General features: G+C 37.1%; 2 protein-coding genes across 2 annotated transcripts; one reads left to right on the forward strand and one right to left on the reverse strand.

Annotated features, from left to right (window-relative positions):
* Positions 1 to 90,393: 90,393 nt before the first annotated feature.
* FAM98B (family with sequence similarity 98 member B) lies at positions 90,394 to 128,272 on the forward strand. The gene is made up of 8 exons (XM_074235074.1): positions 90,394 to 90,501; positions 95,064 to 95,212; positions 101,954 to 102,088; positions 104,305 to 104,483; positions 111,226 to 111,306; positions 111,982 to 112,098; positions 120,987 to 121,154; positions 126,882 to 128,272. The coding sequence occupies exons 1-8, from the start codon at positions 90,431 to 90,433 to the stop codon at positions 127,314 to 127,316; spliced, it is 1,335 nt and encodes a 444-aa protein (XP_074091175.1). The 5' UTR covers positions 90,394 to 90,430; the 3' UTR covers positions 127,317 to 128,272.
* A 2,245-nt stretch (positions 128,273 to 130,517) lies between these two features.
* Positions 130,518 to 240,985, reverse strand: RASGRP1 (RAS guanyl releasing protein 1). The gene is made up of 17 exons (XM_074235075.1): positions 240,903 to 240,985; positions 231,880 to 232,061; positions 176,696 to 176,801; positions 167,386 to 167,448; positions 166,690 to 166,821; positions 161,867 to 162,020; positions 157,887 to 158,060; positions 156,143 to 156,259; positions 154,669 to 154,944; positions 153,046 to 153,126; positions 150,961 to 151,065; positions 149,465 to 149,574; positions 143,728 to 143,872; positions 142,039 to 142,075; positions 137,438 to 137,587; positions 136,626 to 137,008; positions 130,518 to 134,145 (listed from the first exon to the last, which is right to left on the reverse strand). Exons 1-17 carry the CDS (start codon positions 240,941 to 240,943, stop codon positions 134,008 to 134,010), a joined length of 2,394 nt encoding a protein of 797 aa, XP_074091176.1. The 5' UTR covers positions 240,944 to 240,985; the 3' UTR covers positions 130,518 to 134,007.
* Positions 240,986 to 287,610: the final 46,625 nt, after the last annotated feature.

The raw sequence follows: 287,610 nt of genomic DNA on the forward strand, positions 1-287,610 counted from the left end.
GTCAGAGTTTGAATCCTTGTTTTCTACAACTCAACTCTATAAGAATTTGAATGTCTAGATTTGTCAGACACTTCGCTATGTTGGAACTGGGAATCCAAAGATAAAGATGAAAGTCTCTTCCCTCAAAGAATTTCTATTTCTGTCTACCTGACCTTCAAAATTCAACCAATCTCACCAGGTTTGAGTTTCCTTATCTGGAAAATTAGGAGTTTGGATGAGATGACCTGTATGGTCCCTTCCAATCCTCAATCTGTGATCCCTTGACTACTTGGGGTGGGGGATGGGGAGAAGAAGCAGTATTTGGTCTCAGATCCTCTGGGATTCCCCAGATTCCAGGAAGCCTATTCATTATATATTGTTTCTTTGAGAATGGAAAAATATGCTATGTTCTTTTGTCACCATATTTACCCCTCAATTAATGCTTCAATTTTCCACTTTGCTTTGCCTATGAATACTTAACCATCAGAGACATTTACTTCGGTCATATGGTATTTAGACTGACACAGTGGTTTTCCACACTTGCTTTGTCTTACTGAAGCCACCCTGTGACCCTTTGCTCCTTCAGTTTTGCTTGCCTGTTACCTCTGGCCCCATTCACAGACTCTACTAATTACCTCTTGCTAATTACCTCACTCATTAAATAAGGAATACTGTCTTTTCTATTCAATGATTTTCCTTGCCAAGAGAATTGTCATTTCTCTAAACATTGAATAAAAACGGCATTCATTATTAAAAATATTTACTCAGCATTAGAGTTCTTACAAGTTCTGAAATTCATTTTAAGGACTAAGGAAGTGAAGCAAATAGATAGCAATTATTAGCAAGCTAGTCTCCTTCTCTCCTAACAAGATGTCAGTATTGGAGTCAACTCTTACCACTTTAACTCTGCCTTGTCTGGAATAACTCATTTTCCATCCTAGTGGAAATGTGTCTGTCAGTCAGTCAGTCAACAAACATTTATTAAGTGTTTACTATGTGTATCATTCATTGTACTAATCATTGGGAATCCAAAGAAAGACAAAAAACTGGGTCTCTGACCTCAAGGAGCTCACATTCTGATGGGAAAGGCAACAGATAATTGGCTGTGTATATGCAAAATATATATGGTGTATATATGGAAGTTAATTTCAGAAAAAAGGAAGACTGAGTTGGAAAAGATCTCCTGATGAAAGTGGAATTGGAGTTGAGGCTAGAAGGAAGCCAGGCAAGCTAAGAGACAGAAGTTAGGAAAGAAAATCTCCCAAGAACAAGTGGTGACCAGTATCTTGTGTGCGGACCAGCAAGTAAATCAGTGTAGTATTGTAAAAATTTAAATGCTAATTCATATGAGTAAATTAGTTAATTTTTATCCTCTGACAAGTTAGAAACACTTGTTGTGACTCACAAAGAAAATCTTTACTGTACACTAACTATAGCCTTTTGTTTGTTTTGGTCTCATTTTGATTTAATCATTGTGGTGAATTTCTAGTATGGAAACTAATTCCACATAAGTCACTTGCACATGGTTACACACACACATGGATTGAAATCTGACTCCAAGGTGAGTGCTCTATCCATTATGTCATGCTTCCTCACAAATGGTTTAGAGTGATTTAATTTTTAAATGATTTAACAATTTAACATATTAGTGATACTGATAAGTAATATCATCCTTTTCTTTTTAACTGAAAGGACAGAAGAATGATGATCTCTACTAACTATTCAGAGATTGGAGAATTTAGTCCTGTAGATTAAGTATGACAAAGGCTGGAAATAAAGGCATGTTCCTATTGTCATTTTGACACTGTATGCTCTTAATTCCCTGAAATAGTTTAGAGTCCAGATTTTATGTGGAGTAAAATTATGATGGCAGCCAAGTGATTTTCTGGGACTCAACTTATTCAGTAAAGTAAATGAAGAAGAAATTCTTCACATTCATCCATAACTTAGAAAGCCACATAGTGCTCTCCAGAGTTAAAGTGGGAAGAGTTGACTCCAATACTGATGGTTAGTATTTTGTATATGTAGCAGCCTTTTGCTACCATTAAGTTCAATGTAGCTATTTTGGATTATTTGGTACCAAAGCTCCCAAACTATTCACCTCTGCATTCATGGGTGCCAACCATTCTTGCCTTCTAGAACACTCTTCACCAATCAGAACCTTCCACCATAACACTATCATGCAATGGGTTCATTCTGAGACTTTTGAATAATTTAGTCCAAAGAATTCTTACCAATAGAGCAAAGTGTTCTTGGCCCCAAGAACTGTGATTAAGTCTTGAGGCCTTTCCTGAGTCTTCTACACCAGTGGTGTCTTCAAACTTAAAACCCTGTAAGTGGCATGTTGACTAAGAAAAGCACCAATTATCATTGTCTATGTTTTATTGTATTTTTATTTATGTTAAACATTTCCCAGTTACATTTTAATGTGGTTCATACTGCACCTGGCAGTTTTTTTGACACCTCTATACCTATACTCCATGTCTGAAAAAATTTACCTGACCCTTTCTAAATGAAGCTTAAAAAATCAATGACAAAGGGGTGGCTAGGTGGCACAGTGGATAAAGCACCGGCCCTGAAGTCAGGAGTACCTGGGTTCAAATCCAGTCTCAGACACTTAATAATTACCTAGCTGTGTGGCCTTGGGCAAGCCACTTAACCTCATTTGCCTCGCAAAAAAAAATCAATGACAAGTCAAAGACCTTTGCTACCATTCTTCTCTGAAGAGAGTTTTGGGATACTCTGACCCTGAATTAACATCATGGTTAACTTTGCCAGATCTCTGGCCTTCAACCAGTTGTTCAGTCATTTCAGTCATGTCTGACTCTTTGTGACCTCATTTGGGGTTTTCTTGGCAAAGATACTAGAGTGGTTTGCCATTGCCTTCTCCTTAGGCCAATAACGTGTACATATAGTCTTATATATATTTTTGTTCTTTATTAGAAACATTACTCATTATTCATACATTCCTCATTAGCAAAACATAATTCATTTCAAGACATTCCATCTTGGACCAAATTAAAGGAGAGGTTTGATATAGAAATATAATAAATCAAACCAAAATACTACCTCATTATGAATCAATCATCTAAAAGGCTGTTTCATCATCACCTGGTTCCTCAAAACATTATGATATTAACCCCTCCCCATATATATATATATATATATATATATATATATATATATATGTATATATGTTTCAACTTTGCTATCCTCTTTTATTAGTAAGTCCTTAAAGTCAGAGATCAGCTTCCTCTCATTCTGTAATTCTTACTGCTCAGCAGTACCATCCCTACAATTTAAATACATCTCTAAATACCTCTAGGCAATCATTATGACTGAATCTTTAGTAATATAAGGATCATTGAGAAGAATGAGAATGACTATAAAATCCCTTAACATCTGCAATATCTCTGGGAGGCAAATAACAAAACATAACAATCTCAACCTGCCTGGAAATTGGTAAATCAAGACAAAGGATCTCTAAAGAGGGATAGGGGGTATGGGTTAGGTGCTGGGGATTGGTCAGTGACACCATTAGGAATAGGCTGTGTGAGTGAAGCTGACTTCAGAGTTAATTCAACCCTGGTCTCTATCACCTCTGAAACATACTGACTCATCATCTAATAATAGCATCCTGAGGTACAGTTACATTTGGAGAACTTGAGGCGGAAAATATGTATACCTTTTTCAGAGCAATCCCACTTCTTGCCATTGTCATGACCAGAGGAGAAAATCGAAATTAGAAAGGTCATGAATGATGTAGATAGACTGGGGGGTGGGGGGTGGGAGAGAGATACAATTTCCGAAGACTTCTTTGAAGGATAAAAATTGCAATCTGTCATCCTCTTTTCCTCTCCCAAACACCCCCTCACACCCACCTTGCAAAACTTCCTTTATGCCTTAAGGGCATCTTCTTCCCTTTATGCTATACTTTATCTGTATAGAAATTATCCATTCTGGGGGCAGCTAGGTGGTGTAGTGGATAAAGCACCAGCCTTGGAGTCAGGGGACCTGGGTTCAAATCCGATCTCAGACACTTAATAATTACCAAGCTGTGTGGCCTTGGGCAAGCCACTTAACCCCATTTACCTTGCAAAAACCTAAAAAAAATAATTATCCATTCTGTAGAAAATATATGGTCCTCCTCAGGCTGACCCCCCCCCCACTTCTGGGGGCTAGACATAGTCAAAGGGAAACAAAAGCAAGTCAAAGATTATTTTAACTTGGAGATATTTTTGTTGTTGTTGTTTAATTATCTACAATTATTTCCTCCATTAATAACAGTAGTTAAGAATGACTCATGTTATAAAAGTATCTATCATTCATTCTTCTCAGTTTTCTTCACCTCCTCTTCTCCCCTCTCCCTTTCAAAAACTCCTCAACCTGGACTTGGCATGGCACTTGGCTTCTTAGGGTTAAGGGTAAAGGGGGTGGCAGCTGAAACTCCTGTCCCTCAGCAACCCTGACTTAGGGCCCAGGTCCTAGATCTGACCAAGGGAGCCCCTATTTCCCAAATCAGATGTAAACTCACAGTTTGTAGGCATGATGTTACCACTAGTCCTTACTGGACAGCCAAGAACCCATTCACCTTCTAACCTTGGCCCTGGTCAGAGTTCTCAGCTTGGACCCACTCCCAGTACTGGAGCTGTTTTTGCTCAACAGTGTTTTTTGCCAACCAGCCAGCCTGCCTCCCACACACCTCTCTGCCTAGCTCAGACCTGGGATTTCTGCCCTAATTTCACTGCTACTGCTGCCTTTCCGCAGTCAGCTCACTCAGTGGTCATAAGAACAACTGGTATTTAGATAGTGTTACAGTTTGCAAAATACCTTTTCTATCATTTTACTCACAACATTTTGAGGTTATTAATATCCTCTATTTTACACACTAAGTTTCAGAGAAGTTAAGTGATTTGCCTGTGATCACATATCTAATTAGGATGGTTCAAGATCTGAACACAGATCTTTGTGGCTCTAAGTCCAACACTCTAGCCTTGTTATTGCCTATTAAAGGTAACAGATTCCCTTTGAGTGGAATACTCCCTCTTAGGAGTTAACATTCCTAATGAAGTCCTCTCAGGGTTAAAAATCATTAAAACAAACACAGACTATTAACTTTAGGCTATTCTTAGAAGAGGGAGAGAAGCCTTGTATCACCCTCCTGATTTCTGCTAGGGAGTGAAACAGTGGACTATTTCCAAAAAGACCTTGCATTGATTCTGTTAGGGAAGGAAATAGTGGAATGCTTCCAGAGAAGAGACCTTGCAGTCTTAGTTAGCCAACTATTTGATAATAGATGGTGAGATCAGTAGCCTGCCTTCTTTTGTTTGATAAGTACTAAACTAAAGAGATAGTAGAGTTCCTCAGAAGACCTTGCATACTCAGACATTAATTCATTTAACAGAAGGTCATTAGTAATCTTCTTCTGATACCCTCACCATCTGGATGGTGAGATAATATTTTATGAAAACCTTTTATTCTTTTCTTTGTTGCTGGGTAGATTTTTCACATAAAGATTATAACTCTGGGGGCGGCTAGGTGGCGTAGTGGATAAAGCACTGGCCCTGGAGTCAGGAGTACCTGAGTTCAAATCTGGTCTCAGACACTTAATAATTACCTAGCTGTGTGGCCTTTGGCAAGCCACTTAACCCCATTGCCTTGCAAAAAAAAAAAAAAAAAACCTAAAAAAAAAGACCAAACCAAAAAAAAAAAAGATTATAACTCTGAAAACCTTAACCAATCAGGTTGGAAGAGACGGGGCTGGGGCGGGGGGGGGGGGGGGGGGAGAATTGTACTAGGCTATATAATCTTGCTTGACTGTCACCTCAGGGCAGCTCTTTGATCTTCACTACCTTTGTGAGACTTGGGGATGCCCTTTTCTTGAGAAAAGCCAAAAATAAACTTTCCTTTTTGCTCAGAGGAGTCTCTATATTTTTTTAAGTGGATTCTTATCACACACACCTTCTTCAATTGCATACTAGTTCAAACTTTAATGTCTTGATTTCCTCTACCTTCCATCTTTTTGTACTTGTCTTTTTTGCCCATTTTCAAGTCTCTTAGTTCCCATTCCACCAATTAGGAAATTAACCAGAGCATCTAGTGGATAATGTGGGATGAGAAAATAGTGAGAAAAAGGAAAGCTTTGAATAAACATAATTCCAGAATGACCCAGAAAGAGCAAATTGGAATATGGGCATCTGAGCTAACGGAGGAGAAACTGAAGCATCAGTTATTTCAATCTGGAACTTTGCTTGGCATATATTCCCTTCACTCTTCATCTCAGTATTCTTTTCTTTTAGAGATGGCAGGGGACAGCTAGGTGGTGCAATGGATAGTGTACTGGCTCTGGAATCAGGAGTACCTGAATTCAAATCTGGCCTCAGACACTTAATAATTGCCTAGCTGTGTGACCTTGGGCAAGTCACTTAACCCTGTTGTCTTAAATAAATGAATAAAATTTTAAATAGAGATGGCAGCCAAACCTACTAAAAGTGGACAGATACTAGATGAGGGTATACTAGAGGGGGGAAGCTGCTTAAGCTATCAAGTATAGGATCCAGTTAAGAATTTAGGGAGAAGAGACATTCAGCTGATTCAACTTAATTCAATAAACATCATTAAGCACCTACTCTATGGGATATGAATAAGAAAAAGAAAGACAATCCTTGCTCTTAGGGAACTTAAAATCTAATGGGGGAACTACAATACACAAAAAGAAATGGCAAAAATTCAGGGAAGCCTGGACAAATTTGCATGAACTGATGCTGAGTGAGATGAGCAGAACCAGAAGAACAATGTACACCCTAACAGCAACATTGGAGTGATGATCAACCTCAATGAACTTGTTCATACCAACAGGGCAACAATCAGGCACAATTTTGGGATATCTGAGATGGAGATGCCATCTGTATCCAGAGAAAGAATTGTGGAGTTTGAACAAAGACCAAAGACTATTACCTTTAATTAAAAAAAAAATGTTGGGGGCAGAGCCAATATGGCAACAGGAGAAGAGCCTCTCTTAGGTGCTCTCTTTCAAAACTCATAAAATAAGGACTCAACTAAATTTTCAAGAGACAGAACCCACAGTGGGATCCAGTGAGGCAATTCTCCAGCCCAAGGTAACCTGGAAAATAGAGAAAAGGCTCTGCTCCACCGGGTTAGAGGGGTGGCCCACCAGAGTGAAGGAACTTCAGCCTCCTGGAGGCAGCCCCAGAGCACCTGGGAGCCATGGCTCATGGCAGCAGGGGCAGTTTCCTGACCTACACCCCAGGGAGCACCAGGCACAACTTGGAAGATCAGCTGGGGGGGGGGGGTCTCTGCCAAAGCAAGCATGAAGTCCAGCCCTCAGGGCACTCAACAAGAAGCATGGTTGGGCAGTCCAGATCCAGGAAACAGAAGCAGGAGGAGCCAGTAAGGAGGAGCCCCCAGGCAACTGAGCCTTGAGTTCCCAGCTTACCAAAAGGAGAGGAGTGGAGAGATAATTCCAAGATTTGTCCTCTGTCCTTGGAACAGGACTCTGGGGCTCTGACCACATTCAGATCCTGATCACAGTCTAGGACCCCATAGAACAGCAGGACCCCCCCACCTCAGCCCTGTGGCAGAGGGGTACATTTGTGGTCATTCACAGATCAGGAGGGAAGACAGAGCTTCACACACTGAAATCCTTGTGGGGGTGGGTGCCCCAATAATACTCAAAAGCTCAGGAAGCACCCTAAGACCAGGCAGACTGGGGAAATGAGTAAACAGAGAAAAAAGAGGAACACCATTGAGAAATACATTGTCGGGCTGGCTAGGAGGCACCAGCCTTGGAGTCAGGAGTACCTGGGTTCAAATCCAACCTCAGACACTTAATAAGTACCTAGCCATATGGCCTTGGGCAAGCCATTTAACCCCACTGCCTTGAAAAATCTAAAAAAAAAGAGAGAGAAATACATTGTCTATGATCTCAAGAAGGATCAAAATACTCAGTCTGAAGATGAGGAAGTACAAGCTCTTGCATCTAAAGACTCCAAGGAAAAAACAGAAATTGGGCTCAGGATATGACAGGGCTCAAAAAAGGTTTTGAAAATCAAGTGAGAGAGATAGAAGAAAAATGGGAAAAGAAATGAGAGATGCAGGGAAAAGATGAAAAAGAAGTCAGCAGCTTAGTCAAGGAGATCCAAAAAAAATACTGAAGAAAATAACATGTTAAAAACCAGCATAGGTCAAATGGATAAAACAGTTCAAAAAGTTATTGAGGAGAAGAATGCTTTAAAAAGCAGAATTGGCCAGATGGAAAAAGAGATAAGAAAGCTCTCTGAGGGAAAACAAAGTCTTTAGAAGTAGAATGGAACTAAAGGAAGCTGCTGACTTTATGAGGAGTCAAGACACAATACATCAAAACTAAAGGAATTAAAAATTAGTAGAAAATGTGAAACATCTCATTGAAAAAACAACTGATCCAGAAAACAGATTCAGGAAAGATAATTTAAAAATTATTGGAATAACTGAAAGTCATGATCAGGAAAAGAGCCTTGACATAATTTTTAAAGAATTCCTACAGGAAAATTGCCCAGATAGCCTAGAAGCAGAGGGCAAAATAGAAATTGAGAGAATCCACCAATCTCCCCTGGAAAGAGATCCAAAAAAACAACCCCCAGGAATATTATAGCCAAGTCCCACAACTCCCAAGTCAAAGAAAAAATATTAAAAGCAGCTAGAAGGACAAAATTCAAATATCATGGAACTGCAGTCAGGATTCTCACAGGACTTAGCAGCAACTACATTAAAGGCTCATAGGGCTTGGAATATAATATTCTGGAAGGCAAAAGAACTCGGAATGCAACTGAAAATCAACTACCCAGAAAAACTGAACATCTTCTTCCAGGGAAAAAGATGGACTTTCAATGAACCAGGGGAATTTCAAATGTTCTTGTTAAAATGGCCAAAGCTGAACAGAAAGTTTGATATTCAAATACAGGACTCAGGTGAAGCATAGAAAGTGAAGGAGAAGGGTAAAATATGAAGGACCTAATGATGATGAACTACATGTATTCCTGCATAGAGAAATGATATTGATAATACTCATAAGAAACTTCTCATTTAATAGAGCAGGTAGAAGGACCTTTTATTGATGAAGCACAGAAGAGAGTTGAATTTGAAGATATAATATATTGTAAAAAGGAAGTCAATGGCTAAAAGGGAAATGTAATGGGAGAAAGAAAAAGAAGAGGTGGAATAGGCTAAGATATTTCATATAATAAGATTTTTTTATTACAATGAGCTATTGCAATGATATGGAAGGGGGAAGGCAAGAGAGAATTAGGGAATCTTCACTCTCATCAGAGGTGGCTCAGAGAGGAAACAGCATATATACTCAATGGGGTATAGACATCTAGAGTAAGAAGGAGAGAAGGGGGACAGGGTGAAGAGGGGGATGTGAGTGATGGTGCAAAGGGGTAGACCATGGGGGTGAGTGGTCAGATATTACAAATTTTCTTTTTTACTTCTTGCAAGGGGCTAGGATTGGATGGCCTGTCCGGGACCACAGGACTGGGTGGTTGCTGGGCCTTAGGGGTGGTATGTGGGTTCAGGGCCTCTCGACTCCAGGGCCAGTGATAAGTCTGCTGTACCACTCAGCTACCCTACAGCATATTTAAGAAAAGGGACAGAGTGAAAGGAGAGAGAAAATATAGTATATGGTAGTAGGGAAGTACGAATGGAGGGAATTACAATCAGTAATGGCAACAGTGGAAAAATATTGAAGTAGCTTTTGTGATGGACTTCTCATAAAGAATGTGATCCACCCACGACATAGCTGGTAGTGTTGGAACACAGTCTGAAGCATATTATTATTATTATTATTATTATTTATTATTATTATTTGGGGGAGGATTGCAGAGCAGATAGGGTTGGGTGGCTTGCCCAGGGCCACACAGCTGGGTGGTTGTTGGGTGTCTGAGGTTGGATTTGAGCCTGAGTGCTCCTGGCTCCATGGCTGGTGCTCTGTCCACTGTACCACCTAGCTGTCCCTGTTATTATTATTATTTTTTAATTTTTATTTTTTCTTTACTTTATTGCTAATGAGGGTCTATATTTTTTGGGGGGAGGGGGTATTATGTCTACTCTTAAACAAAAATATTTTAGTAATGTATAAAAAACATTTGTACAAAAAATAAAAATAAATATAATAAAAAAGAGAAAAAAGTAAAAATAAAAAAAAATTTTTAAATGTTGTCTTATATAATTCTGCTATATCTCATACTATATGTTTCTTCCTTAAGGATTTGAGTTCTCTTTCATCACATTCAACTTAGATCAATGCATACTATGGGAATGATGTAAAGACTAATAAACTGCCTTCTTTGGAGGTTGGGGGTAGGTAGGGAAGCAAGATCTAGGGGAAAATTGTAAAACTCAAAACACATAAAACCTTTCTAAAATTAAATAAACAAACATTAAATAAACAAATAGACAGATAGATAAAAAAATAAATAAATGGTAAAGGAGAGGTGATAGGACAGGGACTACCAAGGAGTGTAATGTTCTTTGGTGTAGGAGAATCAAATCCAAGCAAAGCTACTAAAGGAAATGGGAGAGTTACCTGGAAAGTGGTACAGCTAGGTGCCTCAAAGGATAAAGGATTGGACTTGGAGGAAGACTTATCTTTCTGTGTTCTTATCTAGCCAAAGGCATTTACTAGCTGGCTAAGTCACTTAACCCTACTTGCCTTTGTTTCCTGATCTGTAAAACAGCTGGAGAAGGAAATGGCAAACCACTCCAATATCTCTGCCAAAGAATACCTCAAATGAGGGCATGAACACAAAAATTACACATGGCTATGTAAATATGTTAAACACAAATATACATATGCAACTTACCAGACTGTTTGCTGCCATAGAGGGGTGAAGAGAAGGGAGGGTGGTAGAAAAGTGAAACTCATAAATTTACAAATGGATGATTGTTGAAAAACTACTTTTGAATATTATTGGAAAAATAAATTAAAATTTCATTTAAAATGACTCAGTAACAACAATAACCCGGAAAGTAACTCTGAGAATATAGACTCCTCTATAACAGACAAATTTGGGAGGAATTTAGTGCTTCACATGCCTCTTTTCCAATCAGAAAACAGAGACACCTGAGGAAGTTGAGAAGATTCAAAATTAAGTTAATTAGCATGGTGCTGAGGTTTCAGATGATCTGTTCTGTTGAAGCATGGTATTTAGTTTGTAGAGTGATTGTGATTTTTTTGATCAGGAGATTTACACAGATCTCTCTGGATTTAAGTCCTAAAATCCTGTCTTCAGGAAGTCTTTCCCAGCTCCTCTTACTTCTAGCTCTTTCTTAAGTTAGTCATTTCCTTTTTATCCTGTTATAATTTGCTTTGTATTTATTTGTTTGCATGTTATCTCTCCCATTAGATTGTAAAGTCCCTGAGGGTAAAGATGGTCTTCTGCTTCTTTTTTTTTAATTCCCTAGCACATAAACAAAGAAGGGGTTTAATAAATGTTTATTGAATTGAATTGAAAAAATCCATCCACACCTACTTGCCTGTTCCTCCATTAGGTGAATAATGTTATAGAGTCACTAAATAGTTGTCTTAAGCTGGGATATAGTCTATAGTAAAGGAAAAGAATGAAATGAACTGATTCTTGTGTGTAGTAAGTTCAAGTAAGTTCAAGTATTAAGCCACCAGGGTCGATGTAACTGAGATAACTGTCAGAGTCAGTCAGCACTCTAGATGATATAGCTAGAATTCACAGTCTTAGACTTGGATGGGAACAAGAAGAGCCTACAAAATCATATACTTATAGCTGCAAGGGTCCTCAGAAGCCATCCAGTATTCTTTCCATTGTATCAAGCTTGATCTAATATCTAGTGGCCTATCTGATGATATTCAAAATATCCTTTATAATTCCACCTAATGGGGACTTATTTACCTAACAAAGCAATCCATTCCATTTTTTCCTTTTTTTTAACATTCCATCTTTTAAAAAATATTTTTATTTGACCATTTAATCAGTAGAAGTTCTTCCTTACAGTGGACTGAAATCTGTTTTTGATCCTGGTAGAGACAAAACTAGGCAAGATGGCCAGGCTTTTTCCCAGGGTTCCAAAAGAGGAAGGCACAACAGGACCTGAATTTCACCAACATAAAAACAACAGAGTTTTCCACCTAGTTAGCAAGAATAAATCATTACAATAGGAAGCTTCCAGTTTTCAAGGGGAACTCCTGCTTGACCCTACCCTACATTCTCCTCCCAGGTTCCTCTCCCTTGATTTACCCCAGGACCAGTCTGTGCTGATGCTTTTCTCAGTTCCAAAAATTCTCAGGTATAGAACTGGTCCTGGTTCTTCCTACTAGAGTGACATGTGTGAGCCCTTCAAATATTTGGAGGCTTGATCATCATTCCATTCCCCTCTCCTCCTCTTCTTTACTCTGACCTTGGTAAAATAGGTAAGTAACTCTAATTCAGTCATTGTTGGTTGTGCCCAACCCTTTCTGATCTCATTTGTGGTTTTCTTGGCAGAGATATGGAGTGGTTTGCCATTTTCTTCTCCAGCTTATTTTACAGGTAAGGAAACTGAGGCAAACAGGGTCAAATGACTTGCAGGATCACACAGCAAGGAAGGGACTGAGACTGAATTTGAACTCAGGAAGATGAATCTTCCTGACTTGAGGTTTGGCATTTTATCTACTAGACCACCTTATCTGCCTAGATAAGTAAGTAGTCAAGGTGAAACTGAAGGAAGTTCAGGAAAAAACAAGTGCATGAGATAATGCCTGAGAAAACAATAATGAAATGAAATATAGTATTGGGAAATGTTGGGGACAAATATGGCAGGAAAAAAAGATTTAATAGACCAAATTTGGTAAACTGATCAAGTGTTAGCAATACTATTAGTTTGAAGAGTAAGTGTTTTGGCTGGGTTGACCCAACAAAGAGGCAGAGTTTGCACTCAGCTCTGTGGTCTAAGGACCACACTTTGGAGTGTCCTTTCATTGAAATTCCATTATATGTAATTTGTATTAAGTCCTAAAATCCTATCATTTTTACCTTCTCAATTCTCAAGTGAGATACATTCTTGGAAAAGTGACCCATTAGAGTGCAAGTTTATTTCATTCAATTCAACCACCATCTATTAAGTGCCTACTGAGTACTGAGGGCTATAGGAGAAAAAGAGGAGTTTATATAAAATACAAGTCCTTGTTGCCATGGCTCTTATAGTCTAGTTGGGGAATTAGATATTGCTACAGATAACTAAAATACACAGGCAATAAGAGGTTTCTTGGTGCCTTTTCAGAGAGGAATTCTAGTAGAATTATAGGAAAGAAAGCTAGAGGTTGGTGAGGAATTGAATATGTCCATCAAGAAGATACAGCTCTAAAAAATGAGAGTGGCAGTGAAGGGGAAAGAAAGAAATTAGATGATAGCTTGATGGGTATAGAGTCAAGTGAAGTGTTTTCTACAATTGGATATGTGAACTTATTTTTAGGTAGAAGAGAAGGAATAGGTGGAAAATGCTATTAAAGGAGTATGTGTGTATCGTGTGTGTGTGTGTGTGTGTGTGTGTGTGTGTGTGTGTGTGTGTGTATGTTTGCCATCAATGAAATGAGTCTAAGTCATTGACCTTAAATGTTTTGGGGTATGGGGATTTAGTTAGAGAAAGGGAGAGAGAGAGAGAGAGAGAGAGAGAGAGAGAGAGAGAGAGAGAGAGAGAGAGAGAGAGAGACTCTTGAATTGTCATTTGTAGAGAATTAGTAAAAGATTGTTAAGTAACAGGAAAGCAGGAAAGGTGCAAATGAATTTATTCACTATAACATTTTTTTTTAGGTTTTTTTTTTTTTTGCAAGGCAAATGGGGTTAAGTGGCTTGCCCGAGGCCACACAGCTAGGTAATTATTAAGTGTCTGAGACTGGATTTGAACCTAGGTATGACTCCAAGGCCAGTGCTTTATCCACTATGCCACCTAGCCGCCCCTCACTATAACATTTTAATGGAAAAAGAGAATTATAAGACTTCTAGCTCTTTTCCAGCCTCTTGGATTCTCTGCTTCCCATTAGCCTTTGGAGGCATTATACTAGCAAGAAACAAAGACCTCCTTTATGTCCTGTAAAAGCCTGGTAACTGATTGTATTGAACAGTATTGTCATAGGAAGAGCCTTGAACTGAGGACAAGAGAAGCTTACCAACAGAAAGTTGGACACTAAGTTAAGAATTTTTTTTACACTAACTTGTAAAAACCACTTCCTAAGACCTAGAGTATTTGTGATCTACATTGTTGGGGAGGTATCTATATTGATGAAATCATAGATTCTTGAAGTCTAAGAACTGAATCTTTCAAAGAATCACTCCAATAATCTGTGATTTCATCTATGTGGGTACTTCATTCAAGGTTGCAGACCTCACTGGACATCCTGAATGATGGTCTCTCATATCCTCCCATGAGTTTTCCACAATGTGTCAAGGGTTGGAATTCAAACCAACAAACTAAGGGCCTTCCTTGAATTCTCTTGATATCATGAGGATGGAGGATGAAGAATGCAGGGAACCCATCAGTTTTTTTTAATCCTTGTTCTAGAACTAATCCTTGGAAAGATCTTATAATGAAGTACTTAGATGAGGTGATTTCTACTATCTCTTCCACCTCTAAATCCCGAGTGCCTTATTCTTGACTAGCAGGCATTCAATAGTTCAAGAAATTCAGTTCAAGGGTATTCCTTAAACCTAATTTAAAGATGTACATACAATTGCTACATAGATTCATTTTGGAAGAAGAATGTTTACCTGAAGGCAAAGGGAATAAACTCAATTAATCAAAAAGCATTTTATAATTTTAATTTATTTGATTTTTAATCTTTGGAATAAAAAATTTCCAAAATTTTTTTTGAAAAAAAAAGATGATTGCACATGAAACTGCAAAATTAAACATCTATCAGTGTGCCACACACTGTGACTTTTTGAGGTCTCTTTCAGACTTATGTCTTTCTTTTTATTAAGTGCTAAAAGGATGAGGGTGGAATAGAGGTTGCAATTGGAGATTTAAAAAAATAACTTAAAACATTAAGAGAATGATGACTAATTTGAATGTGTCCTTATGGGCAGAAATGTGCACAAACCCCAGAAAACATAAACAAGGGAAGGGAAAAGCAGGGAAGCACTGGGAAGTCTAATTGAAGGGAGCCAAGAGCAGAAGAAGAAGGGAAGATCTCACACTCTAGTCCTGGAATGGAGCTAAATATTTTTCCTGATGTCTTTCAAAAAAAAAAGTTTTAGCCATCCTTTGGAGACAGAGATGATTGTTGCTATTTATGAACATCAGGTTGCTAGGTGACATCATGGGACATGTGCACTGTTTAACTACCACCCACTGATCTTCTAGGACTAACAATAAAGGGGATACATGGGGAACCAGACAGAGGAAAGAAGTGCAAGAGAGGACAGGGAAGAAACAAGGAAGGGGACCCCTTTTTTGTTTGTCTTGGCAAAATGAGTCCCTCTTCAAAAATCCCTACACACAAACACTCACACACACACACACACACACACACACACACACACACACACACACACACACACACTTTCCCCTGCTCTTCTGCTTTGGGTCCCCTTGTTCCTGGCAGCCTCATTCTTCGTTATGACATTTGGCCTCCTCTGGGAGAATGATGGAATGAATGGCTTCTTGCAGAAACATGGCCAATGAGTCACCCTGGGGAGGAAGCCGAGGAGTCGGCCCCCCACACACAGAGCCAAGGTGAGTCATTTTTGCTTTCTCTGTGTGTATGTGTGAGCATGCACGCACAGGCACCTTCAGTGTGGATATGGGTTCATATTGGACTATTTATGCTTCAGTGGACATGAGAAACTATGAACTCCCCAAACAGATTAACTATCCACATATTTAAGAGATTATCAGTGTTTCTCACATAGAAGTCTCTTGTCAGACTAATAACCCTTTTGCATAGATCTGCTTCTAGAAAAAGGATAATAAAAAGTACCACCGCATCATTTTACAAATGAGGAAACTGAGAGAACTTCCCAAAGTAACTTAGATAGAATGCAAAAAAAAAGTAAATAAAAACCCAACAATAAAAAAAACAAGATTCATATCATGAATCTACTCAAAAATTCTCAGAGTTTCTCCACGAGCTATAGGATCAAGATGGAACAACTTTGACTGGAATCCAAGCCTCCACCTGCTATCTCTACATTCCAGTTTTCTTTCATGTTACTCTCTGACCCTTTCCACTGTCTCTATGTACTCTACATCTATAAAATGATGGAAATAATAATGGTACTATATATCTTAGAGATTTCGTCATAGAGATTGTTGGGTTTGATCCCTCCATATTACAAAATAAAGGAACTAAAGTTTAAGTTAAGGAATAGGAGGTCAAGTGCCTGGCCTAAAGGGCATGTTGCTAGCAAGTTTTTTCCCAATTAAATTTATTTCAACATTTATTAAATGTCTATTGTGTTTTTTCTTTCCCTGTTTTAGAAACTTTTTATTTTTTAATTTATGGAATGAAACAATCATTTCTATAACACAGTATAATAAAAAAGATGATTGCACAGGAGCCTACGAATCTATTAAATATAACTTGATATTCTTTTAAATATATAACGTTATCATGTAAATTTTTTCTTCCCTCCCCCCTCACCCTAGAGATGTCTACCAACTTTTAGACACAAATAGGTATACCTATATAGCCATATATATTTGTATTTTATATATATGTAAAATTATGCTAAACGTGCTTCAATTGATCCATTCTTTGTCTGAATGCAGATACTATCTTTCTTCATATGATCTTTTTGGGGGGCAGATTGCAAGGCAATGGAATTAAGTGACTTGTCCAAGGTCATACAGCTAGTAAATATCAAGCATCTGAGGCTGCTGACCTCAGGACTGGTGCTCTATCTCCTGTGCCACTTAACTGCCCCTTTCAAATGTTCCTTATAGTTAATTTGGATATTTATAATAACCAAAATGACTTATTTGCTGAAACTCATTTTTAAGACAATATTTTTGTTACTGTATACAATGTTCTCTTAGTCTGCTCATTTTTATTGAGAAAGAAATACGTCATAAACCCATGGTGGCTTTTAAATTGTGTGATATTATTATTTTAAAAAACCCACAAATTAGTGTATATACTGATGGTGTATGTGTCCAATGCCCTAGGCAACTCTCTAAAGCTATAAACTACAGTAAATTTTGAAACCATATTTCAGTGAAGGAAGTTTCCTATCAAGAGTTCTCTATGTGGAGAAAATCAGAAGTTTCAACTAAACAACCATCACCACAACCAAACCAACAAATGAACTTAGGAAAAGAGTAAAGAGAAGCATGTGTTGTTATTTCAAGTAATATTCATTCATGGAAAAAAACCAAAGAGCTGATAATCAGGAGATAAGCTCTATCACCTGCTAGCATCTTGGGCAAGACCCATTGGTCTTCCTGTATTCCCATCTGTAAAATATGGGAACTAAATTTCCAGTTTTAAAATGTTGCAGGTCTGAATTTGTGGATAGGTAATTCTCCAGCAGAGAATTCCAGTAATGAGAAATGATATAAGCAAAGATATAGTGGTTAGAAAATCCTGACAAAGAGTTTCATTCAGGTAAGGAGGAGCAGTGCAAAATTATATACTTGAGCATATTTATTAGTACTGTAACTACTAATGTCATAGTGGATGCAATGCTGGACTTGGAGTCAGGAAGACACACTGTCTGTGTGATCCTAGACAAACCACTTAATCTTGTTTGCCTCAGTTTCCTCATCCAAAAAGTGAACTAGAGAAGAAACCACTTCAGTATCTTTGCCAAGAAAGCCCCAAATGGAGCACAACTGAAATAACTGTACAACAAATTTGTTAGTATCATTTTAATTTTCCAAAGACCTGTGACATTTGTCAGTGTATTCCCTGCCCCTCAACACATGCAAATTACTGCTCTTCTGTAGTTTAATAAATATTCTCTAAGAGTTGTGGTTGAAAAAGGGAAGGGGAATATGCATTTACTAAGTACCTTGAATAAGTCATTTATCCTCTAATGTTTCAGACATTTTGCTAAGCACTTTACAAATACTATTTCACTCAATCCTCACTACAACCCTTAGAGGTGAGAACTATCTTGATCCCCATTTTACAGCTGAGAAAAAGGCAGACAGATGACTTGACCAGGGTCTTTCAGCTAAATTGCATCTGAGACTGAATTTGAATTCAGATCTACTTTACTCCAGTCCCAGAGTTCTATCTACTGCATCACCTATGAAACTAACTAGCCTGGTCCTTGGAAGATGGCATTTTCAATAGGCACATATCTAAAACCTTCTCAGCTTGGTAGGTAACCTCCCAAAATTTGTGTTCCACTATCATAGACTCTCAGAAGGCACTGTCTGTCCCCCTATGCCTTGCACTGGAGGAGGATCTTAATGATAATTATCTTTTCCTCCTCAGCCACCTTAAATCTCCCCTTTCCTATCATGTCCATAATAGTCTATGCCATTTGAGTGGAGGCAAATTGCCACAGCTTGAAAAAGAGTCATAAGTAGAAATCTCTGCTCTCCAGACAAGTGGCACACATTTCACCTAGGGCAGGTTGCTCTAACACTCCTTCAACTCACCTTTAAAAGATAAATTCAGTTGAACGTTGGTGTAGTGGGGAAACGAGAGGGGCAAACCTCAGATTTCAGAATGTAAATCCTCCTGAAGAGAGCAAGCAACCCTAGAACACTGTTTGATGAGGGGAAGGCAGACACCCAAGTACAAGTCCCTTTGAATGAAGACTTTGATATCCCAGGAATTCATTGAGGGGGGAAGGGAAAGGAGCCTGGATGAAAAATGTCTCCCCTTAGCCAAAGCTTCTGGGGGGATGGAAAACATACCAACTGGTAATTGTCTTTTTCAACTAATACTTCTTTCCAACTAGGTATTGATAACAGTCGTTTTCTACTAACTGAAAGAATATAAGTGTTATTAGCACCCTTTAAATTTTAGTGCCCTGGAACAAAGACAGGCTGCCCCATCACCCTTATGGTTCTGGATTGGAGGTTAACTGCTAGTTAGTGATTTCTTCACTTTTAGTCATTTTTCTTCTTCTTCCATATGGAAGGGCAGAAGAGTGGGAAATAAAACATGAGGATATTAATCCCAGCTCCTTTGCAGAAACTGCTTATTCCCAATGTGAATAAGTCATTTAAACACCTCTGCTTTCCCATTTGTGACTGAATTCAAAGGTCAAACACCTTATAGACATTGCTAAAAGCTTTGGTTCTCGGGTGGGAGGCTTAGAAGGAGTATTGAAGTCAAATTGTCATAGGAGTTCATTTTTTTCCCTGCCTTCCTCTAATCCTCAGTAATCTTTGTTTTTCACCCAGGACTGTGTGTATTCAGCAAGATTAATTGCTTTTTTTAAAATTACCCTTGGTGTTTGTTTATTTGTGTTGTTTTATTTGTTTTTTTCCTTCAGAATAGCGCTCTTAAAAGCCATTGGGTCAGTTCTCCAGGGAGTAGTTGCAAATTCTATTTAAAATGATTCTTTCTCCTCCAAATCCTATTTTCCTAAGCAGTAACCCTGCCTGTCCTGAAGCCTGTGCTGAAGACAGGGGCCATCTTGAGCATTGCTTTTTTTATTCAGTAGGCTTAATCAGAAACATCAGAATTTTTCTAAAGCTTGTGAAAAAAGCAGAGTTAAAAAGCAGCCATGCCCAAGGGATGACTTGTGTGTTAGTCTCAGCCTGAAAATATTTTTCCAAAAAATCTTTCCTTTCTCCCATTAAACTTGATTCAGGGGTCAGGAGTCACACTTGGGATGTAACATTTTGATTGGTGACCTTTTCCACACAGTTTATAGAAATCTTTATAAGCAGTGCTGATCCCTGGATTGGAGTGAGAGGATCTATATTCAAATCCTGATTCTACCTCCTACTGGCTTTATGACCCTGGGTAATTCACCTAGCTTCTATGAGACTTTGAGTTCTGCAAAAATGAGGGAATTGGCTTGTAGGATCTTAGAAGATCTAGCTCTTTCTTTCGACTTTATGGGACAAAGTGAAATGAACTTTTAGTAGCTGTACCGTAAAACAATTTTGATCAATGGAAACTGTCCAGATGGGAAATTCAGATCCCCCTAAGGGATTCTTTTATCTGAATGATGCCAGAATCCCTAAGGCTATGGAAAATCCCTTCAGCTTTAAGGCTATGATCTCTTTTCAAGTCATTTATCATCTACATCTTCTTGGGCAAGTATCTCAACCTCTGTGAGCCTCAGTTGACACATTAGTAAAATTAAGGGTTAGACTAAATACTTTGTAGAGTCCCTTCTAATTCTTACATCTATGAGTTTAAAGGATAAACTGAAGTAACTGTTTAACCACTGTGTATTTCACTTGATCAATGGAGACCTTCCAACTAGGAATTCTGAGTCTCCAGAGAGACAGTTTTAGATGGATGCCAGGATACTGCCTGCTAGAGTATTCTACTCCCCAGGCTCAAGTTTTAAAATATTTTTAGAAAAATTTGTGTGGGGGGGTATTCCCAGATCAGAATACTGATTTGATTTGAAACATCAGACAAAGAAAAATGTAGAAAGGAATAATGAAAAGGAGAGAGGAAGAAAGAAGGAAGGAAGGAAGGAAGGAAAGAAGCGAGAGAGAGAGAGAGAGAGAGAGAGAGAGAGAGAGAGAGAGAGAGAGAGAAAGGAAAGAAGGAAGGAAGGAAGGAAGAAGGGAGGGAGGGAGGAAGGATGGAAGGAAGGAGAGAAAAGATGAGAAGAAGAGAAGAGAGGAAGGAGAAGACAGGAAAGGACAGGAAAAGAGAGGGGAGGAGAGAGGAGGAGAGGAAAGGAGAGGTAGGGAGGGGAGAGGAGGAAAGGGAAGGGGAGGGGAGAGAGGTGAGAAAAAGAAAGATTGTCTAGTGCATTAAGGTGCCTGAAACTTTGGCAAAATTGATGTCAGTAAAGCAAGTTCAATGTTGACTGCTCCTTTTCCTCTCATTTTCAGCACTTTTTCTCCATGTCATTCCTGCCCCATTCCCTGCCCTCTACACACACTTTGTCATTCATGAAGCATTGACTTTATGCCAGACACTGACCAAATGCTAAACTCTGAAGGGAGAAAAAAGATCATGGACATGATCACATACTTAAGGTTTGTTTTTGATCCAGGTTTGTGATTTCATCAGTGTAAGGAGCTCTTTGTGTGGAAACTTGACCACAGTCACTAGCCAGTTATGTAACAGAGCTAAGGAAGACTTGAATCCAGGTCTTCTTGTCTTACAGGGCAGTTATCTCTGTCTCTGTCTCTTTCTGTCCCTCTGTATCTGTCTGTCTCTAGCTCTGTCTCTGTCTCTGTCTCTGTCTCTCTCTCCTTAGCTTCTCAGTCTTTCTCTGTCCCTCTTGTCTGTCTGATTTTATCTCTTTCTGTCACTCTCTGTCTCTCTTTCTCTGTCCTTAGTTTCTCAGTCTCTCTTGTCCCTCTGTGTCTGTCTTCTGTCTCCCTCTTTCTTTCAGTCTGTCTGTCTCTCTCCTCTCAGTGTTTCTTTGTCCCTCTTGTCTCTCTTCTTTCTGTCTCTCTGTCACTGTTTCTCTCTATCATCCCTATATCTCTTCTGCAATAAAATTTTTAAAAGAAGATAATTCAAATGAATACCATTGTTGTCTATCTCTGAGCTTGTCATAATATCAATACTAGATCAGATAAAAAGGATTATGCCAAAACTCAGGTGCACCATTTCCCCATAGGTTGGCATTTTTATATCTCATCAGTAACAAGGAAACCAAACCAAGGTTCAAGCTTTGGTCTCCAAAAACAATCAAATCCCCTTAATGGGAAAGAAGTCCAGTTTATGTAAAACAGATGCTGTTCTTTCCACAGCAGCAATAATAATAGTCAGCTTTAACATTTGCAAAGCACTTTACATGCATTATTTCATTATCACAGCAATCCAGTTAAGTAGGCGTTATTATATTCTTTTTACAAAATTAAGAAACTGAGACTGCAAGAGGTTAAGTGACTTGCTCAGAGTCATAAGGCTAGTGCCTGAATCAGAATTTGAACTCAAGAATTCCTGGATAGAAATATAGTACTTTATCTTCTATACTGCCTTACTGCTTTATATATATATATATATATATATATATATATATATATATATATATATATATATATTTGGAAATATGCACTATTTCTTTCTTCACTGGGGGCGTCTGGTGGGAGTAGGTTAAAATCTTTGATTATTGATTAATTATTAGTTAGTGTCATAAAATTATGACACACAAATACAGAGGCTCTTTCCTCTTCCTTCTTGATTTCACTGTAACATTCAACACTACTGACCATTTTCTCCTTTTAGATCCTTTCTCCCCTTGTGCTTTGGTAACTTTGCTTTTATGGTTCTCTTCCTACCTGTTAACCTGCTTTTTCTAAGTTTCCCCATGCTAAAAAATTCACCCATGTCCCATCCTTTCACTGTGTGTACGCCCCAAACCTCTGCTCTGGGCCCTTTTTTTCTTTATATTCCTTTGGTAAGTGACCTCATCAGTTCACATGGATTTAATTATCTCTTTTTTTAATATTTTTTCTTTTTTTCCAATTACATGCATCAGTAGTTTTCACCACTCATTTTTTGCAAGGTTTTGAGTTTTACATTTTTCTCCCTCCCTTCTTTCCCCCTCCCCTGACAGAAAGCAATTTGATATAGGCTCTACATTTATAATCATGCTAAACATAGATTCATATTTATCATGTTGTGAGAGAAGAGTCAGATCCAAACAGAAGAAAGCATTAGAGAGAAAAAAAGACATAATACATAAGACACTTTTTAAAAATTGAAGATAATAAGCTTTGGTCTTCATTTAAACTCCACAGTTCCTTCCCTGAATATGAATGGTAATTTCCATCACAAATCCTCTAAAATTGTTTTTGAATATTGTACTGCTGAAATGAACAAGTCAAGTCCATCAAGGTTGATCATCACCCCATATTGTTAATGTGTGCAATGTTCTGGTTCTGCTCATTTCACTCAGCATCAATTCATACAAGTCTTTCTAGACTTTTTTGAAATACCATCCCTCATTATTTCTTATAGAACAATAGTGCTCTATCACATACATATAACACAATTGTTTAGCCATTCCCCAAGTGATGAGCATCCCCTCAATTTCCAATTCTTTGCCACTACAAAAAGAACTGCTAAGAAAATTTTTGTACTTGAAGGATTTTTACTCTTTTTCATGATCTCTTCAGGATACAGACTCAGTAATGGCATCGCTGGACCAAAGGGTATACAAATTTTTATTGCCCTTTGGTCATATTAATTATCATTTCTATATGATCATTCTCACTTCTAAAAATCCAGCTCTGGTCTACTGAACTCCTATGACACAATTTTCCTCTGTCTCCTACAAGATTGCTTTTTAATTTATTTTGTATATATTTTGTAATTTTGTAAATCTCATCCCTCCACCTTCACCTAGTACAATGCAGACTTGTTGAGGGCATAGAATATTTCATTTATGTCTTTATATTTCCAGTACCTAGCATAGTGACTGGCATAGTTGGTGCTTAACAAATACTTATTGAAAATAATTTAAATCAATTCTGAACCCTGATATATTACTTGTGTTTCTTTTTGCAGCTTACAGGATCTTTTCCTTATCATTATAATGTCAGATTTTTAACTGCAATATGTCAGAGAACTGATACTTGTCATGGTTCTCAAAGTCTATCACTTGATTTTGCATGGTTTCCAATTTTTTGGATTAATTCAATGATTTCTTGAGTTTTTTTCCAAATTGGTCCATATGGACTTTTCCCATCATAATAAGTTTATTGTTGGTTACTTCTATTAGTTTTTTATTTTGTTTTTCTTTTTGGTCATAAAAAATATTTCCTACTGAATTTTAAGAGAATCTTTTTTATTCTAACTTCAGTTCCCTCTGTATTTTAAACTCTCAAAAATATTCTTTATTTACACTTGTGATTTTCTCCTTCAATACTTAAAAAGATTTGTGAACTTACCAATGTGCACACATCTTTCAGTGATACTAATTGTAACTCATTTAGACAAACTAAGTTAGTATATTCATATCTTCTCAAAATTTCCAACACTTCTGTTTCTGTAATCAATTCCTCCTTGTTGATTAAGATGACAGTCAGAGTATCAGTTCTCTCCTTATCAATACCTCCATTTTCTAAGGCCTGGGGTGGCTAAGGACTTTTCATGCCAAAACACAACAGCAAAGTACTCAGACACTGCTATTGAGAGAGATATATTAAAAAGCTAGGTGAGTGGGAAATGACTTTGACTCTTTAGCTCTGTTTACCTTTTACCCTGACTCTAATTTAGCTTAGCTAAGCCAGAGAGGCTTTTGGGAATGTCATATGGTATGAACAATAAACTTGACAGCTATCTATAACCCAAGGCTTTGCTCTACTGCCCAAAGGGGTTGGAAGGAAAAAACCTAATTTTAGTTTGACTTTTGTTAGCTGGGTGTGGTAGCTCTGAAAAGAACTGTCCACCCTGGCCTTAGTGAGGAGAGCTTTTAGTCACTATACCCTAGCAGACAAAAGTTTAACTAGCTGAGCTGGCCCTAAAAAAAGGAATATGCCACAGAGCCTCTACAAACAGAAGAGGAATGAACCTAGAGAGCCACAAATCCATTGAGACCAGTAGATCAATGATTCAGCAAGGAATAGACCTAGTTTAAAAAAAAAAGAAAAAGGAATAAACCTAGTAGAAAGACAGAAGGATATTACCAACATACTTCAGGGTTCCTGTGGTATAAGAGGTATGAGCTGCATCTACCCATGTGTTCTTTATGTGTGGCCTCCATATGCACAATCTTTACCATGCTTATTCTCTTCATTGATATTAGATATACATATAGATATTTGTGATATCTTTAAGGTAGGGCACACTGTCTCGTGTACATGTACATATATATATATACATACATATATTTATATATATTTTGAAAGGTAGGGCATATTGTCTCATGTGAGGATATATAGATCCACATATATCACAAATATCTTGCTATTGCAAATCTTTTTACTATGATATTTCACTAAAATGTCTTTGCCCTGAAACAATTAAGTCTTCTGACTGAAGAGTCAAAAAGAAAATGTAACACCTGGGTCTTTTGACAATCATACTGAATACTGAATAAATATGGATGCACAGAGCATCTTAAAGAAGGAGTAGCTAGATATTCTGGAGTGATTATGAGAGAGGGATGCCATAGGTGCCACAGAAAAATGTAATTATCATTAAGGTAAGTTAGGAAATTGCTCTGATTTTAATATAAATGTCATGGGAGGAGCTAGGTGGCGCAGTGGATAGAACACAGGTCGTGGAGTCAGGAGGTCTTGAGTTCAAATGCAGTATCAGATGCATAATAATTACCTAACTGTGTGACCTTGGGCAAGTCACTTAACCCTCACTGCCTTGCAAAAATTTAAAAAAATATATAAAATGTCATGGTATCAGATCTTTGATCATTTCCTTAAATTCACAATTCAATTCCTCCATCTGGTCAAGTGGTCAGTAGCATGCTGTCACCAGAATATCATTTCTTCCTCTTTCTAGAGATGCTCCTCTCCTTGATCAATTAATTTCCATCATACTTTTTACCTTTCATTTTGATTAAATATCTTCTTAGTTTATAATGCTACCCTGCCACTTATTTGATCTGTTCCTTTTGAAAAAGATGAAGTATGCCCTTCAATCATCATTTTGCAGCCACATGTCACATTTCAGTAAATCCCACTATGCTTTTGAGGTAACATGTTTCCCCTTGAATTAAGACCTTTAGTTCACCATGTTTATTATTCAAAATTTATGCATGCATGTGTGTGTTTGTACATGTATGTACATGTTTGTGTATTTGTATATACATGTATAAAGCGACTGAAGCCCTTATCATCATTATTTTTTTTTAATTAGAGATAGGTGGCTCAATGCATAGAACTCTGGAATTGGAGTCAGGGAGAATTAAATTCAAATTTGGTCTCAGATATTCATATAACTCTGAGTGAGTCACTTTAACTTCTGTTTGTCTCAGTTTCTTCAACTATAAAATGAGAATGATAATAATAATACCTAGTTTTCTGGGTTATTTTGAGAATCAAATGAGATATATTTTCAACACACAACACAATGTCTGACAATTGTAGCAACTTAATTAGTACTTGTTTCTTTCCTTCCTTATTATTGCTCTTCTTCCTCGAGACTGTATATTAGCAATAAGATTCACTGATAATTCTCCTTTCATTGTGCTTACTAGTTTCCACAGTGCGTGGCATGTTAGAAATATGTGGATTCAATGACTTTTCTTACCTTAGCAAAACATTTTAAAACTACATGTAAACAGAAAGAGCTACAGGCTTTAAAGTAGAGATTTAGAGAAAATTTAATAACATTTTGATTACCGCAATCTCTGGACTTTTCCCCTTAATTCAACTCTAGTCTTGGTTTGCTGTAGGACAGGCTACATATCATTCATTGTTGGATACTTCTACAATTTTAATCATATCTTTTCTGTGATCAGGAACCCAAATGAATTCCCTATTGCCTAACATTTCAAAGTATGATCTAAGTTTCCCTTTCAGGGGGTCTGCAAGATCAAAACTATTTTCATAATAATATCAATACCAATACCACAATATCAAATCCATTTGATTTCTAAATACAGTGAATACCAATAAACACCTAAACAAATACCATAGGAGAGAACCCTCAACAATTTTTAATAATGTAAAAGGGTCTTGAGACCTAAAAATTTTGGAACCACTAATCTAACATTTTTTTCCCTTACCTTTCATAGTTCTATAAAATCTGACTTTTTAATTTTCTTTTCTATTAGTCCCCTAAAAACTCTCTCTGCTCAGTGAGGGGGATCAAAATTTAGAGTTGGGGGACTTCTAAGGTAGTGGTATCAAACTCAAATAGACACAGAAGTTACTAAACTGTTATAAAGATATCTTTAGACTACATTTTGACTTTGAAAAGTAGATATTAATATTATTTACATTCTATTGTACTTTTATTCAGTTTGTGAAATATTTGCCAATTATATTTTAATTTGATTTGGTCTATGCTTGAGATTGTTCTACCAGCCAGAGGTTTTGACATTCTATTTTAGTTAATTTTACTACTAAGGAAACAGTACATGGAAAGGTCAAGTGAATTTCTTAACTTTCAGACATTTAACAAATATGACAAATATCAAAAATGACAAATAGACATTTTTGTTGTTCAGCCATTTCAGTTGTGTCCAATTCTTTGGGACCCCATTTGAAATTTCCTTGGCAATAACACTGTATTCATTTGCCATTTCCTGCTCTAGTTCTTCAGACAGATGAGGAAACTGAGGCAAACAGGCTTAAGTGACTGGTCCAGGATCACACAGCTAATACGTGTTTGAGGTCAAACAGGAACTCAGGAAGTCTTCCTGACTACAAGCCTGGGACTGTATCCACTACACCATCTAGTTTCATAAAGAAAGTAAATGACCAAGTTGAGATCTAGACCTAGTTCTCTGACTTCCAATCCAGAGCTTTTCCCACTGCATTACTCTGCCTAGATTCCTCAAACACACCAGATTCTTTTTTTATGAAATGTTCTCTCTCCTATTTGCTTTTCCAAACCTATCCACTCTTTTTGAGTGTTAAAGGGAGTTTAAGAATTTACCTTATGTACTTCTAGAAGATGGTTTTCTGGTTTATTTCTCGTAGACACTTGGGGTAGTGAATATCCATCATCCCTTGAGAGAGTGACTGACTTGGAATTCTAGGGTGGAGCACCAACAGGGACCATTAAACCTAAATTCATATTATCTGTTTTCTGCCTTGATCCCTTAACTCTAGGAGCAGCTAAGAAAAGCAGAGAATCTTCTCATCATGACAGATAAGAATCAAAAGCTCTAAGACTTTACAGATGCACAGGGAATTGGAACATATTCCAGAAAGAAGAGTCCTTGAAGAAAGGAATTGTTTGCATTTTTTCCAGCTGACACATTAAAAAAATATTTTTTTAAAAATCTGTACCTGTATGGAATTCTAGGTGAGGAAATTCCTTCTACCAATGAATATCAGCAACTGTTCTATATCTTATAAATAGTCAGTCAGTAAAAATTTATTAGCACTGTCTCTTGATAAGTCAGTCTTGGATAGCTGCCTGAGGTCACTAAAAGATTAAGTGATTTGTCCAGGATCACAAAGCCAGTGGGGGAAGCTGGCTTCATCTGGACATGGAAAAGATTTGACAGTTTGAAATTTTTCTCTGTGTGTCATTATGTTCTGCTGATGACCCTGTCATTCTAGAAAAGCATCCAGGATGAAAATGACTCCTCTGTTTTCTTAGGGGCATTTTAGCTTGTTTGATCACAAATTTAAAAAAAAGATGTTTGAAGTTATTGCATATCTAATAACACTAGGTTTAGGATGATGCCTCTGATTCAGAAAATTTTGCCTTCTAGTACTTTAAGACTACTTCTTTTTTCACTCATACCACTCACAGTGGGAAATAAAGACCTGCTATCCTTCCCACACCAAGAAGAAGGCACAGCCCCAAAACTGCTCTGATTTCTCCTGTCAAGAAGAAAGTAGTCTGATACTGTAATGAATGGTGTCAAACTCAAATAGAAATACACTCCTGCTGACCACAAATTAACATTCTCTCTGTTGTATTATATTTTTGTTTTGTTAAACACGTCCCAATTGCATTTTAATCTGGTTTGGATGGTATTTGGAAGTTTTTTGTTTTTGTTTTTTTGGTTTTTTTTTAAGTTTTTGCAAGGCAATGGGGTTAAGTGGCTTGCCCAAGGCCACACAGCTAGGTAATTATTAAGTGTACTTCTGATTCCAGGACCCGTGCTCTATCCACTGTGCCACCTAGTTGCCCCTGGTATTTGGAAGTTTTGTTGGCCACATGCAGCTTGTGAACTATGTGTTTGAAATCTCTGATTTACACTATATTATTAGAGATTTGTTATTACCTCTTCTGGGAATATTTGCTTTTTGTTTTAAAGATTACAAATAAATTCATTTACCCTAAAACATTAGGGATTAAATGTTATCCTTTCTGAATATATTTGTTTTTTTTTGTTTTAGGGATTACAAATAAATTCATTTACCCTAAGACTTTAGGAATTAAATTTTACTCTTTATTGGAGGCTTCTTATTTTAGGGGTAACAAAAAAGAAAGAAATAATGCTTAACACAGTGAAATAAAACACTAATAGTATTTTAGAAATAATTTAAAGAAATCACATAGGTGACCTATTCAACCTATCGGTAGTAAAGTCAGTCTAGTTCTAATTTTTCTGTTATACTTTGAAAATTCACATTTAATCAAAATCCAGTTTCCCTATGGTCATAAGTCTCCATCTCAGGGAACTGTAATATAAGAAGTTTTTCCCATTTCTCCTTAATCTTTAGAGCCTTCTCTCTGAGTCTACCTCATATATGTTTGGACATAGTTGTTTATGTGTTGTCTTCCCTATTAGAGAGTGAACTCCTTGAGAGTAGGGATTGTGTTTTGCCTTTCTTTGTCTTCCCTACATTTAGCACATTGTCCAGCACATAATAGACACTTAATAATGTTTTGATTGACAGACTGACTTTCTCTTGGGGATATACTTTATTATGCATTTTAAATTGCAATGATATTCAGTGTATCCATTTGGTGCTTGAGTGTGTCCTCTCTGGGTTTCTGGATGAGTCATCTGGGAGTGGAGCTCCTTGAGAGCTTTTATTTTCTATTTTGTATAAAATGTATCATCATCATTATCATGCCCAGAAGTCTTTAAAGGAAATATCACTTCCCAACAACCTATTGTCCCAAGTGGTAGACATCACTGACTCCTCTAGATCATGGGGTCAGACAGACATTCAAGATAACATGCTGGCAAATGGACTACCCACCACAAGCAAAACTTGAATGCAACCAAGACCATTTACTTTATGACTTAAGAACTCTCAATGATCAGGGGGAAGTTGTGGAAAATCTCTCACTTTATATTTTTTAGAATTAGGAAGCAGGGGCAGCTAGGTGGCACAGTGGATAGAGCCCTGGAGTCAGGAGTATCTGACTTCAAATTCAACCTCAGACACTTAATAATTACCTAGCTGTGGGGCGGCTAGGTGGCGCTGGGGCAGCTAGGTGGCACAGTGGATAGAGCACCGGCCTTGGAGTCAGGAGTACCCAGGTTCAAATCCGACCTCAGACACTTAGTAATTACCTAGCCATGTGGCCTTGGGCAAGCCACTTAACCCCATTGCCTTGAAAAATCTAAAAAACTAAATAAATAAAATAAAAAAATAATAATTACCTAGCCCTGTGGCCTTGGGCAAACCACTTAATTCCATTTGCCTTGCAAAAACCTAAAAAAAAAAATTACGAAGCACAATGTCTTACTGTGTGTTGATGGCTGCTCCAGCCAGTTATGACTAAAAGACCCAAGCTCTGGTGAGCCTCTGAGTTGAAGACTTTCCACAGAACTCTGCTGTGATAACACAACTTCGTCATCCGTGGCCCTACTTGTCGATAGCCCTGTTTCTGAACTTCTTGACCTGGGTTACATCCAGCCCAAGTTAGAGTTACAACATTGTTTTTATTCTGTATGTTAATTTTGTGGTTTTCTACTATAAACAACTGTTTGATACTATCAATAAATGTCTCTGCTAGTTGTCCTACTAGCATCCCCACTCAAGTGTACACATGTTTCTTTTCTCTCTTGAGCTGAATGAATCCCCTGGTGGACAGGGGAACTCAACGACTGTGTATAATTATCCCAGCATAAGACAAACTGACTCATCATGGCCTCATTTAGGATTTTCTTGGCAAAAGATACTAGAGTTGTTTGCCATTTCCTTCTCCGACTCAGTTTACAGATGAGGAAACTGAGGCAAATAGTGGTGAGTGATTTACCCACAATCACACAAGGTAAATGTCAGAGGTTGGATTTGAACTTAGAAGATGAAGCTTCCTAACTCCAGGTCTGGCACATACTATGGCTGTCAGAAAATAGGGGATAGGGCTTTAAAATATATGGTAGGAAGAATGCATAATCAAATATCCCCGAAAGAGACAAATCAACAAAATTTCAACACATCAGATACAAAAATTATAGTCTACAACTGAGGTAAATTATATTTTTCTTTTAGTCTTAATCTAGTCTAAACCATACTTAAATAAGAATTCCCTCTATGACACATCCAACAAATGTCATCCAACTTTTGCTTGGAGGTTTACCACAAGGAGTAACTTTCTATCTCCAGGGCATCCTATTCCACCTTTAGATATCTCTGTTGGGAAATTTTTTTCCTTCAGTCAAGCCTATATTGGCCTATTCGCAACTTTCAGTCATTATACCCAGTTTTGGCCTCTCCAGTCAAACAGAAAATATCTAATCCCTCATTGATGTGACAGCTCTTGAATAATTGAAGGCAGTTGCTATATTCCTCCTGGAGTCTTCTTTTCTAAAGGTGAAGCATCTGCAGTTCTCTCTGGTAATTTTTATGAAGCAGGGAACTATGGACCCTATAGGGAAGTGTTGAGATCAGTTGGAGACAAATTTTGTAAATCTTTTGTTTGCATTATTAAGGAAGTCTTCCTTCTTCCTTTATCTAATTTAGGCCTGACGGTCTGACTTTCAATCTGATCTGGATTACGTCCTCTTTTGGTCAGGGCAGCCAGAGCCAGCAGGAGCTGGAAATACATCTAAGACCACCCAGAAGAGACCCCTCCCCAAAAGGCAAAATTTCCAATGCCAGACTTGGGTCACTCCCAGGTCGCCACCCCTACCATAGATCCTGAGGGAGAATTTAAGGAGATTTGGGGGGGGGGTGGCTGGCTCTCTTACCTTTCTAGGCTCCAGTTGAGCCTTGGCAGGGTCTGCCAAGATCAATTAGCAATCCTCATGGCTTTTTCCTTAATCTCTACTTAACTTTCCTATTACTTTCTTTTGTGTTGTAACTTCTTTAATAAATCTCTATTTTCTTTTCCACCTGCATTCCTGGGTCTCAAAGTGTGATTCTTCATAGATAATCAAAGGCAAGTGGCAATATTTATATAGCAGGAACTCTTCTTCACTATCCTGTTTGCCTTTCTCTGACTGCTTATCACTACCCTTTCTAAAAAAGTGATGACCAAAACTGAAGACAGTATCCCATATGTGGCATCTTCCCTGGGAGCCTTGCTCTTCAGGTTTCTATTAGTTTCATGGTCACTACTTGGTAGCTGCTAGATATCTAGCTAGTTAGACTCAGTTGGGTATTGCTGGTATTGCTCTGCTGGTCTTGGTCTCACAATAATTCCTGGATCTTTGCTCTGAATTCCATTTTCTGAACTTAATATCTTCAGGGTCAAGTGCTGGCTATTTCTTCTATTTGGTTCAAAGGTGTCAAATTGGCAGAGTGTAATAGTTATGAAAGTTCTTGCTGATAAGTCAGCCAGAGGCCAAAGTTAGGTCCTTTGTTTTCAATCCATATGTCCAAAACAGAGATTCTTAATTTTTATTTGTGTCATAAAGCCCTTTAGCATTCCTTCATAGAATAATATTTTCAAATACATAAAATAAAAATACATAAAATTACAAAGGAAATCAATGATATTGGAATACAGAAATCAAAATAATAAAACCCCACCCTCCCCAAAGTTCACAGATCCCAGGTCTGATATTCTAGAAGTAGATTGCAGCTCTCTATTTCCAGATAACTATTCCATTTATAGTTAGGTATTTCCAAGATTCTCTCTGGTTTAGCATGTAAATTAACTTGAAGCAGAAAGAAAGCAAAGTAAAGAAGCAAAACCATTGTTGCTTGCCCACCTAGTAGTCTCAGTCCTCAATATGCATATCTGCCAGGTTGCTTTAGTCCTTTATTTTGACTAGCAGAAAAACAATGTAAATAAAACCTAGTCAACCATGTTCACAGTCCCAGAATAAACCATCACTCTTCATTGTCCTTCACAATTCATATCTAGTCAGTTGCTGGGATTGTCAATTCTTAATTCTATATCATCTAGGATTCTAGGGTATCTGCTATTTTCTCCCCACTCAGTTAACCATGACCCTGGTTCAGGGTCTTATTACTTCTTACTTGCATTATTGACTATGCAATAACCTTCTAATTGATCTTTGTGTTTTGGGGGTCAAAAGAATAAATTGAATAAAAGCAAGATAATGGAGAAGCTCCCAAAAAGCAGTTTCTACTTTAAAAAAACAATCTGAGGATTTAGTGGACTAAATCAATATGAGTCATCAGGGTATTATGATAGTCAAAGAGTTTATGTAATTGAAGAATGTATTAATAGAAAAAGGGAGAAGTATAAATGTGATTATTTCCACTGTACTCTGGCCTAGTCAGACACATTGACAATGCAAACATACTCCACTTACAGTCATTTATCTCTTCTTTGAAAACAAGGTATTAGTTGAAAAAATATTACAAAGGGGAAGTAAATTCCATAAGACCAACATTCCCTATCAGTGATTGGCCAAGAGATGTGGCAGTGAGAATGTATTACTTTAGAGGTACATCTACATTTCTCCCTTCATTAAAACAACCAGAACAAAATCTTTCACTAGCTCCTGTCTCCCCAACCTAATTATGTCTCCTCCCTTTCCCAGTCAAATTCCTAGAAAATGTTAACACACTCACTTCCAATTCCTTACCTCCCACTCATGTTTTAATGCCTTGCAATCTGTCTTCTGACTCCACTTCTTGATGAAAATCAATGATCTCTTAATTAAGCAATTCTCCAGTCTTTTCTCAGTTCTTATCCTTCTTGTCCTCTCTGCAGCTTATGTCCCTGTTAACCTCTCTCTCCCCCTGAATGTGCTTTCATCCCTGGGTTTTCAGTGTACTGTTTTCTTGACTTCTCCAATTTTTTTGACTATAGCTTTTAAGTTTTCTTTGTAGGATCATTGTCCATATCTTACTTCCTCTGCCTGGGCATACCCTAAGATTCTCTTTTGGGCTCCTTCCTGATCTCATTCTAGGTTCTCTTTTCTTCTTTTTATATGTTATTTCCACTTAATAATTTAATCATTTCCTCTCTGCTAATGATTCTTTGATCTTATCCAGCCTTAATCTCTCTCCTAACTTCTAGATTCACACCTCCAACTACTTATTGGACATCTCAAACTGGATACTCCATAGACATTTTAAACTTTCACATCCAAAACTGAATTCATTATCTTTGCTCCAATGTTTTCCCTCTTCCTAACTTCACTATTACTATAGAGGGTGCCACCATCCTCTCAGTTAGCCAGACTTTCAACCTAGATGCCAGCCCTAACTCCTCATTCTCTCTCTCCTCTCCCCCCATCTCATATCCAATTCACTGGAAAATGGATGGGTATAGGGAGAATGATAATGAACTCTGTTTTGGATAGGTTGGGTTTGATATGTCGTGTGGGATATTCAACTAGAGATATCAAAATAGCAGTTGGCAATTTATGACTGGAATTCAAGAGAGAGGGGAGAGTGCCTTATGTACAGTAGATCTGAGCATCATCTAAATAGAAATGAAAACTGAATCTATGAGTTCTAATAAGATCATCAAGATAGAGAAAAAGGAGGAAAGAGAGCCCAGAATAGAGACCTGGAGAACACACATGATTAGCAGGCATGACTTGGATGAATCCAGCACAGGAGGCAGAGGAATGGCCAGACAGGTGGAAGGAAAATCAGGAAACAGGAGTGTCACAAGCCCCTAGAAAGAAGAGAGTATCAAGGGGAAGAGGATAATAAAGTTCCAAAGTCTTCAGAGAGATCAGGAAGGATAAGTATTGAAAAAAAAGACCATTAGTTCTGGCAATTAAAAGGTCACTGATAGTTTGAATGGAAGCCAGACTGCTGAGGGTGAAGAGGAAAAAAAGGAAATAACTATTGTCAATGGCCTTCTCAAGGAGTGTAATTACAAAAAAAGAGGATAGATAGAGTGAGGGTTTGTTGTTTTTGAGAATGGAGAACTTAAGTATATATTTATAGGCAGTAAGGAAGCAGTCATTAGCTAGGGAGAAAGTGAAGATAAGTGAGAGTGGGGATGATAGAAAGGGCAATATACTAGAGAAGACAAGATGGAATGGGATCACTTGTTCATGTAGAGGGATTTACTTAAGCAAAAAGAAGGGTCACCTCTTCATCTGAGAAAGAGATGAAGGAGGTCTGGCAGAAAGCATCTGGGAAATGTAAGATGAGGAGGAGGAGGGGGAAGAAGAAGCTCAGGGAATGATCTAAATTTTTTCAATGAAATATGAGGAAAGGTTCTCAGATAAGAAGATTAGGAGATAGGGAGCCATGAAAGATTTAAGGAAAAATTAAAAAGTTTGAAAAAGTTATTCTAATGAGTGCGATAGTGATTTAATTAGGAAAAGTAACAGGATTGCTTTGCTGCAGTGAAGACTTGGTTTAAAATTAAGTAACCAAAATTTGCAGTGGACCCAGCTGGCCCAGTTTCATGATCTTCTCTAGATTTATTTGGTTGTATGTGAGTGGGAGCAAAAGTAGTAGATGATGAGATTAAATCATGGCTGAAGTTTAGCAAGAGTTGATCAGCATTGGGATAAGGGGGCAAAGGACTGAAGAAACAAGTGTAGAGTTGAAATAGTTCTCCAGGGGGTTAAGATGAAGGAGAATATAGCTAATGCAGAAATGATTACCAGGGAACTATCTGAGGGGTCAAGTGGTTAGAAATCAAGATCAGAGCAAAGAACAGGGTTTGGGATTGCCAAGATGGAGAAGTGGCATGATAACAGATCAGACAAGGGAATTTCAAAGTTCATGAGCATGAAAATGATGCAGTGATGGGTGGTAATGTGTAGTTGAGATGAAGTGGAGGAATAAGTCATGTGAAATAAATAAGTCAGCAACTATGAGACTTAGGGTGCTTGAAGGAGTATCAATATGTTTGTTGCAGTCCCCTAGTACAAGAACAGGAGTTGGGGAGGAGATAAAGTCGATGAATCAGACCCTAAACTCATTAAAGAAAGGAGAATATCCTGGAAGTTGGCAGACAATAACTACCAGAATTTTAAATATGCATTGAATAAACCTCAAAGGAGGAGAGGTTATTTAGTGATTATGGTGGAGGGAGAACCTGGAAGTGACAATAGGAAGCAAGGAATATCCAACTCAGTCAGAGAGTTGGGGGAATGAATGAAAATGCTGGCAGCCCTGGATGGAAAGGTCAGGGAGGCTGTGTCTCTCTCTCCCCACCTGTGTAATCAGAAGGGAACCAGCTCTCTTTATCTTCCTCCATTCCCTTCTCTCTCTCTCTCTCTCTCTCTCTCTCTCTCTCTCTCTCTCTCTCTCTCTCTCTCTCTCTCTCTCTCTCTGTCTCTGTCTCTGTCTCTCTCCCCCCTCCCCTCATTCCCTCCCTTCCCCATCATTTCTCTATTGTTTAACACATCAATCTAATTACTCCACTTCCAGCATCCTGCAAGGTCCTCTTCCTATGCCATCTGCTCAGTCCTATAATGACCTCATACTCTATTGATGCCAAGCTATCTCTCCTGTTTCTTCAAAGACTATATTATGTCCCTGCCCCCATCATGAAATCAGTTTCCAGTAAGGGGAAAGAGAAGAATGATTTCTTCCTGGATTTCATATAATGTCTATAAACTACCATCATTCACTTAGGCATTTCCAAAAATGACATAAAATCTATCTATTCCCAACACATTGTGAGAAAGACAGACAAACAGACAAAGAAATGTAAAGGCAGAGAAACAGAGAGAACAAGAGAACAGGCTACTGCTTCTTGGCCACCTTTCAACTTTTCAGGAGAAAATCTATATAGTGATATTAATAATAGCTCATATTTCTATAGATCTTGTAGAACAAAGTCCATAATGAAAGGATGGTATAGTAGTGCTGAGAATGAAGTCATGATGGAAGACACTGTAGTAAACATTATTTTGGTGCAGACTGCCAAGACTATGAGTTTCATATTCAAGCACCCTACTGAAACTGGCTCTTTTCCTAGGCAATCATTTGCCAAATCATATTGCTACAACCTTCATATACAAAGTTATACCATGACAAGCACATGATCATCTTGCCATTTATACAACCTCTACTTGCATTCAGGTTGTCAGCTTGAACTATTTTTAATTGAACTCCTAGTTTACCATCTCTCCCCTCTCCAAACCACCCTCTACATAGTTGCCCCAACAATCTGCCAGAGTACAGCTGATCGTGTCATTGATTGGCTCAAGGATCATCATTGGTTCCCTACTACCTCTGAAAGAAAATACAAATTCCTTAATTTTTCATTAAATCACAATCTTGTTCTAGTCTACCTTTCCTGGCTTATTTCACATTATTCTCCTTCACACATTCTCCAAACAAATTGGCTAAATTGCTATTTCCCAAACTTGACCTTTTATCTCCCACCCATATGCCTTTCCATAGACTGTGCCACATGCCTAGAATATACTCTTTCCTCACAATCACCTTTTAGAATATCTGAGGTGTTTTTAAGGGTTATTAGCTAAGGTGCTGCCTCCTAAGTGAAGCCTTTTCTGAGCCACTTCAATTGTTAGCATTCCCTCCATCCTCAAGAGATATTTACTTATCTATCTATGTACATGCTATATTTCCCCATGGGGCAACTACATGATGCAGTGGATAGAGCACCATCCTTGGAGTCAGAAGGACAAGAATTCAAATCCAGTCTCAGACACTTGACACATACTAGCTGTATGAGCTTGGGCAAGTCACTTAACCCCTATTGCCTAGCATGCAGGGCCATCTCAAGTCATCCTGGTTCATATCTGGTCACTGAACCCAGATGGCTCTGTAGGAGAAAATGAGTCTGGTGACTTAGCACAGCACCCCTCACTCAAGCCCAATCCATGTGCTTGTCATGGTATCATTCTTCCTGATATAATGATCTTCTTCAATAGTGAAGGACAAACACCACATTTCTTTATTAGAATCTACTCCTCAAGATTCTTTTCAGTTTTGCTTCCATATTACTAGCACCTAATACAGTGCCTGTAGAAAGACTTAAAAAATACTTGTAGGATTGAATTAAATGAGGTGTTCCTTTCTATCTAAAATGACTTCCAATCTTAACAGTTCAAGAAGAAAAGAAAGGTCACCCATTCCACAAGAAATCTAGAGATAAGTTGCAAAATAACATTAGGCTTAGTTCATGACCCACCTGGACTGGTCCTGGATCTCACTGTTTCCAGGAAACTGTTTAGCAGCAAATTTATTCTTCCTAAAAGGAAAGTTGAAGATCAAAATAGCAGATTAGTACCTTTGCAATTGTTAGAATGATGCTGGGGGAAGAATAGACTACATAAGAAGAGATGACGCAGAAGGAATGTGTCCACAAAATGAGTTTGCTCTACTTTTCTGATATAGCTACATTGTTGGAGGTTTGGAGAGGAATCTTTTCCTGCAACATAGGACATGGGGAGGAAGGTCTGGATATTTGGAAATCGATGGTGAAGGTATATTTTGTATATGGTCAACAAAGTGTGTGTGTGTGTGTGTGTGTGTATGTATATATTTGTGTGTGTGTGTATAAAACCATGCTTGGACAAAATGAAGAACTCAGTGGAATAATTTACTCTATATGAGTTCTTAGGTCATTAAACTGGGGGGAAAAAAGGGGGGTAATTTTCTTTGAAACAAAGGATGGAAAATATAGACCTGACGTATATATACATATATATATATATATATATATATATATATGTATATGTATATGTATGTATATATTGATTTCCCCTGTTAGGCCAAGGGCCTTTGATAGAAGAGACTGGATCCACAATTCAATAGTCTTTCTTTCTCATAGGTGTTAGTGGATTTTTATTTCATAGGTTCTAAGGTTCTTATAGGCAATAAAATGACAGGTCTGAACCAAAAAAAAAATGAGAGTAATAAAACTTTAGGCCTCAGACAGAACCTTTTGAAGTTTGACATTTAAGGTACAGTTGGCAAAACAAAATCAAAGAGAGAATGAATGAATGAAAGAATGAATGAAAAAGCATTTATTGAAGGCTATGATGCCTAATATGTAAATATATAAATAGTCCTTGCTCTCAAGAAGCTCATATACTAATGTAGTATATTATAATTTCCTGATTATCAAAAGGGCAAAAGAGGGCTTATAAAAGAAAACTGAAAATGACATAACAGAATGACAAACAGGCTCACTAACCTGTTTATTTTTTTATTTATGGAAATGGTGCTAAGTGTTTTATCCACTACACCATCTAGCCACCCACAACTTGTTCAGTCATTCCCCAGTTAATAGCCATTTTCTCATTTGTCATTTTTTTTTAGTTTTTGCAAGGCAATGGGATTAAGTGACTTGCCCAAGGTCACACAATCAGATAATTATTGTGTCTGAGACTGGACAGTTAAGTAATTATTAAGTATCTGAGACTACCTTTGAACTCAGGTCCTCCTGACTCCAGGGCTGATGCTCTCTATCCACTGCTCCATCTAGCTGCCTTCATCAGCCTTTTTTTGACATCAAAATAACTCTCATTAAAAAATTTTGTATTGGATAAAGTTAAACCATCAACAGACATATGGGTTACATTCTTTTAGAAACACTTGGTTTTAACATATCAAGGGAATAGTAAACTTGGCAATATGAGCTTGGGGTTTTCCTAGACTAATGTGCTCAAAAAATAGTTCTGGGGCAGTCCACTGAACTGTGTTCCTGTGATTGTCTGTGATGGGCCCTTATTTCATGAGGATGACCCAGGAGAGGACTAAGAGGAATGGGAAAATGAATAAATACTTATGTGGCGTACTAGGGCCCTCTCTTCCAAAAACAAATCTGAATGGCCCTGACAGAAAACTTAGATTTCTGGTGATACAAACTGTTTGTCTGACCAATCACTATATACTTTTTCAGGCTAGTCTGCTAGTTTTATGAGTCTAATACATTCCAACATTTATCTGTCAAAAGATTCTTCTGTTGTGAAGGACAAATTAAATGGAATAGCTGATTGTTGCTATTTTTAGTAAGAGACAATGTCTATAGTGAAGAATTCTGAGTATAAAGTCAGAAAGACCTGAGTTCCCACCCTGATTTTGATGTATACTAAATGTATGATCCTGGGAGATTCTGGGAGAAAATTGATCTGCAATAGATTTTAACTCAATCCTGAAAAAAGAATTTCCCCCTACAATATACCCCATAAATGACCAACAGTCTATGATTAAAAGACTTATAGTCAGGGCTGATGTAACATTTCGTTTTTTTATATATTTTTTCAAGGCAAATGGGGTTAAGTGGCTTGCCCAAGGCCACACAGCTAGGTAATTTTTAAGTGTCTGAGACTGGATTTGAACCTGGGTACTCCTGACTCCAAGGCCGGTGTTTTATCCACTATGCCACCTAGCCACCCCAATGTAACATTTCGTAAAGCAGTATATTCAATTTTTAGATAGGTTTGTTAGCAAAGTTTTTTATTATTTTTATTATTTTTGGTTTTTGCAAGGCAATGGAGTTACATAAAGCTATGTAATTATTTAGTGTCTGGGATCATATTTGAACTCAGGTCCTCCTGACTCCAGGGCCAATGCTCTATCTACTGCCACCTCAAATTTGTTTGTCTTTTTTTTTGCAACTTCCATGGATTATTCCTTGTTTGTTTGATTTTTTTAAATTTATTTAAGACAATGAGGTTAAGTGACTTGACCAAGGTCACAAAGCTAGGGATTATTCCTTGTTCTGCCTTCCAGTGGTCAAGCAGAACAAATCTAATCCTTCTTTTGAAGAACTACCTTTTAAATTTGAAAGCAATGATTATATCCCCTTCCTTCCTTGGCACAATGTTCACAAGTTTCTAGAAAGTAAAGAAAGTTGTCCATATTCATCCTCCATAGTAGGTGGCATAACTGAGATATGAACTCAGGTCATCTGATTCTCAAAATTGTTATTTCTGTTGTGTTGGCTCAACTGTCTCCCTAACTTAACATTTTCAATCCATTTGGGATGAACCTGAAATGAACTTGGAGTCCTTAATTTCCTGTTTGTATTCCTCTGATGCTCTTCAGCATCCTGTTCACCATTTCTTATAGCAAAATATTATTATATCACAATCATATACCACAATTTGTTCAGTCATTCCCCAGTTAATAGCCATTTTCTCATTTGTCATTTTTCTTTTTAGTTTTTGCAAGGCAATGGGATTAAGTGACTTTCCCAAGGTCACACAGCCAGATAATTATTGTGTCTGAGACTGGACTTGAAATCAGATCCTCCTGACTCCAGGGCCACTGTACTACCTAGCTGCCCCTCATTTGGCACTTTTTTACTACTACAAAAAGAACTGTTAAAAATATTTGTGTACATATAGGTCCTTCAGGATATAGACCTTATAGTGGCTTTGTTCCACATCATCTCTAAAATTTATCATTTTTCTTTACTGTCATATTAGCTAATCTGACAGGTGTGAGGTGGTACCTCAGAGTTATTTAATTTACACTTCTCTAATCAATAGTGATTTAGAGCATTTTTTCCATATGACTTTTGCTAGCTTTGATTTATTTTTCTGAAAACTGCTTCATCATATACTTTGATTATACTTTGGTCAATTATCATTTGAGGAATGACTCATATTCTTTTTTTAATATTTTTATTTTTATTTATTTTATTTTTGTACAAATGATTTTTTATACATTATTAAAATATTCTTATTTAAGAGTAAACATAATACCCCCTCCCACCAAAAAATATAGACCCTCATGAGCAATAAAGTAAAGGAAAGAGGAAAAAATTAAAATTAAAATTAAAAAAATAAGAATAATAGGGGAAGCTAAGTGGCACAGTGGATGGAGCACTGGCCCTGGAGTCAGGAGCACCCAAGCCCAAATCTGGGCCCAGACACACAACAATTACGCAGCTGGGGGACCCTGAGCAAGCTACCCCAACCCCATTGCCCTGCAAAAAACAAAAAAATAAATAAATAAAATGATAATGATAATAATGATAATAATGGTAGTAGTAGGGGTGTCCAGGTGGTGCAGTGGACAGAGCACCAGACCCAGAGTCAGGAGCACCTAGGTCCAAATTTGGCCTCAGATACCCAGCAATCATGCAGCTGTGCGACCTTGGGCAAGTCACCCAACCCCATCCGCCCTGCAACACCCCCCTTATAATAATAATAATAATAATAATAATAATAATAATAATAATAATAATATGCTTCAGTTTGTGTTCCAACACCACCAGCTCTGTCACAGGTTCATCATATTCTTCAGGATAAGTCCATCACAAAAACTACTTCCATAATTTTCTACTGTTGCCATTGCTGATCGCAACTCCCTCTTTTTGTACTTCCCCACTACCATACACTATATTTTCTCTCTCCTTTTACTCTGTCCCTCTTCTTTTTATTTTAGGTTTTTGCAAGGCAAATGGGGCTAAGTGGCTTGCCCAAGGCTACACAGCTAGGTAATTATTGAATGTCTGAGGCTGGGTTTGAACCCAGGTACTCCTGACTCCAGGGCCGGTGCTCTATCCACTGCGCCACCTAGTGGCCCCCTCTGTCCCTCTCCTTAAATGTGCTGTAGGGTAGCTGAGTGGCACAGCAGACTGATCACCGGCCCTGGGGTCAAGAGGTCCTGAGCCCACATACCACCCCTAAGGCCCAGCAACCACCTGGCCCTATGGTCCTGGACAGGCCATCCAATCCTGGCCCCTTGCAAGAAGTAAAAAAGAAAATGTGTTATATCTGACCACTCACCCTCATGGTCCACCCTCTCCTCCATCACTCACATCCCCCTGTCCCCCTTCTTTCCTTCTTACTCTAGATGTCTATACCCCATTGAGTATATGTGCTGTTTCCTCTCTGAGCCACCTCTGATGAGAGCGAAAGTTCCCTCATTCCCCTTCCCCTTCCCCCCTTCCATATCATTGCAATAGTTCATTGTAATAAAAAAATCTTATTATATGAAATATCTTAGCCTATTCCACCTCTCCTTTCTCTTACTCCCATTACATTTCCCTTTTAGCCATTGGCTCCATTTTTACAATATATTATATCTTCAAATTCAGCTATCTTCTGTGCTTCATCTATAAAAAGCTATTTCTACCTGCTCTATTAAATGAGAAGTTTTTAGGAGTATTATCAGTATCATTTTTCTGTGCTGGAATACATGTAGTTCATCATCATTAAGTCCCTTAAATTTTACTCTTCTCCTCCACTCTCTATGCTTCACCTGAGTCCTGTATTTGAAGATCAAATTTTCTGTTCAGCTCTGGCCATTTTAACAAGAACATTTGAAATTCCTCTGGTTCATTGAAAGTCCATCTTTTTCTCTGGAAGAGGATGTTCTGTTTTGCTGGGTAGTTGATTTTCGGTTGCATTCTGAGTTCTTTTGTCTTCCAGAATATTATATTCCAAGCCCTATGAACCTTTAATGCAGTTCTGCAAAGTCCTGTGTGATACTGACTGCAGCTCCACGATATTTGATATTTGAATTTTATTCTTCTGGCTGCTTGTAATATTTTCTCTTTGACTAGGGAGTTCTGGAACTTAGCTATAATATTCCTGGGGGGTTGTTTTTTTTTTGGATCTCTTTCCAAGGGAGATTGGTGGATTCTCTCAATTTCTATTTTGCCCTCTGCTTCTAGGTTATCTGGGCAATTTTCCTGTAGGAATTCTTTAAAAATAATGTCAAGCTCTTTTCCTGATCATGACTTTCAGGTATCTCAATAATTTCTAAATTATCTTTTCTAAATCTGTTTTCCAGATCAGTTTTAATTTTTTTAGGTTTTTGCAAGGCAAATGGGGTTAAGTGACTTGCCCAAGGCCACAGAGCTAGGTAATTATTAAGTGTCCAAGACCATATTGGACCCAGATACTCCTGACTCCAGGGCCAGTGTTTTATCCATTGCACCACCTAACCACCCCATCAGTTGTTTTTCCAATGAAATGTTTCACATTTTCTTCTAATTTTTCATTTGTTTGGTTTAGAAGTATTGTGTCCTGACTTCTTGTAAAGTCAGCAGCTTCCTTCAGCTCCATTCTAAATCTGAATGATTTGTTTTCTTCAGAGAGCTTTCTTATCTCCTTTTCCATCTGGCCAATTCTGCTTTTTTTATTTTTATTTTTTATTTTTTTAATTTTTGCAAAGCAATGGGGTTAAGTGGCTTGCCCAAAGCCACACAGCTAGGTAATTATTAAGTGTCTGAGGCCGGATTTGAACTCAGGTACTCCAGACTCCAGGGCCGGTGCTCTATCCACTGTGCCACCTAGCTGCCCCAATTCTGCTTTTTTAAAACATCCTTCTCCTCAGTAACTTTTTGAACTGTTTTATTCATTTGACCTATGCTGGTTTTTAACATGTTATATTTTTCAGCATTTTGACTAAGCTGCTGACTTCTTTTTAATGTTTTTCCTGCATCTCTCTCATTTCTTTTCCCATTTTTTCTTCTATCACCCTCATTTGATTTTCAAAAATTTTTTTGAGCTCTGTCATAGACTGAACCCAATTTCCATTTTTCTTGCAGTCTTTAGATGCAGGAGCTTGCACTTCCTCATCTTCAGACTGAGTATTTTGATCCTTCTTGGGATCATAGACAATGTATTTCTCAATGGTGTTCCTCTTTTTTCTCTGCTTACTCATTTCCCCAGCCTGTGCCTGGTCTTGGGGTGCTTCCTGAGCTTCTGAGTATTATTGGGACACCCATCCCCACAAGCATCTCAGTGTGTGAAGCTCTGTCTTCCCTCCTGGTCTGTGAATGACCACAAGTGTACCCCTCTGCCACAGGGCTGAGGTAGGGGGGTCCTGCTGTTCTATGGGGGAGTCTAGGCTGTGATCAGGATGTGAATGTGGTCAAAGCCACAGAGTCCTGTTCCAGGGACAGAGTACAGACCTTGGAAGTCTCTCTCCACTCCCCTACCTAGGTTGAGCATTCAAGGTTGAGTTGCCTGGGGGCTCTTGCTTACTGGCTCTGCCTACTTCTGGTTCCTGGATCTGGGCTGCCACTTCCATGCTGCTTGCTGAGTGCCCTGAGGACTGGGCTTCATGCACTAGCTCTAGCAGAGGGCGCCCCCCCCCCCCGCCCTGATCTTCCAAGTTGTGTCTGGTGCTCCCCCTGGGTTTAGGTCAGGAAACTGACCCTGCTGCCATGAGCAGTGGCTCCCAGGTGCCCTGGAGCTGCCTCCTGGCGGCTGAAGTTCCTTCACTCTGGCAGACCACCCCTCAAACCCCATGGAGCGGAGCCTCTCCCCTGTTTTCCAGGTTACCTTGGACTGGAGAACTGCCTCACTGGATCCCTCTGTGGGTTCTGTCTCCTGAAAATTTAGTTAGAGTCCTTAGCTTATAAGTTTTGAGAGAGAGCACCTAATAGAGGATCTTCTCCTGTTGCCATCTTGGCTCTGCCCACTGCACCCCCACTCATATTCTTATAAAAATTTTTTAAGGTTTTTGCAAGGCAAATGGGGTTAAGTGGCTTGCCCAAGGCCACACAGCTAGGTAATTATTAAGTGTCTGAGACCAGATTTGAACTCAGGTGCTCCTGACTCCAGGGCTGGTGATCTATCTACTGCACCACCTAGTTGCCCCCAATACTCTTATAAATTTGACTCATTTCTCTCTATATATATTTAAGAAATAAGGCCTTTGTCAGAAAAACTAGAATTGTATTTTTTTTAAACCTGAATATAAAACTTTATAGCTATACTTAACTAAATTTCAGCCTTTTTTAGTCTGGTCCTGGGTTTTAGCCTATCCTGGCTTTGTACTTTCTGCCTTGATAACTATGCCATGTATAACCTAATCCAAGTAAAATTGCAAATTACACAAGATAAAGCATAGGTCTTTACAAATCTTAAAGATTATTTAAAGTTACCTACTTTATTTATTTATTTTTTAGGGGTTTTTTTGTATGGCAAATGGGGTTAAGTGGCTTACCCAAGGTCACACAGCTAGGTAATTATAAAGTGTCTGAGGCCGGATTGGATTTGAACTCAGGTACTCCTGACTCCAGGGCCAGTGCTCTATTCACTGCACCACCTAGCCGCCCCTGCCACCTAGCCACCTCTAGTTACCTACTTTAAAAACTATCTTTTGGTGCATCTCGGTGGTTCAGTGGATACAGCACGGACCCTGTAGTCAGGAGGACCTGAGTTCAAATTTCATCTCAAACACTTATTAATTGCTTAGCTGTGTGACCTTGGGCAAGTCACTACCCCATTGCCTTAAATAAATAAATTTTTTTAAAATTATCTTTTATGTGCTTTAGGGTTTACAAAGCTCTTTCACATAAGTTATAACAACTGTGAGGTAGGGAGGAGAAGCATTATTATTATCATCTTTTAGATGAGGAAATTTAGGTTTAGAGAAGTGATTTGCCCATAGTTATACAACTGGAAAATGATGCAGTTGGGACTTGATTTTCAAGTTATACCTTAAAATTACCTCTTTGGTTCCTGTACTATGTAGCTGTATGACCTTGGGAGGGTCACCTCTCTCTTCTTTGAGTCTTCAGGTGTTTTTATCTGTAAAATGAAGAAGTGAAAAAAAAAGATGTCTAAAGTTCCTTTTCAGCTTTAATATTTTATGATTCCAAGACTTGTTCTTTTTTTTCCAAGATTTATGGCATGTATCCTCAGCTCCAGATTTATGGTGTATGTTGTAACCTTTGAGTTGAAGATGACATGTTGAATTTTGAAGGAAAAAAAAAAGAAAAATAATTACTATTGGTAAATTCTTGCTTTTAGCATGTTTTACATGGAGTCAATATATATGCTGGGGTTCTTTGTCAATCAAAATGCTTTATTTAGAGTTTATTACTGTTATTTCCTTTCTAATCATTTTCCTGAGTTTAATAAATAAAGAATGTGTGGTTTCACCAATGTTAGAAATTATTGGTATGAAAGCTCTCTCCATGCTCCATTTATGACCTATAAGTCCTAGGGAAATGACTGAGGTACATGGAAGGGTTAATATGAATTGCCCACATCACATAGGTAGCTAGTATCAGAGGCAGTATGATTTGAACATAAGCATTCCTAATTTCAAGCCTATGGTGTATGAAGTGATATGTATTATATGTATATTCTTATGTGTATGCATATTCATGTATGTATGTGTATATAGGACATGAACCAATAAGTATTCTCAAAATATTCAACTATACCCTTGACATCATAAAGTTATTCCATCCATTGATTCAGATTATAACTCATTCTTCTCATTCTGTAGTTCTTGTCTGTTACTTCTTAGAAATTTGTTATCTAGGGACTATCCAATGTGAGGGTCTTTCTTTATTTCCCCTGGCATTATGAGAATGACATTGAAAAACACTGACCATACATTACTTATCTAGGGCATTTGCCATGTGACCAATCTATATTATTTTTCTATCATATGTTTCTTTGATGATGCTTTTTCCTCTGGTATATAATACATGAAATTAAAATCAGTGCAAATATGAACATGACTTTTTTCTCCCTAGAAATGATAACTCATTTTTTTCACTTAAACAATGTCTTCTTGATCAATTACCTATATTAAAAATTTGCAAATTAAGTCATAGTTTAAATGCACAAAAAAAGACTTGCTCTTTAGAGAAACAGCTTGGATCCTGTCATAGTGGGAAGGGAATGTTTATTATTTGATATCAATAGCTGAACATTTTAAGCAATGGTAGAAGGAATTCTGTATATATACTCTTGAGTTCTTTTGGCCTGGGGCGGACACACAAGGTAGTTGAGGCAAATGAACTTCCTTGCCACATTTGACCTTAGGTTTCACCTTCAATTTGTCTTTGTATCTCTAGCACCTAGTATAATATCTAACAGTAATAAATACATGTTGATTGATTCAATAACCATGCAGGGAAATCTATACATCTGATGGCCCTATGTGACCCAAGTAAGCCTAGGAGATCAAAAGGCAGATGAAACTGTGTGGGAATATAAACATACTGACAATGTGACTGGACTGCTCTTGTTTCATCCATATTTTAGGTTTTCTTAAAGTGTGGCAAGTTATTGGTCAAGGCAATATTAACAACTGGTATTTGTATAACCCTTTAAGCTTTACAAAGTACTTTTACAAATCATTTGACCTTCACTTCAGCCTCAGGAGATAGATGCTATTATTCTCTTCATTTTACAGATGAGGAAACTGAGGTTAAATGATTTGCCCAGGGTCACATAGCTAGGAAGCATTTGTATTCAGGTTTGAACTCAGGTCTTCCTGACTCCAGGTTTGGTTCTCTTATCCATTATACCATCTAGCTGCCTGACCTTAAAGATCATGTAATTCAATCCCCACATGTTATAGCTGAGAAAGTAGAGATCAAAATGGGCAAGGGGAGTCTCCCAGGTTCATAGAGATGGTAAGAAGCCGAGCCAGGATTGAAACCCTCTGACTCCCTACTTGAGGCTGTTTCCAGCTCATTGTTAGTCTCATTCTTCAGCTCTGTGGAGTCTTGACTAGTCTCTATAGCCCCTCACCTCTAAACTGATCCCCACCTCCAATATTCCATCAGTGAAAAATACCCTTCATTCTCAGAAGGGTTTTTGATCACTACAAACCAGGGCCAATTCAGAGCTGTGACTGAGAGGTGAAAGGCTCTCTACTCCATTACCTATTCCCATTACCTATCTCCTGAGCCATCTTGACCCTCTGTTCTAAGGGGTATTTTATGACCCAGACATCTCTAATTTTATGTCCCTGGTGAAATTTATGACAGAATAAAGAGAATTGGAAAATGAAGCCGACCAAGATGGAACCCTAAATCTCCCTTCCATCATTCAGACCTCTATTAGCCCCAGTTCCATTTAATACCTCTTTTAAAAAGAAAAATAGATTTAAAGAAAAAGCAAATGTGACAGGAAAACCCTCATGGCAGCTTGGGCCGGTGAGGGAATTGAGTGTTTTTCATCCACTCTCAGAGCCGCAGCCCCCTCTAGTGTTGCAAACTGGAATTTCTCTCAAACAATGCCTCTACCTCAAAAGACAACTTGTGATCTCTTTTGCGTTTGTATTAGTAGAGAATGAATTTTACCTTTTCTTTAAAATCAAATATATTGGGGGTGGATTGTGTTCCCTCTTATGTAGCTTAAATGAGAAGAGATTCTTGCAACAAGAAATAGTCCTGAATGGTAATATCTTCAATTCCCTTTTACTACCAGACTTCAGTGCTTTCTCCAAATTAACTCTTATCTTGTTTTGGAATAGATAGCATAGATTCCATGTTCCTCTTGGTTCTAAAGGGTCCAGAGTTAATGAGTATTGCATGTAAAAAGGGCACCTTTACTTTGCTCCCTAAAAATGACATTTTAGTGATCAAAGGTCCTATCAGTAAAAAAAACAACACTGGATTCAGTTTTAGATTTTTAAACCTAGGTTTAAATCCTATCCCTGATACTCCCTGTAAGATGACCTTGGGTAAATCATTTAACCTCCTAAACATGTTTTCTCACCTATAAAAATGAGAGACTAGGGCTAAGTGTTATTTAAGGTCCCTTCTAGTCTTAAATCCTATAGTAGGCTAGATTCAACTGTCACTAACTAGCAGAGTGACCTTGAGCATATTGCTTCAGCAATCTGGGTCTCCTGTCCTCTTCTAGATGATCTTTAAGATCTTTTCGATTTCCAAATCCTTTGATGCCTTTACATGGTAAGAAATCTCCATTTAAAATTGATTCTGTCACTAATGGACTAGGTAATTTTGAGCAAATCATTTAACTTCTTTCTTTAGCAATAATTCATAGTGTTTAGCCATTCTTTTCTATTAGAGTTATTATTCTTCCTGTGATCATATTTACTCTTGTATTTCCCTCCCCTTATAATAAACTCCCCCCTTTGAATGATATAGAGGAACTGTAATTCTTTTCTTTCCACTTTTCTTTCCTGGAAGGTTGTCAGCAGGAGTAGCCCTGGATTTAAAAAAAGGTTTAGCAAGAGCAAGTTTATATGCCACTGGAAGAGGTATCAATGCTGGTTAATTAAACTTTGCTGAAAATTCAACAATTCAATTCAACTCAATTCAATCCATATATCAACTCAGGTCAGTTCCATCCAATCTTTATATCCAGTCTTAATCTCCAATTTGGTATTAACTAATTTATTGCTAATTGGACAACTCTAACTGTTATGCTCAGCAGACCCCTCAAACTCAACATCCTGCCTCCCCTGCTAAAGTCATTCCCCTTCCCCAGCCTACTATACTTCAAAACTACCTTATTTCAGTTTGTTACCACCATCCTTTCAGTTGCCCAAATTCAAAATCTAGGATCATAAAAAAGGGAAAAGGACTCTCATATACAAAAATATTTATAGTTGCTCTTTTTTTGTGGTGACAAAGAATTGGAAACTGAGGGGGATGCCTATCAAGTGGGGAATGGCTCAGTAAATTGTGGTATATGAATGTAATGGAGTACTATTGTTCTACAAGAAATGATGAACAGATGGAGTTCAGAAAAACCTGGAAACATTTACATGAACTGATACTGAATGAAGTGAGCAGAACTAGGAGAACACTATACACGGTGACAGCAATGTTGTACAATGATCAACTTAGTTCTCAACAATACAACGATCTAAGACAATTCCAAAAGATTCATGATAGAAAAGTTACCCACAGTCAAAGAAAGAATTGATGGAGTCTGAATGCAAATCAAATCATGCTGTTTTCACATTCTTTGTTTATTTTGTGTGTTCCCTCCCCCCACTGTTCTTCTTTCACAATATGACTAATATGAAAATATGTTTAACTTGTTTGCACATATATAAAACCTATATCAGATTGCTTGCTGACTTGTGGAAGAGGGAGGGAGGTAGAAAAATTTGGAACTCAAAATCTTATGAAAAATGAATGTTAAAAACTAACATTACATGTATTAGAAAAATAAAATACTGCTTAAATAAAAATATATTTGCTATGAAATTAGTGACTATGACGGGACCTAGTTATAGTGGTGGGAAATTAGAAAGAAGAATGTGAAAGTATGTGGGTGGAAAAGTTGCATATGGGTGGCCCTCAGGAGTGGGATTTGATAAGGAATTCCTTTTCTTACATGAACTTATATAATAAACTTTTTCCTTCATGGAAAACAAACAAATAACCAAAACCAAATTCACAGTGTTGAATTGTTCTTTGACTCATCCTCTCACTCACTCACCAAATACAGTTATCAAGTCTTCATCTATTGCCTTATCTTCATTCACATAACTACCACCATAATTCAGGCCTTCATCAACTCTTGCTTCCTAATAAGTGTTCCTACTTCTATTATGTAACCTTTCCCAGTCATCTGATACAGTTTTCAAAATGATATTCCTAAAACAGAGATCTGATCATTTCACTCCCCAACTCAAAAATCTTCAGTGGTTTACTTTTGCTTCAAGTATATAATACAAAATCCTCAGCCTGGCATATAAAGCATTCAGGTCTGGTTCCCACTTACTTTTCCAGTGTAATATTATATTCTTCTTCATGTATTCTCCATTATTGTTCAACGGACCTTTAGACAGAATTATGTTGATCTATGTGTAACAATAGGATTCTTCAGGGGAGAAAATGTGTGTATCTAGATTTTAAGTTTAATGTGGATTATCAACGTTTCTTAAGTCTAAACAATCAACAAAATAATAAATTAAGCTCTGATTTGTAGTAATTGCTTATTTCTCAGATGTAAATTACTACTACGAAAATTTAATAATAGGCATTTCCAAGCCAGTTAGACCTGATTCCAGCATTCCCCTGCCTGTTCTTCATATTCCATTTCTATGCCTTTATTCAACCTTTTATCCTTTTTCTAATTTTCAATGTGATTTTACCTAATTTTATTGCTCTAATTTTGTGACTCAAACTCAACATCCTTTCCCCTGCCAAAATCATCCCCCTTCTGCCTTACCATGTCTAGAATATGCTTCTTCCTCACTTCTGTCTTATAGAATCCCTAACTTCCCTTAAAGTTCAGTTTAAATGACACCTCCAACAGGAAACTTTCCTGGTTCCCACCAGCTGTTAGTGCTCCCTTCCTTTTGAAATTATTCTGCTGTGTAAACATTGTATCCTTTAGTAGAACATAAGCTCCTCGAAGGTACAATTAACTTGCAATAGTAGCATTTAATAAATGCTTATTGAAAATTTCCCAAACTGAATTTTATTGTAAGATATAAACAGAGACTGCTTGAAAAAAAATTGATCATAGGAAATTTTTTTCTGCTAAAACATTCAGTATGATATATGTTATACAGAAGTACTTATGAGATGTAGAAATTTTGTGTTATGTAAATAGGCTTAATTTTTCTCTATTTTGTTCCAATATACTCCCTAACCCCCTTTATCTCAGGGTTATTCTATAACTTCTATTCTCTTCGAAGCAATATATGTGGGTTGAACGGGTTTTCATTTCTAGCCCTAAAGTGTTCTGTGACCAAATTAGTTGGGTTTTTTTTTTAGGTTTTTGCAAGGCAAACAGGGTTAAGTGGCTTGCCCAAGGCCACACAGCTAGGTAATTATTAAGTGTCTGAGACTGGATTTGAACCCAGGTACTCCTGACTCCAGGGCAGGTGCTTTATCCACTGAGCCACCTAGCCGCCCCCCCCCCCCGAAATTAGTTTTAAAAAATTTTTTTTCTGGGCTCCATCCAGCAGGGTCATTGTTCAGTACTGCTGGAATGATCATCCTGCATTATTCTTCCCCTCATCCCTCTAACCTCATTTTAGCTATTAAAAAATATGTGCAGGGGAAAAAAGGAAATTCTTTGCGTAAATATGGTCAAAGTGATGAGACTTTTGTTTGTTTTTCCTCCAGATACTAGTAGGAATAGGTGGGATAGGTGGTTCTTAATGGCCTTTCCCACCAGAGTAGTCCTGGGATCAAAAAAAAAAATCCAAGAACCACTGCTATGTAGAGACATAGGTCATATCCACACATAGAATATGGAATGGGAGGCTGCTGAAGCATTTGGCTCCCTACCAACAATCCTGTCTTCTCACAGAGTAGTGCAGAAAAATGTCTTGAAACTTGTAGAAACAATAACTTCTTTCTCTTCTTTTTTCTTTCTTTCTCCCATCCAGATGAATAGTTATTTCAATATCTGAGTAGAATACGAGTTTCTTTTTTTGTTAATCTAGGGAAATATCCAAGTAATACTAATACAGTTCCCTCAGTCTCACATTCAGCACAAGTCTGTACCCTTTAAAGCTGGGTTATCATAAGGCCAAATCCAATACAGAGAGGAATATATTATCTTTTCTCTACCTTTTAAAAGTACCAGCCAATTTGTAAGGACACCAAACAATACTGCAGGATAAGTTCCATGTTAGTCAATGGCACACCAGTCACTTAACAAGTAAGTGGTTAGTTATTATGTGTCAGACAATATGCTAAATACTAGAGAGAGGAGAGAGAGAGAGAGAGAGAGAGAGAGAGAGAGAGAGAGAGAGAGAGAGAGAAACAGAGAGAGAGACAGAGAGAGAGAAAGAGAGAGAGAGAGAGAGAAAGAGAGAGACAGAGAGACAGAGAGAGTTGCAAAAACAGTGTCCATTGACTAAAGGTATTTTCATTCTAATAAGACAAGGGCAATTTAAGAATAACTATGTATACAGTACAAATGGAAAGTCATCTTAGCAAGAAGGAGTTAGGAGTTTAGGGGATTGGTAGAGGCTTTCAGTGGCAGGGATTTGTGCTGAGTGTTGAAGGAAGCCAGGAAAGTCAAGAGACAGAAATGAGAGAGACAATTCCAGGTTGAGGGATTAGTCCATGAAAAAGCCTGGAGTCAAGAGATGGAATGTCTTCTTCAATGACCAGCAAGGAGTCCAGTATAGTTCAGTCATAGTGCATGGAGGGGAATGAAGTGTAAAAACAACAATAACAAAATAATAATATAATAGCATAATAATAGTGTTTCAGATTTTATAAAGAGATATATATATATATATATATATATATATATATACATGTATATGGATAAGGAAATATATAATTTCATCCTCACATTCCATTTCCCCATCTTTCCAGATGAGGAAAGTGAGAATGAATGATGTTAAGAAACTTACCCAGGGTCACACAAATTCTGAGGCATAATTTGAAAGCAGTTCTTTCTGACTCCAGTTCTAACACTTTTATGTCACTTAACTGCAGCAACCCAAAAAGTAGAAAGGAACCAAGATTTGAAGAACTTTAAATATCACAGAGAGGATTTTATATTTGATCCTAAAAGTAACAGTTAACCAATGTAACTTATTAAAGGTTGAACATAGTCAGATTTGCACAGTTAGGGAGCACAGTAGATGCAAGGACTGGAATCAGGACAACTGTGTTCAAATGTAGTCTCAGATGCTTCCTAGCTATGTGAACTTGGATAATTCACTTAGCCCCCATTTGGCAGTTTCCCCATCTACAAAATGAGCTGGAGAAGGAAATGACAAATCACTCCAGTATCTTTACCAAGAAAATTTCAAAATGGGATACCCATCAGTTGAGGAATGGTTAAACAAATTGTGGTATGTGATTGTGAAGGGATGTTATTCAGCTCTAAGAAATGATGAGCAGGATGCTCTTAATAAAACCTGGAAGGATTTAACATGAGCAGATGCAATGTGAATTATATTGAATATAAAGTAATATCAACACTGTAGGATGATCTGCTGTGAATGACTTAGCTTTTCTCAAGTGTTGTGATCCAAGATAACTCTGAAGGATGTATAAATGTTACCCATCCCCAGAGAAAGAGCTGATGATGTGTAATTACAGATTGAAGCATATTTTAATTTATTTTTATTTTATATCTTTCTCATATATTTAGTTATTGAGGACTCTTTTTGGGGGGAGGTCTATGTTTTCTTTCGCATGATAATTAGGGAAATGTTTGCATGACTATATATTTTTAATCTATATCAAATTGCTCACTTTCTCAGTGGGGGTAGGGGTAGGAAGAAGGGAGAGAATGTGGTACTCAACATTTTAAAAATGAATGTTAAAATTTATTTTTACATGTAAATAAGGAAAAAGAAAATACTAAATAAATAAACAGCTAAATAGATAAATAAAATGTTAAAAAAAAAGATAACACCAAATGGGGTCCCAAAGAGACAAGATTAATCACCAGCAATAACTAGAAATCCTAAAAGTATATTTGTCAAGGGCAGCTAGGTAACACAGTGGTAGAGTACCGGCCCTGGAGTCTGGAGGACCTGAGTTCAAACATAACCTCAGATACTTAATTAATAATTAACTAACTATGTGACCTTGGACAAATCACTTAACCCTATTGCTGTGCAAAAGCCAAAAAAAAAGAAAGAAAAGAAAGGAGAAAAGTATATGTTCCAGTTGTTGAAGTTTGCCATTCCAACCTTCATTCCCTTTGTTATAATGGCACTTCTCAAGAAAAAACAATATCCTGCCCTTGGTTTGTATTCTTAACTCACTGTGCAGGGACAATGGGCTAAGCCAAGGCTGCTCATAGTCTTAATGACTCTGAGGAAAAGGCATAAGAGATAGAAAATTTAACAGCAAGAGAGTAAATTTTACAATTTTTGATCTGTACAGAAGGAAGGAAAGAAGGATTCAAGAGGCCCCTAGATGCCAAAGAAGTATCCTAAGTGTTTTACAGATTTTATTTCTTTTGGTTCTCACAACAATCTTGAGGGTTAAGGTGCCATAATTATCTCTATTTTATAGATGAGGAAACAGACAGAGGGAGGTTAAATGATTTGTTCCTAGTCACACAGCTAGTGTCTGAGGCTACATTTGAACTCATCTTCCTGACTCCAGGGCTAGTGCCCTCTACACTATTCCATCTACTTGTCTCTAAAAAGAAAATTCACTCTTTCCAGTGTCAAGTATCTTTACTTTCTGGAGAGTTGGGGCAATTAGTTGGCACAATAAAGAGTTCTGGGCCTGGAGTCAGGAAGATTGATCTTCCTGAGTTTAAATTTGACCTCAGACGCATACTAGTGTGTGACCTAAGACAAATCATTTAACCCTGTTTGTCTCAGTTTCCTCATCTATAAAATGAATTAGAGAAGAAAATGGTAAATCATTCCAGTATCTTTGCCAAGAAAATTCCAGATGTGGTCATGGAAAGTTTAACATGACTTAAAAACAACTAGATAAAGAAAAGCAGTTGGGAAGACTCTTCTCCACCAGCACAATTTCAAGCTTCACTCTGGTGGCATATACAGCCCTCAACTCTTTGCCAAGATCTTGCTCTTTCTATTTTAAACCCTCTCTACCTTAAGCTATTGTTGCTTTCTCCATCCAAGGTGTTTGAAGTTTTTTTTTTTTCCCTTTTCCCTTGAATACCTATATTACTGATTCCCTGACTCACTTCAGTTCAGTGTGCTTTGTGACTACTGAAACAAGTCCCATACTCTCTCATTTCTCATATGCAGGATAGGTACCCCACAATGACTACAAAGACCAATCAAAACTTATGTCTTTGCACTTTAGACAGTTCTCACCTCTTGCCTTTTTTCTATTCTGCTCCAAAGCAATAGGATCCACAGGCTTAAATTGTTTTCTTTTTAATTTTAATCCTGAGCTACCATTCCCACCACTGTGGCTGATGCTGGTCTTTTTTTAGGAGTGCATTAGGCTTGTAAGCCCTGTCTCCCAGGGGAGTGTGCGACCTCATTCCCACACTTGTCCTATAGGATTGCTATATTGGCACTTCCTGGTGGGGTGTGTGTATGCTTCCCAAGCCTGTGTGTCCTTAGGGACACCGTGAGAACCAACATATTCTCTTCCTCTGTTTGTGGACTATTTCTTCCCAAAATCTCAACCTTCTTCAAGTTTTGAATTCCACTGTCCTTTGTTTATATTTTCTAACCTGGTGACAGCATAAACATCCTATTCTACATAGTATTTCATTTAGTAACATCTCCAATTCAATTTGATTCAATTCAATTTCATTCAACATTTATTAACACCTATTATGTGAAAGATATTTTACTAGGAATTGGGAATATGAAAACAAACTGGTTTCTACTTTCAAAGGGTTAAATTCTAATGAAGAATAAATTTCATTTAAGATAGTATATGTGAATAGATACAAAATATTTTTAAGAGGGAAAGAATCTCAATAATTGGGGAAAAGTACTAATAATTTCTTTAATAGGAAGATCCACGGTGTATAGAGTGCTATACTTGACTTAAGGAAAACTTGGATTCAGAAGCAGTCTATGATATTATTCTTGTGCCTCTACATATTTGAGTCTCCTCAGTTTGTTCATCCATGAAATAGGGGAGAACAAATCAATAGTACATTCCTCACAGGATTGTTCTGAGAATAAAATGAGACAAAATGATTAAAGTAGTATGTAAATGCCAGTTATTATTACTCATAAATTTAGCATGATGAGCTGTGTTATTGGAAACTAGGTGGCAAAGTGGATAGGGCACTGGACTTGGAATCAAGAAGACATCTTCATGAGTTCAAAGCATTCCTCATTTATCAGTTGGGTGACTCTGGGCAAGTCGTTTAACCCTATTTAACCTCAGTTTCCTTTTCTGTAAAAAGAACTGAAGAAGAAAACGGTAAATCATTCCAATATCTTTGCCAGGAAAATCCCCAAAGGGGGTCATGAAGAATCAGACATAACTGAAACAATTGAACATTTGTTTTGTCTTATCTCCCCTACAATTCATGAAGACAAAGACTGCCTTCCTGTTTCTTCTTCAGTGCCCAGAATGGTTATCTGCATATGATAAGAGCTTAATATATTAAATATGAATTTAATGAATTCTAGCATCTCCTTTTTGCCTGCTATAATGAGGCCTATGTCTAATTCCTTGGCTGTTCCATTCTGTTCTTTCCTTGTTGCACAAACCCGATTGGGTTTGTAAAACTGTAACTCATCCTCTGAATTGGTCTTGTTGATCTTCTATCACTTAAAGAGAAACAGTGCTTGTTATCATTGACAGTTTCATTCCTCTGATCACAACCACCTTTTCAAAGGCAAAGTTATAGGGCAGCTGGGGAGCACAGTGGATAGAACATGGACTGGAGTCAGTAGGACCTGAGTTCAAATTTGAACTCAGACCTTAATATTTACTTAGTGTGTGATCATGGGCAAGTCACTTTAACCCCATTGCCTTGAAAAAACAAAAAGCAAACAAATGCAGTGTTTGCAACTACCATCTACAGGCTCATGCAGTTGCCATCACCTATGAATAATAATAATAATAATAATAATAATAATAATAATAATAACTAATAATAGTAATGATCATAAATATGACTTTTTAAGGTGTGCAAAACACTTTATAAATTATATCTATATTATTTGAGCCTTACAATAAATTTGTAAGGTAGGTGCCACTGTTATCCTCATTATACAGACAATAAAACTGAGAGAGAGGTTGAGTCACAAGCTTATAAAAATCTAAAGTAGAATTCAAATTCAGAACATCCTGTCTCCATGTGTGGCACACAATCCATTACGCCATCTTTAATCTATTCCCCTTTGAATCTCTGTAATTTTCCTTTAATATAGATGCACTTGCCTTTAATTGTGGAGAGTTACATATTAGCTGAACTTAAGATTTATATAACAGTCCTGCCTTCATCTTGTGTATCCTTTGTTCCAACTGGCACATGTGTAGGTTCAGTTCCTCCCAATTGTCCTTGTGATAAAGTTTCCTAGTGAGCATAGAGGTCTTAGCCAATTCTACTTATCTATTGTATTTGATAAACTTCCCATTGAAAACTTCCAGTGTATCTTTTAGTATTGTGACACCAGTTCCATTCTAACACTATAGTCTTTTCTGAAGAATTCCTCCCAGGGAAGAAAAATTATAGGACAGTGAATAGACAAACTTAATGTGGGGCAAATGCAATTTCCTCTTGGGAAGAGAAGTAAAATCTCAAAGGCTAGACCAGATTATCAGGATTTCTTCAGGGTGCCAAATTCTAAGGAGCTGTAGTAAGTGGGAAGACTAGTTGTTAAAGAATGAAACATACATTCTCAGATATGGCTAATATGCTAATTTATTTTGGTATAGATATTTGTTACAAAAAGAAAAAAAAACAAGGGAGGGATGAGTCAGTGGCTAGATATGCAAAAAAAGAGTCTTTGTCACAAAAGAAAATAAGAAGATATGCAAAAGCATTTTGTTACTACCTTGTTAAATTTAATATGTATTTTTAAAAACTAAGCTCATAATTTCTTATGTAATTTTTCTTGTTCTTTATCAAAATATTTGTGTTGATTGCTAATTTCATAACAAAAAAAGAAAATTATTTAAAGTTAACTAAAAAAGGAAACTTTTCTGGAGAAGAGATTCTAATTGGCATACCATCAGTGGATCAGGAGTAAAAATATAGAGTATGTTGATAGGGACTGATCATTTTTCTGATTTAACTTTTAATTCCCACAATTGAGTCTTTGGGGGCCTTTACCTTAATTTCCTGTCCTTTCCTTGCATTGCCATGATGATGTGACCATGTTAGTAAGCCAACAACTCAGATGATTTTGCATATCCATAGCCATATAATCTATTGTGTCTCTAAAAATGGTGGTTTATCATAGATATCTAGTTTGAATAAATCAAAACTAGTTTGAGAATAAATAGTAAAGGCCATCAAAAAACAAACAAACATGAAAACCTGAGATTCTGGCCCAATACATGCAAGGAAGGGAAAAGTAAATATGTGCTAACTCAGAGAAGTTAAATGACTTGTTTAATTCCAAGTAACAGCCCCTGGCTCAGAAAAAATAAATGCTTTGTCCATAGTCAAGATGGTTGTTTGTCCATAGTCAACATCATTATTTGACTATGGGTAAAGAACCTAACTTTTCTGATCTTCTATTTTCAGTATGTTAAATGAGGGTAATAAAATACACATATAGTTGTTGAGAGGGAAGCATTTTATAACTTGTAAATTAGCAGATGGATCTGTAATCTCACTGATATAAATATTGCCTCAAAATGGTGCAGACGACAATCTATCTTTGCCTGGTTTTAGGTGACTTGTAGATATCCTCTTCCCATAACATTACCACTTGAGGTCTATGCAACATTTTGGATAGACCACCTGAAGTTCTCCCAATTTGCTAAATAGATCAATGGAATGCACAGGCTAGCCATCAGCTGAAAGGGAGTACTGCTTGCCCTTATCACATCTTCCTTTTTGATTATATATGTTGTTGCTTATCCTTTAGCCAACTTTTCTTTCTATATTCTTCTTTGATATTTGTTATGGCTTCCTCATGTTCACAAAATGCATCTCCATTGCCCTTGGGTTATCCTTAACCTCATTTCTCCAAAGCCAAAGTCGACTATGTTCCATGACTAATAGTTTCCCAATAGTGGGAGAGTATTGGTAATAACTAATCAATAATCATTGGCTAAGTACCAGGCACTTTTCTAGGTGCTGGAGATACAAATATAAAAATATGTTCAAGGATCTTTACCTGACACTAGGAAAGCAGCACAAATACATTACAATAAATATATACAAATATGTGATAATTTGGGGATGGTAGGGAGACAGAAAGGTCAGGAGAGGGCTTAAAAATGGTGTGGTTCATAAAGTGAACACTAAAGGAAGTTATGAATTCACAGTGGTAGAGGTGAGGAATGAGTATCTACTAGACCTGTGGAATGGCAAGGAGGCAAGAGATGGGATTATGGGTCTGAGAAACAGCAAATAGACTAGTCTGACTTGACCCATAGAGTACATAAAAGAGGATACTGGATAATACTGTACAAAGAACTTGCCTTACTAAATATTTTGAGATATGAAGTGTAAGTATTCCTAATTCAAGGGAAAGGGTTTTTCATTTATTTTTAATTTTCAACATGGGGAACCTGAACATGTTCATAATCAGAGGAAAGAAGGAGAGAGGGAACAATTAAAGATTCAAGGGTCCTAGTGAATAATGTACAGAGTAAGTTTTCAGGGATATGGAAAGGGATGGGTCAACATCAGAAATATGAGTTAACCTTTCACAACTATGATTAGGGGAGAAATTATAGCCAAACAATAGATTTTAAAATGGCAAGTGACAATATAATTTCAAGTGTGCCAAAGTATTTTTCTTAACTTGTTTTTTAACCATATCTGTGATTTCAATGGTAATCTCTTAGTACAGCACAACTTGGTAACTTTTAGTCCATTTATTGCCTGGAATATTGAAGGGTTACATGAGTTGCCTGGGGTCACACAGATGGGTATGTCAGAAATGGGACTTGAATTCAATTCTTCCAAGGCCAGCTTTTTATGTGTTTATAGTAGGCTATATTACTTCTCCCTTAAAAAACTTTTGTAAGACAAACATCACTGTAGCTAGAATAGGAAAAGAATGTACCAGATTGTTGCTTGCTGCCATCTTTTTTTCCAAACAGAACATTTACAGAGGCTCCGATTTCCCTTCCTAGGGCAGCTTGGTGATCCAGTGGAGAGAGTACTAGACCTAGAGTTGGGAAGATCTGAGTTCAAATCTGGTCCTCCGCACTTACTAGTTTTGTGATCCTGGGCAAGTTACTTAATCCTGTTTACCTCAGTTTTCTCATCTCTAAAATGAGAATAACATGACAAATCACTCTAATATTTTTGTGAAGAAAACTACAAATGGAGTAACCAAAGAGTCGAATACAACTGAAATGATGGAACACATAAACAATTTACTTTCCTACAAGGGCAGCCAGATAGCACAATGGATAACATGATGGCCTCAAGTTAGGGAGATTCATTTCTTGAATTCAAATCTGACCTCAGACATTAAATGTGTGACCTTGGGAAAATCTCTTTGTCTTAGTTCCTTATCTGTCAAATAAGGTGAAGAAGAAATAACAAACCACTCCAGTATCTCTGCCAAGAAAAATTCAAATTGGGTCACAATGGGTTGGATATGCCTGAACAATAACAACAAAAGCAAAACCTTTATTTGCTGGAATGTTAGTTACATCTCACATGAGAGGCAGTATGATGTGATAGAAAAATTGCTGAATAAACATCAGCAGATCTAGGTTCTAGTCTCAGCTATGTCATCAAGCAGAACTCACTGAAAGCAAGAGGATCACATCATTATTTCATATATCTCAGTCTCCTCATCTATAAAATGAGAATATCAAACTGATCTCTAAGACCCTTATTAATGCTTAGACGAACAATGTGACAATTTAGCATCAAAAGTATCTCCTCTAGAACATCATACCATTTCCTTTTAACTATTTTAACAAGACAGAAGGACCTCATCACTGTAATTAATAGTGCCAAGTTCTATTTCAGTGGATCAAGAAACTATACTCATTGAAAATCTGTAACAAATGGCACCAAAAAGAACAGAAGAAGGAAAAACTTGGAAGGCAATTACAAAACAACATTTTCTCTTTTTTGATGATCACATTATGAGTCTTGTTTTGATAGATCATTTCATTTCCAACTGTGCTAAATCTGATACTAATACAATGAGCTTTTCTTAGCATGCACTTTCAGATGACATGAAAATTACTTGGTTCCTAAAAACAGCTTTCTAGTGATGATTCACTCTGGCAAGGAGTCCTTTGATTCGTGTCTTTTGGGGACACTTTTAACAAAATTTTTATTTTTAAAATGCATAAGTTCATACTAGAGAGCAATGAAAACTTTGGATTCTGGATTAGATGAGTTTGAATTTCTAAATCTGAGTTTTTGTCCCTCTTTTTTCCTATTTTAATATTATAATTGAATATATCTTGCCAATGTGAATTAAGTTTACAGAGAGAACCCAATGTTTTGAAAAATATTGGAAAATTCTTTTATCTCTTTGAAGTTCAGATACTTCATGTGTTAAGTGAAGAAAGTAATGCCAGTTCTTTATACCCAGATAGATATAAGGAAAGCATTTTGTAAACTTTTCTGACTTTTTGAACTCAAGATTTCTTTATATTCTTAAAATAACTGAGGATCCCTCAAGGAACTTTTGTTTATGTATAGTATTTCTTGATATTTACCATAATAGAAATTAAAATATTTTATTATTATTGTGATCTTATGGAACTCCTGAAAAGATCTTATGGACTGCTTGAAAGCATTAGAGCACACTTTGAGAACTGCTGAAAAAAAATTATCATGCTATCTCTTATACTTTATTTTTCTTCCTTAAGAATATGATTTCTCTTTTATCACATTCAGCTTAGATCAATGTATACCATGGAAACAATGTAAAGACTAACTAACAAACTGCTTTCTGTGGGGGGTGGGGTGAGGGAAGGGAAGCAAGATTAGGGGAGAAATTGTAAAATTCAAAATAAATAAAATCTTTCTTTAAAAAAAATTATCAGGCAGCTAGGTGGTGCAGTGGATAGAGCACTGGCTCTGGAGTCAGACCTGAGTTCAAATCCGTCCTCAGACACTTAATAATTGCCTAGTTGTGTGGCCTTGGGCAAGCCACTTAACCCCATTACCTTGCAAGAAAAAATCATGACTCTCGGATTATAGTGCTTAAATTTGACCCAAGAAGTCAATAATAAAATAAAGGTAATTCAAGTTCTGACCACCACACTTCTCTATTCAATTGTTTGTATATTTATAAAATCACATTTTAATAAAATGTGCAGGGTAGAGGCTGATTCTGTTGATGCCTTCCACTCACATAGGTCCCTACATTAAAATAAAGTCTGGGGACGGCTAGGTGGTACAGTGGATAGAGCACCGGCCCTGGAATCAGGAGTACCTGAGTTCAAATCCAGCCTCAAGCACTTAATAATTACCTAGCTGTGTGGCCTTGGGCAAGCCACTTAACCCCATTGCCTTGCAAAAACCTAAAAAAACAAAGTCTGACTTTGTTCTCTGGAGGCAGAGTAGTGGTAGAACATTTGGTATATTGATGGTATAAGTAGAATGCCCATATTAAGGGAAGAAAAATCAAAGGAAAGGTGTTATGTTTTATTTTGTTTTGTTTATTCCTTCAATATGTTTTTATATAGTGAGAGAGGAGCCAGTGGAGAGGGAGAAGTTATGTAGGAGAAGGGGAAGTTATAATTGACAGAGCAAAGGTCAAGGGAAGGCAGGAGATAAACTTTGGGGTTATAGACTTCCTTCCTTCCTTCCTTCCTTCCTTCCTTCCTTCCTTCCTTCCTTCCTTCCTTCCTTCCTTCCTTCCTTCCTTCCTTCCTTCCTTCCTTCCTTCCTTCCTTCCTTTCCTTCTTTTTTATGGACATTGCTAATGCTGGAATTTGTTTTGCATGATGATATATATGTGCAATAGAATTCCTTTTTTTTGTTTTTTGTCTTCTCAAAGGTAGAAGGATAGAAAGAGAAAATTTGGAACTGAAAATAAAATGAAATTAAAAAAACACAAAATTTAGGTTATATTTAGAGGTAACTCACATCCTGCCAGCAAAATTGAGTGTGCCCGATAATCTAGTGCCTATCTTCGTAGAGTGATTTTACATTTGGGTGGAGTAATGACAGAACATTGACAAATGGAAGGTATCTGAATAGCACAATTTTGAACCCTTGATAATCTCATTGAGTACCTGAGATGAAGCATTTGAGCTTGTTTATAAATACACCCAAGGTGCTGGCTTCACATTAAGAATCTGCTAGCAAATACTTTTTGTGAATTTGGTAAGTCATATCACTCCTCCCTGTCTTAACTTTCCATCTTTCTAAAGCAGGGGCTCTACCTTTTTGTGTTTCATAATAACCTTTGTCAGTCTAATGAAATCTATGGTTCCTTTTCAGAATAATGTTCTTAAATGAATAAAAGAAAATACATAGGGTTATAAAGGAAACCTATTTTGTTGAAATACAATTATCAAAATATTAAAAAAACCAAATCTGGGGCAGTCAGGTGTCATAGTAGACAGAACACCCATTCTGAAGTCAGGAGGACCTGAGTTCAAATCCAGCCTCAGACCCTTAATATTTAACTTAGCTGTGTGACCTTGGGTAAGTCACTTAACCTCATTGTCTGGCCCTCCCAAAATTACAAAAATCCATAATCCCTGGGTTAAGAATCCCTGCTCTAAAGAAAGTAATGTAGCACTATCTGTTTTGTCCCTTCATAGGATTGTCATGAAATAATAGCTAACACCAAATAAGCAAAGACTAACTCTTATAGAGACACAAACTCTGTTTTACAGCCTTTGTGGACATCCAGGGACTGTTCTCCAAACTTGTTATAGTTATCAAATGAGATAGCTAATATGAAATAAGATAAGAGACTCAGGTACTCAAAAAGGTCTAGGTACTTAGTGCTTTGCCTTAATATGCTGTTGAGGATATAAGTGTAATATAGAGACTATACTTTGGTTATCCCTCACTCAGGTCATATGACCAATACATCTTTTTTCTTTCTTGCTTGTTTTCTTTCTTTTACATGTATTTCTGATGATGCTTTACACCACTTTTCTTTCTAATTCCTTTTCTATAATGAAGACTCTTTGTGCCCCCCCCCAATAGTTCTTTCCATTACTCTTTGGGAAATTGTCAGGATAATAATAATAGACATTGATTTCAAAAGTTAAAAACATTACAGCACATTGCTGTTATCTCTGAATGATTACTTTAATGCTTTTTTTTAAAGTGTCTGTGAACCTCTGCACATTAAAGTACAATAGCCTTCACCCACAAAAGCTGAGGATTGCAGTAGAAATTCTATTATTTGGAGCCAGAAGGAAAGCACACATGCTAAAAATCATTCACTTCTCATGTCAGTCCCACTAATACTTATTATAAGTGAAAATTAAATCACTTGCAATGTGGTCATTCTGAGTTTCCTCCCAGACATTTTGTCCCATTGAAATCCTGGGGAAAAGCTTTCTTTTGGTTGTCACATAAGAAGGACATAGCTACAAGAGATAGGGTATTCTCCACAGCAGATGCTTGGTTCAATAGGATGATATGAGAGGCAGGTGAGGGGAAAGAGTACTAAATTTCAAACTCAGGTACTCTCAATGAAATCCAAGTTCTGCCACTTAACTACCTCTGTGACTTTGAACAAATCATTAAATTTTTCTGTGCCTCATTTCTCTAAAATGAGTAGGGGGTTGACTAGATGACCTCTAAATTTCTTCCATCTTTAAATCAATAATCCTTTGATCCCTCAAACAACTCCTGAATTCTTTCCTCAAAATCTTGTCAAAGTATTTACCAATTACATAGAAGTGATAAATTTCTTGTTATAATATCAAGTTTGCAACTGAGTCCAGAAAAGATTTGTTTTTTCTTATTATTTTAGAAAGAAATGTATTCAGTTATTTGATAAAAGAGGATGAATCAGAAAGGAATGACTCCTTGTCCAAGCTCTGGAAGATTTACATTATATAGGATTTAGACAAGGGTACCCTGCACAAAAACCACACAAAAGCAATTATGTTGAAAGTTTGAGATGGATATCAGTAAATATAAACATTCAAAAAAAGAATCTTTTAAATTCAATCCAAAGTAAGCCTAACTATTGGGTCTATCCTACTCCAATTATAGTGCCCTTGAGCTACATGAAGTGGAGGCATGTGTGCCTTGAAAGAACTGAGAGCTTTTTGTGAATCTCTTGCTCTGAAAACCTTTCTTAGTAATATACATATCAGTCCATTTGTCAGATCTGTTCCTACTATAGGGATAGGACCGATGTGGTTAGACCAATGAGTTCAAAAGTTTAACAGGATCCAAGAAACATAAAGATGATTTGTAGTTTAAGATGATTAAACTGTAGGTCAAGTTGGAGTTTATAGGGATAAATAAAAAATCCTTATGGAGTTTATAGTCATTGTTCAAAACTGAGAGAGTGAAGAAAGGAGAAATATGCCCAATGTATGTATCAGGGAAAGTACCACAAGAAGGAGAAACATGAAATGTCCTCAATAGACTAGGAAAAATCACAGAATCTCATAATTAAAAGTGACTTTAGAGGCCATTTAGACCCACCTGTGTTTTGTTCAACATTCTCAAAATATCTGACAAGCTAGTCCATCTCACTTCTCTAAGGCTCTAATGTTTAGGAAGTTTTTCCCTTACCACAACTCTAAATGTGATTCTTTGTACATTTTATCCCTCTATTTCTAGTTCTACTTATTGGGAACTAGCAGGGGGGAAAAAGTGAAATTCCCCATCTGGGTAATAGCCTTTCAGATACTTGAAGATAGAAATAATGCTTAGATAAAGTCTCCATAGCTCTGGAGTTCGAGCACTGGCCTTGTTAAGTAGTTTAGATTTGAAGGTCTATATGATCTTTTCTATCTCTAATTCTATGAGTTTATGATCCTAAGATCATAAATTGGCATTGAAGGCCTTCCATGTACTAGGTTCAATATTTCTTTGCAGCCAGTTTATATAATTCCCTTTCATGCATCTTGATCTAGCCAAACCAGATTACAATTGTTCACTGAACTTGACATTTACATGGATTACATTCTTATGACAGAATGAACTTTTTCATTATCTCTGCCTATAAGAATCTTTGTCTTCTTTCAGTACTTTTACTCAGCTATACCACCTCTTCAATCAAACCTTCCTTGGTTCCCAGAGTTGAAAATATTTTCTCTTGGTACTGTCTCATAACTCAGAATAGCCAATATGACTAGAAAGGAAAATGATTAATGTTGAAGGGGATGTGGGAAAACTGGGATACTAATACATTATTGATGGAGTTGTAAACAGATCTAATCTTTCTGGAGAGCAATGTGGAATTATCCCCAAAGAGCAAGAAAAATGGGCATACCCTTTGATCTAGCTATGTCTGTTCTCTGAAGAGATCATGAAAAAGTGTAAAAATTTCACATGTATAAAATAGCAGCTCTTTTTGTTGTGACAAAGAGTTGAAAATTGAGAGGATTCCCATCAACTGGGGAGTGACTGAACAATTTGTAGCATATGTATGTGATGGAACATTATTGTTCTATAAGGAATCATGAAGGGAGGGATTTCAGAAAATTCTGTAAAGACTTGCATGAATTGATGCTGAGTAAAACGAGCAGAACAGAAGAACATTAGATATACTAACAACTACATGATGTGATGATCAACCATGATGCACTTCTTCATTTTAGCAGCACAATAATCAGACAATTTTAAAAGACTTGTGATAGGAAATACTGTCCATACACAGAGAAGGAAGTGTGTAGTTTAAATGAAGATCAAAGCTTATTATCTTCAATTTTTAAAAGTCGTCTTATGGGTTCTGTCATTTTTTTATGTTTGGATCTGATTCTTCTCTCAGAACATGATCAATATGGATCTATGTTCCAAAGAACTACTGGAAACAATTAGCAATTTTAGTAAAGCTACAGGATGTAAAATAAATTCTCATAAATCCTCAACTTTTCTATATATGTCTAGCAAGATACAGCAGGAAGAGCTAGAAAGAGAAATTCCATTCAAAGGAACCTCAGACAATATAAAATACCTGGGAGTCTATTTGCCAAGGCAGACTCAGAAACTTTTTGAAAACAATTATAAAGCACTTCTCACACAAATTAAATCAGATTTAAATAACTAGGCAAATATCAACTGCTCATGGATAGGTAGAGCTAATATAATAAAAATGACAATTCTACCAAAACTAGCTACCTGTTTAGTGCCCTACCAATCAAAATTCCAAAAAATTACTTTAATGAGTTAGAAAAAGTTGTAAGTAAATTCATATGGAGAAATAAAAAGTCAAGAATTTCCAGGGATTTAATGAAAAAAGTACAAAAGAAGGGGGCTTAGCCCTACCTGATCTAAAATTATATTATAAAGCATCAGTCATCAAAACTGTCTGGTACTGGCTAAGAAACAGAGTGGTGGACCAGTGGAATAGACTAGGTGCAATAGCAGGAAATGATTATAGTAATCTGCTGTTTGATAAACCCAGAGTCCAGCTATTGGGATAAAAACTCTCTCTTTGATAGAAACTTCTGGAAAAATTGGAAGTTAGTATGGAAGAAACTTAGATTAGACCAACACCTCACACCCTATACCAAGATAAGATCAAAATGGATATAGGATTTAGACATAAAAAACAATATTATAATCAAACTAGAAGATCAAGGAGTAGTTTACCTGTCAGATCTATAGAAAGGAAAGCAGTTTATGTCTAAGGAAGAGATGGAGAACATCACCAAAAACAAACTAGATGATTTTGATTACATTAAATTAAAAAAAGCTTTTGCACAGATAAAACCACTGTAACCAAGATCAAAAGAAATGTAGTAAACTGGGAAACAATCTTTACAACTAATGATTCTGACAAAGGACTCATTTCTAAAAATATACAGAGAACTGAGTCACATTTTTTTTAAAAAGCCATTCCCCAGTTGACAAATGGTCAAAAGGATATGCAAAGGCAGTTTATAGATGAGGAAATCAAAGCAATCCATAGTCATATGAAAAAATTGCTCTAAATCATTATTAGAGAAATGCCAATTAAAGCTTCTCTGAGGTACCACCTCACATCTCTCAGACTGGCCAATATGACCAGAAAGGATAATGATCATTGTTGGAAGGGTTGTGGGAAAGCTGGGACACTATTACACTGTTGGTGGAGCTGTGAACTCATCCAACCTTTCTGGAGAGAAATTTGGAACTATGCCCAAAGGGCAACAAAAATGTGCATACCCTTTGATCCAGCAATACCACTACTGGGTCTATATCCTGAAGAGATGATGAAAAAGGCTAAAAACAGCATTTCTACAAAAATATTCATAGCAGCCCTGTTTGTGGTGGCAAAGAATTGGAAATCAAGTAAATGTCCTTCATTTGGGGAATGGCTTAACAAACTGTGGTATATGTATGTCCTAGAACACTATTTTTCTATTAGAACCAGGAGGGATGGGAATTCAGGGAAGCCTGGAGTGATTTGCATGAACCGATGCTGAGTGAGATGAGCAGAACCAGAAAAACACTATACACCCTAACAGCAACATGGGGGTGATCATAAACCTTTCTGGACTTGCTCATTCCATCAGTGCAACAATCAGGGACAATTTGGGGCTGTCTGCAATGGAGAATACCATCTGTATCCAGATAAAGAACTGTGGAGTTTGATCAAAGACTAAGGACTATTAACTTTAATTTAGGTTAAAAAAAACTGATATCTTATTGTCTGATCTTATTATCTCTTATACTTTTTGTTTCTTCCTTAAGGACATGATTTCTTTCTCATCACACTCAATTTGGATCAATGTACAACATGAAAACAAGTAAAGACTGACAAATTGCTTTCTGTGGGGGTGTGGGGGAGGGAAGTAAGATTGGGGGAAAATTGTAAAACACAAAATAGATAAAGTCTTTAAAAAATATGGATCTATGTTTAGCATGGTTTGAGGATTGCTTTCTGTCAGGGGAAGAAGAAGGGAAGGGAGGGAGAAAAATGAAACACTCAAAACTTTGAAAGAGAAAAATGATTTGGTAAAAGCTACCATTGTATGTAGTTGGAAAAACAAATAAAATGTTTTAAAATGAATAAATTTTTTTCAAAAAAGAAAATATTCTCTTTTTTAATATTTTCTAGACATTTTGTCATTCTTTTCTTTGATCCAATCATCATTTGCCTTTTATTATTCTTATCAGTGTACAAGCCATTTGTTGCCTAAACCCTAGCAAACCAAAAGCCCCTTTAGGACAAGAAAGCTCTTGCTTTTTGTTTCCTCCAACACCTAGTATCTTGCACATAGTAAATCTTTAATGTTTATTGAATTAAATGGAATTTTCTCATTTTTTTGTTAGATACTCATTTAAAGCTCAAATCACAATTTTGTTTTTATTATACTTACAAAAACTGACATCTTATTTTGTGATTGTAACAATAGGTAATAACAACTTTAAAATACATCATTATTTTTAACATCATTCATTCATTCTATATTTCTTCCTGTACTCCTTCTTTGGGTTTCTTTTTAATTGTGGGGCTATACTAATAAATTTTCTGAGGTTTTGAAGGTTTTTAAAGAATATTATTTTGTGATCAATGTATAGGATGGAAAAAAATGTAAAGATTATCAGACCATGTTCTGTGGGGAGTGGGTGGAGGGAAGCAAGATTGGGGGGATAATTGTAAAATTCAAAACACAACAAAAAAGAATATTATTTTCCCTCCAAGCAATATACTCTTGTGTGAAGGGTAAAAAAGTTTTGGATTTACTGCTAAGACTTTTAGAGTTGTATATAGTCTTGGTTAAGTTTTGGCATCTCTCTCATGTTGTTCCTTAGAAATCTGATAATATTTCAAATGGTATTTTTGACAAGTGACTTCTTGATTTAGGGAATACCATTTCTTTGTCATTATAAATTTGAAATTCAATAAATATATATACCTGGAAGACCCTTATTTAGAATTTTCTCCTGCTGGGGTCCTGCCTTTTTTCTCCCAATCTGTCTACTTTGACAGATTTTACCTAATTGTGGATGCCAAACCTTTTTTTATTTTTTGTAATAGCATCTGGGATTCCAATGAATCTAGGTTTCAACTTCTTTATTTCCATGGACTATTACATTGTCTTGTATATATCCATTAATTCCCCTTTAAGTTTTGTTACAATTTGAGTTTATTTGTCTATTTCTTTGTTATTGATTTTTTTTTAAAAAGCTTTATTGACTCCATATATTTTTATATCATGGTCATTTTGGGAAATAGTCTATCTCTAGTTTGATCCTTTTCATTTAGCAAAGAAATAAAAGTAAAAACTTTTGCTAGGGTAACCATGGCTGACAATGTGTATGTAGTCCTCAACTCACAACCTCAAGGAGGGAGGCATATATTATAATACCTCTTCTAAAGGACTATTATTAGATTTTGGGTACTTTGCAGTTCACTGCCTTTTAGTGAATATTATTCTTTTGGTCCTGTTTATTTAACTCTATTAATTTATACAAATTTCTCATGTTTCTCTGAATTTCTAACATTTGTCATTTCTTATGGTATAATTATACTTGATTGCATTCATATTCTAGTTCATTTTTCAGTCATTTTCCCAACTGATGGGCACCTATTTTATTTCTAATTCTTTGCTTCCATTAGAAATAATTAAATATCCTGATATGCATTGAACATTTTTTTCTTTAACTGCTTTGGATCATAAATTCAGGAGTGAAATTGCTGAGTATAAAATGAATCAATGACTTTCCATTGATCTTTATAAGACCCATTATTTTATTACTTCTTATGTTAACTAATCTTTTTAGTTCTTTTATATTATTTTGCATTTTTGTTCGTCTTTATTCTCCTACCCTGCTTTTTTTTGAAGGGTGAAGAACAAATTAAAGTCTTTTAAAGTTCGTTTATTTATATATTTTATCTATATTTCTCACTTCTCCTTTAGAGGCATTTCAGTATGCATTTCTGAAGACACTTTATCCTTTAGATACTTTATAATGCAGAATTCCTTTATTATGTCCTAGTTTTTCTTTGACATTATCATTATCTATTGAATAGAGGTGGTTCCTCTTGTTTTTACTTCTAAGGGATACTATGAAGCACTAAAGGTCTATTATTTTTAAAAAATATTTTTGTTTGTTTTTCCAACAACATGAAATGGTAATTTTCACCAATTAATTTTTTTTGCAGGATTTAAATTTGCAATTCCCCCCACCCCCTCCCTTCCCTCCCTCTTCCCCTGACAGAAAGCAATCTAATATAGACTCTACATGTGAAGGTCTATTTATTTATTTTTTTTGCAAGGCAATGGGGTTAAGTAGCTTGCCCAAGGTCACACAGCTAGGTAATTATTAAGTGTCTGAAGTCAGATTTGAACTCAGGTGCTCCATCCATTGCACACCTAATTGCCCCCCACCCCAAAGTCTACTTTTAAACAGAAGACTGTTGATTTAAATTGGTTGCTATTTCTATAGATCTTTGTATAAATCTTTTTTTTTTTTTAGGTGTTTTGCAAGGCAAATGGGGTTAAGTGGCTTGCCCAAGGCCACACAGCTAGGTAATTATTAAGTGTCTGAGACCGGATTTGAACCCAGGTACTCCTGACTCCTGGGCCGGTGCTTTATCCACTGCTCCACCTAGCTGCCCTATAAATCTCTTTTTAAAAATTAATTCCACCTCCCTGTTTCTTTCACTCTGTTTTTGTTATTGTTCCTCCTTCCTTCCAGAATAATCAGGATAGTACAGGTTGCAGAATCTGCCTGTGTACTTCAGCAAATTGTACCCTATGCATTTTTTTCCCCACCTACTCTACTTTATCTCCCTTCAGGAATGTTGATGGTAATAGAAAAAGATTTTGAAATTGGATGCTGGGGGACAGCTAGGTGGTGCAATGGATAGAGCACCTGCCCTGGTCCTCCTGACCTGAGTTCAAATCCTGCCTCAGGTACTTAATTACCTAGCTGTGAGATCTTAGGCAAGTCACTTGCCTCACTAACCCCACTGCCTTGCAAAAACCAAAAAAAAAAAAAAAAAAAAGAAATTGGATGCTACAGCTAGCTAAATGCACAAAAGTGAATTTAACTTTTGCTAGTCTGGGTGTAAGTCCTTTATAGTCCCAGAGATCTCACAAATCACATTGAGTTTTTGTTATGAGAGTTGATCAGTTGGGTCCTAGAATCTGTTCTTCAGTCAGCTCTTCTCTAAGCTGCCAGGATTCATGTTCCTTCACCATGCTTACTTTCTCAAGCAATTGCCTCCATGTATTGCTAGAGTGTGTCTCTGCTCCCTGATTGATAGAAACAATGTCTCCGACTAGTCATAGCCTTGTTTCAAAGCAATATAGCCAATGAAGAGTTAAGGAAATGAATATGAAAGAGAAACCCTGTTGTATCAATTGCTATTCTTTCTCAGGGATCAGGTTTTTACTTTACTTCTGGCTCTCAACTTAGAAAGACCTACAAACTGAGTTTTTTTAAAAAGCCCAAAGATAATAGATATAGCCAGTTTTTTGCCCAGTCAATCATATTACCCCTTCTGATTCATTCAAGGAATTATTATATCTCATAGCACTAAAACTGCAACCAGGTAGTTTAATGATTTGTTAACACATTAACTTCATTTTCTATGACTATACCTTATGGTTATAGCAACTTAGTTTGACGGGTGGAGTGGGAAAAAGAGGTCACATCTCACCTCCTTACAGAAATGTTTGAAATATCTCTGAAGTCTTAGGGGGGAAATGAGTTTATTGGACAATAGAGGTGCTTTTGTTTTATTCCATACTTCCATTATTAACAAAACTGTCTTTTTTTGGGGGGGGGGATAGTAAGCCTCACTGTTTGGGGGGGGAGGAGTAGAGGAAAATCTTTAGAAAGATGGATTAAAAATTAAAATCTTCCTGAAGTTCTAGAATATTCTTAGTTTAGAAAAGACTGGAGATAATATTTAGAATATCAATGCTAGGAAGGTAGAACAACAGTCAGCAGTCTGTTTGAAATTCTCTAACCAGATGAACTGTTGGTATTTGTATAAAACTGAGGGACTTATGGGGTACATTTAAAGTTTTTTTACCTTGGTGTCTCTCAGTCCTTTTCAGTTTCAGGATATTGGCCTGGAGAGATTTGCCTCAGTCTTGGGATGTGTGTGATAAGACCTAAAACTAAAATGAGTTTCTTTCAATGGTAGGTGACAGTTAAACTGAGAAACCCCAGGAAGATATGCAATTCATTTAAGTTCAGACAAATAATCTAAAAAGAGTTTAAAGGGCAGCTCTGATAACAAAACAGTGCTATTTAAATTCCATGACTTACTTCTTTATTTTATCTTAGCTATTATATATAAGGATGGTCATAGAATAAATAAATCTCAGGTTTCTTTAGATGTAGAGGAGCTCCCCAAAATGAGGAGAGGCCCTTGAGTTTTGATTTATGGGAACAATATATATTAAACATCCAAATTTTGTCCTAATAAGGGTCAAACATTACCAGAGGTTTTAATCTTAAGGAAAAGAAAAACAGAATTAGATTAACCAATACATTTATTAATTTTTCTTCAAGTTTTGTCCTATTGCAAACATGTGTTTTGGGGGTGGGGGAGAGGGAGAGAGAGCTAGATTCCCTTTCCCAAGTGTCAGCTTTTGTCCTTTGAGAGATGTGATATAAAACTTTAACTGTGATTTAGCTAATCAAAGGATATGGCCCCCAATGTGGGATGGAATAGAGGCATGGAGGGAAGGGAGGGGAGGAAGTTTCTGATTTGCCCTTAAGGGAGTTATTTCTAAGCACCTTTTTCAATTGGTTTGACTTGATTAGGTTTCTAAGTGAAAGGGACATCACCCCTCTGCCCCTTGATCTTACGAGGAGGTTTTCTGATTGTCAATCACTTGCTACAGAAATAAAAGTTTAAAACATTCATTTTTGACAACTATTACCTGTGTATACCCATTATACTCAAATCAAATGAAAATTTTTAAAGGATGAATATCTGGGCATGTTGGTAGGCAATAGAGAAGTAGCCAGTGGATAATATTGAAAGTTAGAAAGATGATCAAATCATTCAATCAAAACAAGAATTTTAAAATCACTTCCTAAATGTTGGTCATTGTGATAGGCATTCAAGATACAAATTTCAAGATGCAAATGTAAAAATAAGTTATTCAAGGAGCTTACATTCTAATAATGGGATGCACCCCAAATAGTATTTAGCATATATCAGTGTCTTGTTATTCATCTTGATGTTGGGGTAAAAATATAGCCAGCTAAAGGTTCACATGGAAATAGTAAAGAATTCATGTAAAAGACTGACTCTGACCCAAAAGATATTTCAGGGACAAAAACTTTTAAGTATTGCTGTAGTATATATGTAATATAGCAGAAACTAAGGGAAAGAAAGAGTAAAGGCAGTTGGAAGCCACTGATTCCTAAGCAACTTAATCTAAGGCACTATAGGAGGATGATCATTAAGGAAAGGCATGAGAGTTTAACTGGGAGATCATACTCTCCAAGAGTGGTCTGCCCTACCAAAGGAAGACAAACATCTCAAGTGAGTGAGTTAGCTTTTAAAGGTATAGGAAGATGAGGAAATTTAGATATGTGATGATGGAGGCAGTAACTCAAAGATCAGAGGTGAGGTAATTAGTAATATGTAGATGAGGAATGGTAAAAGATAATGCTTTCAGGCTAGGATCCATTGTTTTGTTGCTAGGGACTTGTTTTAGGCCTGGTATCAGGGATTTATCAGGAAGTTCTTGCCAGGGAGGGTCAAGGTACTTTACTAAAAATTCATTGACTTCGTTTTATAGCTTGGACAATAGGGTTGGGGAATAGATTAATTATAAAACATTTTTCTGTCCAATATTTCCCCTACTTCATTCCCCACTCAATTTAGGTCCAAATTCATTTGGGGGTTGAGGTAAAGGTCTCTTTTCTTCTGAAACTACTTCCAGATGTCAAGGGCCATAAAGCTGTCCCTGCCCAGCAGGTCCCAATTGAGGAGGAGTGGGGTGCATCCAAGAATTGACTGAGGCAGGATCCAAGAGTGCGTCTGACTCCCAGGTTTGGCACAGGATGATATTCAACTTCATCCACTAGTTGGATTTTCCCTGCCTCTAATCCAGGGGAAATGAATCTTATAAGAAAATTAACCAAATAGGACCAAAAAAAAAAAGGTAAAATGATTAGGAATGGGATAAGTGTAGGAGTCACTAAGGAGAAAAGCCTTAGTGAGGGGAGGGACCTAAGGAAGATTAGCAATGTAGGGAAATATAGGGAATAAAAAATCATATTCCATAATTGGGGCTAGTTGGTAGTTGAATCAGTGTATCTAACATCTAACATTCTAACATTTTTTTCAATATGTAGGAAAGCACTAGAAGGGCATGATGTGTTTGTTTTCTATATTACCTCCTCTGACTATGAGGATTTACCATAAAAGGGAAAAACTGAGACATGATTATAATAACATCAAATCAGTCTTTGGTGAGTTAATGGATATACACAGGATAAAATATTCAAACAACTGTTTAATTTCAGGTAAGAGTCATAGCTGACAACCAACCATGTAGTAACAATTACCATCTTATAGCCAGACTCAGGAAATAAGTGGGTGGGAAATATTCCCTTTCAAAAGAATAAAATAGGGAATTTAAATCTGAGGAAGCCTACCCTGGGCTAAGGTCAAAGTTCTTCCTTTTGACCCCCCCCCCCCCCCCCTTACCTACACCAGTAATAATTCTCTGAGTGGGATTATGGAACTTTTCTCCATGATCTATCAGAGAACTATACCTGAATCCAAATGCAAACAAAATCAATTATAGTTTCAAAGGCTTTTTTAGCCCTTTCATAAATTTCACCAAAGTACAGCTTAGCACTAGATTCAGTTATTTTTCTCTCATAGAGTTGAATTAAGCAAAAAAGTTTACCAGTTCAAATATATATATATATATATATATATATATATATATATGTATATATGTATATGTAAGAAATTTCACTAAAAAAACTTTTACCTTTCTTTTCAAGTTCAAATTTACCATGATATAAAGACCAAATCATTAGCCAATTACCAATTTTAGGTTTTAGCATTATGAAAATAACTTTAAATACACTTTCATAAGTGATAAAATTCATATAGCATTTGCCTTATAACAAGCAAATGTTATAGAATACAGTCAAATGACCCTCACCACAACCCAGGGGATGGTTTCACTTATTTCTTTTTACAAGTCACAAAATTTGACTTAAAACTTTAAACTAACAAGTTTAATAATAAATGGTAAATTTCACTAAAAATGAGACCAAGTTAATTTAATTACACTTAGATCTATTTTCTCCAAAATTACAGAAATTCAATTTATAATTTTAATTTAGCATTATTTTTGCACAACAGCTGAGTGACCATAGAAAAAATAAGTTTTGAACATGTGGTGACCTCCATTTTGATTTCCTTGAAACTCTTAAGATCCTGTCTCTACATGGAGACCTTCATTTTGACTCCTTAAAATGCTAAAGTAGCTTGGAGCAGCGAGGTAATCCAGTGGATAAAGCACTGACCTTGGAGTCAGCAGGATCTGAGTTCAAAAATGACCTCAGACACTTAATAATTACCTAGCCGTGTGACCTTGGGCAGGTCACTTAACTCTATTGCCCTGTAAAAACAAAAAAAAATGGCTAAGATCCTCTGAATCCACATGGGGATTTATCAGATAACAAGCTGACTCCATTACTTTAACTTTCCTCATTTGCATTTTTCCCAAAGATTTTTATACTGCAAAATACTCAGAAATGGATATAAAGTTTTACAAATAGTCTTAAAATTTTAAAATTTCAAATAATAATGGAGAAACTCCAAACTCCACACTCTCCTTTTAAAAGTATTGTTTTACTAAGTTCCTATTTTTACCAAATCCAGGGGGATTTTTCTCTCAGAGCTTCAAATCTTTCATTCTCCCATTTCCAGTAACTACATAAACTTCAAGGAGATATGCAATGGCCTATTCTACTGTTGAACCACCCTGAGAAACCCATTTAAAAAAATTACAAAATGTCTGACTACTGCAAATTTTTTTTAAGATTTTTTTTTCAAGGCAATGGGGTTAAGTGGCTTGCCCAAGGCCACACGGCTAGGTAATTATTAAGTGTCTGAGGTCATTTTTGAACTCAGATCCTGCTGACTCCAAGGTCAGTGCTTTATCCACTGGGTTACCTAGCCGCCCCCTACGACTACTGCAATTTTTCCAAATTAAATAAATTCAAAATATGTCCATTTTGGGGGAGTGGGGCAAGGTCAGATATCTGAGAGGCAGAGGTAGTGTGGGGCTGGAGAGTGGGATGAGTAGAGCCACTCTGGATCCAGCAGAGTGAAATGATCCTGTGGAATGGAATGGGAGGAGGAGATCAAGCTGCGAGTCTTAGTTAATTAGTTAATTCTGACATACCAGAGAAAGAAATAGAAAGGCACTCTCCTAGTGGTTCATTCAAAAAGATCTCCAACTATCTCCAGGCCCCAGGAGAATGAGACTAAGGGTTTCACTGGAAAACTCCACATTCCTAAGAGAATAGTCTCTGGAAAGTGGCAACAAAAGTCACTTGAGGGAGAAGAGAAAAGCACAAGTTTACAACAGGTAAATCATCTGGGAAGGATCCAGGCTGAGGTTGAGCTTACAAAAGACAGTTTACAAAAATGCCTTACCTGTGGGTCAGAGAATCAATGAGTTCCATCATGGTCACAAAAAATTGTGCCAGAAAATGTGTCCATCTAAAATTTTCTTGGGTTTAAGTAAACATCAAAGAATTCACTTTAAGGACTGACTGACTCAGAAGAAATTTTAGAGACAAAAAAAATTTATTTAAATTTGGCTGTGGTTAGCAGAAGCTAAGAAAGAGAGATATCCATGAGAGGATAAGGAGTAAGGAAAGATTGAGAAGCATGAGAGGTTATTTTGGGGATCATGCTTCCTAAGACAGGAAGACAAGCAATCAAGAAGTAGTATAAGTGGTAAAGTAGTATAAGTAATAAAGAAGGACATAGGATAGTGAGAGATTCTTTGGAGGGATTAAGCTCCTCTAGATTGGGCTGCCTTCCCAAAGGAAAAAAAAAAACAATTGAGGAGTGAGTGAGCATTTAAAGGGATAAGAAGATGAGGTAATTTAGGTATATGCTGATGGGGGCAATAATTTAAGAGAGCAGAAATGAGTCAATTAGGAATATGTAGATGAGGGGTAGTAGGTCAAAGACCTTTCAGGCTAAGACAGGGATTCATTGTTTTGTTGTTAGGGGCTTGTTTTATGCCTGGTGTCAGGGATTTACCAGAGTCCTTGCCAGGGAGGGGCAAGGTACTTCACTAAAAGTTCATTGACATCACATCATAGCTTGGACAATGGGATTGGGAGTGGATCAGTGTTAATGTAAGGTACATGGTCAGTGCAGAAATCACAGATTAATTATAAAGCATATTTTTCTTTCCAAAATTTCCCCTACTTCAAACTTTCTTTCTTGAAGAGGACCAAAGGCATGTCTTAATTTTCCAGTGAATTGGATATGAAATAGAACAATCATCACCTAAATTTCTCCTCTAGTGTCACTTAAGTTCAGTAGTAAGATAAAGGTCAAGAAAATTGGCAATTGCTTCCAGGATGCAGTAGGTGACCTTGATCTTTATAAATTAAAGTCTTTCACCAGGTCTCAGTTTTCTGAGGCCACATTCATTCAATGACTAAGGATTGGGTAAAAGTTGAGACAAAAGGTGGCTCAATTTACTATCACAAAGATATCATTCTGGAAGGAGGAGGCCCTCAGAATTTCTGACAAGAACTGAAAATAGCTGCTCTTTACCCTTTTACCAAGCCATCAAAAATCTAAACAATAAGCCACCGAGGCTTAGGTTGGATCTATTATTATCTATTCAATGAAAGGCAGAATGATCTGGGTTTAAAGGTAGAGTCATGTAACTCTAAAACATTATTTTTCAAGAAATCAGAAATGAAAAATACACAGAACAAAGATAAATTATCCCAGTTTCTTAAAACTAAATAAAATCTAATAAAAATAAATAAAAGAAGAGATGTGAGAGCAGTGATTACTACTCTCAGATAACATAGTAAAAACAATTACTACAAAATGTTCTCCTAAGAATCTAGTTCACTCCTTTCCACAAATACAGTTTTTTTTAGAAAGAGTAAGCTTGAACTTAGATCACCAGGTTCACTGGTGGGTGACTGAAAGAGGATGTAAATGATCTGGGTGAATGGGTTAGGGACTGGGTATGTCAACCTCCTGAAGGGAAAAATTCACATTTGTGGAGGTCCTGGCATTATTGATAAGGTACAAAGATCCTAGGTTTGGATGGAGTCATCCCTCCCAGCATGATTTCCGGGACATATCTCCTAATAGACATGTTTGAAATTCAGCCCCCATCCTAAGTTTATGACTATAAATTTTGATGGACAAGTCAGAAATAGCTGTTCAGATTCTGCCTTCTGAAAGTGGAACAGAAAAAAATCAACAACAAAAAAAACTTTTCAAAACTGTGTTTTTGGGGGTTTGGCTCTCTAATCAGATCTTCCAGGCATGCCTGCATAGTCAGTGAACATAGAAAAATAGGAATGAACATGCATGTTAACCTAATTCTGTCTTGGTTTTTTTTTTTTTTTTTTTTAGGTTTTTGCAAGGCAAATGGGCTTAAATGGCTTGCCCAAGGCCACACAGCTAAATAATTATTAAGTGTCAGATTGGATTTGAACCCAGGTACTCCTGACTCCAAGGCCGGTGCTTTATCCACTGTGCCACCTAGCCACCCTGTCTTGTTCTTTCTTAAGGTCAAATTCTAGATCTTAATATTTGTCCCTTATTAGGAAAAACTCTGAAGTTTAACACATATTTAATTATTATTTTTAAGGCCAAAACTCAGTGAGGTTTCTTTACTCATTAAGGACAATTCAGTATCAAGGAAAAATCCTATACTTGAATGGATTCTCTAGGGATAGGAGTTAAAGTTCGAGGAATAGTCTCTATGGATTCAGCAAGTCTCTCTTCTTGGTGGAGAGATGAGGGCAGTGACCATTAGTGGCAGGTAAGATGGCAGGCTTTCAGAAATCATAGAAGGGAACAGAATTGAGACAATAAAAATTCTTGTCATTTGCAAGGAAAAGGGCCTTCCTCTGAGATAGAGCAAAAATGAGAGAACTGAGATTGATTTTTAGTGGATTTATTTGGAGTGTAGAATTGAGAGGAAAGAACTTTCTTTACCAATTATTTTATTTGCTATTTAATTAAAATGTCTTTGAAACAAGCATATCCTCTGGTTGGCTAGTAAAAAAAAAACACATTGATGGGGACTTGTGAGAAATGATTTAGAAAGGATTCTGACCCACAAGGAATAGTTAAATAGGATTCCAAATTGAATGAATTCCTACAGGCCACATTAGAAATATAGAGAAGCTCCTAGTATCAAAACCAGACCATGTGAGCTCAGACCTGAAGTCTGAAGTGGTCATTCTTCCTGTCTAGTAAAGGTAAGGGACAATGTTGACCTTTCCAAAATGATTAGAGTCCCTGAAGTAGGAGGATAGAAGCCATCCCTTTCTAGATTAGAAGTTGGAGTTGTTGAAATGAGGGAAAAGAGGAAGGCAGAGGGGTATGCTGGATCCAGCTCCTGTTGGGTGAGCTAATGGTAAATTTTTAGTATGAGGATGTATGTTTCAGAAACTGGCAAATGTTGCAATGTATATGTGTGTGTGTGTGTGTGTGTGTGTATAGACATGCACACATATGTACTTGATCTAGACTTAAAATGATGAATGTTATTAATATACATTAAACTTGAAAGTTCTGTACATATATATTTTTTTAGGATTTTGCAAGGCAATGGGGTTAAATAGCTTGTTCAAGGCCACGCAGCTTGGTAATTACTAAGGGTGAGGCTGGATCTGAACTCAGATACTCCTGACTCCAGGGCTGGTGCTCTGTCCACTGTACCACCTAGCCGTCCCTATATTTCTTTTTTAAAAAGTGCTTGTTAAATATTTACTATCGTGTTTCTTGGAGGAGGGGGATGAGGAGTGGAAACCATATCTGCTACCTAGAATTCAGGGATTGAGGTTTAGAGGCAGGTAACCTAGTTGCCCTAGCAATGCTCCTTCTACAAAGATAATCAATGTGTGAAAGATGGGATCTGTTTTCTGCAATTAATCACTAGATGATGCAGCTTTTTAAAAGAAAATCATCTTTCATACTTTGGGTCATCTTGAATATTTATATCTACACCAAAAAGGAACAGACCTGATAAAATTATTCTGTCAAAGTTTGAGTTAAACTCAAACCAACTTCAATTGAGGATTTACAAAAGGGAAGGACAGGGTCTGTAGAATAATTTGAACCTTGACACAGACTTTTATGCAAGGATCTACAAAGCTTTTTCAGTTCAGGGACAAGTCTGCACAGTTCTTAATAAAGCATTGATTAAGGAAAAGGCGAAAGACCAATCTGTCAGCAACTCTGCCAATTTATGTCAGCAGTCTCTGGGCGGCCAGAGAAGATGTGTGATGATTCTCAGGATGGGGCCAGATAATAAGTGGTTTCAGGCCCTGATTAAGCAGGAAACAAAAGGAGAGCCATAACTAGATTCTGACATTGATTAAGCAGGAGGAATTGATGCTGGCACTCTGGGTGCACTTACAGCATCTGCTCATAGTGAAGAAATATTCAGGAAGGCTTCCAGGGAGCATATTCCCTTGGGAAAATCAGCCTCCATCTCTTTGTCAGAGCAACAGTTTCAATAACCATCATCCAAAGTCTGATAGAACAGTGAAAAGCCTTCAAGTTGAATATAAGGCCAGGCTTGCTTTCAAAAAATTCAAAAGTAAATATTACAGGCACTTATTTTCACTAAGATAAACAAATTCTTTCTGTGATGATAGGCTCAATAGATACTAATAATTCTGGGAGTTTTGGAGGTTTTTTAATTTTATGCAAGGATTGCTAATGAGATAGACATCATTTTTATCAAGCCCTCAAAGGGGCAACAGTTATAAAATTTTGTCTGAGTGGATTTTCTACTACTGAAAAAAAAATTTAAAAATAACAATATAAAAGAAAGCAGAATTAGGCTTGTGGCCACAATATGTTTGTATGCTAAATAGCATCAAATACACTAAAAGCAAAAATTTAGTAACTAGCAAATGGCAATAAGTAGTTTCCTGTATGAATGAGGATCAGGGCAAGGGATCAGATAATTCAAAAAACAAAAAAGATGATGCTAGTGTCTAGTTTGCGAATTTTGTGACTGCATTTGGAGTGAATCTGTAATACATAATAATTTTTGACTAGTAGAACTAAAAAAAGATTTAAGGAAATGACTTTTTTGAATGGTAAACTGGATAAAAATTAACAATTTTTTGCTGTTTGGTTGTTTCTGATCCTTCATGACCCTGTGGACCATAGCAAGCCAATATTATTCTTAGAATTTTCTTGATAAATATACTGAAGTAGTTTGCTATTTACTTCTCCAGTGGATTAAGACAAACAAAAGTTAACACAATTGCCCAGGTTCACACAAGTAAGTGTCTGAGACTGGATTTGAGTTCAGATATTCTTGCCTTCAGGTTTGACACTCTATCTGCTGAGCCACTTTGCTATCTCCAGAGGAGACAATTATGTACTAAAAAGGTGTATATATATATATATATATATATATATATATATATATATATGTATATGTATTTTTTTTTTAGATAAATTGGGGGGTAGTCTCAGAGGAAAGGAATGGCTATCACTAAGGTATAGGAAAGGCTTCTGAAAGTGAAAAATTGGCTGAGATTTGAAGGTAGCCAAGAGGCAGAGAAGAGGAGGAAGAGTGTTTCAGGCAAGAGGGCAACTTGGAGTCTGGAAATGAAGTGTTTCCTGTAAGAAGGAAAAAGAAGTCCAGTATTATTAAATTGATTAATTTGAGGCTCATTCCCACTAGCATTGATCTTTTCTCTTAATTTGTTCAATTGAGAACAATTTCTTTGTTACTACAAATGAATGAATGAGTGAAAATAAATAAAAGGATAGATAGGGTCCATCATCTCCGCTTTCCTCAAGATCAAAATCCTCTGTCCTTGCCAGGGGACATTTTTCTACATTCTCAAAACTGATGAGAAAAGGAAAATCTGAAAAGGAATAGCACAAGAAGTATTGGAGCTAAAGAGAAAGAGGCATGTATGCCAGAATAAAGTTACTATTAATTGTATTCTTAGTATCACTAGATCACCTCTACAGTATTTTATTTCTGGTGCCCACAGTTTCTTTTTTAACTGAATAATATTTTGCTTTTTTCCAATTACACATATAGTTTTCAACATTAATTTTTGTAAAATTCTGTTTACCTCCTTAATGTCTTTCTTGTATATTTTGTGGTTGGATTGACCTAATTCTGAAGAGGAGGGTTGAGGACTTGTTCTAGTATAGTTTTGCCATCTATTTCTTCCTTTTTGTTTTTGGTAAGGCAGGAGTTAAGTGATTTGCCCAAGGTCACATAATTAGGTACTTATTAAGTGTCTGAATTCAGATTTGGACTTAATTCTCCTGACTTCAGGGTCAATGCTCTATTCACTGTGCCACCTAGCTGCCCCACCATTTCTTTTCCTGTATGAATTTGTTCTTTTGTGTTTTTTTGCAAGTCAAATGAGATTAAGTGGCTTGCCCAAGGCCATACAACTAAGTAATTATAAATGTCTGAAAGCTGGATTTGAACTCAGGTACTCCTGACCCCAGGGCCAGTGCTCTATCCATTGCACCACCTAGCCGCCTTCCCGTATGAATTTGGATGCTATACTACTTGGTGAGTAGATGTTTAGTATGGATATTTCTTCACTGTGTATGGTAACTTTTAGCAAGATGTAGATCCTTCCTTATCTCTTTTGATTAGATCTATTTTTGCTCTTGCTTTGTCTGATATCAGGATTGCTACCCTTGCTGTTTTTTACTTTAACTGAGGCATAATATATTCTGCTCCAGCATTTTAACTTTATTTTGTATGCATCTCTCTGTTTCAAATTGTGTCTTATTCTATTTTTTTAATCCACTCTATTATCTGCTTCCATTTTATGGGAGAGTTCATCCCATTAACATTCACATTCACTTTGTATTTTCCTCCATCTTATTTTTCTCTTTGTTTATAATTATTTCTCTTCTTTTGTCCTACTCCCTCACCAGTATTTTATTTTTGAACACTGATTCCCTTAATCTGCACTCCCTTCAATCATGGCTCCCCTTTCCCTTCTCCTTTCCCCTTTTCCCCTACTACTTTTGCCCTGCCTTCTATCAGCCCCTCCTTTCCCCTCCCACTTCCCTATAAAGAAAAATTTCTAAACCTGATTAGAAGTGTGTGTTATTCCCTCTGAACAAAATCTTTCTATTATAATCAGTCCTTTGTGTCTCTTCACATGATATGATTTACCCTATTCTGCCTCCCCATTACAATTTTTTCCATATTTTATTTTTTAAAAATCATCACATCAAAATCAACTTATTCCCACACCCTCTAAATATACGTCTTCAAATTTTCTTACTAGAAATACAGTTCTCAAGAGTTACATGTATCTTCTTCCCATATGGGTATGTAAACAGTTTAATCTTATTGAATTTTCTTTTTTTCTTGTTTACCTTTTTATGCATATCTTGAGTCTTATATTTGAAGATCAAATGTTCTGTTTGACTCTGATATTTTTATCAGGAAAGATTGAAAGTTTCCTCTTTCCTTGAATGTTCATCTTTTCTCCTGAAAGATTATGATCAATTTTTTAGGTATCTGATTCTTGGTTGTAATCCAAGCTCCTTTGCTTGGAGTATCACATTCCCCACCCTTTGATGCTTTTAAGGTTGAAGCTGCTAAGTCTTGTATGATCTTTTCTGTGGCTACTTGGTATTTGAATTGCTTCTTTCTGGTCTCTTGCAGTATTTTCTCATTGAGCTAATTTGTCTACAATATTCCTTGGAGTTTTCATTTGAGGATCTCTTTTAGAAAGTGTTGGTGGATTCTTTCAAGGACAATTTTCCCCCTTCAATTTAGGATATTAGGGCAGTTTTCTTTGATAATTTCTTGAAAGATATTGTCTAGGCTTTTTGTTTTGGTCATGGCTTTCATGATCTAACAATTCTTATCTTTTCTAGATCTATTTTCCAAGTCAGTTGTTTTTCCTGAGTACTTTGCATTTTCTTCTATTTTTTCAGTCTTTTGATTTTCATGGATTCCCTGATTGAGTCATTAGCTTCCACTTGCTAATTCTAATTTTTAAGGAATTATTTTCTTAAGTTAACTTTTGTATCTCTTTTCCCATTTGTCTAATACTATTTTAAAAGAATTGTTTTCTTCTGTAGTTTTTTTTTTCCATTTTGGTCATTTCCATCTTTTAAGAAATTGTTTTCTTATACCCAAAGGGAAACGAATGTGCATACCCTTTGATCCCACAATACCACTACTGGATCTATACCCTGAAGAGATGATGAAAAAGGGTAAAAACATCACTTGTACAAAAATGTTCATAGCAGCCCTGTTTGTGGTGGTAAAGCATTGGAAATCAAGTAAATGTCCTTCAATTTGGGAATGGCGTAGCAAACTGTGGTATATGTATGTCATGGAACACTATTATTCTATTAGAAACCAGGAGGGTTAGGAATTCAGGGAAGCCTGGAGGGATTTGCATGAACTGATGCTGAGTGAGATGAGCAGAACCAGAAAAACACTGTACACCCTAACAGCAACATGGGGGTGATGTTCAACCTTGATGGACTTGCTCATTCTATGAGTACAACAATCAGGGACAATTTGGGGCTGACTGCAATGGAGAATACCATCTGTTCCAGAGAAAGAACCGTGGAGTTTGAACAAACATACTTTATGTTTCTTCCTTAGGGATATGATTTCTCTCTCATCACATTCAATTTGGATCAATATATACCATGGAAACAATGTAAAGACTGACCAATTGCCTTCTTCAGGGGGTGGGGGGAGGGAAGTAAGATTAGAGGGAAAATTGTAAAAGTCAAAATAAATAAAATCTTTATAAACAAAGAAAAAAAAGAAATTGTTTTCTTCAGTCAAATATTGTGCTTCCTTTTCCAGTTTTCTGTGATTCTCCTGCATAATTCCCATTTCTTTTATCCAATTTTTCTTCTGTTTCTTTTACTTGATTTTAAGTATTCTTTTGCAAGGCAATAGGATTAAGTGGCTTGCCAAAGGTCACACAGTCTGAGGCCAGATTTGAACTGAGGTACTCCTGACTCCAGGGCCGGTGCTCTATCCACTGTAACACCTAGCTGCCCTGTCTTACTTGATTTTTTAAAAATCCTTTTTGAGTTCTTCCAAGAGGACGTTTTGGACTTGAAACCAGTTCATAATCCCCTTGGAGACTTCACATGCAGGCATTTTGTCACTGCTTTCTTCTTCTGAGATGTTATTTTGATCTTCCCTGTTGCCATGGTAGCTTTCTATGATTAGGGCTCTTTTTTTCTCATTTTTTTCCTATGTTGAGCTTTCCCCTTGGGGCACAGGGAGCACAGTCCCAAGCATCTTGTGCTGGAGGCCAGGGGTTTGGTCATTGGTTTTCTACATTGGGGGTCTCAGGTGCTGGTGGCTTGCTCTCTGTGTTGGGGTAGCCCACCCCAGCCCTGACTGTTGTGGGCTTGGAATATGTCTTCTGTGCTGAGATTGAAGTCTTCACTGCTGAGCTGGGACCCAGAGTCTCAATTACTGATTTGTGCTGTGGCTAAGGATCTCCTTCTAGCTTCCCGGCTCCCTGCCTGTGCTGGACAGTGCTCCCCTTTTACTCAAGTGAGACAAATCTTTTCTGAAGTCCCTTTAAAATAACTTTAGCTAGAAAATTTTTTCACTCCGTCTTTTTGTAAGTTCTGTCACTCCAGAATTTGTTTACAGTCTTCATTTACAGTTGTTTTAGAATGCTTCTGGGAAAAGTCCAGGCAGCTTCCTGGCTTCTTTCTGCTGTCTTCCATAAACTTAGAATGGTCTTTGATTAATGTATTACTGAAAAGAGTTAAGTCTTTCATAATTGGTAATCACACAAGGTTGCTGTTGCTGTGTACAATGTTCTCCTGGTTCTACTTACTTCACTCAGCATCAGTTCATGGAAGTCTTTTCAGGTTTTTCTGAAATCTGCTGGCTCATGATTTCTTATAAAACAACAGTATTCCACCACATTCATATACCACAACTTGTTTCGCCATTTCCCAATCTATGGGCATCCCCTTACTTTCCAGTTCTTTGTGTGACCCTCAGTTTAAGAAGGACCCTGATTAGTTGGGGAGCAATAAAAGTAGGATGATAAAAGATCTCAATTTCATGCCATTAGTTGGAAGAACTTAGGGAAGTTTAGTCTTTAAAAGAGAAGTTTGTTTTGTTACCTCATGTTTGACATATTTGACCCTAGAGTGCAAAACTATGAGTTGGATAAGAGTTGCATCGAGATAAAGGAAGGTTTGATATAAAGAAAAATTTTGTAAGTATTATCCAAATGTGAGATGGGCCTTTTGGTGGGGCAATCCTACTAGAATGTAGTAGGATTCCCTCTCTCTGAAGGCTTTCAAATAAATGATTGGAAATCTATTAGGGATGTTGTCAGGATGAATTCTTTTTCAGGTTGGACTAGATGACCTATGATTTCTCTTCTCTTAAATTCTCTAATTCTCTGATATTAAATTCTATGATTCAAGATTTAGACCCAGAGCATTTGTGTTAGACTCTTCTTATTGGTGGAGGGGATGATGAATCATTACTGTGTACTTGTGTGAAATGCAGAAGAACTGACTAGGGAGTTTGGAAGATGAGAAAGGAGAAAGGATATTTATAGGTCTAAATCTATTTCAGGGAGAAATCAGGAAATAAAAGTAAAAAGATTTTGGAAGCAACAGATATGAGGACTTGATGGTGTAACTAATTCCTGATTTCCAATGAGTTACTTGTAAGACTGGGAAAATTTTTTTTAAAGGATGATTACCTAATCCTAACATAAAAAGGATATTCAACAAGGATAATCGACCCTTAGGTCAAGTGTGGGTCACCTTATCTCCTTTTGGAAATGCATCTAGTAAGCAGGGCAGTGCCCAGATCATGCTTCACATTTTCTTCCAGTCATCCACCATTGAACCTGGGCCTCACATAATTATGGTGGTCTAAGTTTATGCTTACTCTTCCGACAGATGTTGTATTTGTGGGAAAGAATTAGGTCCTTAGGGAACTGGTAGATATTAATCCTATCATATTTCCATAAGACTTTTGATGGGTAAGTTTAGGGATTCTGTCATTCTTTTTTTTTCTGATTTTTTGTTGCTTGAATAAATACTTTCAGTTATTGTGGCCTTTCCATAACAAGAATTTGGTGAGGAGGAACCAAGTTCCAATAGCATTTCCATTATACCACTAAAACTGTAGTGAAATCTAAAAAATGGTCTAGCTAAATAAGGCACTCATTTGATATATGGGTAAAGAATTAATACAACAAAATATAAAAATGTTTTGTTGAATCATTTTCAGTGCTATTGGACTCTTTGTCCTCATTTGGGATTTTCTTGGCAAAGATACCACAGCGGCCATTTTCTTTTCCAACTCATTTTACAGATAAGGAAACGGAGGCAAACAGGGTTAAGTAACCTGTGTCTGAGGTGGCATTTGTACTTGGGTTCTCCCAACTCCAGGACTATCACCGAAATGCCCCATCAAAGAAATTTTCCTCGAAAAAATTCAGCTATTTGTCATGATACTTTAATTTTCTACCGTTTTGCAGGGGAGGGTGTTGCTATACTGTCTTTAGGAAGGTCATCCTCAAAAATTCTGTGACCCAAGGTTTCCTGTGAGTAGGCCCTCTGCGGTGCAAGCCTGGTTACTATTGTGTGTTCCTGGCCTTTGTCTCAACCAGGGAAATGAGGGAATAAGAGTAAAGTCCTTTTCAGCTTTCAGTCCGAGTCTGTGGAGCCGAAGCGAACGGGGCGCTCCATGAGCTCGGAGTCACAGCGTGGCTAAGCCAAGCTAGGTCTCTTCGAGATCCTGCTCCTTGGCAGGAGGGCCCGGCGTCAACGGAGCATGCGCGCTCGGGGCGGGCGGCGGACGCTCCGCATCCGGGGCCAGAGGCCGGGGAAGGGGGGGCACCGGATCCCGGAACCCGAGGCAGCGCGGCCAGCTTCCGGCCGGGCTTTTTAGAACGGCGCACCGCGCCGCCGGGGGACCATGAGAAGGCCGGAGCCGGGCCCGGAGCCGAGCATGGAGGGTGACGTGCTGGACACGCTCGAGGCCCTCGGGTGAGGGGGTTGGGGGGCTCTTCCCTTAGGGAGAAGCCGCGCTTCGGCCTCTTCCGCGGGCTCTGCAGAGCGGGGCCGGCCCGCGGCCCGGCGGGGTTAAAGGGGAGGAGGGTGAGGGTCCCGGCGGCCCCGGGGTCTGCGGCGAGGCCCGGGCCTTCCCCGAGGCTGGGGCGGGGCGTGGGGGGTCCTTTCTTCATTTGGGAGAAGGGGGCAGGGCCCAGCACCGCCGACGCCCCCTTCTTCCTGGCCCCCGCTCTTCTCGACCCCTTGTCCGGGCGCCCAGCCCGCGGGACCCAGGAGCCAGGCCGGGAGCCCGCGCCTCGCGGCGCCTCTGTGGGAGGGAGGGCGGGCGGGCGGCGGGGCACGCCTCCCGCCGCCGGGAACGGGAACGCCCCCGCCCGCCGCCGGGAACGCCCCCTGCCGCCGGGAACGCCCCCCCCCCCCGCCGCCGGGAACGCCCCCCGCCGCCGGGAACGCCCCCCTGCCGCCGGGAACGCCCTCCCCGCCGCCGGGAACGCCCGCCGCCGCCGGGAACGCCCCCCCGCCGCCGGGAACGCCCCCCCCGCCGCCGGGAACGCCCCCCCGCCGCCGGGAACGCCCCCAGACCTTCGGGTGGGGGGGGCTTTGCGAGAGCAGCTCGGGGCGCCGAACCTTGGCCGCCCCACAGGCTGTCTTAGTGCAGCCTTGAGCTGTGACTGTAACTGTTAGTGCCATCACCTAGTGTTTACACCGGGGACCGAGGCCCTTGGTGCACTTCAACTTGTATTATTAGCATTAGTAAGAACTTCCCCTTGTGTCCCACAACTCGGGGTGGTTTTGAGCTAGTAGTAGTAGTAGTAGTAGTAGTAGTAGTAGTAGTAGTAGTAACATTACTATTTATACTGTGTCCCAAGACCCTTAGTGCACTTCTAAGTTTTATTATTAGCATTAGCAATATCATCACCTACTATATCCCAAAACTCAGTATGGTTTTAAGCTTGTAGTAGTAGTAGTAGTTGTGGTGGTAGTAATAGTAACATTTAGTAAATATACTGTGTCCCAAGACCCTTAGTGCACTTCTAAGTTTAATTATTAGCATTAGCAATATCATCACCTACTATATCCCAAAACTCAGTATGGTTTTAAGCTTGTAGTAGTAGTAATATTGGTGGTGGTGGTGGTGGTAGTAATAGTAACATTTAGTAAATATACTGTGTCCCAAGACCCTTAGTGCACTTCTAAGTTTTATTATTAGCATTAGTAATATTATCATCTAGTGTGTCCCAAAACTCAGGGTGGTTTTAAGCTTGTAGTAGTAGTAGTAGTAGTAGTAGTAGTAGTAATAGTAACATTTAGTAAATATACTGTGTCCCAAGACCCTTAGTGCACTTCTAAGTTTTATTATTAGCATTAGTAATATCATCACCTAGTGTGTCCCAAAACTCAGTGTGGTTTTAAGCTTGTAGTAGTAGTAGTAGTACTACTACTACTACTACTACTACCAGTAACATCTATTATTTATATTGAGTATCCCAAAACCTTAGTACATCTAAGTTTTATTATTAGTAATATCATCATCTAACATTTACAGTGTCACAAAACTCATAGTGTGGTTTTAAATTTTTTTTTATTAATACATTTATACAAATGTCCCAAAAGTTTTAGTGCAGACTATTTTGGGGACTTCCTGCATTATTCCAGCTCCTACAGTTCCCATCACCCTTTACCCCAAGGCAGAGCAAAGGCTTTTTCTTGATTAAATGAACATGAATTTTCCAAAGCAGCTATTAAGCTCTAAAACTCTTTAAGTTAAGCCAGTCTCTGCCCTCAGGGAGCTCACTCTAGACTGGGAGAGACTGTAGTATCCAGGGAAAGTTCCCTTAGCAAGTTAGATAAGTAGATGGAGCTGCTTTATTTCCTTTGCTTTTATTTACTTTTAGCACCTTGTCCAGTCAAGTTCTTTCCAGTCCTGCAAATTGTGGGTGCTTAATAGATATTTGCTGATTTGCCTTTTTCTCTTGCAGTGACCTCATTTGGTCACAGAGGATACCTGCTGCTAGGTAGTAGTGGCAGTTCTCTTTGGGAGTAGTGGAAATGAAGCACCTAGTGACAGAACTGCAGTTGAAATTTTGATGAGACTATTAGTGGACTTACTTGTCAAGGGTATGGGTCCTGATTTCATTTGTATGGTAACTTCAGATGAAGATACTCCTTGATCCAATGCTTTTTTGTCACTGAGGACCAAGAGAGCACAGTTACTTGCTTGCTTAGCTTTAGGTTACACAGAAGTTAGAACTTTGCCTGAAGTCTCCCAAACTCACAATACCAGCCCTCCATCTACAATTCCAAAAGTGACTCCCCAATATTAATAGCAATAATGGTTATAACTGACATTTATATAGCCCCTTTGATCCCTCCTTTGGATTCTTTAGTGTATTGCCTCTGTTCTCATCTTCACTCTTAAATTCAAACAATTCCAGTTTACTGTGTTCTTCCTTGCTGCCTACAAACATGTCCACGACTCCCTCTTCTTCTTTTTAAGTTTTTTTTTTTTTGCAAGGCAAACAGGGTTAAGTGGCTTGCCCAAGGCCACACAGCTAGGTAATTATTAAGTGTCTGAGGTCAGATTTGAACCCAGGTACTCCCGACTCCAGGGCCAGTGCTTTATCCACTACACCATCTAGCCACCCCTGACTCCCTCTTCTTTAAAAAACAAAACAAAACCCAAAAACCTGGTTCTGTTCTACCATCTGGCTATCTTTTCATATCTCTTCTATCTTCATATCTCTTCATATCCCCTTCTAGACTAAACACCTTGATAAATTACTCTAGAGTGAGGTACTTCCACATAACCTTTCACCTGCTCAACTAGCCCCAGTCTTGGCTTCTGCCCTCATCATTCAATTAAAATCACTTTGTCTTTTTTTTTAAGGTTTTTGCAGGGCACTGGGTTTAAGTGGTTTGTCCAAGGCCACACAGTTAGGTAATCATTTAGTGTCTGAGGTCAAATTTGAACTCAAGTCCTCCTGACTCCAGGGCCAGTGCTCTATCCACTGTGCCACCTAGTTACCCCAAAACCACTTTTTCCAAAAATGTCAGTTGTGTTTTAATTGCCAAAGCCAGTGGTCCTTTCTCAGTCCTCATCCATTTTTGTCTTTCTTTTAACTTTTTTTTATTTTTAGGTTTTTGCAAGGCAAATGGGGTTAAGTGGCTTGCCCAAGGCCACACAGCTAGGTAATTATTAAGTGTCTGAGACCGGATTTGAACCCAGGTACTCCTGACTCCAGGGCTGGTGCTTTATCCACTACGCCACCTAGCTGCCCCCCTCTTTTAGCTTTGCAATATACCTTTGTATATCTCTTGTTCCTAAGTTGTTGTGGTCGTGTTCTTTTCTTGTTCTTGTACTGGTTCTCTTCCTATTATCTGTTCACTCTATCACAGTTTCATTGGCTATATTTTCGCGTCTTTCCTACTGAAAATGGATTTCCTCCAGGCTTTTACAGGGGTTCTTAACTTGGGATCCACTGGGTACATAAATATATTTCAGGGGTCCTTTGAACTTGGATGGAAAAAATACATTTTTTTCCTTTTGCAAACATGTTTAATGCATTTAAAAACTATTCTGAGATGGAGTTCATAGGGCTTCACTAGACTGCTAAAAGGGTCCATGACACAAAAAAAAGGTGAAGAAATCCTGCTCTGTGCTTTCTCACTTGATGATCTTCCCAACTCTCATGAGTTCAGCGAGATGAATATCTAGCTGCAGTCTTTCTCCTAAGCTCTAGTTCCTCACTGCCAACTAACTTTTGGAGATCTCTAGCTAGATATCTCATAGGCATCTCAAACTCACTAGATCTAAAAGAGAACTCATCTTTCCCCACAAATGTTCTCCTCTTCCCAGCTTTTCTACTGTTATCACAGGCATTAATATCCTTTCAGTCACCCAGGCTTGTGGCATTGGTGTCATTCCAGACATCTCTCTTGTATTCACCTCACAAATTTCTCTTCAGCTATTCACCATTACCTCCTCCTCCTCCCACTACTTCTTGCTTTGTTATGAGGATTAAATGATGTGATTTATGTGAAAGTACTTTGAATTTTCTAAAAGGGGCTCCTTGAAGTCTGTGACTTTGAGAAATGAACTTTTTGCTTTGCCTGCTGAAAGCCAGGCTTGCATTTTATGCAGATACCTCACCATGGTCTGTGTGTGTGTGGGTATGGGGGGTGTGTGTCCATTTGCTTTGTCCTTCCCCCAACTTTCCAGCAACCCCTTATTTGTTGTCTTCCATTAGAATGTAAACTTCTGAGGGGCAAGAACTATTTTGTTTGCTTATGGTTATTTTCTCCAGCTTAGCACAATGCCTGCTATGTAGTAAAGGCTTGATAAGGGCTCTATCAATTCATCTACTAATAGACTAGGTGTGTGAACATGATAACTGAAAATAAGACCGTTAAGAAGATATCATGCCTACCTCCCTGTATGATTCCTCAGTTGTTATGCCAAATGAGATCTTTTAAGAAAAGTCAGTATTAACCACTCAATTAATCACTAGTTTTTAATTTTTTTCTTCTTTTCTTTCCAGGTATAATGGTCCTCTCTTAGAAGAACAAGCACTTATCAAAGCAGTAGAAAGTGGCCTGTCCTCACCTGAATTTTCAGAGCTCTGCATTTGGTTAGGATCTCAGATAAAACCTTTATGTGACTTAGAAGAAAGCATCTCTTCAACAGCTGGTATTTTCATTGAACTTCATTTACCTTTTTATTCACTTCTTATATATAGTTAAACCTTTTTAAAGAAAATAATTTCCTTAGCTTTATTTAAAATTTTTTTTTTGCAAGGCAGTGGGGTTGTGACTTGCCCAAGGTCACACAGGTAGGTGATATTAGGTGTCTGAGGTCGAATTTGAACTCAGGTCCTCCTGACTCCAGGGTCGGTGCAATATCTACATCACTCAGCTGCCACCTAGTTGCCCTCTAGCTTTATTCTTGATAGACAAAGAAGTCATTATTTAATATTTTTAGCTTTTGGTGATTGGAATGAGTTTTGCTTATTGGAAAAAATGTGTGGAAACTTAACTCTACTGGATTATGAGGATATTTTGGTTTAGAAAAAAATTATAAAAATTATCTTAATCCAATTTAAATTTATCCAAAATTGATGATTACAGTTTATATACAAGTAATGTTTTTAGATATCTTAGATGTCATTTTGGTCTTTAATTTTAAAATGAAACATAATCTGAACATGTTAATTGAAGGTCTTTTTTCTAGTCCATTTTGTTTTGAATTAATTGGTTTGGAACTTTAATTTTTAGACATATAAAATGAAAATTATGTAAAATTTTGAAATTCCTTGGGAGTTTTTCCCCACAGATCAAATTATTAGATTGTTTTAACTTTTTTTTGGCAAGACAATGGGGTTAAGTGGTTTGCCCAGGGTCACACAGCCAGTTAATTGTTAAGTGTCTGAGGTTGGATTTGAACTCAGGTTCTCCTGAGTCCAGGGCCGTTGCTCTATCCACTGCACCACCTAACTGTCCCTGTTTTAACATTTTTCCACCTCATTCCCTTCTGATCTCATGTGTCCAGTAAAGTTCCACGTTTTAATGACAGTGGGAGTAGCAGCTACTATAGCTACACATAGAAAACTTTCTGAATCAACATTGAAATTTCAAGTGCTACTGGACAGAAAAATAGACTACTATCATAGTACTTCAGAGTATAAAAGTGAGCAATTAAATTTAACCTGAGCATTGTTCACAACTGACTATACACACAGGATTGAAGTTGTTAATGTGTTTTAAACTCACTGAATATAGGATGGTGGTCACACATGGTTTTATGTAACATATTAACATAAAATTTTCAAATTATCTCTTTATTTGGAAAAGTGTGCTGCTTGTTTAAAAAATTAAACTAATTTAATTAAGAAAATGCTTTTAAATTCTAACTTATCAAATTACTGTCCCCTTTGCTAAATTGTCAAAACAAGTGGCTAGTCATTCTTTAAAGAGATTAAAAACTTTAATTTTCAGTTACCTTCACCTAAATTACTTGGGCAGTGTGCGTGTGTGTGTGTGTGTGTGTGTGTGTGTGTGTGTGTACATATATATATATATATATATATATATATACACATATATCTGAATATGTACATATATATGTGAGAATATAATTTGAAACAAGGGGGAAAATGTAAGTTTGTAATTTACAATTAAATATGAGGGTCAATTCAGTATTACAGAATTTAAAAGTTGGGAGATATTCTAGAGCTCTCTAGACTAATCCTACCCACAAAAGGAATCCTTACCAAACAAAGGAAGTACATGAGCATCTGAATTCTGTCTGGAGACCTCGAAGTTGGGGGAACCCCTGTTACCTTTTGCAGTCTATTCTACTTTGTACTGCTTTAATTAGTCAGCAGGTAGTCAGATGACTCAGTGTATTGAGTAGTGAATCTGGAATCAGAAAAACTTGGGTTCAGATTTGACTTCAGACATTAATAGCTATATGACCTTGGGCAAGTCATTCAACCTGCTTGCCTCAGTTTCCTCATCTATGAGCTGGAGAAGAAAATGGTAAACCACTTCAGTGTCTCCCAAGAAAGCCCAATTTAAGGTTACAAAGAGTCAAATGTGACTGAAATGACACAACAATGGCACCAAATTAGTAATTTTTTTCAGGTATCAAACCTAAATTTGATTCTTTGTGATTTCTACCTATTGCTCTATATTCTACCCTCAGAGGTCAAACAGAACAAATTGGATTCCTCCTCCACAACACAGACCTTCAGATTATTGGAAACCTATCATGTCCCTCCTTGAGTCTATTCTTGGCTAAATAGCCCCAGTTTCTCAAAGGTTTTCCCCATCCTGGTTATCTTCCTCTGGATATACTCCAACTTATCCTTCTTAAATGGTGCTCTCCAGAACTGGAAAAATACCTTATTTGAAGTCTGACTGATCAAGATACAGGGGAACTATCATTTTTCTATTCTTTTTTTTTTTGAAAGGCAGTGAGTGGGGTTAAGTGGCTTGCCCAAGGCCACACAGCTAGGTCATTATGAAGTGTCTGAGGCCGGATTTTTGAACTCAGGTACTTCTGACTCCAGGGCCGGTGCTCTATCCACTGTGCCATCTAGCTGCCCCTCATTTTTCTATTCTTAGTATCATTGTCCCCCTTAACATAGCCCAAGATTACATTATAGTTTTTGGATGCTATATCACATTGTTGATTTATTGAGTTTGCAGTACACTAAAACTGTAAGATATTTTTCAGAAAAAATTATTATCTAATCATTCTTATGCTTGTGAACTGGAATTTTTTTTTGGTGGGGGGAGTAGGTATTCAAGTGCAATACTTTACATTCATTCCTTTTGAATTTCATTTTTTTTTTGATTCAGTCTAATGCCCATCACTTTAATCAAGTATTATCCACTGCTCCCCAGCTTAGTGGAATTTGCAGGTTTTGTTAGTTTGTCATTGCTACATTTTCCCAAAACATAGATTAGAAAATGTTCAACAACAAAGGACCAAGCTCAGATTCCTGGTGTTCTCCATTGGAGCCCTCCTTCAATTGACATTCAACTATTGACAACTATTCTTTGACTGTCCAATCTATCCTGAACTTGTTTCTTTGTATTATTGTTTAATCTATATCTTCTTTATCTAATCTATATCTAATCTATATATTAAAAATAATCCTGTCTTAAAAGGAAATAAGTTGAATTTGGCATTACCAGTTTTTGATCAGTTATTTTTCCTCTTAGTTATCTCTGCTTCCCTATCTAGATATTTCCAACCATTCCTTTAATGAACTGTTGTAGAATTTTCCCAAGAATCAGTCATGCTTAATGGCCTGCATTTGGCACTTTCTCCCCATTTTTTGGAAATTGGAATATATTTGCCCTTCTTCAATCTTTGGTACCATTTTCATTTTCCGTGATGAGTCAGATGGCTACACAGTCACATTTGATGCCTCTTTTTGGGACTTGAGAATGTAGTTCATCTGCACCCAATGACTTGAATTTATCATCAATAGCTAGGTGCTCTCTTAGTATGGTCTTCTTTTTTTTGGATATCACCTCTCTAATTCATTTTTTGTTTTGTTAATTTTAGTATAAAAATCATTCTCCTTTGCTTAGAAAACAAAATAAATATTCAGCACTCTACCCTTTCCTTGTGTCTCTGTCTACCTTAAGCAAAGAACCTATCGCTTCTTTGATGTTCAGTTTTCTCTGAGATTTTCCTTAGCTTCCCCATGTCAACCTTGGTTTATTTTGAGATTTAGCCTTCCTGACACTAACTTTACATATTATAGGTAATAGTTACCTTTGAGATTTAGCCTTCCTGACACTAACTTTACATATTATAGGTAATAGTTACCTTATTGTTTTATGAAGAATTTCAGAGTTTTAAGGGAATTCAGAGGCTTAGTCCAATCCCAATCTGAAAGGAAGTCTCTTTTCAGTATTCCTGACATGGGATTGTCCAGCTTCATCTTGAAGTCCTGGACAGATGGGGCTCCTCTCTTAAACAGTGTAGCCAACTTTTGGACATTTGTCTCTGATGCTTTTACTCCATTGTTCCTGGATTTATCCCCTGGAGTGAAATGAAGGTAGTCATACTAACCTTTCAAATAATTGAAAGAGCTTTGTCTTCACTAGGTCTTTTCTCCCCATTGGTAACTTCAGTTGCTTCTCATATAATGTATGACATGGTGCTGTACCCCTAGTTATTTTTAGGAGATGTTCTGGCACCTGGCAGTGGCTCTGAGAATCAGACCCAGTGCTCAGAGATGCTGTTAGTGGGCCATAATATGTTGGGACTTGCGCATATGTACATGCCTTCATTAGAGCTGGTAGAAACTTATCTAACCCAACCTTTTCTTTTTACAAATAATGACCTCCAGTCCAGAGAGTCTTTTTCTGATTTGAACTTGATTACAAAGTGAGTTAGGAGTAGAACAGAATCTCAAATAGGATTCCTGGTCCCCCGGTATAATTTGTACTAAGTAACATTATTGCAAAAGAATTTACTGTTAGATGAAATGCTACAATACTGCAGTTCCTGTTTTTGAATGGTTTATATTCTCTACACAGAAAGACAAAAGATCTTCCACCCACTGGGGCTAAAACCTACCTGGAGAACCCATTTGTAACCCATGAAGCAGATAGTATGTCTGATAGATCCCCCGGTCTAGATACTTTTGGTAGTTAATGTGCTTATTAAATACTTATTGGCATCCAGGTTATTCTCCTTTCTGACTCAACCAATCAAAAAGTATTTATTAAATACCAGATATGTATCAGGAACTGTTTACTCTCTAACTGAAGCAAAGTAGTTAACTATTTTACTCACTGTCTTCATCTCAGTCTGTTTTTCTCTTGTTTACAAGCATCAGAATTCTTGCTTCTGGAATAGAATACTGGAATACTGGAATAGAATATGAATTCTAAGGCCAAATTCATCAGTTTCCTTAATTTCTATAATCCTGTCTTTTGTTCATTCTTACCACACAGGTGTGACCATGCCTTGACTGCTATATCATCCAAAGGTATTCCATTTCCATGGCCAAGAATCTGAAATGCCTTTATCCAACCATAATCCCCTGTTACACTCCTTCTAAATATGTATTTACTTATTATTATGGTTTCTAATCCCTTCACTCCTTTGTATTCTCACAGAACATCTTTCACCCCTGTTTCTGCTTCAAGATCCTTTCTTCTTAAACTTGACACTATAGTTACCAGTTCATTTATAAAAAAAAGATCACCATTTTTGAATTACTTATCCTACCATCCCTTATCTCTTGCCAAACCCTACCTTAGATTAGTTCCACTTTCTAATTTTCCTTCTACTTTGTAAAAACCTTGTTGTCCGGGTACACTACATTTTGGTTATCCAATCTCAGTTGTTACTTTGGTGTGACAAGGCAGTACTTCTACATCTTCTCCGAGCTATTTAAAATTTTTTTTATTTCTTCAAGTCTCACACCACTTCTCCCCACCTCAGCAGAGGTCCTTACTGAAAAAAAACCAAACACTTTTTTTTTACAAGGCATTGGGGTTAAGTCACTTGCCCAAGGTCATGCAGCTAGGTAATTATTAAGTTTCTGAGACTGGATTTGAACTCAGGTCTCCACTCCAGGGCCAGTGCTCTATACATTGCACCACCTAGCTGTTCCCTCAAAACCTTTTGATATCATTCCTTATTCCATTGTCCTTTATTCCAGTGTATGATTAAAAGGTGACTTAAAAAAAACAGACTTTTATTTTTTAACAACCTGATCTTGTATCTATATCGTTATACCCTGAACTTATCTAGCAGAGGATAATGTGAATATGATGTTCAGTCTCCCAGTATAATGATGTTTTTTCTTTTGCTTTCAAAAACATGTCTGGGTCTCCTGCAAAAAACTCCTCACAGGAGGACCCTACTATCTTCCAACTATCTCCATAGCTTGCCCTATATCTCCATAGTTGCTGGTGATCTCTTACTGCCCTTTTCCCGATCCTTGTCTTTGCTGACTTCTCTGAACCATTTGACTTTGATGGTCTGATCTTTCTGGATAGTTTCTCCTTTTTTTAAAGTTTTTGTGAACTCTTCACTTATATAATTCATCTTTAGTCTCTTTTATTAGTTTTTCATCCATGTCATGCCCCATAATTGTGTTTGTAAACTAGGGTTCTGTCCTGGGCCTCTTCTCTCTACAGTGACTTTACCTTCTATACATTCAATTATCATGTCTATTCAAATATTTACCAGATTTGTTTTTCCAGCCCTAGTCTCTCTTGAACTTGAGTCCTGCATAACCAGATACCTCTTAATCATCTCAAATTGGATGTCCCTTACTTTACCTCAAAGTCACGTGTGTGAAACAGTTTCTCCAATTCATTGATCTTCTGAATTTCCCTATTGCAGTCAAAGGCATCTTTCTAATTGCTAAGGTGTGTGACCTCAGGTTATCTCTCTAAGTTTACCTCTATATAATTACTTAGTTAAAAGGTCTTAGATCTCATGCATATGACCTTTTTTTTCTATTTGATGTGCAGTCTGTCATGCTTAGACTAGTGATCTTCTTACTCTTTCCCCTCTCCCTGTACATACCTGTCAAAGTAATTTTTTCTAAAGTACAAGTCTGAACATGTTAATCCTCTTGCTTAAATAAACAGCAGTGGTTCCCTCTTACCTCTAAGATCAAATAAATATTCCTTGGTTTGGCATATATGTGCTTGTTGTCTCTATCATTAGAACATTAGATCCATTTCATTTTGTTTCTGCTTCTCCCAGGACATAACTCAGGCACTTAATAAATAAATGTCGAGTAGTCCCTTTTTAAATAAGAAATCCTGCTTTGGCACTATAGGTCAGTTTAATTTTTACCTCAGTTGGCATAGCATTTTATTAATTTGCCTCAGCAGTCAATATATGTTTGATAAATTACTTTTTATCTTTTTTTTTTCTTTAAAGGAAGTGAAGATATAGAGAGCTTCCAGCTTGAGATAAGTGGTTTTCTAAAAGAATTGTCCTGTCCCTATTCAACACTCATCTCAGGAGACATTAAAGATCGTTTAAAAAAGAAAGATGATTGTTTGAAACTCTTATGTAAGTTATTTTTTACTTGAGATTTGTATTGTTTTTAACCTGTTATTTATATTTGTTCATGCCTGCACATGTGTGTCTTCATTTTCAAATTAACATGTTAAGTGTTTTGGAGGTTGATAGTATTTCTCAAGACTTTTCAGGAGAGCATTTGAGTATAGACCAGAGATGGACTGACTGTATGTTATCCAAGAATGGAGTTTAGGCCAAAAGGTGAGCCACCAAGTGTTGAAAGCTTCCTATTTAGAATAGTAGGCAGTCTGTGGAAGGAGTTATTACCCCCAAGGATGAAATCACAGATTTTTAAAACAATTACATATATAAATGTTGCTATCTTTGAGGTCAAGATTATGATTAAATTTCAGTTGAGGAATGTGGGTCTTTAATCATAATACAGTAGATCTTTGGTTTACAAATTTAATTCATTCTGATAAATCTGTTTGTTGTGTGATTTGTTCATATTGCAAAGCAGATTTTTCCATAGGAAGTAAAGTTAGATGATCAGTACCACACCCCCCAAAACATTCACCTTAAAATAATTATAATTTTAAGTAAGTTTTTTTGTCCCTAATGAGCATACAGTGGTAATGATTAATATACAACATAAACCAAAAATCAAACAAATTAAACTGCACTTTACCTTTGAGGAGAATCGCGGCTGTCATGAGGGAGAGGAGAGGGAGGAGGAGGAAAGCAAAGGAGAATCTCCTTCCATGAGAACATCGAGGATTTCAATGTCAGGAGTGTTCTCTCATGCTACTTTAATGAAAATTAAGTCTAACACTACTACTACTTCACTTATTTTTCACTTTTTGGAATCACTTTCATGTTTTGACTCTGATTTTTTTTTTTCTTTACATTTGTTTCTGAGTGAATTGGAGTGGGGAGGTATGGTACTTGAAACAGGTAGACTAATTAGGAGACTATGCAGTAGTCCAGGTAAGAAGTAATGAGGGCATGAGCAAAGGGGATGATTGTGAGTAGTGAGAAGGGGTGTCCATGGAGACAGTATGTCTGTCCATGGAGTAGTCCATGGAGTAGGAATTGTGTATTAAGTGAGGTTCCTTTGTTTGACATATGAAAGCAAAAAAAAAATCTATTGCTCTAGTTGAGCATCATCTCTTCATGAGCTGTTCAAGCCCAAGCATGATTCGTACTACTGATTTTTGTTTGTCCAGCAAGACAAATTTTGTGAAAAATTTTTCCTCGTCCAGCAAAGCTGGATTGAAATTGGTTTAATTTGCCCTCTTTCAATAGGTAATATATTTTAGTTACACTTGGATTTCTCTAGTTATGGTAATAGAATATTAGCCAGGATTTGTAAGACTTTTGATTTTATTTTACATAGCTCTGTGGTAGTTTGTTATATTTAGTCTCTTCATGTTTATCATTTTGGTATGCCATATATTCGGTATTTTTAGAGGTCTGAAAATAACGCAACCTAAAAAAAATGAATGAAGGAGAATGGGAGATGAGAATACTACCAAGCAGGGTGAGAGATTGTTTGACCATAGCAGCTGAAGAAATCTAAGTACTAATTATTAGAAGATTTATGTGTGCCATTGGAAAGATTATCTAAATGGACAGAATCCCTGATGCTTCACAGTAATAAAAGCAAGTCCTTGTTCATATGTCTTAGTTCCCAAACTATAAATTCTTCAAGGCAAGTGATTTTTGTCCTACTGTATTCTTGTTTTCTTGAAGGGCTTGGCACAATGCTCAAAAGCCTCATTTTCTGACTGATTCAAGTTGAGAATGCAATTAAATTTTATTGGATTTCTCTGATGTATAAAGCACGGTGTTAGGCTCTGATGGAACTACTCAATGGTAGCATATAATGGTCCCACTCAGTGGGCATAAAATTTTGTGGACTTTTAAGGAGCAAAAGATAAGATATTTGTACAACCATTAGTAGGACATTTGAAGAATGAAATAACATTTTTCCATTTTTTTCCATTTCACTTTATGGAAGTATTCATTGTAAACTTTATATTTTCTTTTGTGCATATAAAACCATTTAGATATTAAAATGATGATCCAAAGAAGACAATTGAATTATTTGTTTTCAAACTTTTTATATATGTTATTGTGTTTCAAAAATAGTCTGAACATTAGCATTATCTTTGTTCCTCTTGAGAAAATTCTTATCTTAAATAAAATATTTTTAAGGAACAGAAAGTTTCTGTTTACATGTTTATGTTTTCCTGTTTTCCTTCTAGTATTTTTGAGTACAGAACTTCAAGCTTTACGGATTTCACAGAAGAAGAAGCTTAAAGGTTCGCAGTTGAACAAAAACAATGAAATTTACCAGGAGGTACAAGCTATCTGTGATACCCTGTGCTTGCCAAAATCCACCACTTCTGACATTCCTGTTGTGCTAAGTCATGTAGAATCAAAGGTACTAATTTTAAATAGTTCTGTTAAGTTTTGGGGGGATAGAAATTTAACTATAAATTTAAAATTTCATAAAGTTATGTTTTATTGAGATTTGTTTATAGAGATCTCATCTATCCCAACAATAATTTCTTCTACCTTGACAATGGAATTTTCAAACCAGTTTTCCTCTACATGATCTGTAATTCATTTATATAGCTTAAGAAATTATTTATAAAGCATTTACTTTGTGTTAGGTACTGTGCTAAGCATTAGGATTACGAATATATGCACAAGTATAGTCCTCATTCTCATGGAGCTTTTGTTTTAACGTGGAAAAACAACACAAAGAATTATAGGGAGTACATAGAAGATAACCTTAGGGAATGGCACTAGCAACTAGGACAACCAGTGACCTTCTGCAGAAGGTAGGGTTTGTTCTAATGCAAAGCCATGAAGATAGGAGATAAGAGATGGAGTTTGAAGAGCAACAATAGTTCATTGCCTTTGGTTTTGTAGAGTGTATAGAGGAGTAAAACATAAGAAGACTGTAAAGGTGGGAAGAAGCCTGGTGATGAAGGGATTTAAATGTCTAACAGGACTTTCTGTTTACCATCCTTAAAGTGATGGTGAAATTTGTCTAAGTAATGTTAAAGAATGAGAAGGGAGAGCTTTTATTGAAGGGCCATTATGAAGTGTGATGTTTGAAACAAAGTTCTTAGCTTAGAGGGTGGGGAAAGAAGGTGCCCTGGAAAATTTGGAGAAGAATGAAAAACTTTTGAAAATTACTATGGTGAATGGGATAATCAGTTAATGAGGGAGGAGTAGAATGACAGTCTTGCTATCATGGAGGACGAGTTGAGATTGTGTATCATAAATTTCTGGTGGGTCAGTGGACATAGTTTCCTGATTTCTTCTAGCTCTGTTCAACAGCACATAAATAGGAGTCAGGAAGATGGATGTAATCTGTGATTGGACTTTGGCTACATGTCATTGGTAATTGGACAAGAGGGCAGGTGATAATCATAGGATTGATATGGTGTCCCTAAAGAATCCATATAGGGAGGGGAGAAGAGTGTAGCCAATACATGATAGTTGGTTTGGGAAATAAATGAGGGAGTTGAGACTATGATGAAGATGAAGAAAAGGTTTGGGGTCATAAGGCAGAGAAAAGATTATGATCAGGAGAATTTTGGAGTTCGTGATTATAAAAGCAAAACACTTGGGGGTGATGATAAGATCAAGAGTATGATATTCTCTGTGTAGCTGGGGTGGTGTTGAGATCATAGAAATTAAATTGAATATATTGAAGTTATGTATATGTTGAAGTTCCTAACATGGACTAGGGAATGACTGTGAACCAGACTGAATTAATTGAAAAATGAAGGAAAATAATCTGGAAATTCAGTAGATATTGGCTTCAATATGAATTGGGTGATAAATGTGGATAGTGTTGTTGTGGAGAAATTGCTGAGCAGTTATGATTAGAGGGAGAAACTGGAAATGGTGATAGGGAATGAAGATTATTTCAACTCCCCCATTGTCTTTTTTTTTTTTTTTTCTTAACAAGGCAACGGGGTTAAAGTGGCTTGCCCAAGGCTCCAGGGCCAGTCCATTGTGCCACCTATCCGCCTCCCTCCCCTCCCCTGGCTTTAAAAAAATTTTTTTAAATTTTTTTATTTTTCTAATTTTCTGTAAAGATAATTTTCAGTATTCTGTTTTGTAAAGTTTTCTTCCTTCCATTCTAATTATACATATACAATTGCATTACACATATTTCCATATTCGTAATGCTGTAAGAGAAGAGTGAGAACAAAAAGGGACCATGAGAAGGAAAAAAAAATTAAAAACAAGTGAAAATAGTATTCTTTGATCTGCATTCAGATTCCATAGTTCTTTCTCTGGATGCCCCACTGTGTCTTGATGGTCTGGGAGTAAGGAAAAAGTGTAGTTAGATCTGGAAAGGATGGTAGTGTCCTTAGAGAGAACCAGCTCTCAGACCTGGAAGATGAAGGGGAGAGAGTGAGAAAGAAAGATTTAAGATGAAAGGGGGTTTATCATTTATAAAGAAGTCATTCCAGAGGGCACAGGGGAAGGGCTGAAGCATCAGGAGTAGGACATTGTGGAGATAGGGTAGAGATACAAAGGAAAAGAGTGAGCACTTGGGATGGGGAATGACATTAATTCAGTAGTGGGAATGAGGGGGTTCAAAACCTTTAGGATTAAGAGAATAGGCAATGGAGTGTGCTAACTATACAAGTGTAAGTCCACAGTTTATCACTGGAGGTTAGGATTGGACAATCCTAACCTTTGGAGAGGGATTGCTGAGACTTGGGTGGTTATGTTGTTTGAAGTCTAGCCTTGTGGCAGGTGTGATGTGTCCTGTGAAACTTCAGGAGGACTGTCTCACTGCAGGCAGGAAGAGGAGCCAGACAGAAGGCAGAGAGATCTTGTCCTGGGACGGACTGGCACTGGAGAAACCCTCTGAGGCCAGGAAGTGAGAGGTGGGTGGTGTTGTCCGGATCAGGCACTGGAGGTGGCCCCAGGGCAAGACCTAGAGAAGGCTATAACCATGGGACGACAGCATTTTTTCAGCTGTTGAAAAGTACTGATGTTCCCTCTAGTTTAGGTTGAGTCAATAAGTAATTGTGCTAACTCTAGGGATAGGCAAAAATCTTGTCCCTCAGGAGCTCACACTCTTATAGGGGAGACTAAATGCTTAACCCTGTACATAAAAGATAGGTGCAGGCATGGAGGAAAGCCGGGGAAAGAAATCATATGGAGATGGAATACCTTGGTGGGAGAAGGAACAGTAAGGAGACAAGTGTCATTGTATTATTTAGTTGTGGGGGAGAAGACATAAGAAAATCAGAAAACTATTAAGAGCCTGGATTGTGAAGAACTTTAAATGCCAAAGATAGGATTTTACATTTGATCCTCAAAGTCCTTTGGAGCCCCTTGAATTTATTGGAGGGGCATGAAGCTGATGCCAAGTTGTCTGACCTGCACTTTAGGAACCTCCCTTTGGCAGCTAAGTGGAGCATGGATTGGCACGAGGGAGAGGCACATTCTAAAGTGATGCTGTGCCCAAGGTGGTGGCTGTATCTGAGCAGGGTAGCTCTATGACCTGGGCAGATCACCTCAGCAGTAAAATGGAGATAGTAGCATTGATCTCATGGGTTTGTTGTGAGGATCAAAGGAAAGAACTCATTTCAGAACTTAAAGTTCAAAGTGTTAGCTGTTGATCCTCTTTGTGCCCAAGTGACCTTCTGTCCTGTCTTCTTTGGCATCTTTCCCCTCAGTTCTTCCCCCTCTCCTTCTTTTGTCTGCTTAGCCACTACCTGCACACACACCCATCCTGAAAACTTTTACTTCCTCCATCCATCTATACTAGCTATCATCATCCTGTGTCTCAGTCATTTTTTGTGGCTAAATTCCTTAAAAACTTGGTGTGATATTGCCTTTCTTTTCCCTCCTTTCTTAACTTTCTGTAGTCTGACTTTAGAACTCTATTCATCCAAAAGCACTTTCCAAATTTGCCAGTGAGATGTGGGGGGGTAGGATGGGAGTAGAGAGGGCCATCAGGGTCACATAGCTACTAGGTGTCTGAGTTTGGATTTAATCTTAAGTCCTTTTGACTCCAGGGCTGGTGCTTTATACACTACACCACCTAGGCAACCCCAGTGATTTTTTTAAAATGCCAGAACAAATAACCTTTTAATCAGTTTTCATCCTTCTTGACCTCCCTGCAGCCTTTGACTCTACATTTCTTCTAGGCTTTTCTTTTCTAGACTTTTGTGACACTTCTCTCCTGATTCTGCTTCTCCCTGTATGACCATTCCTCGTTAGTCTCTTTTCCTTGATTTTCATGTCAAACCTGCTAAATGGGGACATCCCTAGAACTTGGTTCCGAACGCTTTTTTCCTTTTTCCAGATCTCATTACTTCTCATGAATTCAACTAAGGTTTCTATGCAATTGATTCTCGGATCTGTTTGTCCAATCCTAACCTACAGTCTTGTACCGTGTCCCGTGTCCATATTATTCAACTTGTCTGTAACTGAATAAATCTCTTCCCTACCTCCCTTCTTCCTAATTTCTCTCTTGCTGTTGAGGGCTTACACAAGCTTACAACCTAGCTGTCATCTTTGGCTTATAACCATCCATGTCCAGTCACTTGTCAAATGCTATCAGTTTTGCCTTTGTAACATCTTATTGGCTCCATTATCTATGGAGGGAGCCTGCTGGCTGTTCTCTGCCATTAGTCTCTCTCTCCAGTCCAGTCTATCCCTAAGCTCAAACTTGACCATGTCATCTCCTCTACTTTCTGTCAGTTCTGGTGACTTTCTGTTGCCTCAAGGGTCAATTGCAAATCCTGTGCTTAGTTTCTCCAACCCTTCCTGACCCTTTCCTAGTCCTGACACTCCATATTCCCCAGAACAGATTCTGGATCTTCTGACTGTTCTCGCTCCTCACTCCAGGCTTATTTGTTTGGTCTCATGTTCTCCCCTTCCCTCCTCCTCTTGGCTTCCCTTGAGTTTTGGCTCAAGGCCCCACCTTCTCAAAGAAGCTTGCCTTAATTTGTGTGCCCCTTCTTAGAGACTCCCCTATTTGTCTTGCCTGGGTCTTGTTTGGACATGGCTCCTTTCTTTGTAGTCTTGGAGTTCACTGCCTGGCACATAAGAGATGGACTTGGACAAGCAGGATAACTAGAGCGGGTCATGAAAATCTAGTGGGGAAAAAAGACCTGAGGAGAAGAGGGCAGCGCCATGCCAGATGGTCCACAGAGAGCAAGAACGAGGAGGACCCAGAGAAGCCATTGAATCTGGCAGCTGAAAGAGTATTCACTTCTTTGAAAAAAGTGGTTTCAGTGAAATGATGACCAGAAACTAGTCTGCAGAGAGAGGTAGAGTGCTAGAGGTGTAGCCACAAATGCTAGGAGACCCCCTCCAAGAATTTAGCCTTCAAAGGGAAGAGCTATAGGACAGTCATGCAAGAATGGGGACATTGAAGTGTTTGTAGGCAATAGAAAAGTAGCCTGTAGAGGTAGTGATATTGAAAATTAGTTAGAGAGTGAAGTGATTGAGAAGAACTCCCTTGGAAAAGACAGGATGGAATGGGATTGAAGTTACATGTAAAAAGGTTGGCATTGGCTAGGAGAAAGGCCACCTCTTCATTTGAGAAGAAGGAAATGGAAGAAGTCATGAATTACATGAGATGAGGGGGGGACAGAAGAAGGGAGAGATCTCATTAAATAGCTTCAATTTATTTGGTAAATTTCCTTAGTGCTAACTTATGTGAAAACATTTCTGATCATCTTTCCTTAAATACCGGTGATGACTACCTTACAAAATCACCTTGATTTAATAAATCAGTTGATTAATAATTTATCAGTTTTGTACATATTTCATATATGTGGTCTCCCCCTATAAAATGTAAGCTTCTCGAGGGCAGGAACTGATTGACTTTTGTCATTTTACCCATGGGCCCAGTACCTGGCACATGGTGGTAGACTCTTTATTATAGGCTTGTTAATTGATTTAAGAGTGATTATAAACTATAGCTTTTATATTTAAGTATTAAGATGAATAATCTTTCTTATACTACAATTGTCTCTTCTGTAATAAACTACAATGCTTTACAACATTTAACTCAAATATAGATCTAAAATGTATGTTAATTATAAATCATAATTGAGTTCTTGTGGAAAACCAACTTATATTTGCTATTTATAAAAACCTAAGTAGATATGCTGCAGTCCCCTTCAATTTAACATTTTTAGTAAACAGTGATATTACGAGATAATAAGGGGAGGTTGTTTTTCCTCAAAGAGTAGGAGTATCTTTACAAAATGGAAGCTGTCCAGAGGATAGTATTCATTCATTCTAGTGATGGTTTGTATAATTGGACTGCTTTTTTCCCCAGTATGTTAGAACTGGGTAACTGGCTGTAAATATTGCTTGCAGTTTTGAAACTGGCATTTCCTTTAGGTTGTTAAATGTCTACAAATAAAGGAGGATGAACCCCACAAAGGCTGTCATTTGTCAGTCTTTTTTCTTCTTGGTGAATTATGATTGCTATGTGACCCCTAGGTTGCTAAAGGAAAAATGAGTGCCTCATTTCCTGTTTGCCAAACTGAAAGTGTACCCCATAGTTTGAATCATTGACCAGAAGACCTCTTTGGCATTTCAGTAGTTTTTGAAAACAAAAATCTAATGTGCAGGCAGTGACCAGGCAAAACAGCTCCCCCATGTGGTTGAAGTTTGTATTCATCTTAGTGAACCATGAATGCTGTAATGAAGCATGTGTGATGAGGGCAGAAAAGTCACCTGACAAAAATGTTACTAAAACGTTGGGATTCAATTAGTATGCAGAGAAGTTAGGATAGGATTTTAAGAAATTAAAAATCCAAAATTAATGATATCTTAAAAACTCCAGAATTTTTTATATTCCCTGTAGTCTGTCCCCTTAACAGGCATTTTTCTAGTTCTATATATAAAGATATTTATCAATTTTGAAGGAGAATATAGCCTTTAATCTTGAAATAAATTAACATTTCTTTAAATGAAGTAGCTTATATTACAGTAATAAGTTTTTATAACATTTAAAAGTACCCTGATAATGCTCCTCTAATTATACAATCTTTTAATTTTACATTTCATTAAACTTGTCTTTTTTTTTCAGAAGAAAACTTAGAATACTAAATAAGATTATTGTGAGTTTTAATGACTTATGTTTTTCACAATGAGCATGTTTTTGTATATTTCAGATGAAGGATATTCTCTCAAAAGTTCAAAATAACCACATAGGAAAACCATTGCTGAAAACGGATTTAAGTCCCGAACAGGCGGTAAAATCTTTTCCTCTTGGGTTTATGTTATTAAACAAGTATATATGATTAAGTTTTCCAAATCATCACCCAGATTTTAAAGTATTACTTACATATATGACTTTGGTGTGTAAAAGTTAGAGAGACTGAATACATTTTTATTCATATGTTAATTGTTCATTAAAAATACTTGTCATTGAAATGTTTTTAATAACTCCTAAAGTAAAAGCACTGATATAAACACAAGCAAAAAATGCTTGATCTTTCCTTCTTCTGCAGAGTGCGTTGGAAGCAAGTTTTTAATATGACTTAAGATGTTTGACTAAAAATAGATTTTACACCAGTAAAAAGAAATAGTTTGCACAGAACTTAGGTTAGAAGATCATAAAACTAGATCTGTATAGACCTGTAAGGGACCTCAGGATCATTTAGTCTAATCTCATTTTATAAATTAAGAACTTAAGACCCAGGGGAGATGACACTCCCCATGCTTATAATGGCATTGGACTTGAGTGATGGTATCTGAGTCCAAATCCTCTGACCCCAGAACCAATATACTTCAAGGCTTATTTGAGGGTATTAGAGAAGGACTTTAAGCCAGACATAAAGTGAAGTGAATCAGTCCAGAATTGTTTCTTATAATTTCTTATTCATTACTATTTAAAACTGCTTGTTTTTATTATTTAAATGTTTTAGGAACAACTGGAAAGGATCAATGATGCTCTCTGCTGTGAATATGAATGCCGGCGGAGGATGTTAATGAAGCGATTAGATGTTACAGTTCAGTCCTTTGGATGGTCTGATAGAGCCAAGGTAAGAATGCTTTCTCAGGTGGGCTCTGTAGGTAGGTAGTAGCCTGTAACCGTTCTCAGAACAGTCTCAGGTAAGTGTATGTTAATTGCATTTACTGGCCAGTAAAAGTGCTTGAATTCCCCATCTACCAGCTCTAATGATGAGTATAGTTTGAAGTGGTTTCCTTTATTCTTCTCAAATCCAAAAGCATAAATTTTAAAAAAAGTTTAAAGTGAGATGAATATATGTGAGATCCAATAACTAAAAACAAAGCCTTACATTAAAAAAGGAGGCCTTCTATGCTTGTAAAGGAGTTAAGTGATTTGACCACAGTTGTAGGCGTACTTAGTTGGCAGAGCCAGGATTTATACCCAACTCCTTTGACTCAAAATCCAGCATTTTTCTTTCATTGTACTTCCCCACATCTGCACAAAACAACAGTCTCGTAAAATAATTTTGGAGAAGAAATTCTTAAGAGATGGTATTTCTCTTCCCTTGCCCCTTGAAACCTACTTTATATTCCAGGTGCAAGCAGTACATACTGTCTCATAGGATGTGTTTAAAGGTCCTGCTATGGGAGCTCCTCCCCAGTTGCCTCATGCAGTAACTTCACTTGAACCCTCCCTTACTCTATAAAAGCTGGCAGATACTGACTTTGTCCAACCATCAAAAGGAAAAGTGGATTACCCAGAAGTTAGGGGTAGCCATTGCTGAGACAGAGTCAGCTGGGGGGGGGGGGGGGAAGAGCACATATCCCTGAGGGAGAGAGGGTACATTACAGTGTTGCCAATGTTATCTTGATAAAATAACAGTTCATTTAGAGAAACAAGATCTAGAATTATCATGGAAAATATTGAAAAAAGTTGGAATAAAGGTGAATAGAAATTCCAGACAGTAAACTAAATTATAAAGTAATATTCATGAGACCATTTGTTATTAATTTAAAAATAAAGGAAATCAGTGAAATAGACTAGACAAGGGAAAATAAAAAATAATGGATTGTAGTATGGTAGATGAGCAGTTCTCCCCCCACAACTAGAAATATATATTTGACCAAATTCTGATCAGGAAATTGGGGGGGGGGGTCATAGTAGGTCATTTTTTCAGCTCAGGTCTGCATAAAGATGACAGACATGATCAAAGACATTGAGAATAGAATCTAGCTAGGGATGGCATACAGAGCCTACCAGTACAGAGACTGAAAGTTGATAGAGATTGTGCATGAGGTCAGGAAGAGGTCCTAGACCCTCCACAGGAATAGGGTTCCTGACCTTATTCATGATACAAGAATGATACCAATTGACAGTGTTGTTACTACTTGGTTCTGAGTCACAGATGGAATGTGAACTGAGGTGAGGAGATATATGCCTTAGGTCTATGTTCTCTAGTGAAGAGTTGTTGCAAACTATAGGCTATGTACAGAGCAAATTTAAAAGCAAGCAATAACTGTGTGACTTACTTCAGAAACAGAGTATGGTCTCATTTCCAGCTTCCAGATCAATCTGAAGCCCACAGCAGAATAACCAAGACAGGAATCCCAGAACAAAGGGGAGCCTAGGCTGAATTTGGAAAGATTTTAATGGAGCTATAAAAGACAGAAGCCCACAGGTGTGTCTTTCAGACTTCAGACCAAGAGGGCTATAATCAGCCCTTTTGCCTATATCAAAACATTTTGGGAACACTTAAAACTTTCAGGTCATCAACCCATGTTTTCACTGAGATTATGGAATAACATAACACTCAACATTCCAAGTAAGCAGCAGCAGGATCCAAGAGGACACAATATAACCCAGCTATTCCATCCAGAAGTATACAGAGCCTGACCCTTGCATAAAATCCCAAGTCAGGAAGTAGCCTGGAAGAATGAGCAAATTAAAAAGTAATTCCACCCTAAAGAGCCATTATGGTAACAGGAACACTCAAGACACAAACCCAGAAGAAAATGAGTCCAAAATATCTGTAAGAAATGTCTCAAAGAAGAATACTTGGGAAGACTATATGCATGTCTGTTTAGCACCCTGTAATCCTCAGGGGTCATAAAGGGACCCCAAAAAGAAGAGCACTTGGGAGTAGTTTTGTTACTCTTTGATGATCTTAAAAAGAAGATGGGAAAGGGAGGGGTGGGAAAGAAATACAGTGGAGTGGGTGGAAAAGGAGGAATGGGAGACATTAAATAATTGAACTTAACAGGTTGAAGACCATACAAAGAAGAAGGGGTGGGAGTAGTCAGCAACACTTGAACCTCACTCATCTGTACTGGTCAAAGGAGGAAAGAATTCATAATCTCACTGAGCTGAGTAAAGAAATTTATTTCACTCAGGGAGACAGGTGGGGATGATAAGGGAAGGGAGATTAAAAGAAGGATTAAGTCTGAGCAAAACAGTTGATAATGAGAGGTTTGAAAGAAAGGTTAAAAACCTATGATTTAGCTCTGGGAGAAGGAAAGAAGAGCAGGGAGTAGAAGCTTGTTGCATCAAACTTAGAGCCCTTATGCTGAGCACAGTTTTATTTTAAAAGAGAGTAAGGAGCAGAATGGAAATCATAAGAAAATAGTGTGGAAGGAAACATACAATTAACCATAACTGAATGCATAAACAAAACAGCTAAATTTAAATGAGAAGCAGGTAATAAAAAAAAAAAATCTTTGCAACCAAGTTTCTCTGTTAAAGGATTTATTTTATAGGGAACTCATTCAAATTTCTGAGAATAAGAGCTATTCCACAAATGTTAAATGATCAGAGAATATGAATAAGCAATTATAAAAGGAAAAAAATCCAAACTATCAATAGCTGTATAAAAATGTTCTGAATTACTAATAATTTGATATATGCCAATTAAAACAATTCTGAGGTTCTACCTCACACCTATTATATTGCTAAAGTTCATAATAAACAGAAATAACTGGAACATCTGTGGGAAAAATAGCTATGTTACTGTTGGGATTTGTGAAATAGTCCAGCCATTCTAGGAAGTAATTTAAAACTATTCTTCAGAAGTTATTAAACTTCATACCCTTTGGCTCAGTGATAGGAGAGCAAAGTCTGTCCTCAAAAAACAGGTCATCACATTTACAGCAGCTATTTTTGTGGAAACAAAGAATTGAAAACAGGGTTACTCATCAGTTGTGAAAGTCATGATATAGAAATATGATCAAATATTCTTGTTCTGTAAAAATTGATGAATAGTTTGGTGACTATGAACTGACAAGAGTTAAGTGAATAGATAGAAAAAAGTTTATACAATGTCAATACTGTTATAAAGACAAATAATTTTGAAAGACTTAAGGAACTTTGATCAGTTCCATGATCAACTACAGTCCTAGAGGACTCAGGAAACATGCTGTCCACCTCCTGATAAAGACAAAGTATTTTATAATAGAGTTTGATTTTTCTTTCTCAGTTGAGAATAAAATAAGTTATTTTGGTAGGGGGAAATGAAATTTAATTTTTTTAAAAAATGGAATTCACTAATTCAGTGTTCAATAAACATCAAAACTAAAACCAAAATTACTTAGGAAGGATCCTCTTGGTAAAATAACCTGAGAAAATGGAAAGCATTCTGACAGAAAATAGATGTAGCCTAATGACTTAGACTATATTCCACAATAAATTTAAAATGTATATACATTATCTGAGTATAAATGTTTCATAGTAGTCTGATATCTAAGATAGATATTTTATATTTATTTATATATGTGTAAAATAAATATATAACACCAAGAGCCTATTATAATAATAACCATTCTCTAATGAATAGGTAGGCAAAAGATCTGAGCAGTTATCAAGTAAATTATGAACTATTAAGCATATGAAAGATTGTGCCCAGTACATTTTAAAAAGATGCATATCAAAACATATTTGAGATTTTACTTCATATCCAATAAATTGGGCAAAGATGACAAAAAGTGGGAAGAGTCAGTTTTGGATCAATTTCAAAAAGCCACAGTAATAAACTATTGGTAAAGTAATGAATTGATCTAGCTATTCTTGTAAGCAATTTGGAATCATGCTTTTAAAAAGTTACTAAAAATGTCTCCCATTCTTGGACATAAGAAATATGACTTCTGGGTATATACCCTAAGTTCAGAGACAACTAGATCTCATACCAAAATATTCATTACAGCACTTTCTGTTTTAGCAAAGAACTGGAAACAAAGGTGCATAATGATTTTGGAATGGCTCAAATTTATTGTGGTATGTGAGTGTATTGGAATTTTGTACCATTAAAAAAAAGGATGGATGTGAACAATTCAGAAAAAAATTGGGAAGATTTGCATAAATTGTTGCAAAATAAAGTAACCCAGAACCAAGAAAACGCTATTCTCATTTTCAACAGTAAACAAGCCAACTGAAAACTAATTATTGTAATCAAGACGAAAGAGTTGAGAAAATGTGGCATTCTTTGCTGAGGTTGGGGAATATGGGTGTTGAGTTACAAATACAGTCAAATTTGATTCTTCATTGATGTTGGTTAGTTTCACTGAATTCTTTTCTTCTTTTAAAAATTTTACAAGAGATGACTTATTGGAGGGTAAGGTTGAAATGACATTTGAAAATGAATATTAAAAATGTGATATCAATGAAAGTAAGAATTAAATTTAAAATGTAAAAAAAATCTTAATATTGGAAAAAATGCACACTAAGGATGAAAAAGATAAGACATTCTGCTTTATAACCAGATGTCAAATCCTAAATTAGATTCAGAAGCAAAGAAAATTGCTTTGTCCTATTTGACCAAAGGGAAATTTTGTGGGAGCAACTTCCACCACTGTCTTTACCATTCTGCAACCTCACTTTTCTGATTGGTGTCTGTTTGCCTTGACCACCATTTCAGGACATGCCTCAGCCAAGCTTCACTTCACTTAAATCTTTCCTCTTGGATATGTTCCTTTTCCCCTGCCCAGGTTGCCATCTCTCTTCCCCTCTACTCCCATTTGTATCTCTTCTACTTATGTCTGGCACATAGTAAACATTTAATAAATACTCTATCCAATTCAAATATTGTTAAGGGAATTTGATGGCATTTGAAATTGATTTTTAATTCTGTAATATATATATATATTCAAAAACATGAAAATTCCATTTTTTAATGAATAAATACATCTAAACTTTATGTTGATAATTGTTAAAAATAATAGTAGAACCATTTTAAATCAAGATAATCTAATGATCATTATCCTTTATTTGAAAAAAAAATAAATTAGTTCTCGCATTCTTCACATATTTTGTATCTTACATTTAGCTTCATGTAAATAAAATAGAATCAAGTTTCCAAATAACTCTCAGGTTCAAAAACATCTAAAAAAATTGCATAAAATTTGGAAAAGTCAAATCTCTGGAGACCACTCACTATTGCTGATCATGTGTCAGAGGTAGAACTGATGCTTCTGAATGTGCTGGGTATATAGGAGTCACATAATAATATATTTATTGACTGTCCATCAATTAAGGAGAAGGGATTGCATTAAGGCTGTGCATTAAAAATACAATTTTTTTGGAAGCAAGATATTGAAGTTTATTTTTGCCATTCCTCTTAATCATTGTGGTTCAGTGCCCAAATAATAGTGCTATTAAATTATATTAAAACAAATGTGGCATGTCAAAGCACAACTGTCCTTTGTTTTATTTTAAATGATTCTATCCTCCCAAAATATGCCTTCTCCCTAGCAAATTAAAAAAGAAAGGTACAGTTAAAACCCTAGAACATAACTAGTTAGCCTGGGAAAGCAAATTTCCATATTTGCTGTATACAAAAATATACCTCCCTGCATTTTTAAATTCATCACTTCTTTCAGGAGGTGAATAGTGTAGTTCATCTTCACTCCTTTGGTCTTATAGTTTATCATTGTGTTGACCTTTTCTCCTATTTCTGACTTCATTCTCTATTCATAGAGATCTTGCCAGATTCTTTTGAAATTGTTCATGTTTTCATTTTGTTGTTGTTTTTGAGTTGTTTTAGTGGTATCTGACTCTTTGTGACCCCATTTGGGATTTTCTTGGCAAAAACAGTGGAGTAGTTTAGTTGTTATTCCTTCAGCTCATTTTATAGATGGAACTGAGATTAAACAGGGTTAAGTGACTTGCCCCATGTGATACAACTAGAAAGTGCCTGAGATCAGATTTGAACTTGGGAAGATGAGTCTCTCTGCCTCCAGACCTGGCTCTTTGTATACTGTGGCACCACCCAGCTGTCCCTTTGCATTTCCTTTGGCTTGGTAATATTCTAATACATTCTTTTGGTATATGAAAAAAGGAGGATCCCCTTTTTGGCCACCATAAAAAAGAACTACTCTTTTTTTTATACATATAAATCCTTTTGCTATTCTTTGAGGTTTAGGTGTAGTAGCAGCAGCAGCAGCAGCAGCAGCAGCAGCTGAGTCAAATGGTTAGAATAGTAACTTGAAAGAATAGTTACAAATCCTGGACCAGTTCATAGTCTTACTAACTGTGCACTAGTACCTTTGTTTTCTTATAGCCTCTTCAACACTTAGATCATTTTTCTCTTTTTTCATATTTGTCAGTTTGTTGGGTATGGAATGAAATCTCAGTGATCCTTTAATTTATCTATTGCTTGCTTCCAATTAGATGTGATAATAGAATGGAGTTTGAGTCACAAGATTGTTGTGGGTAACTTTTAGTGAAGTGTGACGAGTTTATTATGGGACAGAATTGAGCATACCTTGATATACCTGGTATTGCCTACATCTTGTTCTGGTGGAAACCCAGGGTTTATGTAAAATTCTTAGACTTATGTTTGTCTCGTCGGCTTAACATATAACTGATGCTTAATTCTTTCCTGTATATGGTCATGTTCAACTCTCAACTCAGGCTCAACTTATTCGTCCCCCATGTTATGTACAGTGTACTGTTAGGAGAATTGTTGGGATTTAGAAAATACACTGTATAAACCCTGCCTTCAAAGAATTTATTATCTCTGATGGAAATGATAAAAAAGGTCTAAACTATGTGAGGGCACAAGGCACTGCTGTGTAACCTAGTTTGTGGCCAGTAAAAGACAGCTTTAATATTTCAATATAGTAATTCTTGGACAAATTTTCAAAGCTGAGTCCTAAGTTGCAGAACATTACACAAGAAAATTCACCTAAACCAGTGGGGTTTTGATATTTTGGGGGAGTTTTGGATATATAGAAGATCTGTTTGAAGATCAGACTGCAACCCTGATCTGAAGGGTGGGATCTGAGTTTCTACATTGTCCCAAGAATCATGTGTCAAAAGGTATCAAGTGTGATCTGTATTCTTATCTTGACCTTTTCACAATGACTGATGTTCTCTCTATTCTTTCCCCTTTTTTAAACATCTTCTTTGATTTGAATTTTTTTTTTGTAAGGCAGTGAGGTTAAGTGACTTGCCCAATGTCACATGGCCAGGTAATTATTAAGTGTCTAAGGACAGATTTTAACTTGGGTCCTCCTGACTCCAGGACCAGTGTTCTCTCCACTGCACCACTTAGCTGCTGCTTTTGATCTTAATTTTTAACTCTCTTCATTTACTTTCTGGAGTTTTCCCATTCTGTTTTTTTAAGTTATGCCATCTTTTTTTTTTTGCTCTTTTTCTCCTACTAGTTAAAATTTTAGGTATTGTTTAATTTATCTTTTTACTACTTTTTTTCTATTTTTATTTTCCTGATTACCATCCTCAAGCACATCAATTGCAAAGCCATTAATCTTTTCCCTATACTATTGTTCAGTTTTTAACCTGCTCTTGTCACTCCTTAACTTAAGAATCTTGATTTGCTATTACTTCTATGATAAAAGTACAAAATAGAGAATATTTAAAGTTCACCACCGCAGTCAACATAGAAGGAGCTAGATGGTGCAATAAGAGTGCTAGACCTGGAGATAGGAAGCTCTGAGTTCAAATGCAGACCCAGATATTTTCCAGCTATCTTACTTTGGCAAGTCACTTAACCTCTATCTGCCTCAGTTTCCTCATCTGTAGAATGAGGATAATTGTATTCTTTTCTCAGGGTTGTTGTAAGTTTCAAATGAGATAATATTTTGTAATAGTGCAAACCTTAAAGCCTTTCACAAATACTGGCTATTATTTTTAACAAATCTCCTGTCTGCATTTCCAGATTGGTTTCATAATATTCTTATTTACTTAATTCTATCTTCCAGCCAAGGTAATTTAATACATATTCTTTGAACTTGATAGTCTATCTCCTATCTTTGTGCCTTTTTATAGTCTGTCCTCCTTCGATTAGTGAATTTTGCAGTTGGAGCTTCCTGTCTACCTCTCAGCATAGGCTCAGCATATCTTTGTAGCCACAGTTGTTAGTTTTTTTACCTTATCTTTGTAGATGTTGTTTTCTTCTTTTAAAAATAGAAGCTTTTTGAGGGCATTGCTCCTTAGTTTTTGTCTTTGAATCTCCACAGTGCCTTGCACATAATGGGTTCTTGAAGAATGTTTCATGACTTGAATACCTGGGTTGTAAAAATTGCATTTTAGAGAGTTTCTATTTTTTTTTAAATCACCTTGTTAAGTTTTCTAATACATTTGAATTCAGTATTGTGTTAATAGTATGTTGAAGTAGAAAGCTCTGGGTGGAATAGGGAGCTTCAGTTATAATCCTCCATTTACTAACTGATTTATTGGGCTTAATCATATTTATCTTTAGATTTCTCCCCTCTAAATCCAAAGTTGCTGTACCTACCTCATAGAATTGTTAGGGGGAAATTGCTTTGCAAACTATAAAATTCTTTGGAAATGACACCCTTTATTTTGGTTGTCTTTTTCTTTAGTACTTGATTTAGCTCAGATTTAATTGTTCTCAAGGGTTTTTTTGCTTTTTTTTTCCAATTCTTTTAATATGAATTTTCTTTTTTTCTTATCTGATTATTGTATTATTTTGCTTTGGTTGACTTTTTTCCCCCCCACTTTTGCATTTAGGCTAAAACAGATGATATAGCAAGAATATACCAGCCTAAACGTTATGCATTGTCACCGAAAACAACAATTACAGTGGCCCATCTTCTTGCTGCTCGTGAAGATCTGTCCAAGATTATCAGAACAAGCAGTGGTTCTACCCGGGAGAAGACTGCATGTGCTATCAATAAGGTCTGCTTTTCAGTTGAGATTTGCTGAATGTAGAATCTATATTGAGAAGTTTTTGTCTCTTGGTTCTTTTCACAAATTTTCTTTTTTCCTTTACTCCAAATCCACTTTTGGCTCTGGAAAAGAAAGTACTTCAGCACATCTCCTCTTGGTTAGAGATATTTTCCCATCAGTTGTATGTCAGTAAAGACTTATTGATAGTTTTTCAGTTACTGCCTTCTTCCCTCTCTAAGAGATTGGGGTGTGGTGACTACAGCAGGAATGATTTTTCCATTCATGTGGAGTTATAGTCAAGAAAGCAATTATTTTTATAACTTAGCATTTATTGAATTGTTTCATGATTAAGAATTTATAGACATTATCATAAACATAATTACATGAAAATTTCTTAAAGAATTCAGAGATTTCTTCTTCCTTAAAGCTATTGATAGGGAAAAATAGTTTAAAAAATTACTATTGCTTAGGCATATTTTTTTATTTAGGATTTTTTTGTGTTAATGGTACTTTACTGCATAAGTTTTAGAGTAATTTAAAATAATTTTGAAATAATTTAATTTTAAAATTATTTTAGTTTAAAATTGTTCAATTTTTAACTTAATCTCATGGCTAAATCAAAAATAAAATTATTTCTTCAACATTTCTTACTATTGATGATATACTTCTCAGTGGAAAAGAAGGAATTGATATAAATTTATTCCTTTTTCTGAATCAGACTTTGCATTTGCTATGTAAGTAATTTCCTATGGTTAGAATTTCTTCATTTTTCAACAAATATTTTTTTTTTTTGTCATGTATAAGGCGCTGTGTTACAAACTGTCAGATACAAAGGCTTATAAGACAGGGCCTTGCCATTAAAACTTAAAGGCTAGGAGACAGCAAGATACATAGACATTTAAAAAGATAATAAACATATGCAGGCAGTACATGTTAGATAGGAAATAAATGTTTCTAACATTAAACTGATCAAGGGAGTCTTCACAGAGAAAGTAGTACTTTGAATTAGTTTTCAAAGGTGGGGGGGAAAAGGAAGGCAAGGAGGTAGGAGTATAGATATTCCTTATTGCCCTATTTTTCTGATCTGATTATATGTACATGATCAGGAATTGTTCTGTAATAATAAAATGGATCTCCTGTTTATTTTTAGTGCTCTATATTAAGGCTTTATTTCATTCTCACCTGCTAGACTATAGAGACAGGAATCTCATAAATTTTGCATGTTTCCTCCAGTTCCTAAACTGCTCTGTGTATAGTAAGTGCCTTAATAAATATCTTGAATTGAATTCATTGCCATGGTTCACCTAAAGTTGACTACTTTAAATAATTTAGAATTCTTTTATTTAATTTCAGGATTTATTAAGCCAAGCCTCTGTTCTATTGATTAGAAATGCAATGGTAAATGTGACACAGGTCCTGCTTTTAAGGAGATTATCATTTGATAGGAAAGATAGACTATATACATAAATGAATGTGATATAATAAATAATATGACAAGTGCACAGATAAGACCTAGGCAAAATATATTGAGGAATTTGAGGTAGGAGAAGTCACTTGCCATGTACTAGGCACTATACCATACAGATAAGAATTGGTTGTATCTAGGAATATTTGGCTTGAGGAAGAGAAGGCTTGAGAGAAACTAATAGCTGCAGAGTGGGAAATTTAGGCATTTTTCCCTAAGGTAAAACTTCTTAACAATCAGAACTTGAAAAGTAGATTGGGCTGTTTTGGAGCCTGGTGGATTCTTCAGGTTGAGAGTAGTTACTACTTATGTATATTATAAAGATTCTTTTGTTAGGTATAAAAGTGCATTTAGTTGCTTTCTGAGATTCCTTTCATTTATCAAATCCTGAAACTTTCACCCAGGAGTAGATTGAGATTATTAGGAAAGTCATCGCAGAATGGTGGTGCCTCCTCCTCTGGGCTTTGAAGGAAGGGAATAATTTTAGTAAATGGTGTGGGAAGAGAGAGACTATTACATGATGTTCAGTATTAGTAAAAGCAGGTGACAGAAGAGGACAGGATCAGAATGGTCGGATACTAATATAGACTTGCTGTATAAAGTGTGAGATATGCCTGGATAGGAAGTTATGAGCCACGTTGAGGCATTTGTCAGTGGGGAGCCGACGAATGTGTAAGGAGAGTAGTGACATGATGAGAACAAGAATTTGAAATAGCATTGTGACAGAATGTGGTTTGGAAGAGGGATTAGGATGGAGGCAGAAGATAGGTGGAATAGTCAAAAGAAATAAAACCTGAACTCAAGTAGGGAATGTAAAGTAGGGGACAGATTCAAGAGACAGGATCATCCAGATTTGGCAGTTAATAGAATGTTATGTTAAGGGATAATGAAGAGTAAAAATTGACTCATAGGCTATTAGTCCTTGGTGTCTAGAAGGATGGTCTTTACGTTATAAAGAAATTAAGGGAAGAGATGTTATTTGGGGAAAAAAATAGGTTGGTTTTAAGAAGTTAAGCTTGAAGTTCTAGTAGAACATTTTAAATGGAGATAGCTAGCTGGACATTGGAAATATAGAAATAGCTCTGGAAAAATAGAAAGAAGAAGGCCAAGATTAGTGAGAGTTTGACAACTCTCTGTACAACTATGTCAACTATACAAATTACTCTTTTTTACTTGATTATTTAGTGGATTTGTTCTCATTCATGTGAGCACTCCCTTCCAGGATGTATGTCATAATTTATCCCTGTGTTCTTATCTATGCCATTCAAGGCCACATTTTCCCATAAATCTTCCTTATAGAGCCCAGCAGTCTTCTGTCATTCACCATGCTGCTCACAGAGACAGCTGGGTGACTGGGCAGAGAGGGTCATCAAGACGAACTGAGCCCTTGCCCAACCTCAGACACTCTTGGTTGTGTGACTGTGGACAGGTCACTTCACATGCTGCCTGCCTCAGTTTCTTCATAATACCTCCCTCCCAAGGACGTTGTGAGGATGAAGCAGGATGTTGGTAAAGCACTTTGTAGATCTTGTGCTCAGCACAGTGCTTGACCCAGAGCAGTTAGTGAATATTTATTGACAATGACTTTCTTTTATTATCAGGAAAGTATTAGAAAATATTACAAAGCTTTCACTCTTACATTATGACCTGCCCTCTTCCTTGTCTAATCACACATTTCATCTTACTAATTAATCAGTAAGCACCTCTGGTGTTCCAGACACATACCAGGTATTTTGTCATTGTGCAGCAGGTCTTCTCTTAGTTTTGTGCTTGTTTGGGATCACCTGAAGTTTTTATTCATGAATTAATATCTGTAGATTGTCAGAAAAATTGGTTTCTTTTGACAAGAGAGCAGCTTGGAATTGTTGAAAGGACTGTGAAATTTCCCAAGTACAGTCCTGTCAGCTTTCTTCCTTTCTCTGGTTTTTGATGCAGTTCACCATCCTTTTGCAGTTCTGTCCAGAATATATGTATTAAAGGACTATTTCAGTGGCTGGCCCACCCATCCTGGATATCATTGATCTGGACAATAGGCATTCTTTATCTCTTTGGGTTTTTTCTATAGAATTATTAGGTTGCTCTCTGGTGAAAGGTTGTAGATATCATAGAGTAGTTGTTCTGAGAACTAATGGAATCAGTACCTTCTGCAAACAGCTGTATTTGGAGAACCTCTTTTTCTATAAAGGTTTCTTTTTCCATTTATATTCTGCAGGTGAAATTCTTCTTATAGACTTGGTAAAAACAAATTTCCTCTGTTTTAAGCCTTGTTTAATATTAATGAAAGATCTTTGAACAGAATTTTCTCTGTGGGTTGTATCTATCAAGGAATTTTCTTTTAGGGTCTTGACATGCATGGGGGATCATGTTGAGGGAACCATCCAGGTTGCATTTGCTCTCCTGAATCAAACTTCAACAAGGGGAGCTAGGTGGCACAGTGGACAGAGCACCAACCCTGGAGTCAGGAGGACCTGAGTTCAAATTCAACCTCAGACACTTAATGATTACTTACTGTGTGACCTCGGGCAGGTCACTTAACCCCATTGCCTTGCAAAAAAAAAAAACTTTAATAACCAAAAAGTGGATTTTCCACTTTTAAGTCAGTTGTGCAACTATAAAATTATGATCTACTTTTAAAAATCATTTGTAAAAACCTTTCTGTTACCTTCTCTTATCTTTATGTGCATAGAGATCCGCTTGAACATGCATAGATTAGTCTCAAAACTTTTATAGACATAAAGTATTTGTGTAGATTTGTAATTAACAGTCTCTTGATCACATTTTTGGGAGTGTAATACTGTAGGTTTTTGCTAATTGATATCTTGATCTCTTTCAGATTGAAAATTGATCCTTCTCAGTACTTTCAGAATTTTCATCTCCAGCATGTATATCTACTCTTTGTGTTTGATCTAATCCAGCTTGATGTTTCCATTTCCAGTTCTTCATGTTTAGCATGTTGTTTACAGATTGATATTTGAGTCTCCTTGGGATGGTTCCACTGTCTTTAATTTCTTAGTGTTGACTTTGATCTTTGTTTTAATGTGGTCTGACAGATAGTGAATTAACATTGGCTCTTGCATTTGTAAAAGTAATTTTTCTGTTACAATAGTGTCCATTTCATTTTTTGTGCTGATTTTTTTTGTTAACCAAGTTCTGTACTTTTAGACTCTTTTTGTTGTTTTCTTTGTGGGGCAAGAGGATTAAGTGACTTGCCCAAGGTCACTCAGCTAGTATCAAGTGTCTGAATCTGGATTTGAACTCAGGTCCACCTGACTTCAGACTTGGTGCTCAATCAATTGCATCACCTAACTGCCCCTAGACTCTATTCTTTTTTTAACCCTTTTTTTTGCATTTTATTTTATTATTTTTTTATTTTTAATGTTCTTTTCTTTCTTTTTTCCAGTTGATATTTTATTTTGTTTTTCCAGTTACATGTTATGAAAGTTTTTCAACATGCATCCTCATGCATATGTATATTTATGAGTTACATAATTTTCTTCCACCCTCCCTTCCCACCCTCCTGCTCTCAGCAGCGAACAACCTAGACTCTGTTCTTAGTAGTTTATAAGCATTGGGTCTCTTGTTTCTTAATCTTGAACTCTATTTTCCAACAGTTTTCATCAACCTCCTTTGTGCCCATCTTTATGTTGATGTCACTGAGTATTACTATGTCTATTCAGATGGATACTCTTTTGAGTTCTTTTCTACCTCTTCATTCGCTATTATAGATGTTGACCCATAACTGGTTTTATTTTCATTATTATCTTTTTTGCTTGTGTTTATCATATATAGTTTTTGTTTATGATAACCAATACCCAAAGCTCCTGTGAAATTTTTTTTGTTGCCTTTGGTTCCTTAATGAAATCAATCACATCTTTATTTGAGAAGCAAGTTAAAGACAGTTAAAACATATTTGAAATGAAAGGAAATAAATAGGTATCGTAAGTAATGGAAATATTCTCCCTGGCAAAATATCTTAAATAATGGAGACATTCTCCCTGATTGTTCTATTTGACAAATTAGAAATAAAATCATACTCTGAGAGTTATCAAGTCATATTTGTGTATTTAGTATTAATAATATATATTATTTAAGTTTTAAGATAATCAGCATATTCTTATATATTTTATTTCAATATCATTAATACTTATATGATACCATTAATAAATCATTATATAAATAAATATTTATATATCAGTAGAACTGAAAATTTCCAGAATACTTCAGAAATTTAATTTCCCCCCCCCTTTTTTTCCCCCAATCATAAATTGCAGGTGCTGATGGGAAGAGTTCCAGACAGAGGAGGAAGACCAACTGAAATTGAACCACCACCTCCTGAAATGCCTCCTTGGCAAAAGAGACAAGAAGGCGGAGGGAGGGGTGGCTGGGGTGGAGGTGGAGGTGGAAGAGGAGGTGGGGGAGGGGGTGGCCGGGGTGGTTGGGGAGGAGGTGGAGGTGGAAGAGGAGGTGGTGGTGGTGGTGGTGGAGGAGGATGGGGAGCCAGTGGGGGTGGTGGGGGAGGTGGGGGCTGGGGTGGTGGTGGTGGTGGTGGTAGAGGTGGAAGTTTTCAAGGGAGGGGAGATTATGGTGGAAGAGGAGATTATGGTGGAAGAGGGGGTTATGGTGGAAGAGGGGGTTATGGTGGAAGAGGAGGTTATGGAGATCCATATGGAGGAGGAGGGGGTAGTGGTGGTTATAGGAGATATTAAAAATTCCTTTATAGATAAATTAGTTGATGCCTGTTTTCTAGTAGAAGAATGTGTTCGGTACTTTTAGGCATAGTATTTTAAATAACAGATTTGAATATGCTCTGTGAGGTATACACCATTTAGATCACCTGATAACCATCACTATTGAATCTGATTAATACATAAGAGCATTGTTTTTATATTGGATTTTGATCTCTTAAGGGAAATGGTCCCTATCCTCAATATATCCTTGAGCATGTTGGAGCTTTTTTCAGAAAAAAAATATGATGATGAAAAAATAAAACAAAAAACTTTTTAAAAATGTAAATATTTATTACCACTAATCTTAGAACATGGAAAGGGAAGCATTTTAGTATTTTCCTGATCAGAGTTTAGACTTTAAAGTACCTATATTTTATTTGTTTCATAGAATTGATCTTGCTTCCCATGAAGCTATAGATTATTGTCTTCATCAGTATTTTTTTGTACATCTTTGTATTTGTTTAAACCCCTGCCTCCCACCATTTTTTTTTTTTTTTTTTTGCCTGGGAATAAGTAGTGAAGAGGTCCAAAACGCATTTCTCTAGTTTTGCTTTTTCTCTGCAGGAGGGACTTCATTCATCTCCATTTTTGTTAGGGTTTCTTTTTTCTCTGTAGTCCAAACCCATTTGTACAGTGAAAAAATAGCAGATTTTTTTCATTCCATAAAATTCCTCCTTAGTATTTAAAATCATTTTCTGATTTGAGTTTAAAATCTTTAGAATGTTTTTATCCTGCTAACAAAACAAAATTGAAGTTTGAAGTGAAAATTATCTTAAATTGACAAAAGTTGTATTCACTATCTGTGTATAAAATTTTGAAATATCTTTCTTTGGGATAAAGGGAACAAGCCTTCAAAGAAAATAATCATTTTTGCCCCATTGTTAGCCTTAGAACATGAACACACACACACACACACACACACACACACACACACACACACACGATAAGTTATTACATTTTAAGTGAGGAACTGGGCTGAGCTCTAGGTCAGGTTACCTTATTAATTGGTTCTTTAATGTTAAATCTGGGCAAAAATTAGATTAGATTGGTAGATCAACACAAATAGACTGAATTGGTTTCATGGATAGTACCACTTCCTGAAGGAAAGATCTCATCTTCTATAGTATTTTCTATAGAAGTGATACTATAGTATAGTATAGTATAGTATAGTATAGTATAGTATAGTATAGTATAGATTGTAAATTGGAATAATTAGCCAGGGAGATAGCCCTTTACTTCTAGTTAGAATGATGGTTAGAACAATGGCCTGGGAATTTAGAATCCAGAGTTCTAATCTTGGTACTATTTACTGGAGTCATTTGAGAGGCAGAGCAAATGTGCTAGTTCTCAGAAAGAAATTTCCCATGTATTGTATTCTGCTACTTGCTTCACATATACTTGAACATTAGTGAAATAATGTGAAGTCTTCTGAGGCAGTCCCTTTTATTCAAAGAGCAAATTGTGAATGATAAATCTCTCCTTAGAAATGTGGTTGGGCTATGCAAGTTTTTCTCAGGCAGGTTGTAGAACCAGTGTCCCAGCATATGGAGAAAAACTTTTTAGTCTCTGTTTAATTCAATAGATTTAATTCAATAGATGCATAAACATAGGTTAATCAGAGAAATGATATGATTGCTTCTTGAGACTTTTTCAAAAGAAGTGATGGAGTAAAATCCTAAAGAAATGTAATAATAAAAAGGGGATAATTCTGTGTGTAATTCTGTGTTTTGAAAACTATTTTCAAGTCGACCTTGTAAGGCAAGATACTTTGCAGAGGATAAGAAAATGTTATTTGTGGGCATTTTGTTTAGGATTTTTTTTGTATGTTTACATTTAATGGACAAAAACACTCAAGTTCTCATTTGTGACAATAGAAAAAACCTTTCCATATTTAAAAAAAACACCTTTTAGTAACAGCTGTGAACACTGAATAAAATACTGTTTTAAGTTTTGCTTGTGTTATTTATATAGAATCTGACAAATTCTTCTGTACCAAATGGTTGTCAGACTGTACCTACCCTGAGTAAATCAGAAAGGATCACTTAAATAAAAATAACTTAAAAAAAATTAGTTGCTTTTATTACTAAATAATTTCCCCATTTCCCCCCTCTCATTACCCCTCTCTCCCTCCACCCCCCATAAATTATCTTTAAAAAGTTTAATTTTTCTAAGGTGTGCCTGGGAGAGCACCAAATTGTATTGAGACTAATTTAGTTCTTAGTATCAAAAACCTTCTTGGGGTGGGGGAAGCTTGGGGAATGCTTAGTTAGCTTACTAATGTGGGCAAGTCATTCACTTCTTTGAGACTTGTTTCCTCATTTATGAACTTGGATTAGATAGTCTCTTAAGGTACCCTCCAACTCTTTAATGGATTTTTTGGATGTCAGATTCCCAATTTACTAAGTTTGTTCAGAGTCAGTGATCAAGATTAACCAGTTTTGAGGTAACTTCTACCATAATCTTCTTAGAAGTATAGTTAAACCTTTGGACTAGGATTGGAAGGAAAAGTGAGATATCACTAGTTACTCCTGATCAATCGTAAAATAACCATTATATCCAATGCACTATCCTGGGGACATGAAACCAAAATGAAGTACCTTTAAACGTTTAACATTTTCAAGTCCTGGAAAAGGTTTTTCCCTTTATATCTTGCCCTCAATTTCTTCAATCTTTCCTTCATAAGTTTGTTGAAGGGGCAGCTAGGTGGCGCAGTGGATAGAGCACTGGCCCTGGAGTCAGGAGTACCTGAGTTCAAATTCGGCCTCAGACACTTAATAATTACCTAGCTATGTGGCCTTGGGTAAACTGCTTAACCCCATTTGCCTTGCAAAAAAATCTAAAAAAAACTAAAGTTTGTTGAACCGAAACTATGGCATTAAAGGTATAAAATTTTAACTCCACTAAAGCCCTATTTTGCTGACATCTTTTCATCATCTGTGCATCCTCCAGACTTTACCTAAAAACAATCCCACTAATTTAACCAATTTAGAAGTTTACTCTGAGACTGAGTCGTTGAACAATTCTAGCTGACTCTAGAGAATGTTTCACGTTCCATCTAACCACTGACTCATATTACCTTGGCTCTTCATTCTGCTGAATCAACATCCTCTGGACCAAACCAGAAACATCTGTTCTGGCATGTCTTGCCACCCCCCCTCTCCCTACACTGCCTCCCCTCCTTTCCCCCTCTTAATCAACTAAGTTTTGGAGTGAATTCTTAATTTCATTCAGTAATTTTGAGTTCTTTAAGTCTAGACCAATGAAGTACAAACTTTGGCCCTACAAAGCTAGAGAAAAAGTTATCAGATATGGATTTGGATGGTGATTGAGTGTTAGTCTTTTGACCATTAATAGACTAGCTGTATTGGGAGAGGCATCACTATTGATGACAGGGTTACCTTGGCCCTGAATACTAATTTAAGATATTGTGATGTTCTATGCTTAGCATGGACACATGTGTTCATGTACTGATGTAGTAAAAGCTTGTTGAATGGGTTAAGTACCAACATTGACAAAACTGCAGAAGGTAGAGCTAATGTTCCTAGGTGTATATAACCACTTTTCAGTTTGTACTTGTATACTTAGCCATTCCTTATCCCAATAATTTTCAGGCAATTGAAAAATCTAATGTGAAACTTTTCTGGTTTTGTTAGTTACAAGAAATACATGTGATGATGGTCCTAATATCTTTTATCATACAAATATTAAACAAAACTTACATTAGGTATCAAAAGATTTTACAATCTGTACATTTGATTTTTCTGTCAGTTCTTTTACATTATACAACTTTGGACAGGGTTACAAATTACAACAAGGAATGATAAACAAGTACCAATGAGAAATGAGACTGCCTATTAACTGACAATGTTCTGAGGATAGTCATCTACAAGTAAGACCCAAGGTGGTTAAGTCATGATAAAGGAAGTATTAACCAAATTGCTGTTTCACTTCAATCTTGTAATTTCTACAGCTTCATAAGGTTTAATGCAAATAAGCTTCCCAAACTTTGTTCATTGAACCCTGGGGTCTGTGAACTTGGTTTTTTAAATTAATATTTTGCTTAACTTGACCCAATTTAGTTCCCTTTGTAATTTTATGTATTTTATTTATTTGAAAATATTATTCCAAGAATGGTCCTTTTGGCTTAGCCAGACTACTGGCTAAAGGGTGTCCTTGACAAAAATAATAATACAAACCCCTTCAGGCTTAGTGGTTCTGGAAAAATTTGTGGTAAATTAGTTACCTGTCATCCGATTAACTTTCCAGTACCCAATGTTTGGGATCATCTGGAGATGTTAGTTCTGGCTAATGAGGAAGGTTGAGTATTCAACATTTAAAAGTAAAGAACATCCCAAGAGAAAAGATAAGCCAGACTTCTATTTGTTGGAATGAAAGGGAACCAAAACAAGCATTTGCAAATCCTTGTTCAGACAAGCTAGAATGAGTTAAATGATGCAAAATTTCAAGATTGTGGACAAAATATCAACTCACATTTTCATTATACTTGACAAAAATTTATCTTACCATACTTTTCATGAAAGTGTAGCAAATAACTACAGATCTGTGTGCAAGATATTTTGCTATTTTTCTAGTTTCAGACTATCCTAGTGTGGGATAAATGTAGGCATGTTCAAAAATTGTACATATTTCACATTCACATTTTTACACAGGAAGGAGGGGAAAGCCTCAACCCACATGCAGGCACAATATTTTCTGTACACAATGTATACATATTTACAATGTCATCTACTCATTTAATTAATATATACCTCACAGTTTCACTAATGAGAGGGTATACTTTTTTCTCCAAAACACATACATTGAAACAAAAAAGAAAGGAATTTTGTCATGACCAGCTGAACTTTGAAAGGTTTCCTTAAATTAAAAATTAATTACAGAATAAACATTTCTTTAAAAAAAGGGCATTTTTTTGGGGCAGCTAGGATGCAGCGGGTAGAACCCCAACCCTGGAATCAGGAGGACCTGAGTTCAAATTCGGCCTCAGACAATAATTGCCTAGCTGTGTGACCTTGGGTAAGTCACTTAACCCCATTGCCTTAAAAATAAAAAAGGACATTTTTTCGCTATAGTACAATGTAAATCCATGTACCAATGCTTTTGTTGATTGTGCCATACATCTTTTAATGCATGCTCTTATCAAAGGCAAAACTATGTATAATCTTTATTTCAGCCACCACTGATGCATAAGCCATAGGATAAAGTAATATATTCCCAGAGACTTAATCAGTTAGCAATAGACATAAAAGTTCTAATATCTGACCCTGCCATTTTACTAAGTATATTACCTTAGAGGAAATCACTTCTATTTAAGATTCCATTTCCTCAGCTGTAAAATATAAATAGCAATTCTATCCTGCAGTGTTGTCCGGTATGGTATAGTGGGAAGAAGCCTTCAGAAAGAGCCAATTTTAGTTCCAACTTCACTGTTTATAAACTGTGTGAGCCTAAAAATGACACCTCTATATGAGTGTTGTTTTTTTTCCTCAGAAAAAAATTAAAGTATTGGAAAAGAGGGTCTTTTAGATCCTGCCTACTCTAAACATTATTATTATTACTACTCTAATATTTCTACTCTAAAAGAAGTGATGAATATGCTTTCTCTGTAATGTATATTGTGCTTTGTCAATGTTAATGTAGTATTTAAATGGACAGTCATGAAGTTTGAAGACAGGCTCTCTGGTCTGACTGTGATCATACAGCATAGATAGTTGAGATGATGAGATAACTTCCCAATTACTCATAGTGATATTTTGTTAAAAAGCTATTAAAATGAGGACAAATGAGTTCACTTTCAGCTAGAAATGTCTAAGGATAAAGGAAGGGGAAGTGAGATTAGTAAGAGTGGGAGAGCAATAGAATGATCACCCTAATGGGATACCTATGGACACCCAAAGAGAATGATTAGCCAGTCTTCTCCAAAGTCATGAGATACTGGTGTGGAGAGATGATCCATAATAGCTCACTGAGATTAAGGATGCCAGAATTGGAGGAGGGAGGTGTAGGACAAGGCTAATCTTTTGACAAGACTAACAGATTCTCTTCCTTATCTCTGAAGGAAAGGAAACCATTGCAGACTTGAAGTGGTTTTAAAGAGTAGGACAAAATGAATTCTATTCTCAGTTAAAGTAGTTTCTGCGCCACAGGGAAGGGAATTTTTTTAAAAGAGTCTTCTTAGGGCTAAGTTTAGAATTTAGTTTGATAGATATACAGATAATTTGAGGTCATAAGAGCAGTATTTCAAGAAAAAGGTTGTGAACTTTGTCATGATCCTGTAGCCAGGCTTTCAATTCCCCTGGACTGGCATTGGAACTAGTCGGGGAGACTGGTGGTAGGAGATGTCTGTTGTACTGAGTGCTAACATATATTGTCTAGTTGGGTTTTTTTTTTTCAGCCAGGAGAAGGGGAGGAGAATATTTCTGGATAATACTCCACTGCAGACTATTTCCTCATCAAATAAATGGGAAAAGGAATGAGGATGTGTGTTATTTGATGAACAATTTTTCAAGTTGAGGTGTAATTTTAAAAAGAGTACCTCTCTAAAATCCAAACAACCTGACTTTCCCCCATTCCCTTGTGTTTGGCAGCTCTGGAGAAAGTTGGGGTCTATCCTTATCCATGACATGACTCCTATGCTTTCCTAGCTTCAGGGCTAGGAGCAGTCTTGATGTTCTCTGAGACTCAAGACATGGTTGTTGCTTCTTTCAAGTCGGAGAGACTCAATCTTCTTCTGAGCAAACCTTAGTTCAGTCCTTAGAACTTCGTTATCTGCCTTGAGGGTATTTATTTCCTGAGGAGAAAGAATGAAGAACATATTATAAAAGTTGCAATGGAGAACAAATCTAGTTTGGTGGTGTCCCATTATGCTTATTTGATTGATATATCCCATTCACCCTAGGGAAAATTAAAAAGTAATTTTTTTTTTGTTAGGCAAGGGTGTTAAGTGGCTTGCCCCAGGCCATACAGCTAGGTAATTATTAAATGTCTGAGACCGGATTTGAACCCAGGTATTCCTGACTCCAGGGCCAGTGCTTTATCCACTGCGCCACCTAGCCACCTAGCCACCTAGCCACCCCCCCTCCTTTTTTTTAGGTTTTTGCAAGGCAAACGGGGTTAAGTGGCTTGCCCAAGGCCACACATCTAATTAAAAAGTAATTTTCAAGATAGCTGTTTTTAAAGTGGAAAATAACTTAAATATATCTTAAATATCAAACTAGTATTGTGCAAACAACAATTAGTTCTTGGTTTCATGTCTAAAAAGAATGCAGTTGGTTTCCAGGAAAGTTAACCCATTAAAACTGGAAAACAGATTCCCCAGACTTATCTGCTTATGTGTCAGACCAGAAGTTAGTAAAAGGATCAGATAATCAAGTCAGCAGGAGCCTCCTATGATCATTATTAGGTCATTGATGAGAGATCCCTAGGCACATGATGAGATTTTTCAGAATTTAATTAGAAAAAAACCCCTCTCAGGACAGAGTGAAGCTAAAACTGGGGAGGGGGGCGGGAATGACTAGAAAAAGATCACAGGAGGGTTTAAGATGGTTGTGGCTGTTTTTCATTCTGTTCCATTCTCTTCACCTCTGTAATAATCTATGTTGCTTCAAAACATTTCACATCTTATTCTACCTACTGCTTTTTTTTCATTTAGAAGCATCTGCTAGAATTGAATTTTCCTCACTAGTGAGAAGCAGTCAAAGGTCTTGAAGATTTCTTGAAGCTTATTCACTCCAGATGCTGAATAGATTTGTCTTACCTAAATTCCCCAAATTTTCCTTTCATAGAACTTCTAATTCTCAAAAGTGGCTTTTGACATTTTTCCTCTTGAAAAAGTCCATTACCCAAATTATATTTTGTCATATTGAAGCAACATAGATTACAGACTATAGCAAGAATCCAGTTGTTTCTATGCCCCTAGTTACTTTGCCCAAGAAATACCACTATTAGAGCTATATCCAATGAAACAAAATATTTAAAAAAATATTTGTAGCAGCTTGTTTTTGTAGACAAAAAGAACTAGAAACTGAGAGTGTATACATCATTTGAACAAATTAAGGCAATTGACTGTCATAGAATATTTTATTGTACCTTAGGTAGGTGGAGAAAAGAAACTCATTAAGCAATACCATTTATCAAGGTTTTATGCTAAATTCTTTAAAATAATATTTCAGTCTTTTCAATAACTCTGAGATAAGTGATTTTTTTTTCTACAGATGAGAAAACTGAGACGAGATTAAGAGGTATGCCCAGGTTATATAGCAAATAAGTCTTAAGAGGCTGGATTTGAACATGGGTCTTCTTGACTCCAGGCCTGGACTCTATATATTGTGCTATCTAGTAATGAAAGAGGAATGCTTAAAAAAATTCTAGGAAGAGTTTTGTGAAATTGATGGCGAATAAAATGAGTAGAACCAGTATAACAATTTATATAATAATATCATCATTGGGAAGATAAACAACTTTGAAAGACTTAAGAACTTTGATCAATGCAATCACCAACCATGATTCCAGAGAATCGATAATGAAGCACACTTTCCACTTCCTGCCAGAAAGGTGATGGACTTGAATGAAGCATGGCCAATGTGGAAATTTATTTTGTTGACTATTTTTTTTTAACAAAACAGTAATGTTTACTAAATGAGATTGAAAAGTTTTTATATAAACAAAATTAATGCATCCATGCAAAGGAAGTGATCTTTATATTAAATTTATAGGATAAGATAACTAAATGATTAACTAATGACTAAAAATCATTCCCCGGTTAAGTGGTGAAGGGTATGAACAAATGGTTCTGACAAATTGCAAACTGGTAATGGCCATATGAGAGAATCTTCAAATAATTAATAAAATAAATGCATATCAAAAGAAGACTGAGAGTTCATTTCTCAACTAACTTTTTTTTAATCAAAGTTTTATTTTGTTTGTCAATGGGGGTTGGGGTAAATGAGAAGAAGGTGGGAGAAAGAGTAAATAAAAGGTAGGGCAAGTATCTTCATTTTGTAAATGAGGAAGAAGGATTAGGAAAGTTATGTGAGTTGCTTAGTCTTGTAACTGTGATGGGATTCAAACAAAGGTCTTTTGAGTCTAAGTCTGGTTCTCTTTTTATATTCCAAAAGTAGTTTCATTCCCTCTCTTTTACTCTCTAACTGTCCAGTGGCTGACTTGGCTCATATCCCAAAAGAGGCAATATTCCTAGGCTATCTGACTTCACTTCTCCCTATATTCTTCATCAGGAAAAGGGATAGGGACAGGGTGTGGGGAGAGGAATACCTGCTCCAGATCCTGGTACGTGGGGAGTCTGAGGTGTCGGAGGTCCTCCTTTGATTTTGTGATGGATTCCTTGTTCTCCCACTTCACAAAGGCCCGCTTTCGAACCAAGACTGGACTGGGACAGGGAGACATGGAGCTGGGCAGTAGATAAAGAGTGTCCTGGGCTGCCTTTCTTGGGGAAGAGAGCAAGAATGAACCACTAGGGCCTTCAGGGCCAACCCAAGTGACTGACTCTGTCTGTGTACCCTTGTGGGCCATGGCCCGTTTCAGTCTGACAGAAATCTTCTGAGCAGATACACCCATCAGCATGATTGTCCGATCTTTGCTCTCCTCATTGTGTTCCATTGTCTCCCCATTCACCAAGAAAGGTCCTTCTTCAGATCCTAAGAGAAGACATACAACATATCAAATTTTTAAAAAGACCCTAGCAGAATTATAACAAATTTTTGCAACTGGGATAGCAGAAAACAACCCAGGAAAATCAATGCAAAATGTACTCTCAAATCAATTTTTAAAGACAAATTCAATATAGGGAATGGGGATGACTGATGCATCCAACCATCCCCTATGCCAGTACCACAAGGCTTGATATGTGAACAGAAGGCTTTGGCGTGGGATTGGGGGGAAGTCAGTCCTAGACTTGGTTAAAATTCAACTCAGTAGTAGCTCAAGCAGAGGCCTTAAAGTCAAATGGTTCTTGGGTGAAATTCTATCCATAGTAGGTGGTACTTGATAGGATCTTGCCTCTCCTTCCCCATTCCATTTCTTTCTCCCAGATCTCAAGATGGCAGCTCCAAGTCCCACTCTCTTACCATGTGGATCTTTGACTCCTAGGGGGCAGAGGGTAGATGCCAACCCAGCAGAGGTGCTATTCTCTGCAGGCAAAGCTGGGCTCTTGGATCTCTTCTTGCATTCAAACACAACCAGATCCTTGCATTGTTTGTGGCAGTTCATCCCACAATCTGTAGACAAAAGTCCTAGTCAGTGATTCAGTTTTCCTCCCTTTCCTCCAATTTAATTCAACAATTATTAAGCATTTTCCCATGTTCATGGCTCTGTGTTGGGTTCTGGGGACATAAAGACAAAAATGAAATAGTCCCTGCCCTCAAGAAATTTATATTCTATCAGGAATAAATTTGCATACCTATTTTCTGCAATGCATACACTAAATGGCATAATATATGGAACATTGAGGAAGAAAATTCTAATGGGGGCATTGGTAAGGAGGTGATGACTTCATGGAGGAGATAACACCTGAACTAAGCCTTGAAAGAAGTCAATTACTCTGAGGTGGAGAAGAGGAGAAGGTGCATTCTAGGCATGAAGAGCGACTTGTACAAAGTCAGGGAAGCAGGAGGAGTGTTAAGTTCAGGTAGTGCTGGTGAGTAGATAGGACTAACTCACTCCTGATTAGTATTAAGCTTTTCCAAGCTCCTTCGGTTTTCTGAGGCTAGAAAATTAGTCTCTTCACTTGGAAAATTGGTCTCACTGCAATAGGTAGCAAGGGTCATTCTTAATGAACTAATCCATCAAGTCAAGTAGGTATTTTGTGTCTCCAAATTAAAGATTTTCTTGGCTTCTTTAAAGTTAGGAGATTGGGGGCAAGATGTGAGGGGAGAGCCCTGGGATATTTCAGCCACCATCTCTTGCTCCTCATTTCTGAATACTGCATTCAGAATTCTTTCCTAGGGTATGATGAATGTAGACATGCCATCCAAGGTTTGGGGCCATCACTTTTAATTTTAAGATTCAATGATTCTAAAGTGATGGCCCCAAACCCTATGGTCTAAGTGACCCATATGGTCTCTTCCAATTCTGAGATGGGGTAGGGCAGCACCCCTACCCACTGAACCTATCCTGACAATAATTTATGTCATCTACCTGAAGAAGCAATCCATTCCATTTACATAACACCTCTAAATACTAGAGGTATTATGTTTTTCCTTACATTCAGTTGAAATCTGCTTCTCTAGAATTTCTTTGACTGTAGAATGGGTCAAAGGTCTGTTTTTTGGGGTCAAGTTAATTTAATCTAATGCTTCTATCATATAACACTTTCTATATATGAAGACAGAAATTATGTTCAACTCAAGTCTTTCCTTTAAGTCAAATAGTATCACTTCCTTCAACTAATTGTCATATATTATGGTTTCAAGTCCCCTCATCATCACAGTCACCCTCCTTTGGATTGGCCCCAGTTTGCTGATGTCCCCCCTAAAATGTGATGCACAGAACTGATCTGAATGTATTCTAGATAAGCATATTCCAACACAGACTGTTAGGGAACTATGTCTTCTCTTTTTCTGTATACTAATTTTCTAGTAATGCAGATACACATTGAATTAGCTTTTTAAAGCAATGGTCACCTATTCTATCAGTGGCCCTTCCACTGGAACTGGAAGTTTCCTCTAAGCCCTCCGAGAGAAGTAGATGTGGACAAGAGATATCTCTATTTATCTATACTATACTTGTATACAAAATATACATATGTATATATAGCATATGTATATATATAGATATAGGAACACATTTAATATGTATACACATATATATTCTCACACACATATATGCATATATTCATATTTTTTCCACATCACTACTTTCCCTTTCATAGTTTTGATATATCACAGGTTGGCATAAGAAATTAAATGGGAATGTTTTGAAAGTTTTGAGGAAATTGCTGATGATCACTAAGGCCAGCAGATGACACAGAAAAAATTTAGAAACTCAGAGTGTATAAAATATGTGTTTAGCATTATATAACAATCAACACATTTTATCTTTTAATACTATAAACATCCCATAAAAGAAAAAGAAAAAATTCAAACTTCTATTATATAAAAAGGTATCAACAATTTTTACACAGATATTGCAGATTCTGAGGGTGCTATGTTCCCAACTCCTACAGTATGGAAGGGATAACTGTATACATAGATGTGTGTATATACATATATACATACACATAATTATTGTAGATATAGTTATAATTGATCCTTAAAATATGGTGATTATCACTCCCCAAAAGGTGGAATACTATTCAATATCGTATTAGAAATGTTAGCTTCAGCAATTAGAGAAGAAAAAGAAATCGAAGGATTAGAATTGGAAAGGGAGAGACAAAAACTCTCACTCTTTGCAGATGGCATGATGGTCTACCTAGAGAATCCCAAGAAATCATCCAAAAAACTACTGGAAACAATTAGCAATTTTAGCAAAGTTGCAGGATACAAAATAAACCCTCATAAATCCTCAGCTTTTCTATATATGTCTAGCAAGATACAGCAGGAAGAGCTAGAAAGAGAAATCCCATTCAAAGTAAGCTCTATTTGCCAAGGCAGACTCAGAAACTTTTTGAAAACAATTATAAAACACTTCTCACACAAATTAAATCAGATTTAAATAACTGGGCAAACATCAACTGCTCATGGATAGGTTGAGCTAATATAATAAAAATGACAATTCTACTAACTATCCATTTAGTGCCCTACCAATCAAAATTCCAAAAAATTACTTTAATGAATTAGAAAAATTTGTAAGTAAATTTATATGGAGAAAAAAAGTCAAGAATTTCCAGGGATTCAATGAAAAAAGTGCAAAAGAAGGTGGCTTAGCCTTACCAGGTTTAAAATTATATTATAAAGCATCAGTCATCAAAACTGTCTGGTATTGGCTAAGAAATAGAGTGGGCCAGTGGAATAGACTAGGTGCAATAGCAGAAAACGATTATAGTAATCTGCTCTTTGATAAACCCAAAGAGTCCAGCTATTGGGATAAAAACTCTCTCTTCGATAAAAACTGCTGGGAAAAATGGAAGTTAGTATGGAAAAAAACTTAGACCAACACCTCACACCTTTTACCAAGATAAGATCCAAATGGATACAGGATTTAGACATAAAAAAACAATACTATAAGCAAACTAAAAGATCAAGAACTAGTTTACCTGTCAGATCTATGGAAAGGGAAGAAGTTTATGACTAAGGAAGAGATGGAGAACACCACTAAAAACAAATGATTTTGATTACATTAAATTAAAAAGCTTTTTGCACAAAACCACTGTAACCAAGATCAAAAGAAATGTAGTAAACTGGGAAACAATCTTTACAACTAATGTTTCTGACAAAGGACTCATTTCTAAAATATACAGAGAACTGAATCAATGTAAAAAAAAATAAAGCCATTCCCAATTGACAAATGGTCAAAGGCTATGCAAAAGCAATTTACAGATGAGGAGATCAAAGAAATCCATAGTCATATGAAAAATTGCTCTATATCATTATTTATTAGAGAAATGCAAATTAAAGCTTCTCTGAGGTACCACCTCACACTTCTCAGACTGGCCAGTATGACCAGAAAGGATAATGATCATTGTTGGAAGGGTTGTGGGAAATCTGGGACATTATTACACTGTTGGTAGAGCTGTGAACTCATCCAACTTTTCTGGAGAGCAATTTGGAATTATGCCCAAAGGGCAACAAAAATGTGCATACCCTTTGATCCAGCAGTACCACTACTGGGTCTATACCCTGAAGAGATGATGAAAAAGGGTAAAAACATCACTTATAGAAAAATATTCATATTCAACCTTGTTTGTGGTGGCAAAGAATTGGAGATCAAGTAAGTGTACTTCAATTAGGGAATGGCTTAGCAAACTGTGGTATATGTATGTCATGGGAACACTATTATTCTATTAGAAACCAGGAGGGATGGGAATTCAGGGAAGCTTGGAGTGATTTGCATGAATTGATGCTGAGTGAGATGAGCAGAACCAGAAAAACACTGTACACCCTAACATGGGGGTGATGTTCAACCTCGATGGACTTGCTCATTCTGTCAGTGCAACAATCAGGGACAATTTGGGGCTGTCTGCAATGGAGAATACCATCTGTATCCAGAGAAAGAACTGTGGGGTTTGATGAAACACTAAGGACTATTAACTTTAATTTAGGTAAAAAAAAACTGATATCTTATTGTCTGATCTTTCCATCTCTTATACTTTATGTTTCTTCCTTAAGGATATGATTTCTCTCTCATCACATTCAATTTGGATCAATGTATACCACGGAAACAATGTAAAGACTGGCAAATTGCCTTCTGTGGGGGTGGGGGGAGGAAAGTAAAATGAGGAGAAAAATTGTAAAAGTCAAAATAAATAAAATCTTTAAGTAGAAAAAATAAAAAATAAAAATCACTGGAATAGAAGGAAATTTTCATAATATAATAACAGTATTCTAAAAATCAAAAAAAGGTGAAATAGAGAAACTAAATTGGAGATGAATTTAAAAGCTATAGAAATGAACAGGTGACTGTCAAGAGGATTTCTTTCCTTAGAAAAAGGTTCAAGAAGTTATATAAGTTGATTACAGCTAAGTCACATTGGTCAGCACACAAAACAACATAGAAAGCTACAATTTACCTTTGCATCGATAACCTTGCTTTATCACTCCCCAGAGCTACAAGACAAATAAGAGACATATTAGAAAACCTTCCTCAATAGTCTACTTTATCTATCTAGTTTAATTCCCAAAGTTTTGAGACTTAGTATTTCTTCTCCCTTATCTCATTTCCCTCCTTTGTATTTTTGTCATCTGGGTTGTCACATTGAAAGAATTTGTCATCAAGTGATAAGTGATAAGTGATAGTGGTAAGAATCTCCATACTTAGCTAGGTTGGTCTTTAGAAAGCCAATTCAGTACTACCTGAACCATACTTAAACCTTCCACAATGGATAGAACCTGTAAGAATATACTTGAATAGTCAAGGATCCCCTCCATAGAGAAGAGGCATCAGACTAGGATTTGTGAAGATGACCTGGAGAGAATCATCATTTCTCAGATGCCTTATCCTTATGGCCCTGAATGATCAAAAAGGAAGCTTATGCTGTTTCAGAGACTAAAGTTCATAGAGAAAGTCAGTTGCAGGATAATAGTCCTTTTTTAGCCTCAAGGTACTGAAAGTCCTAGAACAGTCTGCCTTGACCTTTCAGATAGTCAGGGACTGGGTGAGAGTGAGCCCACTCAATTCTTCTTTTATATGGACTCCTTTTAGCTCAGATTTCATTTTTTTCCAGTTCATCTTGTATCTGAACACCATTTACTTTTTTTTTTGTTACCTATCAAAGCCACCTGCCCATCATCATATTCCTCCTCAAGGTCTCATGCCTCAGAAGCAGAAAGCAAACCATTTTAAAGCTGTTTGCTTTAGGTAAAGTGGTAAAGCATAGCAGGGGCTTTTGGAGATCAAATTGGGAGTTAGAATCTGATGCCTGACTGTTCATAGGATCATAAGGTCGTGGACTGTCAGCAGAAGGGGATTTTAGAGGCTATGGAGTCTAGCCCATTCATTTGGCAGATGAGGAGACTGAGGCATAGGGAGGCTAATATAGACCAAAACTGGAACTTGAATCTAGTTCCTCTGATTTCGGATGGAGTGCTCATTTCCACTATACTACACTGCCCCGTGACTATCTTTTAGTTCCTGGGCTAAGACAAGAATTCCAATTCTCTCTTAGACACTTAATAGCCGTGTGATTGTAAGCAAGTCACTTGAGCTCTGCAGGACTGTTTCCTCATCTACAAAAGGATTGTATCAATCTCACCGGGTGTTGTGAAGATCATATGAAATAATATGCAAATTGTTTTGTAAACCTTAAAAGTTCTATGTTAATGGTAGCTGTGATTATTGTTATTGTTGCTCAGGGCATCTAGGTAGTACAATGGATAGAGCATTGGGCTGGAAATCAGGAAGACCTGAATTCAAATCCAGCCTAAGATCCTTACTAGCTATGTATCTCTGGGTAAGTCATTTAAATCTGTTTGCCTCAGTTTCCTTACCTGTAAAACAAGTTGGAGAAGGAAATGGCAAACCACTCTACTATCTTTGCTAAGAAAACCCCAAATGGGATCATGAAGAGTCAGACAAGACCTAAATGACTGAATAACAACAATTGTAATTAGGTGCCTATGGTCAATATCTATGTCATGGTTAGTATTAATGAACAATAACTGGTCATTCTTGTCCTCTTTTATTCCCACCACCTCTGCCCCCATTCTCCACACCTTTATTTCCCCTTTCCAACCCCAAAGCTCTTGGAAGAGAAACTCACAAATCCTGCACAGTTGTCACAGAAGGTGGGCTTTAAGTAAGTTGTCTCCTGGAAGTTATGAGGAAAGCCAAGACCCAGCTTGGAATAGATTGAACTGGCCCTCATGAAGTAGGCGGTGATTTCATCCCGACTGATCAAGCCTTCCCTGTCAGCAGACCAAAGAAAGAAAGGGATGATGAGTATAAGGGTGGATTGTTTGTGGTGATTTTAGGAGAACAATTGTTATAGAAACTCCCTTCTCAACTGGCCCTTGACATTTCCCATCTTTTTGTGTGTCCTACACCTCTTTGGCAGCCTGGTGAAGGCTATGGATGCATTCTGAGAATAATGTTTTCAAAATCACAAAAATTATCAAAATATTAAGAAAACAAGTCTGTGAAACCCTAGGTTAAGAACTTTTATTCTAATGGTAACCCACATGCCTTTAGAGTTAGATTCATTTTATGTCCATGAGTTTGTTCAGAGAATTCAGTTCTCAGGACAGTGGGACACAATCAGGGTTGAAAGACAGACAATCTTGACTTCATGGCAAAAAACTCTTTGAGATTTTGAGCTTCTTCTCTTTTCCTCCTCTTCCTCCCGCTACCTTGCTCCTTTTATCTCTCTCTCCCCCCCTGAATTTTTTCTCTCTCTCTCTCCCCCTCCTCTTTCTCTCTGTCCACCTCCACCCCCTCTCCCTACACACAGTTTGTGTCTGATAGCTTTTTGACAATTAGATAATAGTCCCTCCACTATGGAGAGTAGGAAAGCTCTATCATTATGCACTTGCCCCCAATTCTTGTAGCAAGACTCTGATCCCACAAATTGGTTTCCTCTCTGTTTCACCCCCATCCCAGAAATATTTAACTAGAAAAATAGGTGGAGAAGGTAACAAGATATTAGGAGATATTAAGTACTAGCTTTCCTCTTTATCTTTTGTGGGCAGAAAGGGGGATATGCTATATCATGAGAAACTTAAATTGGGTATAAAAAAGAATTTTTTATCACTGGAATGTGGATTACTCAAGTAGACAATGGAGTCTCTTTCTGAAGTCTTCTTAAAAAATGACAAGCTTTCCTCCAAGTTTAGGATGGTTTTGATGACATACTGCCTGAAAGTATCAAAGATGTCAGAAAGAGTCTTTAAAAAAAAGTTTTAATTGATATCAACTATTTTTATGTCATCATTGTTATCCTTTCCCAGAGAGCCATTCCATATAATAAATAGTAGTTTTTAGAAAGAAACAGTCAGCATAGTTGATCAATACTTTGAAAAAGTCTGAAAACATATACGATATATTAACACCTATAGACCTTCCACTTTCACAAAGGGGTAGATTGAGGATGTCCTCTCATATTTTTTATCTCATCTTTTATTCAAGTCTTACTTTACATTTTATTTTTTGGGTGTATAGTTCTTTCCATTTACATTGTCATAATTCATTGTGTAAATTGTTTTCTTGCCTCTACTTCACTCTGTATTAGTTCATATAGATCGTATGTCTCTCTGTCTTAATCATACACATCATTTCTTTTGGCAAAGTAATAATCCATTACATTCATGTGCCATTATTTGTTAAGCCATTTTCCAGTCAATGGATATTCTTGTTTCAATTTTTTGCTATTACAAAAAGTGTTAAATATGTTGGAGTATATGAGGTCTTTTTTCTTATCAATGACTTGGAATAATAAGCTCAGCAATGGAGGCTCTGGCTCAAAGACATTTTAGCCATTTTATTTGTATAATTTCATATTGTTTCCAGAATGACTGTATTATTTTATAGCTCCACTAACAACGTATTAGTGTGTCTATCATTCCACAACACCTCCAGCACTGACTATTACCATTTTTCAAAATTGGCTAACATGTGAGGTGAAACCTCAGGGTTGTTTTGATATTAATTTCTCTAATATTTAGGGATTTGAACATTAATTTATGTGGTTGTGAATACTATGCAAAAGAAATGATAATGATAAAACAACACACTAAAATTTCTGGGATATAGTTAAAGCAGTCCTTGGGGGAAATTATGTCCTTACAAATATAGATTAATTAAATAGAAAAGGAGAGGATAAATGGATTGAATATATATTTTTTAAAATTAGGAGGCCAACAATATACAAACCTAAAATAGCACAAGAAATTAAAATTAGAAAGAAAATATATAATATGGAAACAAAAAAATAACCTTATAGAAGTGATAACGCTAAAAACTGTTTTTTTAAAAAGACTAATAAAATTGAGAAATCCTTGGTAAATCTGGTTAAAAAGAAGAGTGGAAAAGCAAAAAAAAATGATCAAGGTGAAATCACAGCAAAACTAAAAGAAATAAAAAGAATAATCAGGATATATTTTACACATTTACTTGCTAAAAAAAACTAAGAACAGAAAAGAAATAAATGTATACATTCAAAAATATAAAATATCAAACTATCAAGAGACCAACTAGAAAAAGGAAATCATTCTACTTTTAAAGGCATTAATCAAAGAAAAAACTCCTGGCCCCAATGGATTCACAAGTGAATTCTATTAAATTTTTAAAGAAGAGTTATTATTCATACTTCACAAGTTATTCTTAAAAATTGAGAAAGAAAGCTTGTTACCAGAATCCTTTTTGTGAGATAAATATACTTCAAATACTGAAACCAGGCAAAGATAAAATACAGAAAGAAAACTGGGCTAATACTATAAATGAACATTGCCCCAAAAAATTTTGAACAAAATTCTGTCAAATCAACATAAATTATTAAATGGAATTTATACCAAGGATGCAAGGTTGACTCAATATTAGGAAAAATAATTAATTATTTTAAAATCCAAAGTACCTCCCAAATCACGAGACCACCTCAATAGATGCAGAAAGAGCCTTTGATAAAGTACAATGCTTCTTTATGTAAAAAAAAAATCCTACAAAGCAGAGACATTGAGTGACTTTTTAAAATATGATAAAAACATCTATCTAAAGCCAAGGCAAATATCATATGTAAGAACTTTTTTTCAATAAAAACAGGAGTGAAGCAAGGATGTATGCTTATTTGTTATAGTTCTAGAAATGCTAACAATAGACCAGAGAAATAAATTAATGGCATAAAATCTCTTCATAGACCACCTCTCATCACCCCAAAGAGCAGTCATGAATAGAAATCCCTGCCACCAGCAAACCTCCTTCCTTCTTTCCTCTTTTAATTCCCCCCCCCCTTCACCCATTCCAGTGTGGTCATTCTTTTTCTCATAGTACAGGGGCTACCCCTTGGCTAGTCCTTGTTTTGATACTAGCATATCACACATTCCTCTCTTTCTGTTTCCTTTCACATTCCCCTCCTCCTCTTTTATGCACTCTTCCATGTTGTAATGTCTGTCCCATGAATAAATATTGATTCACCTGTAGGCAGGTTGTTACCAACTTTTGTCCATAATGACTCATGCCCATCTTTTCACTATTATCTCCACCAGACTTTTGCCTTTACACTTGTCCCATTGTGCACATTCAGAAAGGAGTTTTTAAATATTTATTCTTGCTATTACGGTCCTTGTTTGATGCATTTATTCATTCTTCCTGCATTTCTGCTGTTTTGAGGTTTTCTAGAAGCAAATAGTGTCTTCAGTTTTGTTTTTCTTTCTAAAAGCACGCCTCTTAATTATTCAACATCCATCTTTTTTCCACCATGTATGGTTAAGGTCAGATTTGTAGGCTGTATCCTGAGATACAGCTCTTCAGAGCACAATATTCTATTCCCTCCTATATTTTCTGGTAGATAAAGAATAGTACCTACATTATTTGAATTTCTTTTCTTTTGTATTTGAAAGTCTTTTGCCTAATGTTTTGCTGAATTTGCTGTTTTTGAATTAAATTGTAAAACTTGACCATTATGTCTTACAGTTTGCAACCTTGGGTTTTTATTGTTGTTGTTTTTTTTTCTAGAGGTGATCTATGAATTCTTTCAACTAGAATTTCATTTTCTTTGTTCAGAAGTTCTGAGCAGTTCTCTTCTATTATTTCCTGCATTGTGATAGCAAGAATTTTTTTTTATCCTGTAGTCTTTTACTGGGAGACATATTAGGTTGCTTGTGCAAATCCTGTCATTGAGATCAGTATGCTTATATAATGAGATTATTTTCCTTTAATATTATTGTGTTTTGTTTCTCTTCTGCTAGATGAACTTTCATTTTTGCATATTTGCATTTCCACTCTACTGTTCTCTGTTGTTTTTATCATGAGACTTGCCTTTATTAGATGCCTGTTTTTCTATTCTGCCTATTATTTTTACTCTATAGGACAAAAATGTTGTTTTTCATAATTCTCATTTCTCTTTAGAACATGTTGGGAACAGCATGTTGTGTTTCCATGTTCTCCTCACATTCCACAGGATCCTCTGGCTCATCAGGTGTGGCATTATTTTCCTTTGTTTTGTATCATTTTGCCATGGATGGCTGAATTCATTTACTAGCTCTGAAGGTCATGTTTCCTTCTGTAGTTAATGTGTTCCCTATTAATTTATCTGCTTATGTTGAAGATCTTTGAATTTTCTTTTTCCTGAGATCTTTGGTAATTTCAGTCTCTCCCCATCTTTCCTCTCTCTCCTAATTCTTCCCTATTCTTTTTCTGACTCTGTCCCTTTTGATGTTTGTTTGGAGGCTGTATTTCAGACTGTTTCAACCTCCTCTCAGGTGGGCAATTTACAGTTTACCAGTCTTCATCTCTGCCTCAAGTGACTTTTGGGTAATTGGAATTAGTCCCAGTTGGAACTGCTCTTTCCCTTAGGCTTAGTGGAGTATTCATAGTGCCACCTTTATATAGATGGCCTGTCCTGGTGTCTTTTCACACTACTTCTGTTCCTTAGGTCTCTGACCTGATGGGCTCTTCAGAGAGCTGCCCCATTGATGCTAAGGGGCTGTCCACCTAGTGCCATCAAATAAGAGCTTTGTTCTACTGATATTGTTGTGAACATTGTCTATTTGTTGTGGCCTCAGCAAACTTCTACAGTCTGAAAGTGGGTCTCCATGCCAATGAAAAAAGAGAGGAAGGACTGGGGGAGGGGTTTGTTGTAAGTCTGTGTGTTTTTTGAGTTCACTATTGCAGCCCTGCTGTTAGCATAGGAGGTCCGGAAGAGGAACTAAATGAGCTCTGGGTCACTGATCATCAATTCTGTTTTTTTTTTTTTTTTTAGGTTTTTGCAAGGCAAATTGCCTTAAGTGGCTTGCCCAAGGCCACACAGCTAGGTAATTATTGTGTCTGAGACCAGATTTGAACCCAGGTACTCCTGACTCCAAGGCTGGTGCTTTATCCACTACACCACCTAGATGCCCTGTTTTTTTTTTTTTTAACTTTCTTTTGAATACTGGTTGTCTTAGATTTCAGAGATGGCTGAAGTTGCTCTAGGCACATAATTTCTGGAGAAGTTTGAAAGCCCACCAGGATCTGAGAAAATTGTTAATGCTACCTAGTAGGGAGTCTTAGCTGAAGGAGGAGGAATTGACTTCTAGTATAAGACCATGCAAAGAACTTACTCATCTATAGTAAGCCTTGAGTTTAGCATCTATATTAGTTGTTTGGGTGGCTTTGGGAGCATATGCTATCCACCAGATAATGAAAAAAAAAACAAAGGAGTGACCTGCACATATATTTGTGTTTATACATATTCCTTTTGTAACACACTGGTCTCATCCACTGGTATATATATATATATATATATATATATATATATATATATATATATATATATCCATATATCATGCACCACACACCTAAGGACTCACCTGTCTTTATCCATCACACAAAAGGAGAAGGGGAAGCTGGCAGCAATCTTTTCAAACTCTTCCTGGGAAATATATCCATCTTGATCATGATCATAGTTCTTGAAAACAGACTGGAAGAAAGAATAAGAAAAGGGAATTTTCTGATAATTCTCAAAGAGTCATTGATGATATTTTTCCAGACCACTGGCCAGGAGAAGTCAGATGAAAGCCTCTTAATTCCGAAGTAACTTCCTCCTTAATCATCAACAAAGTAGATGTGCAGGTCACTCCTTTGTTTTTTTTTTTTTCATTATCGGGTGGAGAGCATATGCTCCCAGTGCCACCCAAGCAAGTAATATATATATATATATATATATATATATATATATATATATATATATATATATATATATATGTATGTATTCTAACCTCTGGCTCACTATAGATGAGTAAGTTCTCTTCTTCCCTCCCATATTAGCCCACTAGGGGATCCCTCCTACCATAGAACTCCAAGAGCATTTTCTGTCCTTACTGATTGGTTCTTTTCATTCAAGGTTTCATAGTGAAAGTTTTTGGGGTGGAAGAATGGGTTCCATCCATTCATCCATCCATCTATCTTTTGCAACTTTTTTGGAAGGAAGGGGCTATGTCTTGCTTTTATATCAACCTTGAAACTAGAGGTAAACAATCCCAAACACTGTATCATTTAGCAACTACCATTTATTAAATACACACTATATACAAGATATTGTTCAAAATGGTCAAATTTATATTTTCCTCACTTAATGTCTTTTTTGCCCTCCTTTATTATTTGTCACCTCACCCCACCCCACCCAGAGGGAAAAAAATCCTCAAATAAATAATAACTCTTGAGATATGTGGGAAGATTTCCTTGTCTGGATTTGTTAATCTGAGGTGCATCTATCTTGGTGCAGATACATCTCTCTCTGCACTCAGGGGCAATAGAATACTGAGTGAACTGTTACGAGACATAGTTCTTGAGGTTTAGAGTCACTTCCTCTGTTCATTCTCATGGCTAGTTCTGCTGATGGCTCTTTATCTATTATGAGGAAAGTGCTGTTATGATTTCAAGCTCTCTCCTATAGAATCTCTTATCAGAACATTAGCAAGGAGTAATAAAGACTGGTTTGAGTTTCCTAACCCTTCTATTCAATTTTTTAAAAATCGGGCAACCTAACAAAGAGGGAAATAGCCCAAGACATGAGAGAAACAGAACAGAGGTGTATTGACTGTAATTTAAAACTTAAAAAATGTAAATTTATTTTTTTTCTTTCCTCCACTCCTCTCCTTTCCTAGAGATTGCTACCATTAGGCACAGATATGCATATATTATCTTTTTCATTATACTATGTTATGGAAATGCTTGTTTTATTTCATAAACTCATTCCACCACATCTCTTTTTCCCTCCTCTCCAAGGTCAGACAGTTTCCCATGACTTGCTTCAGGATTTCCTCTGTAGGAATGACTTGTTCTGTAGGAGTAGATTTGTACTTACATCCACCATCCTCTGCACGTGTTTGCTGATGGTCTTTGGATCAGGTTTGGGAGATATCCCCGATGCCCAGTCTACTACAACTGGAGGCTTTGAAGGTGTGAGAGGCTGAAGTAAAACATCCAGAGAGAATACTATTTGTCCATTATCAGATAAAGTTGTACATATGAGTTCTTCCCATCATTGCTCCACCAACCCTGGCCCTATGCACAGACTGATAGCAATTCATAGTTAGCTTGTAATTATCCACAATGTGAGAGTATGGTACAGAAATTGCTCAATTATTGCCCATTTTTGTATAGTCCAGGAGCTAAGATTATCTTTTGCTTTTCTATTTTAAATTTTGTTGTATTTAAAAAGGTGAAGCATTTAGGTAGTGTAGTAGATGGAGTACTGAGTTCAAATCCAGTCCCAGATATTTATTAGTTGTGTGGTCCTGAGCAAGCTGGTTAAACCAAATTGCCTCCACCAAATAAATTAACAAACAAATAAATAAATAAATGTGGAAACCAGTCTTAGTTCTTGGAAGTACCAAAAATAGTAGGGAGGGTCAGACTGAGACTTTAAATCAGAATTTGGGAACCTATGGCATAGATAGCAGTACAGAGAATATAAAAATCTAATGTAGACTAAGGGCCAAACATTATTTGGATAATAAGGTGGAATTTAAAAGAATAATGGCCTTGGAATCAGAACTTTGGGTTAGAATTTTAGATTTTCTATTTACTGTATAACCTTAAACAACTCAATTAACTTTTCTTGACTTCATATTTTTTTATATGTGCAAAATGGGGATAACTAACTTTTCCTTAACTAAGGAAAAGAAGGGGGACTGCCTGGCCTGTGATTTCATTAGTATAGGTAATTCTTGGATGTAGAAACTCCCTTATAAATGCAAGCTGGCACTTTCTTTGCAATTCACCATTTTAGAGAATTGTCTAGTGCACTGACATGTTAAAAGACTTGTCCAAGGTCACACAGTCAGCATGAACACAGATCTTTCTTGTTTTGAGGCTAGATCATTATCTGTTGTTTTCATTGTGAGAAAAGTGTTTTATATATATTATTCAAATTTCAGCCTTTCTCCTGTTGACTCTTTGATCAGAGCCATCAAAAAGGAATAGTAAGGACTGGTCTGGGTTTCCTAACCCTGCTGTTCAATGTTTTAAAAACTGGGAAACATTAACAAAGAGAGAAAGAGTCCAAGGCAGGAGAGGAATAGATTCTAATTTAAAATTTAAAAACATGTAAATTTATTTTCTCTTCCCTTCCCCCCCAGATGGCTGCTACCATTAGACATGAATATATTATCTTTTTGGATATATATCATCTTTTTAAAAATTATACTGTGTTATGGAAATTCTTGTTTGATTCCATAAATTAAAAAAAATTATTGAAAAACAAAAACAAAAAAATCTTAAAAAATGTTTCTTTTTCCCTTTCTTTTATTCTTTTCCCTGCTGTGAGATGGCTACCATTAGACACAAATACATACATACATACATACATACATATATATATATCTTCTTTTTCTTAAACTTTGTTATATAACTGCTTATTTTAATCCATAAATTAAAAATTAAAATTAAAAAACCCTTTAATATTAAAAGACCCAAATTCAGAAAAACCGAAAAACAAAATCAAACAGGGAAAACATCCCTTTAAGTATCCTACTGGCAGGGTATTCCAACAACTTGCATATTTTGAGATGTGAGATACTGAAGGTGGCTTTTTCTTAAGTAGACATCCTCTTTCCATCCATCAGGATTAATGGACTCAATCTCTGTTTACACAGAGAACATGAAAGTCCTCACTTCAAGGTAGTTAGTTCAGACTTCACATGGCCTTCCCCACTTACATCAATTGGTTTTTGCTTAAGACCCTTTTCAAAGGAATGAGACCCAATCTTACCATCACAGGAAGCTCCTTCCACATAACAGTTATCTCACAAGGATTCAATAGACTTGTTAAACTGAACTGCATTAGCATAAAAAGTCTGGTCTTTACAATGACTGCTCTAAGATCGACCTATATTGCATGAATACACATTAATAGGAACGGAAGAGTCAGTAAATGAAAAATTCTTACTGGAGCTTTGTGATTTCTTGGTTCTCGGGCATATGAAAGCTCATAGATTTCATCTTCAGTATAGTAGAGATCCAAGGATAACTGCAGATTAAACAGTCAGGTTAGCTTGTCAGATACTCCTTTGGTCTTTTTTCCTAATTTAGATTTGACAGAACTTATCTGTTCTTAGTCTACTCTCCCTTATGGGGTTTGCTGGCACAGTGCAGTAGATGTTTAACAACTATGATTATATGGGATATGATCCAATCGGGGGTGTTCATTCATCCAAGTAAATAGTTGTTTGGAATAATTGAGCACCATCCCCAGTAGGTGAGATCAACACGAGATCATCTTTTGCATATTGGGAACTTAAACTTTTAGGAGTTTATAAATAGCAATATGTTCATTCTCACTCTGGGCAGTGTGTCAGATTTGGTTTGGGTCGTAGAGAATATTGAGTCCAATCTTAAAGAAAAGGAAAGTGGCAGAGCAAAGATGCCCACCCTGAGGTTTTTTTTCCCTACTATAATCTTAAAATACATAGCAAGAAGAGGATCTTTAAAGCATCTCTGCTTTTATAGATGAAGCAGAGAGATTATGACTGCCCAAAGTCAAACAGGGAGCAGAGGTGGTTTTTGAACTCAGGTCCTTTGACTTCATTAGATTGTAAATTCTTTAAAGGCAGACCCTGTCTTTTGTTTCCTTCTGTGTCCCTGGTCTTTATCATAGTGCCTGGTGTTTGATAAATGTTTATTGATTGACTCCTAACCTGGAGTTCTTTCTATTTCCCCAAGTTGAGGAGGCTATGATGATCACTATCATTTTAAAATTAAAGAAATGAAAGTACAGAGTTTAATTCATTTCAGAATTATAAGGACCATTTGTGCTTATTCAGTCATTTTAGAAGTATCTGACTCTTTCTGACCCCATAAATGGTAAAGATAATAGAATGATTTGCTATTTCCTTCTCCTGCTCATTATACAGATAAGGAAACTGAGGTAGTGTTAAGTGTCTTTCTGAGGATCACACATCTAATAAGAGCCTTAGGTAAAATTTGATCTTAGGTCCTCCTAACTGCAGGCTTATCACCTTGCTCTCTATCTCCTAACTGCTTCTGCACAATGAATTAATAGTAGAGAAGGTATTTTAGATCTCAGGTCTTGCAGAGAGAATCTTGTCCTCATCTCTTTCTAACTACTGGCACCCTCTCTCCAAAAACTACTTTGCATTCATATATATATACATCTTCTCTCCCCCTGATGAAATTTAAGCTCCTTGAGATATCAGAGACAGTTTCTTATCTGCATTATCTCCTCTGTTAGGACACAGAATTTGGCACAATAGTTATTGACTAACTGAATAGATCACAATGCCATTCTCTGTCCTGGTTTGTCTCCGGGCTGTTTCCTAAGGTTCTTTTGTTACATGGCCTGGAGTCAGAAAGACCTGAGTCCAAACCTGGCCTCAGACACTTACTAACCCATCTGTCTCAGTTTTCTCATCTGTATAATGGGAAAAACAGCAAACCTTGGTTGGAGTGAGAATAAAATGAGGTAATATTTATCAAATGCTTTTCAAACTTTATAGAGCTCTAAAACTACTATCCCGTGATTATTGTAATGATGATGATTGGGAAGCTTTACCGTCAGTAAGTGCACCAAGTCCTTATTGGCTTCCAGGGGTGGTGCCACCTCCTGAAGTTGGACCAGTTCATTGATGTGGTTGTAGAGAGCCAGCAGCTTGTGGAAATTCACCTTCCTGTCTTCCAGGTAGTCAGGCATTGCCTCATGCAGTGAGATCAGGTCCTTGAGGTGTACACCTAGGATGGGAATCTTGAAATGGGTGCACTCCCCATAGGCTCTCCGGTAGTTGTCATAATTTCTACAGGAGGACAGTAGCTCAGTCATTTCATTGAGTACCTAGGGAAATATGAACATCAAAATCTGTTCAGATCAAGTGAATGGGGGAGAGGGACAACTTATTTTTTAAGGTCACCTTGATTATAGCAAGTATTTACAATTTTTTTTCCTAATGCTAATCCACAGGATGAGGGCAAGAGGAAGAAGTAACCCAACATAAACACTGAGGTCTCTATGTTTTAGAAAGGAAGTATATATGCATGCTGTGATGGATAGAGCACTGGACTTGGGAGTCAGGAAGATTTGAGTTCAAATTCTGATTCAGACATTACTGTGTGACCCTAAGCAAGTCACTTAATTTCCCTTAGTCTCAGTTTCTTCACCTGTAAAAAGGGATTAATAATAGTATCTATCTCACAGGGTACTAGGAAGGATCAAAGGAGATAATAATAATAATAATAATAATAATAATAATAATAATACATGTTACAAACCTTCAAGAGATTTCATCCCTTCCTCCCTTCTCTCTTCTCTTCCCTCCTCCTTCCCTTCTTTCCTTTTCTTCCTTTCCTTCTTTCTTCCCTCCCTTCTTTCTTTTCTTCTTCCCTTTCTTCCTCACTTCCTTTCTTCCTTCTTTCCTTCCTCTCTTCTTCCTTTCCTCCTTCTTTCTTTCTATTTCCCCTTTCTTCCTACCTCCCTTCTTCCCTCTCTCCCTTCTTTCTTACTTTCCTTCTTTTCTATCACATCACTTTTTTCTAGAGCAGACCTTCCTCAGTCCCTCCAGCTGCTACTACCTTTTTTTTTTCTGAGATTACCTATGATTTAGTCTATAAATATATTGTATATCCAGGGGCATTTGAATGGTGTTGCCTTTTTTGAATGAATGCATGCACACATATATATTGCATTTTTTCAGGTTGGGGAAGACTTAGGTGTTTTGGGGGGATAGTCGTGAAGAGGCCATTATATAAGATGATATTTAATAAGGAGGAAGGGAATGAGGGAAATGAAAAGATGAGATGTGAGCTCTTTTAAGGCAGAAACCTTGTTTTTAATCTTTCTTAGAAATCTGGCATTTAGCACAATATCTAGCTAAAGTAAGTCCCTAATATATTCAAGCCTATTTAATAGGGGTCTTTTTTGCTCTTCAGGGCTGACATGGCAAACCAAGTTTATCATAAATGGAAGAAAGTTCTACACAATATTCTATCCTGAGCTTTCCGCCAAGCACCCATGGAGTAAAGACGGTAACACTGACCTTAATAATCTCATGGGGAACATAGGAACTTGTCTCCTTCAACCTGGAGATGGAGCTGTGACACAATCCTCCGATCACGGCCATCAAAGTGTTAAAGTTCTGCAGCTGATGGAGTTTCTGTATTATAACCCCAATAGAACAAGTGGCAGTTAACAGCACGTATCTATCCATCACCCAGTGTGAAAAGAACCTGCCTCCCCCTTTCCCTCTAACTCCCACTATTTGTTGCCACAAATTATTTTTACACAAAATGGATGACTAAGAATCCATTTGCAAACTCCTCTGTTTTTCCCTCCTCAAATCTCATTTGAGATTCTGGATTATGGAACCAAAAACATATTTATAAATTGTATGCTGGTATTTTCAATGGCTGCTGACTTTGAGGGGTCAATCAGCTCAGACTTGCTATTCTTAATGACTATTAAAACCCCTAACAGTATAGCTCAATTAGACTCAAATTGGAACTCTTCCTAGGGAGAAACCCAGTTGGACAGGAAACAATCTCTTTTCTTAAATGTCCCCTACTCCCAGCCTACAAATGCATATACTTATTAAACCTATCAGGTAAGATACTTGAAAATAACTATGACATTTTAAAAAAAAATCTATAAATCCCCAGCAACATGGCAAGTAAAGAATCACCTCAAGCCAGGAGACCAGATTTCCATCATTGATAGCTCCTGGCTATGTGACCCTAGGAAGTCCATTAATGCTCTAGACAATTATCTAAGACTGCAAGTTGTAGGTCTAGGTGCCAATGGACATTCTGGAAGTTTCCTAACCCATTGAAATCATAGGCAAGCACCTAGTACAGCATCTGGAGCATAGCAGGCCTTCAACAAAGGCTTACTGTATTGGATTTATTGAACAAAAATGAACAGTTTCAAGGCCCTGAAATAAACCAGGTCTATCTTTATCTTCCTAAAGAGATCAGAAGGACATGAATTCAGGAGCTGGAAGGAACAAAAAATACCTTCAAAGAAAGGAGTGGAGAGGAGCCTCAAGGCTGATACACATATTTTGAAAAAATGAACTATTTTGAAAAAAAACAACCATTGGCTAAAAATTGTCTTAAGCCTTGTCCTGAGAATTGAGGCAGATTATTCACAACATAGCACAGAGGACTTGCTTAGGCAGGAGTATAGCATTCATTTCTAAGGTTCTATTGAATAGGTTAAGGTTCATTAGCATCAAAATAGTCATCAAAGTGGCAGCTAGGTGGAGTTATGGATAGAACACCAGACTTAGAAGCAGGAAGAATAGAGTTCAAATCCAAATTTGAACACTCATTAGCTACTTGACCCAAGGCAAGTGGAAACTCATTTCAGTTTCCTCATCTGTAAATGAACTAGAGAAGGAAATGGCCAACCACTCTAGTATCTTTACCAAGAAAATCCCAAATAAAATCAAAGTCTTGGAACTTTATAAGTTTTACTGATGCTGTTTGCTTTTCACAACATATCTATTTCCCAATTTCCCTGCCCTAAACCCTTGGAACCAAGGGAAACAATGAAGCAAAACCAACCCATAGAAAACCTGCATTTTAATGCATCAATAATTTTCAGCATCCCTAACTAAGAAGAAAGTATACTTCATCTTATTTTTGTGATACTTCTTTGTGAAGATAATATCCACTCTTCCTTGCCTCTTTGTCCTTAAACTTCCAAGGAAAGTACATCTTAGGAGAAGACTAAGAGACTGGTCATCTCAGAGACCAAGGTCAAGGATTTGAATTGTTACTCACCTGTGCCACCTTAATGAACTTGATGAAGACTTCAGCCCGGAGTTGTGGTGTGGGGCGGCTGAGCACCATCAGTTGTACCCATTGGGAGATGCCATTACATAAGGCAATGGACCGTTCCATGGTGGGATTCTCTTTCACACAGCTATTCACAATGTAATTTTGATAATCGGAGAACTGACAAGAGAAATAGAGGAATCAGGAAGACTGCTCTAGTTTGGTAAATTGTGTTGCATTTGATGCCTGGGAGGCCAGAATCTACCAATCATCAGATTTATGGAATGTTTTATTGTGAGGAAAGACCTTTCCCTCACCAAGGACATGGGAGGCAGGGTCAGTAATGCACTTATCATTTCCCCAATTAAAAGGTGAGGTTCAAAGAAGTTATACAACTTGCCTAAAGTCACATAAGTGACTAATATGAGTCATAAAAGTCAGTAAGAGGCAAAGCTGGTACTCAGTTCCAGGACTGATTCCAAGTCCTTTGCACTTTCCGGTATCCAGCTAAGTGGTATAGGGCATAGAGTATTGGATTTGGAGCCAGATACTTGAGCTCAAATCCTGACTCAGATGCCTAATAGTAATTGTGTAACCCTGTGCAAGTCACTTGACCTCTTTCAATCACAGTTTCTCATCTAGAAAATAGGGATCACAATAGTTTTAGCATCACAGGATTGTTGTGAGGATCAAATAAGATACAATATATGAAGAGTCTTTTATAAACCTTATTGAACTATGTATATACTAATTATTATTATTATTATTTCCATTATGTGCCATTGGAACAAAAACCCACTTTACTTTGATTCCAAGTTCATAATAATAGCTCTTTCATGTAGAGTTTTAAATGTTTACAATGACTTTTCCTCACACCAACACTCTGAAGTATTAGCATTATTATCCCTAGCAAGTAAGGAAAGGTGAGGCTCAAATGATCCTAGTCACACAGTTATTAAGTGTCTGGTGGACTAAAACCCAGGTCTCTGATTCTAAATTCACTGTGCTTACCTGTTCCCTGACTCTCCCACTTCTTACCACTATGTGATGTAACTATACATCCCATAGAGCTAGAGAATTACAAAATCTCATCAGGAAGGGACCTAAGAAGCCATTCAGTATTCAGTCCATTTTATAACTGAGCAAGAATCTATTCTGAAAATCATCCAGATTTGAGATGATTATCAATACTGTGAATATAAGCTAAGCAAAGGGTAACATTTCCCCCTCCTGGTTCCCCCAATTATTAGTGTTTCCTGAAATTGAGCCCTCTCTCTCTCTCTCTCTCTCTCTCTCTCTCTCTCTCTCTCTCTCTCTCTCTCTCTCCCCCGTTTCTCTATCTTTGTCTCTGTCTCTCTTCATCTTTTTCTTTCTCTCCTTCGCTTCTCTATTTTCCTCTCCTTTTTCTAATGTATATATTAGCAATTCATATATATTCTATATATCTTTTCTATATATCTATAAATATGTTTTTAAACTTATCTGTATACATCTGTATTCCCCTCCTCCAGTATAACTATCCGAGTTTTAGGAAACTTTCCTTTTTATCTTTGTAACTCTAATGTCTAGCACAGTGATTGATACATAGTAAGTAAGTACTTAATAATTGTTTGCTGAATCATAGTGAGTTTGATACAATGCAGTAAATTAGAAAAGGTTGTGGATTTGGGATTCAGCAACACCAGGTTTTAAATCTTGCCTCATACACTTAGTAGAGTTTTAAGTAAGCCACATAACTTCTATGCTTCATTTTCCCCATTTATAAAATTGTGTGTGTGTGTGTGTGTGTGTGTGTGTGTGTGTGTTTAGCAAGGTGGGGGGTGGACTCAATGGTCTCTAAGGTCCTTCAGGTTCTAAAACAGTGATTCTATCATCCTATAATTATTTACCTGCTTGAAAACAAATGTTGCATTAAGTATTTGCTGCCTAATTGTAAATCCCATATATATATGTATATATATATATATATATATATATATATATATATATTCTATTTCCTTTTCCCTCTTAATGAGGGAAATATTTTAACATTTTAAAAAGAAAATAGTAAATGTCATTATCTATTATTAACAAGAGGATAGTGCATATGACCTCTTGTATTCTTTCTCCATCCGATCTTATAGATCAGGTGAATTATAAAAAATTATCTAGATAAAACACAGATGGTTTAGAGAAATCTGCTCTGTCATAAAAAAAGTTGAATCTTGAGGGCAAGGACTGGCTTTTTATTCTCATTTTAAACATTTTTCTTTGTACACCCAATTCCAGTCACATAATAGGAGCTTAATAAATGTTTGTTGAAGGAACGAATGAAAAGCAGTTGGAATATGCCAAGGAAAATGCCAACTTAGAGTTGTCACTTTTGCAATGCTTTCTTACTTCCCCCACAATTTATCTGGCCACTGTCATCAAATGTAGCTTCAGTAGGTCTGATTAGGAAGGCACTGCCAGTTCAGATTCCAGGGGTGATAAACTACCCTTTTCAGTTCCCCTCTAATGTGACTGGTTGGAGGGCCTGCACCCTGCTGGCAGGTGTCATTGGCAGATGTTGTCGGTTGCCATTTGTTTGAGGCAGTTCCTTCTGTTTGAAGGCAGGGGGTGGGTGAATGAAGGGGTCAGGATATGGGGGAGTGACACTCTGTAGTTTGGTGATTTACCAGGTGGGTATGGGGCCAGAGGTTCTTGATGAAGGAAGCTGCCTGGCAGTGAGGTTTCTTTTGTCCTGCTGTGATTGCAGCAGGGATGTTCATGTTCTGAGGAGAGGAAAAGACCTTCCTTAAGCTGCCCAACCATTTCCAGTGACAACACAGAACCTATTAGGTCTTTCAGCTTTAAGTGCAGATATTTTCCCATTGCACCAGGCTGTTTGCCTGAGTAACAAACACTTTTACAATGTGGTGTAAAGGAAGGGAAAGTGGAGTAGGAACCCAAGAACCTGTTCAAATTCTGACTTACAGCCTATTCTGATCTAGTCATTTTACCTTTTCTGAACCTGAGTTTTCTTACAGATAAAATAGGATGAGGAAGGATGTTGGACTAGATAAATTCTGGGGTCCCTTCTAGGTTTAAATTCATGATTCTTGGATCCCTCATATCTTATAAGCACCACAAAGTATTGGGTAGTGGCAAGGTTTGGAGGGTAGACAGTTTGGCTGACAGTAAGTCACTGAGCAAAATTGAAAAGAGAAACCTGCTGCCATGTTGGGATCTAGAAAGCTAAGGAGGGATTGAGTCAAGGTCATAGAGGTAGGTGGCATGGCAGTGACAGATACATCATCTAAATCTTTGTGATATATTTTTGAAGAGGACACCTTGACTACTGTGCCAAGATGCAGGAATTCTTTAGGATTAGAGGTATCTTAATCTAATGTTAATATTTAAGTTTTGAAGAAGACCACCTTTTCAGGGAGGTGATACCATGACAAGCATGTGAATCAGATTTGAGTTGAGGGGGTGCTATGTTAAGCCATTAACCTCACTTTCTCCTCCAGAGCCATCTGGGTCTGGTGACCAGATATGAATCAGGATGACTGGAGATGGTTCTGGATGTGAGGCAATCAGGATGAAGTGACTTGCTCAAGATCACAGAGCTAATAAGAGTCAAGTGTCTGAGGCAGGATTTCAAACTCCTGTCCTCCTGACTCCAAGGTCAGTGCTCTATCCACTGTACCACCCAGCTGCCCTCCAAGATCATCTAGTACATTTTTCAGACTATGAACCTGAGGCCCAGGGAGGTTACATAATTTGTCCAAGTTCACACAGATTCTAACTGCGAGCATCAGGATTCGAATCTAGGTCCTAGAGAACAGGATTCTTTTCACTTTACCTTGAGTGAATGGCAACATGTATATGCACCCATCCCTTGTTCCTTGTTGGTTTATGTCCTGCTCCCTCTTCTTGAGTCCCAGCATTGCACAGATCCCAAATCTCAATTATGTGTTTTTCTTAGAAGTCCCAAAGCATTCACCAGAGTCCCAGAAACATACCGATATCCTTCGGAAGGATTTAAATTCAAGGTAAGTAAGGTGCTCAGACAGCTCTCCTGGTTCCAGATGGTCAAAGAGAAGTGAGACTTTCCGTTTTTTGCTGGTATTGGGCTTTATCCTTTGAGTAAGCTTCCTAGACCAGTCTCTAGCATTGCTTTTGTTGCATGAGTTTAAGACGGATAGGCAGAAAGAGACAGGAGGAAATGAAGAGAGAGAGAGAAAAAGTCAGAAAATGAAGAAAGGAAAACAGAGAGAGAGAGAGAGAGACAGACAGACAGACAGACAGAGTCAGAGAGAGACAGACAGAAACAGAGAGATAGAGACAGGAGATTGTGAGAGGAGAAAGACAGGGACAGGAGGAAATGGAGAGAGAGAGAGAGAGAAAAAGACAGGTAGTATTGGAGAGAGAAAGTCAGGAGAAAGATAAAGATAGGAGGAAAGAAGGGAGAGGAAAGAGAAATAAATCAAAGTTACTTTTTTCAAAAATATTAACATTTTCCACAAGAATATAGATAATATTTATTTGGATAAAATAATTTACCATCAAATTTACCCAAATCAGTTTTTTTTTAAGATGACTGTAGGGTAAAATGAATTTATTTCAAGCTAATGGAAGAGCCTAATCATAGGCACTAGTCACAGTTTCAACTTCCTATTACTAGATCTTTTGTCTAAGTATGTCGTATTATCTGCTCTTCTTGCTCCTCCAAAGCACTCCACATAATAATGAATGACTTTTATGGCAACGGATCTGCTTTTGAACCTTAAATGTAACGGCTAGGTGTACAGAGATAAGAACAATGAGGTAGCATCTTTACCTGACTTTCTTTTTTCTTGGAAAGAAAAAAATCCCCATTCACAGGTACAGTATTTCCAAAAAATTTCATTAATGAAACACTTTAAAAATTGTAATAGATTGATAAAACTCGAATGCTAGTATAAAGTATAGAATAATCCCAACCCCCCCTAAAAAGTAGGAAGAAAACAATTCCTAATGAAAACTTGGTACACATATTTTTGATAAATACAGAATTTTCTAACATTTTTTTTAGGTTTTTGCAAGGCAAATGGGGTTAAGTGGCTTGCCCAAGGCCACACAGCTAGGTAATTATTAAGTGTCTGAGACCAGATTTGAACCCAGGTACTCCTGACTCCAGGGCTGGTGCTTTATCCACTGCACCACCTAGCTGCCTCATCTAACATTTTTAAAGGAAAGTATTGTGAACATCAGCATTTTCTTTGAGCATCTCTATACCCATCACATGGAATGATAGTGTTCTTAGTTACTTAGCTGTCTTTAGTAAATATGCAGAGAACTGCTTTAGCATTTCATATAGTGATGTGGAAATTCCTTTGAATTTCTTAGGACTATCAAGGATTTTAGATTGACTCAGTTGTTCAGTTCTTTCAGTCATGTCTGACTCTCTATGACCCCATTTTGGGGTTTTCTTGGTAAAGATACTGGAGTGGTTTGCCAGTTTCTTTTCGAACTCATTGTACAGCTGAGAAACTGAGGCAAACAGGGTTAAATTACTTGTCCAGAGTCACACAGTAACTATCTGAGGCCAGATTTGATCTCAGGAAAATGAGTCTTTCTGATTCCAAGTATAATGGTCTATTCATTGCACCTAGCTGCCCATTCATTCTTATTTACTCTTCCTCTTACTTGGTCATAGTGTGTATTCTATTCTTTTAGTGCTACTTTTCCACTCTGTATAATTTCATAAATTTTTGCAGACATTTTTATATTACTATACTTTTTATTACTTAGAGTTGCAAAGGATCTCATTGACCAGTTTCTTAAATTTACAGATGAGAACCTGAGATGTAGAGAGATTAGATAATTTGCCCAAAGTCATAAGGCAAAGTTTAGCACAGTATTTGAATCTGGTCCAGTGTCTCCAAATCCTGCACTTATCCAACTGTAATATGTTATTATTGATTTTTAAATGATACTATTTCATTACATTAATGTATCATGGCCCTTCTTCAATTGTTGGAAATTTAGGTCACTTTCTTGCAATTGTTAATAATTTGGCTATGAAGATCTTTGAAAAGATAGCTTTAAAAAATCAGAAGATATTTGCTACAATGAAATTATCTAGTCAGATTAATTATTTTTTACCTTGTTCTATGTATTGTCAAATTTTCCCTCCAAAACAATTCTGTAAATGTACTTTCTGACAAGCAGAAGGTGCTTGTTCTACCACAACCATTCCTACACTGAATTTCATTACTCTATATTATTTTCTTACCTTTGGTTGGGTGGGAACTTGCTACTTAAAGTTGTGTTAATTTGCATCTCATTAATTTTTCAAGAAATTTTTAAGAATTTGTATTTTTACTTTTGGAAATTGTCTATTCTCATTCTTTGACCATATTTATCTATTATAGAATGAGTATTAACTTTGCAAAATTTTAATAGTTCCTTATATATTTTAGATGCCAAGTTTTAAATCAATTACATTTGCCATAAATGTTTTCCCCAATCTATTTTTCCTTGATTACATTTTCAATTTTTTATTTTAATGTAGTCAAACATACCTATGTTGTCCCTAATAATTATTTCTCTTTGTTAAATTTAAAAAGGTATTTTCTTCTCATAATTCATATAAGTACATTATTCCTCTGTTTTACATTCTTCATTTAAAATATTTTTTGGCTTTTGCAAGACAATGGGGTTAAATGACTTGCCCAAAGTCACACAGCTAAATAATTATTAAGTATCTGAGGCCACATTTGAACTCAGGTCTTCCTGACTCCAGGACTCATCCTCTATCCAATGCAGCAATCCAGCTGCCCCCATTCTTCATTTTTTAGTATTTGTTTTTATGTTTGCGTATCTTCTGGGTAGAATTCATTGTGTTATATGGTGTGAGATATGGGGTTGAATCAATTTCCATCGAATTGCTATCCAAGTTCCTCAAGTACATTTGCTAAATAATGAAACATTTCTCCAATTTTTATTTCCTAAAATTACATCAAACACTAATCTTCTGTTTACATTTGCTTGAAAGTCTACTATTTTGACTTATATCTTTTTTTTGGTTCAGTACCAGATAGTTTTATAAATGAGTATTTTTGTAATATGTTTTAAGTTCTGTGGATATAAGATCATTTTCTTTATCCCTTTCCTCTCCTCTACCCCTTCCTCTACAAGATTTACCTTAATATTCTTGCCAATTTGTTTTTTCATATACATTTTACTATGATTTTATTTCTTCCACAAATAAACCATTTGTTGTGTTTTTTGCTCAGTGTTCTTTCCACTATCCCATTTTTTTAGGGCAGTCAACTACCCCTAAACAGGACTATTAATATCCATATTGTGGAAAAAGATTTATTCTGCTTTGTCCTAGGGGAGAGAACTAGGAGTAATGGGTAAAACTGTAGAAAAACATTTTTTCGTGTTGTAAGGGAAAAGTTTCTAATAATGATTTTTAGTTCCTTTCCAATTCTTAATATTCTGGGAATGTCAGTGTTCACCAACATGTTGCACTTTAATTACACATGATATACTCCTCTGGGGTGGAGCCAGTGGTTCAGTGAATAGAGTGCTGGGTTTAGAGTCAGGAAGACCTGAGTTCAAATCTAGTTTCAGACACTTAGTATTTGTATGACCTGGAACAAGTCACTTAACCTCTACTTGCCTTAATTAACTAGAGAAGGAAATAGTAAACTGCTCCATTATTTTTGGCAGGAAAAGTTCATGGACAGCATTGGTCTACAGGGTCTCAAAGAATTGAACATGACTGAATAATAACAAAAAAGGGTAATGAGGAAATAATTTCTTTTTTTCCCCCCACAGGGTTTGAAAACAGGAAAGATACTCAATTTCCTAGGATGGACTAGTCAGACCTGCAGATGAGCAACCTATGGGGGATAGATCTGAAGGCCTCTGGTTTATTCCTCTAGATTGAGAATTCTAGGTTTCTGATAGTTACATAAATATCACTAGTTCTGGATCCAAACTTAGAAGACCTGTGCTCAAATCTCATCTCATCTGCTTATTTCCTGTATGACCTTGGTCCAATCATTTTATTTTTTGGAGCCTTAGTGGATGAAGGGATTGAACCAGACAACCCTTAGGGTCCCCAGGTTCTTTCCAGGAATAAAACTAAATCTATGGCCCTATGATGTGTTATATCAAATAAGTTAAATCACTGGGTGTGGCAAACAGTAGACGGCGAATCAGTGTTCCTCATCCCTCATTGCCTCATCAAATTTTTAACTAGCTCTTTCCACATGATAGACAATGCTGTTTCCATAATCACTGCTATCATGGTCATGAAAACTGAAATTTATAAATCATATTTTATATTTTTCAAAAAAGATTCATATATTATCATAATTTGAATCTCATAACAAACCATAAAGTAGATATTATATTTATTATACCCATTCTATGGATAATCAAACTGATACTCAAAAAGGTTATATAGTTGCCCATGGCTATACTTTTTATATTAATATCTATGATTTTTATTAAATATTATTATTTATATTAATAGCCATAAAAAGTTCATATCTCTCAGTCTACCTTTTAAAAAAAAAACAAGTAGAATCACTTTTGATCTTTGGACAAGGGAGTCTACAGTTCCAGTATATTATTCTTCTTTGCCTCCTGGTTAAAGAATCAGGCTTTTCCAAAAGAGAGAACTTTTTTCATAAAGTAATGTGAGTCATCCTGACAGACAGGTGGGCTTCTTTGAACAAGTTAGCTCCCAGTAGTTAGTAGCAGTTGCTGCTACTGTGGCAGCTTCTCTATGACTGTTACAGAAGCAACATGACTTTGAAAGGTTACTCCAAACCTGGACACTCACATTTGAGTTGTATCAATTAGGCGGCAGTGTAACTCCTCACCGTTAGCTTTCACCAATTCCTGAAACTCCTCCATAGTGTTTGTCAAGCTGGTATCCAATTTAAACATGACCCAGAATTCCGTTATCCAATATCTACAAGGAGGAGATTAAAAAACAGTGAGTTCAAAGTTTAAGGAAGAAAGAACTTTTCCCCTTTGGTGGATTCCCCAAAATGATGGTAGCAGGTTTGTGCATTAATAAAGAGGCCTTAAAGGGAAAAAAAGGTAGAGTCTGGTTTTTATCCATTTTTTTAGTTTTAGTAGCTGAAAAAAAATTGCTGTCACTGACATCCACTTGGCTCAATGCATAATAGCACATGAAATTCAGATGAATGTGTGTTAAAATTGAAGAGATCCTTCATCATCTCTTGACACTTCCACTTATATTTTATGTCAAACAGTTATAAGAGGATTCAAGAATGAATTTACATACTTTCTTGTGGTTAAAAGCAGTTGAGTTAATAAGCTCAGAAAAAAGAAAATTAGTATGGATTTCCAGAGTAAACATTCTGTCATTTACATTCCAACTCTGGGAAAAATATATGCATGGGATGAGAGGGAAAAGGTAGAGGAAAGATTGGGTATCATTGTCTCTCCCATTCCCTGACTTCATTTTTTCCAGTTCTGGAAAAGCATTGACATCAAACAGAAACCTTACCTTACAAAATAGCAGATCTTCAGACAAAGGCCAGGTTTATGCTTGGCCAAAGCATCCTTATATGTACAGACTAGGTTAAGGAAAAAGGAAGCCTCTATTCATCAAATTCACATAAAACCTGTCTTAACCTTGTTGAGAGTTATAAGTCCTTACAAAATACCTTTTCCTAATACTCAAGTACCCGATATTATCATTTCCCTCATCTACTCCTCCTGCCTCTCCATCTTGGAGGAAAAATATTCCCTTTATATCACATATTAGTGATTATTTTCTGTCTAACTTATAGAGTATTATTGTTCACTTGTTTTCTTCATGTATGACTCTTCTTGACACCATTGATACCATTTGGCAAAGATACTGCAATGGTTTTCTATTTTCTTCTGCAGTTCATATTACCTGTGAGGAAACAGGCAAAAAAAGGCAAAAAGGGTGAAGTGACTTGCTTGACAGCTAAAAAATGTCCAAGGTCAGATTTGAACACAAAAAGATGAGTTTTCTTGACTCCAGGCCCAGTGTTCTATCCACTGTGCCATCTAGCTGCCTCTAACTCATAATAGCTTTGCCAAAAAAAGTGTTCTAAATTAAATGAATTACAGGAAAAGTCTGTGGCATTTTCAGATCAAAAGGTCTTTTGAGGCCTTAAATTCTAGTCCCATTGTTTTAGATAAGGAAGTCTCATAGGTTATAGATCTAAAACTCAGAATTCTTCCAGTCTAAGCCCCATCATTTTATAGATGTGGAAACAGAGACCCAAAGAGGTTAAATCACATGTCTGCAGTCCCACGAGTGGCAACAGGGAGTATTTGAATCCATGTCGTTTATCCATCTCATTTTTCTGAAAGTCTACTCTGAAAAGTCTCTGCACTAGAGGATGTGAAAATCATGGAAGAATAAGGAAGGAAAAGATATTGTCCCTTTTTGCAGAGCAGAATATGATAGGGGAAATAAAATAGGTGCATATCAATATTATATAATTAGAGAGGAATAAGGACATGAGGGATAAGAGAAATAGTACGGCATGATGGAGAGGCAAAGTCGGTTAAGGAAATTTTGGATTCAAATCCTGCCTCTGATACATGCTATGTGATCCAGAGGAAAATCACTTGGTCCTCAGCATGTCCTAAACAACTTTCTAAGACATTAAGTTGTAATCTGCACTATTAGAGAGAATCTCCTCCATTCATAGGTCTTGACACCTTCCATCCCCAAGAAAAAGTTCAAAATGTTATGGGAATGTAAATTATTCCATTCTAGAGAGGTGACAGAAGTTTTATGGAGGAAGTAATATTTGATCTGGGCCTTGAAAGACAGTGTTGTACTAGGTGACCCCTAAGGGTCCTCCTAGCTTACATCTAAATCTTATCATAATATAAGGAGAATTTTTTCAAGTTAAGAAGTGGAGTTGGGACAGGGAGGGCAGTGCTCCAGAGAGGGAGTAATGAGAACATCATAATGGAGGCAGAAAAGCACTAGACATGTTTGGATACAGGAAATCAAATTTTATAGGATAGGGAATACAAAAGGGGTAATTGGAAGTTTTGTTAACTTTCAAAATAGCAATCTTACTTTTCACAACTGGGCAGCTAGGTGGTACAATGAACAAGTCTGGAGTCAGGAAAACTCCTTTTCCTAAGTTCAAATCTGATCTCAGACACTCTCTAGCTGACCTTAGTCACTTTTTCCTGTTTGCCTTAGTTTTCTCATCTGTAAAATGAGCTGGAGAAGGAAATGATAATGATATTTGAATATCTTTGCCAAGAAAATCTCAAATGGGTCATGAAGAGTTGGACACAACTAAAAAATCAACTGAACAACAGCAATAATTGGAAATAGGGCTGGAAAAATAAATAGAAACCAGGTGGGAGAGGGAGTTTGGTATACTGGACTAAAAAAAGTCACTGAAGGGTTTAGAGCAGGGAAGTATGGTTAGAATTGTTTTTTAGGGATATTATTCTGGCAGGACTGATATGTGGGGAATTCAGAGAGTATTCTATTGTTTTTTGTCCTTAGTTTTCAAAGAGGATCAATGACATCATGCAGTGATGTCTTGGACTGGTGTATAAATTGGATTTATATAAGGCAGAGTTGCACAAAGTCATCAGGGTCACTTTCTCTTTTAAAGTCATTGAAGTCCTATGGCCAGACTTAAGTCAAAACAACTGATGATTGCCCAGGATATAGTGATGACCTTAGTATCTTCGATGTCTCACCAAGTTCTAAGCATTCTATAGCTCCTGGCTTCATGACCATTAGAACAAACTGTTTTCATCCATCCATTCTGCTGGGGGATATTCTCCTGTCTCCCTGATGAGTTTGAGGCTTGTCAGTTACCCTTAACCTGGTTTAGGTCATCTATTGTGATGGTTTCTTGGGGTGAGGCCATGGTGCATTCTATGAGCTTTTTGGAGTCATAGGTGAGAATTGGGTGAAAGATGGACACCAAAGATAGATAAGCAGCCATGAGAAGGTTGTAGCAAGTCTTCACACTTATCAACTTTGAATATTTCATACACCTGGGTACATAGAAAGGGTAGAAAAAGGCTTGGAGAAGCCAATGGGGAGCCAATGGCAGAGGAGATGGTAAAGCCAGGAGGTTCTCTAAGAGGAGTCAAGCAGGATGGCTAAGGGGAAAAGCAAGGGGTAATGCAACTTTCCACCACATGATGAGAAGTAATGATGGTCTGAACTGTAGTGATGACTGTATTAGTAGAAAAGGAGAGGGATAGCAGATATTCTGGAGGCAAAATTGACAAAAATTCATCAACTGAATGGATATTGAAGGTAAAGAGAGGTGAGCAAAAGACAGGAACTCAAGTATTTTTGGCCCAGATTCTGGAAGCATGGTGATGCCATTAATGAAAACAGGGTGGTCAGAAAGAAGCAACTGGTTTGGGAAAGTGACAAATTGACTCTGGACATATTAAAAGGGAGTCACAGACAGGACATCCAGGTAATGATACCCATGATGTAGGTGGAAATATGGTGAGGAGGAAGGTCAGCTTGACAGATAAACATCTGAATATTATTTGGATAGAGGAGATAATTAAAGCTATAGAACTAGATGAGTTATCAGAGATGTGTATAGAGAGAATATATAAAAGAAATAGGGCTAAAGACAGAATTTTAGGGAAGACATATTAAAGAGTGGGGGGAAGAGAAACACAAAAGATAAACCTTCAGATAAAAAAGGAAAATTCAGAGAGACCACAGTATCATAGAGATCAAAAAAGGAGTTTCAAATAGGTAGCAATGGTTAAGATTCAAAGCTGTTCCTGAAGTTAACAATAAGCAAGAAAAAAAGTGTATCTAGGTGGTGCCTGTAGATAGATTTAGCCTGGAATTAGGAGAACCTGAGTACAAATGTGATTCCAGACACTTGACACTTACTAGCTGTGTGATCTTGCACAAGTCACTTAATCTCGATTTCCTTATGTCTCCCTTCCCGCCAAAAAAAGAGTAAGTGAGAGAAGGTCAATGGATTTGTGATCAAAGAGTAATTGATGGTAACTCTTTAGATATAAGTCAGGGCAATGATGGGGTGGAAACCAAACTGTAAGGAGTTGAATTAATCAAACACCATTTATTAAGTGTTTTTGGACAGGACTGAACATGAAAATGTTCCGGGCACCATGCTAACTTCTAAGTATACAAAATGGCAAAAGATAGTTCCAATCTCCAGATGCTGACAGTTTCAATGGGAGTTGAAGCCTGCCTAGCAGATGGGGAAGCAGATCTAACAGCTAACTCCTCCTGGGTGAAATTTGATAGTGAATAGGAGAGATAGGCTAGTCACTCAAGGGGTTATTAGGGAAGAGGAGCAAAGGAGAGAAGGAAACACATTTATTAAGCATCTAGCATGTACTAATCGATCATTGGGCTAAACAGTTTACAAATATTTTCTCATTTGCTTTGATGCTCCCAGCAACTTTGTGAACCAGATGCTATTAAAATCATTTCCATTTTGCAGTTAAGAAAACTGAAACAGTAAGAGGTTAAGTGATTTGCTCAGGGTCATTCATACAGCTATAAAAGATGAAACAAAGACTAGAAAACTGTAGCATAATCCTTTAAGAATGGTGTTAGGACTACTAAAGCTTGGAGTGACCTGAGGCTGCTGGTTAAAGATTAAGAAAAAGAGAAAATATTTTTAAAAAAATCTATATTGAGGGACAGTTAGGTGGTACAATGGATAAAGCACTGGCCCTGGAATCAGGAGGACCTGAATTCAAATCCAGCCTCAGACACTTAATAATTACCTAGCTGTGTGACCTTGGGCAAGTCAATTAATTCCATTGCCTTCAAAAAACCAAAAACCAAAAACCAACCAACGAAACAAACAAACCCCCCAAAATCCATATTGAAGGAAAAGAATGGAATCAAAGAAGGGACAGGTCTGTCACTCAGGGTGGAGGGGAAGATGATAATAGCTGACAGAAATTTTTGCTTTTTTTCCTGCTGTGGAAAGAATGATATTTGGAATGGAAAGTCAGAGGAAAAATGGCTAATAGGGAAACCGAACCTCAGATAAGTAGGGAGATAAAGCTAAGCATCCTCTAAGAATTCAAGTCATCAGGCACTGATGAATTATACATTCTGCTACAAAAAGAACTGCCAGATGAGATTTCTCATACATTTTGTGATCTCAAAGAGACCATGGAGAGCAGGAGAGAAGGCTCAGGACTGAAGAGAAGGGCAAATGTTCTGATTTTCAAAAGGAAGAAAAGAACAAATTCTGGAAACAATAGACCAGGGAGCTTATCTCTGACTGCTGGCAGAAGTATGAAGAGTTATGGTTAAGGAACATTTACTAGAAGACCTAGTCTTTTAGTGGTGGTCACAAAGACCTAGCTTGACTTCATCAGGAACAATGTGGATCATTCCATGCCAGAATTATTTTGTTCTCCTTTAATGACAGAAAGTATACTGTAGAATAGTTTACTTAGATTTCAACAAAGCATTTGACCGAATCTCTCATGCAATTCTTGTGGAAAATATGTGAGTTGGATAATACAGTTGGGTGAATTTGAAACTGTGGTAATCTCTAGACCAAAAACATAGCCACACATGATTTAATGTCAGCTTGAAGTGAGCTCTCTAGGCAACATGAGCTTAGTTCTGTGTGGTTTAATATTTTCCATCAGAAGCCTGGGGAAAGGCATAGATGGCATAATTATCAAACTACAGATGATATGAAGGTGATTAGTATAACTAATATTTCAGGTGAGAGACAGGATCCCCAAAGGTTAAAATACAGAGGAAAAATTAAATGAGATGGAATTTAATGAGGATGAATACAAATTCTTAAGCCTGGGTTTGAAAAAAATCAATTTCCTAAGTGTAAGATGGGGGGCAGTGTGGCTACATAGCATTTCCTTTAAAAAAAGATCTGAGGGCTTGTTTAAGTGTACCAAAAGCTCAATATAAGTTAATAGTTTGATATGATAGTCATAAAATCCTAATGCAGTTTTAGACTACATTGGAAGACTTAGCTTCCAGAAAACTAAGGGGGTAATAAGTCCCATTGAACTCTGGCCTTGTAAGACTATATCTGAAGTACTGAGTTCAGTTCTGGGTCCCACATTGTAGAAGGACATTGATAAGATAGAGTTCAGGAAGGGAGGGAGAGAGGGAATAAACATTTATTAAACTCCTACTATGTTTCAGACACGGTGCAAAACACTGGGAATAAAAAGAAAGACAACACTTGCCTTCAAGAAGCTCACAGTCTAATGTAAATTATATAAAACAAGTTATACACAGGATAAATTAGAGATGAATAACAGAGGGAAAGCACTAGAATTAAGGATTGGGAAAAGCTTCTTATTGAAGGTAGGAATTTAGCTGAGACTTGAAGGAAGTCAAGGAAACCAGTGTGGGAGAAATGAAGAGGGAGAGAATTCCAGGCACGGGGAAACCAGAGAAAACTTCCAAAGTTGGGAGATGGAGTGTATTGTGGGAGGAACAATATGAGGTCAGTCACTGAATATCAGAGAACATGGGAGAGGGTAAGGTGTAGGAAGACAAGAAAAGTAGATATATATGTGTGATGGTGGTGGTGAAGACTTTAAACAAACTTGACTATTTGACAGATACATTGTGGGAGAGATTCTTGTTCATGTAGAATGGTAGAATTGGTCTCTGAAATTCTCTAATTCCATTTTCTTTTATTTTTTTTACCTTTTTAACTTTAACACATCTTACTTGATTTAAAATATATGTATGTAAAACTCAAATAATATCTTTAATAAAAATTAATTAAAAATATATATGTATCTATTGTGCAGGTCAGTATAATTTTAAAATATATAGATTTACAAAAAAGTAATATATATATAAAAGGGATTGAAATTAACTCTTTTACAATCTGTGTGACCTTGGGTAAATTCTTGGACAAATTTGCCTTGGCTCAATTCTTAATCTGTTTGGAATTATTTCTTCCTGAGGTATTCATTTAGCTCAGAAGTTCTCAGAGTATGGTTCAGATTCCCCTTTCAGGGGGTTTACATGGTCAAAACTCATTGTAATGCTAAGACATTTTAACTTCTAATATAATAAATATTGTTAGATTGTGGGAGGCATTAACAACTTTTACGAATATGAAAGGGACCTGAAAACTGCTATAGCCTAGCTGATTTCTGAAGTCACAATCTCATTGACTTCCAGGTTAGAGTAAAACAAAACAACAAAAACCCAGGAAATGAGGGAGTATAGCTTTCCAGTTGATTGAGTCAGTCAGTCAGGGGCCACTGTGTAGTCTCAGGGTATGTGAAGAAATGGATATTTGCCAGAGCAGTGGCAGCCTATGGGTGCTCAGACCTTCGACTTGCTTTCTGTAGCTAAGACTTCACCTTTCCTAAGCTTTCCCCCAACTCCTGGTGAACACTTTTAGGTGTTTCCAAACGTTCCACCTGAAGACTTCAGGCATTTGAACTATGTGAGGTCTTGTTTTTTTTTCCTGCAATGGAAAAAATGCAAAGCCAATTAGACTAATTGAGTGAAAAATTCTTACACTTCTGAGTGAGGACTGTGTTTGGAAACACCCTACATGAAGGACAAACGTTTTCCTTGTTTGGAAATCCTTCGTTTCTTTTGGTGTGTCAGGTGTGACCAATCCAACCCCTATGGGTGGGGGATGCTATGATGAAAACTAGCATGTAAGATCCTACTAGGCAAGAACACAGAAAAATAAATGACAGTCATATAGTATTTGACAATTTGCAGATACATGTTTAAATCTCACAGCAACCTGTGAAGTAGGTACTAAATGTATCCAAATGTATTTTGCAGGTGAGGAAGCTGAGGGACAGAAGTTTAAGTGATCTTCCTTTGGTCACTAACTAAAAAACAGAACTTTAACTTGGTCTTCTTGACTCCAAGTTAGGGATCCATTCTTGGCTACTCAGTTACTCACTGGATCCCTCAAGTTTTAGGGCAGCTCTCTTATTTACTGTTGCTAAATAATCTCAAAACCACTTAGCAGGCTCTATCTTTTTTTTTCAGGGACCACTTCTTGCAAATGAAGCAGTGCGGAGGTGCTTGGGCAGGTAGGGAGTAGGAATAAAGAGATCATAGATCTCCTATCTCTACTAGTTTCACACAGAAAAAAATTAAAGAAACAAACAAGGTCATCTTGGCCACTTGCCAGCCTTTCTGCATGTGCCTGCACAATACAAGCTGTTGCTTCTAAAACTTGTGACATCTTCAAGTTTTCTTCAGAGTCTCAGCCTTCCTAAATAAATGGGAAAATTGAGGACAGAAGAGGCACACTCCAGAATTCACCATCTGAAAAATGGAAATATCTCTCACATACCATCTTTTCACATCTCCCTGTCTACTTCCATGGAGTATATAAGGATTTTGCCTGAGTTAGTAGAAAAGAAATCTTTCGTTTCTCTTAGTGACATGTGCATGAGAATGTCCAATGATTGGATCTCTGCAGCAACATTTATTCAGATAACAATTACAACACCTTTAAAGATGAAGGTGTATACTTCAAAGTGGGCAAGGATTTTAAATATTGTCAAGGAAATTTTCATTGAGTTGTGCTTGGGTATCTTGATGCTCATGAGAATCTTCTGAAATCTGATATTCTGGATGATCTATTGAAATTACCCTCCTTGGTGTACTGGGAAGTAATAATAATAATAATAATAATAATAATAATAATTAGACCTGGAGATGCTCCTGTGACAGCACCATCACCACCATTACCATCAACTAGTCAGTCAACAAAAATCTATTAAGGGCCTACAACTGAGCTAAAGTTAGATCATACTTCTAGAGTCAGAAGGATCCCCAGAGACCATCTTATCCACTCCTTTTCATTTTACAGATGAAGACACTGAGGGAGGAGAAATGATTTGCACGAGGTCATATGGGTAGTGAATCTCAGAGGTGAGATCTGAACCCAGGTCCACTCCAGGGTCACTTCCCTTTCCACTGGACTGAAAACTTCTGAATAAACAAAAGGAAATAGAAAGGTGTGGTAGAAAAGATGCTAACTCTTCAGTCAGAGGACCTAATCCCACCGCTGATATTGGATGACTCTGTGGCTTTGGGCAAATCTCTTATCTTCTCTCAGTCTCAGTGTTCTCATCTGTAAAATGAGGCATTGGATTAGATTAAATGCATGATCCTTTGAGTCTATGAACTAAGGTGACATCACTTTCATTGAATGTACTTTCTTGGGCCAGGTAGAAAACAATATCTCATTCATCTTATCCTTCATAAATAACATAGATACCATCACCTAACATGCTTTGGACCCAAACTCCAGCTGAGCTCATTACAACTCCACTTGTGTTCTCAGGAGTTGATTCCTCAGCTTGTGAGGTGTCTCAGGGAGGTCTTTGGTGCTCCTAAGTGACTTCCTAGGAAGGGAGTCAAGAGATCAGCAATATAGAGATGCCAAATCCTTTGATATAGAGAAGTCACATGCTTCTTTGGGTTGTGTTCTTTAATAGCATCATTACCTCTTGCAGTAATGGTTTCAAAGTACCACAGAGCCTGGTAACTAGTTGGCTTTTGTTCTATCATTTTAATCATGCTTGATCCTTCATGACTCCATTTGAAGGTTTCTTGGCAAAGATATGGAGTGATTTGCCATTTCCTTTTCCAGTGGATCCATTTTGTCTGAGATTAAGTATCTGCAGTTAAGTGTCTGAGAATGGAACTACTGAGTATGGAACTACTGCTCTATCAACTGAGTCACCTGCTGTCTCTCTAGTAGACCGTATCTATATAAAAGCTTATTCCCTTCTCTACCCCTGTCCCTTTTCTTCCCATAACACATTGTGCTGTTGAAGGATATAGAGCGATGAGTTTTTGGAGCAAGTCAGTAGAGGAGATGAGGAGACGGTGCATGGTTAGCATCACTTGTAGCAGCTGGTTACTCCGACACAGATTTCCATCTGTATCTAGAAAAGTAAATTGAAGCATATGCATTAGGCATTGGCAGAAGAGAGGGAACCCAATAGAAATTTAAGTCATCTATCAAGGGTGTGATATTTTTCAAGTTTTTAAATTATCTGGAGCCTTTGCATGCATTCTTCAAGCCTCCCCCCTCTCCCCCTCTTGCTTCTTCTTTTCTCTCCTTACCCTTTGTAACACCCATCATTTGGAGTGTTTCGTTGCTTATTAAAATCTCCTTTGAAGGTGACAAGAGGCAGGGAGAAGAGGGAAACTCTCATCAATCCATTTTTGGCCTTCGTCACCAGATGGCTGGTAAGGGAGGAGGATAAGGCTGATGGTAAATGTGGGAGCTGGGGTTATTTGTGGAATCTGCTAACCTATGGTCTGTCAAATCTCCAACAGCATATACTGTTGAGGATTGACAGCATCTTTTCAGCATTCCTAGTCCATCCTGCATTAGGATTCTGCATATTAGTTTTGGGAAAAAAGTGGCTCAATCTGTTGAATGACTGGTATGGAATATAGGAGCACTTAATTATAAATGAGCATTCAAAGTTATCAGGTAAAGAGTCTGATGTTCCTTTCCAAGCCTCATTCAAAGTCATAAGGGAAATAAAGAAAATATTTTTTGAAAGTTACCAAATGATCAAGGAGTGTATTAACTGGTCTTAAGACCTAGGGATTGTTTTCATCACCAGCTTTATTAAGTTCTTGAACAATTTGTGGATTGTGTACCCTTTTTTAGTTTTTTGCAAGGCAAATGGGGTTAAATGACTTGCCCAAGGCCACATGGCTAGGTAATTATTAAGTGTATGAGACTGGTTTTGAACCCAGGTACTCCTGACTCCAGGGCTGGTGCTTTATCCACTGCGCCACCTAGTCACCCCCATTGTATAGCTTTGATAAATTAATATAAATATTTTATTCTTCTGAGTAACTCTTTTAAAAGTTCCAAAATATGACTTTATTTTTCTTGAGTATTCATATGAAATAAATTAGAATTTTTACAAAACTTTCATTAGTTATTTTAAGCCACAGAGACAGAACATTTCAGTTTGATTCAAAATTTATTGCTATATACAGAGCACCATGTGAGATCTTAGGATCATAGCTTTGGAGGTTACTGAAGATAGCCCATGGATTTTACCCATTTTATGGACGAAGAAACCAGGGTCACTAAATAAGTACATGAGACAAGATTTGAATCCAGTTCTTCCACATTCCATGTCTAGTGTCTCTATTCATTATACCATCTAGCTGTTTAGGTACATGGGGGAAATAGGTAGTTTAGGTAAGAAATTTTATGTCTTTGCCTTCATGGAACATATATTTAAAGATGACAATTGATGCCCAAGTGAAAACAAATGCTGAAGGAAAACATCAATTGGTAATGCCCTCAGAGTACCATAGCCACTGGGTATGTTCTTCGATTCAACTCTGACCTCCAATCTTGGGATTAGCTCTAGACTTACTGTTGCTTGGGACTCCTGGCTCCTACCAAACTTTTTTCAATTGCTTTTAACATCTCCAACTGATTGTGGAATCTGTAAAAACAACATCTACTTGGCTATCCTTTAACCATGCAATTTTCCTGTTGACCATTATAACACTGTCCCTCATATTCCTTACTCCAATCAACTAAAAGGACTCTACAAGGAAACACTAGAATTCTAACAGGAGGCTATAGCCCAATTTAGTCCATAGGCTTCTCCATACTTTCCTTTGTACTTATTGTATTACTCCTGAAATCTTTCTGGTTTCTCTCATCCCTATCCAACCCAGTCATATCCTTTCTCAGGCCTTCTCCATCTTTTTTCTCTTTCCACTGGAACCCCATTTTATTGTTAACAAATAACTTTTCACCCTATAAAGGTAGTTGCTAAATAAATGTTATTATCATATCATAATTATTCCTCTCACACTCTTTTTACATTCTGGGGCTCACAGAAACCTGACTTTCTGTTAAAAATATTTAGTCTCTTGCCATCCCCTCCATTGGTTACTGTTCTTTGGATAAAGGGTCAGGAATTGACATACCATTTACTATCCATTACCACTCATAGAACTTTCCTTTTTGATGATTGAGCAACCTCTTTTCCTTTGAAATTAACTTTATTCATTTTCATATCTTCATCAAGATCCTTGATGCTATCAGTTACTGACTTCCATGTCCCTCTTCTTCTGTCACCAACATTGCCTAGCTTGCAGTTTTTCTCCAAACTATTCTCCTGCTCTCATCCTCAGTGAACACTTTAATTTTTGAGTTCATCAGTCTTCTCAATTCCTGGATCCTATGGCCATCATTGAGGCCTCCACAACACCATCAACCGCCACCAATTATCAGATAAATCAAGAGCTCCTGAAGGATCAGACCCTCCTTTCCTCAAAACCCAGCCTTTCCAGATGCCTATAATTGTGTAGACTAGACCTAGTAGCTACTTCTTTAGCTTCTGCAAGTCATAGAAGCTGAAGGATAAGAAAGAAAAATTTTCACCACCAGAGTACTTGGCATGATCAAGGGGTTCAAGATTTGAAATGGACATGATTTGTATTAGTGGCAATTAAAGAAGATGTATGACCATCTGCCTTGCTGCTATACCTAAGAAGTAGGACCTTTTCATCTGACTTGCAGCTGAAACCTCCTATATGTGCCATCCCCTTCATTAGAATGTGGGCTCCTTGAGAAAAGGGGCTGTCTCTCCTTTTCTATTTGTAGCATTCTCCCTCCCTCCCTCCCTCCCTCCTCACCCCTGCCATACTTTGTATATAGTAAGTACTTAAGAAATCCTCATTCATTCAGTTCCATTCCATCACAGTAACTCATAGTGGTGGTAATACCTTAGATTTGACCATAATTTTAAACTGTTTTAACCTTAATGATCTTAGGAAATTTCCCTTACTAACTCCCTTTCCTTTCTCTATCTGCCTTGTCTGCCTGTCAGGCATTTCCTAAGATTTTTCTTCCTCCTTCCCATGACCTCTACTGCCTTTATTATTGTCTGTTTTTCCAATCCATTATTCCTATTCTGCCTTCAGCTTTCCTCTATTCAGGCTCAAGAGAATCAGTCAATAAGTCATAACGTTTCTACTACCTTGAACTCCCTGCTCCCTGTCCTTCCAGAATTCATGTTTTATCATCCTCAACCCCTGACCATGCCATCCATCTGCCTTCTCTGCTCCAACTCTTGAATTGAAGAATTGTGTTAGAAGAGGTCATGAAACCCTGAAGCTTTGGTCCACACCAAATTCATGTTGCCTAACCTCAGCTGGGTCCTTCCTTCTGAAAGTCAACTTTTTTAGCCATCTCTGATCAACTCTAACATTCTGAAGTGTCCAGATTTTCCATTTTTCCCCCCTCCACAAGTCTTCTATTTTATACTCCCTCTCTACTAGAAGATGAATTTATCTATTTACTGAGAAAATTAATTTTTTCTTATCTATTTTCTTACCTATTTTATCTCATATCTTCTATCAACTAAAGGCAGCTAGGTGATACAAAGGATAGAGCACTGGTCCTGAAATCAGGAAGACTATCTCCTCATATTATATAAATATACATATACATACATCTATATACACACACATATATGTACATATCTCGTATATATATATGTATATATATATGTATGCACTATCATGTGTGTCTATGCATCCATGAGACATCTTACATTATGGGAGGGGAAATTTCCATTGCAAAATTTTTCACAGTTTTAATTCCATTAAATGCCTTTGCTTTGAACTGATTTTGTCTTCTGGCTAACTAGAGAAAAAACTAAACACATATGAAAGTCCTCCAGAAGCTAAATTTCTTTTCTTTTTAAAAAATTTTTTACCTTACACATTTCCTTCCAAAGAGTTTCAACACATTCATTCTGTGAATCCTCACACCTTCTATGTGGGGGTGAAGTGGTTTTAAATGGCTAAGCATTGAGAAATGATTTGCTTATAGAATGAGAGAAGAAAGAGGGAAAGGGAGAGGATGAGACTTAACTCTTCAGGCCTCCAATTCAATCTCTTTACCAATTTATCTTTGCCTTCCCACTCCATATTTTTTATTTTCTTCTTTTTTATTTAGTATTTTGTTTATTCCAAGTTACATGTAAAAACAATTTTTAACATTCATTTTTAAAACTTAGCTCCAAATCTCTCCCTTTCCCCCATCCACCCCCACTCTTCATTGAAAAAGCTAGCAATTTGATATAGATTATAAACCACCCTTCTATTTTTCACATAAGATCATTCATAGTCTGGAAGGGAAAGGAATTTGAAGTTACTCCAATTCTTTCATTTTTAAAAAGACAAATTCTTTTATCAGCTAGAAATGAGGTTAAAGAAAATGCTTGATCACCAACATGACTGATGTTCCTGAAGGGCCATGGGATCTCTTTATCTGACTTCCAATAAAATCCCATGTGTTGTATTCCCCATTAAAATGTGAGTTTTTTTGAGAGCAGGGATAGTCTTTTCTTTTTTAAAATTGTATCCTCATAAATTAACCCATTTGTACATAGTAAGTACTTAATAAATGCTTTCGTTTTTTAATACATGAGGAAGAAATAGTCTGAGGTTAAGTATCTTGCTCAAATTTACACAGGTTATAATAAATGGCAGAGCTCAGTTTCAAACTCAGGTCTTTTGACTCTAAATCCAGACTTCTTTGTACTGTACAATGTTGTTTTTCAATGCTAAAAGTTTTTGTTTCTATTTTAGTATGGTTAGAATGAAGTATGTTTAGATGGAGATGGAACTAGTAAAATGGGGAGAGAATGAAAATAAGAAAAGAGAGTGCTTCTGAAGGAGAAAAGAAAATATGAGATTAAAGGTATAAATCAAGAGTCTTAGCTTTGATAAGGAGAAGGGCTTTTCCATTCCAGAGACTCCAATAGTCTGAACTTTTCTGAGGATTATGAGTTTGTTGCTCTTATAGGACTGAAACAGAGCTATTCTCCCAGTCCATCAAGCAACCAGGGTCACAGTGGATAGACCCCTGGACCTGGAGTCAGGCTGGACTAAGTTCAAATTCAGCCCCAGATACTTGCTAGCTATGGGCAAATCACTTAACCTCAGTTTCCTCAACTATAAAATGGACATAATAACAGCATCTATGTTTCAGGCTCATTATGAGCATTGGATGAGATGATATCTGTAAAATTTTGTCATGCAGTAGGTGCTCAATAAATGGTTGTTTCCCTCTTCCATCATTATCCCAGATTATCCCATCTTTCTTTGAAAGAAAGCACTAAATTTTTAAATTGGCTAATTCTGAGGGAGTGGCTCTAGGAAAATCTCCATCCAAACTGCTTGTTTTTATTTGGATATGCTATTATTACTGCTGCTAGATGATTTAAGTATTTCAATGGATTTTTGCAATTTTTTGGTTTCCTCAGGCTTATTTTAATGTGGGGTATCATATTAAAGAGCTAATAAATAAAATGTGTAATAGTGAAGTGTGCCTGCCTGTTTGCATTACCACTCATTCCCTGCTACCCTCCAGAGAAAGAATTATTTTTAAAAAGTATTTAAGCTCAGTGAAGCACAGAAATGCCTATGAAATCTCATATGCCATAGAAGTCTCAAACTTTTTAGCCCCTTGCCTTATGTTTCTATAAGACAAGAATCCTAGCTTGAAATCCAGCTAGAGAGGAAAGACTTTTCACATAAAATGATTCCTCCCTTATGATACTAAGCAGTGACCAGGAAGAGCCAAAGTCAGGAAATAAGTCTAGAGGATCAGTGTCCTCATCTGTAAAATAATTACAAAAGGTTAAATGTTCTCGGAGGTCTGTTCTAGCTCTGAATCTATTAATGATAATGATTAGTGTTTAATATCATGCTTTAAAGTTTACAAAGAACATCAAAAATATTATCTCATTTGATTCTCTCCCAATTAGGGAGTAACCCAGTTACTACTGTTATGCCCATTTTACAGATGAGAAAACTGAAGCAGTCAGAGGTTAAGTGACTTGTCTAGAGTCCAAGTGTCTCTGGCTGGATTTGAACTCAGGTTTTCCTGCCTACAGATCCAAATGTATTCACAATTACCATTTGGATTGGTCAGACAACAGGAAGTGAAGATTGAATTGTGCTATTGTTAATTGGTGAAAACCACTCTGATTAGGATGGCCCTGACTTCCAGGATGCATATATGTTAAGCCCCAAAGACCAGGAATTACTCTCCTCCCCCTAGCTCCAGCCTCTTGCTGGATGGTACAGTTAGATTTACTGAGTTATACTCTTCCTCCCCACTCCGCATTCCTTCTTCCTTATGAGGCAATTTAGAAATAGCCTTATGTCCAAAGTGCCACCCATTCCACCCTAATGATAATGGGGCAATCTTCTTTTGGTACCAGTTGGTTCTTTGTCTAAAACTCCACATCAGTTTGAACCCTGGGGTTCTCTGAACTTTTCCTGGAATCCAAAAGCTATTGCATGAACTTTATGTCTGGAAATCAATACACCGTGTGCTGCCCTCAGATAAAGGTGATGGTCACATAATAAGCCTGTTGACATCTGTTCTCTCCTCCCCCTGAGAGCAATCATCAAGTTTAATTCATGTGTGACTCTGTTGCTCCTCATCCAAACTCTCTTGCATGGCCCTCATTTTCCGCTTCCCCATTTGTCCAGCTCATGAGTGTCCACTGAGACCCTGAGATGCCTAGTCACCCTCCACCTCTAAGCGGACCTTGCAGTCACTTCCTCATTTGGCTGAATCCTGACAGAGCTCTTCCCCTCCATCTGCTCTGAAACACTTCCTGCCAATCAGAGCCCTGTGGGAATCAGATGAAGATGGGCTGTGCTCCAAAACTCTTGGGTCCTTTCTTATATGTAACAGATTTTCTTCCTCCTTATTCAACAAGACATCCATGTGATGAACTCTTTTATTTTTCCATAGGAAGAAATGGAGCTAGGTGAAGGACCCAGGATTCTTATGTCATTATTAAATGTGCTGGATATATCTGGGGTCTTTGCACTATGTTTATTGTCATGGCCAAAAAGTCTGGTACCTCTTTTTAAATGATTCTTAGGAGGTTGACTTCTTAACAGATAAACAGAATTTAACACATATGTAAGTTTGTAATTTTCCTACCATATAATAATCACCTATACATCTTTCTATCTCTGCAACTACCATCCATATAACCTTTGACAAATCACTTATTAACTTCTTTAGGTCTCAGTTTCCTTCACTGCAAAATGAGGGGATTGAAATAAATGACCTTGACAACTCCTTCCATCTCTAAAACTGTAATCTGAGGAAGATTAAAACTACCAGTTGTAATGCAAACATGGAAATATGTGCATAACCACCTGAGAGAAACTTGAGAGCCTAATATTCTCTGACTCTCCCTTCCCTTTCTCTTTAGTTTCCATGGAAACCCATGGGGATGTGTGGGATGATGCTTAGGCTCTCTAGGGCAATAGGGGAATAGGAGAAGGAAGTGATGAGGGAGGTACAAGGTAACATTTGACAATGAGATTGTTGCTAAGTCTCCTTTGGAATCTTGCTGAGTTTCATAGTATTTTACATGGCATAGGTTTTTCAAATGAAAAAAAAGTTCATGATTCTAAAGACTACATAAAAAGAGAAAGTTACAATATTGTATCACACCCATGACCAAGCCAAGTGATTAATCTCTGACAGTGACGCCAAAGGATATTTATTTTCTGGGGGATTCTGCATATAATATGAAAAACCATATTAAAATATATTTGATGCTTATAAAATACTTGATACACCTTATGCCATTTAATTCTCACAACATCCCCATGAGGTGGGTAGGGTGTTTGAGTATTATAAGTCCCATTTTCAGTTAGGGAAACTGAAGGTTCTGGGGAAGATAATCAATTTGCATAAGGTCACAGTATTAATAATGTATCCAGAAATGGAATCCAGGTCTTCTGACTCCAAGTTTGGGGCTCTTCAAAGCATATCACCCTGTCATATTGAGCATGTTCCAAACCTACAAATTCTGGCTGTAATCACGGCCAAAATATGACAGCCAGATCTTACTTGAGAAGTGTGAAAAAAATGGTGAGTTGAAAATAAACCCTTAACTTATGGTAGCTGGGGCTGGGTCAGGATACTTAGAACTCATACAACTTCTTTCACAGTATCGATTTAAGAAATTTTGACTACCATTATCTTACACATCCTCCTGGGACACTTCCAAGACTTTTGACAGATGGATATAATCATGGCCAGAGGTAAAAGCAAGAATAGGTAATGAGATATAGTGGAAAAAGGATTCATATTGGCAGCTAGTTTTTGTTGCTGATGGAGACCAGAAGACTAGAGTTCAAATCCCTCAGCCACTTAGTAATTATGAGACTCTGGGAAAGTCACTTAACTGCTTCCTGCCTCAGTTTCCTCATCTGTAAAATGTGGACAGCAATAATATTTACGCTCCAGGATTATTGTGAGAATAAAATGGGATATTTGTAAAGCATTTTGCTAACCTTAAAAAATGATATAAATGCTAGCTCAAAAAATAGTTTTAGAAGAGGCAGACCACTCTGTCTTACTGAGCCTCATTTTCCTCATCTGTAAAATCAGAAGAAAAATACTTGAATTCTATCTCTGGAAAAATCATGGAAAGGGAAACACTTTGTAAACTGGAAAATTCTGGTTAACTGCTAGTGGTAATTATCATTTGCCATGGGTTAGACACTATATTCCAGTGGAAAAAGCACTGGGTCTGGCCTCGGGGACCTGTTGCACTTAAAATTTTTGAGGTTTTTGGGACAATTTCCCTGAGTCTCAGTTTCTCATTGGTAAGATGAGGGGGGATAGAGTTGATGACTGCTGAGGTCCCTTCTAGCTCTAAAATAAGAACTATATTCAAATTACTGAAATTCCAATGGCTGGTCCTAGTGAGTCAAGGTCATTGGGGCAAAACTGCTGGGCCTAGCCTAGTTCTACCTCTCCCCAAGCATACCTGCCCCCGGGGTACCTTGGGTTCTCAAGTTTGCTAAGACAACACCCCATGCTCTTGATTTATCCTGGTTTTCCCTTGGACAGTTTCCTGTTTAATTTCCTCAGGAAATTACATGACTGGATAAGCTAATCTGATGGACTAATTCTCCTCTCAGGTATTAATGTCCAATAATAACTTAATGGCTACCCTTCTTAGGGTTAGGGTCAGTAATTCCAGCTAACAAACATATAAGTGCCCATTTTGAACTGTTATATACTGTGCTTGGGGCTAGGAACCCAGGATTGAAATATAATGTGTTCTTGCCCCCAGGGAGCTTAAATTCTAGGGGAGATAGAACACCTACTTAAGTATCCAATAAAGGTGGAAGAGGATGGTAAAGGGGTTCCCTACTGGGAGACCCAGTGCTTTGGGCCAGTCAAACTCAAAGAGAAACTGAGGCAATTGAATTATAGAATTCCTAGAGGCTGCATATTGATTCAGAAAACCACATATTAATATTATGTTCTATTGAATTTATATGTATTTTGTCAAATATTTTCCAATTACATTTCCATCTGGTTCAGGCAGTGCAGAGAATCAATCTTTCTTTCTTTCCTTCCTTTTTTTTTTTTTTTTTTTTAGTCAGAGTCACATAGCAAGTAAGCATCTGAGGCTGAATTTGAATTCAGGTCCTCCTGAGTTCAGGTCTTCTGGAGGCCATGGATTCTTAATTGCTTTTGTGTCATGGATTACTTTGTTAGTCTGAGGAAGTCAATGAATCCCTTCTGAAATTAAAATTTTTAGAGACATAAAATAAAAGACATAGCATTACAAAGGAACTGATCATATTGAAGGTCTATTATCAAATATATTAAGCAAAATTTATGGCAGACCTTGGATTAAGAATCCCATTGAGGAAGAAGTAAATATTTCCAGCTTGGCGGGGGGGGGGGGGGGGGGGGGGGATTAGTGGCAGGATAGAGTACTAGGTTAAAGTCTAGAAAATATGAGTTCAAATCTAGCCACGCACTTTAATAACTGTGTGACCCTGGGCAAGTCACTTAACCTTGTTTGTTTCAGTTTCCTCATCTGTAAAATGAACTGGAGAAGGAAATGGTAAACTACTCCAGTATTTTTGCCAAAAAAAACCCAAATGGAGTCATGAAGAGTTGGACATGACTGAACAACAACAACCTAGAAGAATTTGCACTTGAGTTGAGCCTTGAAGGAAGAGAATTTCGAACAGAGATAAGGTGACAGCATTCAAAATTTTCAGGGGTGGGCCTGGGAGATAACCTGTGCAAAGGATAATTCTGGAGGGAGTGGTCACTATCTAGGAATCTCTGTTAGTTTGGTTTAATTCAGGGGCAGGGAACCTCCAACTGGCAGGCCGAATTGACCTGGTGTTGCCAAGGCAACTACAGACAGGACTAGAAATTTAATAAGTCTAGGGGCTTTTTAGGGGTGAATTAAATAAATGCTTGACCAAATATAGCCTGAGAATGATTTTATAAATATTCAAATGACCCTTGGCAGGAAAAAAGTTACCCAACTTGGTTTAATTGAAAACTGGGTAAGGGGAAAAAACATGAAATGAAGCTAGGTAGGCCATAATTGCATCTAGAGAAAGAATTCTTAAATAAAAGTGTATATAGTTTTACACACATACACATATATAAATACAAACATACTTTTTATATAACATATAAGTGTATACTTATTTCTGTTTAATGGTAGCATCTCTAGGGGAGGAAGGGGAAATTTACATGATAATTTTATTATATATTTAAAAGGAATATCAAGTTATACATAATAATAGATTTGCAGATACATGTGCAATCATCTTTTTTATTAGACTATGTAATAGAAATGCTTGTTTTATTCCATAAGTTAATAAAAATAAAAATAAAAAGAAGTAAAAAAAAATAAGGCTGACCAGGTAGGCTGAAGTTAGATAGTAGAGGGTTTAAAATATCAAGATAAGTTCTTATTTTGTCCTAGAGGCGATAGGAAGCCATTGAAGGCTTGACTGTCATCATCATAATAAAGAACAGTTATATAGCATTTTAAGCTTTGCTAAGGGTTTTAACCCCCAAAACTTGATTTCTAATAGTAGGGATGGCACACCAGTACAGGAGATGGTTTGGGGCTGGGAACCTTTTAGCAACACCCACCTCCATCTGAGGCCAGCCTTGCTCTTTGCACCGCATCGTCTGGCAAATCAGGATGTCTAAATATAGAAAGGAGAATTGAGAAGCTGACTGCTTTGGTGATGAGGGCATGTACCCAGGCAGAATATTTTTCTACTTATTTGTGACAAATAGGAACACAGTGTCATAGATCATCTCTATAACTTAATTTAACCATTAGCTGTAAATTTAACTTTCTCCTCAGCATAAAGTTTAAGTAGGTCTAGTACTATGGAAGGAAATGACCTGATTTGGATTTCATCTTGTCATATCTCAAAACAGTTGGGAGGGCTCTTAGAGATGCTTCTAAATACATTGGTGTAATACCCTCATTTTTCAGAAGATGACATAGACCCAGAGATAAGAAATAACCCTGACTAGGTCACAGACTTTGAGTTAGCATTAGCTCCAAGTCTAGTATACTGAATTTTTTTCTGTCCCATGCCTTAGTCTTCTCATGTTCCTCCCAAATCTTTGGCAAACAGAAAATAAATGACTAAATAGAAATGCCAAGGCTGTGGATAATCTGTACCTTGGCTCTTTAGACTCTAGATAATAATCACTTTCTCTATTTTGGGCATATTCTCCCCTAATAAGTCACATTTATAGCATTCTAAAGTTTATAACTTTCAAGATATTAAATCTAGGGGGTTGCAGAATGGCACAGGAGGTTCTTATACCAATAAGTCATAGGTTTGACTAAAATTTTTTTTCTCAAACTGATATGGTGGTACCCATATATCATATTGTAGTTTAAGAGTCAGAACTCAGACAGATCTGAGTTCAGGTTTTGTCCTGGAAACAAACTAGGTAGGGACAGCTAGGGGACACAATGAATAGAGAGCCCTGGTCCTGGAGTCAGGAGGAATAGAGTTCAAATCTTGCCTTAGACACTAGCTGTATGACCCAGGGAAGTCACTTAACCTTTATTATCTTAAAAAAAGAAGCAAACAAACTAGGTAAATGACCATAATTAAGTCTTTTTTTTTTCAGGGTCCTAATTACTGAAATATTGCAGAAAAAGTTCCCTTACTTTGAAATAACAAGTCTCCCTCATTTTTCCCCATCCACTACAAAAAAAAATCACAAAAATTCCATTTGTTTCAAATAGGTATCAGGACATACTTAGGAAATATTGTCTTTGTGCATCCTTCCTTCTCTATAGTTATTTATCCCATTTTTTCTTTTGTGGGCAGGGATGAGTAGGGAAGCAGGAAAGAATAGGGGTAGTTTTGTTTTGCATGCAATTTTGTGTTACACTTCTAAAAAAAATCCATCCTGGGTGGCTAGTGGTGCAGTGGATAGAGCACTGACCCTAGAGTCAGAAGGACCTGAATTCAAATCCAAAACTAAACTAAAATAAAATAAAACAAAAAAAAAATTCATCCTGGGAGCCAATGCTCTTGAGAGGGGCAGTTCAGCAGCCCAAGATTCTCACCATTCATAGATTTTAGAGTTACATAAATTTATCTAATCCAACCCCTTTATTTTATTGATAAGGAAACTGAGAGGTCACACAGATAATGAATGGAAGGACTAGAATTCAAACTTGGGTCTTCTATCACGCACTCTTCCTACTCTATTAGGTTTCCATACATGGTGCCTCCTCTTATCTCCAGTGACTGGGATAACAGTGATGGGGAAATGGGGCCTCTCTGATTAATGATAGCTTTCAGTCATCTATGCCACCCAGCAACAATATGACCTCTGGCAAAGCAAGTCTCTGTTCCCCATAACCTCTCTTCTCTATCTTAAGAGAGAGCCAAGTCCACTAAGTCCTGCATCAATTCAAAGATTCTCATGATTGCTACAAATATGACCTAGAACTATGCCTCCTACAATTCAACAATTCCCTAGTGAAACTTTTCACGCACAAAAGCTCAAATCACTTAATAGATGTAGTCTTGATCTTCTCTCAATGATATCCTGGGGAGATGAAAAGAGGTTAAAAACTATTAGTCCCTTTCTATGCTGGGGTCAACTGAAGCCCAGAGAGATTCTTTTGTTAAATTACACAGTTTCACTCCTTCCCTTGGTAGTGCCAGACCCATGTGTGAGCATGTTCACATATGTATGCACACATGCATACACACAAACTTCTCTCTGGGCATGATTTTTCTTATGAAGCATGAAGCTCTATGTAAAGAGCGACCTAGTTTTGTTTTGTGGGTTGTTTTTTTTTTTTGGATGAAAGATCACAATCTATAAATGTCTAACTGAGAACACAAGCTGCCTTCTGAGAAAAAGGGCTTTTAGCTGCCTTGCCTCTACTGAGCAAGGTGTCTGGGTTTCTTGCTTCTCCCTGGAGATCTCTTACTCATTTCTAGCTTGCCACCTCCAAAGAAACAGAGGACTGAGAGAGAGTGGGGAATACCAACTTTCTCTTCCCATTCTGCACATTAAAATATCAACCTGCAGGTTCTGGGGATAAAATAAAAGGGAAGAGAGGGGCATCAGTATTACAGCCAGTGGATAGAATGTGGGGTCTGGAGTCAGGGAGAACCTAATTCAAAACCAACCTCAGTCACTTAGTAACTGTGTAATCCTGGGCATGTCATTTTAACTTCTGCTGCCTTAGTTTCCTCATCTATAAAATGGAGATAATAATAGAACCTACTTCCTGGGTTTGTTGAGGGAATCAAATAAAATAAAATTATGAAGGAATACTGTCTGGTGTATAGCAAGCACTATATAAATGTCAGTTATTATTATTATTATCAATTGAATCTAAGTTGTTTTATTCATTAATTTATTCAATAAACATTAATTGTGTCTACTATGTGCCAGAAATTATGCTTAGTCTGGTTTCTAAAAGTTGCTCCAGTGGAGAACCCTAATCATTTTTAATCCACTTCTAGACCAAAAGAATTGCCTAATCGATTTATTAAGTAATTTTGTTCAAGCAAAACACACACACACACACACACACACACACACATCCTATCAACTTAGTGTTGTTTGAAAAAAATACTCATAAGTTGAAACAAACATTTTAATTTTATTTTTAAATAACCACAATTACTATTGGGATGAGCCATGCATAGCCTCGCAAACCTTGGAATCAGATTGGATGCTGTCACCCTCATTTCCTGTTTCACATTGATTTTTGCTTGGTTTTATCATAGCAATTGCTGAAAAGGCATCTTTAGAGATGTGATATTACAAACGAGATTAGCTAAAATTACAAATAAATGAAAACATATTTCAAGCATTCAAGAATTTTATCAAAAGGAATGGAGCATTGATCTATCTAAGGCTAATATTTTGTAAGTTATCACTGTTTCCCTCAAAAATTTAAAACATCTTTCTGCACTTCTGTGAGGCCACTGAAGAAGCACTTGGCTTGAGTACCTTGGCCCTAGCATATTGTTGTAAAAGTGCCATGTTGATCAGAAATATATGTATTCTTTTTATTTTTTCATTCAATAATTGTCAGAGCTCTGCCCTAGAAATAAATTTTATTAAGGTCTTTAACTTCTTTCTTCTTTCTCTCATATTTATCTAGTTCTAAAAGAACACTGAGGTCTCCAACTACAGCTAAATTTTGCTTTAAGGACTTAGATATTATGCCATTAAGTGCATATCTTTCATTGTCTATTATGACTTTTCATTCATCTTTTCTAATTGTGTATAATTTTCTTTTGCCTTGTTTGAGATCATAATTGCTATTTTTTAAGGTTTTTGCAAGGCAATGGGGTCAAGTGGCTTGCCCAAGACCACACAGCTAGGTAATTATTAAGTGTCTGAGGCCAGATTTGAACTCAGGTACTCCTGACTCCAGGGCCGGTGCTCTATTCACTGTGCCACCTAGCCGTCCCTCTGTGTTTCTTCTTAAACATGCTCTCTTCTTTGTCCGTGCATGTTTCTGCGTTGAGTTTTCATGTATTTCTTTTTTTTTTTTGTTTTTTGTTTTAGTTTTTTTGCAAGGCAAATGGGGTTAAGTGGCTTGCCCAAGGCCACACAGCTAGGTAATTATTAAGTGTCTGAGACCGGATTTGAACCCAGGTACTCCTGACTCCAAGGCCGGTGCTTTATCCACTAGGCCACCTAGCTGCCCCTATATATTTCTTTCTATCCCAACTCTCTCTCCTCTCTCTCTCTCTCTCTCTCTCTCTCTCTCTCTCTCTCTCTGTCTCTCTCTCTCTCTCTCTCTCTCTGAATTGTCCTTGGTGAGGTTCACAAGACAGAATCATTAACTTCCTGACTCCTTATCCATTTCCTCTATATTTGCATATTCTTCTTCTTCTTCTTCTTCTGTATCCTATTTATGTAAAATACTTAAGTTCCTCCCTCATTAGCTCTCTATTCCCTTTTCCTATCCTTTTCCCTCTCTTAAAATAAACAAAACAGAACAAAATTATACCCAGGCCCTGAATTTGGATGTTTCTTAAGTGTCTTGAAGATAGTAGGATTCTGAAGAGAACTTTTACCTCTTCTCTATGTAAGCAATACTAAATGTAATTTCTTTTTTAGATATTTTTGATGCTGAGTTTTCATTTTAGAGGTTTCTACTCAATTCTAGTAGTCCTTTTATATGACATACTTCAAAGTTTTCTGTTCTATTAATGGCCCATTTTCCCTCTGTAGGATTATAATTAGTCTTGAAGACAAATTATTCTTATTTATAACCTCTGTATAGTGTACTCTAATTTTTTCTCTTTTTATTAACTCTTTTTTTTAGATTTTTGCAAGGCAATGGGGTTAAGTGACTTGCCCAAGGTCAAACAGCTAGGTAATTAGTAAATCTCTGAGGCCGCATTTGAACTCAGGTCCTCCTGTTTCCAGGGCCCATCCATTCACTATGCCACCTACCTGCCCCTTCTTTTTATTAACTTTTTATTAATTGAGTGGCTCTTCATTTAAGCTTTACTTGGTTTGGACTTTTTCACCTGAAATCTCATTACTATGCTGATTGATTGGTTGTTGCTTAGTCTTTCCAATGCGGCCTAATCTTCATGATCTTTTTTGGAGTTTTCTTAGCAAAGATACAGGAGTGGCTTGCCATTTTATCATAGCAACTGCTGAAAAGGCATCTTTAGAAATATGATATTGCAAATGAGATTAGCTAAAATTACAAATAAATGAAAACATATTTCAAGCATTCAAGAATTTTATCGAAAGGAATGGAGCAGATTATTTTACAGCTTATTTTACAGGTGCCAAAACTGAGTCAAACAAGATTAAGTAAGTTTCCCAGGGATATAAAACTAGTAAACGTCTGAAGCTGGATTTGAATCTAGGTTTTCCTGATTCCAGAAGCCAATCTCTTCATTATCTAGCTCAGTTTTGGATACTCAACACCTTCTTTATTCCTTCAGTTGCTTCTCCCTTTTGATTGGAGGGATGGAAGATAAAGCACTCCTCCCAAATACTTTCTTTATAAAGGGCTACAATTTGAATTTTATTAGTAACTCTTCATTTTCTATCTGCAGATAAGCTTTTGCTTCTTCACAGAAGCATCAAACCCCCTCGCTCCTCCTGCTCCCAATTCTCCCTTATCCCCCTTTCTCACTTTTCAGTTTCTTTTTAAATGTTATCTTTCCCCATTAGATTGTAAACTCTTTGAGGAAAGAACTTCTTTTTCTTATTTGTATCCCCAGCACCAAACACAGTGCCTGGTTAATATTTATTGAATTGAATTGATCCACTGTGCTATATTTTTTAAAATAGATTTTTATTCTTTTTATTATAGATTTTTAGAGAAACAATTTGTTTTACCCAGATTCTAATCCAGTGAAAAAAACTTTGTAGTTGCATTTTTTATGATATCTTTTGACCTAGAGCTAAACATCCCAAACAACCATCAGAAGGCAGGAGGTTGGGGGGTGATAACTACTTGAAGCCTTTTCTGCAACTAGATTCCAGGGAAAATTGAACTATATGTACATCTGGGGCATTCTATAAGGAAATATCTTCTATATAAATCTAAAGTAGAGAGATTATAAATTTGCTTAAAAAACCCAACCCAACACAAAAAAACCCTTGGCAAATGAATCATCAGTCAAGAGTCACAGAAGTAGTATATTTCATAACATCCAAATCTACCAACTGGTACTGTGTATTCATCTTCTGACAATAGCATCTGACAGGCATCACTGGCAAAAGAAAATGTTCTTTCTAGTTGGGAAATGACAAAGATAGAAGATGGGGAGGGGGCAAAGGAAAGAGGTAGAGTCATCAAGAGACAGAAGGAGAGAAAGAGAACAAAATTACTTGAAATTGGTGAGAATTTGAAGCACCAAAGCAGGAATCCTTGAATTCTAGGTTTCATCATTGGCTCCCCTGTGTGACACTGTCTTGCTACATTTTACTATATCCATCTGTAAAATGGAGTCTAGTGAAATTTCCATTTTTCTGTCTAGGAATTTTTTTTGACAAGAAATCTGTTGTATTTTGATTGCTGCTTTTAAAAATTAGATTCATTTCTCAGTAGTTCCTTCCCCAGTCAGCCATCTCTTGTAAAAAAGAAAGGAAGGGAAAAAAAATCCTAACTAGCATATCAACCCTGTCTAGGAGTATGCACATATGCAGCAGTCCAAATCCATAATTCTTTGCTTTCAAAGTGAAGGAAGGTTGAAGATGTTTTAACAAGGACTGAGGAACCATATGTACAAAAATAGCTATAGCAAAGAATTGGAAAATATAAGAATGTCCATTAGTTGGGGAAAGTATGTACTATTATGCTGTAAGAAGTGATGAAGGGAACTGTTTCAGAAAAATCTGGGAAGATTTATGGACTGATACAAAGTCAAGTGAACAGAACCAAGAGAACAATTTACATGATAATAGCAACATTGTAAAGATAATCAACTTTGAAAAATTTAGTTATTCTGAGTAGCACAAGGATCCATCACATTTCTATCTCTAGATACAGAACTTCCTCCCATCCATCTTTCCTTCCTTCCTGTGTTGAATTTATTATATACCTGAAAGGTAAGTTCTATGTAGTAGAGATTCATAAGTACATGGACAATCATTTTCTGTTGCATATCACATATGGAAATACTTATTTTTGCGTGCTTACATTTTAAAAAAAGATTTAAGATTTATAGAATCTTGAATCTATTGAAAATATAAAGGAAATGTACATGTTTAGTTGTTTCATAAGTAAAGATATAAAGGTTAAAAAGTTTACGACTCTTCCTGTTGCATATCCAATATAATCCAATTTCATCAGCTGAAAATGTTTTAGATATAGAAGAGCCTTCTTATTCCCAGGCAGGACTTCAGGTAGAGATGCAAGCATATTTTGTTTTTCCAGTATTTACAATTTTTGATGTTCTGAAAATCTGAAGTCTTGTCCCAATCCCTCATGTCACACTTTAAGACCATTTTACTTGTAAAAGGTAAATGATGATCATTTTATTTACCATGTTGTACAGAAGCAAGAAAGCAAACAAGTCAACAAACTTTATAATTTTGTATTTGCAGAAGAAAATATAGGCCATTAAGAAAAAAGTGAATTAAAAAAAGTCTAACCCATAATTGTCAACTAGAACCCAGATCCCTTATAATCAGAATGTCTGATGGTTGTCACCCAGAAAAATGAAACTCTAATTTTTTGTTTTATGTCAAGGACCCTTCAGATGGTAATGTGGAGGAGGACTGACTGACCCTACAACCTTATGGCTACTCCAATAACTGCAGAAACACAGTTCACTAAACAAGGCAGTGAGGTGGCACAGTGAATAGAATCCTTGACTTGGAGTCAGGAAGACTGCAATTCAAACCCTGTCTTGGACATTTACTAGCTGTGTGACCCTGGATAAGTCACTTAACTTCTTCCAACTTTAATTTCCTCATTGTAAATGATTGTAATAAGAGCACCTCTTCTTCATAGAATGGTTAGAAGGATTTAATATTTAACATATGTAAAGCACTTGTAAGTCTTAAGTTGCTCAGTACAAAATAGGAGCTTAATAAATGGTTAATGATTGGGGAGAAGCAACTAAGCATGTAGAATTTGCACTATATCTTGAAGGAAATGAGGAATTCTGGGAGGTGAATGCGATGAGGGAATCACATTCTAGACATCAGAGAGGAAGGTCTATAAAATCTTTTGGCTCAAATATATGTTTTCCAAAACTGTTTATTATGTTTCATATACCAGGTTTGCTCTCTGCTCTCATGTTGAGAGGACTAGATCAATTACTTGCATATCAAATTCTTAGAACAAAGACCATAAGAATTTAACTTTTTTTTTTTTCCTATAGGCACAAGGATTTGGAGGAGAAAGTGACTGTTTAAGTTTATCACTCTAGGGATCCTAGATGGGCCTCTTTTCATCCCAAATTCTTAACCTCCATTGTTGGACAATACTCGAAGGGCCACTAAAAACTTCATTTTTTGGCTTCCATCAATAGGTTCCCAATAGAAACCAGTCTTTTATAATGCTATTTGAAAGAATTTATAATTCCATTTGAAAGAATTGCCACCTACATCCAGGGGCAAGACAAAGCTCAAGAAGACTGGTGATGTGCTTGAGATGCAGTGCATGACCCTGCTGTCTGCAGAGAAGGGAGATCCATGACTATGCACATTTTTTCAAACTTCTTCAATGTATTATTGATCAGTTATGCTGATGTTTCCCCCTTTTAATATTAAAAATCATAAAAGAAAATTTTTATAAGGATTTAGAGAGAACTTAAATGGGATGAAGGTAAGAAAGACAAATGTAACTTCCTCTTCCAGCCACCTCCTCTCCCTCATAATTTTGCCTGTTAATAGTGTTGATAGTGGGGATGCTTAGAGTATCATAGTAGATTAGGACAAATTCTATGTCAAGTAATGAAATATGTCTAAAGTACTTTTGCTGTCCTCAACACCACTAAGCCATGGTAGAGGAGAAAGAGAAGTGCTAGCACACTTGACCCATGCCAGAAGGCATGAGATTTGGTTCCTGCCTCAGGGAGGTTATAATCAGGCTAGTGGAAGAGACCCTGAAGAAGGTGGTACTCTACTGAAGGGGTCCTTGACCTTTTCTGGGTCCTTTGGCAGTCTTTTCAGAATAATATTTTTAAGTAATTTAAGGAAATACTAAGTTTCAAGTGGAGGCTAATAAGAAAAAGATGCATTTTTGTCCCATCTAAATAAATTTGTAGACCATTTTGAAATCTATCCACTTGTGGACTCCAGGCCCCTACTCCCCTACTCTATTATAAACCTAAAAGGAAAACTGAGTAATAGAAAAGGAAGGAACTGTAGTTTGATTGGGGGAGGGCACAAACTAGGTGCCAGGCCATGGAGAATTTCTAAGGTTCCCTTGAGAGGAAGCTAACCCTATTTTGAGATGCTGACTTTTTTCTCCTTTAAAATAATGTGGAGAGGGAGAGCAATTCCAAAGGCCCAGTCTAAAGCATCATAGAACACAGAGATCCAAAGCATATTTTGTTTTTCCAGCATTTACAATTTTTGATGTTCTGAAAATCTGAAGTCTTGTCCCAATCCCTCTTGTCATACTTTAAGATCATTTTGCTTGTAAAATCTTTGTTTGGGAGGCTAATCATTGGGAGATCCAACCTAACTAGAAAGGGCTCAAGAAGGGTTCCCAAAATGAATTTCTTTTGAGATAAGCTCTGAGAGGTACAGTGAGAATTCTTCCCCTAAAGATTGACTATCAGGTGATAATATTGCTAAGTAACAATTATGGAACACTTTCTGATTGACAGAGCACCTTATAAATTTTATCTCTTTTGGTCCTTACAACAACTTTGGGAGAAAGGTGCTATTTTCATTTCCTTATGCAAATGAGAAAACTGAGGTTGAGAGTGATTATTTGACTTACCCATCTGTCACACAGCTAGTAAGGGGCCGGATTTGAACTCAAGAGTTTTCTGAAGTCAAACATAGCACTCTATCACCATAGCAACTCATGAGGGCCATAGTATTGTATCTCTATCATAGGGATACAAATGGCATGGGGTCAGGGGGGAGGGGAAACTCTAAAAAGGGATCAAAAACCAAATAGAAATATTGTAAAGCGGAAGTGAACCTAAATGAGGGATAATTACAAAGAGAGATAGAAACACAGCCTCTGAAAATCTATTATGTCAGTAGAGAATTCTTACTGCAGTGATAAGAACTGGATAAATGTTAACTATATCCAAGCCAGGAGAGATATCAGATCACAGGCAGATGTTAAAAGTTTTGGTTTGGTCATGCATTAGTTCTGAGCAGATAAATTATACTATCTGAACTCCCATAGAAATGCAATCTTGTTGGGGGGAAGAGTCAGTACTATACCATGGAGTATTGTAGGTATTTCATAAATTGGTCTTTTAAATTGTATTTTATTTTTTCAATGAACAAATATTTATAATTTTCTTTTTCCCACCTCCCCACCCCCAGTCACTTGGAGGGGTGGGGGAGAGAGTAAACCTCTTGTAACAAATATGCACAATCAAGCAAACCAAATTATCACAATGGTTAGTCAGGAAAATTATAGCATATTTGGGATAACTTCTTAATATGCAAAAGAAGAAGGTGGTGTCAGAAGAGGAGGAGAGAGACAGAAAGAGAAAAAGAAAGAGAAAGAAAAAGGAAGGAAGGAAAAAACCGAAAGCAAGTTACTAACCTGAGAAACTTTTTTTTTTTGCAAAAAAACTTTCAGGTGAAACATTTCAGCAAAAGTTGGCATGGAATGTCAGAGAACTGTGATAAAATATATACCTCAAGGCCATACAACTCAAGTCATTTCTGAGATCTTCTTAGCACTTCTACTTGCATACCTAAAGCTAACCACAAAGCCCCTGCAGAGTCAAACCACCAAGTGAAAACTCAATTGAACCAATTATGAGTGTCTGGGGTGTGGTTAGGTCATTTTACAGTAAAGAAAGATGCTGGGGAGACTGAATTACCTTGTTTTTAGAAAGGTAGATCATTAGCATTTGCTGTTTTTTTTTTTAACTTTGAAGTTACATTTATCAGACTTACTGAGTCTCAGCAATGTTTTTCAAACATAGAAAAATTTAAGTGAAGCTATTACCAAGGACTCAAAAATTTAAGTGAAGCTATTACAAGACTCAAGGCCTGCTAATAGAAGGAGGTTGTGTGACCTTGGATAAATCACTCAACCTCAGTTTTCTAAAATTGCAAAATGAAGGGTGGAAGAGAATTTGAACTCATGTATATTCTGATTCCATGCCCAAAGTTTTGTCCATTAAATTACCAAGTTGCCTCTAGATATATGAAAAGATAATCTTCACCCCCTCACTGTTATTAAAATTTGCATTCAAGGATGATCAGTGACAACATGGAATGATGTCTTGACTTGTTAGTGAACTGAATTTAAGTGAGGCAGAGCTATGCAAAGTTGTGTCAGCCTTATTTTCTCTTTTAGAATCACCTAAGTCCAATGGCAAGACAAAACTCAAGAAGACTGGTGATGTGCTTGAGATGTAGTACATGACCATGTTGTCTGCAGAGATGGAAGATCCACATCTATGCATGTTTTCAAACTTCTTCAATGTATTATTGCTCAGTTATGCTGATGGTTTCCCCCCTTTTTAATATTAAAAATGATTTTATTATAATGGAGTGACTCTCTAGGAGGGAAGAGACCCTGGGGGCAACTATAGTAATTGAAAGAAAAGCATCATTTAATAGTCATTAAAAGTTATAATGTCAAGAATTAGTGGAAGAGATTGAAGGGTGGGAATGCATCCCTTAAAATCATATTGAGGGGTGGCTAGGTGGCGTAGTGGATAAAGCACCGGCCCTGGAGTCAGGAGTACCTGGGTTCAAATCCGATCTCATACACTTAATAATTACCTAGCTGTGTGGCCTTGGGCAAGCCACTTAACCCCGTTTGCCTTGCAAAAAACCCCAAAAAAATCATATTGCACAAATTTTGTGAAGGCTACCAATTACTTCTTGGAAATTTTGAAGTTGCAATGGTAAGGACAGAGAAACAGATTTCTCTTTTGGATGCCTAGAATACAGACCTAAATAATCAGCAGAATACACTGATCAGTTCTAAGTCTAGAATTCCACAAATGCTTTAATATTATATTGTGCTAAGTATTTATAAGTACTTGATTTCTATGGATTGAGACTATGTGCTAATGGACAAGATTGGTATGTGTATAAAATACATATATTAATATATGTACATATTAACATTATAATATGTTTATTTTTTTATAATATATCATTAGTGACCAGTGATTAGGAGTTCCCAGTATGGCAATTTCATTCACTGATACAGAGTGATAAGGCATTAGTAATTTAAAGATTCTTAGAAAGTTGGTCCAGATCTTGAGAAATTAGGTTATATCCATGTTCACAAAGCTAGAAAACTAAGAGAGGTAAGATTTGAACTCAGGCCTTTATGAGTCTATTACTGACTCCATTGCCAGGCTGATTTTCTTACTTGTCTTGGTAAAATAAAATCACATTACCAACAGACACTGCAAACCTAGTGCCAGAGCTTGAATTAGTAGGATGAACCAAGAATATCTCAAATCATTCTTATGAAATCAAAATTAGGGGCAGCTAGGTGGCACAGTGGATGGAGCACTGACCCGGAGTCAGGAGGACCTTAGTTCAAATCTGACCTCAGACACTTAATAATTACCTAGTTGTGTGATGTTGGGCAAGTCACTTAACCCCATTGCCTTGCCAAAAAACCCCAAAAACCAAAAAAAGGAAAGCAAAATTAAAAAAGGGAAGTTGGAGAGGCATGACAAATGATATCAGTTTGCATCATGAGTTAGCTTCCCAGGATCCAAAAGTTCTCCTGACAACTTATGCAGTCTCATTTAGAGAAGTAACATTTCACCACTGAAACCATATTGGCTGGATAACCCTATAAGAGCCACAAAGTCAAAAAAGCAAAAACTTCTCTTGGAAAAGTTGCCCACTCAAGCCCTCAATTTCTGATGTCCCAGGAGCAAACAACACTAAATATCTTCCTAGAAAGGGTCTGATTGTTATAGAATCCCTGGAGCTCCGAATTTAGGTTTGATGGAGGAGCATGTTTCACTGTCTTCGGTAGGAGCAAAATTGGTCATTGATGTAAAAAAAAATGCTTCTAATAATTAACCTATCACAAGCAAAAGCCACTTGTCATTTACTTAACATTATTGTCAATTGCAATTTACATTATTGTGAATTACAATAATTTATATCATTGTCATTTATAATTTAAAATGTACATTGTCTTTTACAATAATTTAAATTATTGTAGGAATCTTGGTGTAGATTCTTTTCCTAGGTTCTGCTGATTTCACTCCTCCATTTCGCATGAACTTTCTCCCATTTCCCTGTATTCCTATCTCTTATTTGGCTATAAGCTGCTTCCTTTCTAAGGGGAGAAAGAGACATAAACAAATAATAGGACTTTGTAGAGGAAACTTCTGGATTTGGAATCAGAGAAGCTTGGCTTTTACCCATTATATTCATAAGCCATGACTGGTTGAACTATACCCCACTGATGAATATCTACTGTATTTCCAGTCTATTTTGCAGTCCACCAATGTAGGTGGACACCTTTTTTTTCCCCCCAATTTATGTCTTGGACAGATGTCTAGAGCAGTGGTGTCAAATCCAAATACAAACAGATCCCCATGGGATACCAATTATCTGAGAAAACTGAAAATTAACATTATATTACATTATATTTTTATTTTTTTAAAAAATATCCCTCAATGATATCCTGTACTTGGGTGTAATGCTCATCACAGCTGGTCTAGAGCACTGAGAAGTTAAATGAGTTGACCAGGTAGACATAGTCAGCAATTTTCAGCTATGAGACCTGAAACTGGGTCTTCCTGGCAACAAGGCCAGCACTGTGTCCACAATATCATGCTGCAGTTATAAATATTTTAGTACAACGTGGCTTTTTTCTGTCTTTTATTTCTCTAGGTTCTGAGACAAATAATGGGATTGGTAGATCAAAGGGTATGAACTGGAAAAAAAAATCCTAGAACTGATTGGATCAATTCACCCTCTGCCGATGTTGTGACTGACTTCCTGCAGTACTGCTTCCTCTGGCTTTTTCTATCTTTTATCATCTTAGATAATTTGGCCCATTTTTTTTGATCTTTTAAATGTAGGGTACCATTTAAGTGCTATTGTGTCACTTGGCTCAATATGTCGCAGGCAAGTTATTTCAATATAACATGCCTACCTGAGACCATCTCTGGTCTATCTCTTTTCTTCCATACACAGCTCTCCATACATATTCTCACAAGCAATGAACTGATAATTTATCCTCACCCCTTTGTGTCCTTATTTTAAATGTTGATACTGGGCAACTCTGGATAAACTAGTTTGAATTTCATTTGCTGTTCCTCTTAGATCTATGGGAAGATTTAAAATTAACTCAAAAGAATGTCCTTGTCTCTAAAAAAGACATAAGTTCTATATGTCTTTATAGACTAGAATGCACCAGAGCCTGAGGAATCAGAATACTGGGATACTGGGGACTGGAAACAGGAGACAAACCTGGTGGTCTGAAGAAAACTTTAGAGAAGTTGCATTTTGCATTTCTCTTATTACTAATGGTCTGGAGTGTTTCCCCCCCCCCCCTACATAGTTTATGAAGAGTTTGAATTCTCCCTTTTTGAAAATCAACTATTCATATCCTTTGCCTACTAATCTATTGGAAAATAGTTCTTACTGTCATATGTAGCACCCTGGTTCAAATTCTAGCTTAACTACTTGTGAGATCTTGGGAAACTCACTTCACTTTTGGGAACTTCAGCTCCCTCAGAAAAAAATAACTTGTTTGACCTAATTTATAACTTCCTTTCTAGTTCTGAATCCTATAATCCAATGAATTGCAAGGGAAGGTGTGATAAGTACTGAAGAAAGGCCCAAAGTGCCATGAAAAATTGGAGGGGTGAGAATTCACCTTGAACTGGAGATAGATTGGGGGTGTTAGGGAAGACTTCATAACAGAAGTGATGTTGGGCCTTTAAGGAAAGAAGAAAGGGTAGGTATATGAAGGAGTCCATTCCTCCATTGGGCATAGAAGGAACAAAGACCTATAGAGGGGACAGAAGAGTATCAAAATGGGAAAAAGTCAATTTCAGTTTATCTGGAATATAGAATATATCCAAGGGAGCCAGGAAAAATAGAACTGAGCTCCTCACTAGAACATAAGCTCCATGAGACTAAGAGTTTTTAAATTTGTTAAAATGTGGAGCACAGTGCTAGGCACATATAATAGATGCTTGATCAACATTAGTTGATTGATTGAACCAGACTGGATAGAGATCTGATCTCAGAACCAAGAAGACCTAGGTTCAATGCTGGTCTTTGAAATGTACTGGTTATATGTTCCATCCACAAACTTAATATCTCAGGGCCTTAGGTACCTCTCTAAAACATAAACAAATGTTCTTTTTCAGTCATGAACAACTTTTTGTGACCCCATTTGGAGTTTTCTTGGCAAAGATACTAGGGTGGTTTGCCATGTCTTTCTCCAGCTCATTTTACAGATGAGGAAACTGAGGCAAACAGGGTTAAATGACTTACCCAGGTTGCCTGGTTAGAAAGTGACTGAAGCAAGATTTGAACTCTAGTCTTCTTGTCTCCAGGCTCAGAACCCTATACACTGCATCAACTGGCTGTCCCTCTAACACATGGTATGAATTTAATATATGTTCAATGAATGAATGTCTAGAGATTTCAGGTAGCAGGATATAGTGCCACCCTGTAATGAAAGGACAGTAATTTCATTTAGAAGTTCCCTATATCACTGAAATCACAGATCTAGTTACTTATTCCCTAATTACAGGTTTTTTAGCAGCTTTGGTAAAAAGCAGGGGAGAGATACAATTGGTGATCAAAATGAAGCTTTTGGGGTTCTTATATTTCATTTATTCCTGCTACTTCTCTCTATACAATTATACATTTTTGAGGAACTATTCACATAATTTCTTTCAATCTAATTACAATTTTCTTTTTCTTGACCCACTGAGATCCCAAATCTGACACCTTTCACCAGAAGCAATTTGAAGATATGGATGGAAGAAGCAAGACCCCTTTCTTGGCCAGATTTTATTTAAGTATTCCATTTTAACTCACTGGAACAGGACCTCTAGGACCTGAGTCACCCCATATGTTCTCCCACAGACTTCTGCCCTCACACGCCTCTTCTCTCAAAAGTACAAAGATCACCACCTGTTTAAACAAAAGAAGCAGAGAACTTTCTCCTCCACAGGCTTGCTGCTCCAAAGCACCCACTCTTGCTGAGTGACAAAGCCCAAAAGTTTTTTCTCCTATTTCATATTTGGAAAGCTGTTATGAATGTTTAATTGTCTTAATTAGGAAAACATTCCTTTTGTCTACTTGAACTCACTATACATATTGTATATGCATACATTATATATAGATGTAGAATATCTTTTTAAACATACATATATACATAAATATGTCCATTTATATACATATATTAAGATACATGAAATATGCAAAATATACAAGTATGTGTGTATAGAAATATATATGTATATACATATATATGTATATAATATATACATATATATTTATATATATATATATATTCTGCCAGTCCTCCAAATAGAGTAGGTACTTATGACACTTGTTTTCCAGAGAAAATCTCAATCTGCACTTGGTAGAGGAAGATCTTTACCTGGGGCTTCCCAAAATGGTGATATCCAAAATTTTTATCTGGTTCAAAATTATGCTTAAGACATTAATTAAGATCCTGTTGACACATAGAATTTTTCTTCTATTTTCTATTTTTTCTAGGTTTGACAGACTTAAGTGCTTTGTATTTACACCTTTTCTCTTTACAATTTATTTTTCATTCTTCAAATAACATTGAGGCAGAGTGACATAATGATAGAAAGTTGTCTCAGGAGTCAGGAAGAGCCAGGGTTAAGTTTTGTCTTTGATATGAGATGGTTGTGTGACCTTGAGAAAGTAATTTCTTGTCATCAATAATTCTCTATATATGTTGCAGAGAAAATACAGAGTGACACCGATAGGGGGAGTTTCCATTTGTGAGTTTCCTAGTCTAAAGAATCACTGATCCAGACCCTATAATAACATTTTTTGCTCTTGACCTTTTCCATCTAAAGATACATAGACCATATCTGGATATGAAGCAACAAATGTTGTTGCTATTTGTGGTGTCCATCTCTTCGTGACTGGTTTTCCTGACAAAGATACTGGAACAGTTTGCCATTTCTTTCTCCAGTTCATTTTGCCAATGAAGAAACTGAGGCAAAGTGTTATGTGACTTGCCCAGGGTCACACAGCAAGTGTCTGAGGCTGAATTTGAACTCATTAAGATGTATCTTCCTGACTCCAGCCCCAGCACTCTATCCACTGTGACTGTGCCGCCTAAGTACCCTTCACCACCTAGCTGCTTAGTAAATGTAATTGTATTGAAAATACACTGAATTAGAAATCTAGCATATTGTATTGAATTTTAGCATATTGTATTGGAATATAGCATATTGTATTGAAAATACACTGGATTAGAAATCAGAAAACTTGATTCTACCCTACTATTAACCATGTTACAAATTTGGATAATTGAATATTCAAGTCTTTAGTCATAAAATAGACACAACAAAATTTGGCCTACCTCCTTTACAAGGTATATGTTGCAGAGAAGATAATAAATGTGAAAACATTTGAAATGCTATAGAAGTTGTTATTATCATCATCATCGTTGCTCCAGTTGCAGAGTAGTGATCACAAGGTGTGTGTGTGTGTGTGTGTGTGTGTGTGTGTGTGTGTGAGCCCTGGCTAAGCTTTGGTGTAAGCTAAATATAAGGAAGCAAATATCAGTGGCACAGAAGATTCAGATCCCATTTCTGATGCATACTGGTCATGTCATTCTGGGCTAGTCATTTAATCTCTTAGTGTGCTGATCTACTTTAAGAAGATGTTTCCTTACTGGGAGTTTCCTAAATCAGGAAAATCAAAGGTTCAAATTAAAAAAAAATATAGAATTGCTTTTTTGCTTCTTCTTAATTAAACTCATTAATATAACTTGAAATCATACGTTAGCTTTTGAATACTGAAAACTTAAATAATTTTCCTATTAGTTCAAAGATAATATTTTGAAATACTTATGTTTTTCCCTTCATAAATCCTTGTGTCTGCTATAACTTCTAGGCTTTTTTTTAAACTTCTCTATCCTTATTTTTCTCATTCTGCTATAAGAATGAGCATGATTTACCTGGAGATGTTACAGAATAAGAGTCAGCCAATTAACATTTTCTGAAGATCCCTGTGTGTATTTGTATTTGTATCTTCATACTGAGGCATATTTGTATGTTATATCTTCACACTAAGGCAAATCATCACATATCCTACTCTCACATTCAATTATAAAATCTTTGTATTATAAAGGACCTCATAGGTCAATTAGCCTAACTTCTTGCCCTTAAATTAATAATTGAAATATGTGTCAAAAGCATATCAAATATCTGCTCAAATACTTCTAATAACAGGGATCTTTATAGCTTACAGTAAAGCTCATTCCATTATTTGATAGGCATAATTGTGGAGCTGAAATATTTCTCCCTCTAATTGTTGCCTATTGTTCCTAGTCCTGCCTCTTAGTTTTTGTATTTTCAGTCATGTCTGACTTCTATGACCCGATATGGGGTTTTCTTGGCAGAGATAATCTAGTGGTTTGCCATTTTCTTCTCCAGTTCATTTTAAAGATGGGAGAATAGGGTTAAGTGACTTGCTCAAGGTCACACAGGTAGTGTGTGTCTGATGCTGCATTTTAATTTCGGTTCTCCTGCCTCTAGGCACAACTCTATCACTGTGACCCCCAGTTTCCTTTGGCCTTTTAGAGTAATACAAAATGTTTCACCCCTCTTCCACATGACACTCCTTCAAATATTTATTATGGTCCTCCATCCCCACTATCTTTCAAGTCCTCTTTTCTCTAGGCCAAATATTTCCCTTTTTCTTCAACCAGTCTGCATATGGCAGTTTCCAGACACCTTCACCATTCTATCAACTTACGAGCTCCTTGGAAAGACGGACTGGTTTTTTACTTTTATGTATTCTCAGCAATTAGCACAATGCTGGCACATGGTAAATATTTAATAAATAATTGTTGACTTGATCTGAATTCTTTTCTTCAAATCTGTTGATTTATTGTTTTTGAGTTACATCACCCAGAACTTAATTAATATTGCGGTCATGGTATGACTAATATATAGAACTATGGAATTATTAGTTCCTTTATTCATTTCATACATTATATTCTTGGGTCAGCTAGGTGGTGCAGTGGATAGTGCACTGACCTTGGAGTCAGGAGGCCTGAAGTTCAAATCCAGCCTCAGACTTATGATTCTTCCTAGCTGTGTGACCTTAGGCAAGTGCCTTAATCCTGATTTCTTCTCATCCAGGGCCATCTCAAGTCATCCTGATTTATAGTTGGTCACTGGACCCAGATGACTCTGGAGAAGAAAGTGAGGCTGGTGACTTAGCATAGTACCCTCTCACACAAATCCAATTCACATGCTTGTCATGGCATCACCTCCCTGATGCCATGGTCTTCTAAAATGGACAAAACACCATATACTTAAGCCAGTATTAACTTTTTCTTCCTTCCTTCCTTCCTTCCTTCCTTCCTTCCTTCCTTCCTTCCTTCCTTCCTTCCTTCCTTCCTTCCTTCCTTCCTTCCTTCCTTCCTTCCTTCTTTCTTTCTTTCTTTCTTTCTTTCTTTCTTTCTTTCTTTCTTTCTTTCTTTCTTTCTTTCTTTTTCTTTGCCTCCAAAAAGCTTGTAGCTCAATATTCTAGGTTTAATTAATTGGTATAAAGTTAGGTCACCCTCATCTGGCACTTATGTGGTTGATTTTTTTTTTTAGGTTTTTGCAAGGCAAATAGGGTTAAGTGGCTTGCCCAAAGCCACACAGCTAGGTAATTATCAAGTGTCTGAGACCGGATTTGAACCCAGGTACTCCTGACTCCAGGGCCAGTGCTTTATCCACTACGCCACCTAGCCATCCCGATTTTTTTTTAAAATAAATTTCTCCCTTCTCTGATCTATAAAAACATTTTGTTACTATCTCTCTTATGTGTTTATGAATACAAATAATGACACTAAATATGATATATTCTTGTAAATAATAATGCTCCTAATTAAATAATGTGTCTACTACAAGCCTACCACACTATTAGTATTGCTAGACATTAAACTATCATTATTTGTATACCTCTTATCTCCCCAAGTCCAGGGATGCTATTGTATATTATTTTCACATCTTCCAAATGTCTTTTACAGACTTGCATTTATAGGAACTTAGTAAAGGTTAAATCCTATGAAACAAATGCTATGCATTAATTTCAGTTGAATTTCTTTTTCTCTTCCAATTTTTTAACATTTTTATTTAAAGTTTTGAGTTTCAAATTCTATCTTTCCCTCCCTCCCTCCCTCCCTCCCTTCTCCCTTCCCTGAGATGGTAAGCAATCAGATATAGGTTATACATGTGCAATTACATAAAGCACTTCCATATTAGTCATTTTGTACAAGAAGATTTGGATAAAAAAAAGAAAATGAAAAATGGAATGCTTCAGTCCACATTCAATCAATATCAATTCTTTCTGGAGGCAGCATGTTCATCATGGATTCTTTGCTATTGTCTTGGATTATTGTATTGTTGAGAACAGCTAAGTCATTCATAGTTATTCATTGAATAATATTGTTATTACTGTGTACAATGTTCTGTTCACTTCATTATGCATCAGTTCATGTAAGTCTTTCCAAGTTTTTCTGAAATCCTGCCTGTCATTTCTTATAGTACAATAGTATTCCATTACAATCATCCCACAGTTTATTTAGCCATTTCCCTTTCAGTTAAATTTCATGTTTTAGACCAGTATTCAAGTTTATCAAAATCTTTTAAAATTTGGAGTGTAACATTTAGTGTATTTACTACCCGGTATGATAAAATGAAAGATTTATGGATTTAGGAGCAGAGGACCAAATATCAGCTCTTTTCACTTAACCATTCTGGGCCTCAGTTTCCTTAACAATGAAATGAGGGGATTGGTCTCTGTGACCTTTAAGGCATTTTCTAAATCTATTATCCTCTCATCTTCCCCACATTTTGTTACTTGTGGACATAGTGATCACTTCTTCATCTGTCTTCATCTAAGTCACTTCACTTATCTTCATCTAAGTCTATGGAGTGAAAAGGAAAAGAACTGACCCTGTAGGATATCCCCATTTAATATATTGATTTTGGTCACATTTCTTTATCTTGTTCTCAAAGTTATAGACTATAATAAATTGGAAAGGATTTGAGAAATTATTTATTTCAATATTTGGACTTACATATAAAATCAGGACTCATAAAGATAAAATGACTTCTTCACAGACATATGAGTTTGTGAATCTTTTTTTTTTAGGTTTTTGCAAGGCAATGGGGTTAGGTGACTTGCCCAAGACCACACAGCTAAGGTAATTATTAAGTGTCTGAGGCCGGATTTGAACTTAGGTACTTCTGACTCCAGGACCGGTGCTCTATCCACTGCACCATCTAGGTGCCCCCACTCTCTGATGGATTTATGATAAAGAATGCTATCCATCCCAAAGACAGAGCTGATGGTGTCTGAATACAGACTGAAGCATATTTCCCTCCCTCACTTTTTCTTGAGGTTTCACTTTCTTTGTTGGGCAGGTATGTTTACTTTTACAATATGACTACTGTAGTAATGTTTTTCATGGCTACACAATTTTAATCTACACCAAGTAATTTGCTTTCTCAATGGGGAAGTGGAGTGGGAGGAAGGGAGAATATTTGGAATTCAAGGTATTTGGAGGTAAATGCTGAAACTTGCTTTTGCATGCAGCTGGGGGGGAATTTTAAAGTAAAATAAATAAAAATACTGAGTTTTAGGGCAGCTAGGTGGTGCAGTGGATAGAGCATTGGCCCTAGAGCCAGGAGGAACTGAGTTAAATCCAGCCTCAGACACTTAATAATTACCTAGCTGTGTGACCTTGGGCAAGTCACTTAAGCCCATTGCCTTCCAAAAAAACAAACAAAAATACTGAGTTTTGACCACCCTATAATGCAAAGATTAATTTGAATTTTAAAGTATTTTGGTCTCCTTTTTTAAAAGACATATAGGAAAATTCTTATTTTAGACAAGTACTAACTGTCACCATAAAGTGTCATGTGCCTCATTGAGCTTAAAGGAACTCTCTGATATTGGGAATTGTGGAAGCATGGCAACACATGAAATTATCAGGGGTGGAGGGAGGACTTGTATTGGGGGGGCACCAAAAAGGGATCCTCAGAGTGAGTCACAGCAGGACCACAGCTCAAATCCATGTGGTAACCAACAAACAACAGAAAACAGAGCAGAACAACCAGAGTGTGGGTGTGTGATATGACACAGTTCTCTTCCTGGAAGTAAAGAGACTGGGCCATGTCAGATGCTGGCCTTGAAGGGACACTTTGTCTTACTCCCTAAATAGTTGGCTGACTTCCCTTGGATCTGGAATGAAAGAATCCTGAGACCACAGTAGCAGAAGATAGAGAGCTAGAAGGGACTGACCTTAGGGGTTATGTAGTCCAATCAAACTGTGATCCTGAAAGCTTAGTGATTTGTACAAGATCATAGAAGGTAGCAGGTGACAGAGCTGAGATATGAATTCAGGTTTTCTGAATCCAAATCCAGTCTCCACCCCATATATATATATATGTATATACATATATATATATGTGTGTGTATATAAATATGTGTGTGTGTATTTACATGTAAAATCTGTGACAAAAAATAGACCCTCCCTTTCCCCTGATGAAATCATTCAGGAACAGAGCTCTTAGGAACATGGGGGAAGAGAGAGCCCTAGTGTTATTAGCAATGAATAATAAATGAGTAAAACATGAACTAAAATTATAATCATTAAATTTAAGGTTGCTATGTAGAATGTGATTTACATTTTAATATACACTCCTATACCACCTTAGAGAACTGTTATGATGATCAGATAAAATAATGTGTATTACATTAATTATTAGTACAATACTAATAACACAATGCCAGATATAAGAATAGGAATCTTTTCTTTCCATTTTTTTTCCCCTTAATCTGAACTCATTCAAAGACATAGAACCAAGAGGAACACTAGTGTGGTAGAAATGGACAAAGCAACAACAATAATGACAGTTTCTCTTGCTTGATTTACAATCTTTCAAATGAATACTACCTAAGAATGGGACACATAATACATATTTCTGGACTTTGTTCCTCCTTTCTCTTTTTTCCTTGACTCTATGATAGAGTACAACTTTTGGTCTTCTCTTTCACCATAAATAACTGTCACCTTTCACTTTTGTCCTTTAAAAATATTCTTTTTAGTCTTTATTTCTTATCTGTATTTCCCTCTGTATTTCCCTTTTATCTCCAAATCATCTTGGTAGCATCTGTTCTCCTTGAAGATTCCTCCATGAACTACAATGACTTTCTTGGTGCTTCTTGGTCTATGGGAATCACCCTTGTAGACCATAAAGCTTTCCCATGTTACTGTCTGCTAACATCGCACTATTTTGTGCAGGAATCCATTGTACCATGGTACCTGACAGTGACAAAATCTCTGTTTAGAATGATTTGGTTGTGTAGAATGACTATCTTTCCACTCTAGCTTCATCTAACTTTTTAACCTTCCCAGTTATTTGACATTATTGGATACTGGTGTATTGTTGTGCTTTTAAACTGTATGCATATTTTTTAATTAGTATGATTTGTGACCACAAAATATTACTATAGGAAACTCTAGTTGTGAATTTGGTTACATTGTGATGTGCCTGTATATAGTAGAACATAATATATTCATTTCTTTATAAAATGAGTGTTATACTTATTCTCTTCTAGACATAACAGTATATCACTTTATCTGTTTTATATATACTAATTTCTCTGACATAGGAAGAAAACCTGACCTTATTTAGTGATGGTGAAGTTAGCTGAGAGGTTGTCATTGGCTACAGGCCATATTTCCTCAAAACAACTAACACTTTCAGTCATCAATCAAACTGATATTTAGTGTTATCCAGATAAATCTTAAACTGGCAGTGTGATGTAGTAGAAAGGGCAATGGATTTATCATCAGAGAACATGAGTTCAAACCTCAGATCCATCAATTTCTAGCTGTGCCCCCTTGGGCAAATCACTTTATTTTTCTTGATCTGAACTTCTCTACATATACAATGAATGGATTGGAGGCAATGATTTTTAAGGTCCCTTTCAGATCTAAAGTTTATAAACTAAAAGTTCATAAAAGGCAAAATAAATTCTTCCTTGGTCCCTATAATACCTGAGAAATAGTATTAATAGGTAGGTGTTTAGTTAGATAATCTTGGGGAAGGGCTAATAACCTACTTTTGGTTGCTTTATCTGTTAGATTTTGGCATCCAATATATAAAACCATGCCTTTTCTTACCTCAAAATGTTGCCTACCTAAGATTCCTAGCAATTTTTCTACCTAACTAGCTAGTACATATGAACAAATAAATGAGGAAATTATGCATCCATACTGGAAGTCTTGGATCAATTAGTAAATTTAGTTGGTTGTAACCTATGATATAAGTAAATTGATTCCCTCCCCTTCCAGCACAGAGGCATTTCTGATCTGATCTGCTTTTCCTTTATTCCAATAGCTTTCTAATTTCCTTTTCTTAATGACAATATTATTACTCTGAATATAAATCAGTTTCCATTTTGATTCAAAATCAGCATTTATTGCTCTCCTGACCTCTTTTCCTCTTATCTCTAAACATAAACAATACTCATTGTCTGATTTTTCTTTTTTCCCTTCAAGGAGTTTTAGTAGAATATAGGTTCCTAAGGGAGCAAGAACTAGCCCAGTTTAGTATGTGACACACAATAGGCACTTAACATTTGTTGAACTGAATTCTCTTGACTTTGGTCAAGAATCCATCTGGTTTAACTATCTTATTTTACAGCTGAAGAAATTGGGACCCCAAGAATTTTAATGATTTGCCCAAGGTCACCCAAATAGTAAGCATCAGAAATGGACTTTGAATGCACATCTTTTGATTCTAAAGACAACTCTACCATATTATTATAGTTTTCTCAATTTTGTTAACAACTCACCCCCTTCAAACCTTCACACCTCTTAAAAGTACTATATGAATTATATTTATTTTTAAATTTAATAGTGAGTTAAAATTTATTCTTTAAAAAATTCCAACATTCATTGTATTCTCTTTTCCCCTGTCTCTCTACATCCATCTTACATACCAATTTCTCTTCTACTTTAATCCTAACCTGATGCAGAGAATTATGAATATAGGAAATTTATATTAGAAACAAATTCTATAGTCTTTTCTGCTGTTAAATTTTGTTAATTGTGGAAGACTGTTTGCTCCTGAGATGTAAACTTACCCCTACTCATTCCCTCTCCTCATTCCCTCTTCACTCAGGCATAGCTTGCCATTGGAGGATACCTGGCCCTGATGCTAGATCACTCCCCATGTACCAACCCACTATAGAAGAGTATAAAAGAAGTGTTGCCCTTTTTTTGCTTCTTCTTGACTCTACCCTGCAGGATGGCTTTCTCTCATTCTTTCTTAGACCATGTGTTCTCAACTGAGACCCTCTGGAGCACCATGCCATGTGGCCGGACTAAGCTGGCCCTCATAGCTGCCTGTCCTTTGTCTGTCTGTGTGTCTGTCTGTCTCTCTCTCACTCTCACTCTCATTCAAACTTCACCTAGCCTGTCCTCAAAGTGCTTATTGCTTTTCTAGGAGTTTTAGTCTGCATATTTTGCAATAATTTGTAATAAATCCTGAGTAGTTTTAAAATCCCAGGGAGCATGTGAATTCCTTCGTTTTTCAGTAATCTTCTGATCTTCTATCTTTAATTGGTCACCCTAATTCTCGCAAACCTAACAGCATCCTTTCAGTCCCAGTTTGGAAGGCATTATCCTAGACCATTGAACTCCTTCAATTCACCATTTGACATGCTCCAAATCTTTTTATCCAGGAATCTTAGGTGGATTAAATTATTCCTTTCTTGGTTGATAGTGATAATAATTTCCATGGAAATAATGGCTGGTCAAAATTACAAAGAAAATGGTTTTGATACTATACTTTTAAATTTGTCTATTTGAATTTGTTTAAGTTTCAAATTCTCTTCCTCCCTACATTCCCTCTCCTACCATTTAAAAGACAAGAAACATAGAACCCATTATATATGTGTCAATTTAAAGGATTTTCTGAAAGAAATTCTTGTCCTCCTCCCAGTTTCCCACACTTGATAATTTTTATACTTAAAGGAGAAAGGTTCTCACAAAGAATCTTGGACAAACTTTAGTCTTTTCCCATTTACTTCCAAAACTGAAATCAGTTCTCATTAACTCAATTATCACTAGGCATTCTGAAGAGCCTTAACAATCTTACTCTTTTTGAAATGCCATTAATTCCTCATTAACATAATTTCTGTTGCCAAGCAACACTCAAATTTATGTGCCATATTTGAAGAAATGGTGCCAGTTTGTTTCAACACACTTACAGACACAGACACAGATACACACACACACACACACACACACACACACACACACACACACACACAGAACTTGTGAGCTCATATAAAGTGAAACATACCCATAAAAAAGCCTGAGTATTTCCTGAAGGTATATATGATGAAGAAGGTATACTGCCTTGGCACACAAAGAATAAAACTATAGAACACAATTGAAATTCATCTATATTCTGCAGACTTGCTAAGATCTGTTACTAGTCATGCATCTCATTGTGGCCTTTTCTATAGGGATTTTCATGACTTATCTCAGAAATAATTATTAGATTAAGAAACCCTTTTGAAAGGGGAGATGAGGAAACTACTCAACAGCATTATCGGTAAGAATTTCAGAACTGGAGTTGAATTGGAGCTCCAATACTTTGGGTCTAACCAAGGACAAATCACTTAATCTTTCTGAGCTGCAGTTTGCCATATATATATAAAAATAATCAAGATGCTCACCTCACTGATTTCATAGATTTGATAAGTGTAAAGCACTTTGTAAACAATAAGAACAGTAATAATCACTAGGATGTAGTTGACTTACTACGTTTGAGGTGGGATGCTAACCTAAATCTCATGATAATTATGGAACAAAGTAATGAGTCTAATCATTGCCAATTTCTTGTAGGCCTCTGGACTGACTTAAGAAGCATGGATAGTTCAGTTGAATTAAAGACAATGTAATCATGAGTATCAAACGATTACAACTACAGGCATCCAAACATTCTGCATACTTCTTGGCAAGAAATTTGCATCTTATATAGTTCATAATTAACCAACAGATTAATTGATTATAAATTTAGTTGGGGTTTTAAAATTCATTTTCATTTTACAAGAAGTGAAATAAACAGAAGAAAGTACCCTGAATAGGCCTCCAGGCTAATGAGAAGACAATCTCATTTGTAGAAATATTTTACCATTCAAATTGGACTCCTAGTTTTACACATGTTCAGAAACTGGTTCTCTGCCTGGTCTGAATTTCGGGGTTTCTCTCTCTGATTTCCTAAGTCTACCCAGCTCAAAAAATCTCTAGTGGCTTCCCAATTACTAAAGGAATAAAAAAAAGTCTTTAGTCTGTTATTTAAAACTTCCCACAACCTGATTTCCACCCACATTTCCACTTACTTCCCATGTTAGTGAACTGGGTCTAGTAGCTATAGCCCAAGGCCAACAATTCATCTTCCATCTTTCCTCAGATTGTCTATTCCCTATGTCTGGGAAGCATTCTCTTCTCACTGTGATCTCTTAGAATCCCTAACTTCCTTTGGGGTTCTGTTCATATATTAGAATCTCCCAGATACCGGTGCTCCATCCTTCCCTCCTGAAATTACCTTGCATTTACTTCCCAGTATACTTGTCATACTTTACTTTTGTATCCTCAGAAGAATAAACTCCATAAGGACAGAAACTATTTCATAACTCTAATACTTTAGGACAGAACTGTGAACATTGCTATTATTTAGTTGTTTACAACTCTTCATGACCTCTTTTTTGAGGGAATAGAGGGTTTTTTTTGGCAAAGATACTAGAGTAGTTTGCTATTTCCTTCTCCAGCTCATTTTAAAGAAAAGGAAGTTGAGGCAAAACAGGGTTAAGTGACTTGCCTAGAATCACACAGATGCTAAGTATCTAGGACTAAATTTGAACTCAGGTCTTCCTGAGTCCAGGCCCAGCACTTTCTTAACTGAGCCACCTACCAGTCTTCTAAGCTTAACTAAGAAGTTAAATTTGAATTCAGATCTTCCCTAGCAGGCTCTCTTCCTATTGTGTCACCTAGCTGCCCTGCCTTGCATATGGTAAGCATCAAATCAGTGACTGTTGAACTGAATTAAAAAAATAACTCAAGGGGCAGCTAGGTGGCACAGTGGATCGAGCACTGGCCTTGGAGTCAGGAGGACCTGAGTTAAGATTTGACCTCAGACACACAGACCTAGCTGTGTGACCTTGGGCAAGTCACTTAACCCCATTGCCTTACAAAACCAAAAAAACAAAACAAAAACAAAAACTCAATATTCAAGTTTCTGACCCTTGCAAATGGAAAATCTACTGACCCTGTTGCAAAAAAGAAAGGACCCTGTATTTCTTTTTTTTAAACATGAGAATTTGCATTCTTCCTTGATTTTCAAAGTCATAACTATAAGAAATTTTGAAAAGAAGCTTGAAAATCAGTTGTGGGAACAAGGCTCACTAATATTTTCTGATGGTACTATTTTTCATCAATAACCAGAACACCCCTAGTCATAATTTGACTTTATGGTTTCATAAACAATTTCCAAATTATTTCCAAATTGTTCCACCCTCCCTGCATCCTGCATTGTGAGGATGACTACTACACATCAGCAGGGAGGTTCATATTCCCAAACTGAAATAATTCCCAGTAGAGCAGGTAGTTTTCTTTTCAGCACAAGAGAACATAAAGGAGCACCAAGTAGAAGAAAAAATAGTTTAAACCATTGTTCTGGAAGACAATTTAGAATTTAGTGACAAGTTCCAAAATTATTCCTAGCCTTTGACCAGTGAACTCACAGTTCAGTAAACACTCCAAGTAGATCAAACATCAACAACTATAAGGCACTGTCTTAAGCTCTGGAAATATAGCTGTATACAGAAAGAAAAAGATAGTTCCTGCTTTGAAGGAGCTCACATTTTACTGAGAAATTTCAAGACACAGGTCAAAGAAAAGTCAAAGAGAGAAAAGTCAAATATCAGTCACAGTATTGGATATAACTATACTTTTTTGTGGCAGCAAAAAATGGAAAACCTAAATGGCCCTTACTGTTTGTTTACAGGATGAATATGGTTGCAGTATGTGAATGTAAATGTAATTACATGTTTATAATTAGCATGCATATAGTTATATGTATACAACAAATATGTAAATGTAATTAATAACACTGCAATATACAGTGAATATGAGAGAACCATGGAAAGAACTATATGAACTGATACAAAGTACACAGAACCAGGAGCATGGCATATATTAACATTATAGTAGCATAAATGAAAACAATGCTAGAAGGTGGCTAAACAGAAGAGCATTGACTCTGGAGTAAGAGGATCTGTATTCAAATCTCACCTTTGATCTTTAGTATGTGTAAGGACAGCTTACACAAGATTCCACAGTGCACAGAAGGCCAGGCCTAGAATCTCAGGAAGACTCATCTTCCAGGGTTCAAATCCAATCTCAGACACTTTCTAGCTATATGATCCTGGGCAAGACACTTTAACCCTGTTTGTCTCAGTTTCCTTATCTGTAAAATGAGCTGGAGAAGGAAATGGCAAACCATCCCAGGATCTTTGCCCAAAAGAATTCTAAATGGGGTCATAGAGAGTGGGACATGATTGAAAAACAATTTAACTAGAACCACTCTTGTGTAACATTGTGCAAATCACTGATCGTCCCTGGGACTCAATTTTCTCCTTTATAAAGTGAGGGGATTGGACTAGTTGGTCCTCCTAGGCCTATTCCAAGTCAAAGTCAATGACATTATGAATTAGAATGACCAATCTCATTTCTAGAGAAGAGAGTTCAAGCTATATGATATTGAAAGTCTCTTCCAGATCTTAATCTATAAACAGATGAAAAAATAACCTCCTTCCTATAGGCAGAGAAGTGGAAGAGTTTATAAGTGTGGAAAATTGTATATCCTGTCATATAGATTTTTAGTGGGTTGGTTTTATTTGGTTGATTTTCTTTGTTACCAGGGTGTGTGTGTGTGTGTGTGTGTGTGTGTGTGTGTGTGTGTGTGTGTGTGTGTGTGTGGTGCATTAATTGGGAAATGAATTTAAATATAAATATAATAATTTAAATATAAATATAATAAAAGAGTAAATAGGCAATTCTTTCTTCATTTTAATGAAACCAGGTACTAAATTAGAAATTACATATGGTGAGAAAAGAGCCCCAAAGGCTTGGGCACTTACCTACCTGTCTGTTATGGCAAAGATGTTTCTCAGAATCAATCATTTCCTGTCAAAACTACATTGCCTGACCCTACTTCAGTGTGGTAGGAGCAGCTATGTTTTTATCCCTAGCAAGAATGGGCTGCTGGAGCAAGCTTTCTCCATCACCCTTCCTTTTCAAAGCCCAGTTTTGTTCTCCAGGCTTTCTAGAGGAAAGTCCTACAGTTGGTCTCAGGGGGCTGGCTGTTGCTGCCTTCTGCACAGGGAACTTTGTTAAAATGCTTCATGATGAGCTTTGTTTTGTATTACAGAAGATAAACATACCTCTGGTCAATCCAATTGACTTCCTGTTGAGTTGGCTATGGAACTTTCTATTCAGGGTGTCTAAGGGTGCCCCCCCCCCAATTCTATGCGATCCTGTGGAGTTATTTAATTTCCCTGAATGCCTTAACCTCATTTTATCTTGATTTTCTGTGACCCTAAAATAATACATAATATTTATATATTACATGAAAATCTTGAAGTGCTTTACAAAGGCTCATAGTTTTAAAACAGGAAGAGTATTTCTGGGATATAACGTCTGCCCTCCCACATTCATTTTGTAGATGAGGAAACTGAGGACAAGAATAGTTAATTTGCTTGCCCAGGGTCACACAGCTAGTAAATGTCTAAGTCTAAATTTGAACTCATGTCCTCCTGATTCCAAGACAAGTGTTCTATCCATTTTATCATCCATCTTCTCAAGTCCAGTTGTATTTTAATATAATATATTTTTTGCAATTCTTATATTTTACTTTATTCATTCAAAATATTATTATTAAAAGGAGTCTATAGTATTCACCACTGTCAAAGGGGTCCATGACAATAGAATTGAACAAGATGTTAAGGAAAGACTGAAAATATAGATTGTTTTCCAAATTTTGAGCCATAAGTCTTCCTACAATCATGGAGGCAGATGAACCGCATACATCTTGAATAGAGCACCAGTCCTGGAGTCAGGAGGACCTGAACTTGAATCTGGCTTCAGACATTTGACATGTGCTAGCTGTGTGATCTTGGGCAAGTCACTTAACCTTGATTGAATCACATCCAGGACCATTTCCAGTCATCCTGATTCATATCTGGCCATTGGACCTAGATGACTCCAGAGGAGAAAGTGAGGCTGGTGACCTAACACAGCCCCCTCTCACTCAAATTCAATCCATGTGCTTGTCATGGCATCACCTCCCTGATGTCATGTTCTTCTTCAAGAATGAAGGACAGGAGGCAGCTAGGTGGTGCAGTGGATAGAGCACTGGCCCTGGAGTCAGGAGGACCTGAATTCAAATATGACCTCAGACACTTAATAATTGCTTAACTGTGTGACCTTGGGCAAGTCACTTAACTCCATTGCCTAAATAAATAAAAATTTTTAAAAAAGAATGAAGGACAAACATCTTCACGAATTACATGGAGATGGCTGTACACATGTAGGTGGCACAAAGGATAGAGCTCTTCACTAGTGGGTTGGACTTGATGGCATTTAAGATTCCTCTTAACTAAACCTTTGATTCTATCATCCTGCAATGGTTTGAACAGGCTGTGAGATGATAGCTTATATTCTCTTTAATTATTCTATTTTTATAACAAGCCCCCCCCCCCCCCCACTGAGGTCTTACTCTAGTGCTTCATTATGGTGTACACATTTCCTTGGATTCTGGTGGACATATCAGTGACATGCAGCTGTTAAGTGTAGAGAACATGGAACATTCCCATTCCATTCTGATGCAGGATAATTTTTTTAAAATAATAATAAGACAGCTAGGTTGTGCAGTGGATAGAGTACTGATCTGTTAGTTAGGAAGTCTTAAGTTCAAATCCCAACTCAGACACATACTAGTGATGTGATTTTGGGGAAGTCACAACCTCTATCAGTTTCAGTCTCTGTATCTATAAAATAGTGAGAATAATAGCCCCAGGGTTGATGTGAGGATAAAATGAGATAATATTTGTAAAGGGCTTAGCATATGGTAGGTATTGTATAAATACCTATTCACTTTCCCTTAATAGTAGTCTACTAATTACCAGAGCAATGGGAATACCAATTTCAATAAAGATAGCTCCTGCCCTCAAAGAACTTAAAATCTATTACAGGAAGATAAAGGATACAGGAACAGGGGTGGGGGAGCAACTATGGAAGACACAATAGCAGACTAGATTTATGAGTTGGGAGGAGAGTGATGGAGAGATTTAGGGGGAAGGGGAAAGGAGAGGTCATGGGTTAGTCAAGATGGCTGGAGAGTAGGAGATGATTGGTATTGATTATATTTGATCTCTTTCTCAATTTCCTTCAGGAAGGCCCTGGAGATAAATAGCAGATGGCCTATCCACCTTCAATTTCAGGATCCCAATCCAAGGAATTTGGCTTTCTACAAACTTAACCACATTCCACAAATGCCTCTGAATGGCTTCTGTTCCTTTGGAGATTTCAGATGGGTCTCACTTTTCTCTATCTCAACTATTCCCAATCTGAGGAATGCATACTCCTAGGGAATTTGAGAAACCAGTCAAGGGATGTGGGGAATATTTGGTAAATAATTATATTAATCGGGGTGGCTAGGTGGTGTAGTGAATAAAGCATCGGCTCTGGAGTCAGGAGTACCTGAGTTCAAATCTGGTCTCAGACACTTAATAATTACCTAGCTGTGTGGCCTTGGGTAAGCCACTTAACCCCATTTGCCTTGCAAAAAACCTAAAAAAAATAATTATATTAATCTCTTGGGATTGATCCCTTATTTCTGATATGTATGTGAAAAGTAAATTCTAGAATTTATTTCTTTTCATACTGAATAGATATGTGAGTAGTGAATTTACTGTTCACATTGGAGATGGGCAAATCTCTTGAAAACCAAGGGGGTATAGAAACCATAAAAGGTTGGAAACTAGTTCTAGCCTTTACTCAATTACCAGAATGTCATCCCACCCCAAGTAAGTTTGTGTTGTGTGTGTAAATGTGGATGAGTGTCAATAATGATCAGGGGAACAAAGAGACAATGAACAGTGCAGAGAAAAAAGTGAAAAAGAGTTAGCAAGATAGAAATATGACCAATGTCAGTTTGAAAATTGCCTTGCAAATAGGTCATGCAGCTCAGATTTGAGCATCAAAATAGCACCAAATTACAAAGAGATACAGCCCAGTGGTATCAAATTCATATAGAAACAGATTCCTGTTGGTTGCATAATGACTTAAAAAACCACAAATTAACATAATCTTTATTTTATTGCATTTTCATTTATTCTGTTAAAAATGTCCAGTTAGGTTTTACTTTGGATCTTGTCACACATGTTACCCACTGGTAGAGTTCCTGATAGTTCCATGTCAATGACAACTATAATGACAAAGGCTGAGAGGCCAAAAGAATACAGACAAATTGGAGTGTAGCCAGTGGAGGATGACTGAGATGTCAAGGGAACTGAGCACTATGCCGTTTAAGATTGATCAAGGGAACTGGGAATGTTATCTGGGCGATGAGAAGACAGAGGGGGAACATGATGCCTGTTTTAGATAGCTGGACTGCTGACATATGGAAGAGAGATTCAATCTGTTCTTCTTATTCGGAAAAGGAAAAAATGGAGAGGAATGCATACAAGTTTCAGAGACAGATTTCAGTCTTAGTTAAGGAAAATTTCTCTAACAATGCTTTTTTGGACATTCTAGATCAATTACTTCGTAATTATAGGCAGCTCCTCCTTAAATACAAATCAGCAACTCATTTCTTCATAACTATTGGAGATATTATTGTATAGGGAAAGGTTGCTTAGTTAACAGACATTTATTTAGCCCTTACTATGAGGAGATGCAGCTGGGGTACTCAACTGATAGATCTGAGTTCATATCAGATATTTACTGCGTGATTATGAGCAAGTCATTTAAACTCTGATTGCCTTAATTCATTGGAGAATAAAATGACCCACCACTCCAGTATTTTTACCAAGAAACCCCATGGAAAGCATTGGCTTGCTATGGTCCACATGGTAACAGAGTTGTACATGCTTGAACAATTGAACATCAACAATGAGGCAGACCCTATGCTGAAAATGCAAATTGTATTGACAGGACCATTGACATCACAGAGTGATACCTTGACTTGTACATGGATTGGATTTAAGTGAGAAAGAGATGCACAAAGCTGCCACTCTCTCTTCCAAATTCAATGGAGTCCCATGTCAGAACAAAAGTCAAGATGATTGGAAATGGCCCAGGATTTAGTGGATGAACCTGGTATCTTCCACATTTTACCAAGCTCTAACCTGCCTTCACTCAGAACAAATTGTTCTCACCCACCCATTCTACTAGGGCAAATCTCCACATTCTGGGATAAATAAACCACTAAACTCACTGAAGGGTTTGAGGACTGGCAGTTTACCTGGTTTAGCCCATCTGCCTAGACAGTTTACAAGGGTGTGGTCACTGTAAATGCAACAGCTTTGGGGGGCCTCAGGTTAGAGTGGAATGTGACTGAGGTTACTGAGCAACTCTGAAACAGGATCAGCAGAGCCTCACACTAATACTAGTCTTTTACAAGCAGAAAGACAACCCCTACATTCAAGGTGCTTATATTCTAGTGGAGGGGGACAAGATGTAAAAGGGAGCAAAAGTGGGTGGAGGAGGGAAGGAAGGTGCCCTGGGGGGGGCAGGACATAGTAGGGAAAGATAGTTTCCTGCCCCTGGTTATCTATGAGCAGAGACTAGATAGTCCCTTGGACACTATAGAAGGGATTCTTATTCTGGCACGTGTTGGACTTGGTGGTTTATGAGATTCTAATTCATAAATCTGGCTGTGGCTCTAGGAAACTACTAATGGAGACAATCATGGTAGGAAGACTTAAGTAGAGGTTCCCAGAGCAACAAAGATGCTTCTCATTAAATAGTTTTTGAATAATTTTATCCTGTTATGGAAAAAAATTCCCTTTGGGAAATATTAACAAGTTTCTGAAAATCAGAGACCCAGGTCACGAGCATCAACTGAACATGCACAGAAAAGTGTGTGTGTGTGTGTGTAACAAGAAAACGAGGAGCAGAGGTAAAGAGATTTGCCCAAGGTCATACATATATCTAGTAAAGTTGCAGACTTAAGATTTGAACCCAGGTCTTCTGCCTTCCAGTCCAAACCCTGCCCATCACATTATTACTGCTACAAGAAGGGACAAGAATACTGAAGGAAAATAAGAATACCACATGACTCAGTAATAGAAATGTCTCAGCAACACCTCTCTGGCTTTCACTAAAGGAGGAACATCTTGAAGAAAATGAATTTTAAAAGTATTTATTGAGTCCTTCTTGTCGAGTCGTTTTTCAGTCGTGCCCAACTCTTGGTGATGCCATTTGGGTTTTTCTTGGCAAAGATACTGAAGTGGTTTGTCATTTCTTTCTCCAGCTCATTTTAGAGACAAACAAGATTAAGTGACTTGCTCAGGGTCACGATTTAAATCTTCCTGACTCTAAGCTTAGCACTTTATCCACTGTACCACCTAGCTGCCCCTAAATTGTCAGCTCTCTTTAGGAAAAAAGATTGAGGTAGAACTTCCACTGATTAATGTAACATTGTCAAATAAATAGTTCACTCTTAAGTAATACTGGCTTAGCAAATATTCATTTCCTGATCTTAAACATTGAGAGAATCCATAGCCATTCAGTGTCGGGTATAGCTAGGAGCAGTTGGGTGGTGTAGTGGTTGGAGCAGGGGGAGGACCTGAGTTCAAATTTGGCTTCAGGCATTTTTCTAGTCACTTTTCTTTGAATGCCTCTTCCAAAATGTTTGATACAACTACAGACTTGAAGCCTTGAAGCCTACTTTTCTGAATCTAGACCCAGAAGTTCTCTTCTGGTCAACATCTGCAAACACCGTCACATGTTAACGGAGTCTGCTACAGGGTAAAAACAGCCTCCATGATCTTATAGGCTCTACCTCTGATACATATGGTGTGATTCATACACATTTGACATCAAATATACTGCATTGTGTGGATTTGCCTAATTATGCTCAGCTAAAGACTGGATTAAATAGCATCAGTAGAAGCAGCATGTAGAACATGCTCTCTGATGAAAGGATGGTGGGAGTGGGCTGACTCAGGTGAAAGCCCTGAACTCAATGACTCAGGGTTGCTCCTTCAGGTTTCTGTTCACAGGCAGGCAACCTTGGATATTGCAACTAGAAAATTCTCCAGAGATCCCCTTCAAAAGTCTGCCAGGTTTATGTACTGGTCATCTATTGAAGCTTGTCCTTCATTCTTGAAGAAGACCATGACATCAGGGAGGTGATGCCATGACCTGCCTGGGATTGGATTTGAATGAAGGTGTGTGGTGCTGAGTCACCAGCCTCACTTTCTCCTCCAGAGCCATTTGGGTCCAGTGACCAGATATGAATCAGGATGACTGGAGATGGCTCTGGATTTGAGGCAATCAGGGTAAAGTGACTTGCTCAAGGTCACACAACAGCAAAGTAAAATAGTTGGGCAATCTAGTCGCCAAAGGACTAGATTAAATCCTATTTCAGAGAAGAGTGAAAAATTTAATGATTATACCAATTCATTTTTGTTGTTGTTTATTTTGTGAGACAATAGAAATAAGTAACTTTCCCAAGGTCCCACAGCTAGTAAGTGTCAAGTGTCTTCAGGACTGGTGCTCTATGTACTGCACTGCCTAGTTGTCCTAAATATTGGTGCATTCTTAGTAGTACTCACAATGACTTGGCTGCTCTTAGGTTATTAGATAGCTAAGTGGCAGAGTTGATAGAAGTGCCAGATGTGAGTTCAAATCCTGACCCTGCTTTTTACTAGGTGTATGAGACTGGGCAAATCATTTAACCTCTGACTGCCTCAGTTTCCTCATTTATAAAATGAGGGTAGCACCAACTTACCAGGGCATCTAGGTTTCTTAGAAAAGATACTGAGTGGTTTGCCATTTCCTTCTCTAGCTCATTTTATAGATGAGGAAACTGCGTCTCAAAGCATCATATAATTTTTATGAAGTGGGATCATTTCCATCCAACTCTTTCATTTTAAAAATGAGGAAACTAAAGCCCAGATAATTATTATTGTCTTGCTAAAATAATGAATAATGTTTGAATACCTCTCCACAAGTATAAGTTTTCTTCTCTGTATCTTATAACACTTCCATCTATACTTTTTAACTTGTTTGGGTAGGATTTGGGTGTGGGTCTTAAACAAAGGTGAATTCAACACCTTGCAGTCCCCTTGAGGACAGGGGACTTTGTATTTTCATACCCAGCATCTGGCAAAGTTCTTGCCAGAGTAAGGACTTAATAGGGCATCTGGATGGTGCAATTCATAGAAAGTCAGATTTGGAGTTAGGAAGATTCATCCTTGTGAGTTTAAATCTGGACTCCGACACTCACTATATGTGTGACCTTGAGAAAAAAAAAATCAGTGTTTGCCTCAGTTTCCTCATTTGTAAAATGAACTGGAAAAGGAAATGACAAGCCATTTCAATATCTCTGCAAGAAAACCCCAAATAGGGTAATTAAGCATCAGAAATGAAATGATACAACAAATGACATTATCCAAAGCACCAGTCACAAGAAAGCTCTCATTCTCAGTCTGAAGGGGAGACAAATTGTAACAGGTATATACAAGCAATACAAGCCTGGATAAATTAGAGAGACTTAAGAGAGAGAGGGCATTAGCAATAAGTGGGATTGGGAAAGGCTTCTCTGAGAAGACAGGATTTTAACTGGGACTTAAAGGAAACCAGAGAAGCCAAAAGAGGAAGGTAAGAATAGATGAGAGATATTCCAGGCATGGGAGACAGGGAAAATGCTCAGTCAGGAGATGGAGAATTTTGTGAGTAAGGTACAGGAAGACTGGCAGATTATGAAGGATTTTGAAAAGCAAACACAGTATATGACTTGGAGGTCAGAATCAATTCAATCAACCAATAAACAATTATTAAGCGTTACTACCTGCCAGTGTCTATGCTGGGTGCTAACGATAGAAAGACAAAAATGAAAAACTCTTGGTCCTTCAGAATTTCTGTTCTTTAGGGGGAAGATACCAGATACATATGGGAACCTAACTCTAAAATTGGAAAGGATCTCAGAAGCCCATATTCTCATTTTACAAATGAGGAAACTGAGGTCCAAGGATGTTAAATGATTTACCCAAGGCAACAAAAGTAATATAAGTTGAACTCAGGACCTCAAACTCAAGGTGATTAGTGGATAGAGTGCCTGGTCTGGAGTCAAGAAGACCTGAGTTCCAATCCAGTTCCAGATACTATGTGATTCTGAGAACATCACTGTTTATCTCTGTTTCCTTATCTGTAAAATGAGCTGGATAAGAAAATGATATACTACTCCAGTATCTTTGCCAAGAAAATCTCAAAAGTGGTCATGAAGAGTCAGATATGATTGAACAACAACACTTTATGAGAGATGAGGAGGCACTATTATTAGTGAGGGGGGCAGTGAGAAAGGAAGGTTAGACAACTGTGAGAAAAGGCTTCAGGTAGACAGTAAGTGGTATTTGAGCTGAACCATTAGACTTGGCTTTGAGGCTGAACTCTGTCATTAACTTAAGGTAAATCACTAAACTTTTGTGAAGTTGGGAATAGCTGTCCTATAGACCTCTCAGCATTGGTGACAAAAGAAATAATAGATTGGGAATGCACCCAAAGCTTTAACATGCAACATAAACATAGGATCTGTTCAGATGACAAAACTTTAACTGAGTGACAAATACTTTTAACAAACCCCAAATAGAAACCCAGGATTGCAATGAATAGGCCAAGATGGGCAGTTCCTTCATTTCTATGCTATGTATGGACCACATCATACTTGGATGTACAAGGTCAAATACTTGTCAATTTGGTGTGGGGAATGGGGAAGAAGGAGGGGACAGAGAGGGGAATAGGATAATAAGAAATGTCTACAAAGTGGACTCTCTATCCCTTCCCCCACTAATGCTAAGAAGTAACATGGCTTTCAAATGAGCAAGAAAACTGAGTTCTCTACCCAAAGGTATATTACACAGATTTAAAAGCAAAGAGAGGAGCAAATCACAGATGAGAGCTGCTGTCACCCAATCTCTTTCAGACACAAAATGTTCTTTTCTCTAATGCCTCTTTCATGTAAATGTTCCTATGAAAAGAAACTCCCAGCACTTAATGCACAAAAAAACACGGGTTCTTGTAACCTGGAAGACAGGTTTATCATTCACCCTTCTATGTGAAAAGCCTTTGACAATTCTTCTGAATTTCACAGAAGCACAGAATGTAGAAGCTTTAAAGAGACTTGAGATATCATCAATTAAAAGTTTTCCTCCTAACCTCCCTATAATGCAGATGAAGAACTTGAGGTTCAGAGTTATCAAATTTGTTTCCTAGGGCCATAGTGGCATAATGACAGAGGCATTAAAGGATCCAGGATTTATTAATCCAAGGCCTGAATGCATGTGATCAGAAATCTGGGGCTAAAAGAGACCTCAAAAGCTGTCTACTCCAATCTCTCCAATGTACATATAAAGAAATTGAGTTACTGGGAGATTAATTTAATAAGTATTTACTGAATTCCTGTTTTAGCCTGCTAGTTGATCTAACAATGACAAGTCTCCCCTATTCTAGTTCATCCTCCATTCAACTGTCAAAGAGATCATCCTTCCATGTTACTCTTGCCCTAGTCAATAATCTGCAAGATCGGGGCGGCTAGGTGGCACAGTAGATAAAACATTGACCCTGGAGTCAGGAGTACCTGGGTTCAAATCTGGTCTCAGACACTTAATAATTACCTAGCTGTGTGGCCTTGGGCAAGCAATTTAACCCCTTTTGCCTTGCAAAAAACCTAAAAAAAATAATCTACAAGATCACTTCCAAGATGGAATATATAATCCTCTGTCTGGCATTCTATACCTTTCATAATCTGGTTCTGGTCCCTTCTATTTTTTCAATCTTTTTAGGTCTTATGCTGCCCTTCCCTTGCCCTCCCCCTACTCTATACTCTGACACTGGCCTCTTAGTTAATCCTCCATCACAACATACACCTTCCCACTGGTAGATTTCCTCTGTTCTCCATGTCTGGAATGTTTTCCTTCCTCATATCTATCTTCCAGCTTCCTTCTGGTCCCAGTTAAAATTCCACCTTCTACAGGAACTCTTTACCCAACTCCATTAATGCCAGTGCCTTCCCTCTGTCGATTAAATCTTTATCCTATGTAGAGATTATTTGTACAGTTGCTTGCATACTATCTCCCCAGCATATAGCACTATTTCAGCCTTAAAAAATAATTATCCTTGCCTCCTACACTAAAATTCATTTATTCTACAGAGGTGTATGGGGTGTAGACAGTTTTATTGTTCATTCTCATCGTGGTTTAATATTTGTCTTTGGCTATACAGAGAAATGTATCTATGTCTTACATTTTCTAGGCCTGCCCAAGTTCATTAGGCACAACTGAGTGGCAAAAATGAATTGATGAATGCACAGTTTTTGGTGATAATTGCAATAGTTTATAAAATCAGTCAGGCAGTACAGTGGATAAAGTACAGGATCTGGACTTAAGAAGAGCCAATCTCAGACATTTACTGGCTGTATGAACCTGAACAAGTCACTCAACCACTGCCTGCCTCATTTTCTTCATCTGTAAAATGGAGACAATAATAACAGCTACCTCCCAGGGTTATGAGGATAAAAAATATAATATACATAAAATACTTTGCAAACCTTAAAACATCACATAAATGCTAGTTATTATCATTATTATGATAATGATGTCCAGTGGACTTTTTAAAGCTTTCAGATTTTTCAGATCACATCACAGTAGCTTCTGAGATGTAATAAACTCTCCTTTGACAAAAGGAATTTTATTTAGAGGATTTGAATTGAACAGATTATTTCATAGAAGATCTCAATGATCTGGATATGGTTCTTCCAAGATTTCACTCAGAAGTCCAAGATAAGGATTGAAAAATCAGCTCTGGTCACAGAAGATCACTGGATGTTATTGAGTCCATTAGAGTCATGGCTTTATTACTTCCTGAATGTGGGACTTTGTGCAAACTCTGATTCTTTATCTGGAGTATTATGGAGTTGACCTATATGTTGCATGAACATCCCTTATAACCCTATATTCTATGAGGCAGCAAGCAAGGTCAATTGGAATGTTCTGAAGACAGATGTTGTCCAGTCATTCCAGTTGTGTATGATTTTTGTGCTTCTCTAGGCAAAAATACTAGAGTGCCTTGCCATTTCCTTCTCTAGCTCATTTTACAGATGAGAAAACTGAGGCAAACAGGGTTAAGTGACTTGTTCAGGGTCACAAAGCCGGTAAATGTCTGAGGTTTTCCTGATTCCAGAGCTAGTGCTCTATCTACTTCACTACTACCTCTGATGCTTGCTGCCTGTGTGGTCTTGAATAAAAATCAAGTCACCTCCTTATTTATAAAATGAGGGAGTCCAGTTACTTGGCCTCTGAGGTCCCTTTCAATCAACTAGATTTTTTCCTAGAACTGTCAGAGCCTCTTAACACAAAAGATGGGGAGAATTAGAAGGGGGGGAAGGGAATAGGACATGAGGGAAATGAATTGCAATATGGAATCTAACATTTCTGTGCTTCCGATGTTGCAGTTGTAAAATGGAAATAGATCACTTTCTTAAACAGTTCCCATTGCCATTCTGAAAGCCAATCTAGGAACACTGATCAAGAGTTTTGATCTTTCTGAAAGAAAGGTGGAGAAAAAGTTCATCACTGATGATGTTACAATCAGGATTTTAATCTTTCTCTCTCTTTAGTTGTTGGTTTTTTGTTTTTGTTTTTTGCAAAACAGATCATTAAATGGAAAGTTCTTCATTTTGTTCCCATGTTTCCCCCTTTAACAAAATAATTAAACATTCTAGAATAAAGGAAGAATTAAAATGAAGGTGAATACTGAAATGTCATCAGTAAAATTGCTAAATTTATCACAATTCTCATGCTTAAAAAGATCTTAGAGAAGAAATTGCTCTAATTCTGAAATACACAGAAAAAAAGGATTTTTTAAAAAGTCAACTAGAAAAGTAAGCTGTAATGGTAGAAAGACAGGAGAGATGGGTTTTAATTTTGATGCTGACATTTACTCCCTTGAATGTTACCATGGGCAACTCACTTCACCCCAATGGATTTCTATTTCTTCCTCTGCAAAATGGGCATAATACTTTTTACTTACCTCACAAGATTGTGAAGAGAGAACTTCACAAAACTTAAAGTATCATAGAAAAGTAAATTGTTCTTAATCTTTATCAAAACATTCAAAGACCAGATATACTTTTAAAGACAATATTTCCTGAAGATAGTTGAGTCATATTTGTATCTTTTCCTGATTGGAACCCAGCCTCTGTTTTATTATCCAAAACCTCAAAAAAAGAGGCTCATTTATGCCCCAGATTCTTGAGATAGACCCTTTCATGGCACATAAACACACACAGCTATCTGTCTCACAAAGGGAGAAGGGTATGGAAAATCTTTGTCAATGCAGGCTGGCATTTTATAGTCTTAGAGAGTTAACTAGAAAAACTGAGAGGTAAATGACTTGCCTAGGATCACACAGTACTTGTCAGAGGCAGATCCTCCTAGCTCCAAAGCTGGCCATGTGGCCTCACAAAGAGAAAGAAAAGAATACAGGGGGTCATTAGAAATGACTTTGGGGGAGGGGATTTTTCAACAAAGAAAGGTGTCAAAGAAACATTCTGAAATCCTCATTCTGATTATAGTCTTTCCTTTTGAGGGAGAGGGAGGCAAAATTTTGAGTACTTTCCAGCTGTGATTTACCCCTTATATAATAAGAAAAAAACCATTATTTACTGAATGAAATAAAAATAGGGCTCTTTTTCAGAGCTTGTCTACCATTTTTCAGTTATGCATCTCCTAATGTTGAGGCTTTTTAGGCATTGGAAAAGTGAAAATCATGAATAATTCACTGGATAATGTGTGTAGCAGTGGTTACTTATTTCTAAAATTTTCTACCCCTAAAAACAGGGCTGATTATAAGAACCTCTTCTAATTCAAGCCCAAGCATTCTGCCTTGACCCACTCATTTTCTTAGGTTATCAAAAGTGCCCTCCTGATTCCAAGGAAGATTTTCAGGCTCTGTTTACACAAATGATTGAAATTTTCTGACTTTCTGTCAGTTGGTAATATGCCATCGATATATTTTTTTAATGTCCCTTGAAGTCTACAGGACATAAGGAAAGAAAAGTGACAACGCATCTCAACAGTCATTCTTTCAATACATTTTCACAAAACCTATTAACAGCAGGAAAAACTCGATCCCATGGAAAATATAACTCCCTTAGGGATAACTTTTTTCACTTCCTCTCACACCTTTCATCACGAAGCATCACCCCCACATATTCATATGCAATATGTACGGGAGAGAAGACTATCTAAAACATTTCAAAGACTGTTTCAAAAGCTTATTATGAATTTCCCCAAATCTTAAAAAATTCCAAAGTGTTCCAAAAGGAAAATAATATAGGTATGCATATGGATCATACACAGGTTCTTACACTCGGACACATCCATCCCAGCTGAAAAAAACTTACCAAAAGACTGGATGCACGTCTCAACGAGATCGTCTAGGCTGGCTCCCTTGGCTAAATGTCCTAGCGACATCATCATTCGGAATTGAGCGATCTGGGCCAAGTTGGGATGAGAGGGGAGAGGGTTGCTTGACTTCACCTCTAGTCTTGCTTTTGGGGCAGCATTGCAGCCATGGGGAGGCTTCCTAAACGGAAAAGGGAAGACCCAGTGAGTATGGATCTTAAAGAAGGAAAAAAAAAAGGCAGCCGTGGGGAAGGAGCTGCAAGCTCCGCAGGCAGGTTGAAAAGAAAAGTGGAGAGAGATAAGACAATTAAATCCCGGGAGTTGGGCTGGGAGAAGACATAACCCTCCCACTTGGCAAATGCACCAAACAGACCGCGGGCTGTTAAAGTGACACGGTCCCGGCGAATGAGAAGGTTGGAGTTTTGAGGAGCTTAGAATTTCGACCTTGGGCTCCTCACTTTCAGGTCCACGCTGCTTCTCTTATTGGGCTTTCCTCTGGGATGATCCTCATTCCCAAAGGAAGAGTGGGGAGCCAGGGAGAGAGCTGGCAGGGTTGAGACCATTTCTCTAGCTTTGGTCAATCAATGGTCCAAAGAGAGATAGATACTCCTGCTTTAGTCCCCAGGTCCCTCATTTGAGTTTTAAGCTCTGTTTTTCTTTTCTCGCCCAGAAATGACTTGATTTAGCCGGAGCCATGCCACGGAGGTCGTACAAAGTCGGGATGTTCTAGTAAAACCTCCAACCTACAGAAAGATTTTGGAGGGGCGGAAGGGAAAAGCGGGGAGGAATAGGTGTGGGTGGGTGGTTGGAATCAGACTAGATTTGGGACTACGTTTTCACAAGGATTGTCTTGAGGTTTTAAATTGCTCTTTCTTATTAATAGCACAAGAAATCATTCCTGGGCATTTTACTGTTTAAAAGAACTTCTATCAAAAGACACTGCAGTGTTTATCTTCACTTTATTAAAAAAAAAAGGAGGGGGAAACCTAGACATAAAGCTGGGGGGGGGGGGCATGGATCTCTGAGTCTAAATAGATTTCATTGGGTCTCTGAATTTGAATACATAAAAAAATAAAATAAATTACAATTTTATTTTCACTAACCTTCTTAGGTCCATGAACTTATATTTAAAAAATATTTTGATAACTTTGTCAATATAAATGGTTTCTTCCTATCTTCTGCAAGAAACCTTTCCCAGATTTCTTTAAGGTAGTGTCTTCTTTATGAGATTAACTCCAATTGATATATATTTTGTTTATTCATAGCTGTTTGCAATTTGTTCCTACCATTAGACTGTAGGATCCTTAAGGGCAGGAATTCTACCTCCCCTCCCCTTTGTATTTCCAGAGCTTGACTAGTGACTTGGCACTAGCACTAAGCACGAATGGATATTTATAAGTTGATTTACTATGATTTATGCATTTACTAACATTGTTCTTAGTAGGCTCCATAGGTTTCACCTGACTGCTAAAGGGTTCCTTGACACAGATTGAAGTTGAGCTCCTGACTTTAGAGAATTTTCCTATACTTTAGTGTCAAATTAAAGCTTGAATCTGGAACTGGCTTTAGGGACTCTTGGCCATCTCCTTGTTTAGATTCAATCTCATGATTTTAGTCTTAATGATAAAGGTATCAGAGCTCTACTGGAGCAATGCAAAGTTCGATGTGGATATTTTTGTTTTTATTCTCTCTTCGCTTTTCAAATTGTCATCCCCATAAAAAAATGTGTTGTGTCATGAGAGGTTTGTTTGGGAAAAAGGACAGACAGAGATCTATGAGATGTTATCATTTAGGAAGGGAGCACTAGACATTTATTAATCAGTTCTGTTTGGAAAGGGCGTTTTACAAATATCTCATATGATTCTCACAACAACCCTGGAAGATAAATTCTTTTATAATCCACCCAAACCATTGAGAAGCAAGAGAAAGGGGAAAAAAAAGAAACATCTTGGTTATTTATTTATGAGTATGTGAAGGAAAGCTAGAGTGGCAATCATTTATTGAATTCTACTGTGTGGCAGGGTTGAGGAGGACACAATTAAACATAACTAGATGGAATGGAGCTTTAGACTTGGAGTTCAAATATTAATTTAGACACATAGTAGCTGTGTGACCCTGGGCAAATCCAATTACTCTCTCTTTGCCTCAGTTTTCTCATTTGTAAAATGAAGAGGGTTTAGATTGGATGACTTCTAAGGTCCATATGATCTAGACAAAGAGATAAAGCATATGCATACATAAGAAACTAAATAATGGGAGAAGAGCCAAAACACCAGCATGGAATAGTAAGTATAATTATGAGAGTTGAGAGAAAGAAGAATTTCCAGTTAAAGCAACCTGGAGAAGCTTAGTGGAGAGGATGGGATTTCTGTCTCTTTTAATGGGCATATGACATACTCATGGTCATCTACAACTAGTAACATAGAAAAACAAAATCTGAGGATATCTGTAGATTGCATTTAGACAGTCTGTTTAACTATAGCCTCTTCATTGATTTGGTGGTAAATGCTAAACTTTCTAGGCAGGGGAAATATTTACACACTTCCAATACTTGTAAATCTTATCTGCATTGTTAACATTTTCATCATCATTTTCTTAAGTTTGAACATAAATCAGGTCTTGATTTGTTGACTTCCAAGATGTAAATGGGACAGCTAGGTGGCACAGTGAATAGAGGACTAGACTTGGAGTCAGAAAGATTCCTCTTCCTGTGTTCAAATCTGACTTCAGACACTAGCTACATGACCTTGGGGAAGCCCTCTTTGCCTCAGTTTCCTCATCTGTAAAATGAATTGGAGAAGGAAATGGCAAACTACTCTAATATCTTTGCTCAAAAAATCCCAAATGGAGTCACAGAGTCATGACTGAACAACCACAAAATTATAACTGCCCACACCAAGGACTTAACAAAGGACTCCCCAAAGTTGGCTGAACCTGGTTTCAACACAGCCTAGAACCAATGTCACTGGAGTGGCTCAGGCTAGGATCCATTCAGTCAAATAAGAATCAATAATTATTTATTAAGCACCTACAGTATATAAAACAATGCTATGATTTTTTAAAAACCATCTTAACTCTACAGTGTGAAAGACCTTAGCAAAGCAATATTAGTTCTGAGGGAATCAGTCAGGTTTATATCCGTTCCTCTTAAGGGCCCACACATAACTTGAAAATCTTTTCTAAACTAACTTCCTCCTGACATCCAGAAGGGTTCTGGACTATCATCTCCCTATTGTCAAGGATACTTTGAGTATAATAGAATATTATTGTAAGTAGAACATGATTAGGAAAATAAACCTTCCAGGGACAGTGGTTGGAAGGACAGAGGTAAAAATCAAACTGTGCATTCCAAAGCAAGAAATGGGAAATTCCTGTACCTCCTCACTTCCCTCTGTTAGTGTGAAAGAAATAAAAAGTAATTGTATTGGCTACAAGATTTGAATTACTTGTAGGTATCAATAGTTTTCTTATCACTATCTAATTCCAGCCCATCTCATACTACCACATCCTATCCCATCTTTGGACTCAGATAACTGAGTTGGCTGAAGTATTGTTCTTTGTTCACCTATTTAACACAATGAAAAGGAAGCAAGGGCCAATAGAAGAGAAATAAGAAACAGCTGATTATGAGGAGGCTGGAAGAAATAGGAAAGAGGATTAGAGATACTAAAAAAGAGTGACCTAACCCATTTTCCATTTGTTTCTCATTCCTGTTGCTATTGAAAGAGATCTTTCACCGGATCAAACTTAGGGGTTTGGTTATAAAGGAATGTAAAATAATAGTGTGAGAAATTTCATCCTCACTAACTCACTATGTCTATACACAGCTAGTAAAAATGAGTGGGCTGCTAAGAGCTGAACTGCTGGTCTAAATTCCCCCCTTTCTTCCCTGGGATCTGACTTGGGTAGGATATGAAGTCCTTGCAAGGTTCTCTCCTTGAACAGGATAATTTTGATAGCAGATGAAACAGATATAGATTGGAGAGTTTTCAAGGGGAGGATGAAAATTCCCTTTATCAGGTATATTATATACTGATAACAAGAGGCTAAATTAAGTGCTAAGGAATCTTCCAACTTAGAGATTTAATGAATCCTAAAGCACATGAGCATAGGACTATAATTCAAATAGACTGAGTTTTACTCCCAGCCTTGACTAACTAATGAATTATATAACCTCAGAAAAGGCCCTCTACCTGTTTGCCTTTGGTTTCTCTACATGTCAGTTAAAGAATTAGACTTAACTTCTGTGGATCCTTCAATTTTCATAACAATATGAAAGGAAAACGACTCAGATTCCATCAGTGAAACAAGGATCTCAACTTGGAAGAAAAGCATGAAACAAAGATTCTTTGACTATGCTTCTTCTTCTGTTATAAAATAAACCACAGAGTTGACATAGTAGAGAGATTGCTAAAGATAAGACTCTGAAAGCCTATAGCCTCTTCTTCTGCCTTTCCTGTGGATAATACTTCAGCCTCCCCCAAAATTTGATTCTTTGGAGAAATTATAATCAATATCTGATCCTCCAGAACTATCTATTTTCAGTTGGTTCACCCCATTTTTTCACATGCTTCCTTCTGGCCATTTCATTGCAGAACAATTTCTTGTTGGGCAAAGAAAAGAAAAAGTTCAAATCAAACCACTTGGAGTCTTTGTGAGCAGCTCTTAGGAAAAGGTTGCTTGGGAGAGAAAGTTAAAAACTATGGTCAATTCTGGGTTCATTGCTCATCTAACACTATGTGCTAAATGCTTTGCAGTATGGTGGGAAAAGGAAGGATCAATCATATTTAATTAGAGCAGAAAGGCATTAAATCCAAATCTATTATTTTACAAATGAGGTCCAGAAAGGTTAAATTTCTTGCCCAGTATCATGTACCTAGTTGGTGTCTAAAGCAGAATTTGAATTCAAACCTTCCTGTCTCCAATTCTAATACTTTATCTACTATATCATCTAAAAGATACATTAAATCTTAAGTTTCTACACACTTGATTAGCTATTCAGGATAGTGCTACAGTTGATGAGAGGAGAGTTCATGAAGAAGGTTTGAGAAGTGCGATGATAACAAAAAACAAAAGCAATTAGGAGAAACTTAGGAGACTTTTCTTAGCTGTTATTTTACAAAGAAATATTATAAAGGGAATGTAACATTTGTAATATATAACATTTATAAAGAGAAAGGGATTGAGTCATGACTAAGAGTGATAGTTTGATGCAAGCTGAGGTATCTGCTTTCCTGTCATTGTTGGAGAGAAGCTGGAGAAGATGGATGGAGAGGCCTTCTTTCTGGATGGAACTGTCTTAAGCTTTATTTTGTGAAGAGAGTAAAGAACATTCTTAAGAAGGGTCTTGGGACAGCTAGGTAATGAAGGAGATAGAGCCCTGACTCTGGAGTCAAGAGGACCTGAGTTCAAATTTGAATAATTACATAATAATTACATGGGCAAGTCACTTAACCCCATTCCCTTGCAAAAACCAAAGAGAGAGAGAAAGAGACTTGACTGAGAGACTTATCAGTGAACTAATAAGTGAACTAATAAGTGAACGCATATATCCAGAAGTAAAATGTTATCTGAGATTACATTGATGATTACACATGATTTTGACTTGTAGCTTTCTCACAGATAAAATATTGTAAATAATTTTTGTGTCTTTGTGTTCTGATTGATTACACCTGTTAGTAAATTACCTAGATATCTTTTGGGGAATTTTCTCCAGTTTATTAAATAATATATAATTAATTGGGGAAGGGGCCCTGAGATTGATGAAAAATAGTTGAAATTTTGTCAGTTAATAGAAAATATACAAATATATCCCTGTATTATACCAGAACCTGTGATGATAAAATGTATATGGATGATGAAACTAAATAAGGGTTGTTCTACAAGTGAGTGTTGCTGACTTTATAACCTTGCTACATGTAAACCACACAATAAAAATTTATCATCCTGGATTGTGGTCCTCACTACTCTCAACAGTCTTTTTTTGGAATACCACCCCCACCGTCAAAGAATTTCAAGAAAAGAACATAGCATTTGCCTCAACAGAACATAATTCAGATGACAAATTGACTATGATCTAGGGAAAATCACATAGCAGATCACAATGCTAAGTTGAAGTGACTTGGGAAGTCCCCATGCCTTATCTAATCTCCATTAGTGTGGGAGAAATGAAAAGTGACATATTTGCTATTCACTTTGGATAACTTGTAGGTGTTGGCTATTTTATCTCTATCCCATTTCATTCCTGGCCCCAGATAATTGAGAGTTGGCTTCAGTGTTTCTTCCTCCCAAGTCTTTTGTACAATGGGAAGAAAGCAGGTGGAGCTAGCCAAGGTAGTAGAAAAAGCAATGGCTTCCCCTAATTCTTATCCTGTTTTACATATGAAAACATTAGGATAATAAAGAGCTCTAGTCAAGATTTCATCTTCTAGACCTAACATCTCATTCTAGTAAAGTTCTTCACAGTCAATAATGGGAGAAAACTGGTTATCAAAGTTAGAAGAGGCATATATAAGTCCAGTAGGAAGCATCAAAGGAGAAAAAACTAGAAATTCAAAGGAAGTCTCTAGGGAGAGGGAGGATCTTCTTTCTAGTTTACTGATTTAAAACTGGAGGAGGCCTTAGAAGTTATGTGATCCAACCAGTCATTTTACAAAGATGAAAACTGAGATCCAGAAGGGTTAAGTCACTTAACTATGAATAGTAAGTTGCTTAACTAGGATGTGAACTTAGGTGATCCTCTGACTTCAAATCCAATACTTTTGAAGGTGAAAGGTGAAAAGTGACATATGGGGAAATATTGGGGAGATTTGCAAAAGCTACAGAAATCAAGGCTTGAACATGAGAGACAGAAAAAATAATAAACCTTACTTCCAAATTGAGAGACCAAGAGGAAAAAAATCTGGGAAAATTGACAAGTAATGAGTTCCTTATACTATGAATCAAGAAACATGGGTTCTCTTGCTACTGACTCATCCCATTTATGACCTCATGACAAATCCTTGGATTTTTCTGTTTCTCCATGTTCCCTTTCTATGATATGACTTGCAGATAGCAATACTTTTTAAAAGAATTTACAGAATGTTTTTAAATCTTATTATGTAAGGCACTGAAGTGGTTAACCTTTTAAATATAGGCAAAGAAATAATTTCAAAATTTAATTTCCAAAAGTATAAAGTTAAAATTATGGTGGCTCTTAGAATGCCTTGGCTTCTTCCCTCCCACTACACAAAAATAGCTTAAAAACAACCTGGAAAATGTGGTACATTCTAGAAGTTAAACTACTCTGCTGAGGGGCACACTTTTTTTTAAAGATTTTTTTCAAGGAAAATGGCATTAAGTGGCTTTCCCAAGGCCACACAGCTAGGTAATTATTAAGTGTCTGAGGCTGAATTTGAATTCCGGTATTCCTGACTCCAAGGCCAGTACTCTCTATCCACTGCACCACCTAACCACCCCGAGGGGAACACTTGTAAATGTAATCTGCAGTAACATTTTCCCCCAACACTTTATTAACCCTAGAAGACCAACAAAACCACCACAAAAATACTAGACCATTAAATCAAGCTCCCAAGTGTAAATGCTCACCCTAAAAAATGAACAATCTGCTGTCCAGACAATATGACCTGACTCTTTCACACTCCTGGTTGCAAAGGTTCCCTCGTCTTATTGAGTCCCTGAGTGAGTCACCATGGGCAAGTCACTCAACTTCCCTGAGCTTTATCTGTTAAAGTAGGGGTTGAGCTCAGTGGCCTCTAGTGCTCCTTACAGTTCTGAATCAGTCCTCTCGTGATTAACTATCTGTACTGGGGTAGTAGTCTCTCCGGGGTTAGTGTGGATGGATGGGATACCTTTTTAGGCTGAACTCCAGTTCAGGAAGTGGGCTGGAATGGGAAAATTGAAGTTTCACAACTTTATTTTCAATGAATAATTGAGACCTTCGAAGTCCTTCTCTCTGGGATTATTTGACTCTGTACTCCCAGGGCCAAAGTGCCCTAACCCAGGAGAGTGGTTGATAGATTGACACCTAGAGCAGTTTAAGTTGCCAGCGGTTTGGCAACCAGTCTGCTCCCAGTCTCCAAGCCAGATCACCCTCACCTATTTCTGTTCTCTTTTACCTTCCCAGGCTTTAAAACTTCTTCAAAGCATCTACCTCTGAGAGCTGTCGGTTGGTAGGTAAGGGCTGACAGGTTTCCGTGAATCTTTCTCTCTGCTCATCAGATCGCAATCTTTTTTTTTATCTGTTTGTTTTTGCGAGGCAGATGGGGTTAAGTGACTTGCCCGAGGCCACACAGCTCGGTAATCATTATGTGTCTGTGGTCGCATTTGAACTCAGGTCCTCCTGACTCCAGGGCCGGTGATCTATCCACCGCGCCACCTAGCCGCCCCTAATCGCAATCTTTTTGATCGAAGGGGCCGGGTCTCCTGCGCTGCGGCCCAGACCCCAAGGGTTCTGAGAGATTCAGGGGAGGGATCTGGGCCGCGGGTCCAGGTCGGTCCGATGCGGGCTGCCGCCAGATGGCGACGTTTGGACCCTGAGGGTGAGGCAGGTGCGGTCCTCGCTGCGACCCGGAGCTCAGTCAATCCCCAGGTGCCCCGGGAAGGAGTAGGGGAGGGTCGGGGCGGCCCCGGCGACCATCCCTGGCCCCCGCCGAAGAAGGCAAGGGGACCGAGCAGCCTCCACCCCCCCCCCCCCCACCAAAGGCGCCCGTTCCCCATCCCCTCCCGAGGCAAAGGCGCTTCTGCCCTGTCCTCAGCCCCCGCCCCCGGGGCTTCGGGACAGGTGCCGCTGCCACCTCCGGCGCCCACCGGGCAGCATCTTCCCGGGAGCGAGAGCGGGGGCAGGTGAGGGCAGGGCGGCGGGGCAGGGGCCCGAGGGAGGGCGGCCCTAGCCGCCCAGGACCCGGAGCAAAGAGCGCAAGTGTCTGGGGCACCGGTGGGCGGACGGGCAGGGTGCGGGGAGGTCGGGCGGGGCTGCCGCGCCCCCCCGCAGTCCGGCGATCTAGCCCGGCCTCGCACTTACCGCGGAGTTTCTCTGGCTTTCCCGAAGGTCCCCATGGCCATGGCCCCGGCGCTGGGCGGCCCGGCTCACCTCGGGAGGCGGGGGCAGGGAGGCGCGGGGCGCCGAGCATAGCAGCCTCCACGCCGCGCCGCGCCACCGCCTCCTCCTCTCTCCTCCTCTCTGGGCAGCGCCGCACCGCCCCTCACTCCTCCCGGGGCCCAACGCAAGGACTCACAGACACCTCTCTCTACCCCCTTCCCCCTTTGTCTCTGTCGGTCTCTCTAGCTCTCTCTTTTCCCCTCTCTCCGGTCACCCCTGGCGCTCTCTCTCTGTCTCTCTCTCTGTCTCTCTCTCTGTCTCTCTCTGTCTCTCTCTGTCTCTCTCTGTCTCTCTCTGTCTCTCTCTGTCTCTCTCTCTCTCTCTCTGTCTCTGTCTCTGTCTCTCTCTCTCTCTCTCTGTCTCTGTCTCTGTCTGTCTGTCTCTGTCTGTCTGTCTGTCTCTGTCTCTGACTGTCTCTGTCTCTCTCTATCTGTCTCTGTCTGGCTCTCTCTCTCTCTCTCTCTCTCTCTCTCTCTCTCTTTCTCTCCCTCTCTCTCTCCCTCTCTGCCACTGTTACTCCCCCCTCAACCACCTGACACAGATGTTATCTCTCCTATACGGAAGATCTGTTCTACTCTTGATTCTCTGAAACCTCTTCAAGTTCCTCAGTATTGTGGCCTAGCCTGACTGATCTCTCTTTTTTACACACACACACACACAACACACACGCACACACACACACACACACCACACACCGAGTTCTCTCTCTTTTCTCCTTCCCCTTCTTGCTGCTGAGGAAAGGGGAAGATAGGGTTCCTCTGACAGTTAACTTTTCAGAGAAAACTTCACCCCAGGGCACCAGAAAGCTGCCCCCCTCTTCCCAGCCCAGATTGCCCTATCAGATCTCCATTGGCTTGTGTTTTTTCACTTCTAGACGGCAAACTCCTGTCTTGGACTTCTCTAGAGAACTCCACCACTAATCATCTCCCAGCTATTAGCCCAATGTTGTGTACTTTTTTGGTTAGAGGTGGTCTTCACCTGATTCAACCTATGTGGGGCATTTCCAGCAAGGAAATTCCCTCCACTTATGAAAATAGACAATTGTTTTGCAACTTCCAGCCACAGAGTTGATTGGTGGTATTTACCCACCAACTTGTCCTCTTTTGAACCTAGGGCTTCTGGACTTGAAAGCCCTTGATAAATTCTTTTTTGATTTGAGGTGAAATGCAAATTAGAAAGCTTCTTCAAAGAAAGAGCCATGATACCCTCAGAGGGTTTGTGATATTCAATCTTGAGATGTTAGAAGGTTTTTCTGGCAGAAGGAAGTTTTGAAAGTGAAAGAAGATCATACTTGGGAACAGGAATCCAGTCAACCAGAAAACAAGTGCCTTACCAAGGAGATCTTTCAGTAGCTTTTCTGACAGTTTTGTTACCAGAAGACAACCAGTCCCTGAGAGGTTTTGTGCCAGCTATGGGTGCTTTGCTATCAGTGGCTAAGGCCTGAAGTCCATTCAAAGAAGAAGATTATGGAGCTGTTGGTACTGAAGCAATTTCTGACTATCCTGCCCCAGGAGCTCCAGGACTGGGTGAAGAAACCATTTCCCACAAAATAAAGAGAAAGTAATTACTCTGTTGGAGGAATTGGAACAATAATCAAATGGACCTAGATAGCAGATTTCAGTTCTTGCACAAAGACTAGAAGAACACTTGGAGGAGATAAAGAATCCAGGAACCCAGGAGTTAGAAAGCCTCAACTGGTGTGAATCTTGAAAATCTCCTAAAAACAAAATGCAGTCCCTGTTTCTCAGATTTCTTGTCTTCACCAGGGGGAGCTCTTCAGACAGTGGTATAAGTTTTTAATTCTACTCAGTTCCAGATAAGAAAAAGCCCAGTTCCTTGTTTCAGAAGATTGGCAGTGTTTTGATTCAGCTCAGTAGAAAACTAGATAGATAATGATTAAAGATAAAATGTTGCTTCTAAAGTAAGAAATTTCTAAAGAAATAGACCCACAGATCTCTAGTGCCCTAGAGGGCACTCAAAAGAGATTATTCATTTCAGATCCTATTTAGTCCTCCTGTATATTGAATTTTTGAATATTCTTAAATATCATCATAACCCTGGAGACTTATGGTTTGAAATGTCCATCTTAACAATGGAATATGCTGAAAGTGACATCAAAGATAGGAAAAAAGAAAAAGAAAAGTGAATTGCTATAAGATCTTACATTCTCTGTGATTCTGATGTTGATGAAGAAGATGAAGCTGAGTCACAGTCTACTTGAAAGAAGTAGAAAGTAACTACTATTAGAGAGAAGAAATGGATCAAAAGAGATATTCAATCAAATTTTCCAGGCTGTTCAGCATTAGCTTCTGGGATTTTGAATCTCAAAAGTGAGAAACTAAATCCAGTCAAGTTCTTTAAATTGTTGTTGAAACAAATCATTATGTTTTTCAGAAAAACTTCATTTTGGAAGTCACAATTCAGGAAATGAAGTGTGTTTTGGGTGTTCTTTTGAGTGGATATATTTGTCACCTCAGGAGAGGAATGTATTGGGAAACATCAAATAAAGAAAAGTCTTGTTAGCAATACAATTAGAAGGGAAAGATTTGAATTAGTATTTTCATACCTCATTTTGCAGATAACAGTTATCCAGATCAATCAGACAGGTTACAAAATTGAGACCTCTTATAGATTAAATGAATAAAAAATGTTCTCTCATATGCTGCTCTCTTGAAGTAATATTACTTTTGATAATTTGATGTATGATTGTTTTGAAGGTGCCTAATTCTTAAATGGCAAACCTATTAGAATTAGTTACAAAATATGAGAGTCTTAGTTTGGCTTGACCCTATCAAATTTCATCAGCCCTCAAAAATAGATAAAGATCATCATCTTGGTTTAGGTGGGAATTTAGTTATGAACTTTGCTGATGTTCTCTTGGAGCAAGGACAACATCCTTATCATAAATATTTTGACAACTTTTTTTTTTAGCTTTGAAGAAGAAAGGGATGAAGGTGACAGGAACAATCCTTAATTATAGCACTGAAAAATGTTTTTTCATGAATGCAGAAATATGAAAGAAATGAAAAACAGGGTCATTTGATTTAAAAGTGGAAGTAAAGAGTTAATTTTCTGTCATTGGAATGATGAAAATTCCATCAATCTGTGCTCCAAAGAACCACAGTCAAGCAAGCTCTTCTGTTGTTGAAAAAATTTCAATTATGTCAACCATCTATAGTTAAATTGTATGAAATATGTAGATATGGTGTTGCCAAGATGGATTGAAATATTTCCAAGTACAGGAGAAGAATCATAAACAAAAAGAGGTATTTGATTTTTTGGTAAGCTACATTATTGATATAATCAAGAACAATGCATAGCACCTATATAGAAGCTATTAACTGATCCTTCATCAAGTCTTTTAGATTTCCAAAGATGCATCACACATTTCTTTTTTGGAGAACAATGCTAATCTAATAGACTAAGCTATATAAAGTCAATAATTGCATATCAAAATAAAAAGTAAATATACCATGACTTCCCACTGAGAACATCAATACTTCATTAATTTATTGGAGTTCCAACTCATTGAGAGATTTCTTCCATCATTGCATTTATATCTTCTTAACCTTTGTGATTCAAATCCTCATATAAATTCCTGTTAAAGCATCTACCCAAGAGGCTTTCCCCAGTTCTTTTAACTCCCAAGGAAACCAGTGCATCACTCAGACTATCCATTGTCCCTCAGTATGTATTAAGGTCAAGCACTTTGCCAATCATATTAAACATCTTGAATAATATATTTTATACCACTTCTTGCAACTTCTTGGCAAATATGCTATATCCTACTAATATCTGCTGTTCATATCTCCATTGTCCTTTGGATTATCTGCAATTTTGATTTTGTTTTTTGCTATTGTGGTTTTCTCAGATTCATAGCTAGAGAGAATATTGATATTAAAAAGATTAATAATTCTCTAATAGGGAGTAATTTAGGATCATTGAAAGCACTGCCTATCTAGTGTATATGTAGTGATATACTAACTTAATGGGTTGCTCATCCAAACTACATGTCATCATTTGAATAATAAGCATTTTTCACAATTTTTGTTTAAGGTTAGGTTTAAGAAATAACTACATAAGTGTTTTAAATTTCTTTTTATAAATAGTTTTGCACTTGACTGAGGAGGTCCTATAATATTCTTGTACATGACAGAATCAATACTATCATTGACAAACAGGGTAATCCAGAATTCTCCCTTTCTAGACACTCAGCACAAGATAAAAATGTTCTTTTAAAAGTGGGAAACACCTTTGTTGACTTTACATCCATTTTAGGCCTCAATGCATGTTGATCATCATAGGATCATTGTACAGTTAGTTATCTTTGTGGTTCCATTTACTCTAGAATCTTGTATAATTTTAACATATACCCAGGAGAGAAGTTTTTGAAGTCTATATTTTGCTCAGTCATAGGCATTAACATCTTTTGGAAATATCACTTTGAAGTTTGTGTATTACTCAGTAGAATGTACTTTTGTAATCAACAGATAATAATTATAATTAAAAAAAGAGAATGAACCATGAGACATGAGTATTTCAACCCCTCTTGGCCTATCATGAGTTCCTGTGGGCCAAAGTAAAGAAAAAAAACACAAATTAAAAAACACAACAAAAACTTAGTTGAAAATTTTGAGTTGAGTCTTTCTGGCCTAGACTTCCCTCCCATGAGAGAAACAAAAACCCTCACAAAGACTTTAAATTTTGGAAGGACTTGTGGGTCTTTGTCTTAACTTTTGAGAATTCAGAGTCATCTCTAGGTCAGGAGAGTTGGCCTTTAGCAAAATGGATGAGACACTTTTTACCTTTCTTTCTAGTGGTCCGTGGTAAGGCTTGACATCACATGCAAATAACCCCTATGGAATAATAAAACATGACTAACATTTATTTATTTATTTATTAGTTTTAAGGTTTGCAAAGCATTATATATACATATACATGTACACATACATGTTTGCACAATCTCATTTGATTCTCACAATCTTGAATTATTGTTATTCAGTCATGAGCAAGTCTTTGTGGCCCACTGGAGCATTTTGCCATTTTTTCAGCTTATTTTACAGATGGGGGAACTGAGGCAAACAGGGTTTAGAGACTTGCCCAGGATCCCCCAGATGTTAAATGTCTCAGGTAGGATTGGAATTCAAGTTCTTGACCCAGGGCTCTAGTCACTGAGCTACTTAACTACTCAATCAACTCTGGGAGACACGTATTATTATTATTTCCATTTTACAGGTTAGGAAACTAAATAACTTGCCCAGAGGCACACACTTAGTATTTTTAACTTTATTCTTCTGGCATTTCATCTGTTTCACCATCTAGCTCTTTCTACCTTGTCTGAAATATTCTCCATCCCCTCTCCTTCCTCTTATTTATACTTTCTGTAATCCTTCAAGGTCCAACTCAGTTACCACTTCTTCCTTGAATCTTTCCCTGATTCTTCCTCCTCCCCTTCTTAGCCAGATGTGAACTTTTTTTTAGTTGTAGCTCATGGAGAAATTTCACCTTTCTTATATTCTTATTACAGGATATTCAGCATAATGTAAATTAAGTGGAGTAGATCTAAAGTTAGCCTTTACTTCAGGTATTTTGTTGTGTTTCAGTTGTATACAACTCCCTGTGACATTTGGGATTTTCTTGGCAAAGATACTGGAGTGATTTGCTATTTTCTTCATTTTATAGATGAGGAAATTGGGACAGATAAGATTAAGTGATCTATTCAAGATTACAGTAAGTTTCTGAGACTAGATTTTAACTCAGGTTCTTCTGACACTAGGCCTGGTGCTTTATCCACTGAGCCACATAGTTACCCCTTGTAAGCGTCCTTAGACTAATCTAATCAGATCTGCACCTTTTATAAATGCAACATGAAGTGATACTGTGCCTAAGGAAGGAAGAAGATATGAATTTAAGTCCTTACTATACACACTCTATCCACTGGGCCACATAGGGTTTCAGGAATACCTGTTTAAGGTCTAGGCCTCTGATGGTCATGGAATATATAATCTTGGGCAAATTATTTAACCTTACAGTACCCCATGGAAATTCTCTAATACTGTATTTTGCTTAAGTTGCTAGAATGCATTAATAAATGGAGTGTCCTCACCAGGAGTGCTCTAAACAAAATCACAGATCAGTACAAGAAAAAAAAATGAGGGCAAAAAATTGTGTTTTTCCCTCCCATCCTACTCCATTACTTCTTTTTTTTTTTAGTTTTTTTGCAAGGCAGATGGGGTTAAGTAGCTTGCCCAAGGCCACACAGCTAGGTAATTATTAAGTGTCTGAGACCAGATTTGACCCAGGTACTCCTGACTCCAGGACCAGTGCTTTATCTACTGTGCCACCTAGCTGCCCCACTCCCTTAGTTCTTAAACCAATGTCTTTTCCATAGGAGGAAACATTTTTTTGATTTGATGGTGGTTTTCAAAGTGTGAAAACATGACTATCTCAATTGGAGATGCAGATGACATCAACCTTAGTTATTCTTTTGAAAATCAGTCTTTTTGGGGGCAGCTAGGTGGCGAATTGGATAGAGCATCGACCCTGGAGTCAGAAGTACCTGAGTTCAAATGTGGCCTCAGACACTTAATAATTACATAGCTGTGTGGCCTTGGGCAAGCCACTTTAACTCCACTGCCTTGCAAAAAAAAAAAAGAAGAAAATCAGTCTCTTTGATGTACACTCTCCAGCATTGCCTTTGCCAACAACACGGTTACCCACTTATTTTATGTCCACTTCCTTGTTATAAATCCTCAATTATACCTTTTCATAAGATGGAAAAGATAGGTGTGGAATCAAAGAATCCCAGAGTCAGAAGTTAAAAGTCATCTAGTTTAGTCTGTACCTGAATGGGAATTCCATCTATAACATTCCTATCAGATGAATAATGAGCCCTAACTCAAAAACCTCTCTTGTTGAGAAACTCACCACCTAGAATTAACTGGGTAACCCAGTGGATAGGGCACTGGACCTGGAGTCAGGAGTTCAAATATGGCCTGAGATTCTTAGTAGTTGTGGGACGCAGGGTAAATCACTTAATCTGCCTTTTTCAGTTTCCTTATCTATGAAACAAGGATGATCATAATTGTACCTACTTTGGAGGATTGTTGTGAGCATCAAGTGAGATAATATTTGTAAAGTGTTTTATAGAAGTTTAAAGAGCTATATAAGTGCTTGCTATTATTATTATTACCTCTTGAGACTGGCCTACTTCAGGCATATTTTAAATGTTAGGAAGCTTTTTATTATCTGGAAATTCAATCTGCCTCAATGTAACCCTTGACCATTGCTCCTAACTCTGGCAGTTGGGGCCCAGCAGGGGAAAATCATTGGATTCTTTTCCAAATGACAGATAACCCCTCAAATACTTGTAAATGGCTATTATATTTCTCTTGTCTTCTATGTAGGAAAAAAGTTCCCAGTTCCTTCAGTTGATCAATACATAGAATAATTTTTCTGATTTTGGAAACCATATGAAAGTAGTAATCTTCATGTATAGGCAGAATTAGAATCAGAATTCAGCTTTGCTTAATTTTATTTAATTCCAATGGATCCAGCCTCCTCTCTTTTGACTAGAGACTGGTCTGCTATCCCAGGTTCTCTCTTTTGATCCAACTGAAATCTTTTGATTATTAGATGATATGCATATCAGCTAATTTCTATTCACATCTATATTTTCTCATGCTCCAGCTATATTATCTCATGCTTTGACTCCATCCTAACACTTGATTCTCCTCCTTGATCTATTTTTCTCTGGATATAGAATTATTTGGAAGGACTCCAGGATATTTATTCAATAGCAATTAACTATTATAATCATTTAGCTTAAATAAAATTTTATGATTTCTACAAATTCATATTCATAAAGCTTCATTTGGAATGGAGGTAACCTTGAATTTTCTCTGACTGTCTATCATACCTGGAATGCTCTCCCTCCTCATCATCTTGGCTTCCTTTTAAGTGTCACTTAAACTCCCAGTTTCCACAGCATACCTTTCCCAAACCCTCTTAATTCTAGTGCCTTTCTTCCATTTTTACATATATATTAATATATGTTTTCAAGTTGTCTCCTCCATTAACTTGTAAGCTCCTTCAGGGCAGAGGCTATCTTTGACCTCTTTTTGTATCTCCAACACTTAGCACAATGCTGGCACATAGTAAGCACTTAATAACTTTTTATTGATTGAGGGTTTTATAGCTTTTGTTGTTGTTGTTTTTTTAATCATTTCAGTCATACCAATCTCATTGTTAGAGCTTTTACAGACCTAGAAAATCTTCCATTACAAGTTAAACTAGTAATAGCTGTCCTGTTGCCTGCTAATCATTTTTATTGTTGTTCAGTTGTTTCAGTTGCTTTTGATACTTTGAGTCCCAATTTGCAATTTTCTTGACAAAGATGCTAAAGATGCCATTTTTTTCTCCAGCTTATTTTATAGATGAGAAAAGTGAGGCAAACAGGGTTAAATGACTGTTCGGTCACCCAACTAGTAAGTGTTTGAGGCCAGATTTGAACTCTGGAAAAGGAGCCTCTGATTTCACATCTGGCATTTAATCCACTGTACCAACTAACTGCCTTTCTTGCAAATTATGGGGAATCACCACAACAGTCCTGTTCATCTCTAAACTCTGCTTCCTGCTTTCCAACCTCCTGTATCTCTTTTCCAATGTAGACTAAGACCCTTAGCACCCTAGAATCCAGTTGGTGAGGTTTTCCTTATCTTATGGATTCTGGACCTGTAAGTCACATCCAACTCATTCCTTTAACTAGAATATCATTTCTTAGAAGTCAAGGATCATCTATGGACTTGGCTGCATTTGTATCCTCAGAGTTTGCACAGCGCCTGTTTTGTTATATATACTTAATTAATGCTTTCTAATTAATTAATTAGCCCAGAAGTTTGACCACTAGATGATGAATCTTTTGGCCAAGACAACCTAGGGAAAAACTAAAAAAAAAAAATTAAAGTGTCAGTTCTCTAAAGCATCCTTCTATTACCTCTGTGATGGTGGCAGAACAGGAGAAAGCATGTTATAGTATAACTGAACATCTGAGTCTAACCTAATTCCCTCATTTTTATTGATAAGGAACTGAGGCCCAGAGGGTTACATGATTTTTCCAATTCCAGGCAGATTGTAAGTAGAAGTGATAGAATTTGAATCCAAACCCTCTAAATCCAAATTCAGAATTCTTCCATTGTACTGGGTTTCTGAGTAGAGGTACTAAGAATCCCTCAATTCTTAGACCATTTGGAAATATTGGTTTAACCAATGACATTCATAATATGTGATCTTTGTGCAACTAATGACAAAATATTAAAAGAACCAGAGGAAAATCTCCAGCAAAATGAGGAAGTGGGGGAAACCTCAAAGATTTATGGAATCAGGTGGGATGAGAAGACCTGGAAGAATTTAATCTGTACCAATGAAGGAGATAGCAACACCAAAAAGATTATGGATTATGTTAAGCATAGGATAACATATAATAATATTAATAATGAAAGCTAATATTTATATAGAACTTTAAGGTTTGCAAAGCACTTTACATATTTATACATATATAGACTTGGATTTCTGATATGAGGGCTGCTCATCAACCTTTGGTGTCCACCTGACACCTGTCTCCACCTGTGGCTCCTAGAAGATGTATCATGCTCAGTGATCACAGCCCAGTTAACTTTCTTGGTAGACAGCTAAACTAGTTTGAGGTTAACCTACAGGTCTTAACCCCATCAGTGAATTGGGGGATTATCTATCTTACACATGTGAAAATTTCCCCTAATGGAATAGGTAAATGAGACCACTTTGTTCCAACAACCATGAAGGCAGCTGAAGCAGGCTCTATGGAGGACCTTAGGGCTTGATCAGACATCAAAGAAGCCAAAGTCATTCACTGCATCCTGGGCCATTGCCAATCATCTTGACTTTTGTCTTTCCACTTGACTTCAATGATTGAGGAAGAGAGATTGAGGCTGATGACTTAGTACAACTCTGCTTTACTTAAATTCATGTATGAGTCAAGGATGAACAGCAAACATTTATGCACAACCTCATGCATTCATACATACCCATATACAAATGCACACATTTTTAAACTTATTTGATCCTCACAACAATTTTGAGAGATAGGTGCCATTTATTATCCTTACTTTATAGATGAGGAAACTGAGGCAGGCAAGAGGTAAAGTGAAATCTATCACCTACTAAGTAAGTGTCTGAGGTCAGATTCTAATTTAGGCCTTCCTGACTCCAATCCTGACCTAGTTACAATACACACATAAGTAATGTAAGCACATGTAATATGTGTATATGTGTATATGTATATATATATATATATGTATGCACATGTATTTACATACACATATATTTATACACACATATAATATATACTATATACATATATAATATAATACCTATACATAATTTATAAAGTTAGAACATTATTTGATATAACTATTAAATGAAGGAAAATTAGCTACTGAGGATTAAAGTGATGTAGGAAAGAGAATCTACCTGTCATTTTGCCTTTCCTGTAGAATCTGCAAAGGAAGTGGTTATACATACTTGATATCAGTAAGAAAAGATTCATTTAGAATCCTAGCATAGTTGATCTAGAGTTGGAAGGGATCTCAAAGGATTTTCTGCACAACTCCCTCATTTTACAATTAAGGTTCAGGAATATTAAGTGATTTGCCCAACATGAAAGGTAGTAAAAATCAGCAGTATCAAGTTTGAATATAAGTCCTATGACTTTAAAAACAATGTTTTTTTTTCACTGTAGGGTTGGAAAGAAAATTAGAGATCTTAGCCAAGTCAGCAGGCACAATGTTGGCTCCTCAGTGCTTGAAAAGAGCTATTCAATGTTGTTCAAGAAGTACAAATTCAAGTGGGCATGAATGGAAAGAGAGAATACCACATCTGAATATCTGGAGTATGTAACTCCTTCCCACGCTATGCCTCTAAGGAGAGGGACACTTAAAATAGTGGTAGAGCTAAGGTAGAGGTTAAAAAAATGAAGACAGATGAAGAAGACTGATTAAAGATTCATGATCCACTCTGTAACATAGGCCCTCTCTCCAAAGAGAGAATTGTCCTCATTATTTTAAATTATTAAGTTTTCTTTCCTACACCACAGGGACAAAGTTTACTTCTTAGTAATAATTCTTCCAAGCTTAGTAATGGAAAAGCTTCAATATGTACATTTTAAATAAACAGACTAAATTGTCCTATATCTTTTTTGTAAAGATGAATGATGTTTTACAACAGGTGATGTCTCTAGAGTCAAAATTGACTGAAAGGTATATAGAATTTTGTTGTTCAGTCTTTTTCAGTCATATCTGACTATGACCCTATTTGGGGTTTTCTTGGCAAAGATACTCTAATGGTTTGCTGTAATTGTATGATTTGAATCCAGTTCTTCCTAGCTTCAGTTCTGGCACTCTATTTCACTGTGCCCCCTAGCTGTCCTTAAGGTCCTCTAGATGTTCTTATTTGAAGATTTGTATTGATTCCATCAAGCCGTAGAATATTGCAGAGCCTTCTAAGAAAGATTCATAATTACTCAAAAAAAATTTAGCTTACGTTTCCAAACAGGAAAAAACAAGGAAATAAAGAATATCATACAGTTAGATGGAAAACTTATAGAGCTGGTCCATGATTGCATATGTCAGGGACAGACACTGCAACTGGGCAATGGTCCAGAATTGAATGGGAGGAGGAAGGTGAGTTTATTTATGTTTGGGAATTTGCACAATATGTGTATGTGTGTGTGTGTGTGTGTGTGTGTGTGTGTGTTTATACTTAAAAACCTTAACCTTTTCTCGGAAACTAAGATACATTTTTCTAATAACAATATTTTTCTGCTGAGATACTATGGTATAGAAAGAGATTCAGCCAGAACCAAGAAAACCTGGATTCATGACCTATTTCTGAAACAACTTACTATATGACTCTTAGTAAGTCACATTAATACCATCCTAGTTTCTGATCAGCTTTGGTACAGGCAGCTTCTTCATCAATAGCTCCCTACTCCAATGAAATTGCAGGTTGGAAAGAAAACATCAACAAAATTCTTTCAGACATGCTCTACTGCTCTAAGACATGGAATGCCTGTTTCTGAAAAATTAAAATTGAGGGTTATACAAAGTACAAGAGAGCTACATGGCATGTGTCAGTGGGCTGTATCACCTGACTAGGTAAAAATTGTATGTAAAGGATTTTATCAGAGATATATTTGACCAAAAAACCCCAACATGATGGGGGAGAGAGGAGGTTGTTGGCCATATAGTAAACACGAAGAATAACCATTTGGCAGTTTGTTTGCAATGATATTTTTGAAATGTCAGCAGACCTAGAAAAGGTCCACATTACATTGGGAAGAATTTCCAGTGTTCTTAGTCTTCCCATAAAAGATTCATGGCAGGAGTAGGGAACTTTTTTCTGTCAAGGACCATTTGAATATTTATAACATCATTCATGGGCCATTCAAAACTATCAACTTAAAAATTAGCCTGTTGTATTTGGTCCAATATTTAATTCACCCCTAAAAACTCCTAGATTTATTGAATTTTGAGTCCCATCTGTGGTTACCTTGGCAGCCCTAGATTAAATGATTTCATACAATCCATGGGCCAGATGTTCCCCACCCCATAGGATAGGTTAGACATAGGACAGACAGGTGTGGATGTATTGCCAGCTTGGGTGGCATCACCTCACATAAATGAAATTAAAGATCTACCAAAGAAATATCTAAAGATTTCCAGTAGTCCGAATATGACAATTCATTCCTGTACTTCTTTGTAGTATCTTAGCCAGAGCTTTCCCTTCCTAAGATCTGATATTTATGAAAATTATTACTTTGGGAAAATTTTTCTAATGAATTTCAACACAGGAGACATGCTTGGTGCTCCATTGTGAGTTAAAGAAAAAAAGTCTAAAGCAGGATTGCTTCTGATGTAACTACTCAGCAAATGACTGAGCTCTGCCATATCTATCTAATCTAGATATATATATACACACACATATATAAAGTCTGTGTTAGTATATATGTATATGCATATATATACATGTATATATTTTAAAGTTATTTTTTCCAATTCCATATAAAGATAGTTTTCAATCCATATGCAAACTTTTGAGTTCCACATTTTCCTCCCTTCCTCCCTTCCCTCCATCTTCCTTTGGAAGTCAACAATCTGATATAGGTTGTAGTACACATGTATACATATAATTAAATGTGGATTCTATTAAGTTTCAGGTGAATCAATTTGATTCAGATGGAACATACAAACTTGTGCTCTTTGGAACTTGCTCTAAACTATGAAGCAAATTTTCATGTGTGATGTAGAGTGTTTTACTTTGTCCATCTAGTGCAACACCATCTGCTTTGATTCAATTCAACACAAACATTAGGCACTAAAGTATTAGACATAATTTTGTTCTCCTTTTTTTAAACCTATTCCTATCAAGTCAGATCAACAACTGTTTTGTAAATTATAGTTTCAGAGACTTTTGTCTAGGACACCAGGAGCTTATGTGACAGCTAGTAATAGGTGATGAAGCAGATAAGAGTTCTTGACTTGGAGTCAAGAAGACCAGAAACCAAACTAGAAACTCAGGAAGATAAGTCTTCTTGTCTCCAAACCTAATACACTATTCATTGCATGCCTTAGTTCCCCAGAAAGCATTTACTGAGTCTGAAAGAATTTGCAAAGTTCCAGTAATCTCTAGCAACATGATAAAATTCTTTATTTCATTTACATTGTTATCAAATTAACATCCCTATTCAATTTTTCCCTTTGGAGTCTTAAAATGTTTTGCACTTGCAAAAAAATTGAGTAAATTAGCACTCCACACAATCTAGTAAAATCATTTATCTCAATTTGATATTTTTACCAGAGTAGAGCAAAAACTTAAAAGTTAAATTCATTTCAATCCATCAATGAATTCTATTCAACTTCTACAAAGTGTTTGGGAATGGGAAAGCACAAGCAATATTCAGTTATTTAAAATCTTAATAGGTTACAAAGATCAAAGTTTGAACAAATTCAGTCAACCAATATGCATTATTAAGTATATACTTAATATATTTATTAATATAACATATATTATATAAATATAATATAATAAAACTGCAAAAAGGCAGATAATCTCTGCCCTTGCAGGACTCTTCAGAGAAAGATTTATAGGAGAATAGAGATTAAAGAGAACATCTGTATGTATAAGAAGGTACATATATATGTGTATATATATATATATACACATATATATGTACAAAGACATTTTCCTCTCTTTAGTGGATTCATGACATTTCCAGGACTTCCTTGTATAGGTTCAAAGAAATATATCATTGAAGTCACATGTCTCTGGAGAGAACAAAGAATCAGAGGCTACTGTTGTAAAAAATAGATGAATACTATAAATGTGACATAATTTTGAAAATTGGAGATGGAGACTTAGAACAGGGGTGGAAAAACCCCTAGTTCAAGGGTTGTATTTGTGTGAAGTTGCTAAGGCAATCACAGGTGGGATTCCAAATTCAATAAATATAGCAGCTTTTTTGGGGTGAATTAAATAAATGTTTACCAAATATATCCCGTGAACGATTCTATAAATATCCAAATGACCCTTGGCAGAAAATAAGTTTTAGGTCATCCTGGGAAGATAGTATGAACAAACACAAGCTACCTCAGTCCATTATTCTAAAACTTTCATGTAAACTTACTTGTTGATGTGATATAGATATTGTAGTACTTTCCATATTCCTTTCCCATTAAACTGAGAATTGTACAATGGACCCCAGTTCCTATAAGGTTATACAGAATGTCTCAGTGGGTTTAGCAGGGGCTGTTTCTTATGTGGAAGAGACTGAGAATCATGATGATGCGCAATGGAAGTTTTTTGGAGAGACTTTGTAGCAAACATAGATCTGCAAGTGAGGTTCTGGTCTGGTTCCTGTCTGCTAATCATGTAGCAGTCTCTTTGGCTACAGTTTTGGAAGTGGAAACTAAGGGATACCTTTAAAAAAGGTTTAGTTAATCAGAGCCTGGTTGTATCTCTCTTAGTTTGACAACTTCAAAGATGTTATCTGCTAAGAGACAATGCTATAAAGGGAGAAGCCTTGGACTCTATTTCTCTGAGGGTCCATGATTTTGGTTCCTTGACTTAGAGAACATACAGATGTTCTCTTTAATCTCTCTTAGCTTCTATTCTTTTATTTTAGGTAAAAGACATGAGTTGGGAAGTTATTACCTTGTGAATTTCTTTTTATTCCTTTTTTTTTGGTTTTTGCAAGGCAATGGAGGTAGGGGAAGAGGTTTAAGTGACTTGCCCAAGATCACATAGCTAGGTAATTATTAAGTGTCTGAGGCTGGCTTTGAACTCAGATCTTCTAGACTCCAGGGCCAGTGCTCTATCCACTCACTGAGCCACCTAGCTGCCCCTTATCTTTTTTTTTTAGGATTTTGCAAGGCAATGGGGTTAAGTGACTTGCCCAAGGTCACACAACTAGGTAATTAATTATTAAGTATCTGAGGTCAGATTTGAACTCAGGTATTCCTGACTCCAGGGCCAGTGCTCTATCCACTGTGCAACCTAGCCACCCCTAGCTGCCCCTTATCTTATGAATTTCAAAAGATCAGGATTCTGGAAGTCTGGGAGTCCAGGTGCTAGGAGTATGGTACAGAAATATAGTCCTTGTAAGTTTTTGCCATTAACTCAGAACATATGTCTCAAGGATAGAGGAGTGACCTTTAGTACTCACTTCAGTAGTAGCTGAGATCATCCAACAGTGATGCCACATTTGGTTGTGAACTTGGTGGTATCAATGCTATGTAGAAACTGTGGTAAGGCTGAACTCACTTTTTCTAGAGATCAAAATGAGCCTATACCTTCAGGATGCTGGGAAGAAGGAAATGTTTATACTTTTGGAAAAGCTAATTGGTATTAATTGGTTAAATGGAACTGTGATGTTGTCTTAGAGTGCAACCAATGGGGACTCTAGGCAATGGCACTAGAAGGGAAATACTCCAGTCAGTCTAGAGCCCTCTAGAACTTTATGCAATCTGATTCTGAGAAAGTGAGCCAAACCAATGCCCCTCTGTTCTTTAGAACATGCCTGGAACATTTTCTACTATTTCACTGACCCTTAGAATATAAATGGAAAGAAGTAAATGGTCTTTAGTTTTATATTTTACTCACTTATATTCTCTCAAAGTTCTAGATCAGAAATACAAACAGGGAGAGACCCACTGGGAAGATTAACCTGGGGTGAAAGACTGTCTCATGCATGCAGAATTACCTCATTTTTGTAATTTATGATACATAGCTTACTATATAGTATCCTTACTATATAATACAATATAATATCCTTGTCTCCTCTCCTCACTTCAACCCATCCTTTACAAAGCTACCAATGTGATTTTTCTCATGATTTCATTCCTTTAATTAATAAAATCCATTGGTTCCCTGGGATTTCCAGTATCAAATATAAAAATTCTTTGGCATTTACAACTTGGTCTTCTACTTTCTAATTTAACTACACTTTCCTCTTTGCATAATCTACAACCCAACTGTTTTTATATTAACTTCTCCCATACCTAGAATGTCATATCTTCTTAGAATCTGTATTTTCATTTAAGAATATGCTCAATTTCTGCCTTCTGCAGGAGAACTTTCTCTGTTTCTCAAGATGCTAAAGTCTTCCCCACTAAGATTACCTTTCATTTTCCCTGTAATATATGTGCCTAATTTTTGCTGTTGTTGTTTTCTCTCTCTTGCATTAGAATGTATGCTCTTTGAAGACAGGAACTGTTTTTATACTCCATTCCTTTTCTTTTCTTTCTTCTTTTTTTAAAATTTCTATCATTTAGCACCTTGGTGGCACAGTGTATAGAATGCAGGCCTGAAGTCAAGAAGACTCATCTTCCTGAGTTCAAATCTGGTCTCTTATATTTATTAGCTATGTGACCTCAGGTAAATCACTCTACCCTATTTGCCTCAGCTTCCTCATCTATAAAATGAGCTGTTAAAGGAAATGGCAAACCACTCCATGATCTTTGCTAAGAAAACCTAAAATGAGGTCATGAGGAGTTGGGCATAAATGAAAAATGACTGAACAAAAAAGAACATCAACTACAAGCATAAGATGAGGCAACTAGATGGTTCAGTTGCTAGAGCACTGGGCCTGGAGTTAAGAAGACTGATTTCAGATCTGGCCTCAGATACTTATTAACTGTATGACCCTGGGCAAGTCACTTAACCCTGTTTACCTTAATCTGCTGAAGAAGGAAATGGTAAACTACTCCATTATCTTTGCAAATAATGACAACAATATCAACAAAACCAAAACCCCAAACCCATTTGGGGTCACAAAGAGTTGGACAGGACTAAGCAACTATAAGGCATATAATAAATGTTTGTTTTTGGTTGGCTTGATTCATTATAAATCAGGAATTATTGTAGCTCAAATTTGTTAGATTTTCATGATGCTTTGAACACATTATTTCATTTGATCCTCACAATAGCAGTGTGATATAGGTGTTATTATTATCCCCATTTTACAGATGAAGACACTGATGCTAGGAGAAATTAATTCACTTTCTCAGTGTGACACATCTGATAAGAGGAGCAGAATTTGAACCCAGATCCCTCCTAATTCCAAGTCTAGCACACTGTCTCTGTACATTTTACTAATATGACAGTATGGTCTTTTTAGCCAGCTAATTATCATATTTTGAAAATTCTGTGCTTGGTAGGCAGTGGAGCACTGCTGAGAAATGAGAAAATTTGAAAAACAGTCATCACAAACCAAAACTGAAAACTGAAATTCACCACAAGTATCAATTGAGCTAAATCATTTCTGTGACTACAAGGAACTATTGAGTCAAATAGTTGATTGGGATGCTTCTTGCAGGTGACCATCCACACAGAATAAATTTTGAGAAATTAAAAAGACTCAAGAAGGCACTCAAGAGTCTCAAGAGATTCAAGAAAAAGAAATTTGAAGAAAGTCAAGAGTCTGGAGAGACTGGAGCTCTCTTATCTCCTTTCCTCTCTACTCCATATTTAAGGAGAACAGAAGGAAAAGCAAACTGCAATTACAAAATGAAGCAAGAGGAGTCTATTGTCAAGTTGATTTTTTTGTGCTTTGAAGGTTGGATTTTTTTTGTTTTTCTTGCTTTTTGTATTGTTTATCTGTATTGTTTTGCAGCATAATAAATAACTTTATCAGTAAACATTTCTCTTTTAATTATGTAACTTTCTTTTTTAATTAACAAACCTTTATTTCCTCTGCCTCTCCCCTTTTCAGTAAACATTTCTCACACTCAATTTATGTACATGTATATGAAATGCTATTTTTACTTTTTCTGTTCTTAAACTTATCTCTATCTAAATTGCTATAGCAGCTGTGCTACTTAAAACAAGTGATACCTTGAACCATCTGGTGCCAGCATAGAGAAAAAGTCAAAACCCTGAGGAAAGTTGACCAACCCTTCTGTTCAGGTTCAAACCTCAGCAGTGGACTTAGTATTCAAAGGATCCTAACAGAATTGGTGAGGTAGGTTGTCACCTGGAGACCTAAAGAATTAAGCATGACGAGACAATAGTTTCCAAGGATGAAATCCATGAACCTGATAGGAAAAAAAATTACATCTTTATTTCCATATTTATATTATTTTATTCATATTAATGTTTTATATTCATAACTTTCAATTTTCTTTGTAATCTTATGTACTTTATGTATTTAAAAGTGTTATTCTGAGAAGGGCTATAGGCTTCATCAGACTGTCAAAAGGGTTCTTGAAGCAAAAAAGGTTGAGAACTCCTAGAGTTTGTCAGTTTTTCCTTCAAAGCTCAGCTTCCACTTCCAATATTAAATCTTTCCTAATGTCCCTAGATGCTAGGGCCTCCCTCCAAAAATTACCTTGGATTTATATATACTTTATAGAGGAAAATGTTATCTCCTTTACTAGACTGTAAGCTCTTTTAGAGGAGGGACTTTTACTTTGGTCTTTGTATCTCGTGGAGTGGTAGATACATAATATACATTTAATTAATGGTTGTAAATTGACAGAATGTTGATGTGGTAATGATTATATAAGGTGAAAAGGCTTTGCCATTGAAAAACATAAACTCTAAAAGATCCTCCTGAAATGAATATCGGGCCATAGATTCTGTCATCCAATGACTAGAGTAGATAAGTTTTTAGAAGCTTATCATCTAGTTTGTTGGTGATTAATTTTTTGGATATAGCAATTCTTGAATTCAATTTCTTAAGGCAGAGAGGGATTGTGATCTGTGTGGAAGAGGGACTATATGAATAAAATTATGTATCCCTTAAAGCCCTGGGGAATAAATTTGTGTCAAGTCTTGTAAAATTTTTTTAAATGTTATTTTATTTTTTCAATTACACACAAAGATAGTTTTCAACATTCATCTTTTTGTAAATTTTTTTCTACTTCCCTTCTTTCCCTCCCTCCTCCTCATGACAGAGAGCAATCTGATTTAGGTTATACATGTGCAATCATGTTTAACATATTTCCATACTAGTCATGTTGTTACACAATTGTTTTGATAGCACAGGGACCACATCTTATGTCTAAGGGTACAAGGGAAAGCATTCTGAATAATGCTTGCACAGAAGATACAGGTCTTTAGAGACCTCTCTAAGCTTCTTCTTCCACATACAGTGACTTTCTCTGTGTCTTGATCTTCCCCTCAAAAACAATGAGTAAAAATGAGAGCTCAGCTAAAATCAATTCAACAAACAGAAAACATCTACTATGTTCATGAAATTATTCTGGATATTAGTGTTACATAGACAAGGACTGTATTTTTCACACATATAATGCAAATTATAAGCAAAATATTTAAGGGAAGACATCAATTAACAGATAAAGAAGCTTAGGATAGATCTCTGTTATCAAGCCACTAAATGAACAATATCTTTATTCCTTTGGAATTCAAATCTAACCTCTTTTGTTCTTCTTCCCCACCACCTTCCCCAATTTCATCTTAATAAGTTTTCATTAAAAAACATTCCTTATTACTAAAATAAATAAAAGAAATCAACCAATGCACAAATAACCATCTTTTTTTCCTCTAAGATAAAATTATTTTTCATATATTACCTTTTTCATGTAATTTCACATAAAATAATTTTTCACCAGTTTCTAGTTGTATAATTGGATCATCAAACATTAAAATGTGAATATTGGATTTCTCTTATTGCAAAGATGTGAACAAAGAGCAAGCCCCTTTTGATATCATCCAAGAACTATGGGTTATAGCCTTAGAAATGTAGTTCTATCCTATTGTTTCTTTCCAATCTTCAATTTTTATATTAATAATCAAAAGATATATGATTCTATCAGTGTAATTAGTCCCCATTACTGATGCATATATGTTTGTAAATTTTTAAAATTTAATTTTCTTTTTTTCCAATTACGTGCAAAGATAGTTTTCAACATTTTTGAGTTCCACATTTTCCTACCTTTCACTCTTCCCTTCCCCTTCCCATGATAGAGTAATCTGATATAGATTATATATGTACAATCATATTCTTATGTACAATTATACATATATATTATATACAATAAACATATGCAATTACATAATATATTATATATAATTATAAATGTACAATTTCTATATTAGATTTGAATGGGATAAAGTCTGGATTTCTTCAGTAGAATATTATAGATTAGAAATAGTTGAACTGTATGTTACATTTCTTCTGCCCCTCCTCCCCTGATAAGCAACTTAATGTTACCTTGACCAAAATGTAAAGAATACACTGACCCTATCTTATCTGGATTGAAGTCCAGATGTTTCTACATTCCTTGTCCTGGAAGGGGAGAACTTGTCTCTGTTTGAATTATATGTTTTTTCTTTAGACTAATTTACGCATCTAGATTGTGAAGACCACATTCCTCACTAATGAGGATGGGTCAGTGGGGGGGGGATTGAGTTAGGATAAATAAATTTTGGATTCTTTGCTCCAGTACCTCACTCTCTCTCTCCTTATTTTAAGGAAGAGTGGGGTCTGATTCTCAAGAATTGAATAAAACTTTTCTCTTCATACCGTGAGAAATCTCCAAATTTTATTTAAGTGGGTAAATTTATCATACACAGACTATACATATATTACAACTGTTTTGACTTAAATGTATGATTGTATAATTTGCTCTGGACAAATAAGATGAAAAACTATGCTGCATAGAATTTAGAAAAGTAAATTTCCTTTAAAAATTTAGAATTGCACAAAACAGCTAGAAACCATAGGATAATTGCATATAAAGAAACTGGAAGCCTGCCAGGCCTTAGACTAGGAGGACCTGAAGCCTAGAGTGCTCTTCAGGAAGGATATGAGAGAGGTGTTCCAGGGTGCTTTTATGGGAAGGCATCATGGAGGTGAGAAACACTCAGTCCTTTGACTATGGAGATGGTTATAAGAACTAGCAGTAACACAAACTACCTTTAGTAGGCAGCTAGGTGGTGCAGTGGATAGAGTACCAGCCCTGGAGTCAGGAGGAACTGAGTTCAAATCCAGCCTCAGACACTTAATAATTGCCTAGCTGTGTGACCTTGGGCAAGTCACTTAGCCCCATTGTCATAATTGCCTAGCTGTGTGACCTTGGGCAAGTCACTTAGCCTCATTGTCTTATTTAAATTTATTTTTTTTATTCTCATTTTGTACAAATGTTTTTCTTTACATTAATAAAATATACCTGTTTACAAGTAAACAAAATACCACTCCCCCCATGAATATAGATAGACTTGCTTGGGCAAAAAAGTAAAGGGGGAGAAAAAAATTAAAATTAAAAAGAAAATAATAGTAATAATTGTAGGTATGGCCAGGTGGTGCAATGGATGAAGCACTGGCCCTGGAGCCATGAGCACCCGAGTCCATATCCAGCCTCGTAAACCCAATAATCACCCAGCCATGTGACATGCAAGCCACCCGATCCCCACTGCCCTGCAAAAACCAAAAAGAAGAAAAAAAAAGACCCAAAATAAAATAAAATAGTAATAATAGTAGGGGGTGGCTGGGTGGCAGACAGAGCATTGACCCTTGAGCCAGGAGCACCTGGGTCCGAATCCGGCCCCAGACACCCAATGATCACCCTGCTATGTGGCCCCAGGCAAGCCACCCAGCCCCACTTGCCCTGCACCCTTCCCCAAATAATAATAACAAAAAAATGTGTTTCAGTCTTTGTTCCAACACCATCAACTCTGTCATGGGTGGATCACATTCTTTATGATAAGTCCATCACAAAAGTTACTTCCATATTTTTCCACTGTTGCCATTGCTGATCGCAAGTCCCTCCTTTCTTATTTCTCCACTACCATGTGCTATATTTTCTCTCCCCTTCCACTCTGACTCTGCTGTAGGGTCACTGAGTGGCGCAGCAGACAGATCCCTGGTCCTGGGGCCAAGAAGCCCTGAGCCCCCATACCACCCCTTAGGCCCAGAATCCACCTGGCCCTATGGTCCTGGGCAGGCCATCCAATCTCAGCCCCTTGCAAAAAGTAAAAAAAGAAAATGTGTTATATCTGACCACTGTTGCCCCATGGTCCATCCTCTCCTCCTTTATTCACATTCCCACCCCTTCCCCCTGCTCCCCCTTCCTTCTTACTCCAGTTGCCTATACCCCATTGAGTATATTTGCTGTTTCCTCTTCTAGCCATCTCTGATGAGAGCAAAGGTTCCCTCATTGCCCCTTGCCTCCCCCCTTCCATATCATTGCAATAGCTCATTGTAATAAAAAAATCTTATTATGTGAAATATCTTGGACTATTCCCCCTCTCCTTTTTCTTTCTCCCATTACATTTCCCTTTTTTTCTATTGACTCCATTTTTACACCATATTTTATCTTCGAATTCAGCTTTCTCCTGTGCTTCAACTATAAAAGCTCCCTCTACCTGCTCTATTAACTGAGATGGTTCATATGAATATTATCAGTATCATTTTTCTATACATGCAGTTCATCCTCATTAAGTCCCTCATATTTCCCCCCTCTCCTCCAATCTCCATGCTTCACCTGAGTCCTGTATCTGAAGATCAAACCTTCTGTTCAGCTCTGGCCATTCCAAAAGGAACCTTTGAAATTCCCCTGGTTCATTGAAAGCCCATCTTTTTCCCTGGAAGAGGACATTCAGCCTTGCTGGGTAGTTCATTCTTGGCTGCATTCTAAGCTCTTTTGCCTTCTGGTATATTGTATTCCAAGCCCTACAAGCTTCCAACGTAGTTGCTGCTAAGTCCTGTGTGATCCTGACTGCAGCTCCACGATATTTGAACTGTGTTCTTCTGGCTGCTTGTAATATTTTCTCTTTGACTTGGGAGTTCTGGAACTTGGCTATAATATTCCTGGGGGTTGGTTTTTTGGGATCTCTTTCTCGGGGGGATTGGTGGATTCTCTCCATTTCTATTTTGCCCTCTGCTTCTAGAATATCAGGGCAATTTTCCTGTAGTAATTCTTTGAAAATGATGTCAAGGCTCTTTTCCTGATCATGGCTTTCAGGTATTCCAATAATTTTCAAATTATCTTTCCTAAGTCTGTTTTCCATATCAGTTGTTTTTTCAATGAGCTATTTCACATTTTCTTCTAATTTTTCATTTTTTTGGTTTTGAAGTATTGATTCCTGATTTCTGGTAAATTCATCAATCTCCCTGAATTCTATTCTTTGTCTGAAGGATTTATTCTCCTCGGAGAGTTTTCTTATCTCTTTTTCCATCTGGCCAATTTTGCTTTTTAAAGCATTCTTCTCCTCAATAACTTTTTGAACTGTTTTATCCATTTTACCTAAGTTGTTTTTTAGCATGCTATTTTCTTCAGCATTTTTTTGGATTTCCTTGACTAAGCTGCTGACTTCATTTTCATGTTTTTCCTGCATCTCTCTCCTTTCTTTTCCCAGTTTTTCTTCTAACTCCCTCATTTGATTTTCAAAGTCTTTTTTGAACTCTATCATAGCCTGAGCCCAATTTCTGTTTTTCTTGGAGTCTTTAGATGCAGGAGCTTGTGCTTCCTCATCTTCAGACTGAGTATTGTGATCCTTCTTGGGCTCATTTGCAAAATATTTCTCAATGGTCTTCCTCTTGTTTCTTTGTTCATTTTCCCAGCCTAAGCCTGTTTTTGGGGGGTGCTTCCTGAGCTTTTGGGACACTCCCACAAGGGTCTCAGTGTGTGAGGCTCTGTCCTCCCTCCTGGTCTGTGAATGACCATAAGCGCCCCCCTCTGCCACGGGGCCGAGGTGGTGGGGGACCCTGCTGTTCTATGGGGGGGGGCCTAGACTGCAATCAGGATCTGAATGTGGTCAGAGCTCCAGAGTCCTGTTCCAGGGGCAGAGGACAGAGCTCTGCAGTCTCTCTTCACTCCCCTCCCTCAGATCAATGGGCTCATGCCCTGGGGGCTCCTGTTTACTGGCTCCACCTGCTTCTGTTTCTGGGTCTAGGCTGCCAAAGACCAGGCTGCTGGCTGTGTGCCCTGAGGGCTGGGCTCCACATGCTCGCTCTGGCAGAGGTCCCCCGCTGTTCCCCCACTTTGTGCCTATGCTCCCCGGGGTACAGCTCAGGAGACTTCCCAGCTGCTGGGAGCCACAGCTCCCAGCGCCCTGGGGCTGCCTCCGGGAGGCTGAAGTTCTTTGGCTCTGGTGGGCCACTCCTCTGGTGGGCCACCCCTCCGACCCCGGGAGCAGAGCCTTTCTTCTCTTTTCCAGGTTACCTTGAGTAGGAGAACTGCCTCACTGGGTCCCTTTGTGGGTTCTGTCTCTCGAAAGTTTAGTTAGAGTCCTTAGTTTATGAGTTTTTGTCAGAGAGCTCCTAAGACTCCATCCCTTCATGTCGCCATCTTCCCTCATTGTCTTAAATAAATAAAATTTTAAAAAAGAACTAGCTTGGAAAAGGAATGAGGAAAAATTCACAGTAATCCAATCTGAAATAGTTCAGGACCTAGAATATTATAGCATTCTGAATCCAGAGGAAACTGCCAGCATTTCAAGGTACAGACACACTCGAATAGGTGGCAGAACCCAGGTAAATGACTTAAGGGTTATATAAGGCTTGAACATACACCCCCCCCCACACACACACACGGTAAAGATGGTGAAAAGGAAAAGTTCTATTGTGGAAAGGTTATGAAAGGATAAGCATACCACCACAATGTTGATTGAATTGTGAATTACTAAGCATTCTGGAACTATTGACCCAAAGTTACTAAACTGCGTATATTCTGACTCAGTGATGCTATTTCTGCACATGTAACCCAAAATTTAGTAGCAGTTTTATTGTAGCAATGAACAGAAAACTAAGGGTTTAGGGGAACAGCTGAACAAGTTATGGTTTATGAATGTTATTGAATATTATCGTCCCATATAAAATGACTAAAGGGATGGATTTAGAGGAAGTTGGGAAGACACATGAACAAATGCAGAGATAAGTAAACAGAACAGGAAAACAGTTTATCAAATAACTACACAACTATAAAGAAAGATAATTTAAAAAAATGTGATAATCATCAATGTAAAGTCTATGGACATCTCCAGAAGACTGATAATGAAGGATGTTACTACAATGATGTGAGAGGTGATAGAGTACAGTTACAGAATGAGATGCACATTTTTGGAATTGGTTTAATGTATGCATTTGTTTTGTTTGACTAGGCTTATTTTTTTTATTCGAGGGAGAGATTTAGGGGGGGAGAGAGGAACTAATAATAGTAATATTCCCCTTCCTCCCAAAAAAGAAGAAAAGAGAATTATTTAAACATTTACAAAATAATGCATCCAGAGAGGGGAAGGAAGCTTAGAAGAAAAGACAGGCAAGTAGGACTGCTTTGAAACTGACTCAATGAATATATTATATTCCTAAATGCCACAAGTTGAATGCAATAGAGAATTTTAATTTCAATACTGCAATCTTCATTTTCTATTCTTTTTCTGAGGAAATGTTCATGTTGATATTTGTCAAGTTCACAATAGCAAAAAATAAAATATTCTAAAAAATGGAAAAGAGCTATAAAGATTTTTTTTTAAAAAGCAAGCAAACTTCATCATCAAGGACCATGAAAAAAGAATGTTTAGTCATCCCAGACTTAGATATACTGTATGGGAAAGAGAAACTACCATTGAAGAAAACACAGATGAGAAAAGCAGTTGGACTATTCCAGTTATATCCAGTGGAAGTGACTTAATTTTGAGGTTGTTGAGAGGTTGATTCAAAACTCCTTTTTCAGAGAAAATAGCAAGGGCACAGAAAACAAATGAACAAAGTAATATGCTTTTTTGCTGCCAAAACAAATCAACTAAGAAAATACCAATAACTATCCCTCTATGTACCAATTTTCCAATCTATATCAAATATTCTTATGTGTATAGTCTGCACATGCATTGGGGTAGCTAGGTAGCATAGCGGTTTGAGCTCAGGTCCAGAGTTAGTAAAACATACTGACTTCCAAACTGAGTCAAGAACTCAGTAAGACATGAGTTCAAATTTTGTCAAAGACATTTACTAGCTACTTACTAGTTGGGTGATCCTGGGCAAATCACAATAAGTTGGACATGGATGAAAAACAATAACATATGCATCAAGGTTGATTGATTGGATCGTGTCCATTATTATTGAAGAAGACCAAAATGACATCACTGTGTTGGAGACAAGTTAGATAAGACAGTGTCTCTGACTGTGGCTGATCAGACTAATATGAGCTTGAAATGTTCTACCACAGGTTGGGCACAAAGAGTTCACGTGAACATCTGAAGTGGGTACTCTAGACTCACACATCTCATATTTCCTTTGAGCTGCTTCAATTCTGCTCATAGAACAATGGAAGTGATTCGGTTTCCTGATATGGCGCTAGTTAACTGTCAAGGTTTCACAGGCACACAGCAATAGGGTCAGCACAACAACTCTTTAGTCTTTCAGTTTGACAGTCAGTCTAATACTTCTCCTCTCCCACACTTTCTTTTGAAGCTTCCCAAATACTGAGCTAGCGTTGGCAATGCATGTGTCAACCTCATTGTCAATGTATACCTCCTTGGAAAGGGCACTACCAAGGTAAGTGAACTTGCCCATAGTACTCAAAACTTCTCCATTTGCTGTAATTGATGGTTCCACATAAGGATGGTGTGGTGCTGACTGATGGAGTACCTGTATTTTCTTGGTGTTAATTGATAGACCAAAACGAGCACAAGCAGCTGAGAATCGGTCCATACTTTGTTGCATCTCAGCTTCAGAGGCTGCATTGAGTGCACCATTATCTGCAAACAGAAGATCAAGCACCAACACTCTCTTCACTTGTGTCTTGACTTTTAGCCTTTTCAAGTTGAAGAATTTACAGGCAGTATTGTGGCTGACCTTGACTCTGGTTCATCTTCAGTGAAGGCATTTGAAAACTTGACTGAAAATATTATGCCAAAAAGCATGGGAGCAGGGGCAGCTAGGTGGCACAGTGGATAGATCACTGGCCCTGGAGTCAGGAGGATCTGAGTTCAAAATCAGTCTCAGACACTTAATAGTTACCTAGCTGTGTGACCTTGACAATTCACTTAAACCCATTGCCTTACAAAAACAAACAAAAAAAAAGCATGGAAGCAATGACACAGCCTTGTTTCATTCCACTGGTGACTGGGAAATCCTGAGAGTATTGTCCACTATCCAGAACCAGAGCAGGTTCTGCCATCATGAAAGTGATGTTCAATACTGATTAACTTTTCCAGGCAACCAAATTTTGACGTAATTTTTATAAGCCCTCATGACTGACAGTATCAAAGGCCTTGGTCAGATCTACAAATGTATACAGTTTTCTATTCTACTCTTGGCATTTTCCTGGAGTTGTTGGGCAGCAAATACCATATCGACTGTTCCCTGACCCTCTCTGAAGCCACACTTGTTCTCAAGAAGGTGGTGAAGGATCAGCCTATTGAGAAGAACTCTGGCAAAAATCTTACCACAATGACTAAAAGAGAAACATCCCTATGATTGTCACAGGACATTCTTTTCCTTTTACCTTTATATGGACAGTAGAGGTTGAATCTCCTTATTCTATATAACCTGGAAAATTTCAATCAACTTATGTCTGAGTAGTAGAACCACCACCTTGTAGATCTCAGCTGGAATAGAATCAGCACCAAGAGCTTTGCCACATAAAGGGAACCTAATGGCATTCAAAACCTCTTTTCAGTAGGAACTTCAGCTAGGGACAGGTTGACTTCAACTTGGGGTAAACTGTCAATGGCTTCTGCATTGATTGATGATGGTCTGTTTAAAACTCTTAAGGAAATGTTCAGCCCATCTCTCTAGAATCTTGACTATATCACTAATCAATGTGACTTCATCAGCACTGAGTAGTTGAGATGTACCATATGTCTTTGGTCCAAAAATAACCTTTGGATTGTTGCTATCTCCATAAAACTGAATTTCATCTGCCTTCCATACTGAGCAAAGAATCCTGCATCTCTCTAAGCTTTACTTGAACTTGACTTTGGATGGAATTCAATGCTGCCTTCTTAGAAATGAATGGTCTATCCTAATGGTAGACCCTGTGGAATTTTTGTTTTTTCAATTAGCAGCTTCTGTATTTTCCCATTATTTTCATCAAACCAGTCTTGATGTTTGTGAGTATTCCAACCCAGATGAGTAAATGCAGTGCTGTCTACCAAATCTCTGAAAGCTGTCAACTTCTTTTCTGTTTCACTGTTGCCATTTTCCCTCCAAGTTAGTAACAAACTGTTCCTGTTCAAAGAAGCACTTTAATCTCAACATTAATTCTTCTGATATTCATTTTGCCTTGGGGCCACCACTTGGGTTGAATGTAAATGTTTGGCTTGGAGAGGACATTTTGTTTATTTCTTTTCCTTACAATCATATAGTCTATTAGATGCCAATGTCTGCTTCAAGGATGCATCCAGGAAGTTTTATTGCATTTAGGTAAATACAATAAAAGACAGTGTTTGTGATGAGAAAGTCATGAAATACACAAGCCTTTAATAGCAAGTGGCCAATGTTGTTGCTATTTCCAACTTTGTTCTTCCCAAGGACTCCCTTCCATGTCTGATAGTCTGAGGCTACTCTAGAATTAAAGCCACCTAGAATTATAAGCTTGTTCTCATTAAGGGAGGGTCTCCAGGTCTTCATAAAATTTTTCTTTTACTTCATCAGGGTTCATCGTGGTGGGAGCATAGGCACTGATGATAGTGGCATGGTGTTTTCCTGTAAGTGACAGTCTGATTCTCATATGTGTGTGCCCTATTAGGCACACAAACTTCTTGATTAGATTAGTTTTGATTGCAAAACTTACCCCAGCTTCACTGTGTTCCCTTTCACTGTTGCTACTCCAGAAAAACCTGTACCTGGCTCCAACTTCAGTAATCTGGCCTTCATTTGCCAATTTTGTTTCACTCAGGTTGCTATTTGACTATGAAACCTGTTGAATTCTCTTGCAACAGGAGCTGTTTATAGTTCTATTATTAGTGATTTGGAACATTCTTTTTCATGTGACTGAAAATAATTTGTAAACTTTGATTACTAATCTATTAAGTTTTAATAATTAATTAGGTCTTCAGAGGGAAAGCAAAGTCAATAATGAGTTCCATTTATAACAAGTCACCAACTTGATAGGACCCCTATTGAGTTTGTGAGTCACTGGCCTAGCCTTTATTAACCTAATGTCGCTTCTACAACATGATGAAGCTTTAGGGTAAGACTTTAATAGTGATTACCTTAAATAACGAGGTGATAGTAGCAACACATTCTCAAGTGAATCATTTTGAGGTCACAAAAATTCATTTCAAGATTTGTCAATAGATGATTTCTCAGAATTCAAATTGTATATAGTTAGGTAATTTTATTTGTAGAAAAATTTAAAAATTTACTTGTATACTGTTTGAGAATTGTCTTCCCTCTATCCAGGCATCTAAATCCTGGGCATTTCTGACCCAGGCCTCCCCCTCTTTCTATCTGAGATATTGACATTTTGCTATGGCAGCCCATTAGACCTTCCCTCAAGTAGACCTGGCAAATGGGAAAATTGATATCACTCTTTATTGATTCCTCAGACCACCTTCTGTTTTCTTTTACCTGGGAACAGGGTGAATGGCATTCTAGGCTGTTCCCTCTGCAATAGACTTTTAAATACTCATTCAAACATTCTCATCTCTTCATTTTCTCCTGTTCTCCTGCTCTCACCCTCCTGTGTATTTTCTCTCCTTTTAAATTAAAAAACAAAAACTTATTTTGATATGGCTATAATGTAGTAAGCCATCAAAATATATCTACATTAAAATTAAACCACATAAATATTGTCATTGATGATGAATCATTTGAAAGTAATTATAATGTTTAAAAATTCAAGAATGTCTATTTGCTTTCTTGTCAAGAAATGAGACTTCAGGGGCTAAACAAGAAAATATGATGCTTTATTTCCAGTCTGTGGTTATTTGTTTTAAGGTGTGTGTGTGTGTGTGTGTGTGTGTGTGTGTGTGTGTGTGTGTGTGTGTGTATTTGTGTGTATGTGCCCTAGTATGTTGGCTTTAGGACCTTCCATAAAGACATTTAATCTCATCCAATCTTATTTTCAATACAAGTAAAAATAGTTGTTTGTTATGGGTCAAGATAAGGTGACTTCACAACTTTCCTTTTGGAACAAAGAGTTGCATCTTTTAAAGTTCATTTCAATATTAGTAGTCTTTGATGCCTCAACTGTTGCCAGGTTATTAGTAATTCAAGTCCTGTAAGATATTTTCTGAGATTCAGTGGTGACGTGATTCTTTTTGGCAGATGGAGTTGGCATGGAACAGTAAGCCATTGTTGAGCAGCATGAATAAGGAGAAGGGCTAAAGGAAATTAAGATTTCAAAAGATTGTCTAACACATTGCCCCTTTCAGTCCCTATAGTTTTGAGTTTCACCTTCTTTAAGCCAGTCTCATTCAAAGGAGAAATCATACGGAACAATATTACTTTGCAACACAAATAGTTGTGAAGGTAGGTCAGTTGCCATTTAAAATGAGATATTGTTTCCTGCTTAGCATCAGGTTAAGATAAAAGAAAATAATCTTTTGATTGCTTTCAATTCTCTTCTTCTCTCTTATTTTTCATGATCTGTGTATTACTGGAGGGATATGGTTATAGTTGCATTCATAAAGCCAATCATACAGTGCTAAGTGGAAAGTAATCCTCCAAGAATAGAATTCAAGGAGTAAATGGCCACTTACATTTTTCTTTCTTTGCTTCTGTCTTCTCTCATTATAGCAGGTTTGATAGATCTCAGTGGCCACTTTAAGAGGTTTGACCTAGTCCTAGTTTTAATCTTGGTATGGTGGACACTAGAAAGCCAGATCAGTTTCAGGGCAGTAATAGGGTTTACAATAGTACTGGTGTGTAAGGATGGGAAGGGCACAGGCCCATCCAATGGTCAACCAGAACTTCCAGAAGAGATCACAGAATTTCAGAGTCAGAGGAAATTTCAGGGGCCATCTAATTTAACCCATACCATACTGAAATTCTCATTTATGATGCTCTTCATCAATTTTGCTTGAAGAAATTCAGCACAGGGAAACTCGAGCTTTCCTAAGGTAGCCCATCCCACTTTGAGAAGGTTCTAATTTTTAGGGGGAAAATTTCTTAAATCAGGTTTTAATTTGCTTATTTGCAAATTCCACCCATTGCTCCTGAGGCTAAGCAGATGTATTGTATAGAATCTTAAGCCAGCTATCATCTTTCTGCTACTCAAATGTTTGCTCTTCCCCATAATAATAAGGATGATCCAGAAATCTTATATAAAGGATCCCATTTTCTGTGAAGGTATATCTGGAAGAAGAAGATCTAATCCAATTCCCTCATTTTACAGATGTAAAAACTAAGGCCAAGGGATGTAAAATGACTTACTCAAGGTTACAAGGGTAAGAGGCAGGACTCTGAGCCCAGGTTCTCTTGCTTTAGAGAATGACATCATCGATTTCCTAAGAACTTTGATTAGCATAAAAAAGATTTTGGGGAAAATTTTTAACCCTTAAAGAGAATTTTGGGAGAAGATTTTAGTTTCTCAACTACATATGTAGACACAATATTCCTTTTCATTAAAATACGTCCCAAAAGACTTCCCCTTCTTTTTAGCAGTTGGTCTTGGAATCTGGAAGACCTGGATCCAAGTCTTACTTTTAACATAGGCTGACTACCTGACCTTTTCTGACAAATTAACCTTCTCAGTGCCCCAGGCTTATAAATTGCTGAGCAGGTGCAGAGCTGCATTAGAAGAGGGAGTTTCCTGTTGGGGAATTCCCTAAACTAAAGAAATTAAACTACTTCAGAGGATTATTGTAAGGCTAAAATAAATGATGCCATGTAAAGTCTTTGTAAACTTTCAAGTATTTGCTTAGTTGCCAGGAGAAATCAATAAGAATATGATGGGAGGAAATTCATGGAATCTCAGAAGACTTCTAGAGAAATCTTAGGTAGAAAAGGATTGGAACTTACAAGAGTCAGATTTGTGATATAATTGCTACTCATGCATATTAATATTAGGTTATTTATGTTCTATTTAAAGCCATAAACATTTTCAAGGATTGTTTGGAAGGATCATTTACTGATTAGACTAGAATTTGATTCCTAATTTTGTCACTGACTCCATGCATGAAAAAATAGTCAAACAGGAAAGTTTCTCTGGGTGAGATATAAAATGTAGAACTCAAAGGGTAAATTCCTTGTCAATGTCCACTGTGAATCCAATGTGAATAAAGAATGATGCCATCTCCTAAGGCAGAGTAGAGCCCAACATTGATTCCTAGAATGCCAGGATAAGATGGAATCTAGTTAATTTCTTCATTTTATAGTTGAATTAATTGAAACCTAGAGACTTGCCCTTGATTCATTGCTACTGAATAAGATTATTCAAATTTCCTTGTACCCAGCCCAATATGCTACTTTCCAATGTGCCACAAAGTTGTCATGATGATAGCCATTGGATGCCGGCTGGTGATGGATATTACCAAGGCTTATAAAAGGTTGCAGAGGTTTCAAACTTGAATGAATTCACCCAGCTCTTTGACCTAGAAGTGTAAAAGCATATAACTTTATTCACAGGTTTACTCTAACAGGTAACAAGTAACATAAGACAAATTTCTTATGGAAAGTTAGAAAGATACTTAAGAAAGTAGTAGAAAGAAAAGAAGAAGAAGAGCAGTGTCTGTAGTAGCAACCAGGCTGGATCAGCCCTGGGCTGAATCAACTATAGAGAGAAGAACTATTGTGGGTGGAGTTAGGGCAGAGTTAGGGCGGAGTTAGGGAGGGACTAAGGAGTGGCCAATATATGACTTAAGGCATTGTGTCAAGATATACGTGACTGGTGTCAGACAGCCAGGTGGGTGAAGTGAACAGGCATGTAGTACATATTGGAAGAAGGGTAAGGAGGAATTAGGGGGAGGGGTTGGAGTTATTCCCATCATCTCAGTATCCCTTTTACCTGTTGGGATTAGCTCTGGGATGAGTTTGGGAAGAAAGTCAAAACATTTACATTGAGTTTAGAAAGAAGCTAGGACATTAACATTGAGTGTAGGAAAGAAACTAAAGTATTTTACATTTCAGTAGGTCTAGGTGTCCTACAGTGGGGCTATTTAATTAGGTAATAGTAGAATGTAAATCAGACACTCAAAGGATATACCAGGTAAACGCAATAATATTTCTCTATTTTCCTCTACTTCAATCAAGTCCTTAGATGTGGTCCAGTTCTCATTTGTCATGTATGGCCCTTCTCAAATATGATCAGTTCTCCTTTACCAGGATATGGCCCTTTCCAGACATTGTCTCATTCTAATTTGCCATGAGATGGTCCTTCCCTGCTGCTCTTTCCCCATTGTTGATTTTTCTCTCTCCATTCCCTGTTATCTGGAACTTGGTACTTTCAAACCCCCCTTTCAGATGTTAATTAGCTATGCTTTCTAACAAGTATTTCTTAGGTGATTCTGTTTATCAACTGCCAATTAGCAATACTGGGGCACATAGATAGATGACTTACTTTCTCAAGTTAAGATTAGATCTGAGCCAGGAGTAAAGATTTCTTTAAGAAGTGCCTATCTTTCATAAAATTCAGGTCAGGTAAGCATCTGTTGATGTACTAGGAAGTCACCTATGTTGTGTGATTTGGAAAAGCCACTGTCAAAGACAGCTCTTATACCAGTCTGTCCAAGGTCCAAAATTACTATGTTAGTCTCCCATTCAGATTAAGACTTTGGTGGTTCCTGTTAAACCAGTTCCATTTGTGTAACACATGATGGTTTTTAAAGGACAATTGCAAACATTATTTTAGGTGATTGAAACCCCATGATGTTGGCAGGGAAGATATTATTATTATCATTACTCTTTTTCAAGTGAGGAAATTGTGGATCATAGAGTTAAATGATTTGCTCAAGATCAGTCAAACAACTAGTAAGTGGAAGATCAGATTTAGAAGCTGGGTCTATTCCAAGTTCAATTATGTCTCCACATTTTATTGTAGCCTACTGAAAGCATGTGACTTTGGAAGGGGATTAAACATTTATATGGGGTTTACTAGGTTCCAGACACTGGGCTAAGCACTTTATAAATATAATTTCAGTTGTTCCTCACAACAGTCCTGAGAAATAGATACTCTTATTAACCCCATTTGAGGGGGATAAATTGAGGGAAACAAAGGTTAATTGACTTGCCTAGTGTCATATAGCAGGAAGTATCAGAGCCTGGATTTGAACTTGTGTCTTCTGGAGTTCAAACCTAGCTCTAGCCACTATACTCCAGCTACCTCTTGGAAGGAAAGGTCATTTATTAAGCCATTTTTTTAAACCATAAGCAGTTTATCAGCATTAGTCTGTAGGCTTGTCAAAGGGGAGGGAGAGGGGCTATAGCTGGGATCTTTCTCTCATGCTCTGTTGTTGTCCAAGGGTGACTTTGACTTCTTAAAGGCTGAACTGGGGAATATAAATTCTAGTAGGTTGTACCAACTCTATGCTTGTTGTCTGAGACCAGTTGTTTCAGTCATATCCAACTCTTTGTGACCTCATTTGGGGTTTTCTTGACAAAGATACTAGAGTGGTTTGCAAGTTCCTTCTCTAGTCCATTTGGCAGATAAGGAAATTGAGGCAGAGTTAAGTGACAGGGTCACTCAGTGTCTGAGGTCAAATTTGAACTCATGACAATGTATCTTCCTGATTCCAAGCCTAGTGCTTTAATCTACTGTACCACTTTGCTGCCTAATACAGGTTTAATAGATGAATAATTGCTTGATTGATCTAAAGCAGGAATTCTTTGATTCGGTGACAATGACTTCCTGACTGTTCCATGAACAAGCTGTGCCATTGCTTGGTTCTCCAGCATTGTCTCTACTGACTAGCATGTCTAGAATATTTTTCCTCCTTCACTACAAGTACTGATTTTCTGGCTTTTTAAAGTCCCAATTAAAATTCCACCTCCCCAACCCCTCTAAATTCTAGTGCTTTCTCTCTGTTAACTATTTTCTATTTATGCTGAATATATATCTTGTTTCATCTATATTTTTAACTACCACTTATATAGTGTTTAATGGTGTACAAAGCACTTTACAATAATTATCTTTTGTTCTCAAAACAATCCATATACATATGTGAAAAATGAAGTTAAATGCCTTCCCATAGCTAGTATTTGAGACTGGATTTGAACTAGAAATAGCTCTTGGCTTTGTCTATATTTGTGTATGTGTTGTTTCCTCCATTCAATTATAAGCTCCTTGGGGTTAGGCACTTTCTTTGCTTTTATTTGTTTACCATGATACCTTGCATATAGTAGGGGCTAAAAATTGTTAATTGATTGATTAGGGTAGTACTCTCCTCTCTTCCCCTCCCCCTGCCCAAAGGCATATTTTTGACTTACTTTCTGAGCTACCTCATTGTTTTATTTTAGGTCTGCCCAGCATCTGACCATTGGGCTATTTCCTATTCATTCTCTCAATTATTTTCTTAGAGCATGCCATTCCTGGGCACCATTTGGATAACCTAAGAGTGCCTGAGAATTGTCTGTTAGAAAAATCAGCAGAAAATATGGATGAGAATTACAATTGTTCATTCATTCATTCATTCATTCATTCATTCAACTGTCCCTTCCTCCTTCCATCCATCCATTTATCATTTATCTCTCTGTTGCCAGAGAAATTGTGTTGCCAATTAAATTGAGTGCTGTTAAAGTAAAAGAATTCACATCTAACCCTGAAGAGTTGAAATAACTCAGGATGTATTTTACAAGCTTGCCGAGTTTAGAGTTTATAGATTAAACTAGTAAACTGATGTGAGGAAAGGGTGTATAACAAAGTTTTAGGCAAGGCACCTATAGGAAATAGAGATAGAGGAGAGAGAGAGAGAGAGAGAGAGAGAGAGAGAGAGAGAGAGAGAGACAGAGACAGAGACAGAGACAGACAGTGAGAGGGAGACAGACAGAGAGAGGAGAGACAGACAAAGACAGAGACAGACACAGGTAGAGACACAGAGATAGTGAGGGAGAGTCATAAGAGCTGGCTGGCTTAGACTCAAACTAGTCAGGCCACATGGAATAGAGGCCCTTAGTACTCTAGCAGGCCTATGTCACTAGCACATGACTGGCTTACAGAGAGAAAGTCCATTCTTGTAGGGAGAAAGTAGGAGAAAGAGAGAGTTTCTCTTCAGGGTCCTTGAACTTAAATTAATTTCCACAGTGGGTTGGACAAGTGTAGTGCTTGGGAGTGGATTAGCACCTGGCTCTAGGTACTCTCCAATACATATGCCATGGCAGCACTCATTGCTTGTGGGTGATGCACTAGCTCTTCCTGTCCCAGAGTGAGTAACCTTCAAATCCAACATGTCACTTCCTGTGGAAGCCTATATCATCCAGTTTGGCCATGTTTCTCTGAATTATATCTATCTATCAATCTATCTATCTCTATCCATCCATCCATTTATCTAAGACTAAACTTATGATTTCATTGGTTTATTTAATTGTGATCAAATTTCCTCTGTCAATGCATACCTGCACCTGCTCTGCAACTTTAAAATGTTTTAGAGAGTTGTCTAGGGTGCTTGGAGGTATAGCTAACATGCCCAGGGTAGCACACTTATTGTGGGTCAGAGGTAGGATTTGAACCCAAGTCTTTTTGATTGAAAGGACTACTCTATTGACCATTGAGCTTTAAAGTTTGCAAAGTGCTTAAACTTGCATGATGTCATTTGAGTTTCACAACAAATCTGTGAGGTAGATACTATAGATATTAAATAATATCTGTTTCACCTGAAGAATAGGTCTTCCTCTTTAGTACTTTTCTGTTTGTTTATTTTTATCATGCACTTTGGCTGCTAAGCATGTTCTTCTAGGGTGCTGCACCCTCCCTCTGCTCCCCACCTCTCCTTAATAATAAACTCTTCATTTCATATGATCTGATTTGGTCTGAATGAAGGCAGACATCTAAACACACAGACCACATTACTAAGTATTTTGGTGATTGCTATCAGTCGGGCTTCCCAAAACTAGTTAGTACACTTATCTCCTTATCAGAGGTCTGTCTGTTAGTGGCCATGTGTTTCATCAGAGATAGGTTCCACTTTAAAAGAAATTCAGAAAAATAGGGTGAGGTGGAGGTGGGGGTTAACTTTGAAGGAGTTTACTTTCAGGTGTCCTGGAATCTATGCATTAAAAAGGCATCCTCTTTGAGTTAAGGAGAATTTCTTAGACATGGACTTTGTGGAAAGAAAATGGTACAAAGATTAGGTGACAAAATGATAGGATTTTAAAGCTTGAAGGAACCTTTTTGGTCATAAAGTCTAAAGCTTACCAATTTGGTAGATAAGGAAACTGAAGCCCAGACAATTTTCATGAATTGCTTTAGTTCACACAACTACTATTTGATTGTAGAGCAGGAACTTGATTCACAATCATTAAAGCTTCCTTGACCTTTTTTGGATCTTCAGGAAAAGGAATCATTTTCTTTTGTTAGAATAGTAATTAAAGGTTGATACTTAAATACCACAATACAGAGAAAGAAGGGAAGTAGTTCTAAGATCACAGGGAGAACAGACACCAAATATTCAGAGCATCATTTCTTATGGTAGCAAAGAAAGAGGAACAGAATGGATGTTCATCTGTTGGAGAATGGCTAAACAAATCGTAGCATCTGAAAATAATGGAATATTATTGTGCTGTAGGAATGAATATGATGAATACAGGGATGCATAGGGAGATTTTTGTACACTGATACAAAGTGAAGTCACCAGAACCTGGAGAAATATATATATATATATATATATATATATATATATATATATATATACACATAATGATTATATATATATTATATATATATATATATATTATATATATATATATATAATGATTATAATGATCTGACAGGAACAAAAACAAAAATTCAGGTAAACTGAATGCTGAGTAATTATACTGGCCAAATTTTCCCCCTGAAATAGAGATGAGAAAATACACTTCAGTCTTTTCTTTTCCTGGGGTGGAGGTGGGCTAGGGGAGGTAGAAGAGAGGAAAGGAACTTAGGAGGAGTTATTAAGCAGCAATTATAGGCAGCTTGAACCAGGTGAGGATAAACTGATAGTTAAATTTTCAGCTTGGGCATTTTCATCTCAGAAATCAACTAAGATTACAAATCAACATTTGAGTAATTATTTTCTTGATTATCTAATGTTTTAAGAAAGTAATGGGAAAAATGCTAATACTATAGAATAAAGTGTAGTTATAAGTATATGTGTATATAGATGTATATTTACATGGGTGAATAGGCATACACATGTATATGTTTTACATATACATATATAAACACACACTTATATGTTCTCTAGAGAGACAGTTGATGGACCTTTATGCATACATCCTAGTTATAGGAATACCATTGTATTGGCTGCTATTGGTTAGCTTTGCTGAGCAGCTTTTTCTTTTCTTTCTTTTTATTTTTTGTTATAGGAGATAGCTCACAGGCTAAACTAAAGGGAAGCATTTATATTCAGAAATAAAGATGATGTAAAAAAGATATCAACAAAAATTTTAAAAGAAAAAGAGATTATAGGGAGAAGGAATAACATATTACATACTGTTTTAAAGAACAGTGACTAAAAATTAAAACAACTATGAGGTACTGTCTCATACCTATCAGATTGACTAAGATGAAAAATGGAAAATGATCGATGTTGGAGAGGTTGTGAGAAGATTGGATCATTAATGAGCTCTTAGTGAAATTGTGAACTAATGCAACAATTCTGGAAATAATATGGAACTATGATCAAAGAGCAATAAAACTGGTCATATTCTTTGACTCAGCAATATCAATACTAGGTCTATATTGAAAAGAAATCACAAAAAATGGAAAAAGTCTTACATGTTCAAAAATATTTATAGCAGCTCTTTTTGTAGTGGTAAAGATTTGGAAATTGAGGGTATGCTCATCAATTGGGGAATAAATGAACAAGTTATAGTATATGAATGTTATGGAATACTATTGTTTTATAAGAAATCATTAATGTTCAGCCTGGAAAGAATTACCTGAACTGAAGCTGAATGAAGGGAGCAGAACCAAGAGAACATTATACATATTAACAATAATATTATGAGTTGATCAGCTATGATGGATACAGCTCCTCTCATCAGTTCAGAGATCTAGCACAACTCTGGGAGATCTATTATGGACATCATCCATTGCCAGAGGAAAAAACAAAGCAAAACAAAACTAAATGAAACAAAAGAAAAAATCCCCTACAGAATATGAATGGATACTATGTTCACTTTTTTTTTAGTTTTTTTTTTTTTGCAAGGCAAATGGGGTTAAGTGGCTTGCCCAAGGCCACACAGCTAGGTAATTATTAAGCTTCTGAGATCATATTTGAACCCAGGTCCTCCTGACTCCAGGGCCTGTGCTTTGTCCACTGCGCCACCTAGCCGCCCCTATGTTCACTTTGAAAAATTTTGTCTTGTATTTTTCATTCCTATTCCAAAATTTTCTTTCTTTTCCTTTAATCCTCATTCCTTATACACAAAATGACTAATATGTAAACATATTAAACATGAATATACATGTACAATGTTCACTAGACTGCTGCTGAGGGAAGGGGGTAGGAAGAGAAGGTGGTAGAAAAATGTGAAACACACACACATATATGTATATGTACACACACACACACACACACATATATATATATATATATAAAACTTTCATAACATATAATTGGAAAAATAAAATAAAATAAAACAATAAGAACAGTGACTAGACTTCCATCAAAAGCAAATCAATTTGATTTGTGTTAAATCACAGACCATGACTGATCAAAAAAAAGTTCAACAGTTTTTTTGGAGGGATAAGAAACTGGTGTTTATTCTCCTTTGGGGTCTTTCTACACTAGTGGACATTCAGGTAAAAACTCAAGACCAGTCTGTGGCAGTTCCTTCCCACTACGTGGTCTAAACAATAAAAACTTCAGTCACAAGGTTTGCTCTCTGATCAGAGGGGGACTGAGGAATGATTGAAAATGACCCTTACTTTCCTTCAAAGATCTTTAAACTTGAGTTGAGTAGCAGTGAGTTCTAGAGCTGGGCCAAAGTTCACACATCATCTAGAAATTAGAGGCATTGGAAGTGGCACAGTAGATAGAAAATTGTTCTAAAGTCAGGAAGTTAAAATTTTTGTTGAATCATTTCAGTCTTGTCTGAGTCTCTGTGACCTCATTTTGGGTGTTCTTGGCAAAGATATTGGAGTGGTTTGTCATTTCCTTCTCCAGTTCATTTTACAGATAAGGAAACTGAGGCAAACAAGGTTAAGTGGCAAGACACTCTGGTATCTTTATCAGGAAAATTCCAAATGGGGTCACCAAGAGTCAGTTACAACTGAAATGACAACAGAAGATGAGGTGGTTGAACTTGATGACTTCTCAAGTCCCATCTAGGGTTATTTCAAAAACAAATTTTTAAAAGATTTATGGCTTCATGTACATTTTGTCAAGTTTTTCTCTGTGTATTTGAGTAATTTTTTTTGAATTGCTATAACAAAAGTGTTAGGAAAGATTTGAAAAGAGATGTTGTTTCTCATAATCAATATTGTATCTGCGTCACAGGCTTCTGCAGGAAATGCCACCATGGACTGGTAAGGACTTCACAAGAATCTGTTGTTTCCTTGACACTCACAAAAAACTGATGTTTTGGTGCAGATTGACTGTGTCCTAGAGTTGTTACCATGGAGAGTCTCTGACCCCAGGGCAGATTAGAGTAGATTTATTCAAGGTCTCAGGGTTATTGATTTGGAAGGCACTTCTATGGAAAGGAATCCATGATGATGGGTGGAGCAAGGGGGTTCTGAGGGTCCAGATGGGTGCATCCCTGGGTTGGCTAAGACCTCTCTCTCTGCTTTCCAGAATGTATGTATAGAGAATAAGATGGCAACCAGATGTGGGTGTGAGTCAGTTTGGAGGAACTAGAACATAGAAGAGTCAGCAAGAAAAAAACAGCCCAATTCACAGTTTTTGCCCATGCAGAGGGGAGAAAGCTGCTTTGTCCCTTTTGATTGCAACCAGAATGGAGACACTTGGAAGACTTAATTATTTAACTATCTACCTCCATTTCTATGGCATTTAAATGCTTTTACTAGGTGGCCCATTGAATAGAGTGCCAGTCCTAGAGTCAGGAAGATGAGTCTTCCTGAGTTCAAATTCAGCTTCAGATACTTATTAGTTGCGTGTGTGTGTGTTGGGGGCGGTATTTAGGTGACACAGTGGATAAAGCACTGACCATGAAGTCAGGAGGACAGGAGTTGGAATCTGACCTCAGACACTTGACACTTACTAGCTGTGTGACCTTGGGCAAGTCACTTAACTCTGATTGCCTCATATCCTAGACCATTTCCAGTCATCCTGATTCATATCTGGCCACTGGATCCAGATGACTTTGGAGGAGAAAATGAGACTGGTGACTTAGCACCCCCTCACTCAAATTCAATTCATGGCTTGTCATGGCATCATCTCCCTGATGTCATGGTCTTCTTCAAGAATGAAGAACAAGGGGCAGCTAGGTGGTGAAGTGAATAGAGCACTGGCCCTGGAGTTGGGTGTACCTGAGTTCAAATCCGGCCTCAAACACTTAATAATTACCTAGCTGTGTGGCCTTGGGCAAGCCACTTAACCCCACTGCCTTGCAAAAACTAAAAAAAATGAACAAACAGTATTAGTTGTGTGACCCTGAGCAAGTAACTTAAGCCTGTTTGTCTCAGTTTCCTCATCTGTAAAATGAACTGGAGAAGGAAATGGCAAATACTCCAGTATCTTTTCCAAGGAAACCTCAAATGGGATCACAGAGAGTTGAACATTGCTGAAAAACATCTGAACAACAACAGCATTAAATAAACAACATAATAACAACTAGATAGTCATTTACCACAGATATATCTGGTTACGAATGTGTGAAAAAGGATGGAGACAGAAGTCAAAACCAATAGGGAGAGACTTTTCCCTCTCCACTTGTCTTAAAATTGGAGCTTCTGGTCTCCCTGACACCCCCTCCAAGTTCTAGTCAATATAGTAAGTTTATAAGCAACCATTATAAAATGACAGTAGCAGGAAACAATACAGGCAACAAGAAAGTGCAATGGATTAGAGACTGGAATGGATAGGATCTAGAGTCAGGAAGGTCTGAGTTTGGATTCAGACACTTAGATTTTTTTTTTAAGTTTAAAAAAAGTCAGCATTCCTCTTGATCAGTGACAAGCTGTTCCCTTAAGCCATAAAGCTCCCATGCATACCTGTGTATAGTTGTGCATTAATTGTTTGACTTAACTGTCTGATTAGTGATCCTTGAATGTTTGTGCTCCTTGGTACCTCATCCATGATCTCCTTATACTTAAACAACTCTGTACATTGCAGCAGGATTCTGTTCCAATCAGTATAACCGTTGAAGAGCTTTCTCAGCCAACCTAGCCTTTCCCCCAGCTAATTAGCAAAGCAATGTTTCCCTTTCAATCATCAATCTCCAGAAAAACCCTAATGAGTCAGTCATCTCAACTTCTTTCCTTATCTTGATGTTTTCAGTCTCAGGTTTCTTGTGATTCTCTTGCTTCTTTATAATCTTAGGGTCTGAGCTTTATTCCCATTATTCTGATCAGCCACACTGATATCAATAGTCTATATAAGGGGAATCAGTTCTAGAGCCATGCTGGTGTTCCATGTAATAAGCCACTGAACTTGATCAAAAACTCTTGGAAAAGATAGATGAGGTTCAATTTGTGGCTCAACCAGAAATTGTGCTATTTTCAGGAACTAGCACATGGAAGCAGGAACCAAGCTTGTGAGAAAGATCTGAATCTAAGGAGCTTAGAGGAAGAGAAATCAGAAATCTATGAGGAATGTCTGTGAAATGATAGTTAATCTGACAGTTTCCCTCCAATATACCCTATTTCTCCATGTATAAGACGCACCCTTTTAAAAAAGTTTGGAGTCTAAAAACTGGGAGTGTCTTATACAGAGGCTGTAGATTTTTTTTTGCTTGCATTCCCTGCTTTTTCCGCACTTGTCTTTTCATAGGGTGCTAAATTCTAGTTCAAAGTGATCCAGTTTGCAAAAGTGAATGTCTCTTTGTTCTTCCTCCAACTGAGAAAACATTCCAAGACTGGATCTGGGAAGAAGAAACCCTTCTGAAAATGCTCTGGCAGAAGAAGGCCATGAGAGGCAAATCAGTCAAATGGCCTGAGTTAGAGAGGGAATGGAAGAGATGGATTGAAGAGAAAAGGAGCATTGAAATTCCTGTGTCCACAAAGATGGTTCAGCAGGAGGCAAGAAGAATTGTTGATGAAAAAGAAGTTCCTGATTTCAAATGAGGACACAACTAGTGCTTCAGATTCACAAAACAGAATGGATGAAGCATGCACCCATGCGCCAGACTTGCCCAGGGAGTACTTGTAGTCAACCACAGTCCAGAGCACAGGCAAGAGAGCAGAGTTTCTCCCGAGAGAGATCCTTCATCAAATGCAGATGAGGATGAATTAATGGATGGGAGTTTTGACAGTGCTAAGATACTGTATGAATTTTATGATGAATAAAACTTGAGTTCAGTAACTTTATGTAATACTTTTTTTTTTTCAAATTTCAGGCCCCCAAATTAAGGTATATCTTATACAATAGAGAAATTTGATATTCCAGTCATTATAAGGGAGTTCACATTGCAAACTTGACTTCCTTTGACCTGTTGGTCTGTGACTATCAAGTCCTCCCTATGTCCCTTGTCCTGACATGTTGATGAGCCTGTGTATGTACAATGCAGTAGAGTTAGGGACAAAAACATATTCTATGGGGGGGGGGGGAGACTGAAGAAATATAGGAATAGAAAGCTATCTTTTCATTTCCCAAAATTATTCATTACCCTTACGTTTTCAGTTTTAGGTATTTGGGGGGGGTTCTATCACAATGGGTTGAGCCAACTATGGGAGAGAAAGGAGAAAATAATGTCATAAAGTTTAACAATAGATTTAGACTTACTGCATGTAAGGTTTGCTACATATAGATATGCTTATTATTAAACATTATCAGTCTTTTTTTAAAGATTATATGCCGTGGAAACAATGTAAAGACTAACAGACTGCCTTCTGTGGGGGTGGGGGGAGGAAAGCAAGATTAGGGGGAAAAATTGTAAAATTCAAAATAAATAAAAATCTTTAAATAAAAAAAAAAATTATATGCTGATTTATTAAAAAGGAAGGGGTTTCCACTTGTAGAAGGTTAGAGAGTTGGAGAGGGAGTTAGTGGTAAGTGATAGTGATACAAAATTTTAAAAAAAGTATATCCAGAAAACAAAAAGCATACTGATGCAAACAAAAAGAGGTTGATAAGAAGACATAAATGAATGGGACAATTTTACTACTATTTTGTTAAATTAGTATGAGCTATTCAAAAATAAAGACAATTACAATGAAAGGACTATTTCCATTCCATCCTGGAGCAAGATGATATACCTAATGTCACTTCTTCTCTGTCAAACGCATATATAAAAGGTACAGTATATTTTTAGTGCTGGATACACACTGTTTAAAGACTTACTTCCTCTTTCCTTCTGTTTTCCAATTCTACCTTTCCTATTCTTTGTGACCTATTTCATGAAACACTTCTTCAAGACTCCTACTTTGACTGTTTGCAATCTTTTCTCTTTTCTCTTATCCAATTCTTGCCTATGGCTCTAAGAAGCATTCCTGGTAAACTTCCAGCAGATGGGCTAAACTAGACTGAGGGTAATTGATGGGCCTCAGACTTGTTGAAGATTTGGGAAGATGCCTACCTCAAGTATGTGAAGACTTCCCCTGGCAGATTGAGTTCTTGAGAGCAATTTGTTCCTATGGTGGTCATGAAAGTGACTGAAGCAGGCGCTATGGAACCCTTAGAGCTGGTCAGACATCAAAGATGCCAAGGTCATCCACCCCATCCAGGTCATTGCCAATTGCCTTGACTTTTGTTTTGATACTGTACTTTAGTAACTGACTCACTGAGAGTGACATGGCTTATGGCTTTGCATAGCTTTGCTTCCCTTAAATCCAATTCATGTTCAAGTCAAGATATCACCTGTGCTGTCATTAGTCCTCTTGCATAATGAAAGATGAACAACAATAGTTATTATTATATTTAGGTTTCTATGTCATTTATAATGTATTATTTTCTAATTGTTCTGTTGCATGGGATGCAGCTTGGCATGGTGGCTAGAATGTTGAACCTGGAATCAGAAACATTTGAATTCATATCTTCCCTAGGACATTAGCTGCAACCCTTTCCTTTAGTAGATGGCTTTTCTTGGAACCTTCATTTAAGGAGGGTGCCCAGACTCAACTGTCATCCCCGCCTTTCAGATTCCTTTTTATAATACATTACATAATTTTTCTTTCATTTCAATATAATATTTATTTTATTGGAATGTACACTCCTCAAGGGCAGGGATTGTCTATTTGCTTGTATTTGTAATCCCAAAGTTTAGCACTATGTAGGGAAATGGGGTGGAGGAGTCAGTGGGTGAGGCAGAATTGTGCCTCACCTCTGATTGTGAAGTGTTGAGCTCATACAATCGATAATTGTGGGTGCCACCGTATGTCCCTTGGAGTGTCTGTCACAAGTTGATGCTTCATAATTGTTTCTTAACTGACTGACCCTGGGCAAGTGATTTGACCTCTCTGTGTAATAAATGTTCAACAAAATATGGAACTGGAGGTAATGACTTCCAAGGCATCTGTCTGTTCTAAATTCCTGAGCCTATGATTCCTGTTCAGTTATTCCTCTTGGCAGGAAGTTTTTATGGATTTTGGAAGGTTCTATGAGCAGAGTGGAAGCACTTGACAGGTCCAACAGAATGGTGAAGGCTTTTCTGTACAGATATGGTGATAGGAAGCATGTCTCTGATCTGAGGATCAACCTAGATAAATTCAGGGGGCTTATTGCAAGATTTTCTGTAGGGGGATGAATTATTTGACTTCAACAACTCTTGAAGGCCATTTATTAAATTAGAGAGGAGTTGCAATAGAATCACTGAAGGATCATTCACATCAATTAACCCAGGGCCTGGCCCTCCTAGGCACTCAGGTTGACTGAGAGCATGGAAATAATTGTTTCATTCAAATTTACTTTGTTTTCACAATCTAAACTGAAA

The sequence above is a fragment of the Macrotis lagotis genome, chromosome 4 (assembly GCF_037893015.1).
Source record: "Macrotis lagotis isolate mMagLag1 chromosome 4, bilby.v1.9.chrom.fasta, whole genome shotgun sequence".
Taxonomy (NCBI): Eukaryota; Metazoa; Chordata; class Mammalia; order Peramelemorphia; family Peramelidae; genus Macrotis; species Macrotis lagotis.

What these genes read in the sequence shown, in the direction of transcription:
- RASGRP1 (XM_074235075.1), bottom strand. Translation starts at nt 240,943, where the DNA reads ATGGCCATGGGGACCTTCGGGAAAGCCAGAGAAACTCCGCG. An exon ending in AGTTCATTAAGGTGGCACAG is followed by an intron (nt 156,260 to 157,886) that starts GTGAGTAACAAT and finishes GTTATAATACAG; the next exon opens with AAACTCCATCAGCTGCAGAA. An exon ending in CAAGAAATCACAAAGCTCCA is followed by an intron (nt 151,066 to 153,045) that starts GTAAGAATTTTT and finishes GTTTTACTTCAG; the next exon opens with CCTCTCACACCTTCAAAGCC.
- FAM98B (XM_074235074.1), top strand. Translation starts at nt 90,431, where the DNA reads ATGAGAAGGCCGGAGCCGGGCCCGGAGCCGAGCATGGAGGGTGACGTG. An exon ending in TGATTGTTTGAAACTCTTAT is followed by an intron (nt 102,089 to 104,304) that starts GTAAGTTATTTT and finishes TTTTCCTTCTAG; the next exon opens with TATTTTTGAGTACAGAACTT. An exon ending in TAAGTCATGTAGAATCAAAG is followed by an intron (nt 104,484 to 111,225) that starts GTACTAATTTTA and finishes TGTATATTTCAG; the next exon opens with ATGAAGGATATTCTCTCAAA.